This window comes from Centruroides vittatus, unplaced genomic scaffold (assembly GCF_030686945.1).
Source record: "Centruroides vittatus isolate TY-2023 unplaced genomic scaffold, ASM3068694v2 scaffold_1025, whole genome shotgun sequence".
In the NCBI taxonomy this organism is placed as follows: domain Eukaryota; kingdom Metazoa; phylum Arthropoda; class Arachnida; order Scorpiones; family Buthidae; genus Centruroides; species Centruroides vittatus.
In genome coordinates, this window is record NW_027122668.1 from 397 (window position 1) to 288,754 (window position 288,358).

Consider the following 288,358-nt stretch of genomic DNA (forward strand, 5'->3'; position numbering starts at 1 on the left):
AACTAGTCTACTTTATTAAATTTTGATTTTTTCGAAAATGGAATTTGCAGTGAGAGTTTTTCTGTGCATAATTTGTGCTATATTATCATTTGTTTGTGTTTCAGTAGGATTTTTAGCATCGGCTTTTACATATATTGTAATTTTTGTATTGTAATAAATACGCTAATTCACGTTTTATTTACTTCTAACATTTTTTTTTCTTTCAGATGCAAACATCGTTTCAGGACATTCGAAGATTCGCTCAATGCCATCTGAAATTGGAACAGAAATTAAAAGTAAAGCTGTTTTACAATAAGTTAGCGATACTTTTTAGTTTGCATGAGATAATTTTAAAAATTCTGTACAGATTGTGAATTTTATGAAAAGATTTGGAAAGGCACCTTTATGTTTATCTGTCAACGGTTTCTTCGATATTACCAAGAAGTTTCCTGTCAAGGTATGCAAGTTAAATAACTCTATGTATTAATATAATATTAATGTATTAAAATATTATATATATAAATTTGAATTTGCAGATGTGTAGCGTTCTGTATTCTGTGTATTCGAGTCTGTTAAATTTGACGACCGTTTTCAGAAACAAAAACTGCTGTTACTGAAATTTGAACTCAAGAATCTATTTTTTTGAATATATTTTCATCTCAAACATTATAATTAGTAAATCTTAATAAATTCGTCTAAATGTGATAAATTAGATAAACTCTTATCGTTCCTTATCACATTGCTGTCGTAATTTGATAGAGTACATTGTTGAATTTTTCGAACAATATTTAATTTAAATTTTGAAAAATTGCTTAAATAAATGTAAATGTATTATCGATTTTAATATTTTAAATAAAATTTCAATACTGCATATTGGACTTCGTAACCAATTTTAAGTTAAATTTTCTCAAACAGTAGAAAATTATAAAAGAAATTCGCTTATTGTGATGACTGTCTGACTGATGATAATAACCGAAGATAATATTAAGAGGACAAAATAAACCTCCCATAAGTTACGTAACGCTGCTTTTATACTTTGAAACCACTAACAACCCCTGTAACGTTTCAAATGCTATCGGATATATGTTTCCCGTTTCAAACATACGCTAATGCATTTCCAGAATCTATCGAAAATTGCTGCCCGACATCGTCACAACGCCGGGCTGCAATTTGTTATCAGAATGTTTTCAATTTTTATAGCAGTGTTTTACCCCTGTACATCATATTTTTTCTACTTTCAAATAAGTCATATCGGTTATCAATCTAACTATTTTTAAGAAAACGTTTGAAGTGAAATATACAGTTACCCTGGGTCTTATGCTCATAAACTTTCCATATCTGGTCTTCAGTCCATCTTTCTAACTCGTTTCTTCAGATTAAGGAAGAACAGACAGCCAACAGACAGGCGGATGACAATGGAATTTATAAGCTACGATTTTTTCAACTTGAGAGAATTTGAAATTTTTCTATACACGCGATATTTGCGGGAACAAACCTCCACATAGTTGATACAATCTGTTGCAAAAACATAAACACTTTATTATTACATAAAAGCAATTATTCTTGCATTATTACAAGATTTTTTATTTGAACAAGTCATACGAAGTCTTTTTCTACGTTAAAGTTGGCGACTTCAATCGCTTGCGGGGCCATAACATCCTGTATGAATCAGATAACTTTTTAAATATTAAACATGTTTGTGTTCGGTGAATTTCATAAAAAAGTAGTAGTATTGTTAATTTATATACTTGAAATTTAATGATATTAAAATTTAATTATCTGTGCTTATTATTTGATTTTATTTATTATAAAAATTACATCTTCAGATTTGATTGTATCAGTCCTTATGGATGGAAGAATGTTAAATTTGTTACTATGTAATGTTGAAACTACTGCATATAAGGAATTATAATGCAATTATGTAGTACGTTGTAATTTCTTTAGAAATTGCATACGTTGCATAAAAGTACCAAAATTCATGTTCCTATAAGTTTTTGGCTTTTTTTGAGCTTTCCTCGAAGCTTAAAGTAGTTCTAAAATAGTTAAAGCAACCGGACAGACCGTTTTGAAATATGTGTTGAATTTTAAAGCTGTGCTGATTAAGAAAAAAATGCGGGATAGTTTCCCCTAACAAACGTTACGTTCCCTCCACCTATGATTGGCTGAGAGTGAGAGGTCGTTTTAGCCTTGAACCCCGTCTTTTCTGTAAGTATCAAAATAATATTATCCAGACAATATGATAATTGCGTATGTCATGTGGATAATGAATTTATAATTAATGCAAACAGCAATGTTTTTAGGCTATATACTTATGCATATTACAGAACGTTCAATTAATACTAATAATAGCACTTCTCTCAGAGGGAAAATATCAAATTTTAAGTCTCCCTATGTTTTATATTATTTGTAATTCCATCTCATAGTCTTACAATATTAATTTTTTACAGAATAATTCATTTTTAAACAAGATGGCTATTCATAAATTTATTCTATTTTCACTTTTAACTAATAATCTTGAACAAAGCATTTATCTATACTCTATACCAATGTTCTGCACCTTTTTCTACTCGTGGCACACTTATAACTCGACATGACTCAACACCAGTGACGTAGCGACGGGGTGCAAGGGTGTATCATGCACTGGGCGCACTTGCAGAGGGGTGCCCAAATGATCTCCAAGAAAAACTGTATTTATGGAGGGGAAGGGGCCACCAATAAAGTGTGCACTGGGCGCCAGTTATGTTCGCTACGCCACTGCTCAACATGACACGCCAAAAATTGTTATTCCTTTCAAAAACGTATGATATGATACTATTAATAGAATTTCGTAATGCCATAAACCTATTATTATTATTATTATGGGTTTTGTGAGTTATACTCGGTTCACACCGCTGGCTGTGTACTATGCCAGACCAAAGTAATTTGAAAACAAGACAAAAATTACATCCAAACAAAGTAACATTCAGAGTAAAATTTCCACCTTTTGTCAACATGTCAAATAAATACATGTCAATGTGTGTCTGTATTCAGGAATTTCCTAACAATACGACATGTATTCAATATAGTGGCCTTCTGTAGTGTGATGTTTGTGAGTAGTATATGATTGAGAGACTCTGAGATAATTTGTTAAACTTTTAACATTTTATAACTTTTATCGTAGTAACGCTCACGATTTCGCAGGAAAGACGTCGAGCAGGGGCTAAAAATCGACGAATTTCGCAATAATTGGTAAATCGCTCGAGCGTTTTTGAGATGAGGACGAGGCAACGATTATAAAACCAGTATCTTCCCCCACTTTATCAATGACAGCGGAGAAGATTGAAATATATAGGAGTAGGCTACGGGAAGGGTGTTTGAATGCGAGAGATGCTGAGAGCCTGTCGTCGGCGTGGAAATACATGATTAAAAAATTCACTGAAAACTCATGCTAGAATCAGTTATGGGAAAATTTATTATGTATATTATATTTTTTAGTTTATTTTTATTTATTCTCTTGTATATTTTAATTTTATATTTTATTCCGTCTTTATTGTATATTTTTTAAATTTTTGTTCTAAAAATTTTGATTTAAATGTTTATATTCTATACATGGAACGTTTCTGTTCCATTATCGTTTTTTAGACCTGAAGATGGCCTGTTAATCAGGTTGAAAGCGTTTGTGATTAAAATATCTAAATTCTCAGCAAAATTAAGGTGTTGTATTATAGTTTCTGTGTTTCTCGTTTTTTCGAAGTTCACTGCGATAAATTTTTATTACGTGGATTCATAGATTTTGCGTTGTTTTTAACGGATAAAAGGTGGAAATTTTACTCTGAATATAGAACTTGTTTTTCAGAATATGCTACTTTACAGAAAGAAAAGTTGAAAATAATTTATTTTTTGACAATTTGCGAGAACTGATCTTTGTTTGGATGTAAATGAAGGCATGTGTTATAGGTTTACTAATTTATTTGTGCATATAATTATGTAGTTCTAGTTTCGAGACATTTATGGTTTTTAGTGTTTATAAGCGTGTTATTTAGACATGTCTACCAATTTAGTGCTAAAACGTAGAACTACGTCAAAGAAGAATACAAACTTTAATTAGCAAGTAGTCCCTTTATTAGCAAACTAATTTGTTGGTAGATTTTTTTACATTTAAAGTGTAATTACATGAAACTAAATGGATGTGAACATAGAAAGTAGAATATGGCAAGACTAATAGATAAAACTATTATTACATATTACTCGATCAGAAAAATTTATACTTGAAGAATTTTGTTTTGATAATTATTGCCTAGGGTTTATGTCGAAAATATTTTTCAGTTATATTTGTAATTACAGTTAATTCGAATAGTAATGGCGCTTAAATATTTATAGAATTAATTGAAGTTTTCGAATTTTGTTTTGAGGAAACTGAGGAAGGCAAGAGTATCTACAGTTGTATAATGAACTGAATTTAAGTAAATTAGGTGACTTTGTATGTTTCGATGTAGTTTTTTATAATATTACGATATACGAACTTTCGATTTTGTAAATTGTATTATACTAAAAAATAAAGTTTTTCGTTATTCTCCTACTTAATGATGTATTTATAATGTTTCTGAACTAAATAATACTTATTAAATTGAAATCCGAAGCATTACAAATTACTATGAATATTAGAGAAGACCGTTTTACTATAAACTACTACGTTTTACTACAGCTTACTCCAATGTTGATTCTACGAAAAGTAGGTCAGACAAGGACCGTTAGACTAATGACGTAGGCTGTTTACTTTTTCCGGTTGCATCGGTGCACTCCCGATAGCGTCATTTACAGAAGTCACACCTACTTTTTTCTGACGCGAGCCAATTAGGAATATTAATTTTTTTAACCAATCAGATGACGGCGGGAGATTTAAATTCGATTTATGTCGATAGATGGCCGTCTAAAATTTCATAATTATTTTAATTTTCTTTCTTTTATTGTAATTTCTCGAGAACTAAAGGATATTCCAAAACAAAGTTGGAGAACCCAACTACTCGTGAAAATTCTACGACTTCACGAAATGGTCCAGGTATTTTATAAGAATTTTTTAAAGTCTATTGACGTCCCTCACCACTGCCACTCGATCGCCTTGGACGTCTATTTACGTCCCTCACTGTTAAGAGGTTAAGAAGTTAGCATATAGGTCTAGAATACAAACATAGAAACACAGATATGTTTGAGATGCGTTTTATCTTCGTTTACGGCTGTAGCAAGAGTTTACGGATATACTTTTTTGTTTCCTTGTTTTTGCCATAACCGAAATTATGTTAAATTTTTCACAATTGTAACAAAATTTTATTCATTTTTCATCCAATACTTTTACTGGATACATTTTTTTTTCGTGATTTACATGACAACACCGGTTTTGTCAGAGATGATTCCTTGTCAATCGTGGTAATTACTAATCGAGAACGACGTCATCTTTGTCAAAATGCTTATTGCTAATTTAGTTTTAACTTTTGCTTTCACTCTTAGTATTATAAAGAGAGTAAAATTAACCCCAAATATTAAATTGAAGAAGTCAGAATATTTCTGACTTCGTCCATTTAATATATTAATACAGAACAAAATTGTACGATTTGATTACTTACATTAGAATTATCATTTCTGTTATTGTTGTAAGTTCAACTATTTGTGGTCAATCATGCAATATTATTTATTTTTATTATTTTGAAAAAGGAAAGTCGTACGAGCATGAAGCACTTTTTTGCAGCGTAGAAGTCATCCTTTAATTTAATTGCAGATAGATTATTCTATCTAGTTTTTTCCTTGCTAGTAATGATATTAATAAAAATATTTTAAAAAGTATTAGATCTGCAACTACTAACAATGAATCATCCGAATGTAGAAATAGAAATAGAAGAAATTATGACACAACACAATGAATTACAATTTTACGCCACTAACTTTAAATGGGATTATTTATCATTTTAAACAATAAATAATTAAAAATATACGTATTAAAGTCGTGCCTTTATTCTTAATTTAGATTATCTAATTACAGTTATCAGTCATTTTTTAAATTCAGTTTTCGCATGTTTAACATGGAAAATATAAATTTTATTAAATATGTTATTTACATTGCAGTATGTTCTATTGTTATATGAATAAAAAATTAATATAGTGAATTTATTATTGATTTAACAATTTAAATGCGTTTTACATAACTGTTGAAGAATATACAATATTATGTATTTTAAATTGAAAATTTATGTAAAATATTAAATATACATTTACCATGATAGTGATAAAATTTGTTATTTTATACAATAATCAGATAAATTCTTAACTGAAACAATCCAATTATTTTTTTCAGCTGTAATATTTTTGATTATCTTCGAAATATTCCTGAAATTTTAATATGACTTCAATACACTCGATTGGATCGTGAGGAGGTAAATCGCCGCCATATTCCTCGGGAAGAAATCCAGAATCGATGAATTTGTGCAGCGATTCAATTTCAGAACTGTGTATATGGACCTAAGTAATATTATAATTGAGATTAGTTTTAAAAGTTTAGATCAATGAATTTTTCGTTATAATATTTGAAATCTAAAAGAATCTTAGGAGTAACGATAGCAACTGTATAGAGGTTAATTAATAAAAATTAAAATCAAATTAATTGAAAATTTCAGCAACGAGTTGCTTAACATTTCCGGCAACATTTATTTTCAGAGCAGGGATGGGTTTTACAAACATTTGTAAATGCTAATAACGATTAAAATCGTCATTAGGTCAGACCCTACTCGAGTTGTGACACACGACCCCGATTATGTCCCCACATCCTCGACCTTTGATTAGAAAAATTTAATAGCATTAATCCTCCTAATAAATAAAACTACATGCCAAATTTCAGAAATTTTCGACTGAAAGCTCAGTAGTTATTAAGCTTCAAAGAGAGTGAACAAAATCGCGACCAAAACACATTAACATCTCTATATACAGAAAAAAAAAACCCGAATGTTATTTTGCATTTATCGAAGTTTAAAAGTTTCCTGAGTCCAAAAATGTAAAAATCTTGGGGGTCATTTTTTGACTGATCGCCATACTTCCCCTCTGTTGTACAGCGGTAACAGTAGTAATATTTGTAAAGGTTCGACAATAAGTAACGGTTATATTAACGGCGTATTAGCGGGAAAATTAAGTATATAACAGCTGGGAAAGTATTTAAAATAATGTTTTTAAAAATCATTCTAAAAAGTTGTTTTAAGTATAAATAAATATTAATATTAGGTATATAGTGGTAGTTATTCGTGGGATCGTGCCTTGCCAATGGGCTGGTTTAGTGGAGTTTTCTTGACGTTATTGACATCTAAATAAGGGCCAGTTTCTCATAAAAATCTTCCTGGGAGGCATCCCTCTCGGCAGATCGCCTACGTCGCGTTGCCCTAAATCAGTGTTTCTCAAACTTTTTTGTCTGGTGGCACACTGAAATTACAAAACAAAATTTACGGCACCCCTATTATTATTATTATTTTATTTTATTTATTTATTATTATTATTATTTTTTGCTTTTTTACGGTTAATAAAGATATGAAGGATAAAAAGTCTTTGAAAAAAATAAAAGTTTTTTAAAGTAAGTAAGTTTATTTCCAAACAACACAAAAACACTTTTGTTTTGATTAAACAAAAGTTGTTATTATAAAGGTATCTAGTGATAAAATGAGCTCTGAATTTTTTATGATTTACTAGTGTTAATTGATTCCTTAGTTTTGCTACCAGTAACCACTTCTTGATCATTAGAATTTAGGCGTTTTCTTTTTTTAATGAAAAAATTATTCATGATATTGAACAACATAATTAACTTCGATATTTTATTATAAAATTTAATAACACGTTAATAATTTATTTTTTTTTGTTGTAAAGAAGAAAAATATTTGTATATGATGCTTTTTTGTTATTGTCTGAACATATAACAATAATAAAAACAATTACTGCATTCAACGCATTTATATTGCACTTCTACTCGCTGCAGGAACAGAAGAACAAACAACTAGTAACTAGTTCGTTTTTTTCCTAGTATTTACGTATCGCCAATTACCGAGTCACTGAGATAAGTGGCGACGTAACAAGATTAGTAGAAAAAACCAATATTCATTTTTTATAATTGTTTTAATTATTTATTTAATTTAATACTTTAATTCCATTATTTTAAGTAATTTTAATTTAATTATTTAAAAATTTCGCGGCACCCTTGTGGCGTACTTGCGGCACCTTGGGTGCCGCGGCACCCGCTTTGAGAACCACTGCCCTAAACAAATAAACCAATAAACCGACTTAAATGTATACATACCCTTTTTCTAATTTTATATGGAAGAAATGGCCGTAATGCATTGTAAAAAAGATATCCAAATCTTCCAATATTTACAACATGAATTTCCTTATATCTAACTGGAACGGCTGTCTGCATTATATAAAATAAAGAGTATATATTATTCAAGATAAATCAAAAATCCGTTGTACCCTTTTCATTCCAAAAGCATTAAAGATTAATATAATATATCTTCAGTACGTTTTTTCCTCTCCGCTCTGTGGTCACTAAGAGGGAGTTTCATTAGCAAACCCATTATGGATTCTTCAGGTCCACAATCTTGGAGTTTTTCGGCTCCTCCGGATTCCATTCTGGGTTCCCGGAGCGGCCATCCAGCCATTATGTTTAGTACTTTGGAATAAAAAAGGCGCAAGGAATTTTTGACTCATCCTATATATAATTATATAATACAGCAAGATATATTTAAGATTAAAATATTAATGTCAAATAACTTACAAATAAAAGAGAAGTCATGCAAAACATTGTGCTCGGTGTTAATTGTAAAACATGTCTCCACGACAATGTTTTTGCATCCCAAATTACTACCAAACCGTTGACTTGAATTAAATGTCCTGTTAGTGCAGCATCTTGATATATTAACATGCATTTCAAGACGTCTTTCATGTCTACTTTCGAAGGATCCCAGTAGGCTAAAAAGAAATTATATCTACATATTAATACATAATATTTTAAAAATATTATTCAAGATTGAAAACAGAAAGTACAGTAGGTTAGGATAGAAATTTAAACATTATTCGATTTATTTTTATTATTGATATACACGGCGCTCTTTCTGTAAGATGCATAAAACTTATTTCGCTATTTCGACGTAGGAGAGCGGAAGGTTATAAAGTAGTCTACTTGCAGTTCTAATCTCTGTCTCGCCATTTTTCGCGTTTTGAACAATGCAGAGACTGAACAAGATTTTATTGTTCCCATCGTTTGCATATTGCCAACTGAGCAGTACAGAAAGCAGCAAAAAGTTTGCTCATCTGGAGAATGCTTGCTGTGCGTAAATTTATCGCATTCAATTTTTCGGAGGAGTGATTCTTTCAGGCGTATATAAAATACCTCTTACAATGATTGAGCCAATTCTTTTTATAAAACATAGCTCTAGTAGAGAACTTTATTTATTAAACGAATACAATTTTCTTACTGTTTATAATATCGATGAATGAAGTTAGCATATATTCATTGCCATGGGTAAGGTATATCATGCGTAATACTCATTTATTGTGTATTTTGTATTGTAGAATTCATGTATAGTTTAAATACTAACACACATGTAAGCGTTTAAAGATACACGAACATTATTTAAAATACACAAAAGTTCGAATAATTTTTCAAACAATAGATTAATAATTATCAAGTTGTTATTGAAGTCTGCACTCAAACTGTTCGTGAGACACCAGATTTCAAGCAATTTATTTAAAGTTTAAATATATTATAGGATTTGATAAAATTTCTTTAAGTTCCTAGAAGATTGTTGCAGTGATCTATGGTGTAATGACATCCAGATCGAATAAGGCAGAATGGCTGAGCGGTTAAGGCATAGCGGTGTCAGTCCTTACGTGGCATCAAGGAGGTGCCGATCCTGAGGTCACACATATTAGTATCATAAATGTACTTTGTCCATTAACGATCCATTAACTTAAGGGAAGGACTATGAATATCATCACTGATATTCGGACTGCCCTCCATCAACTAAATAATGAAAACCGCACGCTTCCTGTAATATACAATTGCCTAAAGGCTATCCATGCGATCGGAGACTCAATCACCATCAATTTCTGCTGGATAAGAGGGAACTCCGGAGATCATGGCAACGACAAAGCAGACCGCCTAGCCAAAAATGCTAACATCATCGCAGAGAAATGCTACTACACACCAATCCGTATCTCTTACCTCTGTACTGTGCTCCATTCAATCTGTGACTGCGGAATTGAGGAAAAAGAAGATCCCTACCATTTAATTTTCAACTGCGAAAAGCATACTTATCAATGCTCACTTCTCAAGCAACAAGTTTTAAAAGATGGACACTACTGGCCTTGCCTTCATGTCTTCATGAAGTTTGTAAGGACAGTAATGTCCATTCCAGCTATTTGTTAACTTTGCGAATAGCCTACGTCCAACGAACCAATACACTACCAACAACGGGACTGTTTAATTTCGTGTACTTTCTTAACTTTGTGTTTTTGTAACTATTCACCCGTTAATGTTCCCATCTACAACTCTTTTCAACCCTCGTTGCTTTGGTCGATCGCCATCTAACTTGTATTGTATCTCATTTGTTTTTCTTGCCAACACTCTCGGCTTGTTTTCCTTAGTGGCACCGGAAATTGCATCTACTCATCCTGTATTATTATACGCGTCATCCTTATCTCTGTTTGTCATAACTTCTTCACACGGATTGTCATATAATATCTATTAATAATCGGTTCCCGGCAAATGTCATCGTTTCCTCTTTCTTCCACCTTTCCCCATCCCCCATCACCTCCTCCTACTATCCCTCTTTTCCCCCTTTTTGTCTTAGGCTATACCACTGAATCAGACCTATTCTTTAATTTTCTCTTTTGTCCTTTATCAGTTATTTTAAGTTGAGGAAAAAATGTAATAACATATGTATACAATACGTTCTCATCGCGAGTAGACAAAGTAACAAGTGATTAGCGACCAGATTTCAGAGGTCATATGATCTTACTTTATGACGTACTTGTTTATTTTTATACTATACTTCCCATTAGAGAGCATTCTGGAGCAAGAATGTTCACATCTTTTTAAAGAGGTCACATACGGCCCTTAAGTGGTCAAGCGGTTCCGTTCTCTGTACACTGGTAGTTCGATCCTGGGTTCGAGCTTCGCCAGGAGGGACTGGCCACGTGGAGTTTTCCGGGTTTTCTCCACATCTGTAACGCCTGAATAGGGGTAATGTACGCTTAAAAAGACCTCCCGGAAAGCATACCCCGTAGGCAGATCGCCAAAGTGTTGTATTGCCGTAACTTAAGAAAGAAGAAGGCCACATACTGTATTTCTAAGTAATGTGACTGGTAAATATACTGTAGTTACAGATTATTCGATAGAATAATAAAATTGCTTGTATACAGGACACCATTTTTATTACTCAAAAATTCAATTTGGCTTAAACACTGCTCATTGACACAAAAAAATTTTATATCACGTTTTGAAGATATACATTTTAGAATTAATTTCTGTATAAGACAGCCTCATCTACACAATTATTTTACATACATTTACGTAAATATATAAATCCCGTATTAATTATTCGTAATCAACTTTGAAATACCCAATTAAATTTTACACATTAAATATTTTATTTAAAGACATTAACGTTTATACGATTACAAATAATTTACATTCTTCATGATTATTTTAGTCTACTTACGGACTTGGATCAATGCCACAACTCGACCGTGTTGATCCGTGTGGGGGAGAAACGAAACAATTTTCGTGTCAAGATACTTCTTAGTGGCCACAGGATTAAATTCCCCAAATATATCTGGATGCCTCTTCCTCGTAGAGTAATAATTTCTTAATAATTTAATTGCTCTTTCTTTATCGAACTTTTTGGCTCTAAGAAAGCTCAAGAGGGACATATCGTCTAAACGACAATTTATATTGTGTTCTGTATAAAATTTAAATAAAAAATAAATTATAATCTTTATATAAAAATTCCAGCAACGAGTTGCTCAACTTTTCCGGCAACATTTAAAAAGTTTGGTGGCACCATCTGTTATAATATTTAACTAAAAAAACTTTTTATATTTTTAATTATTATAAAATGGAAAGAAAGCTTAATTTTGAGGGTAGGGGTGGGTTTTATATTAAAAATGTAAATCCAATAACCAGTAAAATCGTCCTACTGGAGATACACACAACCCCCATTATCTCTCCATGTCCTTGTCCTTCAATCACCAAAATTTAGTAGCCTTAATCTCCCTAATACACAAACCTCCCTGCAAATTTTCTAAAATTTTCGACAGAAAGCACAGGAGTTATTAAGCTTCAAACATGGTGAACAAAATCGTTCCCCCCATACAAACACACACACAAACATCCATACATACAGGGAAAAAAACCCAATGTTTTTTGCATTTCTCGACGCTTCAAGGTGTTTTAAGTCCAAAAATGTAAAAATCTGGGGGGTCGTTTTTTGCCTGATTGCCATACTTTCCCTCTGCATAACAGCCAGGAAAGTAAAATAACTTATAGACCGAATTAGTGTCAGCCATATTATGTACTAATAAATATTGTTAGCCAACAGATGAGAGGCACTAGCCTGAAACGCGTATTGGCATTAGGAACAATTAAACTATAAATAGCGCTATTTATATGGTTTAATTTTTAGTCTTGCGGTACATGATCACTCATGGTAGCAAAGCTTTCTATACAATGGCATATGTTAAGTAGAGATTTGGTACATCTTTCGTTAGGTCAGTTTTCTAATACACAGAGAGTAAAAAGATTTATTATAGAATCATAATGAACAGGTTGTATTGGACATACATAATTATAAGAAGCAATTACATATTTTAAAAGTTCATAAAATACATAAGATCAAACAGAGCAGGTCACATGTACTGTACGTCCTCATCCGGTGGACAAGGCAACGGATGATTAGCGACCAGATTTCGGAGGTCACATAGCTCTAATTTAAAGCTTATTAATGTACTTATTTATGTTTATACTGTACTTACATTCCGTTAGAGAGCATTCAGAAATTCTAGAACAAACGTTCACATTATTTTAGCTAAGCTTCCTATTATATTTCTGAGAATGAGTAAAAGTGTCACTGGTATAGTTACCATTAACATTAATTTCATTGCATAAACTGGATACATCGTGTTTATAGCGTATTCGATAAAATAATACAATCGATGATGTACAGCGGCTGTTAAGGATGCTACAGAGGCTTAAGCTCTCACCATTATCACAAAATAAAAACAATTAAAATTTATATACTCGAACTTTAAAACGTTGTTTTTAAAAACATATAAAATGGAAAATATGGTTTATCGGGTCATCCTCAATACAATCATCGTGCACGAGTTAATAAAAAGACCTTATTCAAATATTTTTATTTTTTATTTTCTTGGCTGTTATAACAGAGTGAAAGTATGGCGATCCGGCAAAAATGACCTTCCAGATTTCTACATTTTTGGACTTAAAACACCTTGAAACGTCGAGAAGTAAAAACAATTCGGAGGTAATTTCCGTATGTATGGATATTAGTGTATGTGTGTGTGGCACAACTTTGTTCACCGTGTTTAAAGCTTAATAATTACTGTGATTTTTGTCGAAAATTTCTAAACTTTTGCAGGTAGGTTTGTGTATTAGAGTGATTGATACTATTACATTTCTGTGGTTAAAGGTAGAGGTGATGGTAAGATAATGAGGGTTGTGTATATCTCTAGTAGGTCTAACTTAATGACAATTTTACTCGTTATCATTTACAGTTTTTTATAAAACTCGTCCCTACCCTCAAAATTAAGCTTTTTGCCGTTTTATAATAGTTAAAAATATAAAAAGTTGTTTTAATAAAATGTGATAGAGGGTACTTAATTTATTAATGCTCTTAATGCTTAAGAAAATTCGTAATAACCCGAGGGTGCTTTCTTAAGTGGACCATATTATAACTTACACCAAAAACATAAAATTAGCGTTAACGTCGTAATTAGAAACTAAATACGTATATACAGAAACAGGTTAAGGTTACATAGCACTGATAAGAAGCTATTTAAAGTTAGATACTACTCTCACACTTAAATGTATATGTAAAACAGATAACGATCGCTATTTTAAAAATAATGTTTGAATGCATAAAAATGCTGAAAGTTGTGCAAATAGACGAATTAAATAGACTAAACCCTTAAAATATTCAAGTACTGATATACACGACCAAAAGTTTGCATCAATTTCTATCATTAACATGTCTAAAAAATAAATTTAAAGCTACACTAAACCGATTTGTTTTAATATCGAATTCGTAAAACTTTTTAAATAAGTTGTAATTTGTAATAAATAGCATTTTTTAAGACAATATCAGTGATATTGTGTATACACAGTTAATGATAGATGTTATGATAAAAATGTGATCAACAGATACAGAGTACAGTTTCATAATAAAAGTTTCTAACATAATTTTAATTAAAATTCTAATATCGTTACTTCATAATCACTCTTGAATGTATACAATATTCCTTAATGTATTAAAAAAAAATTAATCAATTTTTCTTTACCAACAACCATTTCCTTGAACATCTTCAATTCATTTTCATTCCACGTTAAGTAATTTTTCCTTTCTTTCTTACTAGAATCTTTTATGAACAAATCTGCACTCAACACAGGAGGATCCATAATTGTTTAAAAGTCCAATTCCTTAACCTTTGTTAATAATATAAATAAAATGTTTACATGCAAATGAAAGAGCATTCACGTAAAAAATTTCTTTAACAAAGACTAATTTAAAATCATTACCTGTTAATTGAATCTTCCAGATATTAAAAATGTGCTAGCTTCTAGATTAACGCTATCGAACTGATTTTTGAACGGTTTTATGAATTGCATATATTATGATAAGATCATTTTATATGTAATCTATTAAATAATACATCTACTCACCACAAGTATATACAATATCCTAATCGTTTATCAATAATTTACATATACGTATAATATCATGAATATTCTTTTATTTTTAATTTTGCCTATCATATAATAATATATTTAGTTGGCGAGAATATCGTGGCAGTCTCGTAGGGAGATGGCGATTAAATCTTTTTATATATAAAAAGACCCTTTTCTATGTAGATTCACGTACTTTTGTACCCTTACTGTGTGTGCTGTACATTAAACTCTATGCCGACTAAGCAGTTAGTTCCTTTCTTTACCTCCCTACCGCATTCTGCACCAGTTACAACGTATTGAAAATACGTTAAGAGTTTATTTGGAAAAATGTCGCCTGAAGCTGTCGCCAAAAAACGTTTCCTTTCAGGCTACTTAATTGACAAAAAGTAAAAATATTCCATTCCAACACGAAAAATTATCCGATTATAAAATAAAACACTAAAAAATTCAGACCAGGGACAAAAACAGACTTCATACTTCTCCATCCGCATCGCATTGGAACCACACTAATACTTGAACCTTTACTGCATTGAAAGAAGGGCTGGTAATAAGATTTCATGCTGTGTCATAGTTGGTAAATCTTTTACATAATGTTATTGATGTTGCGGTTTCTCGTACAGTAAATGCTGGAAATGTCCTCCAGAAGCCGCAAAATCCGGAAATGAGGTACGGAGATCTAGCGGACAGGAGATGATGCGATCGGCAAAAGAAATTTTTCAAGAATTTTAGTCTAAAAAGCAGAACGTCTGAAAGCAAGCAGTAACTCCATCTACCAAAAACTGGAAACGCGTAGATACAATTTACAGATCGTATAACTCTAACGTAATTACAAATTCTCACTGCACAGTAACTTTTCAGACACCTTGTACTATATACAGAGTGATGTAAAAGTCAGCGAGCATTTAAAAATATAGATATTTCGTGAATTTTTGGCGCATGGTAACGAGGCTAACATGAAAGTGCATAGAACCAGAACGGGCATTTTTCCAGAAAAGTTTCAAAATGAATTCCAATTATGTCCATCGGGTGGCGCTTTACCACGAACGACGTCACGCAGATGTTTGCTTTTGAATGGGTCACTACGACGGGTCTGCGTTATGCTAACCTAAACGAAAGGCAAGCATTGGTTGTTGTGACATTCATACAGGATAGAATCAGTGGCGTAGCGAGGGGATGCAAGGGGGTGTATCATGCCCCGTACGCCACTCGCAGAGGGGCGCCCAAATGGTCTCCAAGACAAACTATATGTGTTTCTGGAAGGGGGAGGGGGCGCCAATAAAGTTTTGTACCCCGGGAGCCAGTTATGTTCGCTACGCCGCTGTTCAAAAATTTCGCCTGAAAGGTGTTAGATAGATGACCGGCACGATTCTATTGTTAAAAAAAAAGTACTGTACAGGGGCAAGCCACTACTAATTTATGGTGGAAAGTACATATTTTAAATTAAAAATATAATTAAAAATTGCAGTTTACAGTTTTCGCCGATCCCTCATACAGTTAATAAGTTTTTTTTAACAAAGATGTAAAATATTAAAATAACTTACAAAGATACAATCTGCGACATAGTTTACACCAATACAGGTACTCCTCACTTTACGACCGAGTTCCGTTACGACGACTACGTCGTTAAGCGTATTGGTCGATAAGCGAGGAGCTTGCGCCGAAAATATAGGCTCGTTGTAAAATTATCTAAATTATGCAACAAACTTCAAATTTATTCATAAAAAGACTATTATCGTCAGTGCCGTAACTAGGGCGGTGCCAGCGGTGCCCAGGCACGAGGGGTAGACCCTGGGGGGCGTAAAAATAACCTGGACCCAAGTTTTATATCATAGTTTTCGGGCGTAGTTACACAAGCTCGCACCAGGCGCATATAAGACTAGTTACAACGCTGATTACAGTACGCGCGAGCCTATTATAGTACGCTTACTGCGCATGTTACCATTCGCCACTGACCAACACTCAAGCTGAGAAAAAGGATTCTCCGAATTTCAGGTCGAAACTCGATTGATCGTAAGTGCGAATAATCGTTAAGCAGATAGGTCGTGAACTGAAGAGTACCTGTATTTTTGGCCTGTCCGATATCAATCGCGATCGCGTAACATTGTCCTTTTAATTTTATATGTAACGTCATCTATTAACATTCCGCTATTCAAATTAAGTTATAATTAAGTTTAATCGCTGCATGTTCTGCAAGTTTCTGCAGATATGATTGATGTTGTAGAAATAAGATTTCAATATTATTTTTACTGCAAGGTATAAACCAAGGTAATTGGGTATTATTTAATTTAAACCCGAACGGATCACCGGTGTTCTCTCCGCACTTAATATTCCGTTAATTAATTAACTCATCTGCCCGTGTTTTTCTATAATCCGAGTACGAGACACAGTGTAATTTCTTTTCAAGATATTCTTCTAAGTAGAATTGCGAAAATGTACTAACAGTTTACATTCCCCCCTCCGGGTTCTTGAGTTTTGAATGTAATTTTTAAAATAAACGTTCCACTCTTTGATAAAATTTCAGTTGTAGAACCTCTTCTAGTTCTATAAAATCTTCATTCTTTCCCATTCGTTAGCAACTACACTGAGTTATTCTGCTTTTCAACTCTTTCCTGTGGACCAACTATCAAAATTTAAATTCGAATAAACACGCAATATTTTTATGATAAATAATAGATTTTGAAACTTGAATATTTGAAATGTATCTAAAATAAAATCAATATAAAATAGTTTTTCTTTGGTATTCAGATTTCCGTTTTCCGCAGAAAATTCTTCTCCAAATTGCCGCGGGCGAAGTCTAAATGCAGCCTGTCAAATCTTTGGCGACTTGTCGTTGATTTCTGGTGTTTACGATTAGAATAATTTCCATGCGTTTCTTCTTAAGACCGCTCTCGCGCAAGAAAAATCACTACGGAAAAGTAATGCAAAAAAAGAATACAGAAAAGTAATTCTATAGTGGTTCTGTGCGAAATATACATCGTGTCCTCGTCAGATCCGGAAAAGAATTTACGCAATCGGATATTATTGTAATGACGTCACGGCCGAGATGGAGGAAACTTTTTGAGAAGCGAAGCAACTAAAGAATTAACCAGGCATTTTGCTTTTCAACTCTTTTCGAATAGCTTTATAGAGTTTTCATTTTCTTTAATGGTAGCATCTTAATGAAAAATGTCTTGTAATATTTCGGTGTAAATGATAATTGAATTAGAAATGCCTTGTGTGTTATGGGAAAAGGTATATACGAATTTTGAGTCTACATTGCTATATAAATTAATTTATATAAGATTTCAGTACTTAGATGTAACGAATAGAGTGACGTTTGAGAGAATTAAGTGGACGATAATCATTTTTGCATAATTTGGCCACTTAAAATGAAAAAATAGACACATTTATTGCCGAATGGTAAATTTAATACGGTTTTTTTTTATTGTCGTTAAGCAATTGTTATCATTGTTACGAAATACATTGTCGTTTGCATTGTTGAAGGCTAAATGACGAATTTTACAATAAAAATGGGGATTTCAGGAGGGTTGGAAAGGGATTACATAGTTGTAAAGCAGAAAAATTGATTGGGAAGTGCAGGAAGCGTGCGATTGTGTGTGTGTGTGTGTGTGTGTGTGTGTAAGAATAAATGAATGGACGCGCGTGAAACTGACTGGAGCAAGGTCCGGTGCATCGTTCATATTTATATTATTTCTATTTTTGGTTTTTTGGTGAACCAAGGGGGTTCTTCCAACGGGACGGTGGGCCCCAGGGCCGCCGATAAAGCGAAAATCCCACAGGGGGCCCGTAGGGCGGCTCAAGAACGGGATACGCCCGGAGAGCGGACCAGCTAAAAAAAGGGCCTGCAGGGCGGAACCGGAATCTGTATCTTAATCCGGATGTAATCGACCAACTGCGAGTTCAGCGCAGGGCGCCGGATCCGCCCAACAAGCAGGCAAAAAGTCCCGGGGAACCCCCCCCCCCGGCCGAGCAAAGGAGCTCGGATGCCTGTTGCATTACAGATTGTAAGCAACTGGCAATAATAAGTCTATTGTTGGCGCGCGGAATTGTTAATTAATTTAATAAAAGCCAAACAATTTTTTGCGCTTATTCCTGGTGTTTCACACGTCTAAACCATTTATTTACAAAACTGCTTCTCAAATTTTAAAAGTTTTATTTGAATTTCATCTGAAACCTCGTAATCGTACGAAAATTTTTTAAAAGTGTATCGTTTCTTTCATAAATCATCTTAAATTCTTTTTCGATGTTGCATTACGTCGTTATCTCGCCATTTAGTAACGAGTATTGGCATTCAAATTTCTATTAATATTTGAAATTAGTTTTCAATCAGCAATTTTTTTATTTAAACAAAATGTTCTGTATTTGTGAACATCCACGTCGTTTGCGTTGCTTTTTTTTTTCTTGTTTTACTTATCATATTTGTTTGCTGACGAAATGTCTGGTATCATCGGCTGCATTTGGAAAAATTGTACTGTACACTTATAAATTCTCACTGTCGCCGCCTGTCCGGGTGTCTTTCATTCATTTCCACAACGGACTTAGATAGAGGAAAGACCTTAAGATTTGGGAACCTTAGGCCCCGATTAAGTATTCCCGGAGTTTCGATGCAAACCGGAAGTAATGTTATTTCAATTCAAAAACAGTGGAGTAGCGAGGGGGGTGCATGCCCCGGGCGCCATTCGCAGACGGACGCCCAAATGGTCTCAAAGACAAACTATATGTGTTTCTGGAAGGGGAGGGGGCGCTAATAAAGTGTCGTACCTCGGGCGCCAGTTATGTTCGCTACGCCACTAGATAGAATGTCCTGTATGAATGTCACACAATCCCATGTTGCTTTTCTTGTGAAACAAGTTTAGAAAGAATCGAGTGTTAAACCGTTAATTCTCGACTGAATCGCCACCTAGGTCTGCAGGCCTGAAGCCCCCGCAATTTTTGGTCACGGGGATTCATGAAGTTCCAGTTTAGATCTTTCAATATCATTGGCAATGGTAAAACATTCTATATCATGCATCAATGATGACTTTGGAATGACTTTTCATGCTGTCAATAACGTCGTTACTCGTCTTGAGATAATGCTCAACAACAAAGTTCTCCACATTGACATTTGCTGCCATGGTCTACGTCAGTGGTTCCCAACCGGTGTTCCGCGGAACACTGGTGTTCCGTAAGCATCTCCCAAGTGTTCCGCAGATTTAGTCGCAAATCTGAAAGTGTACAATCGTATTCGAGCCGCCGAATATCAAAAAATTAAAATCATAAAATTTCCATAAACTTAAATATATATGTACAGTACAGTACGACTCGTACTTATGGAGTGTACTACTGTTTCGAATAAGATAAAGGCAATGATAAAAACTGAATGAAATATGTAAAAAACATCAGGCACAAGTTTCCCATTAAAGTTATTTAGGTATATTTTTTCCTGTCTTAGAATTGGCGTTAATAATATGAGTAGAGATTTTGAATTATAACTGCTCAATTCTAATAAAATAACTGATGACAAGCTTATGTATTTCATATTAACTTAAGTAAGTGTTCCGCTAAAGAAAATTGCTCACAAAAGTGTTCCGCATCCTAGAAAAGGTTGGAAACCACTGGTCTACGTGTATAGGTGATACCACTCCTGTTGTTTGACTGTCGAAAAGTTGTCAGACATGTAGTCTTTGTTCACACGTTCGCCACCAGGTGCCTTCTCGTCGGAAAGTCCATTTTGTATCATTGTTTACAATTTTATGGAGCTCTGTTGTCATTAACTGTTGTCACTGTTGTCTCTGTTGTCACTTGAAGCCAAAAGTGGCTTCATCTACAACGAACCGCCATGCTGTGAGTTGAAGAAAGTTTCTTTCTATTGGATGTTGAGTTACACCTGATTAAAAATATCGGGATTTGTTTTGATCTGATGATGTTCATCCGAACATTATCATCTTGAAATATATCCTTTAAATTATACTTTCCAATAACATATTAATACCCTTTTTTTTATTTTTGCAATTCTCGCTCACAGCTGCTACCTCATTTTTATTGGCGCTAGTGAAATCTAAACAATATGGCTACGAATCGAGGACAACGCGTGCGGATATTCTTTTAAACTTTATATTAAACAATAGTTCGATGCTGCTCTGTTCCCCAGTGCAAATGTGAAAAGGGAGATTATTATAATAAACAGGAAATTCTCTTTTACAAGTTTCTAATAGAAAGCAAATTAAGAAAAGTAGATTTTGAAGTTAAAGATTGGAAAGAAGGTATAATAAGTCGATGGTTTCTCATCAGTTGAGTAAAGTTTCTCAGTTTAAGCTGCAACTCATTTGTCCTGATATATATCCAAACAAAATTCAGATGTCTGTACCACAAAAACCGTAATGAATTAAAAGATACATCATTGAAACACACATTATAAACAGCGATTGGCGTGAAATTTGGGGTGAATGGTAAGAAAGTTTGATATATTGCATTGAACTCCTAAAGTGGAATCGTTTAAATTATAAAATGTTTTAAATAGAAAACAAAGCAGAAGTGGAAGATACAGAGAGATCACTACAATAGAGAGGGAAAAAAGAGGTTGGGAAAGTTCAGTCAGTGGTAGCGGGACAAAAGATATTTATAAGACCACGTGGCATTTGTTCGATTTAATGGATACCGTCCTAAGAGATTACATGAGCGAATATGTAATATAAGTGTATTAATGTCACTGTTTCGATGATTTCGGTGAGGTTTCGAACATATCAACAATTTCATTGTTAATAAATAACAGAGAAAGAGTGGCAAAATCCGTAGTGTCGTCCATGTTTGACTCTACGACAATTACAGAACTGATCAAAAGGTGGTTCATTTCCGCGTAATGTTCATTTCGGTGCTAGTGGAGTCCAGTTAAACGAAAACAACTGAAACAAAAACTATGTATGTTTCAGTTCTGTTTCTGAGTTTCTGTTTTCGAGTAATATTAAGTCCAGGTTTAATATTTTGAATAAAATTGTTCGAAATAAGCTTATGGATTCTTGGCTCTTTTCATGACTATCGCACTCACAACATTATTTACGGTTAATTATTTTTTCATTTATTGACATTATTATGTATTGATAAGTCATTTCGTGTTTAGATTCAGAAACGAATAAACCTCCTACCAATAAGTGAAAAAAGTAACCAAGCATATTGCATTTCTTTGTAATATTTCGCGTAACCTTGAGTTGGTTTCTCTGCGGACTACCAAAATTTTCTCGCGGTCCATTAGTGGTCCACAGACCACCGGTTGGCAACCGCTACTTATAGAGTCAACTCTGAGTGCCTAGATAAAATATAACCAAATCAATCAAGACCGACTATAAGTACTTTATACGATCGGCGAAAAAATTGTGGGTAATCTCCCGTGGAAAATGGATCCCGCTAGATTTCCAGACCTCACTTCTGGATTTTGCGACTTCTGCAGGACATTTCCTGCATTTACTGTAAGAGAAACTTCAATATCATGTGTAAAACATTACGTGAAATATTTACCATTATGACACAGCTTGAAATCTTATTACCAGCGCTTCTTTCAATGTAGTAAAGGTTCAAGTATTAGTTTGGTTCCTATGCGATGTGGACGGAGAAGTATGAAATCTGTTTTTGTTTCTGCTCAGAATTTTTTAAAGTGTTTTATCTTATAATCGAATATTTTTTCGTGTTTGAAGAGAATTTTTTTACTTTTGTCAATTAAATAGCCTGGAAGGAAACGTCAGATCATGGGATATATTCTGCAATTTTTCGGTGAATTTTGTCTTCAATTTTTAATTAATGAAAAATTATCATCCGTAATTTTTGAAAAAATTATATATATACATATATATCTTTTCGAGTCCTAATTAAGAATATCACATATTTTTTGGCGACGGCTTCAAACGACATTTTTCTTAATAAACTGTTAAAAGTACAATACATTGAATATGTTGTAGCTGGTGAAGAGTGTGATAGGAAGGTAAAGAAAGGAACTGACTGCTTAGTTGGAATAGAGTTTAATGTACTGTTCAGTACACACAGTAGAGGTACAAAAGCACGTGTATCTACATATAACAGGATCTTTCTGTCTTGTCTTGGCTAATTGGGCATGAGCTTTTAGGCTATATCACTCCGTAGCAAAGTGTCATGTAATTGTAGTTGTATGCGTTTATGATGATCGTTACTCGGGAAATAATGCCTTCCGGGAGGTCTTTTAAGGGTAACTCGCCCCTATTCATGCGTTACAGACGTGGAGAAAACCCGGAAGACTAAATGTGACCAGCCCGACCTGAAGAGGAGCGAACCCACAACCGAACTCCCGATGTTCAGGGAACGACACCGCTTGGCACCGACACCGAAGTTTTTCTTCGTGGAAACGGTCCTCAAATTTAACAGACTCGAATAGACAGAATACAGAGCGCTACACATCTTCAAATTTAAATATATACTACGTATATATGTTACAGTAAAAACCCGTTTTTAGTGAAAACGCGTTTTAACTAGTTGAAACTAGTTTTTACTGGATGTCATTGTTATAACTAGAATTTACTGCTAGTCAAAAATGAATTTGAGTTAAAACTAGTTTTAACTAGACAAAACGGGTTTTAACAAAATTGCTTAGTAAAAACTGTTTCGACCAAGGTCATTCAGCTAACACGTTCCTATAGTGTATGACGAATTTCGTATCGCTTTAACCTTTTTCCCCCGACATTTCGTTTACGTTTATTTTGCGATCCCTCGTAAGGCAATATAGGTCAGTCAGGCGATATTATTTTAAAAGTTCACCGAAAATCAAATTATCATTATATCTATATGAAAAAAATCACTTACATTTATTAATATCTTTAGTTTTAAATACGATATTTTTCAATGCATTTTATTAGAAAAATTTATAAGAAAAAAAAATAATATATATCAGAACTGACACATAAACTTGATAATTTGTAACATTTTGTGAAAATTAACATTGTCTAGTTACATAGTTGTTTTGCTGGCACTGAGCCAGAAAGACGTAGAATGTTGTTTTGTACAATTCGATTTAACACTTACGCGTGTATGTTTATTCGTTGTGAAATTATCGCACATTATATCAAACATTTGTTTGAAATCAAAATTTTATACTGCTATCAACTAACATAATGAATTATTATACTTTATTCGCTTCGTATCGAACGAGATTATATCTGTTGTTAATAAATTTTACAAAAATTGATATTTACCAAAGTAACGATGAATCGGTACCCTCGAAGTTTTGCTTAAAAAGCCAGGGTACCGATCGATCGGTGCCTTCGGGGACAAAGGGTTAATTAATGTTAATAACACAGATGTGTGACCGATATTTTCAATAAATATCGTATTAAATAATACAAATGTTTTAATCCCAATCATCACTTTATTTATTTCCCCCAAACATATTTATGTAGCTAAAATTAGTTTTAACTAATGTTAAAAGTTAAAAAGTTTATGTTTGATTTTAGTTTTATCTAAAATCATAACATGTACAGCAGTAAATTCTAGTTTTAACTACACAAAACGGGTTATAACAATGACATCCAGTAAAAACTAGTTTCAACTAGTTAAAACGCGTTTTTACTAAAAACGGGTTTTAACTGTAACATATATATAGATAATGAATTAATATATTTAAAAAGTTAATTGACTCGCATACCTTGATAGGAAACTTTTTGGTAACATCGAAGTAACCGTCGGCAGATAAACATAAAGATGCCTTCCCAAATCTTTTCATAAAATTCACAATCTGCAGAAAATGGTTTAAAATGATTTTATTCAAATTAAAAAGTAACGCTAATTTATTTTCTAACAGAGGCTTTACTTTTAATTTCTGTTCCAATTTCAGATCGCATTGAGAGAATCTTCGAATGTCCTGAAACGATGTTTGCATCTGAAAGAAGAAAAACATGTTACTAGTAGAGTAAAACACGGAATAGCGTATTTAATACAATACGAAATTTACGGTAGATGTAAAAGCGGATAATAAAAATCCTACTAAAACACAAGTAAACGACATTCCAACAAAAATTTTCAATGCAAATACCATTTAAAAAAAAATTAAAATATAGTAACAGACTGGTTCATCATTGAGGGCAAAAGAAGGAAAAAAATTAGATAGAATATTCCACCCACAATTAAATTAAAGTAAATGCCAAATTCTACGCTGCAAAAAAATGCTTCGTACTCGTAAGACTTTCCTCCTTCTATAGCAGGATAAATATAAAAAGTGTTCAATGCTTGGCCACAAATAGTAAAACTTACAACAAGAAAAGAAACGATAATTCTAGTGTAATTAATCACGTCGTACAATTCTTTCCGACAGAAATATTTTGGCTTTGTCAATTAAATATTTGGGATTAATTATACTTTTTTTATAATACTGAAAGTGAGAGCGAAAGTTAAAGCTAAATTAACAATAAGCATTTTCAAAAAGACGACGTTGTTCTTGAGTAGTAAGTACCACGATTCGCAAGGAATCATCTCTGACAAAACTAGTATTGTCATGGAAAACACCAAACAGAAATGTATCCAATATAAATATTCGATAAAGAAGGAATGAAATTTTGTTACAATTGTGTGAAAATGAACATAATTTCGGTTGTGGCAGGAACAAGGAACGAAAAAAGTATATCCGTAAATTCTTGCTACAGAAGTAAACGAAGATAAAAGGCATTTCAAACATATCTCTGCTTCTGTATTCATATTTTTTCTTTTTCTGCTATACTCGTTTTCGTCTTTAATTATTTCTTAACATTTACATAATTATATGGAAATGTAATTACAACTTTGAATGTTACGTTCCTTAGATTTTTAAATTTCAATGTCAAGGTGTTACTTGTGCCTGTAAAATGACGCTTATAACGACTAGTCACAGATCAAAATGCAATATATTCATGTTACGATCGATTGAACGATTGTGGAGTCGAAATCTGAATTTCTATATGTCGTTCGTCGTAGTTACCGTTTATATAATCCAAGACCAATGAAATGGAATGAATGTCTTTATATAAGGTATTGTGTTATCACACGAGCATTAAAAATTTTAGGACAGTAAACAAAAGCTATATACGTTTAACTACAACTAATGCTAAATTATAATGAAATTTTAATTTCGAAATTGATCAATTTGTAACTTTTGTATTTTATATATATCTTTTATTAATAGCCGAGAGAATGTAGTCTTCAGCCTTTTACTCTAAGGACCCAGAATACCATCCGGGCAAGTAAATCTTCCGAAGTATGGTTGCTGTGGATCGTGAGTTTAAGTGGAAATGTAGAGAAGATCGGAAATACAGAAATTGTAAGAATTTTTAAATTTATTGTCGGGAAATGTTTGTGTTTTTTAACTAATTTTAGTTATAATTGTACCAAGAAATGTTTTTATTGTTAATTGTAGAAAGTGTCGTTTAAAGGCCTGCTGAGGAGGGACGAACAAGTTCGAAACACATGTTTAAAGTGTATGTGTTCGGGTGAACTAAATAAAGAACATTATTTTTGATCTGTAAGACTAAATATCTGCATCCATAATTTCCAGTATAATAAGTCCTGTTAATATATAGAAAGTACTAGTATACAAATAAATTTTAAATAGAAATCTTTCGAAGTTTTAATGTGTGATCTGTTTCGGATACGATGGATTTCGTCTTCTACCATCCGGTCGCTTCTCTTCAATATATGCTCGAACTCACTTTATCGTTATGGAAAATTGAATTTATGGAATAAGGCAATGCAATGTAAGGGAGATTTGCAAAAGGAAACTTTTCATAGAGGATTTTCAATGAAGAACGAGTCCCGTTTAGACATTAGACAATAAAAAAAGAAAAGTCGAAAACTGCAGTTGGCCGGCCTTAGATCAGGCATCAACCTTCCACCAACTACCAGTAGTTTTTCCCTATCGGTTACCGATGTATTGAGTACGAAATAAAGAGCCTGCTACTTCACAGAACAGAAAAACTGATCTGTATATATAAATATATGTAATAATATTTTCTTACTACATTTTATATAGAAACCAGACATGTTATAATTAAAAAATAAATAATATAACAACTTTTTCTTTTTATTCTATCGGCACTTACACCGTCGTTTTTTATTGAAAGAAACAAACAAGTTTCAATAAGATTTTTCCTCGGTTGCAAGAACCAAAACACCAGTGCAATACGTTTTATTAATAAGCTCAGTCCTCGTAGACAAACATTTAACAAATTGTAAAATATAAGGACATAGAGTCATATAAATTAATATAATAAATCAAATTCATCAAAAACAGAATATTATTATATTTTATATATTTATAGCTATAGTTCGTATATATTGAAAAGGAATTATTTGATAAGCATAGACTTAATCTAAATTTGATTGGTATTTCATTACTGTTTCTTCTCTTTTGGGTTGTATCTTTTCTTTTATGTATTTAATACACATGATATTAATATGCGTATGAACTAACGTATTATAATTATTTACAATTTCAATACATTTCTAATTAATTAAGATTATGAAATAAAAATTCTTGTGTAACACGTTACGTAAAATATTTCGAAAAATCGTTAAATATTAAATAGCAATACGATTAAATTTAACGATCGAATTCTTTGTCGGCTTGCATAACTCTTTATGAATCTAGCGATCAGTGCAAGAAATAAATTCGTATTGTATAACGTAGAATGAGAAGAAATCAATATTTTGTTCTGTTCCGCGTAGATGTAAATTTAAAATATTTATTTTAAAATTCAAATTCTAAGTTTTACTAAGTAAAATTATAAAAAGCAATAATAAATCCTGTTAAGTTTAATAATCTATAAATACATGTAGGGCCTATATAATTAAACCTTAAATCTTAATGCTGTATTTAAACAGTGATATTAATATTTTGAGAAAACATTATACAAAGATAATTTCAATTTTCTGAGTGAGAGCAAGATAATCTAGTGACAAATAAGAATTTATAATGCTTTAAATTAAGGTTTTCTGTAAATTTAAGACACCAATCAAATTTTAGTGAGCTGGTATACAGCTTACCTTTCTGAAGAATTTATATCATTAAATTTAATATTATGTAAAACCCAAATACTCTTTTCTAACTTCATAATTTTATATAAATTAAATAATTTTTAATTCTTAGATTCCAAATCGAATTGCCAGTTTTTGTTGATTAGAAATGCAATAAAAGTGACCCTTTCATTCTCAAAACATGCTTCTTATTTTAATAACTGTTTGTTATGTTAGTGACAGAATGATAAAACAATGGTGGAGGTGACGTCATATTAACCTTACAATATGCTCTAGTGTCTATTTTATATGGTCAGAAAATATTCCTGTAATTGGCCAAATTTCGAAATTTCCTCGCGGTCTTGAGGTTTCCGAACCTCAAACCGCGAGGAATGCCCCGGAGTTTAATACAGGTAATGATGATAAACTTTAAGAAAGTATAGCGATCAGGAATTTGTGTAATGCAATATATAGACAATAAAAAATGAATATTATTTCAGAAATAGTTGCGGATTTTTTCCCTTTTAAATTTTACCTAACTTTTGAGTGTATTAAATATTCCAGATAGGCAGATTTCGGGTGTCCTATATACATAAATGTCCACGTGTAACCATCGGTTTATTTTCATATTTTACTCCTTACGGTTAGTGTCAGTAACGCTGATGAGGTACCGACCCCTTCATCCAGAGCTGAAATTTTGCCGTTTTGAAACGTGTAGGGTAACTTGACACACTAAAGGTCAATTTCAAAACAATTTCCTGTAACTATGTCAAATACACATTGTTTCTCTATGTGAACTTTATGTACTTGAATAATATTAGATTATATTGTGGAATTGTTTGGCACCAAACGTTACCAAAAGAGGAAATCCGTGTTTAAGAAAATAACTTTTATTTATTTTAAACAGCAGTGTAAGTTACTTAAATCAGGCTAATCGAGCTTACATCAGTTAATTTATCGTACTATCGATTGGGGAAAAGAGTATAACATTCCAACAATCCTTTGGGAATTAAATACATGATTCCAACTTCCAAATCTCCTTCCATAGATTAGAAGGCCTGTCCAGTAAAAGAAAATGTCTTATTACTTTTATAATTTAAGTACATTTATATACCAATATTAAATTTATCTGGCAAATTAATCTGAAATATGGAAGATATCATCTACAATATTCACGTATTCTCAAAACAGATTAAATAAAATGATAATACTTAAAAGAAACAGTGTTAAAACGTAAATGCCGAGGATTTCTATTGATATTTAAACAGAAACTCAACCTTCCAACATGTGTAACATTTATTAACTTGTAATTGCATTATTTTATTTTCTGTACATTTGATGACATCCAAAACAGATTGTTCTGTATATATACATATTATATTTACAATATTTTCAGAGTTTATTATTTTTATTATAATAAATAGCAGCAATGTTTAAGTTTACTTTACTTTAAAGATGAATCTTCTGAACAATAATCTGAAAATATATTTTAAAAATTATTAAAAATCGCTATAAGATTTTAAATGTATGGAATTACAATTAACATAATCAATCAATAGTACGGCTGTGCCCTTTATTAATCGTGTTATATTATAAAAGGAAATTATGTTTTGTTCAAAAATAAAATTTTACATAATTAAACTGTGGCAATAATTAAATACAGCATTACGTTATTTTAATTTCTGCAAAAAGTTCATAATTAACATACTATTTTAAAATACAGCCAGAGCCTTATTTTATAAATTATTCTAGAAAAATTAATAAAAATAAATCTATAAATACATAATTCGGCTACAAGTGGATAAGAAAATCCACCTACTCATCCTTCCCTTCTCACTGGCTTCACGTGGAAAATTACAAATGGAAAACAACTGTTCTCAATGAAAAACACTATGGGTAAGTTTTAATACAAGGATATTCTTTAACTTCAAAATTCCCTTTAAATTGTATCGAACACCGTGTTTTCCTTTTGGAGAACACGTCCTCTTTTCTTGTTACCATACTGTAACCGTAACACTGGCGTAAGGTATCCCGTTACGTGAACATATATTAAACATGTTATTAATTCTTACCTAAAAGCATTTCACTTATATTTTTCTTTAGTTGAAATATTTCTGATTATCTTCAAAATATTCTTGAAATTTCATTATACTTTCGTTACATTCGGTAACATCGAGAGGAGGTAATTGTCCACCATATTCTACTGGAAGATGCTGGGGAGAGATGAATTTGTGCAGAGACTCTATTCCAGAACTGTGAAAATGCAACTGAAAATATTTGATTTACATTAGTATAAAAATTACCGTTTCTTCAATTCTTTTCATTACAATACTAAATTTAGGGCTGCTTTGAAATTTATAACACTAATATAGAAATCATGTATTGTTTAAAACATTAAAAAGCAAATTTCTCTGGCTTAGGATTTTGTGCCTTTAAAACGTATGTGATGCTGATAAATATTTATTCAAAACAATTTTAACAGCTGGGAAAGTTATGCAACACATTAGTTGATTTTTTTAAATTCTCCAAATTTTTTAAATAGTTTGTCAGAGCTCGTTGCAAGTTAGTTTAGTCATTTATGTGTTAGTTATTTAGTTACCTTGGTGTATTTATTTGTTTTATACGCCATAAAAAAGATATATACTTTGTACTAACTAAGTATTAATTAACAATGCTAAATATTATTAATACAGAAATATAAAACTCACCCTTTTCTTTATTTTATATGGAAGAAATGGCCGAAATGCAGTATAAAAGGCATACACAAAATTCCCAGTATTTATGACGTGAATAGCTTTATAACTAATCGGAGTGGATTGCTGTTAAATTAAATACATAGTTTAAATTATATATAACCATAAAATATAATAAATAATTAATATTATTGATAGTACAATCAATCTCATTATAACTTACTATATCTTAGTATAGTACCTTTCTTAATAACATAACATAGGTAATCTAAGTATAACTTACAAAAATAATGGAAACTACGCAGTACAATGTACTCGGTGTTAATTGCAAAACGTGACTCCATGATAATGTTTCACCATCCAGAATCAAAACAAATCCATTGACTTGAATTATATGTCCTGTTATTGCCATGTCTATAAACATCATGAAGCATTTTATGATGTCTTTGAAATGTACTTTCGAAGGATCCCAGTAACCTAATATATATATATATAAATTAATTTTCGAATCACTTATCATTAAAATAGTATTATAAAAACAGAAAAGCATAAAGAAGTTATGCTTTTCTGTTTTTATAATGCACTAATATTGAACATTGAAACTCACATTTTCCTTGTGAGTTTCAACGTTCAATATTAGTAAATATGTGTATAAAATATTGTATACAATGTTCTATACCGAAGAACTACGCGATATTATTTTAATGTGAGATCGGGACAAAGTATTTTATGTAAATTCAACATAAAACAAACGTTACATTTGTAAACGATAAGTGAGTAATTCAAACTAATCGCTTATAACGTTATGATTTTTCACTGGACAAATCGTAAAGTCGTAAACTACTAATGACATAAATATGTTAAATAACTTGTAGCTATAGAAAAAAGAAGTGGAGAACCTCAGGTGTTGCCCATACACGAGTCATCACAAATCGCATTATGAAATATCCACTTTTCCAGGAGAGAAATACGAAGGAAACGATACTCTTTGCTGAAATGTCCAGTTAATTATGACGAATGGTAGTTTTCGTTGTACTATTCACGTTTCTTAGAAAATTACCCCGTTTACTAGACACTGCATCGGATTAATCGGAATATTAATTAATCGAGATAATATTTTTTTATTCATCCCTGTAATCGACAGTTTGCAGCATTCGTCATTCTACGTGTACCATATTTTATAATTTAATCATATTTTATAATAATAATTATTTCACTTAAGCTTATCACTATATCAGTTATCATAAACACAGATATCTATTCAATACATCGAACATTTTTTGATTCGGCATAAAGACTATATACTAATAATATTATCCAGTCAATTACTGTAGAGACGTACTTTGTTCTCTAGTAATAACGTTAATCAGTTTTAAGTTATAAATTGAATAAACATTACAGAAATACGTCAAAAGATTTTTTGAGATATAATGTCTACTTAGGATTTAGCATATTAAGACTTATTATTTATTAGCACCCTGTTGAGGTCAGCTGAAAAAGGACCTTGAATCCGAAACAAAAATATTGTGTGTACAGGTGAAATACCAGGTGAAAAATAGATTTTTTTCTGAATAAGACTTCCTCCTTTTGCAGAAACGGAATACCAGTATAATAAGTCCTAATAACATGCTTATTCTTAAATAGACAACAAAAATAGAATAAAATAAGGACATAAAGGCAATTGAATTAAACGTCAGAACTTTGTTCGTGTAATTTATTTTTAAATTTAAATAAATGTAGATTCGTATCAATTCTTCGGAAATAAATTTGGATATTTATTCAAACTTTAATTGATATAAAATTATCATTCTTCGAGCGAAAACATATACATAATTAGAAATGATTTGTCTTCTATGGATTTAAAATTGATTCGATTGGCTGTCTGTCCGAGTATCACAGCTGAAACGATTTCGTTGAAACTTTGTATGTATATTCAGAATAATATTTATCATTTCCCCGAATATATCAGATAGTAATTTAATAATTAGTTACTTACGGCATCTACCGATTCCCATAATGCTACCATCTTGGTCCGTGTGAGGGAGATAACCAGCTATTTTCGCGTCAAGATACTTTTTCACGGCAGAAGGATTAAATTCCCCGAATATATCTGGATATTTTTTTCTCGCAGAGTAATAATTTCTTAATAATTTAATTGCTTTTTCTTTATCGAACTTTCTGGCTCTAAGGAAGCTCAAGAGAAACATATCATCTAAACGACAATTTATATTCTGCTCTGTAAAATACAAAAAAAATTAATTGTTATATAATTAAATATTTATATATGCTATAAAATAAATTAGTATAGGATATTTCACTTTACGTAATTAAAATTCTCCCTTAAGAACGGTCATTTTCAATGTACAGTACTGTAGTGAACAAGTGTATTGTTAAGTCTTTATGTTTATTTTTTTTAAAATATAATCAAATCTGATTCGCTTAAAATCTATTTTCTAATACAGATATATTTTTTCCTCTATTTCTTATGTTACATAACAAATTATAACTCCTGATTAACCTGGCTAATTATTATATAATTTGACTTTATCATTTACTCAATTACATAATACGGTCAAACCTGTAAACAACGGCCACTGACGGCAACATAAAAAATTATCGTTTTGGGGAGTTTATTTTATGTTACTTGCAGAAAGAAACGTTCCTGAAAAAATGGCCGCCGTTTACAGGTGGTCGTTATGGAAGGTTCGATTGCATCTATATGTTTAATTAGCTAAATTATAGCCCGATGAATCCGGTGTTATTATTTGTTTTTCTTTTATTTTATGTTTGGTTTACTCCATAATTATTCTAGATAAATATGAATTTTTCCTTACCGATTACCATTCTCTTGAAAATTTCAAATTCGCTTTTATTCCAAGTTAAATAATCTTTACTTTCTTTATTGCTGCAATCTTTTACGAATAAATCTGCATTCATCTCTATAAAACCATAACAAAACATATTTTTATAGTGTTTATTTGTGATTTATCCGCGGAGATAATGCAAGATCGGCAAGTAATTTTTACTTCATCAAGTTAAATTTAATACTGAAATAAAAGTAATTGCATTTATTTAAGTGTTTTTACACTGATATATTTATTTTAAAAATAAAAATTAATTTAAAAAATTAAACCGCGATATAGCGTCATTCTAAATAGTGACACCCTCGTAAAACGCCGGGCATTTCCATATTATTCATAGTTATAGAATCTTTTAGTAAATGTGAACAACTCATTATCACCGAATCTGTGACTTTCGGACACAAATTTGTATGTAGACATCATCAATTTTGTTTTGAATTTCTTCGGTTTAGCGCTACTCACAATTTATCGCCAATTTCGTAGGCAAACAAATGATAACGCTAGATCGAAGATTGTGCCAATCTAAGTAAATTGCACAGGAAAAAGAAAGGCTTACCTTCTGTATCCACTATTGTTCAATGTGTTGGAAAGTGTTCGAAGCTGTACACGTTATATAATTAATCAGTTTTATCAAAGAGATTTGTTTATAAATGTTAAATAAAGTTTAAAGTCTGAGATTAGATAATTTATGTGATAAAAAATAACATAGAATGCAAAAAAATATCTATGACAATAATTTGTATCATTAATCTCAAAATAACTCTAGCGTAATAAACTACGAATTTCTCGAGAAGTTTACAATTTATTATACTTTGTTTTCTGTAAGAATATAGAAGATAACGTGCCACTATAAGATAACGTTTTCTGTAATTACAGAAAACGTTATCTTCTATAGTGGCACGTTATCCTACGCGCAAAAAGAGCAATTGCCTTGGCAAAATGAAAGCCATGGACATCCATGCTATCAACTGTTGTATACCCGATAAACCGGATTCCAATTTTTGGCCAAGATGTTAGCCATTGTGATTCTTATATTTTAATGTATTGTTAATGTAATATGTTCTAAATTGTTATTCTGGGCCAAGTTGAGCGCGGAACACTTTTGTATGTAGATATGTTCATTTGTTACATTTGTATATTGTTTTCTTCAATTTCTTGGAAATTTGTTGTATAATCGTTACTGTTACTTGTAATCATATTTCATATTCTAATGTATTTATTTTGGTTTTCAATAAAATTCTGCCCCCCCCCCTATTTCATCACCTTATCTTCACCTCTTTCTCTTCTTTCATCACCTTTAAACCTCCAGGTCATACCTTTGAGTGGTACAGTACCTGGAGGCAGCCCATTCTTTCAAGTTTAAATCTATTTAAATCTGCCTGATGGGAGTTGGGAGGCCCCAAATCAATCTTTTATAAGAAAAAATTTTACCTTCCACAAATTTCCCCGATAAAAAAATGTCCACAGTCAACATGGGGCTGTCTGAAATTTGCTTGTACGCCCAAGAATCTATAATGTGCCACTGATCTCCTAGTTGAAAAATAAAAATTCAAAAAAAAGAAAAATAGAAGACTGCGTATATTGTTTAAAAATATGTTTTCTAAAGCATTTTTAAGTTTTTAATTAAGTTTTACATTTTATAAGTTCTGTTACTGTGTAATTAAAGTTTGCTTGTATTTGTAAACCGCCGGGGGGGAGGTAAGAGGAAGTCGTATCTCCCTTTTCGGCAACAGGTCGTTGACCTCTCACTTGTCAAGATGGCGTGTTTACGTTAATAATCCCGAGGGGATGAGATTGTTTTGTCCAGTCGAGTGGAAAGAGAGAGGGGGGTTCGTCGATTCAGCGCAGGTGATATCCGAGTAAATGACGACACCATTTAACAATGAAATAACAATTTATTGGTTAACTAAATAGACGTTACAAAAATCTAACATCGAGGGAATTTAATATCTCATCCCTATTTAATAATACTAATTTACTAATGCGCGACGGGAGAGAGAGAGTTCACATGACGCGGTTCCATACCTCTTTGATGGTCCGTATATACTCTTAATATCCAAAGAATGTCTAGGCAAATCGGCAGTTAGGCATAAAGGTAAAATTGGTAAAATTAATCCCAAGCGTGACTTGTTCACGGGCGATGATCGACTCCCCCGAGGGGGGAAGGAAGCATCTTTTATAGCTTTGTGATGGGAAAATCGGTCATGTGATGGATTGTTATAGACGATAAAGGTTATAGGTGTTCCCGGGATCTAAAACAAATTACGAAATTTGGATGTTAACTATAAATTATCGTGCAAATCAAGCTGCATGCTGCGTGGGAACGATAGAATGTTGATAGTTATTCGAAGAGGGTTTCAAGTTGTCCCCGCTAAAGGATTTTTTCTATCAACCCGTTATATAAGGAAAAAGAAATTAATTAAAATTTCTTTAGGAAAATTCCGGATTTTACATTCACTTCACGCTTTCTTTAAAATCGCACTTAAGTAGTGTGATTTTAAAATATTTGATAAAGTACAGAGGTGGTTAGAGGTATGCTTATATAGGGTTGGATTTTTTTTCATTGCTCTCTCTCGATAATTAAGGTATATAGGGTAGTGGTTACATTGTTGAGTTTAAGATAAAGAACTTGACGTGAACTTTAAAACTAGGAATACATATAAATAATTTCCGGCCCGTGTCTCATTCGTTGACGTAATTTGGAGGCGAAGTTATACTCTACGTCAGTGGTCCCCAACCCCCGGGCCGCAGACCAGTACCGGTCCGTGGATCAAATGGTACCGGGCCGCCCAAGAAACATTAAATTATTTTTATTTTATTTACTGTGGTGTATTTCTCTCGGGTTTGTACGACTTTCAATGGAAAAGAGGTTAACCGGGAGCTGAGAGACGTCACCTAAAACCGCACCAATACCACGCATGCGCAAAATCCCCCTTCAGCGGGCCGTCCCCCCTCAGCGGGCCGCGGTAAAATTATCAAACGTTGACCGGTCCGCGGCGATAAAAAAGTTGGGGACCGCTGCTCTACGTCATAGGATATAATAGCGGGACTTGTAACTAGGTCGAAAGGATATGTCGGGTCTCTCCCATATAATAAGAAAAAGGGACTTTCGTTGGTAGAGGCGTGCACTGACATATTGTAGGCAAATAAAGCATAGGGAATCCATTTGTCCCAGTCACGTTGGTCTTCAGAGACACAATGAGATAGAATACCAATTAAGGTTTTGTTAAATCTTTCAACGACGCCATTGCAGGCTGGATGATAAGCTGTAGTGAGGAGTTGTTTTATTTGTAATAGTTTACTCACTTCCGTAAACATTTTCGAGATCAAGTTCGGTGCTCTGTCGGTTAGTAGCTGAGTCGGGGTCGAGTGACACAATACGATATTAGTAACGAACACTTTCGTAATTGTTTTGCTGCTTATATCTGGTAGCGGAACGGCTTCTGCATACCAACTGAAGTGATCTACGAATACTAGGATGTATTTATTTCCGTTAGAAGTGATAGGAAGTGGTCTGACGATGTCCATGGAAGTGCATTCAAACACGTGAGAAAGGGGAGCGAATAATTGTGGTTCAGCATGTGCTCATCGACCTCGTCGTCTGTGTTTAGCACAGCTTTGACATTTCTGGCAGTAGGTTCAAACTTCTTTGGTCATTTCCAGCCAATAAAAGGATCTAGCTATTTTTGTTCACATTTTAAGTTCTCCCAAATGTCTGGCTAGGGGATTGTCATGAAAGGTAAATAGAATATATTCCTTGAGGCTTGCAGGAACGACAATTTGTTCCCACCAATCCATATGTCTTTTATTTGTTCCTTTGTGGCAAAGGGCTCCCTCTTCATTGAGATAAAATTCTTCTAGGTTAAGGTTATTATAGGTTCCTGAGGTTTTGCCATCCTTTAAAGCTTATATAAGAGAGCTCCAGGACTCATCAAATTGCTAAGAGTTAGCTAATTGAGCTATGGAGAAAATATGGTCAATGGTCAACTTCTTTTATTTGTCAGGTTGGGATACGACTAAGTGCGTTGGCGTTTTTATAAAAGTTTCCTGCCTTATGTACAATATCAAAGTCAAATTCTTGGAGGGAAAGGATCCAACGAGATAATCTAGAATTTGTTGTAGAATCTTTGCAATCGAGTAGCCATCGAACGGGTCGGGTTGATGGTCAGTGACGATTGTAAATTTATGTCCATAGAAGTAAGGTTCGAAATATTTCACAGCCCACACTGTGACTAAGCACTCATTTTCTGTAGTGCTGTAATTTAGTTCAGGTTTCCTTAGTAATCGGCTTTCATAGGCAATCGGTTTCCCTTGCCGTTCTCTTCCTGTGACACTACCGCTCCTAAGGCAAATTTTGACGCATCTGTAGTGAGTATAAAAGGTTTTGTAAAATCAGGACATTTTAATAATGGGGCTGACATCATAATTTCTTTAAGTTTTTCAAAGCTTTCTTGCTAATTTGGTCTCCATTCAAATGGTACATCCTTCCTAAGTAGGTCTGTTAGAGATTTAGCGATTTTTGCGTAGGCGTCCATGTGTCTCTGATAATAGCCAGTTAGGCCTAAAAAGGATCGGATCTCACGCTCGTTTTCAGGTTGCGGAAAATCTAGAACGCATTTTATTTTGTCAGAATCCGGCTTTATGCAACTTTCAGATATTTCATGGCCTAAAAATTTTATTTGCCATCGCAGGAAATGGCATTTTTTTGGCTTTAGTTTTATTCCCGCATCTTCCAATTTCTGGAATATCTGTTTCAACCATTTGAGGCAGCTAGTGAGATCAGGACTGAAAGTTAAAATGTTGTCCATGTATACAAGGCATGTCCTTCCTTATAGGCCACGTAGGACAAAGTCCATTGTTTGTACAAATGCCACAGGCGATTTACGCATTCCCGTGAGACATCTATTCCATTGATAGTGGCCACCTAGGGTGGAGAAGGCTGTCTTCTCCTTATCGCATACATTTAGTTGCCAAAATCCGGAGCTTGTGTCCATTGTAGAGAAATATTTCGTTTGTCCCATTAGACTGAGGGACTCTAGCACTAGAGGGAGAGGATAAGGGTCTACCTTAGTAATTTTATTAAGCCTCCTGTAGTCTATTACCAGGCGTAAACTGCCATCTTTTTTCTTAACTAGGAGAGCAGCCAAACTCCAAGGGGAAGTAGAATGCTCAATAATGTTATAGGCCAAAAGACCATCCACGATATCATTTAATTGTTGCCGTTTGGCATAGGGAATTCGATAAGTAAGACAGTAGATAGGTGCCACATCGCCTGTATCAATTTTATGTTGCACGATATCACAATAGCCTAAATCATACTTGTTTAAGGCAAAAACGTGCCAATATTTATACAATAGGGTTAAAAGGGCTTGTTTCTCATGTTTAGGAATGCCAGTCCAGTCAAACAGTTGACCAAATTCAGCTTTTGACAAATTTGTAGTTTCTTCCTCTTTTATAATATCCACATCATTATGTTCTTCTAGTGCTTCAAAAGATGTGCCAACTTCGACACCTTTATCTAGTTTAACCGTTTTGTGAGTAGCATTAAGGAGGCGTACGGGAACTTGCCCCTTATTATTGGGAGTGACTGACAGATTAGCTCCCGATATCCCTTCCTGGGTGAAGGGGATTGTCTCTATCACGCCTATTTTATTATTCTGCTGAACTCCTAAAATCTTAGCAGTTACTATATTCTCTGTCAAGGGAGGGAGTCAACAGGCAGAGCCGGCCCTACCATAGGACAAATGGAGCAGCTGCTCCTGGCGCTAAGTCCTAAGGAGTGCCTCAGTGGTAAAGAAAATTAAAGGAAAAAATATTCTTTTCACTTTTCGATATTTTGATTGCTAGCATGTGGCTAGTATGTAAATAGATGAATTAATTAAGATTTATTAATTAGAATTCTATGAGCAGAAATTATATTCAAAAGGACACATTTTTGAGTTCAAATTTCAGTAAGGGCAGTTTTTCTTTCTGGAAACGGTCCTCAAATTTAACAGACTCGAATACACAGGTTTCAGAGCGCTGGACATCTGCAAATTCAAATTTATAAATATAATAATATATTGAAAGAGGTAATTGACTCGCATACCTTGATAGGAAACTTTTTGGTAACATCGAAGTAACCGTTGGCAGATAAACATAAAGATGCCTTTCCAAATCTTTTCATAAAATTCACAATCTGTACGAAATTCATAAAATTATTTTAGCAAATTAAAAAGTATCCCTAATTCTATTTTCTAACAGAATCTTTACTTTTAATTTCTGTTCCAATTTCAAATCGCATTGAGCGAATCTTCGAATGTCCTGAAACGATGTTTGCATCTGAAAGAAAAAAAACACGTTACAAGTGAATAAAGCATGGAATAGCGCACTTACTACATAACAAAAATTACACTAGATGTGAAAGCGGATAGGAAATATCCTACTAAAATAAAACAAAACGCCATTTCAATACAAATTATGCAAATAAAAACTTTCAATGCAAATTCCATTTTCGAAAAAATTAAAATATAGTAACACAGACTGGTTTCCGTTATTAGAGTACTGTACAAAATTGTCAATACATAATTAAATGGGCCATTGAATTGTTTCAAATAGTTCCAAAGTTCATTGTGTTGTGTCATAATTTCTTCTAATTCCATTTCCAAAGTCAGATTATTCATTTTCAGTAGTTGCAGATCTTCCAATAGCTTCTGGAAAATGTTCATTAATATGATTGCAAGCAAAAGAAGGAAAAACACTAGATAGAATACTCCACCCAGAATTAAATTAAAGTAAATGCCAAATTCTACGCTGCAAAAAAAAAATGCTTTGTTCTCGTAAGACTTTCTTTCTTCCACAGCAGGATAAATATAAAAAATGTTCAATGCTTGGCCACAAATAGTAAAACTTACAACAATAACAGAAACGATAATTCTAGTGTAATTAATCACGTCGTACAATTCTTCTCGACAGAAATATTTTGGCTTCCTCAATTTAATATTTGGAGTTAATTTTACTCTTTTATAATACTGAAAGTGAGAGCGAAAGTTAAAACTAAATTAGCAACAAGCATTTTGACAAAGATAACGTTGTTCTCGATTAGTAAGTACCACGATTCACAAGGAATCATCTCTGACAAAACCGGAATTGTCATGGAAAACACCAAACAGAAATTTATCCAATATAAATATTCGATGAAGAATGAATGAAATTTTGTTACAATTGTGTGAACATGAACATCATTTCGGTTGTGGCAGGAACAAGGAACGAAAAAAGTATATCCGTAAATTTTTGCTACAGACGTAAACGAAGATAAAAGGCATTTCAAACATATCTCTGTTTCTGTATTCATTTTTTTTTTTTTTTTTTCTGCTATACTCGTTTTCGTCTTTAATTATTTCTTAACATTCACATAATTATATGGAAATGTAATTACAAATTTGAATGTTACGTTCCTTAGATTTTTAAATTTCAACGTAAAGGTGTTACGTGTGCCTGTAAAATGACGATTATAACGACTACTCGCAGATCAAAATGCAATATATTCGTGTTACGATCAATTGAACGATTGTGGAGTCCAAATTTGAATTTCTATATGTCGTTGTAGTTACCGTTTATATAATCCAAGACCAAGGAAATGGAATAAATTTCTTTATATAGAGTATTGTGTTATCACACGGAATCTGAGCATTAAAAATTTTAGGACAGTAAACAAAAGCTATATACGTTTAACCAGAACAACTGATGCTAAATTATAATGAAATATTAATTTCGTAATTAATCAATTATATAATCATATCTCATTTATCAATTTGTAACTTTTGTGTTTTATAGATATATTTTATTAATAGCCGAGACGGAGTAGTCTTCAGCCTTTTACTGCGATGTAAGAGCTATGTGCAAAAGGAAACTTTTCATAGAAGATTTTCGATGGAGAACGGGCCCTGTTTAGATGTTAGACAATAAAAAAAATTGACCAGTTGGCAGCCCTTGGTCAGGCGTCAACCTTGCACCAACTACCAGTAGTTTTACCCTATCGGTTACCGATGTATCGGGTACGAAAAAAAGAGCCTGCTACTTCACAGAACCGAAAAACTGATGTATATATATACATATATGTAATAATGTTTTCTTACTATATTTTATATAGAAACCAGACATGTTATAATTAAAAAGAAATAATATAACAATTTTTTCTTGTTATTCTATTGCCACTTACACTGCCGTTTTTTATTGAGAGAAATGAACTGTTTCTTTCTGTCAATAAGTTTTTTCCTCGGTTGCAAGAACCAAAATACCAGTGCAATACGTCCTATTAATAAGCTCAGTCTTCGTAGACAAACATTTAACAAATTATAGAAAATAAGGGCATAGGGGCATATAAATTAATGTAATAAACCGGATTCATTAAAAACAGAATATTGTTATATTTTATATATTTATAGCCATAGTTCGTATATATTGAAAAGGAATTATTTGATAAGCATAGACTTAATCTAGATTTGATTGGTATTTCATTACTTTTTCTTCTCTTTTGGGGTGTTTCTTTTCTTCTGTGTGTTTAATACACATGATATTAATATGCTTGTGAAGTAACATGTTATAATTATTTACAATTTCAATACATTTCTAATTTATTAAGATTATGAAATAATAATTCCTGTGTAACACGTTACGTAAAATATTTCGAAAAATCGTTAAATATTAAACAGCAATACGATTAAATTTAACGGTCGAAATCTTTATTGGCTTGCATATCTCTTTATTAATCTAGCGATCAGTGCAGGAAATAAATTCGTATTGAATAACGTAAAATGGGAAGAAATCAATCTTTTGTTCTGTTCCGCATTCATTTAAATTTAAAATATTTATTGTAAAATTCAAATTTTAAATTTAAAATGTGTATATATATGTATAATTAAATCTTAAATCTTAATGCTGTATTTAAACAGTAATATTAATGTTTTGGGAAAACATTATACAGAGATAATTTCAATTTTCTGTGTGAGAGCAAGATAATCTGGTGATAAATAAGAATTTATAATGCTTTAAATTAAGGTTTTCATTGAATTTAATACACTACATGAAATTTTATTGAACTGGTATACAGCTTACCTTTCTGAAGAATTTATATCATTAAATTTAATATTATGTAAAACGCAAAATACTTCTTTTCTAATTATAATTTTATATAAATTAAAATTAAATAATTTTTGAATCTTAGATTCCAAATTGAATTGCTGCTTCTTTTCGATCAGAAATGCAACAAAATTGGCCCTTACACTTTATTATTTGTCAGGTATAACTTTTTAAGTTTAAATGTGGATTATTATAGCATATGATTTTCATTTGAGTAAAACAAAATATGGGTTTTTTTTCCTAATTTTTTGTTAACAAGTGTTGGTTCATCTTACTGACTATCAGTTCACTCCATGTATTCGCTAGTGGCGCTGCAGTCGGCTAGCCAACGTGTTCTTGCTGAGAGACACGTGGCAGCCTCTGGTATCAAGTTAATAAATACAAATGTATTCCGACAGTTTTTGAGTTACTTATACTTTCTATTTGCAAAATTTCTTATATCTTAACACAAAATATAATTAAAAAACATCCGTGATCCGGGGATCCCGTTAGAGAAACCCTATATGTAACTAAAAACTTAGATAATGAAACGCCTTATTAGTATGTTTGTAGATTTGCGACATAAATAATTTAATTTTAAACATCATTACATTACAGTTTTGATAAACGACATCTGACTTAAAACAATCTTGCGGATTTTTATCGGGCTATATTTAGGCTAATTAATAATCGGATACAAAAGAATTTGTCTACAGGTAGACGATTACGCCGCCATCTTGTGATAAATTTTTACAACTGTATAATAAAATAATAATAAAGAACTGCACAAAACATTTAAAACTCTCATATAATCATCAATATTAACATCAAAACTCGCTTCTTAAAAAGATAAATAAATAAATATAAATAATATTGTACAACAAATTTATATGCGTTCAGTTATAACAAATTGCCAAATTCTTTATATATTGGTTCAGATAATGCAGGGCGTTTCGTCTGGATGAGGATAATTTAAAAACTGTGTCTTAATGAACACATTAGTTTTATAAAGTTGAAATTCGATCATAACAGCGAGGGGGATTCCAGCGAGTTTTTTCGTCACGTGACAAAAGCGTAAACAATGGACTAACAATATGGCATATAGAAATTTTTGAAAGATCACAAGGCCTCACTTCACTTGTTGAGAAACAGATTATTGCCTTTTTTATCTAAATTTATGTCTACATTTGTAAAACATCTCTACTGCCATGTTTTGTAGTATTTACCGCGACGTAAAATTAATATTTATGATATATCTAACTGATTATATATGTATATATGTCAATGCCCACAATCTAAGTGTTTAATAACAGCCATTTTAAACGTTTAGGAAGAAAAGTTAAGACAGAATTTCACATTCTAACATGATACTTTGTTAATAGTATACAAGCGTTTTATTGTGTTTTAATTAAGTATTAGGATATTGGTTGAAAGTTATAGTGACATTGTAACGCGTCGTTTACAACATTTTCGAATATATTAATATGAAAGATTAAGAAGTATTCAAATACTGTAATTATTTACAAGCCATATAAGGTACCTCTTTGGGCCATAAATAAATAAATAAATAAAGCTTTATCCTGCAGCATAAAAGTAATTTTTAATTATTTATTTCTCAAGAATTTAAACCGTAAGCGAAGCTTTAAACTGTTCTACTTTTGAAAGCCTTTGATATAGAATAGACATTAAAAACAATAGAGAAGTTCATAGTCTACTACAGTAGAGTTATTTCGAGATTAATGATACAAGTCATTATCATAGACAATTTTTGTATTCTATCTTATTTTGTAGAACAAAAAATTATCTAATCTCAGACTTTAAACCCTATTAAATATTTATAAAATAAAACGAAAAACTGATTAATTGTCGTATACAGGCTCCAAGTCTTTCCAACGCAGTCAACGATAGTCGATACAGAAGGTAAGGTATTTGTGTTTCTATGAGATTTACTTAGATTCATTTGTTTGCCTGCGAATTTGGCAATAAATTGTGAGTAGCGCTAAACCGAAGAGATGCAATAAAAATTGTTGATGTCTACATGCAAATTTGCGTATGAAAATCACAGGATTCGGTGATAATGATTTGTTCACAGATACTAAGACCTGCGTTAGTGCAGTGGGGATTTTTGACGCCCCAAATGTTTTAAAAGTTGCACTATTCATAGATTTCAAAACTAATATTCGATAGCTTCATGATTTTATGTATAGAACAAGCTCAGAAATTACTACGGTGTTGCGGGAACTCCTGTAAGAGAAAGACGACATTTCTCAGCGTAGTGTTTGCAAATATCCCACAGTACTAACCACGTTGTTTTTCAAGATTCATAAATATTTATTTAGTTTTTTTTTTTTAAATGAATTTAATTCGAGTTCATTTGTTATTTATAATATAAATCGATTTTTTATTTCTGTTTATTATTATAAGTTTATTTTAATTAGTTTTATTCTCTTACAAATTCAAAATGGCTGACTTCGATAAACATACTGAGAGAGTACGGAAATTTTTGTCTGGCAAGTGAAGCAGAAGATAACAATGACGACGAGGAAGATTTTGTTGAGGAGGACGAACATATTTTTGACTCTTATTGCTATGAGTCGCAGACTGATATTCTACCACAAGAACCCCAAAGAAAACAATCCAAGAAGAAGGGTGGCTAGGAAAAGACCTAAAAAACGTGGTGGGAGAGTAAAGTACCTAGTGCATTACTACGTGCTCTTCCTCATAATGTATTCGGGGGGGACAAGGCCTGAAAGGGCATGCCCTAAAGGCGCAGTCTTTTACTGATTTCTGGTGCCTCTTCTTAATTTCTCGGATCTGTTTGGACAGGTCTTCATTACCTCAGCGTTAATTGATAGAAACTTTATTAGTATTTTAAGTATGTTTAGTATATCATATATACACAAACGTTTTATGATTTAAGCGAGTGATTAGGAGGAGACATTTGCGGTGTGACAAGCAGAGAGCGCTAGGAGGTATACTGTGAGACTATGTGTGGAGGAGGAAAGCGCGTTTCTGAGATAATTATTTTCTCTATCCACTTCTTCAGCATAGTCACATATCTTATATAGCATAATGGATGAATTGTAATCTCTTTTGGATTAGTTGACAATACTAACGAATTTACGAGTGATAAGAGAATTTTGCTGTGACAAGCAGAGCAGGGATACTGACAGTGTGGAAGTATAGGCGTTTCTTGTGTTATTACTTTTAGCTGGCATTTATCACAGTAATAGAATGAACTTTGATGATTTGTGGAATGCCGACGGCATAGTTGTAGAGGTATTCATATTGACAATGTCATTACTACGCTTTTGTTTCCTCTTACGCTGCCTAAGATTCGATAGCAAAGTAACGCGCCCTTATATGTATCATATGTATAATAATACATGCCTCTACCAAATAAATGAGTAAAATTTTATGAATTTTTACTTACATTCTTTAACAAAAATAAAAGTTGGGGTGGTCAAACACCCCACTTCACTAACGGCGAAAAACAAAGGTCAGTGCACTAACGCAGAGTAAAATGTTTTATATTTATCAATACTATGGAAATGCGCGGCGCTTTACGAGAGTGTCACTATTTAGAATGTCGCTATATCAAGGTTTAATTTTTTAAATTGATTTTAAATTGTTTAAAATAAATATGTCAGTGTAAAAATACTTAAATAAATGCAATTACATGTATTTAAGTATTTAGTTTCACTTGATGAAATATAGATTTTATTTCATTTACTTTACGCGGATAAATCACAAATAAACACTATAAAAAATATGTTTTGTTATGATTTTATAGAGATGAATGCAGATTTATTCGTAAAAGATTGCAGCAATAAAGAAAGTAAAGATTATTTAACGTGGAATAAAAGCGAATTTGAAATTTTCAAGAAATGGTAATCGGTAAGGAAAAATTCATATTTATCTAGAATAATTATGGAGTAAACCAAACGTAAAATAAAAGAAAAACAAATAATAACACCGGATTCATCGGGCTACAATTTAGCTAATTAAACATATAGATGCAATCGAACCTTCAATAACGACCACCTGTAAACGGCGGCCATTTTTTTCAGGAACGTTTCTTTCTGCAAGGAATACAAAATAACCTCCCCAAAACGGACAGTTTTCATGTTGTCTCATGGCCGTTGTTTGCAGGTTTGACCGTATTATGTAATTGAGTAAATGATAAAGCCAAATTATATAATAATTAGCCAGGTTAATCAGGAGTTATAATTTGTTATGTAACATAAGAAATAGAGGAAAAAATATATCTGTATTAGAAAATAGATTTTAAGCGAATCAGATTTGATTATATTTTTAAAAAAATAAACATAAAGACTTAACAATACACTTGTTCCGTACAGTACATTAAAAATGACCGTTCTTAAAGGAGAATTTTAATTACGTAAAGTGAAATATCCTATACTAATTTATTTTATAGCATGTATAAATATTTAATTATATAACAATTAATTTTTTTTCGTATTTTTACAGAGCAGAATATAAATTGTCGTTTAGATGATATGTTTCTCTTGAGCTTCCTTAGAGCCAGAAAGTTCGATAAAGAAAAAGCAATTAAATTATTAAGAAATTATTACTCTACGAGAAAAAAATTTCCAAATATATTCGGGGAATTTAATCCTTCTGCCGTGAAAAAGTATCTTGACATGAAAATGATTGGTTATCTTCCTCACACGGATCAAGATGGCAGCGTTTTGGGAATCGGTCGATGTCGTAAGTAACTAATTATTAAATTACTAGCTGAGGATAGTGATCATTTAAATTTAAAAATAAATTATATAAACAAAGTTCTGACGTATTTTTATAATGTTTATTCAATTTATAACGTAACTGGTTAACGTTATCACTAGAGAACAAAGTACGTTCCTATAATAATTGACTCGATAATATTATTAGTATTTAGTCTTTATGCCGTATCAAAAAAATGTTCGATGTAGATATCTGTGTTTATGATAACTGATATAGTGTTGAGCTTAAGTGAAATAATTATTATCATAAAATATTATTAAATTATAAAATATGGTACACGTAGAATGACGAATGCTGCAAACTGTCGATTACAGAAATGAATAAAAAATATTATCGCGATTAATTAATATTCCGATTAATCCAATGCAGTGTCTAGTAAACGGGGTAATTTTCTAAGAAACGTGAATAGTACAACGAAAACTACCATTTGACATAATTAACCGGACATTTCAGCAAAGAGTACCATTCCTTTCGTATTTCTCTCCTGGAAAAGTGGATATTTCATAATGTGATTTGTGATGATTTGCTCGTGTATGGGCAACACCTGAGGTTCTCCACTTCTTTTTTCTATAGTTACAAGTTACTTAATATATTTGTCATTAGTAGTTTACGACTTTACGATTTGTCTAGTGAAAAATCATAATGTTATAAGCGATTAGTTTGAATTAATCACTTATCGTTTACAAATGTAACGTTTGTTTTACCCGGAATTTACATAAAATACTGTTTGTCCCGATCTCACGTTAAAAATAATGTCGCTTAGCTCTTTAGTATAGAACGTCTGCTCATTCCTGAGTTAATGATTCATCCGTAGATATTTTGGGCTGTAATTTGAAAAAATTGTAGGCTTATAGATTTCCACTGTCTGTCTTTCCTTAATCTTGAGACCAGTGTTAAATAAATGAAATTTAAGACAATGAGTGGAAAACCTCGGATTAATAGACCTCAATTAACTATACATTTACTCCCGAAGCAAACTGGAAGTCACATTATTTCAATTCAAAACTTTTCCCCTAAACGCAGTTAGTAGATGACCGGCACGACTGTATTGTTAAAGGAAAAGTATGATGTACAGGGGCAAGGCACTACTAATTTGAGGTGGAAAGCGTATATTTTAAATTAAATAAATTAAAAATACGATTTAAAATTGCAGCCCGGCGTTGTGACATTACACGTTGTTTCTAATATTTTTACACACAAATTTAATACGGTTTTATAATAATATATTAAACGCTGAAGACTTAAAAAATTCATTCATATCCTGTGTAGAGCGATATGAATATACTTTATGTATTCTCATCTCCACATAAAAAGCATTTATAATTAAAAATTTATCTATGAAAATACCGTTGTTTGATCACATTATTTAGTACTTAAACAGAACATTTATGATGAAAACTAAACATATTTAAGCTAATTTAATTACGAATTATTATGAGAATGTAAGGAAATTTTGTCTAGATGTTTCTGTTCAAGCAAAGATTACAAAGATGTTATGATTGAGCTTTCTGCTGAGAAATCTAACCTGAACTTCTTTACACTTTTCTGTTTTTATTTTACTATTTTAATGGTGTATAATTAGAAAATTAATTTATATTTCTGCTTTATTTAGCTTGCTGGGACCCTTCGAAAGTACACGTCAGTGAAGTGGTAAAATGCTTCATAATGTTTTTGGATATGGCAATAACGGGACATATAATTCAAGTCAATGGAATTGTGATAATTCTGGATGCTGAAAAATTATCGTGGAGACATGTTTTGCAATTAACACCAAGTACATTATTCTGCATTGTTTCAATTGTTTTTGTAAGCTTTATTTAGATTATACATTATATAGTAAGTTACTACACTAATAATAGTAATATATTTAAAGTTATATTAAGATTAGTAATTTCAGCCTAAATTTTAATTATTTATTATATTTTATGACTAAATATAATTTAAACTATGTATTTAATTTAACACAGCAATCCATTCCGGTTAGTTATAAAGCAATTCACGTCATAAATATCGGACCTTTAGTATATGCCTTTTATACGGCATTTCGGCCATTTCTTCCATATAAAATAAAGAAAAGAGTGAGTTTATATTTATGTATTAATTAATAATATTTAGCATTGTTATTTATTATTTAGTTATTACAAGTAATACATCCTTTCTGCAGTATACAAAATAAATAAATACATCAAATTCACTAAATAACTCGTTCCAAAATTACTAAACTAACATGTGTGAAACTTTGGCGAATTGGTGTTTATAACTTATAATTAAATAAAATGAAATTAAATATATTGAGGAAGAAAATCTAAGCTACAGCTGAAATATAGCCTATATTACATTGATTTTTCGCCTCATTGAACTTGCGATCATCATTACAAATAGTGCAAGTGGCCAGTAAATCCTTAGGCGAGAAGGTTGCAAATGTTAGGATAGCATCTTCTATATCTCATAATAAAATCCATTGTTAAGATTTTACAATGCAATGCCCTCTAAAACAAAGTATCAAAAATTACTTATAAAAATCAGAAGTAAATTGGTATTAAATGATTAAACAGACGAGTAAAAAGTTAATTCAAAAAATTGAAAGTTTCAAATCTAGTTTATTTTTTAAATAATTTTGTGCAGATTTTCAATAATTGGTTCCTCGCGAGATTACTAACAATCAAGCATGCAATCCCCTATTGTGTCAGGCTCAATCTTTTACTATCATATAATAGTTGAATATCATGAAAGTTGAGACTAGATATGGAAAGCGTAGGGTCAGGAAGCCAATAGTAACTATATACGAAGTCAAAATTGGGCTACTAGGGCCTGAATAATTCGAATTTCAATACTTTCAAAATAGTATGCTAGGAGAACCTCAAACATATTAAGATGCAATGCTACAGTGCAGTACTTGATTTGAATTTCTTTTAAATGTTTTAAACAATACATGATTTCTATATTAGTGTTATAAATCTCAAAGCAGCCTTCTAGTATTGTAATGAAAAAAATTGAAGAAACGGTAATTTTTATACTAATGTAAATAATATTTTCAGTTGCATTTTCACAGTTCTGGAATAGAGTCTCTGCACAAATTCATCTCTCCCCAGCATCTTCCAGTAGAATATGGTGGACAATTACCTCCTCTCGATGTTACCGAATGTAACGAAAGTATAATGAAATTTCAAGAATATTTTGAAGATAATCAGAAATATTTCAGCTAAAGAAAAATATAATTGGAATGTTTTTAGGTAAGAATTCATCCAAAAATCATATAAAATCATTATCATTTTTAGCAATAATTCACTCATTGTCATTAAAATCAGTGTACCAAGAAGGAGTTGTCGCAACGCTGAGAAACCTGGCACGCAGATAAGTCTCAAACAGATATAGAAATGGTTAGAGTTATAGCGTGATGGCTTATTGCGTAATGCCAGCACAGGACGTTAAATTGCGCCCTCTTGACCTAAAAATACGCGAAAAGACATGTCTGTAGTTCACCTGTTGCAGTGGGACGATGTAACCTTCAGATGCTTTTACGTCGCAATCGAAGTCCATATGAACAACTAACCGAGTTGAGAGAGGAAGAATAATCGGGTTCAGAGAACCTGAATGGTCATCTCGCCGAATAGCTGGCTACCTAGGCTATTCTGACAACACTAAGGAGGTGTTGGGACTAGTGGACGAGAAAGAGATCGCATACACAGCGCCCAGGCTTAGGACGCCCTCGGCAAACCACTAGCCGAGAAGACCGCCTGGTCCTCTGACAAGTACGTACACAGCTGACCGTAACGTTCTCCGTCATCCAGACACAGGTAGCGCCATCACGAACCCGTGTGTCTGTTCGTACCATTTAGAGACGCCAGAGTGAGGAACATTCGGTATTGAAGCGGCCTTTAAGTGTGCTGCCATTGACGGCCACCCACCGTCGCCTCCGTTTATAGAGGTGTCGCTCCTGACGGTACTGGTCCGCAATTGAATGGAATCGGGTCGTGTACAGCAACGAATCCAGATTCAGTTTGGTCACTGCGGGCGGCGGCGTTCGTATTTGGAGGCCCCGTGGTTAACGCCTCAATCTGTTACGCTTTTGAGCGGCACACCGTCCACACAGCTGGTACGGTGGTCTGGGATGCCATCATATACACCTCTATGTTAAAGACATCCTGCAGCCACATGTGTTGCAGGGCTCCCAAGAGCCATTTTTCAAGACGACAATGCTCGACCACACACGACAAGGGCAGTGGTGATATTCAGCGGGTTCGCACAGGTTCGGCCGAACCCGTTGTTAAAATTTTCAGTTTTCCGAACCTTGTTAAACACACGGAACATTTCTCAGTGGTTTTGTTATTTTAAAAAATATACATTAGAATATACGTATTATACTCTGCAATACTACCTAACTAGAGCCTTATACCTCGTTTGCACCGAGAATTTCAATGTAGATTGTGAGCAAGGTCGGGGACTGTGTCTTGGTGCGATCTCTCTCGACCGTTTCAATCTCGACCGAAACGAGGTTTAATCTCGATCGATTCAAGAGAGTTCTTGAAACTAGATCCAGTCATAAGAGAGATCCCACAATCTCAAGCGTGCGAGATAATACAAGATGTCTGTGGAACACGTATCGGACTATGGACAGCGAAATAAAAAGGATATTGTATTTCGAGAGATGATGACATCTGTCTATCAGCAGTGCCATTCGAGGTGAAAAATTTCTCTGCCTGGAAAAAAAGGTCGACAGCACTAATACACTATTGTTACCTGGTCTTCGCCCAGGGCTCGTTACGTTCCGAACACGCCACTGATTATTAGATATATCGCAAGAAAAGGTATTGTATTTATTTCTAGCCAAAACTTCCATTTCGTTTGTCAGTGATTGTCAGGGAAAAATTAGCGAACCCTTTGTTAACTATTTCGAATATCACCACTGGACAAGGGTATCACAGGACTGCCTCCCCCACATTGCCACACTTTCCTGGTCTGCCCAATCTGATTTGTCAGCGGTCGAACTTGTCTGGGATCATTTGGGACGCCAAGTTGGACAGCCTAGGAGTTTGGCCGAACTAGAGGACCACTCGCAGCAACAGTGGACTGAGATGCCGTAGGACAACATATGTCACCTGTATTCCTACACGCCCGCCAGTATCACATCGTATATTCACACTAGAGATGGCTTAATCGGGTACTAGAACCTCCTTTAATTTATTATTTTGCCTGTAGTAAATGATCCTTGTGCTTTCATTTTAAATCACTTATATCACTGTTACACTCACACATGGTACTGTACTAACAACCCCTTCTTGATGCGGTAATTTTTATTGCAATTAGTGTATATAAAATTATATTTACGTATGATGTATTAATTATACAAATATATTTATGTATGATGTAAATATAATACATTTCCGTTTACCAATACATTTAATATACGTAATGTGAAAGATTCACGTAACGGGATACGTTATATGAGTGTTATGGTTAAAATATGGTAACAAGAAAAATGAGAACGTGGATACAATGGATATGAATGGAACGTGGATTCTTTTGGATACAATTTAAAGGAAATTTTGAAATTACAGAGTATCCTTGTATTCAAATGTATCCATAATCTTTTATTGAGAGCAGTTTGTTTTCTATTTGTAATTTTTCATATGAGGTCTAGCGACAGTGAGGAAGAGGAGTGAGTAGATGGATTATTCTTATCCATATGTAGCCATATTATGGATTTATAGCTTTATTTTCATTACTTTGTCTAGAATAATAAATAAAATAAAACCATGGCTGTATTTTGAAATATTATTCTAATGGGCATATGAACTTTTTACAGCAATAAATAACGTTATGCTTTATTTTAATTACAGTATTACCGTAGTTTATCTACTTAATTTTATTTTTGTACTCAATATGTTAATTTTATTTTATTATGCAATAACACGGTTAATAAAGAACACAACCAAACTATTTGATGTTTGTTTTAATAGAATTTTCTAACACCTAACAAATTACAGTAATTTTTTAAATACATTTTCAGAATATTGTTGAGAAGATCTATCTTCAAAGTGGAGTGAACTTAAATGTAACTAGCAATTATTTATTGTGACATCTTCACAATGACGGGCTGCAATTTTTAATCATATTTTTAATTTATTTCATTTGAAATATATGCTCTCGATTTTAATAATGTCTTGCCCCTGTAAATCATACTTTTCCTGTTAACAATAGTCATGCCGGACATTTATCTAATTCCGTTATGGAGAGACGTTTTGAATTGAAACAGCGTTACTTTCGGTACAAAGTCCGGAAGTTTGTATACAGTTAATCAGGGCCTGCTGCTTCTAAGTTTTCTATTTCTGATCTCGATATTTATCTATATAACTACGTTCTCGCGATTAAAGAATGACAGAAAATATACCGGCAGATGCTACCGACAATTTGTAAGTCTTCAAATTAGGAATTGCAATCCAATAATCATGCACCAGTTATGAAAGAAATTTCAGCAACTTATTCGTAATTGGCATACAGTAATGGGCAAAGGAATAATAACAAAAATTCGTTCAATAAAAGAAACACTAAAAATTGTGATAGAAGCGTTAAATTTTCCCTTCCTTTACAATACCATATGAATTTGGTAATTAAACAGAGAAGAGAATAACCAATACAATGTATGAAAGTAGGAAAAATATTAATTTTGTTTAATCCTTACACTTTTTACTCTCGAGCAAGATACACTTCGAATTTAAGATTTAGTTGCAAGTTTCATTAGAATAGGAATTTCTGATTATTTTTAAATAAATTTTATTCCAATTTAATTAAGTAATTGTATTACATAAGGCATCAGTGGCGTGCCGTCATTGGAAGCGGTGGAAGCGCCGCTTCCACTTTCTAATGACCTTTCCTTCTAGTTTCTAAAATATAATTTTTCATATTTTAACGTATTTTAAATTAATTAAAATTGATATTTTATTATAACTGCATTATGTATCTTATTACAAATTTCTATACTACATGTGAAAAAAACGAAAAGATTGCTATTGTATATTCGAATATCAGTGGCGGAATGGAAGCGCTTACGAGACAGCTTCCACGGCGAGAATAACTGAATGGTGTAAAGCAGCTAGAGGGCATTGGCGCATGCGCTTTACAACCTCACCCGGTTTAACTGGTGGAAGCTACACACGTGTAACGCTTCCAACGATTCTATCTATCCTTAGCCACCGGGTAGGGAGTTACTGTATTTGATTAAGTAAATTGTTTTAAGATTTAAAAAGTAAAAAGTATTCAATGTTATTTCTATGTACGTTTTTTTTTTGCAAAGTTATATTTAATTATAATTTTCTTTTAATTATACTGTAATTATATTGACAGATTTTCAGACAAAATCTTTAGAATTTTTATCACTTTTAGATGTTAATAATTTTAATATTATGAAAAACAATTTTTCCAAGCGTGTTTTAATTCTTTAAAATAAGTAAATTTTATGGGAAATTTTTTGATTTATCTAAATTACGTAGCGAATCGCAATATTTATATTCGTGTCCGGACTATATTGACAAGTAACTCTTAAACATAAAACATATTATAATTAATGTCGATCCGAACAAAGATGTACTAAAAGAATTATATGATTTAATATCATTAATTTTTATAATACCATCTACCAGTGCGTCTGTTGAGGGCAGTTTTTCGACCACGAAGCAAATTCATACATTGGCCAGGAACACTCACTCGGTCGGAGGAAAAATTGCCGTCGCTAGCATTGCTTTCGATAGAAAAAAAGCTTTCAAATGCGATGATGGAGTCTACGACCAGCGACTTTTGTGATAAAGTAATTAACGACTTTGCGGAAAAAATCGCCCAATAGAGTTAGTTTATAAAAAATTAAAAAAACAAGTTTTTCTATCATTGTTTGTATCATATCAATTTGTATTATGTATGTATTATTTATGTATTTTAGAACTGAAATACATAAATTGTTTATTTTTGTCACTTCCAGTATTTGTTTAAAACTTTTATGGAAATGTGATGTACCGGACAGGTCTGACCCGTCACGAAAGACGCGAAAAAACGGTTAATTTAGAGAAAAATTTATTAGTTTAAAAAAAATAGGTAAAAGTCGTTTGTAATCGGACCATTGTTTATATCAAACTGCGAGGCGGAAACCATAAATCGCGGAAGGAAGTCGTCCTATGATCGGTGAAAGATCGAATTCATCTTCGATTTTGACTTTTCTCCCGCTCCAGGTAAGAGTCTCGTTACGTTTAGTAACCAGGGACCAACCACTCGGGAATCGTGATTGAGGGAGAATGACCAATAAAATGGACAAAAGAAAGAACGGAGATTGATATAATCTCTGACAATCGAGGACACCTCGCACTCGGTTAACGTTCCGAATAACCAAACGCGCAAACACAACGCGCAAAAAAAAAAAAAAAAAAAAAAAATACAATTTCTCGTCTATTGTGCCAACCTGTAACCCGTGCCACCTCGGACTTAGACCGTGTCCCCGACGCAAACAGAGGAAGTCTCCCCGTGCCCTACAGACTTGTCAACGCCATTGTCCCGGGGCCACCTTCGATCGACCATCAAAGAACCACATCGACGCCCAGGATGTCCGAACGGCTGATTGTCCTAAAGAAAACTATTTTGTACATAGTATATGTTTATTTTATGTTTCTTTTTTGTCGGGTTTTGTCAGGTACGTCTCTTCCGCCACCACGCACGTACAAATGGACCCTAGGCCATCACTGACGCGCAATTAACTGATTGCCCCTGGAAGTCGGCTTCTTACAGAAACACAGCTTCCCTATCATCAAATGTCACGGCACGCCACTGTAAGGCATGTGATTGTGTTATTGGGATTTAATAACACGTGCCTTATATAATTTAAACATGGAAGCAATAAATAAAATACGTAAATACTATATAATAAAATGAAAATTTCATTTACGGTTTCTTACTGGGGAATGTATTATAAATACTACATTTTTATACGTAATAGAAGATAGAAGTTTGTATCAGTGTGTAATACGTAGAAAGACTCGATAAGAACAAACATTAAAAGGAGATTGAAGTTGCTAAAAATTTGAAATTTGACAGCTGAAGCAATAAAGATGTCACCCTGTTAGTCTGGGGCACTCCCATCCAAATCATGGTCAATTCCGAAATTTTTTTGGATAAGTTAAACAAGATATGTAGGCGACGTACCTTACCATTCGGCCGCATCAATTATAGTCGTTATCTCATAGGGTTATAAAGAAAATGGCCATCGTAGTCCCTGCAGTACAGGAGAAATTTCAAAAACTTTTGAGCATGCCCATTTATTTTGCAATGTTTTGGTTATTATACTTATAGAATTCTCATTAGTAAAATATTAAATTTATTTAGCCCCATCGATAGCATCTGTGATCTTTAATGTAATGTCATTATTAAATATATGCAACTTCAACTTTTTATACGATATGTGCTCTTTACAAAAATGTTATCATATTATTATGCAATAATATACTCTCTCCACCCTGTGGGCACTAAGAGGGCCTCTTTTGGCAAGCCCATTATGAATTAGGCCAGGCTCACAATAACGCGACTGGGTGTCGACATATCCGGTCTAATCACCTCCCAAAAATTCCTGAGGATTTGCCGATCTGTCCGGATTCGATCTCGGATCCCCCACTGCTGTAGGTTTCCACCTTGACCGCTCGGCCATCTGGCCTTAATATACTTGGCTTGGTGACACTACCGTATTTTTAAATATCCCAACTTTTTTAATATTTTCCCAAAAAAGCAGAAAAAAAAGAAAACAAAGATGTAATATTTTAATATTAAAAATATTATTTTAAACTTCACTAAATGTAATTCTTTGAATATTTTTTTAATTCAATTTAAAAATTCCATTTCTCTCATCACCACAAGAGGGCATCTTTATAACTCCCTCTTGCGTGAAAAGTGAAATTATGTTTTTAAATCTCTATAATTTACAAATTACAAAATCTTTACTAAATCCATATTTAAAATAAATGCTTCGCAATACGACTAATTTATAAACATTTAGATAATGTTTTTAATTTATCTAAAGAAACCATGAAAAAAAGCCATTCTGAATAATTCGAATTGTAATCGAATGAATATTCAAAATTAATAGAATGAACAATGTTTCAATTAATTAGAAATCTGTTTAATATAGTATACAAAAAATTACGATTAAATAATGCAAATGCAAGACTTCTCGATAAATTAGGCCATACATTTGGATTGAAAAGAGAACAAGTTTTCTTAGGTAGTTTTTTTTTATAATATACAATCAATATCAATTTAGGTATATTTATAATGATCTGAATTTATAAATATTTCCAAACTAAACTAATTTATAAAGGATTTTAAAAAATACAAAAAAGTATTGAATTGTATATACACTTGATGGCTGAATGGTCGAAGCGATTATAGTACTTGCCACTTCCTATATCTGGAGGATTCGGGTTCGAGTTTGAGTGGCAAAATATTATATTTCTCATTATTCAGCTGCTCTGTATTGAATTTGTCACAGTGTTGGGCATGTAAAATAGTCCTTATATTTCATATAAGACAGAAAAACTTCATGAAATATATTTTTAAAATAAATCTCATACATTATGTATTTCTTATAATTCAACGTTCAAATGATATGAAAAGATTTAATTATTAATTGAATAAGTATGTTAATATTTATTTTAAAATATTTATTTAGGTTTTGTACTTTTTCTTGGAATTTATTTGATCATTGGATACGGAGCAGAATTTGTCTGCAATTTTTCTGCAATCATCTATCCGATTTATTCTTCGTAAATATGATTTTTTTTCATTTTATGTATTCATAATAAGTCATAAATACTATACTATAATTTATAAATAATAAGTGTTTTTTTATTTAAATTTTTAAGTGATTGTTCTAACATATTATGACTAATAGCGCAAAAGACCAGATGGTCGAGCTCAACTGCTGCTCCGGGGTCTAAAACCAAATTGTTTCCTCATTATAAATTCGATTAGACCCACAATGGGGACAACACGACATATATAGGTTAAACCATCCTTTGAATTTTTTGGGTAGACACAAACGTGAATCTGAATCTCTCGGGATTGTAAAGGTAAGGCAACGCAATACCTGGGCGATCTGCCAATGGGTAATGACTCCCGAGAAGAGAAGACTTTGAAGATGAAAAACTGGCTACTACATAAGTATTATACACGTGAAGAAAACTCCACGTGGCCAATCCATTAGTCAGCTGTTATCTACCAGTGTTCATGGGTTTTATCCACTCGGCCATTGACAGGGTCTCGTGAATCTCTCAGAGGAGTAAGCTAGGTCAACGCCATTTCCTTTATTGGATATAAAATCAAAGGATGGTTTTGTTACGGTCTATCTCCTCCAATGCTTCATATTATTGATTCTAATTCATTTAACCGATATTTAAATTTATGTTCATTGTCTTCGTGTATCAGTTGAAAGTATTTATATTTATCCATTTGTCGTCTTGTTATACTTTGTAGAGTAAAATCGATAGAACAAGAAAATATAGAAGAATCGAAAAGAATGTTAATGTTTTGGACAATTTTTGGATGGCTTTATTTTCTGGAACGTATCTCTTTTTTCTCCAGATTCATTCGTTATTATTGGATTCTCAAGGTAATCCATTTGTATTTTAAAATTTAATGATTTGTTTTGAAGTTAAAATTTCATTTCTATTTATTTCAGATGGTTTTTCTGTTGCTTTGTTTTGTACCTATACCAAATAATTTATCCGATTACTTTATTCAGATCGTTGATAATGTTAAAACATATTTAAATGATACAGGTAAAAACGCTGCTACGCGGAAAACCTCTTCGGAGGCTCAATAATTTTTGTTTAAAACTTAAGAAATAAGAATAAAATTTGAGTAAAAATATAAAAAATAATCATATACAGTCCAACTTCGGGTTACGAACGCCCCTGTTTACGAACAAAGTTTTGAACGCCATATTTTTCTCCGATTTACATGCGATAACTCGGTTTCCGAACAAGCTACTCGGCAAGAGCCAGCTGGCACAGATTAGAGAAGCACAGATAGTCAATTCTTTATACTTTCCAGGGATGGGAGGATGTGCCTATGCTCTTATTAATGAAATGTGTGCAAAATGAAGTAAAGTGCAGAGTTTTGTTGAAAGGTATCACCCTGATAAGGCAGTAGCAAGCCGTGTCATTAACCTTTTCAAATAACAATGCTATGTCTCACTTCTGTAACATTGCAAAACGTAGACAAAAGCAAAATTTCATTAGATAAATTTTTTATAAAAAAAAAAAAGCTCTAATGAATCCCAGGCAGAATCGGCTAGTGAGAAGCAGAAAATCCAAAAGGTAAGACAAACACTCCTGAAGTGCAGTTACGGAAGCAAAAAGATCAGTTTTCTTTTAATTCGTTGATGTCTGTTATAATGTGGAAATAGAACAAATAAAACAAGTAAGTTCTGAGGTTTCTAAATCCAGTGAGAATTTGTATCAAATAGTAATTGGAATGAAGATATTTCAGTTTGTGCTGGTATACAATTGACGTGTTCAATTTGCAGATAATTTGGTCCATAATTTCTGTCATTAGATCTTCTATACAGATAGTATTATATATATATATATATAAGTGATCATGGATTTAAAAACTTTGCGAAACAAGATTTTCCAATTTGTAAAACCTTGTTTTGATGTCCACCCTCTCCATTTCCAAAAATTTCAGCTTAGCGTAGTAACTGAGAGGGAATCAATTAAAAAGAATTGATGATATTTCTGAAAATATCTTCAGAGTGTTCACTATGAGTTTATTAGGAAGCGTGGAAATGAAATTAAGAGTCATACGGTTTCAGTACGAATGATTATCCGAAGCGCCTAGGACTCAGACTTTCCTGTCAATCAGATTTGAAGTCAAGCAGAAACCGAATGGTTTTGAAATGCATTTTAAGATTTTTTCATTTATTCGTGTTCCATTTTATCAATTTGAAAGTCGCGATTTAGTAAAATAATAACTTTTCTGTACATTTCTAAACAGTTGTACCGGACAAGCTTAAAACACTACAGCGCATATACAATAGTGTAGCAGCTGAATAAACTAAAATTCAAAATAGTTATCAATCGCAACACATCGTTTTATACCTGGCTCTTGGGAACAGCTTTAATTGAACTTTCCAACAGCTGCTTATTGTCAGACCCCTAATCCTGAAAAAAAGCTTTCGCAGTAAATCCAATTTTTCCTGATTCATTGATGTGATTCATATTTGTGGGAATTTCCAATTGCGGTTCAGAAAAATTTGTTACATGCATGGAAAATGGATCGTTAAAACTTCAGTCTACCGCTTTGAGATCGATTTCGGGTTGTTGAAGAACCCGGGGCAATCTGTACCTGGTATGTCAAGACAGTCCGGCAGCCCAAATTGTGGATCTTCAGAAACCGACGATGGGTAAGATCAAAACGGTCCTCCAAAAACAAAACAAAACAAAAAAATCACCAGCTGCCATATTGCAACTGTGATAAAATATACGATGAGCACGAAGATCTTTAATTGATAATCTTAGAGATTAGCATACTGAAATACGAGCGAGATTTGTGCGCAGATAATTTCTTACCATAATAAATTTACACAGATTTAACAGAAAAATTCATCACAAAAGCGATTATTGATGCGAATGTGTAAAATTCCATTTAAACCATGCAAGTTGTGATTACCAGAGCCCCTTCGGCCGCCAATTTAAAGCGTTTTAATCTTCAAAATTGGCGTTTCCACTTTCCGGGACGAGGACCCAGGGGTTGGATTTTGGGAAGCGAGTGTTCGGGTTGTTTCATTGTGTCGAATTACACAGAACGAGGCGCTTGACATGTAAGTGCATGAGTGCGAGAATTCGAGTAAAGGTTAAACGGTGTATATCTTCGTGTACAGTGATGTTATGTCTGTGTTTTGTATGTGTGTGATCAAAGAACGTCTTCGGCATGTCTATAAACAGAAAAACAGTAAACTGCGATACGAGAATAAGACGTGTTAAAAAATGAAACGAAAGAGTTCTTACCATCAGAGATTTCGGAAAATATTCACATGTCCACTTGGTCTTCTTCGTGGTAAAGTTGGAGAGGGAGAAGGATCTCCCTCCCAAATGTTCCTACAATGCACAAAGACAGTGAGAAAAGGAGAAATTGATTCATTTATTACCTAAGGTTAATATTATTACCTTTATCAGACAGTCTTTCTTCCCGAACAGTGTTATGAGAAGAGCGAAGGACCTGACCTAGACTAGCCTAACCTAACCTACCCTAACCGGAAGCTCAATCCTCGTAACAGCTGTTTGGGAAGAAAAGTCGGCCGAATGTCGCGTCCGGTGAAGAAACGTGTCACGTCCGGGTGGTCACAATCGGGAGTCAAATCCGTTGTCGTCGACCGAGTGTCACGTTCGGGAGACAAGTCCGTGGGTCACGTCCGGGAAAAGATGTTGAGTCCGGGTGAAAAGTGTCTAATCCGGTAAAGATTAAATAGAAAAAAAATTAATTAAATTTAAGGTTTTAGTTTAAATGTTAGTATGACAAGGAAAAAAAAATTAAAAAACCTCTTGCCTTCTTATACTACGTTTGTAAATTGAAACTAAAACCTTAAATTTAAATGATACTTCAGAAATAGCAAAGGAAAAAGTCGTTCAGATCTCTTGCGAAGCGACGCTTTTTCCTTTGCATCCTTGCCCACACCGAACGAGACGATCCCACTCGTTGGAAAAGAGAGGAATGATCGAAACATTCCTCCCCTCCCAGTGCAGCAAAAATGATGTCAACATGGAGACATTTCACTTTTTGGAACAAGTCCGAACAGCGAAATGCCTCCTCTCCGTTCAACGCGGAACAGAGAATGCTGTCGACACCTTTTATTCTTGAAGTCGATCCCGTGAAGAAAGAACCCCTTTCGCAATTGATGGAAGAGAGTTCCTCTCCCCGCTCAAAGGGGGAAAAGGCTCTCTCTTCATCCATTGAGGAAGGAGAACGCCCTTCACATTTCTTCATCTTGTTGGGCCGCAGCCACCGCCAAAACCGCCAGTCCTTCATTCTGTAAAGAAAGAAAAAATATATATATATATACTGTATATTAATGGGATTCGGATATACTTAATGCAGAAAAAGTTCACGACAAATCGGAATTCGAATAGCTCGCGTTAGATCCTACCGGAAATTGCTAGAACGTTCCAACTGTATTTGCAGTAGAGACGACCGACCCGGAACGAAGAAACTCTCTTACGTGTAATTTGTATTTGTGCGACAGAAAATTAAAGACACGCATGCGCGTAGCCATGCGGAAAAGGCACTCGAGCCCAAGTCGTAACAAGTCTTTCGTTCTAGAGCAATTTACCCTAACGTGTACCGTACGTCACATAAACGCAACGACGGCACTTAAAAGGGTTTCGTGCGAAGAAATTGCAAACGAGTCGAGCAAAACACAAGACAAACGTACGAAGAAGCGAAACGTGCCCACAGCCCAATTCGACATTCGGGACACGAATGTTTAAGTGGCACAAAGCATTGGCAGAGGGTTACGTAAGTGTGGAAGATCGACTGCACTCGGAAAAGACCACCTCGTGGAAAGAGACAAAGAGCCTAAGGAAAGGAATTCTCTGTGTCCAGCCTGTACACATAACTGTTAAGTGTATTAGTATTAGATGTGTTTGCAGACAATTTAATTCTGGCAAAATAAGCCATTGAAAAGCGTTGTAACTAATACATAAATTGCATGGAGAAGTCGGAGGTCAAAGGGCGAAATTTTTGACCTGTCCAAGGAACATCCCATGCTTCAGAATACGGTCTCCGTCCATCAATGTTACCAGAGTATATTTTAGTTAAATTACGAGGAATTCGTATTTAAAGTTAGTATTAAATAATTTTTAATTAAATTTCTATAAATAATCTTTATTCTTTGACCGTGTTTATAAAATATAAATGAATTAATTACGAAAATAAACCAATGAGCAAATACTTAATCCATTTACGGCCTTCGGTCGCATTCCAATGTGGCGGCTCGTTTAAAAGCAAGATTTTCTATAATCGAACGTCCTCTTTACCTCGCCTCCCCAAAACTAGAACAAATCGTTCCTCTCGTTCGTCCAGTATTCTCCGATTGACCGACAGCGCAATTTTTACTAAATTTCGTAATATTTCGTTTATCCGACGCCATTTTAAAAGCGGTTACGTGACGTCATCGAACGTTGGTTATATGAAATATGCGCGTTATAGTTTAGTTACGTAAACGTTAATTAAAGTGACTTATATATTAAATAAGCGAATTTTATGAATTTACCTGCCCCAAAGAAAATATCGTGTACGTATTCTACACCAAGGAATCAAAATATTATAGTTGTTCTTGTACGGAAATGGAGAAAAGTGATGGGCCTACTTCTCGAAACGACCGATTTAATTTTCTTTTTATAGCTGTTGTTGAAGCAATTTCTGATAATGGAAAATACTACAATATGTGGGAGGCAGATGTTGATCTCTTCTTGTCGACGCCACCAGGACATGTTTTAGACTATTAGCCGTTTGCATGCTACACATCAATGCTACTGCATACCTATTAGAACCGGCCCCGAGTCGTTCCAAGCGAGACTTTGTCGGCCTCTCATCGATCTTTCTTATGTGTTATATGAAGCCTATAACCTATGGCCCAAGTTTGGTTAGATTTGTTGAAATCCGGTCGTGTTAGAAATAATTGGCCATTAAGATCCTAAAACGCGTCGTGATCAAAATGGTGTCGATTTCTCACCGAAATAATATATTATGTAAGGGATATGGTACATTGAAAACCAACTAAAAACAATTTATGTGCAAGTGTCCTGCGTGCAATAAGAAACTGTTTATACGGAAGTGTCGCTACTTGTTGTACTTTCAACACCTGGTATAACAAGGTGACGGCCGGATGTTTGAGCTGTTAAGACTTCGGTCTACCGCTCTGAGATCGATTTCAGGTTGTTGAAGAACCCGGGGCGATCTGTACCTGGTGTGTCAAGACAGTCCGGCAGTCCAAATTGTGGATTTTTAGATACTTTAAAAACTACTCCTTAATTTTATCTCTTAATAAATTAATGATAAAATACATTTTGTATTTATTAATAATTTATTTATTATTTAAAAACTGTTTGTTTATTTATGTGAAATGAAATTTTTTTTAATATTAAAATCGCCGTTTACATCCGTCAGAGGGCGCGTTTACCAACGACCGCAATGGCCGAACACGTGTGCTAAAACGTGAGTATAGCTTAATGTTGGTTGTTATTCGTAAAGAAAGATACAGATCTTAAAAATGTCGGAAACGAAGCAAGAAAACAAGCCACATCGTGTGGCACATAGTGGGAGAAAAGCAGAAAAGAAGAAAGCAAAGAATCCCCACGTTCAAGACATGACTGCACAGCAACGAAATCCCAAAGCTTTTGCCATTCAATCTGTTGATAAAGCAGCAAGGAAATTTAGAAGAAAAATGGATATTCAAGAGAAAAAACATCATATACCACTTGTCGATCGAACACCGTTGGAACCACCTCCAATTATAGTTGCTATTGTTGGTCCACCAAAAGTTGGTAAAACTACACTTATGAAGTGTTTGGTAAAGAATTTCACTCGTCAAACGTTAACAAATATCAAAGGCCCTGTAACGGTAGTATCAGGAAAGAAAAGAAGATTGACATTGATTGAATGCAATAATGATATCAATAACATGATTGACATTGCTAAAATTGCAGATTTGGCATTATTGCTTGTGGATGCAAGTTTTGGATTTGAAATGGAAACTTTCGAATTCCTTAACATATGCCAAGTTCATGGTTTTCCAAGAATTATGGGCGTACTGACGCATTTAGATGTTTTCAAGAATGCAAAAGCATTAAGAAGAACAAAGAAACAAATGAAACACAGATTTTGGACCGAAATATATCAAGGTGCAAAACTGTTCTATTTGTCGGGTATGATTCGGGAAGAATATTTGAAAACTGAAGTTCACAATTTGGGAAGATTTATCTCTGTTATGAAATTTAGACCGCTTCAGTGGCAGACATCTCATCCGTACGTTCTTGTTGATAGAATGGAAGATTTGACTAATTTAGACATCGTTCGAAAAAATCCTGTTGTAGACCGCTGTGTTTGCCTGTATGGATATACCAGAGGAGCACCTTTAAGAAATAAGAGTCAAGTACATATTCCAGGATGTGGTGATTACCTAATTAAGGAAGTAAGTTTATTGCCTGATCCTTGTCCTCTACCCGATAAAGAAAAACGTCGATCTTTAAATGAGAAGGAACGTTTAATATATGCTCCGTTATCAGGAATTGGTGGAATAGTTTATGATAAAGATGCTGTTTATATTGAACTAGGTGGAAGTCATTCTCATACACAAATAAGATCACAACAACCATCTCAAGATTTAGTAAAAATATTAGTTGATACTGAACATTCTATAGACAGTAAAATGGCTGCCAGTGAATTCAGTTTATTTAGCAATACTAAACCATTAATGGAAGAAGAAATGGACGATTTTCTTAATGAAGATTCTAATTGCAAAAATACAGAATTAACTGAAAATAATAGAGAAACAGATAACAAAATACATGAAGAACATACAGAAATTCAGACAGATGAGGATGAAGAAGAATCTGAGAATGAATCATTTATGGAAGAGAAACCAGTAGATGATGATGTTGTTAATACAAACACTTCTGAAAAATATGCTTTTGCTGACAGTGATGATGATCTACAGTGGGATAAAGATGATATAGAAAACAATGATGTTAGATCAAAACAGAAAAAAGTAACTTTTGAAGATGATGACGACAAAGAAGAGGAGGAGGAGGAGGGATGCTTGAAATGGAAGGAAAATCTGGCCCAGAAAGCAGCTGATACATTTTATGAACGCCAGAAAGATACTAGAAATCTGCATAAACTTGTTTATGAAAATGATCTTTACCAAGATGACGGTGATAAAGATGATGATGATGATGATGATGATATTTTGAAAGAAGTGAAAAATGATAAAATGAAATCATTTTTAAATGGTAGTGATTGTTCGAAATTTCAAATTCCAGTAATGCGAGATTGGCAAGATGAAAGTGTAAGTGATTTCATTAAAGATTGTTTCAGTGTTGGTAAACTGGGATCAGAGGATGATATGATTGCATCATCTGAGAAGGATGATGAATTGTTTGGTGATTTTGAAGATCTTGAAATGGAAGATACTGGCAATAATAAAGAAGACGAAAGTGATGATAGTGAAGGTGAAGAAGAGAATGTAGAAAAGAATGAAGATAAAAAGGAAACAAAAACACCAGAAGAAAAACGAATGGAAAGGAAACGCAAATTGAAAGAAATGTTTGATTCGGAATATGATAACAAAGATGGAAAATCGTATTATGATACTCTCAAAGAAGAATTGGATCAGCAAGCAAAATTGAACAAAACTGAATTCGATAACATGACTGACAATCTGAGAGTGCAGTATGAAGGTTATCGACCAGGAATGTACATCAGAATAGAATTAGATAACATACCCTGTGAATTCGTCACTCATTTTGATCCATCTTATCCAGTAATTATAGGAGGATTATTAAAAGGAGAAGATTCTATGGGATATGTACAAGTTCGTTTAAAGAAACATCGTTGGTATTCAAAAATTTTGAAGACTCGTGATCCTCTAATCATATCATTAGGTTGGCGCAGATTTCAAGTTATGCCTCTTTACTCCATTCAAGATCATAATGCAAGGTATAGGTTATTGAAATACACTCCTCAGCATCTTCATTGTTTTGCTTCATTCTGGGGTCCAATAACACCCCAAAATACTGGTCTTATTGCCGTCCAGTCAGTTTGTGATATTAAACCAGGTTTCCGAATTGCTGCTACTGGGGTTGTGTTAGGATTGGATAAATCAGTAGAAATAGTGAAAAAGTTGAAACTTTGTGGATATCCATTTAAAATATATCGAAAAACAGCATTTATCAAAGACATGTTTCATAGTACGTTGGAGGTAGCAAAATTTGAAGGTGCAGCAATTAGGACAGTCAGCGGGATACGTGGACAAATTAAAAAAGCCATTCGTTCACCCGAAGGTGGCTTTCGTGCATCATTTGAAGATAAAATATTATTAAGTGATATCGTATTTTTACGTACATGGTATACCGTTACAATTCCGAAATTTTATGCAGTTGTGACGTCATTATTACTACCACCCGCACAAAAAGCCAAATGGCAAGGAATGAGGACAGTTGGACAGTTACGTTATGAAAGAGGTCTTCATGCAAAAGTTTCTCAAGATTCTCTCTACACTCCTGTCGAAAGGAAAAAGAGGCATTTTGCTCCTTTAACTATTCCTCGTGACTTACAGAAAGAATTACCGTACAGAGATAAACCTAAACTGGAACCCACAAAGAAAACTCCGAGCATCCAAAGTAAGAGAGTGGCAGTTATATTGGAACCACACGAAAGAGAGGTTGCTAATTTAATGAAAACAATGTCTGCTGTTCATAATGAGAAGATAAAAAGAGAGAGAATTAATATGTGGTTAAGAGTAAAGGCACACAAGAAAGAAAAAAGAAAATTAGAAGCAAAACAACAACAAAATCAAAGACAGTTGAAAAAAAGAATTTTTCGTATTTTGGGAAAAATTAAAAATAAGAAATAGATTTAAGTTATTTTTAAATTAAATATTTGTTTAAAAAAACTACTTTTTAACATTGTTTAAGGAAATATTTTATTTTTTTTTTAAGAAAATAAAATAATATTTTGTTGATTGATGTGAGATTTTATGATAATACTTCAATATATTGTTTGTAAGATTAGATTGAAAGTTATTTTAAAACAAATGTTGTTGAGGAAATATTGACAATTCTTAATGGCAATACTGAAATTTATATAACAAACATTAGGTTAAACATATAGTCTCTGTAATTTAAGGAATTCTCATAATAAACACATAATATTGTCAAAATTAGAATACAGTTTTAATAATCTTAATCTAATTATGCATTAAGATGCATTTTTGGAATAGTTATGCAAATCTTTTTATATCAGATGTTTCGGGATAATATTTTGAATAGAGAATGTATGCAGTCTTAGAGAAAGGATTGAAGCAGTCCTTGTTTAGAGACTTTTACAGACTGCTAGAGCATGCTATTGGCAATAAATAGACAATTATATAAGATGACATTTTAGGTTAACTACACAGCCTTATATTCTACCTCAGTGATGTGACCACTCTATTAGATATCTTTAGCCTGCCACTGTGGGGAACAGCTCTATAGTTTATTGTTGATACTGTGCAGTATTTCTGTTGAAGTTGCCTGTATTGGGTGTAACTATAGCTGAAGAAATAATTTGCTGTTAACTAATCAGTATGTATCAAAATTAAGATTGACACAGGTTTGTATGTTTTATTTTTTACTAGGAAAAGAACTTTAGGAATTGACAGTTTCTGTCAGTTCCTGCAAAGTTCTTTCCCTAGTAAAAAATAAAACATACAAACCTGTGTCAATCTTAACTGGATTACATAACAAATTTATCACTTTATCATCAAAGGTGACTACTGTAGTGACAAAAATTAGTAGTATATATTTCATCACTTTATTTGAAAAGAAACTAGGATATAAAAATAAAGGCACTGTTATGGTCTTGAAATGTGTCTTGCCTTTAATGGAAGAATGATGTTTACATGTAGATCCAAATTTATGCTTAAGTTATAGCCTTTCAGAAGTACAAATTCTATTATTAAGGAAGATAATTTGTGCGTTTCAATTTACTGGTTATTTCTGTGTAAACATTTGTAAAAGATGTTAAAAATAAGTCAATAATCTGCAAGACCTATAAATCTCAATTCATTAATGGAACAAACTTTTCTTTACAAAAGAAATAAAAACTGATGACTTCAGTTTGTGAGTAATCTCGACAGTATAATCAAATATCAAGATCCCACCAGTGGTCGAGTGGATAAAACCACCAAACACTGGTAGCTGGTTACGGGTTTGTGCCTAGCCAAGTGGAGTTTTCCAGATTTTCTTTAGGTTTGTAACACCTAAATAAGGGCCAGTGGTGCATTATCCTAAGATAAGGTGACCAGAAATCCCTGGTTTTGCCAGTTTTTAATGTTTGATTGTAGAATCAATCTTTGGATAGAGCAATTTCATTAGCATGTCAATATAATAACCAAAGTTTGACCAGTTTTAGGTCCCATTTTCACTGATTCTGAAATGTGTCCTAGTTGTATTGTAAATATTATGGTTAATTGACCTAACTTCAGAAAGGGGAATTGCCTGGGAGCCCCAAACCAATGCTTTATAAGAAAATTTTTCCCAAAAAACCCTTGAAGAAAAATGTCTGAAGTAAACACTACATGGGGCCCATGAAGTTATAACACGCCACTGATAGGGGCCAGTTTCCCATAAAAGACCTCCTGGGAAACATCAACTATGTGTCACATTACCATCCAAATGAATATTGAATCATTTATTATTCATTCCTGTTTATGACTATATCAAACTTGAAAGTCGTCGTTATTTTAATTTCCTGTAAAAATAGTCTTGACAATCCAGAAGAACAAATTTTCACTTTAGGAGGATACAGGCGGATTGAGCACAGTTGAGCAAAAGCATCATGTGATGAAGCGGCCAGCTCGGGATCTCGCGTGAAAACAGTCATGAGTTGTGACTTTCGGAAGCTCCTACTCGTCACTGAAATTCTATCAACCAATATGAGATTTTACGTTTTCCCTTATTTCTCTCGGTCTTGTTCATTTCCCCTAAATTTAGGGGGAAACTCCTCAGTAGTAGTCATCACTACACATCGCTCTCTGTTGTTCAAATGCTCTCTGTTGAAGCTTTTAAAATCTGGTGTTTATTCTTGTTTATTAAATCACATGCAATTTCCTGTGACATCGTGGAAACAGAAAACAGGATTTTATTTGTATCTATTGTGACAAGGAATTTATTCATTGCTTTACTTTGAAAAGGTATTTGCAAAATATATACGATGACAAATTTATAGATGAAGGAGTTTAGTTGCTTTAGTGGTAAATTAAGATGTAATTTTTTAGGAAAATATTATCTTTTCATTGGAGTGTTGACTATACATTTACAATATTTGTATAAATTGTTGGTAATACACCAAACTCCTGATTATCTGTGCTAATCAGTGCATAGAAAACCAGGAAACTACGGATAATCCAACATAGCCCTCTAAACTAAAAAAAACTATTCAGAGGTTTCAAATGAACTTCAATACAGTTGAAATTTACAACAGTTATAACACAATGTAAGTGTGAGTCCCAAGTTACAGAAGCTGAAATGTATATTTAACCAATAAAGATAAAATGTAGATTTCTTCTATGTACCTCTATTGTATTGTAGGATTGGATTGTTTGTATATGGCAACGTGACACAAGGGCGATCTGCCAAGGGGGACGTGCCTCCTGGGAGGACTCTCTATGGGAAACTGCCCCTATTTAGATGTACAAATGTGAGAAAACATGGAAAACTCCATGTGGCCGGCCCATCGGTTAGGTGCAAACCCACAACTATCAGTATTCGGTGGTTTTATCCACTTAGCCACTAGTGGGCTTTTAATTTTAGGACTAGTACAATATATTTTTTAAATCTGCTGTTTATAAAATAATCCAAGACTAATGACTCACCTCACTTCTGTCTGTTAGAATTGACATTTGAAGGAAGAAAGAAATGCTGAATGTTGCTTATGATACTTTGTCATTTTACAGTAATTATAATATTTTGATGATGCATGGATAACAGGGAGTTTGGTGTATTTATTATAGAGTATATAACAATTATAGCAATCTGTATTCCCTTTAAATATATATCTACCTTACTAATGTTGAAAGTTCAACCACTTTAAAATTTGTTTATAGTTAAAATGAGGATTTTTCAGCCAATATTCTGAAAAATTGATCATCATCATGGTATTTATCATCATTATCATTGTGTTTTGCAGTACATTGTATTCCTAGCTTATAAATGTTAAGGAACCAGAGTATTTTTATTTACAGAAATACAGCATATATCAGATTTGCCAACTGTCCGTCAAGAAAATCATATAAACAGACTTGAATTTCTCTCTAAAACTAACAAAATTTTCCCTAAAATATAAAATATTACTCTTGACAATCCAGAGAAACAAAAATTTTTACTTTGGCATGCAGGCAGTATGTGCAAAATTGAACAAAAGCATCATGTAATAAAGCAACCTGCTCAAGGTCTTGCTGTCAGATTCTCATTTAACCCTAGATAACTAAACTTAATTCTCAGTTACATTATAATTACACATTTGTCGAGCAGACCAAGCATTAAAAAACATTAATATCAAAAAAAATTGTTTAATAAAAATAGGAACTTGTTACATGGCACAATAGTATGGGTAAGTAGGAACTAAATAAGAACAAAATATTTAGGAAATAAAATTATACACAGTTGCTACTTATGTTTACATTATGGGGCTGCAAATTGCATTCTTGCATTTCTTGCAATGGTGTTTTGTCATTCGTCGAGCTTTCGATGGACATAAATAGCATATTTTACGCAGATTCAACATAGAATGAGTAGGAGCTTCTACACTGGGCACATCACCTAGAATATTTTGAATCATGGTTCTGATATCACGCCTCAAATTCATCGTCTGTATCTGCTGTTGTAGCCAGAGCTCCATGAGTTGGTCTCCCATCTTCATAAAGAAATCTTGCCAAGACATCGGATTTATTTTTGTTTCTAATGTTATTAGAGACCTAGGTGTAGACAACCACTTAGGTTCATTTTTTCCATATAGAAATCGGGTAGTTGGCTGGAGAACACGTGGATTGCTATTAAGAGTATTTGAGTTTTGAATCTTATTTACGCTGATATTCTCACCTTGAGAGTCATCTGATTTTATTTGTGTTCTTTGCCTCTTACTAGGTCGTATGTGATCGTCGTCAGACTCCGAGGATCTACTCAACAAATCGGATTCACTGCTAGTGTGCTAGTGTATTTCCTCCTCTAAATTATCCTCAATTTCCCGAAAATGATTCGTCAGATTCCTCCCCATACTCGTCTTCCGTTTCTGAATTAATCCATTGTTTTATCTGTTCTTCTTGTCTCCTCAAATCCATCTAAAAATAAAAAACATAGGATATGAGAATAATAAAAATATATATATAACAAAAACGAAAAAAAAGACGATCATTGTACCAAAAGTACACATTATATCGCCAGTCTTCAATTATTTCATTAAACATATACTCAAATAGATATAATTTATCCTGAATATATAAAAAAAACATTCTGTACCTATAAAACAATAAAAATAAATGTAATGTACTGTACATACCTTTGCAACAAAGTTACGTAGTAACTAAACTTTCATCGAGCAGACAACAGGGATGGCCATAAGTCAATTTCTAATTGACGTGTGAACACAATTGCATTACACACTGCACTGTTTATTCAAATTATTAAGGTAGAAAAAGAATGACCGGAAAAGGGCACGGCGAAGTTTGTGAACTTCACTTTCGAGCGGAGGTGCGTCGTCGTGTGGACAAATGATTAGTTATCTAGGGTTAAGTTTTTCCCCTAAATTTGACAGAACTACATTGGTATCACTGCCATATATATATCAAAACAAAATGCAAATGTATTGTTGCTTTCTATACATATTTCTACATATTCCTTTTCCTAATTTAAATATTCTATTATTATTAACAAAAATATAATTTTTGTAATATTGTACTGTGCTGTTATTATTCAGAATATACATAAATATATTTTATACATTTCTGCCTGAAAAGGTGTAGGTGTATGCAGCCAGGGCCCCAAGAAAATGGAGAGTTGTCGATACAAAGCCGATTTTTGGGCCCCCTTTCAGAGATCCTGCTTATACAAATAACGTAATGATATTAGCCCGTTCATTTTCATTTGACCAAGTTTTAACCCAGCATGAACGTTTTCACTTCGTATATTCTCACCAGCTATAACAAGATTATCGCCTTTTTTCTTTTATTCATTCCAGAAAAGGAACTGCTTGCCATTTTAATAAGAAAAGTGACTAAAATTCCGTAAATACTCTGTAAATTGTCGGTAAACTCGCGAAAGTTTTATTAAAGTTTAAATATATACATCACTTAGATGATGATAATCATCTATTTTCATACATAGCGTATCTGACAGCATAAGAAACACATATACATCGATTAGGTCTATACATTATTATTCATAACTATTTACATTTACTGTTATAAGGTAAAAGGTCTGTACATTAGTATCACATTATTAACATTTACATAACCCAAGCCAACAAACTCCATCGTGGAGTGCTAGGGTTAACCCTAAGAAAAGCAGATAGACATGAGACAAATTGTCATTCATCATTAAAGATGAACTCCTCACCATTATGTCTCCATATATAATCTTCCGTCCCCTTGTAATATTCCTTCCACTCATTTTCACTTAATGTCTCATTATCATACTTAAGTTTTAGCTTCGCTTCCTCTCTTATTTTGTTAATTATTATTCTAGAGCTAATTTTTCTTTTATCGAAAATTGCTAGACATCTGGCTTTCCATAAGTGTCTTTTCGTCAGTCCAACCATCCAGTTCATCAGATACGAACTTTGATTTCTTATTTTATAATTAATTTGATACTTAATATTGATCCACTCTAATTTTACCCTACAAATACGATTTACCCATGACCATACCGATCTCGCAGGGTTACATTCATAAAAAACATGGATAATTGTCTCATCCCTTCCACAAATAGAGCATCGAGCATTACGACGCCTGTGGTATCTACGTAAATAATCTCTCGTCATTACTACATTCAGTAGAATTCTCCACGATGTCTCTCTCCATTCAGATGGTAGTATATTAATATTTTTCCATACAGCAATCCAGTTTATATACTTATCCTTCACACTTTCACTAGTGCATTGTTTGAACAAATATTTATAAACTCGCGAAAGTAGTCAAAAGCAAACAGAAACACGCGTTTTCGACTTGGAACACCCACGAACAATGTGACCACGAGAATACGCGCGCGACTCAGTCGCGGTCGCCTGTGCGGCTATAGTGTGACCATGGGACACGTGCGATTAATTTACTCGTGTGTTGAAAAAGTTAAAATATATATAATTTATTTTTTATATCAAACTAATTTTTAAATTTTATTTATAATTTTGAAAGTGGGGTTATTTCGTTTTCAATTCTGAATCAATTTCTATTAATTTTTGGCTCCTAATTATGCCCGAAAGAGGACGCTGTAGTAGATGTAAACACGTGTTTATACACGTGTAAGTTCAAATATTTGATTCTTAGTTAGTATTTAAACGTCTTAAATATTGGCGTAGCCAATTAAATTGAATAATGCAATGGTGTGGAACGTGAAATTTCTTTAAAAATCCACTTGCAGCCATCCAAAACATAACGAAAATGACGAATTAAAAGTATATAAATGCAACAAACTCTAGAAAATTGCAATATATCCTGTTGATAATTATCTCTGCAAAGCTTTTCTTATAATTTTATATAGTAAGATAACTTATCAAATTAATTATCATTGAAAATTTGACCTTGATAGTTTGACTTAAAATTCAACAGTAATCTAATCTTGTTAACTGTCTTAAATTCCAGCTAGGAGTTTTAATAAAAATAACCAAAATGGCAAGTGTAATAGAAACTCTTAAAGTCAAAGATGTAAGATTTCCCACATCTCTTTCCTCAGATGGAAGTGATGCAATGGTAAGTTTATGTAATTTAATAATATTATTACACTGTAATTTTAAATGACGCTATCATTATTTTAGCATAAAGATCCAGACTATTCTTGCGCCTATGTGATATTGATTACAGATACAAAATTAGAAGGACATGGCTTTACATTTACTTTGGGTAAAGCTACAGAAGTAGGTGTGTATTTTTTATATGTTTTTATAGATTTGTTAGTTGCAAATTTTAGATATTCAAAAATGTTTGTCAAATAGTTGTATGCTGTATTAATGCCTTAACCCCAATTGTTGTTGGAAGAAATTTGAATGATATATTTTCAAATTTTGCTGGATTCTGGAGAGAACTTACTAGTGAAAGTCAGATGAGATGGGTGAGAAAACTATGTTCATTGTATCGTGTAATTTTTTAAGATTTATGTTATTTTTCTCTGGAAGTAATATGAAACGATTATAAAATGATTTGTTTATTGAAACTTCATTAAATTATTCAATAATAAATAACATGTTAACAGTAATTGTAAATTGTTCTGCCTCACTTCTATTAGATACTTATATTTTTCACATAGAACAGTGGTTCTCAATTGGTATGCCATGGTACTGTACATTGATTGCTATCACTATAACCTTTTAAATTCTAGCAACATATTTAAATTAATACAAAACTGATAATGTTTTTGATAGTTTTAAAAATGATCTTCATCAGGCACATTCAACAAACTGATAATTCAAACAACAATTTGGAATTCCATTCAAAATATTTTTAACTACAATGCTATTGGGTAAAAAATCTTGATGTGGTTTATATTAAAACGCATACAATAGTAAATTTGTGTTATATGTCAACGTACATTAAAAAGCAATAATGAAGTCAATCAAAGGAGACATATTTACAAGTCTTTATACTAATTCATAGCATATTTTCCTGCACACAATATTGAACAAGTGTCTTTATGGTTAATTTCCTTGCTCTGTAGAGCAGATTTTTAGATCACAAGCTGTTTTCTGTTTCTCGGAAGGTCTGTGTTGTGTATCTTCTGCATTTGTTTCCTTTGGAAGTCAACTGCCACATCATTTTTTACTGTGTATACTAATAGAACTGTTACCGAAAAATCACCTTTCCTTATTGTTAGCTGAGACTCCATTATCCTGATACTAATGGCATCTACCATGGCTCTGACATATTCTAATTCTTTGTTGAAGCAATGGTTGATGATTAGGATAGGATTCAGTATACTGCAGGAACACATTGTGGGTCAATTGATACCTTATTGTTCCCGATTAGTTCTTCGGGCATTTGGAATTCTTCAATAGATACACAACGTAGAGCAGTTTTAGTCATCTGCTTGTGTAGACTATTAAACGTTTTATTGTATGTCCTCCTTGAACTCATTGTCTCACTTTGGTAGTTTGTCATTGCTTTGTACAATAGAATACTTATGTATTAACCTTGCAATTGTTATAGTTGAATATCCATACTTGGATGCCAACTTTTGTTTATCAATATCCTGGAAATGGTACACCTATTGAAAGTAACTGACACAGAAATTTAGATTGAATTGATGTATAGAATTATTAAAATAATACAAATAAATATATTTTATTGAATGTGTTTTATTAAAATTTGAGTAAATTGAAAGCATTTAATCTAATTCCATATTTGGTAATATTACTTTCCTAGCTCTTATTGGCAATCCAGCAAAAAAGGACCCCTTCCGGAATTTTACATTTTTGGGTTCAGAATGCCTTGAAACATTGAGAAATGCAAAAAAAATTATGGGTAATTGATGAGACTACGTCGCATCTCTAAAATCATGCTGCTGTCAACGGCTGCACACACACCTTAGAGGTATGAAGAAGTATATGTCAGGAGTTGCAATTTAGCACAGAGTATTTTGTGCCCAAATCATGCGCACACAAAATAAACCAGACTTGTAGGTAGTCAGGGGACTGAGAACAGGGTCAAAAGAAAATACAAAATGCCGAGACTGTTTCTACAAACAGCTTTGAGTGCGAGATTTGTGCATATGATGCTCATACTCTCCAAGATATCTCAAAAATGACTTCATTGTTTTACTTTTTTTTTTATGCATGGATGTTAGTATGTGTGTGGGGCAAAATTTTGTTCACCCTTTTTGAAGCTTAATAAATCCCATGCTTTTTGTCAAAAATTTCTTAAATTTGGCATGGGGGTTTGTTTATTAGGGGGATTGATGCTATTAAATTTTGGTGGTTAGAAGTCGAGGGGATGGGGAGATAATGGGGGTCGTGTGTATCTCCAATAAGGATGAACTTAATGACAATTTTACTCGTTATTATCAATTTCATATTTTCATAAAACTCATCCCTACTCTCAAAATTAGGCTTTTTGCCATTTTATAATAGTTAAAAATATAAAAAGTTTTTTAATAAAATATGATAACAGATGGTTCCACCAAATTTTAAATGTTGCTGGGAAAGTTGAGCAACTTGTTCCTAGTTTATTTTTTAATTTGGATGCAATTTTATAAACAGTAAAACCTGTCCAAAACAGAACCTAAATAACATGAAAACCTGCCTAAATGGGAAAAATTCTTCAGAATGCAACAATTTTCTATGATAAAAAAAAAAAAGTCCATCTGAAACAGAAATCTGTTAAACAAGAAATAATATTCAGTACCACGCGAGTCTGATTTACATAGATTTCACTGTATATTCTGTATTTTCAAATAGTTGGTTTATCCCTTTATCGTCACAATTAAAATTAATATCCAAAACTGAAAATCCTAACAGAAGTATTCAGCTTGCTATTGCATTTATTTTATTCCCAAATTTATCCAAATTATGATCACGATTTTCACTTTTTAATTATTAAACAGAACCTACCGAAATAAACTAAAGAAATTTTTGTTTATTTTACCGTAAACACAATGCATTTAAATGTACCACATCAATTCAAATTTAGCATTATGTATTGGTAAAGATAAAGTAGTAATATCTTTACCAATGTTTACGTTTGAAAAACCACTTTTACATATTTTATGTACAGTTAAAATGAACAAAAACAAAAGAAACAAAACAACGAAAAAGAAAATCTAAATTATAGAAGATAATAATATAATTACATATTTTAGTTTGAGATACAGGACAGCTTGCGTAAACTCTGCTTAATATGATAATGACATATCGTAAATTCTAGCGTACAAGTTGACTTCAATATTTTCACTTCAAAATTCTGGTTCAGGCCTGTTGACTCTGTATAAGTTGGCCCAAAGCGGACGGTAGGCTACTGATAGGCTAGATCTGAAATGTGGATGTGATTTTCTTTAGTTTTTAGCTAGTTATAACAGGTCCGAGCACCACCTCTTTCCACGCTACTCTATTCTGTGCTATGATTTTAGTTTCATCGCTTCAAAAATAAAGAATGATAAATATTATATAAATAGATTTATGTATCGTTATTAATTAAACAAAATAATTCTTTTAAAAATATATTAGAATTATAAATTTTAAAATATGTATGCGCTGTTACATTTTTTATAGATTGGACCAGAAAAGGGTGTTATTCATCTAGCTACTGCAGCTATAGTGAACGCTTTATGGGATTTATGGGCTAAAATAGAGGAGAAACCATTATGGAAATTATTAGTTGATATGGTAAAAATCTAATTCATAAATTTTGATAATTATCTTTCATTTTTCTTATGATTTATGTTAAAAATACAGGAACCAGAAAAACTTGTTTCTACAATTGATTTCAGATACATGTAAGAATGTTTTTTTTTTTTTTTAAAGTTTAGTAGAGATTAATCTAATTATATAATTTTAAATTTATGCGTAAGACGTTTCAATAATCAATTATTTCAAAATAAAAGTATTGAATATGTATATCTGTTACGATTTGTTTATTATAACATTTATATGCACAAATATTGTGTAAAGTACAGACAGTCACATCTGCAAATTCACAAGATTTGTGTTTGTGAATCTAGGTTACTAGTTGCACTTTGAGTGATGGTGGGTTTGCACGTCTTCAGTTTTGCAGTGAACATTATCTGATAACTTATAATCTTCGTGTGTTGTGTATGTCTTGTGAATACCCTATTGCAGGAGTCTCCAGCCTATTCTGAGTCCATATGAGCCATAAAAATCTGAGGGGCCAGGAACAAAAGCTCTATTGTCAGAGGTTAAGATTTTTTTATTTCTGAATAATGATAGGCATAAAGCAATGTGAAATTTTCAACTAATTATTCAAAAGAATATCAATAAAATTGAGAATAAATTTTATGGCACCCAATACTAATTACAATACAGTAGAGAGTCGTTTATCTGAACACTTTCCAGTCGGACTGTGTTGTGCTGAATCGAACTTTTTTGATACTAGATTTACTTCTAAAGTATAATTTTAATGTTTTTATATTTTTCAATATATTTATTTTGTTTGTACAAAATATAGAAATAATTTTTAATGATACGATAGCCTCGGTTATTATTATTAAAATTTTCGTTAGGCTTAAAATCGACGAAAATTCAACACGAAGTGACACGCAACGGAGAAAAATTTCAACATTGGACAGGTTAATATATTTTTTCGTACATAATCAGTTATCCGAAAAATCAGTTATCCAAACAACCTCAGTCCCCAGTTGATTCGGATAAACAACTCTCTACTGTACATACATTCTCGACATAAGTTCTTCCAGAATTTAGGCATTTATTGTAATATGGCATTATTTTCTGTATTCCCTGATCAAAGAAATTTGCCACCTTGGAGTTCAATCATCCACAAATGTCATGCATCAGTTCCACATTGGACTCAAAATGCTATCCCCCAACCATACCTACATTTTTGGGAACATGAAAGTCATTCAGTGCAAGGTCAAGGCTACAGACAGGGTGATCAAACAACTCCCGTTAAAACTGTTGGAGCAATACCTGTGTGTGTGCATTGCCGTGGACAAGAACTATGCCCGAGGACAACATTCCTCACCTCTTATTATGAATCACCCATCAGTTTTTTTAGTATTTCACAGCACACCTGTGAATTATTAGTAATCTAAGGTTCCATAAAATCTGTTAGCAACACTTATCCTTTAGCAAATCTAACCTGACTGTGTTCTTCAGCTTGCAAAACGTGGATAACACCATGCACCTCACATTTGGTGGAAACTTTGATGACGATCCATATTCCCATCTATACTGTACAGCAAGCACTTAACAAAATGTCCAACCGCACGGTCAGCCGTGAGTCAACATATCACTGTTTATTTCTGCGCATGTGCCAGGTTGCTGCAATAAGTGATGCAGCCGTGCCAGTTTAACAGAGGTTAACTTACAAATAGACCTCATTAAATGCATTTAAATTATTAAATATTTATTTTACAATGTTTCAATGATATTCTTCTGTTGTTGTCAATATTCACCGTATAATTTTATTTAACAACTTGAAGATTATTGAATTAATTTGCCTAGATTCGAATCCATGTCAGAAAACTTAAAAGATTTTCATGTGTGGTCTGTCAGGCCCTGTCTCTCATCATTATTCTCCGACCACACCATTGTGGACTTGATAGTACCCATGATGGAGATGGAAGAAAGGACTTCTTAATGATTATATTCAAAATCATTAAATTTATGCAAAATTAATTGTATTTGAGTATAAAGTAATTGAATACTTAAAGTATTATCTGCATAAAAATTGCTTGCTTTATAAAATGTAAATTTTAAATGATTCAATAGAAGTTTTAATGATAAATCTTGTTAATTATAGAACAGATGTTATAACCAAAGAAGAAGCTATAGGTAAATATTTACTGTACTAATTTTTTTTATATTTTAAATTGAAATATTTACTAATATAATTAAATATATATTTTTTTTTTAGTTATGTTAAAAGCTCAGTATGATTCTAGAAAACAAAGAGGTAATTATAATAATTAAAAATAAATATATTCTGATAAATTATATAATTAATTTTAAATATAATTATATGTAAATTATTGATAAACTAGCAGATAAGCTCGGTGTTGCTTGGGCAAAAAGTAAGATAGAGATATCGATGATTAAGATTATTACATTATAGCCAATCTTGCCTATTTTCACAGAATGCAAGAATTAGGTCCCCCTATTTCCAGACTAATTAGAGACTTTTTACATGGGTCTAAAAATATGTTCGATTTCTTGCAAAAATGCAAAAAACCACATCTGCACCTGTAAATCTTGCACGTCACTTTCTTTTAACACTTCCATTGTTAACACTTCTGTGAGATCCCGGGGAGGTAAGAGGAAGTCGTATCTCCCTTTCCGGCGACTCGCTTGTCAAGGATGGCTGTTATGTTGATGGCGCGTTACGCAAGTGGAGGAGGAGGAAGGATGGGGTCGACGATAAGGCAAAGCGGACAGTCAAGAAAGACGCCATTTTATAACAAAACAAGATTTATTAAAATCGAAACGAACAAAACTACACTTCTACCCTCATATACAAAAGGGGGTCCGGAGAGAGAGAGTTTACAAATTTTTGTTCATACCTCTATAAATTTCATAATAGATGGAGTCTGGTGAATGGAGTCGTAGTCTGGACACTGGCACTTAAAAACTTAGGAACTTTTTGGGTCCGGTCGATGGCGCAGTGCACGTCGTACTGGAGAGCCCTTTAAGGGGGGAAGGAAGCACCTTTTATAGGTTTTTGATAAGAAAACCGGTCACGTGATCAACAACGGATTGCAGTTAGGGCCATGGGTGTTCCCGGGATTCAAAACAAACGACGAGCTCGGACGCTAACTGTAAATTATCGTGCAAGTTGATCTACCGACTGCAAGGGAATAATGTCTTATTGACAGATAGGGGACGATAGTTGCCAGTCAAGGGTCAACATTTTTTTGGTTATGGAATTTTCTTGATTAAGCAGTTGTATATCAGGAGTGAAATAATTTAGAAATGTAGGGGTTTAACTTCCAGATTTCACATTTCCATTCTTAACGCTTCCATTGTTAACAACCTCTCCCCGCAGGAGAATTTCGAAAAATTGTAACTTCTTTAATTTAATTTTTAAATTATTAAATTTTGTTATTCCTTTGTTAACTAAGTGTCTTTGGTTTCATTCATGACAAGATATCCTATCACTTACTCACGTGTCTCCCTACTCAGATAGAATTTCTAAAAGGAGGGCTTTAAGCTAATATAAATTTTTATCGTGAGTTAAACCATGTAATAATAGTTGAACTGGTGTCAGTTCTGACAAGATCGCGATTTTTCTGAATCTTGATCTACGTAAGCTCGAAAAAGCCATCCTTAGACGATAGAGATCGGATTTCGCAGATCTGTGCAGCTTAAGTGGTCATTTGGGATTCTCCCCGTGACCCTCGGCTTATCTCGCAATAACTTCAATCAAGCATGTGTCTATTAGGACTTCAATTTGAAAAAATTGTAGTCCTATAAATTCCCACTATCATCTGTCTGTCTTTCCTTAATTTTGAGAATAGTGTTAGATAAATGAAATTCAAGACTGTATGGAAAGATTAGGGGACAGGAGGCTCCAATTAACTATATCCAATGAAACTGGAGGTTACGTTATATGATTAAAAATTGCAGCCCAGCATTGTGATGATGTCACCATAAATAAATGCTTGTTTCTTTTTATATTTTTTTCTATATTAAAAAGAAAATTGATAAATAATTATTTTATGTTACAATAAATATTTAAATTCCAATAAGAAATAGAACTCACTGTGTGCAGCGTTACCAAATATTTTCCTTCCGAGTGCTTTCAACGAGTGTATTTTTGTCGTCTTCAGGCGAATAAGAGGAAAATATTTGGTAATGCTGCACACAGTGAGTTCTATTTCTTATTGATATTACTTGGCGTGAATAGCATACTAGACTATATATTTAAATTCCATTCCATAATGTATGTAAAAAGTGTATTTATTTAATTCTAGAGGAATATTTATCGAAAGTGGGTTATCCGGCTTATACTACAAGTGTTGGTTGGTTAGGATATAGTGACGAGAAAGTGAGGAAGGTTCGTAGAATTGTATTCTTCATTTCTCTTTCAGTTTCAAAAATTTTATTAACTTTGATTGTTGGAATGTATTACATTAAATTATATTAATACTAAAGTTACTTATTCTTAATTATTTATAATTACTGGTATTTCTTCTTAATAGTTGTGTAAGGAAGCAATGGATAATGGATTTACCAAGTGAGTACAATTTTAATATATTTAATTTTTTCAAATTTAAATGTTTATAACAATTTTGAAGTAGATCTTTTGAAACTGTATTATAAGAAACAGGTTAAGGGTCGAGTTACACACAGTGACCGATGGGGCAGTGATATCGATAAATATCACACATAGCCAATCAGAGTTTCATCTGCGACCCGTGATCTGTATTCTGTCAATCATACAAGTGTCGTAGATGAAACTCTGATTGGCTATGTGTGGTATTTATCGATGCTTACCGTACTGTGCCGGCACACTGTTGTGTGTAACTCAACCCTAACGGTTTCATGTATTGTTAATATTTTATGGTGACAATTTGTTACACTACAGAGTTATGCAAAAAAACAAAAATTATTATTTATTATATGTTTGTTTATTGAGTGTTTAATTTATTAATATTGTATAATTTTGTTAACTGTACATGTGTAATTTATAGTTTCCATGTGCCTGCAAGACAAACAATATGAAAAAATGTTAGTTGATGTTCAGGTTCTATTTATGAGAGAAATGTTTTGTTCATAGAGAACAAAACATTTCTTTCTGCCCAAAGAGGACGGTTATGTACTGTCAAAAGTACTTGCAAAATAAATTACTTTTACTGTAACACCGATAGACAGTTGTATGCATTCTTTTTCTATTAATATTTGGCATGTGTTACTATTTAAAACTTTATTACTGATGGTCATTAAATAACAGAAAACATTACTTCAATAAACATTTTTGCTACCGTACAAGATTGTATATAGCTGATTGAGTTATGTATGTCAATCCAATTCAAACTTATTAAAAATTTTTGCTTCAAGAGCAATTTCAATTAATTATATTCTGGTTTAAACTAGTTAAGAGTATATTCATAATTTACTTTCAAAGGTTTAGTATTTTTATTAAAGTTGAGTTTTCATATTATAGATTAATAGATTATATTTCATATTATAGATTATGGACTGCTGTTGTTTGAAATTTTACAAAACTATTCATGAAGCATCTTTGATTTTACACAGATTATCGTCTAGATCCACATGGTAACATTAAACAATATATAATAATACGGTAGAGTTCCGAAAACTTGACCTAATGTGGACCGAAGGGTGGCAGAGTTTGTGAAAATGCTGGGTTATCGGGAATGGGGTTAAAAAGAATAAGTACGAGTGTTTCCTCAGAAAATACTGTACTGTACTTGTATGTATTGTTTGCTTGAGAATACAACAGAGAATAAACTGCCCAAATACCATTAAACAAAGGAAAAGTATGTACTTCATGAAGGCATAGAGCCTTTACTACATGAAAATGAAAATTAATGAATACACAGTGTACAGTAATTTATCTGATAAGACAGACCTCAGAAAAATACATTGAGGCATAAAGCTGTCTATAATGAAAATTAACCAGCCGACTTTGCAAAAACTGGCTACTTTTTTTAAAAGAAATGCATAATGTCCTGTTGTCTTCTCGCACTGCACTCTGCGTTTTGCTGCTTCATCACAAAGACGACGAAGGAACAGTAAGTCCATTACCGACACACCTTGTTGTTCAAAATACTGAAGGGTGGTTTCAATAGCCTTTAGTTCCTCACTATGTGATATTTTAGGAGCTTGTACGGTGGAGTCTCAACGTCAATGTCTTCATCATTTTCCAGCATTTTTTCATTAACTGTGACAGCAGCAATAATTTCTGCATCGGACATAATGCGCCAGACACGTGGTGGAGGAGTGGGAGTGTGGCTGAGTTATCCAGACTGCCAGGTTATCGAGTGCCGAGTTTTTGGGACTACTGTATATTGTTACAGAAATAGAATATATTTTTTAAGGGCACTATAGAATGTCTGTCTGTTCTTCGTAATCTCGAGAACGGAGTTAGATAAATGAAAATCGAGACCAAATATGGAAAGCTTAATGGCCGGAGTCCCAATTAGCTATTGATCCGGACCAGAAGTCACATGATTTCAACTCAAAATTTTCTTGAGAACAGAGTTAGCTAGATGACTGGCATGATTCAATTGTTACAAGGAGAAGTGTGATATATGGGATAAGTCACTATTAAAATTCAGATCATATATGGAAAGCTTAGGGACCAGAGATCCAGATTAACTATACACGAATCTCCAGTATGAACCATAAGTCGTGATTATTTTAAAAAATTAAACGGTGAACTAAAAATTGTTGGCTGGCATTGTGACAATGTCACGAAAAATAATTGTTTGCATTATTTATTATTTATTACTACTATAAGATTCCTATATGCTTGCTTACAGAACTGAAACAAAAACTAACTTTTTATGTCCCTGACAATATATATTTAATTTCAGAGAGAAGAAAATGATTGGTGAATTAGAATTTTGACTAATTAATCATTTTTGTCCTATGAGAATTGAAATATATGCACTGCCCTAATAATCTATTTATATAATCAAGACAAGTTGATAATAATAATGATAATAATCAGCGCATAGCCCAAACGGTTAGGAGTTGAAAGTTGAAATTTGGTACACAGTTAGTGTGCATTCTCGTGACGTACCCTAAGAAGGGATTTTTCGAAATTCCCACGGGGAGAGGGACAGGATTAAGGCTTAACACTTCCATCAGCAGTGGAATTGTTAAGAGAAAGCGACGTGCATGACACAGATGCAGTTTTTTCATTTTTGCGGGAAATTGAACATATTTTTAGACCCATCCAAAAATTCTCTAATTAGTCTGGAAACAGGGGGACCCAATTCTTGCATTCTGCTAAAACGGGTAAGGTTGACTATAATGTAATAATCTTAATCTTCGCTATCGTTACTTTTGCCTGAGCAGTGCCATGCCTACCTGCTAGTAATAACATAATAATTACACTTTATTAATATATGTGGATTGTCCTTTAATTTATTTATAATTATTATCTGTAACTGTGGGAATTTATAGTACAGACTGCCCTCAACTGTTGAACATCTTCACTCTTTTGTAAATAATTCTTTTGTATCCCTAAATCATGTTTTATATTCCAAATTAGGACTTTTGTACACTAAAAAATCTAACAAGGTAAAAATTTTGATTATTTTTTTAGCTAGTCTAAGTGTGAGAACCTGGAGGCCATCTGACATGTTTTCCCACATTTAAAGGAGATTTAATTAATTTTGTTTTTATTATTTAAAAATGTTGAGAATTTGCTTTTTCAAAATAGTCATTAAATTCTACTTTACTTTTGAATTTAGTTAATGAGGGAAAAGGAACTTTCTTTTCTGTTTGGCATTTGGTTGAACTTAGATCATTTCCCTCGATTATCTTATCGAGGGAAAGTTGTGACACATCTTGCGGCGCAATTCACCCCCAGTTCCTGTCACATGGTGTTTCTTAATAACTCCTCGTTGGAGGAGATTCGGATTATAAAAGTCGAGAACACCAAATTTTCGGGGTTTGTTTTCGTGTATATTACCTTCCTAGCGCCACTCGGATTAAATTAAACTAACCACTTTGACTAATTTGAGTCTGTCAAATGGTTAGTTTCTTATTTAGAACTGACAGGACCCTGATAGTTTAGAGGCAGAGATTTTACTGTTCTCTCCACCCACTCACTTTAGCAAAAACTATGGGATCTCACATAAGTATGAATTTATTTTGAAATTAAAAACAGTATTATAATTAAATATCCATTTTTTACTTTTACTTTAAGAAAGCTTAAATATTACAATGAAATTTTCTAAATATTTAAACAAAGACTTTCTTTCATAGATTCAAACTTAAAGTAGGAGTGGATATAAATGATGACAAAAGACGATTAACTCTTATGAGAAATTTGATTGGACCAAATAATACTTTGGTAAGAATTTTATAACATTTCATTATTATTAATATTTAGCATGAATGAATATAACTTCGTTTAACAATTTCTTTAATACCAAATTGAAAACATGGTTTAGATAATAATACACACAGTAAATCTCCACTTTACAATTACTTACTGTATAAAAATAGAAACATTTTTAAGCCTGATAGTTATATTAGCGAGGTTGAGGCCGAAGTTTTAAACGTGAAAACGTGTACGTTGGACGTTCAGCACCACTTTTCTGTAAGCCTAGAAGTTTGACAATGGCATTTGGAATATCGAGCATGATCTCACTGACTTTCTAGACACCATTGTCAAACTTCTAGGCTTACAGGAAAGTGGTGCTGAACGTCCAACGTACACGTTTTTGCGTTTAAAACTTCGACCTCAACCTCACTATTTACTCACATATTGCACTTGCTCCCATGGCAGCTACACTTGAACGGCATCTTGATGGTGTTTTGAAAGTACTCAGATGAAAAAAAAAGAAGAAATTAACTGAAAGTGTTTTAATGTTATGTTTCTGTGGAGGAAGTAGAGTTAGATTACTAAGGTTTAATGAAAATAATCAAATAAATTCAATGTATAACCTAAGTTTTAATATTTTAATTATAAAAAGTATATTCTTTTAGATGGTTGATGCCAACCAATGTTGGGATGTTAATGAAGCAATTAATTGGATGAAACAACTAAAAGAGTTTAATCTTTTATGGATTGAAGAACCAACAAGTCCCGATGATATTTTAGGACACGCCACTATAGCTAAGGTAATATTAATTTTTTCTGATCTGTATGTGTGAATTAATGCGATATCTTAAAGCTTGGCACCGTACTGTGATATTACAAGGATCAAACCAGTACAGTACATTCGGGCAACAAAAATTATCCTCCGACGTAATATCTTGCTTCAGCGGGAAGCTGTCTACAAATATATTCTGCACGGATATACTGTTATACGTACTGTTGATATAATGATAATATAATGCATTTTGAAAATGATAATTAAAAAAACTAATATATTATGTCAGACATTAGTTACTGTCATCAATTTAAAAAATACAAGAATAATAAAAATACACACAGAAAAATATCTTTTATCATCATTGTTTTCAAAGTAGAAAATTCAGATAAATGCCTTGAATATAAAGTAGATTCTCATTAATCTTCAAACTGGACACTAGTCTCCATCTGATTCCTATTTAAATCAATATAAAACTTTCTTGGTAATTAGAACTTTATTGTGCCACCTCCTATTTATTGAAATCAAAAGCATGTACTAGTAGATTTTATTTCAACTGTATGGAGTTTGTCAATTCATTCTAGTGCCAAAACAGCTTGTTTTTGAATAAATTTATCGGCAATAAATGCTTGTTATAGTTTATATATTTGTCTGCGAGGACTGGGCTTATTAATAGGACGTATTTGCACTGGTGTTCTGGTTTTTGCAACTGAGGAAAAACCAAAATGCCAGTGCAATACGTCCTATTAATAAGCTCGGTCCTTGTAGACAAATATATAACAAATTGTAGAAAATAAGAACAGATGCATATGAATTAGCTTGTTACAGTGTTTTTCATAGCCTTTTGGTGGTTATAAGTCTCATTTTAGGATACCCTGTTTATACTTTTATGTTTTAATTAACTTGTAAAGCATTAAAATGAGAATTGCATGCATTACTAAAATACATTTTTAAAAATTTGACACATTCTTGAGTCTTAAATTAATAAAATCAGTTTATTTTGAAAACAGAATGACAACAATTAATTATAATTAAATTCTAGGCACTAAATCCATTGAAAATTGGTGTAGCAACTGGTGAACATTGTCAAAACAGGGTAATGTTTAAACAGTTCATGCAGGCAGGAGCCTTACAATTCTGTCAGATTGATTGCTGCAGATTGGGCGGTGTTAACGAAGTAATAGCAGTATATATTATGGCTGCAAAATTTGGAAGTAAGTAAATTTTAAATAAATTTTTAGAGGTTTGTTTGAATAGAAAAAAAAAAATTTATTTTCCATTCTTTCCCTTTTAAATATTCAGTTCCAGTATGTCCTCATGCAGGAGGAGTTGGTCTCTGTGAACTAGTTCAACATATTGCAATGTGGGATTATATTTGCCTAAGTGGAAATTTAGAAAATAGGTAATTGATTTTAATAATAGGTGTTGTGGATAAACTAGTTTTAGTTATTTTAATTTTGAAACAAAGTACAGTGGTAAACCAAACGATTGCCAGATTTTCGGCTACTTTACCGCTACTATTAATGATTAAATATTATGTAATTTGGTACTAGAGGGATATGTTAAGTGCCATCTCTTTATTAAATTTGTGTAACTGGCAATGCATCTGCACGGAAAGCGGGAGTTACAGGTTTGAGTCCTACTCTGATCTGACATTTATGCCTATGTTTTAATTTTCTTATCTTATTCTTCACTTAGAGAGGGTAAGATGGTACTAGGGGCATCGCCAGGATCCTCCTAGTTAACTCTGTCCAGTATAGGAAAAATATTATTGGAGACTGTAAATTAAATTGATTATTTATTTATTTACATGAAGTAAGTTTATCACACATTTTTTAATGAAACCAAATGATTACTGGATTTAAATCAAGCTACTCTACCCCTAATAATAATAATTAAATATGAAGTAATTTGGTACTAGAGGTAGACTTATTAAATTTAATAAGAGATGGCACCTAATAATTATAATTAAATTAATATTTATTAAATAATTTAGAATATTCTGGAAGAAAAGGATCCTCCCAGAACAAAAAAAAACCGCAGATGCATCGCCAGTTAAGCTACTTGGATTTCCATTTGATGCCTTGCTTCAAAACATAGATATAACCATCCGCAGTTACTTATGGCATCAACTGGGGACACCTACAGTACCTCTAGTATTTAATTATTTATAGTAGCAGTAAAGTGGCCTGACTTATATCTGACAATTGTTTGGTTTCATTATAAAAATATTCGCTTTCAGATGTTAACAATTAAAAAAATAATGAAACAAACATATACATCACGTATTATATGTGAACACTATTTCTTGGATAAAATGAATATTAGGAAATGCTCAGACAAAAGCATTAAATGACAAGGAAAGATTTGTTTCTAGTGATTCTTGATGGAAATTAAGAGCGATCAATATAAATTATTAGGTTAATGTTACCTTAGGTGCCAAGATGGCTGCTCGTCTCTGATTCCAGCAAGGAAACAGTGGGACGCACGTTCTAACCTAACCTATTCTAATAAATTACCATAATTATTAGCAACCAAATTATTAGAATAGGTTAGGTTAGGTTAGGTTAGAACGTGCGTCCCACTGTTTTCTTGCTGGAATTAGAGACGAGCCGCCATCTTGGCACATAAGGTAACATTAACCAATTATTATTTGGAAAGGCTGATTTTATTCTGAGTCATTCAAGCACTATTTTAAGAGAAACAAATTCAGATTATTACAATTGGGAATTTACTTTAATAGGATGATTGAATATGTGGATCATCTACATGAACATTTCAAGGTTCCTATAAAAATGAAGGATTCTAATTATTTAGTTCCTAAGGTAAGAAAACTTGTTAAATTTTAAGAACATAAAGTATTACCTAAAATTTCATAATATACAGATTGGAAATTGTTCCAAACTTTTAGATTTTCAGGTGTAACTGTGTTTACTTTTATCAATTATTAATTCAAAAAGAAAAAAATAAGGTTATGACTGATCTATTTATGTAAATGAAACAACGTTTTCTACTAATAACTGTTACAAATTGATTAAAAAAGCTAATATAGTGAACTACAACAACAATAATGGTGATAGAAATTTTTTAAACAATTTTTCTATATATATTAGGAACCAGGTTACAGTGCCGAGATGAAAAAGGATTCTTTAGAAATGTACGAGTATCCCACTGGTGTAAAATGGGTGGAATTACTTTCCAAAAAGTCGAATTAATTGAAATTGTTTATAAAAAGATGTGTATGTCTAGTCTAGAAGAGAAATTAAGTAACAGAATAGTTGCGTGTAAAATTACTTTAATCCATGTTGGTTGAACAAGTATTATGTTTTTATTCACTATACATTAAATTTAATGAGTAGCAATTGTGTGTAAGTGTTATGAATTTTGATTTCTATCTTGATACACTTCTAGAATATTAAATCACAAGTTCAAAAATGCATTGATAATATTCACGCAGTGTATATGCTAATTACTATACTGTGAACATTTTCATTACATCATCACTTTACAAACTTTTAATAAGGTGATATGCATTCAAGAACTATTCACTGCTTATTAATCTAAGACATTTTTGTTGTCAAAAATCATATCCTAACTATAAAACAGGTTTTGGGATCATATCAATTATAAACATTCCATTGTCGTTAATATTTACTCAGCAAAGCTATTCAATTCTCCTGTACTGAAAAGAATGTGCAAGAAAATGTTGATTCTTGAAACGTACAATCATCACACCTCTAAAATTTATTTATTTTAGTTTACAGTGCAATAAACTTTTGAGTATAAATAACTAGCTTAACTGACAGTAAATTGCATTATTATTATGAAGAAGTTATTCAACTGTTACTTCTGAATTGGTCTGTGAAAACAGGAAAATTAAAAGACTTTTTAAAAGTTACATAAAAATATAAGTCTCCATTACTTCAAATTGAAGAAACTCCTGGGAAATGTCGTCTTTATGACTTTATGCAATATTTTAGAGTATTTAAAACAAAACATTGCATTTTATAGAAATTAAAAAAAATAAAGTTTATTCAAAAATCATTGTAAGATAAATCACTTGAAGATATCTTAACTCCAAACAGCACATGATTAACTGTTCTGCTATGTTATAGTCATGAAAAATATATAAAATTAGATTTTAGAACAAAAGTGGATAAACTTTTGCACCATTTGAAATGATATAGACTGATAAAAATTATCAATTTGTTCTGCATTCATTGATTGTGGAACACAAGATGATATAGATATAACAATTCGATTTTGCTTCTGTAAATTTTCTTCAATTAAAGCCAAACTGTCCATAACTATAGCTTAAATTCCACGCAATCAGCAGCGCCCGTGTGCAATACCAATTATTCCGCCCCTGTTTAACTAAGACTACCTACACTGAGCTTGCCAGCAATACCAATTTGCCGCCCGCGTGCGGTGGGCCTGCATGCAATGGTTTCCAGTTTACAAAAATTGGATGAAATAACTGAAAAGCATATTGAATATTTTGAAAATGAAACATACAAGAACTTTGTTAACTACACAAATTGTTTATTGTTAAAATTATAAATATATAAAATTTAAATAAATTTTATTTTGAGTATTTTAAGAAAGTTCTCAATGATTTTTACTAGAGAAATTTTGTATTCTATATGACACTATAATATATTTGACGATTTTCAAAAAATTCTTGAAACTTTATCAAGTTATTATTACATTCGGTAGGATCGAACAGAGGTAATTCTCCTCCGTAATCGGCTGGAAGATGTCGAGGATCGATGTATTTATGTAAAGATTCCATACCAGAACTATGGAGATGGACCTAAACATTTTAAAAATTTATATATATTACTGAATGGTTAATTGTATATATTTGGACAACACTATCCTTACCCTTTTCTTTATCTTGTATGGAATAAATGGGTAGAATGCCATATAAAATGCATGTACAAATTTTCCAATATTAACTACATGAATTCCTTTAAATTTAACTGGGAGAGATTGCTGAAATGAAATATGTATACGCATTAATTTATAATATACTTTTTATTATAAATATATTAAATGAAATTTTACTTACAAATAATAAAGAAATTATGGCATGAACTGTACTTGGTGTTAAGTGCAGAAGATGCCTCCACGATAATGTTTTAGCATCCAAAATCAATACAAAACCATTAACTTGAAGTAAATGTCCTGTTAATCCTGCATCTAAGAACAGCAGGAGACCTTTTATAATAGTTTTGAAAGACATTTTTGAAGGATCCCAATAAGCTAAGGGAAACAAAACTATATATAAACATTTCTCGGTTTAATTATGAGTAATTATTAACAGATATAATAAAATTTCTCAATGAGTAACACTTGATTATCAGTTCCATGTTAACAAATTATAGCTATTTTATCAACTCAATTATCTAATATGATCTTTACATCAATTTTGATTATCAAAATTGATGTAAAGTATTGATAATTTCAATTAGAATCTTCGTGTGGATTTCATCTTTTGCAGTTGGAAGAAGACCTCTACAATAGAAGAAACTATTGCTTTTAATGGAGCAATAAATTTAATAACATTTAAGCTATTTTTAACTCAAAGAATGTTACTATTATTGCAGAAATTGGCAAAAAATCAAACAATTACTGGCTCAGTTTTTTTTGTGTAAATTCTATGTAAGGTTTTTTTTTACGTAAAAATTTTCAAAGTCTATATAAATAAATAAGATACTTAATATTACAATGTTTCAATTTATATTTTAATTTCTGAATTGTTCTAATATAATGTAGTGACATCGTGATTACTATAACGACAATCTTACAATGTGTTATAATATGGCTAATCATCTGCAAAATATGGAAAGTAAATAGTTTATTTTCATTAAGATGGGTATCTTGATGTTTGAATCTAATGATAAAAAATTAGTGAGGAACGCTTGGTTAGAAAATTCTCTTACGTATTTGTGATAAAACGGTAATGAAAATAAGTGATAATGAATATTTAGTTATCTTCAATATCAATGAGATATTATGATTAAACAAACAAGATTAGCTTCTTAGGACAGAAGTCACTAAACGCACATCTCATAGATTCCAAAGTAAATATCGTATGTAGTCTATTTTTTGTTTTTATTAATTTTATTGGCTGTCATTTGAAGATATATATTGTGGCCAGTGCCGTAACTAGCCATTCCTGTGCCCTGTGCAAGAATTTGCAATTAGGCCCCTTAATTAATTAGATTTTGGAAAATAATAAAACAAAATACATGCATTTTGGGCCCCTTCCAAGTGGGCCCTGTGTGGATGCACCTGTTGCACCTGCCTAGTTATAGCACTGATTGTGGCTATTTTGAAAGATAAAAAATAGCATTAACAAAATGTACAATGAAATTCTAATTTTATACAAAATTGAAAAGCTGTAAATAGCAATACGATAGATTTCAGTGAACATAATTATGTAACAATGCTACTATAACATCAACATATGATCAAGTGCCAATGGAACCCAATGCTCAAATTAATGTTAAGACTTACAGCTCATTAAATACGAAAAAATATTCTAAAGAGACTCCTAACGTGGTTAATGAAATGTCACTAAAGTAATGATATATTAAAAAAATGTTAAGATCTACATACAACTGATTAAAAAATATTGTATTTGTTTATGAAGTGTATATACTTTGATCAGTGTCTAAATATTTAGCAATTTATATCTAAATCTTGAAACTTATCTTGTATCTATGATGATTGCCTAGTCTAGGCAAATCTTATGAAAAATTACAAATTAGATACAAGTAGTTATGAAAAATCAGACATTACAAGTGTCAATAGAGGGAAGTCATTTTTTAAAGTGAGAATGGAATCAATGCCCCTTTGGATACTAAGTTGAATTCTTTACAACTATATTTTAATATATAATTATTGATATATTATCATATCAATCATTTTATCAGGACTTTAAAATAAAAACAAAATGTACAGTACGTATTTAAAATAAAATATGTCAGTTTAAAGGTAACAATTATATAAATCTGAACAATCCTCCAATACAAATAATCTACAGATGTGCGTAATGCTACTTCTTAAAAAGTTTTGTACGAATTACTATTATAATTTTAATTGTAATTTTTACTATACTTACGACATCTACCAATTCCCACAATTTGCCCTTTGTCATCAGTATGAGTAAAATATCCATGTACTTTCATATCAAGGTATTCCTTCATAGCTAATGGACTATAATCTCCAAATACATCTTGATTCTTTTGTCTCGACGATAAATAATTTTTTAATAGTTTCAATGCTCTTTCTCTTTCGAACTTTCTAGCTCTGAGGAAACTCAGGAGGAACATGTCGTCTAACGGACAGTTTATGTTTTGCTCTGCAAGATGTATGGAATTAATTAATTGAAACTACTTAACTTACATGTACAGTACATATCCGAATTAATTATATGCTGCCATTCTGCATTTCACGTAATCAAAAATCTTTTCGTGGGTAAATTAATTGAACATTTATAAATCTCTTACCTATAACGATATTTCTGAAGGTTTCCAGTTCATTTTCGTTCCAAGAAGTATAATCTTTTCTTTCTTTTTTACTAAAATCTTGAAAAAGCTCATCTACATCCATCACTTTAAATTCTTGAAAATAAATAAAATCATTTTATTTTATGGTTCAGGCTGTTTCAGCTTTACTAAACAATCAAAAACTTGAAACTTTTAAAGTAATTATTACAAAAAATGTTATTAATACCTAATTTTCATACTCTATTGTATTGCAATTAGATTTATAACACTTATACCTTGAAATTTGGATAAGGAAGCCATCGAAAGAGTTCTGCCTTCCAACTGGTAAATCTATTGATTAATTCTGTCAAAATGATTTTGAAAATGATCAGGTTTCAAACTTTGCACTTCACTTATCAGAAATATTATAAATTATCTCTGTTGCTTTTTTTCGGTGCTGATATACAACTTAATTCACGTCACTGTTTATGTGAATCTTTTATTTTTGTGCAGAGACAGTAGACCCCCCCTATAACTCGGGTTCCTATAACTCGGATTCGTATAACACGGCGAAAAAATTGCGATCGTGTTCATATAACACGCTAAGAGAGACTCGTACAACACGGAATTCATATAACGCAGAACGTATTACCATGTTATAGGGGGGTCTGCTGTATTTTCACTTGGATAGAATTTTTGAGGATCCTGTAAGTGATTTGAATCACATGCATGTGTTTATTGCTGATCTTAATTTACATAAATGGGATCTTAAAGATATAGTAATCAAATGAAACTATTGTATATTTTGATATCACACATTGCTTTTGCATATCTACTCGTTTGCATGGTAATTTGTGAGGATCCTACAAAGTAATAAAATTGTCTTCCTGAAATTACCAGTGATTTATTTATTTATTACAAAGTACCAAGTTTTTAGGATAACTGTAGACTAAAGTTAACTCCACTATTATATAAAGAAGCAAATAATTTAATGTAGTAGTAAATACAAAAAAAGCAATCAAGCTTAACAAGTCATCAGGAATTAACATTAAAAATTGCCATTGCGTTGATTTGCATGATAATTTAGCATGGAAAACAAGTTATAATTTTTATTTCCTGTTTTCTAGATATTATATTTTGCGATGGATTTAGAAGCGTGTAGAGAACAGACACACTGACGTTCTATTTTATATACATAGATAAATTGTATAAAATTGTATTCATAATTTTTGAAAGTTTTATTGTATTACACATCTATAATAAGATATTATTTATAAACTTAGGTTGAAGACCTGATATGTAACTTTTTTTAATAAAATTTATAGCAATAAATAGTTTAAATATCGAATAACATTAAATTCTTTCGTCTAATTAATATTCTAATAAAAAACATCCACTAATTACGATAAAAAATGCTTATAAAAAAAGTAAAAAAATAACAGTTTAAAACATTAAAACGAATTTCTTTAAGTCTTGTAATATATCACAGCACTATCTCTTGAGTTTCTTGAATAGGAAACATGTCTGCAAAGGAAGAAACAAAAATAAAAAACATTGTTTTAAATAATACTTCGTATATACATTGAAATTAATCATATATTAAAATTTCAAATACCATGATTATCAAACATTTAGCCATAGAAGTGCATGAAGTGCTCAGAGTTTCTTCTCTCCTGGATTCTTGGAAACTAAATTTGTAGATATTAATTGTTTTATAATCAGTTTATTTAATCTCAATGAACCATGACCTTTAACTTCAAAGTAAAAAATATTCATAATTAATGTCAATGTTCGTTTAAACGTGATTGCCAATAAGAACATTTATTCGACAACCCCGTTTTACCGTATTTGTTTGCCTCGTATTAATAGAAATTGGATTTATTTAACTAGATATATAATTCTGTAGCATTACTGGCTTTCTATTGTTTAATAACATTCATACATATTCGAGTATCAATTCAAGTGCAAACCTCTCTACGAAGTCAAACTTCGTATCCGGTTCAATAGTACAGATGTATAGTAAATTAATTTCACTTCCTTGTTTTTATAAACAGATATTTCAGGCGATATCATTGCAGTAAGCACTATATAAAAGCTTCAACAACACATACTCAGATTGTTTATTTAGTAGATAGACTGAAACCATAGGGCATAGAGTAAATAACTTATAAAAAAGAGAGAGAGATAATGTTTGTTTGCAAGTATCAGAAGTTCCTTAGATAAACTTACGACTTCCCAGTTCAAAGTGCTTTTGTTTTGTTTTAGCCTAATTTCGAAAATTAACTTCCTGTACAGGTACTGAACAAATTCCAATTCTTAGCAAGTAAACCAGTAGGATTTTGTCTCAGAGAAGAGCAAAATAAATGCTATATAGATCAATTCATTCATTAAAACCATCATTCTTGAACGGACCTTCGTGTATCTTTATCAAAATTCATGTGAGAATCCCAATAGCACAGCTCCTGTACACGGCTTAAAGGAGGACCACGATCCGTACACAATTGCTCTAAAGCATTGTTATTAGAAAAACGAACAGAGAAGAAAACAAAGCAAATCTCAAGAGAATCAATTGTCCTCCGATTTTCGCCTCTGTTTTGCTTAAGGATGATTTCTACTGAGGATTTCATGCTTATAATTTGATATTAAAATTTACTTATTTTGTTATTCACGTATCATAATCGTAACCATATATATTTTAATCCTTTCCATCCTAACGGTACTAAAAAGGGCCTTTCTTTCCCACCCTCCATGTGTTCAGCTAGGCACACAATGCAGTGACTAGATGGTGAGGGATTGAATCCAATGTATATATGACAACTGTAGGCCTATACATTATCCCGTATGCAAGCCAAAATACTGTATAGTCCTATTGGTAATTCATATTTTAGAAGGAAAAATTTTTTTTATTGTAAAATCGTAGAGAAAACGTGCAAGAGTTCGTATAACACTTCTTATACATCCATGGTAAAAAAGAAACGAAAATGGTGCCATATTTAAAATTTGACCGAATCGTCAATAGATGGAACTGCTGAAGCGTTATATTAGCGCCATTTATTGATAAAATCACTAAAATTACAGGTATTGTTTATTGATAATATCAACAAACACAGCTGGATGGCCGAAGCGATAAGGTTTGGATCCCCAGAGCATCAGCTTGCAATTTGCTTGTTACAACAAGCTTTACAAGTTCGTAACTTGTAAAGCTTGTAACAACTACAAGCGTTTTATGCAGTAAGGCTTTAGTGAAAAGGCCATTTTAATGCCTTCAGAGAGGGGGAGAATTTTAAAAAGTTGCAAACCCAGATGATATCATGTTCGATCATCCAGTTTTATCACAAAAGCTACTTTTGTATTCTATTAATTATGAGTAACCACAACGCTGTTTCTAAAGTGTATCGCGTCCACGTCAGGCCTACTTTTTGAACCCCTTAGAAGTACCACAAGGGCACACACATAGACTAAAATAACGTAATGCAAGTGTTAACACTTGGATCGTTGAAAGTTTGCTTTCAACAATGTTTTGTTCCATTTTTGTAATTTCATAGTTCAAATAACACTTTTAATTGGGAATGTATTGGAAACTCCTTCAAAACGATGCTTGCGTGTGGTGCACACCCTGCACCAAGGCCGTCGACAGGGAAGGAGAACTGAGGATTTTTCCCCGGGCACGGAGAAAACCTCAATATTAAACACTACGATCTCTTTACATTATACAAAACAAGCTGTGTATGCCCTGCGTTGCTTGGGTCTTTCAAAGGGTGGAGGGTTAGTGAGGTGAATTGGGAGAGGGTTCTAAAAACAATGGTCTTAGTAACTAAAATGTACATTTATTTACCTCGGTATTTATAATAATGAAACTGCAAAACAAAAAAATTGCTCGAGTGTTTGTCCCATAGACTTAACATGTACGATATTTTTGCCACTTCACTTCTGAACCATTGTACCTTTCTCAAATCTCTCTTCAGCAGCATCGTCTACAGGGTCTACTTGAACTATATTTTTACCTCCAGCCATTTACTCAAAGTATGACAAACTGAAACCCTCTTTTAATTAATAAGTTATATAGATAATTGCAAAGTAAAAATTCACTTACCTCTATGAGAATCCTTATGTAAATCTCTAATATCATAACAATGCAAATGTTCGCACAATTCTCGGAAATTTTCAGTGTGTCTGGCAATAGATGATGATAATTTATTCAAAATTCCCTGTATTCTAGGTTTGTTTTTCGGACTGAATTGAATTAATTCGTTCTCGTATTGTCGACGAATTCTTATGAAACGTTTCCGTTTATCTGTGTTTAACATAGAATTTGATATTTTACGAATTATATTTCTATCTACCTAAGAATGAGAGCTTATACATTCACACACACAACGTCCCTCTAATGGTTACGTTTTAGCTGTATTAAAAGGCGCTTTACTAGGCCACGCAGTCTTTCATTAAACAGAAAGCTGAGATATATTTTAAGGACTTATTAAATTTGGAACATATATACAATTATTCGTGATTAAGTCGATTTAAATATAGGAACCGAATCAAGAACATGCAGCTATTCAAACCTGTTTTAGCCATTCTAAAAATATAGCTCTGTTAAATCACTACCCTTATATTTATTTATATTATAGTAGCCCTATAATGAAATTTACATAATACGTATAACTGCCATCTCTAAACAGCGGCCATTTTTAATTACGAAATAATCTCCAAAACTACGCTCCCGTCAGTAGCCATTTTTTGGAGATTTTGCTGTATATCGCTTAAACAATGTTTGTATATTAGAAAGGGCCTACCTGCTCTTAAAACAGTCCAAATCTTCAATAATTCGAAACATTCACTTTTAACTGTTAATCTGTGCAATCTTCTTATTGAACAATGGGCGTCAAAAGAAAATACACCCAAACTTTTAAAGTCTTCTCTTAGCATTTCGATGACAACGTTTCCATAAGGCAAAGAAATCATTTTTGAACGTACATCATATGCCTTGGCGAAATCGATTAAGACCATTTTAAACAGGTTATCTTCCAGAAACTTGAACTTAAATATAAATTATTTTCTAAAAGTTTCTCCATAAATACATTACAAAAGTCAATAATTAATTACATACCACGACATTACTCCTCAATCTTGTCCATGGTAACGCAGTTTTTATGAACTCCATATTGCTAATTAAGAGCAAGTTTATTGAATTTCTTGTGACGTGCGTATGGTAACTTGGTTTCGAATAGTTTATCAGTTCCTATTTTAATATAATAAAATTAATTATTTTAAAAAAATAATTCTAAGATTTAGACTAAAAAACTGAACTTACTGTAATTGCATTTCTTTGAAGAGCCATTGATCTATAAACGCCTTCCGAAACCACTAACTTACAATTCTTAAGGGGTTTACAATCATTTAGAAATGAAGCTACTCGGATCTCTTAAACAAAAAATATTGTTTTAGTCATAATATTTTTTTAGTGTAGACGAATAAATAAAATATAGAGTACAAGACGTAGTAGTAGATCAACGAATTTATATCATAAATGAAAATCAAAGGTATTGAGATGACGCCATTGGCGTAGCCAGGGTTTTGTTATGGGGGGCCTAGTAGAGGCTGTAATTTTCTGGGGATGGGCACAAGGTTAACTGGAGGGGCCGCGCTGTAATTTTCTGGGGAGGAGCACCAGGTTAAGTGGGGAAGCCGTGCCCACCCATGCCCCTTCCTGGCTACGTCCATGGATGACGCCCGTTTTCAAAATTGCTTAAATTTGTTGAATCTTTCCTGTATTTTATTATTTCAAACTACCGTACATTTACTTTTAGTGAAATAATTTCATTAAAATTGTATACTTTTGAAATTAATATATATTAACAAAACTAAATATAACGTTCAAGGGTGGGTTTGCGAATTGATGCGTTAAATATATAATAATATTAAAAATTATTATTAAACAAATTTAAATACTTGATTCGATTATTCTAATTTAATATATCGAATTAATGTGTTAAAACATAATACAAATAACTTTACTTAGATTGGTATTGCTAATGCCTCTTAAATTTCGACTTGTAATGTGATTGGCTTGCATGTGTGCCGGGTAAAGATCTCCCCCCTCAGTAAACAATGCTATGCACTATAAGAAAATTGTAATTAAAATCCGCATAAATATATATATTTAATTTTAAAAAATCCATCATGTTTGGTATTTCTGAAAACCGCATCAAAATTCACTGAGGTATAAATTTTTAATGTTGCTCTTGATTTTTGGTTCGTCCTATACTTTTCTGCTTAAAGTTTACATTCAACTTTTTCAAATGACGAATGAAATAGAATTGAAACGTCACAAAATATTTCGCATGACGTAAAGATCGGGTCTGCTGTTGTAAAAAAAAAAAGCGCGTCTGGATACGTGGGTTCTGTTCCATCATCCAGCCAGTCCATTGTGGGCTTGATCCTCACATAAGCCACAATGGGATCATAATGTGAGCCAAACACAGTGGGCAATGAGGGCCTAGCCTTTTTTCCTTACCTCACGATGGATATAGGAAAAGACCTCTTATTGCCCAAGGTGGTTAAAAAGAGGAAAAATTACATATTTTAAAATTAATCTATTATTTCTAACTCTTGTTATTATGAGATATATCAATTTGTTTTACAATAAATATTTCTACATACCTGATTTACATTCCCGGAAAACGTAACTAGGATCGTAACAATCGAAGTTATATACCACGTCACTCAATACTTTTACATCTAGTCCATGTACCATTTTTAACAATTTTTGTATCGTTTTAATTAATTTGTTATAAACTTCGTTTTTATGTTTATCTCGAAGTGGTTCAAACGTTTTTTCAATGTCATCTAATTTTAAAAACAAATTAAGAAGAATGAGTTAATGTTACCTTAGGTTCCAAGATGGCGGTTCGTCTATGATTCCAACAAGGAAACAGTGGGAGGGAACGCACGTTTTCCTAAACCTAACCTATTCTAATAAATTACCATAATTATTAGCAACCAAATTATTAGAATAGGTTAGGTTTAGGAAAACGTGCATCCCCACTGTTTCCTTGCTGGAATCAGAGACAAGCCGCCATCTTGGAACCTAAGGTAACATTAACCGAAGAAGGTATAACACAATAAATTACAGCGGCAGTTAATCTGTAAAAGAAGGAATTTCAACTTAAAGTTTCGTACGTATTTTGAAGATAATGCAAAACTTGATTCTCTCTATTAATTCTTCATCCGCTACTACTTTAAATTGGTTGAACCAAAAAAACATTTCTACAAATTCTCGAACGTGGTAATCTTGGCTGGCTGAAGGAAAGAAGGTGAAGTACTTAAATTCCGCTTTGAATGCATCGAACTTCAGGGCAAAATCCAGTAGGACAAGTTTAAAAAAGTGATCATCCAAGTGATCATCCAACTGTTCCCACTTGAAAATATTAAATATATGAATATTACAAAGATTTATAACGATCACTTAATTTTCAAACGAAATTCATACCATAGTTTCATGTTCCATGTTAGATAGTTGCTCTCTCAAGAGTGATTCCATATTGTCGATCATAATTAAAGTAAGGATAATTTTCATCTTATTTCTGTCGCTTAAATTCAGGAAATGACTATTTTCGTATAATTCCTACGAGAAAAATTTTATGTTAACATTAAATTTGCGTGTCTGAACGGTTGATGCTAGGCCTTCGTATAGCTATAAATTCAAATTTTATTAAGAAAACAACAATTAAATGCCACGTTTAACCATTTTAAAAATTAAATAACAGTCATAAGAAAAAGTTTAAAAAAAAAAAGTATCTAGTAAGGGCTCTTGCTCTACTTTCTGGCACTGGAACGGGTTTACAAAATAACTTTTATATTATTAATTATTATAAAAAGGCAAAAAGTGCTTAATTTTAATAGTAGAGACGAGTTTTTAAAACTATTGTAAATGTCAATAACAATTAAAATTTTCATTAAGTTCAAACCCATTTGATGAACCACTCTACCTCTTCACTCCTTGAATTGCGTACGCCACAATACGCATCAACCCTCTTATATACAAGCTACCACGCCAGATTTTGTTTCCTACGTTCAATTGTCGAGATGTACAAAAAAATACACGGAAAAAATTTTACATAATTACACATAATTTTACATAATTACTTTCTCGTGTTATTAAAGCCGGGAAAGTAAAGTTAATGGGCATGCGTGTGTAATCACAAATGCTCACATGCTTAGCACTCGACACAGATGCTCGGGTATGCAGTTCCATAGACAGGCCCTCGAGAATACACCTGTAGAAGAAACGGGACGATGTGACTTACGAATATTGTGAGAAAGCAAAATATCTTCCATTAAACAGAAGAATTTTTTGAAAAGACTGTAATTATTTATTTATTTTACTAAATCAGCGGCGAATCTAGCTGAACCCAAAAGGGGCTAACTCAAAACTTTACAATATTTGAATATTTAATAAGAATGTTTCATTAATAAGTGTACGATGAGTGTATTTGCCGTCACATTTGATTCCTTCAAATGAAACAACTCAGACGTATAATTCAAGTATGTGATTTATTGTACACATGACAATTTACAGCCACAATACACTCGACACTGAACAACTGCCTCTTTCGTTTAGAAGTACAGTACCCTTCCTTTGTCCTGTACAGTAGCGTCCTACTCTCTCTCAAAATTTTCAGTGTTTCCACTACAGTTTGTTTCATTTCAAGGAATCGAATAAATGTTTATAAAAATGACATTTAGATGTTTAAATAAATAAATTTTAACGGGTTTTTATGTCAATGTGAAGGAGTTAAGCCCCTGTAGCCTTGTGGATCCGCTCTTCTAGCCTTTCGCCCATAACCCGAGATAACTCGGGCGTGAGCTTTAAGAAGCCCTCAAAAATGACTTATAACTTTTCCAAAAATGTATGGATCAGCATATATACATCGTTATCTATGATCTATGCAAATTTCATGAATTATTTTGGCCGCGAAAATATTTTATGGCGATTTTTTAATTCGTCTAACTTCACTCAGACTCTATTAAATCATAACACAAAAAACACCTTGATGCTGAGAACGTTTAAATTTAATCAAAAACAAACGTTTTCGGCCCACTCCATGAGCCATCGTCAGGCTAACTACATTCGAATATAATTTCGAACAAGCAATTTCAAATTGAAATAAACTACAAAAAAAGAACTCACGCGCTACGCTGGATAACGTAAACCAAAACTAATATAAACAACATAGAAAATAATAAAATAAAATATGTTAATGTTACATGTGTACATTGTGAAAATCTATAGTCTATAGATTTTCACAATGATTTTAATTAAACTAGAATTAAATTTAAACTAGATTTTTTAATTAGATAATTAATCGCACTATTGTTTTTTAAATTCCTACTATTAGTTCACACTCTCCCTATATATATATATATCTTGTTCAAATTTTCAATCGTTAATAAAATACTTTTTATTCATCCACTTAGGTTCAAATACATTTTTTTAAACTTGTAGTGGATGACACTTGATGTTAATACAGTTTTTTCAAATATTAATTCATTAATTAAATTTTATTATTGGTTAATATTACCTGTGGTATCGAAGATGGCGACGGGGAATTTTTCCCCTAGATACTAGACGGCGACAGGAGGAAATTGTTTTTTCCCTACGTTCGAGATGGCCACGTTTCCGGTAATCTCGAATCAGATTCACGAGTGATAATCTCGAATCAGATTATCGAGTGATAATTTGGAAGCAGATTAACAATGGATAATTTCGAAGTAGAATACAGAGTGATCTAAACGTTAGGGGGCGAACCCGTACTATCTTCGCATTATGCAAATAAATAAATTTCCCCGTCGCCGTCTAGTATCTAGGGAAAAAAATTTCCCTAGTAGGAATTGACTTTAAAAAAAATTTTTTATATTACTTGTTTTATGGGAGTTTTATCAAATTAATTAAATCGTTCCAAACTTCCATTTGACCGATTTGACTTTGGTAAAAGTTTTTAAAACTCTATTGGATATTATTATGACATCAGCAGGTTTTTTTGTTTTTTATTCAGTAAAACTTTTTTCCCATACCTTTTTTTCGGTCCCCTCGTGTTTTAATAGCAAAAATATCGAAAATATTGTGTTATATTTGAACAGATGCGGTAAAGTTAGCTCCTCTCCGGTTTATACCAATATTCCCCTGAAGCATGAGAACTACCCGGGAAAGCTGACACCAGCTGTTCTCAAGGACAACCGGTTGGTAAACAATGTAGACTGCACGTGTGAAATTTCACGCCTTATTAAATGAAATAATAATAATCCGTGCAGCTATATTTTTCAAATAAAATCATTCATTTTAAATTATTTTTAATTTTTTATATAGTTTTTCTGTAAAAACACTTTTTGGGGGTGTTTATTTCGCGGCAATTATTTCCCGGCAAATTTTTTTACTAATCAGATTCGCATTTGAATGGGAATAATTATTTAATATAAAAAATAAATTACTTGGGGGTTTTCCAAGCGCCATTCCATGAGGAACAAAGTAACGAAGGAGTTAATGGTTAATGTTACCTATGGTTCCAAGATAGCGGCTCGTCTCTGATTCCAGCAAATAACAATTTAAACAATTTTCTGACTAATATAATTAAAATTATTTAAACTTACAGTGAGGGCTTTTCTTTTTAACATGTTGTTCCCAATAGCCATTTTATGCTGCAAAGCGTATATTATTTCCATTTTCTTAGGTACAACTAATTTATATTTTTTAGGCAATACGACGAAATGCTGAATTTCACTTTTGCGTATTTTAAATGAGTAATACAACACTAACAAACGAGCTGAAAAATAAAATGATTCATTTAAATTATTTTCAAAATTTATTTCTCTAAATTCTTTGTAAAATATATTTATCGCGATAGCTTAAAAAATACGTATTGAAAATTTGGGATTTTCATTTCACAATCACATAACTGCTAACTTGATCTTATCAATGTCGTCTATTCAGAAGCTCGATCGAGACCAAAACAATATCCATCACGCAAAACGTGAAAAAATGCAGCAGCTCTGAAAGAGGCGATTGGAACCTATCACAGCTGTAGACCATGCCCACAGGATTAAAATGCCAAATGGTGATCTATATGCAACCCTTCGCGAGATACAGCCCTCTGAAAGCAGCCTATCTGAACTTTTAAATACTGGGGTAAAATTTAATCAAGTAACAACAGCCGAAACTGCACTTCTGGATGTATAGTTCTTACGTCACTATTCATAAAGATGAGGTGTGAATTCTCGGGTATTCATTGGTGATAGTTCCACTTATCGATAATTTTTTAAACTAATGTCCCTCTTGTCAAAGAACTCCCATGCTGACAATACTTACCATGCAAACTGCATTTCACTCCAATAATTCTCCCATCTTTTTAAAATTTTCAGATTTTTTATGGTCTTTTTGCCCACTATGTATTATACACGGACTGTTTACTACACTGCTATATCTCACGAAAGACCATCGGTTAGTTTGCCTTTTTTTAAATCCTATTGGCATGGTATACAGCTCTGGTAAGGACGTATCGCCTCATTCGAGAGCTGCAATTTTACTCATACATCAAAAAACATGAAAGCAAATCAAACTTTTGACAAATATACAGGATTAATTAAGATGCACAACTTACACGTAAATAAGAGTTAATACATAATTTTTAATTTTTAATTAATATATTTAAATACAGCCAACTTACGAATGTTAATCTTTCCATTATGAAAACAATACATTCTTTTAAATGCGTAACAATACGTTTCACGAACTTTAGCGGGTTGATTTAAGATGGCAGATTCCATTTCATTTCTAAAATTGTCAAAAACATGTTCATTTATATTTCTCTTGTTTTCTAATTTTGGTATGGAGTTATAAAGCTTTAAAATTGCTTCCACTAATTGCGTAGTATTATTTTTCATTATCTTAAATACATAAAAGTGCAGAAATATTTTATAAAAATCCTGTAAAATAAAATTTTTAATTAAGAATTATGGTTTTATTTTAAATATATTAACAATATTACTCACTTTAATATAACTTCAAAGTTAAAAACACTTAAAATGCACTCTTAGTTAAAGGTCACCTTCTCCCTTCGCACAAAGATTTTATAACTTTTCCATCCCTCTGGAATTATTCGACATTAATTAAATATATTTTTTAAAATATATTTTAATTTCGTTTATTTAAATAAATATTTTAAATAAATTTTACTGACATTTGTAGTAAAATTGACGGTAATTCAAATACAAATAATTTTAAGTAGTTAACGATATACTTTGGTCTTTCCAAAACCGTATTAATATAAAACCGTATCAAAATAAAAGGTTTATTATATAATATTAATAAATAATTAATAAGAATAAGTGTATTTATTAATATCTGCTTTATAAAACTGAATTTTGGCATTTAAATATTGAAGCTAAGTAATTGAATGGATGGAATAAGGCAACGCAATACTTGGACGATTTGCTTCCCAGGAGGACTTTTATGGAAACTGTTCCCTAATTACATGTTACATATGTGAAGAAAACCCGAATGATCCTACATGGATGACACCCGATCCAGTGTTCGGTAGTTTTATCCACTCGGCCACTGGTTTAGCGGATATACAGATTCAAGGTCTGTTATATTTAATCTTTGCTGGATTAACCAGGCCAGAATCGAATATGTTTTCAATGAGCCAGGAGCGCAAGATCACTGTCACGTTGTTGGGCGTGTGGGGATCGTTTTGTTTCAGTTTCAAAAATCAATTTTGTAAAAGCCATGGTTTTTTTCGTGGTTTTGTGATGTTAGGTGTTTGTGGGAATGTGTTTTTGAAGTCTTAATCAACAAAACTACTCAAAATATATCGTTTTTATTTATTTATAACGAAAACAAAAAAGTATTACGTTTTAGGAATTTTTCAGGAAAAAATCGTCAACTTTAGAAGCGCATTTTACAAACTGTAGACAAGTCTGTTGCTATCTAAGCTCTTATTCGCTTTCTTGTATGTGTCTTTTAACAGTTTCAACTAATAAATGTTTAGTTACCACCCCCGGGCCATAAATATTTCAGTGTTTCCAAAAATACACCCCCTAAAATTGTAGATCAACTAGAGGAAAAAAGGCAGATTATTGGCAGATAACATCGATAGTAAACTTTTTTTACACTGTAATTGGTTAATTTCTTTGTCTGTTGTTAGATCCACCCGTAAAAACAATTGCCGGAAAAATTCCTGCAAAATGCCATGCACCCGCAGACTACCACTTCGAATTATGTAAACAATCGCTATAAAATCGCATGTTTTAATCGTTCTTTCACTTCTAATTTGCTAATGAAAAAGTGTTTGACAGTATTTAGACGAATAAACATGTTTTCAAAACCGTTTAGTCATAAATATTCCCGGGAAAGTCCACCTTTCAAACTTTTAATGCTAAGTCTATGGGTGACATTTTTGCCGTTAATTGGCTTTGAAAATCCTATTTATTCGCCTTCTATGCTCCAATTGATCATTTCTATCATGACTGACCCGATATCAAGCAATGAACGTTCTTTCAGAACCATAACTCGGTTCCACCCCTCGGTTAGTCGCTCTAATTAAACTTCCTCCGTTAGGCGTGCAGGGTACCACGGTTACCCCCTGAACTTCAGTGTGGCTTCCTGTAAAAAATTTTTCTCGCACAAATTTGAAATTTTTTAGTGCGATCTTCAGTACTTTGAAGGAAGGTACTGAGGACGTTATTTTTTAGCATTTAATAGATTAAAAATACACTGACTTAAAAATGGCTGGGGTACTCCTGCACCCCTTGCAGGTAATTAAAAACAATGGTAAGAAAATTTTGCCCGATCGCATTGCACGGAACCGTTAGTGACGAGTATTCAAGAAGTTGATTAAACTTGTTGCTACTTATAGAGATTAAAGTTAACGAATAATTAGAGTTTAAAATCCCTCAAGAAGTTAGAATGAACACGATAGGGGGGAAACTACAAGAAATCATGTTGAAATTCTAAAGCTGCATATATATTCGTAATTCGTAAAGTCATATACCTCATTATTTAGGCCATGCTATTCAAAATGAAATATCTGTTTTAGTAAGTGGCATAAAATCAGAAATCAAGGAAATTATAATGAAAGCAAAATATTTTTCGATAAATTTCGACTGCACGCCGGATGCCACTCAAAATGAACAGATACATTTGTAGTAAGAATTCTAAATGTTGACACTTCTGATGTTTGAGTTCGAGAATTAGTTTTTGGATGTTATCAGACACTGCAGATTTATAAAGGGTGGGAAAGAAAGTCACTTAACACCTCTGCTACAAAATATAGAATGTACTCAAAGTTAATTCGTTCATGTCAGGAGCACATTAGACCAATGGGAAACAGATTAACCGCTCGGCCACCTCGTCGTATTCTCACTTTTCGATACATGCATTTTCACCAATCTCTCCACAACGGTTGGCACCAATTAGAATATTGGCTGCAGTAGCATGACTAATGATCGGGAGCGATGACACTTACCATAATTAATAACCCGAGAGACTATGCCAAAGCGTCAACAATTCGTCTCGGTAAACACTGAAGGATTTATTTCAAATTTCGCAATATGCCGACTTTTTTTGTGTATTTCTTCTTACATCTGATTTGCCGAATGCCAACGTTCCGAAACGATGTAATGCTGAACGCTCAAAATGCGAAACCTAACCAGCAGTAACATTACTAAATAAACGAATTTGGCATAAACAAAGTACTTCACGTACGTTTGTAGATTTTTCGTTCGCTCCGTCGATAGCTCAGGTGGTAGAGCGGTGGACTGTAGGGGAGTAGTTATCCATATGTCGGTGGTTCAAATCCGCCTCGACGGAGGAACTTTTTTACCCTTGTCTCTGTGATAGAAGGCAAACATTATACGAATTACTGTAATTCTGAATTGCACAATTCAATGTGTTTCGAAGAGAAACAAATGCAAAATACGCGCCCTGGGGCCTTAGTCTCGAGTTTTTCGTGTTTCAACTCCCAACGTGTCACGTGGTACCATCTCGCACACGGACGTCAAATCGGTAATCTCGAGTTATAACTCCTGTCTCACCATGTGAGTTGCTACTCACGTTGAGTCGAGCATGTGAGATCGCTACACGAAAGTGAAAATGAATTTGCTGTTCTGATCGCAATCGAAGCATTAGAAAAAGCTGAAAGACGTTATATAAGAAGGCAAAGAATTTTTCGACCAGTTATTTAATATAATTTATATTATTATTATTATTTTTAATAATACAGTAATATAAATTATTAAGAGTCTCCTCTGCATCCATTTAATGTTCACTGATCAAAACTTTATAGCAGTTTGTATAATTTTGAGTATTATAATCTTTTTATATTAATATCAACTGAACAGGGACTATTCCGATAGTCCGAAATGCATTTTGATTATTTCATAATAATTTTTCATTTAATCGAGTTTTAATCGAGTTTACATCCCTTTTGTTTTATTAAATGTATAGTACTACATTGATACCTGAATATTTGTGCTTATTATCACTGGTGTGATAAGTCCTTATTATCTACCCCACATTAGTAGGTATTTAATTAATTTAATTAAACCAAGGGCTAAAACAATTCTTTGTAATAATTGAGCCGTTTACAGGACAAATCGACTAACTCCATTTGTAAATCCTTAATATAATCGTCATTATTTTAAAATTTTTCACGTAACTAATTTTATATATCGTTATATTAAAGCATAGCTTTAATATAACGATATATAAAAATATATTCTGCAATGTTTATTTAAATTGAAAGTTTAAAGGGAATTTTAAAAAATAATTTATATTATCAATTTTTATACTTTTTGTTTTGTGGAGTTAATCGATTTGGCAAGTGAGCCGCTCAATTCACGTCGATTTGTTTACCACTTGTTACTGTTAAGTTGATTGGTTGAATCATTATACCGTACGTTTCTATATTCAACGGTTGACTCAACAGTGAGAAGAAAACGTTTCTAAATGGACCGTCGAGTTCTCCGTTGAGACTAGTGACGTCAGCGCTGTTTTACCGTTGAGCTCAACGGTCTCAACGACCTGAAAGACCGTTGAGTATTCAACGAACTAACATGGCAGCTTCCACGAAAAAGTAAATTTCGCTTATAGAAACTATTCATTCGCTCTTGCTGTGGATGCTGTAATAGCGGACAGATTAATGAACGATCTGTATATAATAAAACATGTGATTGCATGATTGTGTTGGATAATTTGGTCAATATTGAAGTATTAAGATTTTTTTTTCATTTGTCCAAAATTGATTACGACCGATATTTGGCTCTCTTTAAGTCTTCCTAATGATATAAATATTCAAGAAATTAATTAAAATTATTAAAGACCAAGTATACTAGAAAATGATACAGATAAGGGTTCATTTGAATAAAAGAATTTATTCGAATAGTGGATAAGCGAGTTACTTTAATTATTTAGCAAAACAGGCACAATCGTTGCCTTCTCTTTAATTAAGTCGGCCATCATGAAAAGTGCCCTTTCAACGGAAACGTTTTTTTTTCTACAAAACGTGACCTCAGATCGTTCAACGGAGGGACTCAACGGAAAATTCACTGTTGAGTCAACCGTTGAATATAGAAACGTAAGGATAGTCGCAAACCCAGATGCATTGTAAATAATCCCATCGTGCTTAACGACACGCGTAAACAACTGAATATCACCTACTTCCGCTCGCCTTTCAAGTTCGCTCGAAGGGTCTAACTCGAGACTACCGATTATGTGAGTAACACAAATGAGTTCAATGACGTCAGTTCGAGTACAACACGAAAAACTCGAGACTAAGGGCCCTGCATGAAATGCCGTATAATAGGGGAAGGTGGTGCAAGATGGGGCCATGGATAAGACGGGGACGTCTGTTTATTTGTGGTTAACGTGCTTTCATCTAGCTGTTATTTGAGGAACTAAATGTCAACCTCAAAAGGGATCACGGGACGAGAGAACGTCCGAACGGCTCTCTTTGTTCGGAAGTAAGACAGTTTTCCATGTTTCATCAGTACTTTATCTAATTTTACGCCCGCTACAAAGTTTCTACAAAATAAGTATTATTGTGAACTTTTACATTACCATTCTCCTATTCCCACTCAGACTCTTTTAAATTGTAAAACAAACACACCTTAACGCTGAGAACTTTAAATTTAATCATAAAAACAAACGTTTTCAATGGGACATCTTCAGGTTAACAACATTCGAATATCAATTTCGAACAACCAGTTCAAATTAAAATAAATTACAATAGAATTCACGCGCGATACTGAACTATTGAAATTTATTTTAATTTGAACTGGTTGTTCGAAATTGATATTCGAATGTTGTTAACCTGAAGATGTCCCATTGAAAACGTTTGTTTTTTTTGATTAAATTTAAAGTTCTCAGCGTTAAGGTGTGTTTATTTTACTATTTTACATTACCTTTTAAAGATATTGTGGTATTCGAAGTAATCTTTAAGACTGAAATTGTTTAGTTTTGAAATAAAGTTGACCCGTGTTTGCAGTCAGTATGAAAAGTGCACGTTGGGCAAGATGGTGGAAGCAAGATGGTAGGGGCAAGAAGACCCCATCTTGACCAAGGTTGGCCACGAATTCTGCTGCTGGCTAGAGGCACTGCAATATAGTGCAGTGAACTAGTTTTAAATTTGTTGTCTGATAATTCTATATCATCTTTTCGAAAATATAAAATAATAATTTTAAAAATGATCTTTTTATAGCAAATGAAATATTCCACTCTTAAATCATATCTAACTGTAATAAATTTATACAGTATACCGTATTTCACGGACTATAAGACGCACCCTAATTTTTAAGCAATTTTTTTAAAAAATAACATTTTTACCATTTTTATTATTAGATTGCAAAGCCAGACTAAAGAAAATTTTCTTAGTTTATAAAACCGAACTGACCTTTAAAATTCCTGAAAATCGTCATCTGAACTTTCTTCTTTTTCCTCTTCGTCATCATCGTTGTCCTCTTCATATATAAGACGGTCTTCACTGCCATCGAGAGCGTTACTTATGCCGCACTTCTTGAAAAATTTAACAATAATGTCTTCTCTCACTCTAGACCACGACTGTTTTATCCACTGACACACTTGTTTGATTTTAAATCAAACACTGGACATTTTTATATTAATTTCCAGTATAAGACGCACCTGAATTTTGGAGGCAATTTTTCGAAGAAGTGCTTCTCATAGTCCGTAAAATACGGTATACTGTATTACTTTATTATTTATGTTTTTACGTTTTATTTTATTTATGAAAACATTTTTTAAATTTAAATACGATCTTAACAAGAAATAAAATGTCAGATAACAATTGAAATAAAAATTTTTTCCACGAAAAAAATGTCGTCTGCTTACAAAATAGCGAAACTGAGCATGCGCGAAGTGACAGTATCGTCTGGTAAAGTAAATACGAGTAAGTTCAAACTTTTATATTTATTTATTCGGAAAATAATAATAAATGTAGCCGTTGTGATAAATGGGCACACTGTTCTTGTACCAATATTGAAGAAAACAACATTTTACCGTTTTAATTTGTCCTTTTTGTATATAAAAATAATATCCCCATCTTACCCTTTGAGTGGGGCAAGATGGTGCATTTTCATATAATTTAAAAAAATTAAATTTTCTTGTTTTTAAAAACGTTTTTCAAAAAATAAATTTTGTATTATATATTACCAAATGTTGTAGTTGCTGAGAATAAAAAAAAAATATTGTTTTCATTAAAGTGGCTGCCATCTTATGACTTTTCAAACCTTAACGTCCTCATCCTGTCCTACCTTCCCCTATACGTAGTATTTCGTCTGCAACAGGAAAAAAGTATTCAGGAGGCGTATTTCGCATTTGTGTCTCTTCGAAACACCTTAAATTGTGCAATTCAGAATTACAGGAATTCGTATAATGTTTGCCTTCTATCACAGAGACAAGGGTAAAAAAGTCCTCCGTCGAGGCGGATTTGAACCACCGACTTATGGATAACTACTCCACTACAGTCCACCGCTCTACCAGCTGAGCTATCGACGGAACGAACGAAAATTCTACAAACGTACGTGAAGTACTTTGTTTCTGCCAAACTCGTTTATTCAGTAATGTTGCTGCTGGTTAGGTTTCGCATTTTGAGCGTTCAGCATTACACCGTTCCGGGACGTTGGCATTCGGCAAATCAGATGTAAGAAGAAATACACAAAAAAGTCGGCATATTGCGAAATTTGAAATAAATCCTTCAGTGTTTACCGAGACGAATTGTTGACGCTTTGGCATAGTCTCTCGGGTTATTAATTATGGTAAGTATCATCGCTCCCGATCATTCGTCATGCTACTGCAGCCAATATTTTAATTGGTGCCAACCGTTGTGGAGAGATTGGTGAAAATGCTTGTATCGAAAAATGCGATTACGACGAGGTGGCCGAGCGGTTAAGGCGATGGACTGCTAATCCATTGGGTTATACCCGCGTGGGTTCGAATCCCACCCTCGTCGTTTTTTTCCCTCCGCCTACGTTTAGATGGAGCTGTGCTGTCTCTAATACAGTACATCAAAGAGTTGTTTTGAATGAACTGTTTTATGATTATCAGTGAGTGATTTTATTTGTATATCTATTTCATATACTTATATACGGAATTCTCGTAAAATCCGAGTAAAAGAGGGTCGCAAATGGAGAATGTTTAAGCTTTAGTGTGACTGACGTAGAATGGTTGACCATAATGGATCGTTTTTGACGTTTTTAACATGCAGAATGATACTGTCTTCTAATACTGCCAAATTTTCAACATGTCCTCGATAAAGCAATTTCGTTTGGACACACTTTTCAAGTATCATCATAAACGAAACTTTTTTGGTGTTTTCAGCATCTAAAGTACAATAGTGGTGAGTTTGGTAACATCCATTTTCTTATAGAAATGTCTTCTGCATATCATGAAATGTCACCATACCAAATTTAGTTGAATTTCAACTGCTAAATCTCTCTCGAGACAACGTTGAACAGCTGTAATTACAATAACCTTGTATATTAATAATTCTTTTTCTTAATAAACCTACAGTATATTAAGAAAACAATGAAGAGTTTGTCTATATGAAATTAAAATCGAATTTCTTACCATTTTATAGTTCCACGAATTGCAAAACGACAATAAAGATATTAATAAGAAAACATTTTATTATAAACAACAAGATTTTTCTGTTGACAAAAATATGAAGTGACTTCATTGAAAATATATTTACATTGATTTACATAATATAAAATATAATAATGCGATTTTATAAAATTGATTTCGTTGTCAATTAGTTAAGAGATTGGATTGATAAAACACTTGACTCGATGCTTCCCGATATGCCAAGCAGAGGTGTCGCCCAAGAGGTCTTCCTGAGGCCGGTTTCCCTCTATTTATATTTAAGCACGTGAAGAAAAATCGGAAAACTCCACGCGCCAACCCGGGCACGTGGAGTTTTCCGGGTGAACCTACTTTGCTTATATCTTCAGAGGAGAATCATTTGTTGTTATTCCCATTATAAGCGACCGTATCTGGAATTACGTAAACCATTTTTAAAAAACACGATTATAACAATGTATTTTTAACATAAAATTCAATTTACCTTTTAGAATTTACATTCCAAACTTTCAGTTGATTATTACAATTTTAAATATTGAAACTTCTGATACACGTTGTACGTATCAACAACTGTAAAGAATTCATTTAAAATTTGCATAATATATTTCTAAAGTTAATTTTTTATAAATTTAAATTTAATAGTAAATTGTAATTATTTATAAACAATTATGTGATACATTTTTCTAATTTTACATTGATTTATTCATAGTCCAAGTTACTGAATGAGTAACAGCGATGTAATTAATCATAATTAATAATTCATAAACATAATTATTGCACCATAATTAAATTTTATACGTTTTTACTATAATTGGCCCATATTTTTCCCAGGAAAGTTCAAAATATTCCTCAACTTACCGGATTGGCAATCATTAAATACATCCAAGATCACATAACATTGCGGCTTATACAGTTTAATGATATTCTTCACGGCATGATTTAAGATTTTACGAAATTTTTCTATCTTTTCTGATAGCATAAGGGGATTTATTCCATAATTTAATAAGCGATGATGATATCTCCTTCGAATTATATGAATATTCCTCGGATGATACGATCTTATGTTTTCCGTTTCGAGATCTATAAAATACAATTAAATTACATCAAGTTTGATTAATCACAAGAAAGAAAAGTAAATAAACAAATCACCGTGTTCCAAAAATATCCAAATCTTCAAAATTTTTATAAAAAGCTTTCCAAATTCCTTATAAAAATTGTTAACTAAGTCGGATAGTGTCGTTATATTGTTGACAAATTCCTCGTGTTTGTCATCAACTATGGACAAAATGACGGAAGCGTAAGAGAAATCGATGAAATTTAAATGTTTCTTGTACTTCAGGGCAATGTCTACATAAGCTAACTTGTACAGATTTCTTTCACTAATCAGCAACTTTAACATGAGAAAATATAAAATAATTCATTTTATTTTGCTTCGAAACAAATTAAAATATTAAAGATATTTACCAAATCTGTTTCAAGATCCTTTGAAATGACGTTCCTAATCAGTTGCATATTTTTAATTAGTTGAATGTTTATAATGTCTATCATGTAATTCATACACAAAAGTTTCGTCTGATGAAGTTTTATTATCTAAAATATACAAAAGTTAATTCATTACTAAAGTATTTCACACTATATTTGTATTGCGCGATATGTTTTTTAATGTTTATTATTTAATATGTACAAAAGTCTTTATTAAATTATGGTGCATTAATATTTTCGTTAACTGTAATATCAGGTCATTTAAAAAGGTGTTCTCAATGTTTAATGTCATCACTTGAAATATATAAGGCTGGGTGAAAAATAACTAGGCATTGATAAATCACTGTAATTACTATCTGTCTAATGCAAATATGATGAAAATTATTTGTCTTATACCATGTTGAGTGCAAATATAGTTGAAATCTTAAATATAGACACCGGCGCCATCAACTAATAATACGTTCCTCGGATCGTGTTGTGAATGAATGGACACTTCTCTGTGAGTCTGCAGTCGAATCTGTAGCCATTTTAGTTTCAAATGACAATTCTGATTGTTTTCGGCCGAATTGTGGCATGGTGTCTTTCACAGTACGCTACTATTTCTACACTGCAATCACTGATTTCCATACCTGATAGCGTGCAGCAATCTGCGCTCCTCCCGAACAGACAAATGGTCGGCTATCTTTTGTGCCACTGAGCGTGTAATTTCACTCGGTCACTAATAATAATAATAATACTTTATTAACATAATAGGCATAGCTTGTTACAATGGGGGTATATATAATTCCAACAATAACCAAAATGTAAGCGAACATCAGATAACAATATTGAATGTTAACTTCCTGTTTTGACATTATAAAGGATTTCATAAATTTATATTCATGATTTGTTTGACATTGTTGTATAAAAGTATAGATTTCTCTAGTGGTAGCTTGATCAAATTTGCTATACATATTACTTTCGTTTTTTTACTTATCACTTAAACCGCTAATGGTTTTCAACTCTGGTCTTTCTTCCTTATCACAATCATAGAATAAATGCATTTTAGTTAAAAAATTTCCGACACCAAGGACATATAGTGTGTGCAAATTCTATGAATTTATCTTCTATAATTAAACCTTTATGATTGAGTCTCAGCTGTGTAAATTTTTTTTTTTTTTAACTTTAAATGCTAGATTAAGAAAATAGTAGTTGTTAACATAAGGGTAATGAAATAGTTTGTTATAATAAAACTTGTTATTCTTTTTCAGCACATCCTCAGTATCTTGAACAACGGAATACTCTATGACTCTATATATTACTTGATTAATTAATTTGCTGATTGTTATTTCTGAGGTAATCGATGACTAGGTCAATAGAAAAACTATATCCATTCAAAATTAGGGACAGTTGCGTTATCCAATTTCGATTTATATTTATTCTCTTTGATCTGTCATCTAAGGCAATTAATTACAAGTCTTATAGATAAATCTTCTGTGTTTATGATCTTTTGTAGCCATTTAATATATCCTTTAACCAAGACTGTGTTTAGCTTAAATCTTTTGAATTCTAAACGAGGTACACTTTCTGGCGTTTTATATTCTAATTGGTACAATTTGCGAATAAAAATATTTTAGATTTTTTCTAAATCGTTAAATTTGTTTCGAGTCCAAATTGGAGCAGCATAGCACAACGCGTATAACACTACATAATTAAATAGTAGAAAGTGGGTCCTATTATTTATCATCTTCGCTTTGCAAAATAAGGTTATTAAATTATTCATCAGATTTATAGACTTTGCAACAATGTATCTGTAGTATTTATCAAAGGATAAATTATACATCCATGTAATTCCCAAAAATTTATTTTCGTTGAGGATTTTTATTTTTTCATTATTGATGTAGAAAGACATAGCTTTTTTTCGACAATCTTGTCCCATTTCTGAAGATCATAACTTCGGATTTACTAAAGTTTATTTTGACTTTTAAATTATTTAAGTTTAATATCCACGTTTCAGTGATGCCGATGACTATAAAATATTTTGTACTTGTGGTATGCAATTTACTTCTAAGTCCCTGACAATTCCAAAAGCTAATTAAAATTTCGTTAGGTTTGATCGTAGCGGCCGATGCACTATTCTCAATATCGCTGTAATTGACCAACTTTGAATCATTGTCAATCTTATTTATATCGTTATAATCTATGCAAACAGTTTCCTTGATATTAGATAGTATATTTGTTGTTGTAACTATGTTTTTTGTGTTAGACTGATAGTTTGATCTAAAAATAGATTAATTGGTATGATTTCATTGGTGTACATGTCAAGAGTATATTTGAGATTATTTTTAATGAAATGATCTTCTCTAGTTAATATTCTTGTGTCCGCCGAAAATTCAGCTTTGATTTTATTAATGAGGTGTCTTCTTCTAATTCTGGATCTATAGCATAAGTCTGACTTCATAAAAATTTTATTAGTCTCGTTTTCCAAGTTGGATTTTTTCAGCCAAAATTTTTTTTAAATGAGATTTCTGTCTCCGACCGATGACGTAGTTATTTTTATTACTTGGTCTTTTAAACCACTTTTTCCTAATTGAATTAAATTGTCAATTTCTATATTCTTAAAGAATTCATTGTGTCAGAATTGGATATTATTACTATCATTATAAATTATTATTACTATCATTATAAATTCTGTCCAATTCAAATTCGAACGTACCTTTTAAGTTTAGGCCCAACTTTGTTTTGTCTTCACATATTTGGATTTTATGTTCAATGGTTTTCACATCTTCTTTGGTTCTGATATTATTTTGTTCTATACGGCTGATTTCGTATTTAATTGACCCAATTTCCTGGTTTAACAGCTCAAATTTCCTTTGAATTAAGTCGTAAATTGACTTGAGCGAGTACTTCGGATCATTGTCGCTTGTTTGATCAGACTGATCCGATGATTCGAAGTAATCAATAATCTTGGATTTTTTCGTTGTCTCTCTATGATCTTTTATCTTTTCTTCAATTATATTTTCTTCACTTATTAAATCCATTAATTGACTCGTATTTTCTGAGCTTTGAGCAATTACCTTTTTCAGTCGTCCACGCCCCTTCTTTTGCATAACTGATTGGCTTGTACTTGGCGGAGAATGTTGCAACGGGCCCGGATTTGTTTCCACACCGGAAATTATTAACAATAATAGTATCAAATTCAATGAAAACGAATTCATCATGAGACTGTTAAACGATTGGTATCGTATTTTAAAACAAACAATTTGTCATAGCACTTGTTTAACACTCTGAACCAAAAAGTCACCAGCACCGACGATGGTTTACAGCGCCCCGGATGACTCGGTCACTATCCATACCAACCATGCGAAAATTTTAAATTCCATTGATTGATGTATATGCACACAAATTTTATTATTACAAAAATTATAGCGATTTCTCTTTACCTAGACCTAGTTACTTTCCACCCATCCTTATATATATATAAACTTATATAGAGAAAAGATATATTGCTACTAATGTATTCTATAATAGAGAGTAACTTATAAAAACCTCTACAATTATTTTATTTTCAAGATAAATTGTTACATAAAAATGATTTTCATTCATTATAACTATAAGTATTTAAAAATTACTAACCAGTAATGACTTTTCCAACAAATCTATTGACTTGAAAATTCTTCTAGAGATTAATAGTTTTCCCAAATTTTCTCTGGAATCTTCAGATAAAAATTTATTATGGTTTTTATAAATAAATGAAAAAACATATTAAAATAATTAATAAATTAAAAGTTTTACTTAAAATGGCTGATAGTATTTTAATTAAAATTATGTATACACTGTATTTTTTAATTGGCCTATCAGTGAACGTTTTAACTGTTTTACATAATTCTGCAGAGACGTAGTCTCAATAAAAGGGTGTCTGTGCGAACAAACACTGTTCTGGGTGATTAGACATGGCGGCAAGAAAGATCACTTAGTTTTTTCAAATTTTTACCTAATAAGCAGTCGTAGAAAATATCTTGTGGGCAATAACAGACGAATTTATCTGCTAAATCATTCAATCCCGCATCATCCAAATCTCGCAGAAGTTCTAAGAGTTCATCGGCGTATAATAGAAACAATGATTTAAAAGCTTCTATAAACCTACGAATTAATATATATTCCTCTTCTGATTTCTTTCCTGAAAGATCATCAGATAAATATTAAGATTCGATCATAAAATTTTTGTATTAATTAATTTTTGAATCTTTCTTACCCAATTTCGAAGACTTGCAATATTTTAGTACTGAAATGTAACTGTTAATTCTGAGTTTCTTGAATTTGTTACAACATGGTATTAAATATTTAATTATTTTAAAGAATTTTACGATGTCATCGTCTCCTTTCTGGTAGGGGAATAAGGTAAAATGTTCGAATTTGAACTTATTGTCAGCATATTTGAATGCGAAGTCGAGTAATACGAATTTGAAAAACTTCACTTCATCCAGAGTTCTCTAAAAATTATTTAACGGGTTAATTTATCAATTGTTTTTAAATTTTACGAGTAAACTTTATACTCACCAAAAATTCGGAATTTATATATTCTGTAGAGAATTCATGAACAAAAGATTCAACGTTTTCTATCATACTCATTGTGATAAAACATTTCATTTTATTCTTGTCATTCAGGCGCAAAAAATAGGAGCTTTCGGACATTGCCTAAAAATGAACCTTACCTACTTAAGATTATTTATTAAATTTTTGCATACTTATTATGTATAAAAATATTACTAAATTCTAAAATATACTCATGTATAATCACACGATAAGAGAGTATTGAGATATCCGCTTTCGAATTTGGTCCTTTTTTTGAGCGTGTTCGTCATTCGATTCACATTCAAGCAAATTAAACCGATTCCTGAGAATAGTACTGAAATCAGCTTGATTTACATGGCTATGATGTTTGGAACATGCAAAGCACTTCCCATTATAAAAATGAGACAATCCGGATGAAACTCGAATCCGGACTCTAGGAGTAAGCCGATGCCCTGACTACAAGGCCATTTAAACATATTTTAGCATTCGGTAGAGAAATTATAAAACAAATTCAGTTACTAGACTTAATTTGCAACTTAATTGCAAAAAACCAAAATGATGTCATTATTACAAATGCTAGCATATCACGTAATTTGCAAATAATGGAGAAAATGTCTAATGTTGAAGCAGAGATAAAGAATTAATAACATTATTAATATATAACTTAATTTAATTTTAATTAAAATAATAATTTTGTGCGAAATTTGGGCTATGATAGGTTCGTATACTAATGAAGGAATTAATATTATGGAAGTGCCTCTAGTTGTTACATAAGAAATTTTTTAATTTCAAATTAATACGTGTGACATGAATAACTACAGATTATATCTGTCAACTACAATATTAAAATAGGAAAACTTACAAAATATATTTTTCTTCGGAATTTTTTGCATCGAAGAATTCCAGGAGATCGAATGGATTCCAAATTCGATTTCTTAATAACGTATAAAAGTTTTAAATTTGCTTCTGTATTAACTTCGGATTCATTTTCAGAAACATAATTTTTTTCCTCGGATTCCGTGTCCGAATCGATGCTCTCCTCCTCCATATCATCTTTAAAATGAAATCAAATTGATTATAAATACGTATAAAAGATTAAGCAGAAATACTCGCATTGGCCAAGTTAAAAACAACCAAAATTTGAATTGTAATGTTTGTGTTTATTTCTTTCTTCCCAGTCAACCACTGCTAGTTGCCTGGAAAGAAATACTGTTTATACTAATGTCACCGTGAAAACTCTCCGTGCTGGTAATCTGCTATCAAACTATACAAAGTTTAAACCTTGTATAGTTTGGCAGTGAAGGGAAGTGTATTAACACCTAAATAGCGACTCGTGAAAGTTCTCCCGGGAGGCACCCCTCCTTGACAAATTGCCACGTGTTGCCCACCAAACTAACAACGTAATTAAATGCCATACGGGTTTTACAAGTGGACAATCGTGTTTTGAGGAATTGAGGAACAAAATTGCTTGTATTGGCCCCCTCTTCCACTCATTTCATTTTGTCAGTCTAATTTCATAACACCCTGTAAAATGTAAGAGTTTATAATAAAACATTCCTGAAAAATCTTCATTATTCGCCTTACTCAACTTTAAAATTTCGCTATTTTAGTTTTATATTTACGTTTTTAGTAATTCGGTATTTAATTAGTGTTACTTTTTGGCCTTTTTTTAAATAATAAAAAATTAATGTGTGTTTTGTGTATATAATTATAATTTAAAAAATGTAAATGCTCGTAACAAGTAAAGCCGGATGCACACATGCGGCGCGGCAAGGAAAAGCGGCAGAATGACGTCACTTTTAATTATTATGCCTTTGTGTCCTTAATTATAGCTTAAATTTATCTTTGTATACTAAGTACAGTACATTTATCAATTAACAGGACTTATTATACTGGAAAATTATGGATGCAGATATTTAGTCTTACTGATCAGAAATATTATAAAAATAAAAAATATAAAAAAACTAAATAAAAAATATTATTTCTGATCAGTAAGACTAAATATCTGCATCCATAATTTTCCAGTATAATAAGTCCTGTTAATTGATAAATGTACTTAGTATACAAAGATAAATTTAAGACGTCACTTTTTCTCGCCGCAGAAGTCGATTTTGTGCCGCTTTTCTCGTGCTGCAAAAGTTGGCTGAATTCTATTTTTGGCGGCGACCGCCGCCAAGAGACGTTTCTATCAGCCAATAACAGTTCGTCTGGTTGTCACGTGAGAAAATACAACCACGTGGTGTTTTAATGGCGGAAAGTTCGACGCGGTTAACCGAGATAACAAACATCAGAATGAAGAGGAAAGGATAATAAATTTAACACAAATTCTACACAAATAATCATAATATAATTTAATTCAAAGAACAAAACAACCGAAACTTACTCAAAATAGTATTTTTTATCGAGATATTTTAATCGAGGAATAAGCCTATTTTGTACACCAGTTCTTTCTCGATCCAAGAAAATATTTCTAATCCAAAATCTTCGTTCGAATCTTCGACAAAATCTTCTAGCTAAATAGAGCAAGCCGTATGAAACAAAATATGTAAACACGTGGATAGCGGCAGTGTCGGTATCGTTCGCCATCTTGAATACTGAACGCATGCGCCGAAATGTAAGCGGATTGCCGCTTGTGTGGTCGTGCTGCCGCGCGGCGAAGATGCATGTGTGCATTTTCCTTAACAAGTCCGACTCTACTGGGAATGAGATAATCTACCTCTCTCTATCTCCCCACCCCTCGACATTTAATCACCAAAATTTAATAGTGTCAATACCTCAAACACACAAACATTCATGTAAAATTTCAGAAATTTTCTACAAAAAGCACAGGAATTATTAAGATTTTCAAAAGTGGGTGAACAAAATCGTACTCCTCCCACACATATGCACACTAATATCCATAAATACAAAGGAAACCCTCGAAATTTTTGCATTTCTCGACGTTTGAAAGTACCCTGAGTCCAAAAATGTAAAAATCTTGGAAGTCATTTATTTACCGATCGTCATACTTTCTCTATGTTATGTATGTAATAGAGAGGGAGATAGTAAAGAACAGATACACTGTAGAAATTCGCTAATGTGACACTTACCAGATCAGAGTGGTGCCGGATTAACGAATTTCTATTTTACTAGATACATATGAAGATGCTTTTACTCTATGCCTTGAGCAATATTCTTTGAATTACAAACAAGAAAACGGACACAAAACAAACAATGAAAATTTAAAAATAAAAAAAACGCAATGTCAGACAACACAAATAAAAGTACAATTCTCATTCGAAAATATTAATTAAATAAATTAAAAATCGAATTAAATTCAACATAAAATACAAAATTCGGCGTAAAATGTTATTAATATGTATATCAAAATATGAATAATTAATTAATTAATTAAAGATAAGCAAACTAAATTGAATAATAAATTAAACTTACCAAATAAATATTCTCTTTCGATAATACTTAAATCAATATATCCAAAAAGCTTATAAATATAGATAAGAAGGCATCTTGTGGTATCACAATAACTCTTCATCTTCATGTTTAGATCGATATCCTTGCAGTATCTTTCTACATCGGGATTTTCTTGAAGCATATTGCTGAAGGATCTCATCGCTAACATCTCTTTATTGTTAAACATATTAAAAATCTCTGTTTTGAATATCGAAAAGCTAAATTCTTTCGTTAAACTTCAGAGGATCCATCCTAATCTCGTCCTACCAACAGTCAACGTGTGAATGAATCGAAAATTTGAACTGTTTTTAACCATTTGTTGTTGAATGGTCATTGGTTAAAGATTTATTCTTTTGTCATTGTTTGACGTTGCCGTTTAGAAACTAACATGACTCATTATCTTAGTTGATGACGAAGTACAAATCCAAATAGAGTAGTCCTGCAACAACAACTCATTTGGCTTTCATATTTTTATTGAAAGTTATTGATTAAGATCCTTATTAGAATCGCCTACCTAGGCATAATAAATTATGGGTGCCTTTGGGTAAGTGGTTTTATGTAAGTTATAATTTAGATTGCAAACAATTGAGCCATCCACATAATACGTGTCGATAATGAATCTGAATATCCGTAGGCTCTATTACTTTTCGACTGATACAGGTGCTAATTATATACGCAATACGAGCATTACCAGGAGGCATCATTTTTTCATTTTAGGATTCCTGGGAAATTATTTGTTTTATTTACGGGATATTGTTTACAAGGCGTTTACTACTATTTAATTAACTCATATATTTTATAAATTAAACCGCGATTTTAAATATTTCATGTTAACAAACCTGAAATTTGGAGAATTATATGTTTTTTTTTTTTTTTTTTTTTTAGGAGTAATTACATTCTGTAATTAGATTTTGGAGAGGAACGAGAGTGAAAACGGATCTCACTGCAAAAATATTATTTATAGAGCCTCACAAAGTTGCTATTAAATTTATTTGTGACTTTCTTTTTAGTGTAATAATCGGGTTATTGGACCAACTATGTCGCTATTTGTCATTTCAGAAAAATTTAAATTTTCCCTTTTATTACACATTGTTTTAAACGATACTGTAAAAGGTATTTGTTGCAGTTTTACCGTCCCTTGGGGTAACTATGACATAGCCTGTTTGTTGTATAGTAAACTCCATTAGTCGCAATGTACCCGGCAGCAATGGCAAGTAGGAAAAGAAAAAGGGAGAGAAACAAAATTCATTTATTAGTTAGTAAATAACCCCTCGATTCTATGAAATTTACTTCTGTAGCTTAAACCAGCTAAACCAATTGATGAAAATTACTTGTATTTATAGACAGAGCATAGCTATAAGAGCACTAGGTAGGGTGCCACATTCAGCATCAGTTAACTAATGTTGCTGTGGCACAAAACATCTACCTAGGAAGCCAAGGTGGTTTTCTGAGATTAAACTATTCGCAGATTAAAGTATTGCGCTAAATTTATTTAAGTCAGCTTATTTTCTGCTTCATTAACACTTGGTTTCTATTTGACTACTGATAATCTGCGTAAATTTTGCTTATTCGTTGATATATTTGCATATATTTTGATTGATTTGTACACAGTTTACTAGTATTTTGGCTTATTTGTTGTAGTATTTACATGTACTACGACTGATTTACTACTATTTTCTGATGCACTCATTCATTAATAATTGTTTGTGTATTCCACACGCTGATACATATCATTCTAAAACATAATAATAAATTTTCCTGGTTGATTACGATAAAAATACTTAATTACAATGAACAAATAATACTTAAAGTATAAATTTTAGTGTATAAATCCGAAGAAATCCGGAGAAATAAAATATGTTTTAGTCTGAGTAGGATTCAAACCAGTGGCGTAGCGAGAGGGGTGCAAGCGGGTCTATCGTGCACCGGACGCCACTCGCAGAGGGGCGCCCAAACGGTCTCCAGGACAAACTATATGTGTTTCTGGAGGGGGAAGGGGGCGCCAATAAAGTGTCGTGCCCCGGGCGCCAGTTATGTTCGCTACGCCACTGATTCAAACCACGTCTTTTAAGCGTAACATAAAATACCAAGCATTTGCTATGCAATAAATGCAAAAATAAATCATTCTCAAGAGTGATGTTTAGTCATTCGATAGATCTCATATCTTTCGTATATTTCAGAACATAACTCGCTCCCTAGTCCTTATCGTGTATAAACTTTTATCTATAAAATTCGTACACCTCAATTTAACAAAAGTTCAATGAGCGTCACTCAAGTAAATTACAACAAGGTTGATTAAAGAGGGATTACTAGACTCGAAGTCTACTCTTTTTTAGGTTACACGGAGCATTACAAAATCGAAATTTTTATCCATCTTTATACTGACACGAAACACGAGAATACTAGGGTTAAAAGCAAAACAAGATTTTATGTAAATAAATAATTTTAATCTATATACAATTTTCTCTTTATAGTTTATTACATATGGTTTCCTCTAATATCAAATAATTTGAATTCACTGAATAACTATTTAACTATTCGCAATTCACTGTACAATATTAAAGAATATTTAAGTCAACATTTCAAAATAAGAATGTCAAATGTACATAAATAAATCTATAAGATACATCTACTGAGCTCAGTAAATAAATGTAATATCTCTACAATAATATTACAGACTTTCATTTGATTCTTAATCTATAGTCTCAGTCTATAGTCTACTTTATAATAACAATTTACTATATTATTTTTTCTGTGTCAATCGATTATCTTTATAATCTTTGGGTTATACTTTTAAACAGAAATGAGAGCCGGAACTTCGTCTAACATTAGAGACGATGTGAATAAAATTTGGAATAAATCCGTAAATTTAAAAGAAGAATTATGTTTCCAATGTTTTCTCACTTCAGTTACATCAACAGCAAGGCTCTATGGTTTGACATTTTTCAATCCTTGCTCTTGTAAGATGAACAATGAAAGTTTTTCGTATAAAATCTATGTATTATTTATCGAATGTATTTATTGGATACACTTCTTCATGATAATACTTACGATAATCCCTTTGCTAGGCAATAGAAACCCGTGCAATGCGATGTTCTCTCTTGTCCATCGTGATATCTTTGTCAAATTGATCTTCGCTTGTGGGGCTCTCTCGTATGCTCTTGTATTTAGTATTATGAAAAGAATCGATTTAAATCCAAAATTAAAATTAAGAAAATCGTGTTATTTTTGTCAGGATGAACTCTTTACTGTTATTAATTATACGGGAATCATCATCACGATTTCCGCTATAATTATTATAATATGGATTCAAGTATTAACCACTGTCATCGTTTATCCGGCTTTGGAAGAAGGTAAATCTTACAAATACGAAGCTCTTTTCTGTTGCGTTGAAATTGGAATCTGGTTGAATTTAATTATTGGAGGATTGTCTTACCTCTTTTACTTCCTTTTCGTGCTCGCAATTATATTGATGAAAGCATTTCGGAAAGTTTCTGAAGAATTATATCTGTTAAAGCGAAACAATCCGAATTTACATCTAGAATTGGAAGAGATCATGGTGCAGCATGATGAAATTTGGAATTACACCAATCAAATGAATGGTTCATTCAATTATATTATTACAATTTTATATTGCACTTTAATAACGGAAACGAGCCTACTATACTACACTGCTGCTTTTTCAGAAATAAAATTTGTATTGAGATTGTGTATTTTTTTAATGTGTTTTGCGGCATTATCTGTGTGCTTTCTAGTAGGATTCTTGTTATCTGCCTTCACATCTACTGTAAATAATTTACCGAAAATGAATAAACTAACATAATTTTAACTTATACTCGGTAAAATATATTTATTCGTTTCTTTCAGATGCTAACATCTTTTCAAGAAATTCGGAGATTTGCCGAATGCAAACTGCAACTGGAACAGAAATTGAAAGTAAGACTTTAATAAGACATTTAATTAAAATTTAAAGTTATATAAATTAAATTAAATTGATGTTTAGATATTGAATTTTATGAAGAGATTTGGAAAAGTTTTCTTGTGTTTATCTGTCAATAATTATTTTAACATAACAAAGAAGTTTCCAATTAAAGTAAGTAATTCAATAAACGTTATCGAGTGTTGATGAATATTATATAGAAAGATAAGTTCAATTTGCATTATTTCTTTAAATATTTTCAGATGGCCAGTGCTCTTCATTCTGTATTTTCTGGACTTTTGAAGTTAAGATCAACTGCTAGGCCGAAAATTAGCATTTGAATTTAAAAAATCACACGATTATAAGTGTTAGACATATCAAGAAACATTTTTTTTAAGTTTTTGTTTTATTTGAGTTTTGATTCGCACTTAAATACCAAAAAAAAAGGCTTGGTTTTGTCAAGCTCTGCAGATCTGTTTTTTTTAACTCTTTCCGTCCTATGGGCACTAAGAAGGCCTCTTTTTGCAAGCCCATTATGGATTCGGCCAGACTCACAATGGGCGGCCGGGTGGTAAGGAATGGGGCCCGACATATTCGGATGGACCACACCCCGAAAACTTCCGGGTCGAAAAATTCCGGGAATTTTTCGACCCGTCCGGATTCGATCCCGGGTTCCCCAGAGGCTGCCACCTCGACAGCTCGGCCATCCGGCTGTCAAAACTCTTAAGATCTGGTGGCGAGGAACGGGTCGTCCAATAATTCCTGAGGTTTCTGATCTGACCCCTCACAGCGGTAAGTGCTGTAGAATTGACATTACTTGATGTCATTATTTTAATAAAAATTTACTTTACATTTACCTCTCTGCATTTTGTTTTTTCTATTAACTTTTTATAAATTAGAATTTGTTTTGAGACGTATTCAGGAAGATTTTTATGGTGATGCGTCAGTCTCTTCATACCAAAGCAATCAGTTTTGTTACATTAAAATAATAATAAACATAGTAACGCATATACATTACATATATCATTACGATTAGGTAAGATTACGTAACTAAAGTAAATCTAAGGTAATTGAGTAACATTCTACCGAAACAACTAGAATTACGTTCCCTGGTCCCTCCGAATCTGCCTCGAGCAGCACCCATATTCTCAACATCGTGGATAGGCCACTGGATTTTTGGATAACTGTTTTCCTTCTGAAGCCCGGTGCAAAATAGACATTAGAGGAAATTGTTGTAGGCAAGTAACTGTTTTCCTTGGACGATCTGGCGATGTCGCCCCTTGTGATATCACGCGCGACACAGTTGTAAAGAACCAATGAACTTTTCGTCTATCTCTCTACGAACTATTATTCGGTAGTTTGTTTGTAAAATGGCAACGACGATTTGTTGGTGTTATCTTCGGTTGCTTCTATTTTTTGCCTATTTGGCAAAAATTTAATAAATAAACGAAACCAGGGTCTCAATAGAGAATAGCGAAGTTGATGCCGAAGTTTTAAACGCGAAAACGTGTACGTCGGACGTTCAGCGCCGCTTTCCTGTAAGTCTAGAAGTTTGACAGTGGCATTTGGAAAGTCAGTGGAATCATGCTCGACATTCCAAACGCCATTGTCAAACTTCTAGGCTTACAGGAAAGCGGCGCTGAACTTTCGACGTACACGTTTTCGCGTTGAAAACTTCGGCCTCAACCTCGCTAATAGATTCGCCGTCCTGATAGGCTCATAACTTTTATAAATTCAATTAAACCGACGGAATTATTTATACTTTTTTTTTAACTCTTTCCGCCCTGTGGGCACTAAGAGGGCCTCTTTTTGCAAGCCATTATGGGTTCCGCAAGGCCCATAATAGGGCAACCGGGTGGTGAGGGATGGGGCCCAACATAACCGGACGGACCACCCCCGAAAAATTCCTGGGATTTTTCGACTCGTCGGGATTCGAACCCGGGTCGCCCAGAGCGGTAGGCTGCCACCTTAACCGCTCGGCCATCCGGCCTGAATTATTTATACTGTATTTTACATCTATGAAAATTAATTAACAAACAGCTTCGTTTCGTAATCCCAGCATAGTCAAGCCATTGTTGAAAGGAGATTGAAATTACAGTACAAACACATCAAGACTTGTTTGTGGCCTACAGTCGCAATATGTTTGATCCAAGAGTCGTCGAAGGATATAACATAGAGTGACCGCGCGATCGGTAGTCGAACCTACGACGATAGAATGAATTTCATTCGACGTCGCCTTCAACCAGTTTGCTTCAATATCAACTAGTTTGTGCCAGGCTTAACGCGGCATTCTCTCAAAAAAAAGATTAATACTAAGAGAATGGAGTTGTCCCTAAATTTTTTATATTTTTCCCTATTTATACTTTTAAAATTGTTAATTTTAAAAATATAAATAAATTTAATATTCAAATTATTAATTTTATATATTATAAAATTAATTTTAATACATTATTTTATAGTTTTAAAGATTTTAGTAAATAAATACTAAAATAATATCTAATGTATATATTTCAGATGGCGCTTTAGTAACAATGCTGCTTGCAGGTTACACGCTTTCGAAATATTGTATAATGTATATCTTTTAATATAAATAAAACCTTGATTTTGGATTCGAAGTTTCAAGATGGTCTCAATTCAAACAAAGGTGAGTCAGAAAAATATTTTGATTAATTTTAATAAATTAAAAGTTTAATTAAAACAAATATATTGATTATTTCAGATATGTCTTCATTCTATCACCAAATCTGTAGTTTTTATCAGCAAAAGTATTTCAACAACTCCACGAATTGTAGTCACTGGATTAGGTCTTGTTTGCCCGCTAGGTGTTGGTGTCAAATATGCATGGCCTAGACTTTTAAATGGTGAATGTGGTGTTTTTAATCTACCTCAGGAAAAGTATCAAGGTATACCCTGTCAAGTTGCAGCATTTGTTCCAAAGGGATCAAATCCAGGGGAGTTTACCTATGAAAATTTTCAAAAGTCTGAAATTAGAAGTATGTCTTTGGCCTCTATGTATGGTTTGACAGCTGCAAAAGAAGCTATTGAAGATGCTGGTTGGCAACCTACAAGTGAAAATGAAAAAAATTATACAGGAGTAGCAATAGGAACAGGCGTGATTGATTTAGAAGAAGTTACAGATACGGGTTGTGGCCTCAGAGATAAAGGTTATCGTACAGTCAGCCCTCATTTTGTAACAAAAACTTTAGTTAATATTCCTGCTGGATATATCAGTATGAAATATGATTGTAGAGGACCAAATCATGCTGTATCTACTGCATGTACAACTGGAGTCCATGCAATTGGAGATGCTTTTAATTTTCTTAGGAAAGGAGATGCTTCTGTAATGATTTGTGGTAGTACAGAAGCTGCAATAGGTCCACTATCTATAGCAGCCTTTTCAAGAATGAGAGCATTATCCACAAACTTTAATTCTAAACCACAAAAGTCGTCTCGTCCATTTGATAAGAAGCGTGATGGATTTGTTATGGGAGAGGGAGCAGGTGTTATAATTTTAGAAACTTTAGAGCATGCCAAAGAAAGAAATGCAAAAATTTATGCAGAAATATTAGGATATGGTTTATCTGGTGATGCTTATCATGTTACTGCACCCAGAGAAGATGGTGGTGGTGCATATCGTTGCATGAATGCAGCTATAAATGATACTCAAATCGATAAGGAGTCTATATTTTATATTAATGCTCATGCAACTTCCACTCCTCAGGGAGACAATGCCGAAATCACGGCAATCAAAAGATTATTCGGCAATCATGCCGAAAAACTTGCTATATCTTCTACCAAAGGTGCCATTGGACATTTATTAGGAGCTGCAGGAAGTGTAGAAGCTATTTTCACCATTTTATCTTGCCATACAAGTACTGTTCCTCCAACTGTTAACCTAGAAGAACCAGAAGATCAGTTTAAAAATTTAAATTTTGTGCCAAATAAATCTCAGTCGTGGCCTCTAATGGAAAATTCTAAATGCAATCAAAGAATTGCTTTAACCAATTCTTTTGGTTTTGGTGGTACTAATGCATCATTGGTAATTAGTAATTTTATTCAATAATGAAAATGTTAATACATTGTATATAGTCTGTAATTATGAATATAAAATAAATTATTTTTATTAGAAAATTCCTTTGGTGTAAAACAATAATCTGTTCATTTAAAATGAAACAAACAGCATTCATTCAAATTAAAACTTTTACAAATTAATTCACAATTAGTAAAAACTAATTTTATATAGAGATGTTTAAGTACTGTACAGTTAAAAATATAAATCAGTTTTATATTTAATGTAACTGCTCTTTTAAATTGCAAACTTTTTAAAATTTTATCAAGACTTCTACTTTTTCATGCAAAAAAATTTATATTAATCGATGTCATTATTGTCTTTCATACTGTACGTACAGTACAGTACAATAATGTCGACTATTTAAACAACTGTAACTTATTGTCGATGCCATTTTGTAAGCTCTTTAAACAAAGCACCATATCACACGGTACATGAAATTTATTTCTCAATGCGGAAATAAAAATTTACCATAAAGCTAATTTCACTGACGAAATCACGTGGTTCATCAACACGTGTTAAAAGCGATTCGAGCGCACTCTCGATTGTCGATAAAATTTTCGTTTGACATTTATAACTTCTAAAATCGTTTTGATCGATAATTCACGACCTAATTACTTTTACATAATTTATTTAAATATTCTTCATATTAATTACAGAAATATAATTCTATAATTATTTTAAACTAATTTATCGAACTGTATTTTACTGTATTGTGACAACCTAACAATGCAACAAAATGAGATTAGAAAAAAATAATAAATCGCGTTACGTCTTTCCGGTGGGCGGTACTATAAAACGTTGCACGATAGTTAGAAACCGTCCGGCGAGTTGCATAATATATATCGTTAAAGTGAAAGATAAGTGCTTTTACGATAAAGTTGTCGCTGTTCCGCGTCTGTCCGAAACATTTCTCTCAGAGTTCCTACACCGGATTAACTTAAGGTATATTAAAAATTAATTTTATTAATTTACTTATTAAAATAAACTATTTAAAAATACTTCGAGTGAATTTAATTTATTTTTTAATTATTCAAATTTATTTAAATATAAATTATTCTAAGGGCAGTATAGAAATGGAGTTTTTAGAAGTTTTAGCGTCAAATAGAAATGATAATTTAAAAAAAAAAAAAAAACTATACTTTTACTTGTACGAAATGTACATTTTTAAAAGTAATTTATCGTTATAAATTAAGACAATTTTTTTATTTATTTATATTTTTAAACCAATAGGATCGTCCATAAATCACTTAAGGGACCAAGTATGACGTCACTAGTTTATGAGGGGAAGTAAGGTGTGTCTTTGATGACGTAAAATGCACCAGTTGTTTATTTTTCATCACAAAAATGTCTGAAAATAATTCTTGTATATTTGTGGATGGTGGTAACTTCTGGCTTGTTGATATAGAAGTAGGGGAATAGACATAAATCACAAAGCAGTTGACTACACGGAGGAAAAAACAAAAACAAAACCGAAACCAAAAAAACGGGGATATTAATTTTAAAATAACGGGACGAGATCTCGAGCTCTTCTCGCGAGCACTATCGTTGAGTTGTTAAACACGGACGTCTAACAATAAAAGGGGGTAAAAAAAATGGGCAAATACTTCAATGGCCCCTAACGCTGTCTTTATACTTACAACTGTCATTCCACTTCTCTGTAAGCTCTGTCATGCCATCATACATACCTCAAAATTATATAATGTGTATGCTTGGTCTACCCTGTTATTGTAATAAGGAATTGTAAATACATAGATTGGGATTGGGCATTACATTATTAATCACATTGATCCGTGACAAACATTACAGTTCATTATGCAACACTTCAGAAACAATCATTCTGTTATCCAAACTTAATCCTTACATACATGGTATTTAACAAATAGCCAGGACTGTATTGGGCCTAGGAGTAGACTGAGCCTTTTTTGTCTTTGGGTTTCTTTTTTAGTCATATTTTTTTTCTGTAACAAATGAAGTACATTAAATGTTTGTTTATTAACAAAAAGCAGGCTTAGATTTTTATCCTCTTATAGCCAAAATAACATTATAATAACAATTAAATAAAATCTTCATTTCTAAAAGCAGAGTTCAATAACTTTTTATATTTTTTATGGCATAATTAAAGTTTTCTGTTCTTTGTTAGTTTTGTAGTTTCATATAAAGAATGTCTGTTTGTTTAGTTAAGTTACAGTAATGCAACACTTGGGCAATCTGCCTAGGGGGGATGCCTTCCGTGAGGTCTTTTTAAGGGTAACTGGCCCCTATTTAGGCATTAGACGTGGAGAAAACCTGGAAAACTCCACATGGCAGCCCATCCCAGAAAGGCACAAACCCACAACCTAACTCCCCAGTGTTCGGTGAACGGAATTGTTTGGCCACTGGTAGGCCCATATAAAGACTGAATGAATAAAATTCCTTTTTTTTTTCCTTTTAATATCTTTTGATATTAAAAATATAACTGCTTCAAAGAATACTGTAAATTAAATTTCAATAAATTCTTTATAAATTTTTAATAAAATTTAGAAATACAAAAAGTTGTTCTCAACTTCTTTCTAAATTGAAATCTTTATGTTGATTAATGAATCATTAAACAGTTCTATATTTGATCGAAATTAACTTCACTTATTGTATAGGATTCACATTTTAAAATATGTTGTTTACAAAACATGCAAATACTTTATTTGAAACCAATTAGATCAAAAGGAATTTGTATTCGATAGGCTCTGATTAATTGAGTATTGAACACAAGACTGTTATTTATTAAACACTTGGCTTTTTCTGCCTTTATTTAGTTGAATACACTAAAATACTTTTGATTAGTTGAACTTTGACTAGTTGAATACATTTTGTATATTCAACTAAATAAAGGTGGAAAAAGCCAAATGTTTAATAAATAACAGTCTTGTGTTCAATACTCAATACACAGTTAAAACACAGTTTCAGGAACAATTAGGCTCTGATTAAATTGATGCATAATGAATCTGATACCTGTTGTGATATATTTTATGAAAAAATATATAAATTAACTTCTTTGACTAATAAAAATATTTTTAAGGTTGGTGTGTATTTCATACTACGAACATAAAGTATTCGTTTGCAATATATGTAAATAAGCTAAGCTTGGTTTTTCTATGTTCCTGATCGTCTGAAAGATTGTCTAAACTGAGTGATGAAACTGGTAAGCAATAGGTTTGATAGAGCCATTATTTTTAACTAGTTTCTAACTCTGGTTGTCAAAGCTTCATGAGTAATATGTAGATGATGCAATTCAACAAGTAATTTCATAAATTGATAATAAATTTAATATTTAGTTTGATCTTTGCATAGAATAACCTATTCACATATAAACTAGAAGTTCATATTTATTATATTGAATATAAATTTAAATAATTTATATGCTTTTATTAAAAATATCTGTCTTATTTCTAAACAGTCCATTTTACCTAACTTCTACCTTAAATTAAGCAATAAAGGAAATGCTTTTTATTAGTCAGTTATTAAGACGGAAACTTTCATTTTGCACGATAAAAAGAGACACTGTCTTATAATGTATATTTTTTATTTTAAGAAAATATACATAATAATCCGTACAAATAATATGTAATAATAACACAAGTACTTATGTTCATAATAAGCTATTTATTTTTATGTATAATTATACTATTTATTTAATTTAAAAGAACAAATGTAATTGAATAGCAATATAATTATCTTTCTGTATATTTTTAATGATACCCAAAAAGATTACTAACATAATCAGGGAGAGGGTTCAAGGGGTCTGTCTGGGCACCTCCCTGATTATGCCACAATCTAAGTTTATTAGTTGAATAACTTAATTGTGGACTTTTCCTATATTTAGCATTTTTATTAACTTTTACATCTTCCATTATGAAGGGAGAGGCTCAGAGTGCCTGGTAATAGTCATCTATTAAAAGCAACTAGAATTAGAATGTGTAGTAATTCATTCATATTAAATTTTAACTTTTACCTCCCTTTACACTAGATCATGTTAACTACTAAAAAAAGATGACATTTAGTTTAGTTTAAAGCCATAATAGTATTTTCATGGAATGTCAATCCTCAAATTATAGTTCCTTAACTAGTATATTGATGAAACTATGAATAAGCATAAAATTGTTTGAAAGAACTGGACTAAAATTAATATACAGACTTGGATTCTGAGCATAAGCATTTTGGACATGTCCCTCCCTCGTCAGTCCTCTTTTACATGTCCAAAATACAGGCTTTTATTGGTTTCCATGGATATATATATCCATATTAATTGTATTCCTGTATGATTCTTCTCTCATGCAATTTTTTATGCTTACTCATAATAATCACTATGAGAACAAAAGGCAATCAAGTACAGTTGAAGAAACTAGTTTTGATATTTATCATTTTGGAAAATGGATAGATGAAACATTTACATTCAGAAATGAAACAGTTGTAAGTGTATATTTAAAATTTTTAAAAAACTTTTTAAGATATTATCATCATGAACTAATAAAGAAGAAAACATGAGTGGAATTGTTATTAACTATAAAGTTCTCATCACTTCATGTAATATATTTAATTAAGATGTATTTATAACGCATTAATAATAAACATAATATACATGTTGTAGATACTGATACTAAGCTTTGAAAATTTGTATATTATTATTCCATATTTCATCATTTTTAGATTTATTCCAATTAAAGATACAGACTTGTTTCAATAAAGATTATCAACATAAATTTAAGTAAGAAGTGAAATCTATGTTCTTTAATCTTTAAATATTACGGCTGATATCAAATATCACTGAGTCAACATGATATTGTAATGCATTTAATATATAATCTCTGACAAACAGAAATATTAAGGTCAAAGTTAAATTATTTTTGAAAAATGTATTTATTATTTAACATATAATAGAAAAATTTCATAAGATAAAAAGTATAATTATAATCTGTTTTTTTTTTTATTATATTTGTTTTAAGTTATAAAAATTGAGTCATATTTTGTTATACTTTATTAACATTATAAAAATTAAGGCAAATATCTGTTCTGATTTTAAAATTGTATATATGTGATCTATACAAAACTCTCACAATGAAAATTAATTACCATACATCAGGGTTACTCTGTCAAGTATTTGAAAGATGAATTAAATATTTTTCAATAAAGTATTCAAGTCATTCTTCATTTAAGAGTAATGCTTAACGTTCGTCAATAATGTCGGCAAAAACATTTTTGATAGCATTATTTGAAGAATCCTAAGCTTCACTCTTAAATGAGATGAGTTGTGAAATATTTGGCAATTCTTTCAGTATACATTTTAATTTTTAGTTATATTCAAAGAATCTTGTGTAGTAGTTAACACGACTACTATATTTTATATACTGATGATGTTTTTTAAATATTTTCAATAATTCAAAAGATCAGTTTATTTTAACGTATAGAACAAATAGCCAGAAGAAAATAGGAAAGATATCTTCTCTCTCCCAGCAGTGATAACATACATAACTATATTTATCTACAGTAGAGATACAGAATTTTGCTTTACATTTCTACTCCTGATACTGACAAAACTTTTCGTAGTGACATGTTCATTATTTACTTAAATTAAGGTTTTACCATATATTAAAAATATTTAACACTTATTTGGGCAAGATGGTTGTCATTAAATCTGAGTCTTTTATGTAATAAAGTAGAATTTAATAATGTATAATTTCACAGAAAAGTTTTATATATGTATTATTTCTTAAGTAATTATTTTATTTCTGAGACTGTAATAAACAAGTATGCAATCTAAATCAAAATAAATACACAAACATTTTTTAGTAAATACATTTTATGAGCAGTAACTCTTGGTTTCGGATTTGGAAAAACCTGTTAATTTGCAAATGAATTTTATATGTAATTAGCAGGATGTTCATTTGCATGTGACAGATGAACCAGAAATTTTTGTCCATTTAAATCAAGGTGTTAATGTAATACTTTTTTCTTTTGTTTAAAATTGTAAATTGTGGTACTTAGATTTTGGTTAATGTAACCCTTGGTGCCAAAATGGTGGTTCATCTCTGATTTAGTGTTACCACCTGTCTGGTTTTCACCCGGACAGTCTGGGAATCGACTCACTGTCTGGGTGAACTATTAATTTTGTCTGGGAATTTCGTGAAATTGTGAAAGTTCTTGCAAATATTGTTATAAATTTTCACCATTTGAACAACAAAAGACCTCACACTCACTGAAACTCATTTGCCATTCCGCCACGTTACTCTATTTATGCTGACATGTGACGCGCAACCTGCCTCTCAACCTTTTTTTTTTTTTCTTTATTTGCTTGTATGTTACTCCTACACAAGTCCCTAGACCCTAACTGTAACTGATTTAGAACCAGCATGCACGTTATTCTTTGCATTGTAAAATGACGTTGTCCATGCGTCAGGAACTTCTGTTGGAACAAACCTGACCTGCCGTCCAGGTCAGCGATTTTGTAAAGGTGGCAACGCTACTCTGATTACAGCAAGAAAACAGTGGGATGCACGTTCTAACCTAACCTAATTTAACCTATTCTAATAATTTGGTTGTTAATGATTATGGTAATTTATTAGAATAGGTTAGGTTAGGTTTGAACGTGCGTCCCACTGTTTCCTTGCTGGAATCAGAGACAGGCCACCATCTTGGCACCAAGGGTTACATTAACCTAGATGTTAATATTATGAAAACTATTTTATTTTAATTTCAAATTAAATTATTTATTATTGTAATATGTATAATATATTAATTTTTAATTCTGAACATTTGGAGATAAAAAGAAATTTATATATTATTTTTATTTATTATCATTAGGTTAAATAAAGAAACAATACATTTACCTAAAACCTATTATTATTTTTAAATCCAAAAAATTTATATAAACCTCCAAAATAATTTGGAATATAAATCATCTATTGAGTTACAATCAATAATTTATATACTTTTTTTAAATAATTCAAATTTATGATGTAATTTAAAATGTATATTTGTTAAATTTCATAATAAGTAATTATTGAGCTTTCTAAATTGAAAATTTTCCACGATAAAAGGAAATTATTATGATCATTACAGGGAAAATTCTCAAAATTTATTATTTATAATGAAGTTAATGGCTATTTAAAACATTCTTCAATTTTTAATTTGTATAAATATTTAACTGCGTCTTCTTAAATCAAATATGGATTTTAAGTATGTCAAAGATTTGGCATCCGTTCAGTAATCACCTTAATAGCGTTATAATAGCTCGACATAGATACTTGTAAGCCGATAAGAATTAAGTTTAAAGTTTTTTAAATATGAAGGTGTAGAAGTTCTGCATAAAAAGTAATTAAAACTTAATTACAGTTGTATCAATTTTTTTTAATTAGAATAATTTTTTTTAAAATTCTGATTATTTTTGCGTTAATTTTGCATCGTACGGTGTTTCATTTTGAAAAGAATTGTAACGAAATCATTGATTTTTGTCGTTCTCGAATGCTGCCACATTGATCTACTTCCTTAGATATTGGATCATTGCCAGTAAACAATGAATAATATATATCTACGATATATATTTTCATGTTTACTGCACGGTTGTCATTTTGACATTTTAAGCTTTAATATATAAATTTCAGGTAATATTTTAAAGATCATTGACTGAGCTTATTATTTATATAAAATCTATCATTTTAATTGCACATCTTAACAAATATTTTAAATAATTTTTTTAATATATTTTAATAGTAATAAGTCTAATGTTTAAGTAAAAAAAAAAATTATTAAGTACGATTTATTCTGTTTACTTTTACGCATGAAATCAAATGTGTTTTTTTTGTCGGGAAATATATTTTGTAATGCTTGTTTTTATATTACTTTAATGTTGTTAATCATCATAAATTTTTATTATTTAATGTGTTTATCAGGTTTCTTTGAATTACATAAACAAATTTTTAGAATAATTACTAATTTTATTCTAATGTTTTAAATGTTTTCAAGTAAATATTAATTTTTTTTAATAGCAATATATATTTTTTTTTTTTTTTAAAAAAGATTTTCTTCTGATTAAATGTAATCTTAACAGTTTTATTTGATATAAGAATGGAGTGGTTCTGAATTTTAAAATTATGAAAAACATACATTACTGAAGCAATTATTTAACAAATTTTTGTGCTAGAAAGGTACAAAAGATGCAGTGGCGTAGCGAATGTAACTGTTGCTGGGGTATAACTGGCGCTTGACACTTTATTGGTGCCCCCCTCCAGAAACACACATAGTTTGTCTTGGAGACCATTTGGGCACCCCTCTGTGAGTGGAGCTCGGTGCATGAAACACCCCCTTGCACCCCCCTTGCTACGCCACTGGAAAGGTGCCTCCTAGTGTTTTCTTGTCCTGAAGAAGTTCCATTCTAGAGAATTAAGAGTTTGAAAGAGGTTAATTTTTAAAAGTACACAAAATTTGACATGTTTAAGAGAAATTAAAGGAATTTCTCATCTTTCTATAAGAAGTTGAATTCTATAAAACTTTTAGGACAAACTGTACATATATATAATAATTAAAAGACCTTAAAAAGGTAATAAGGTGAAGTGATTTGAATTATTAATGTTTAGAAAGTTAAAATTGCTTTCAGTCTCATTTCACCTCAAAATTAATTAGAACTATATACAGTAGAGCATCGATTATCCGACTTAATTGGGGACTGGGGTTGGTCGGATAACTGAAAAGTCGGATAACCGAAAAGTATGAAAAAATACATTATTAGTATAGTGTATTAGGCCTGGTTTAAATACTAGCCTCCCTTTCATCATCGAGCCATGCTGCCAGCTAAAACATGCAAAAATTTAAAAAAATAATATTAAAGTAGCCAAGACAACCAAATATTGTAGCGCCACATCACTAGCGGACATTTGAATTTGCCGACTAGAACGCGGTCAGTTAACCGATAAGTCGGATAATCGATGCTCTACTGTAATTATATAACAAATACATTTGGGTAGATTGTTTAGTATCTTTACTCATATATTTAATTATTTGTATGATTAAAAACTTAGTTGATTATGGAAGTTACTGTGTTAAAGCTATAGAAGTTTTTAAATATTTTCTGTTGTTGACCAGTGTATTAAAATTATAAATCTGTACAATCCAAATAAAGAAGTTTTTAAATTTAAATCATACAAAATTTATAAGAAAATTGAATTCTTTTCTAATGTTTTCTATATTGTTTAGTTGGCGAAATGACTACTCCAAAGCATAATCGTAATGAGGAGAGTATCTACAGGATCCCACCATATTATTATTTACATGTTTTGGACCAGACATCAAATGTTACAAGAGTGGAAGTTGGTCCACAGACATATATTCGCAAGGAAAATGAAAGGTAAGAAAATTAACTTAAATAAAGCTATAATAATCTCATAATACAAGTTATATATGAAATTAAATTGTAGTATTAACTCTGCACCATATTGATTTTAAGCTGTAATTAACTGATTTATCAAACTGTTTATTCTTAGAATTTTGAGTTATAAAATATTTCTTTTATTGATGGTTGATTTGAAATTTCCTTTTGCCAATATATATACTTTTTTTTCCTCTTTACTATTCGATGCATATTTATTCCAATATACAATTATAAATCAAAAACTGTTAATCATTTTAATGTATTAAAAATAATTCTTTATTTTTTTAATGTCCTTACTTTTAAAAATATACCATGTAAATAATGAAATACAGTAAAACTTCTGTAACTTGAAGTTTTTTTCCTGCCTCTTTCAAGTTAGACAATTCAGATTAGAGAACAATACTGATAAATGCCAATTCCAAGTAGATTAGATCTCTTGCATTTTATATAAAGAATCTTTGATAGTTTTTTGTTTTAAACAGCTGTTTAATGCCTTTTCATCAACATGTTAATGTAGCTAACAGAATCAGTTTTGCAGGTACAGTACATCTTATCGAGATAAAGCAACAGATCATCTCATTTTGGACTGGAATGTTGTCTATAAATAGGTGTTGGACAGTATATACAACTAACTGTCTGAAAACTTCGTGAAAATCAACAATTAGGATCACTTCAGACAGAATAAGTATTAAAATTCAAGTCAGGATCAAGTCAAGTATAAATCTAAACTGAACCAAATATTTCACAAGATTCTAAAAAATGTTACAATAGAACACATGTAAATGTCACTATAGAATATAGAAATAAGACTGACTTCTGAAAAGAATATTTTATTGCAATAAATTTGCACTTCTACAACAACCTAAATCAACTTTCACAAGGTTTTGGCTTAGTCTTCATCGGTTCAACACCATACTTGTGGAGCCATCTAAAAAAGTTTTTCCCTCTTCTAACTCCTGTATATTTCCATCTTATGGGTAGAAGACAAAACTAGAGTTAAAATGAATTCTAAGCAATGAATTCTGTAAAACTGTAGCTCTTCAATTAATTAACGAGCATTGAATCTACTAATTAAAGTACCTTACAATAGAATATTACTTATATATTATATGAGTATAAATAAAACATGATTTTATTATCATAGTGATATTTTGATAATGATAAGTATTAGGTGACAAAATTGAGTTGCATGGTCTTAACCAAACAGTTAGTTAGTTAGTTAGTTAGTTAGTTATTGAATAAAATACCAAAAAGGTGCATTTCCGGTACCGTAGAATGACAGAACTGAGGGAGTGATTGTAAGAGGTGCAGTGCGAAAGGAAGACACAATGCATGGTCCAATTAAACAAATTTAATTTTGTGCTTAAAAATATATATACAGTTTCTTTAGTTTTGCTGTTGTACAATTCCGGCTACCTTCTGATGGTTTCAGTGTTGCAGGCAATCCAGGTAGTTGGTCTTATCCCAACTACTAACCGACAATGGTTTGTGTCTAATAGTCTCTTGCGCAATTCCTAATCTAACTTAATCTAATAGAAGATGGATAGAAAAAGGGGAAGTAAGAAGAATAATAGGATAAGGGGTACCCAGTTTATCGGTGAGTAGTCCAAGTATTTCTTTGTCTCGACTTCCAAATCTTGAACGTTTTATTCTCTTGCAGTTCGGCTATCTCAGAGTTCTCCTCCAGATGTATCAATATACTTCTTTTTTGATCCGTTCTCTATGGTCTCCTTTTTTACAGCGCTCGTCGGATTCCACTTACGAGCCTTGCCACCACACGTCCGTTACCTCTCGTGTCCGGCCCAAGAATGTGTCTTGGAATTTCTATTTTCCCCTCCAGCTCCATCGCAGACTATTGTTTTCACCCTACCTCCTGGTGGGCTAGGGGAGAGTCTGAGTTCTCGGAAGTTCGAAACAAAGGGAATTGGAAGGAAGGATAAATTTATAGAAATAGAATATAAAATTAAATTAAAAACTATACAAAATAGAATGGTGTACAGCCACATGATATTTGTGAGGGTGACAAAAATGAGGGATGAGTGTAATCCAGTCTCTATGAAAAATTTGATCACATTATGAATTTTTTTTATTCTAGAGTTTAGTTTTGATGTTACAGGAATTCCTTGACTTTTGGACAATTCCCTCCACCTCTTTTTTTGTACATTATATTTTGATACCTCCGAGTTACTTTTCTTAGATAAAATTTGGATTTTTATACATTTTCAGCGACAAAAAAAAAACATTTGAGAGATTGTGCAGTGACTTGCTACTGATCTAGATTTTTCTAACATAAAAATCAATTCATTTTGTAAAAAATTACAGTAGAGACCATCATAATACCGTTTTGTTTTATGTAAAATAGAAATAAATACAGTAGAGCGTCGAAAAGTGGAACCAATTGGGGACTGGAGTCGTTCCAAGTAGTGATTTTTTCCAATTTCCGATTATGTACGAAAAAATATATTAACCTGTCCGATGTTCAAATTTTTCTTTGTTGCGTATCGCTTCCTGTTGAATTTTTCTCCGTTGCGTGTCGTTTTGTGTTGAATTTTCGTTGATTTTAAGCCTAACGAAAATTTTTATAATAATAATCGAGGCTATCGTATCGTTAAAAATTATTTCTTTATTTTGTACAAACAAAATAAATATATTGAAGAATATAAAAAACATGAAAATTATACTTTAGAAGTAAATTTAGTATCAAAAACGTTCGATTCAGCACGACACAGTCCGACTGAAAATCGTTTCAGTTTCTGGCCATTTCAATTACCCACGTTCCACTTTTCGACGCTCTACTGTACTATAATTTTTAAATAAAATTTTATAATTAAATATTTTCAGAGTTATTTTGGGACCCGAAAAAATGATCATTGTTCCTCCAGGTCATTATTGTGTGATACAAAATCCTGTGATAAGAGACAATGATGGAATTATTCAATATGATCTATATGGTCAAAGTAAACTGCGACATGCTGACTTAGAAATAAGATTACAGCAAGATCCTTTTCCTTTATATCCTGGAGAAGTTTTGTTTCAGGTTAGAAGATATTAAATATTCGATTTTTCTTAAAAATTATTTTAAGTGCATATTAATTTATACATCATAATTAATTTTATAACTTTATTGTACATTGATAAAGAAAGTACAGATTCTATTAATATTTGATTTATATAGAAGACTAAGATTTTATTGTCGTGCTATCTATATCCTGGCTGATTAAGTATATCTTACCAAATTACATATCATCTATATATTTAACTAGCCAAGTTACAGTTTGATAATAAACCCAATTTTATCATTTAAGTAATAAAATCAATTATGTAGTGTATATTTTTGATATTTATTAATTAACGTCAACTAATTTTAAGTGGATGAATAAAATAACTTTTTATACTGATATCAATAAACAATTTATTAGATTATATTATCAGAATTCATCTTTGTCTTCATATTACTCAATTTTTCATTTTGAAATAGTAATATTTGTGTTCTTTAATTTTAATTTTGCAATTTCATCAAATTTAAGTTACATTTGTGCTATTGTATGCTTGTAAAACAAATATTTTTTTCAAGAATACACTAACAAAACATATATAAACGTTTTGAAAATATTTGTGTTAGATGTTTAATTTTAATATTATTCTTAATATACATTATAGTCATGACTATAATGTATATTAGTATATTAGTGTTCTCCAGAAATTTTTACCAGTGAGATGAAATGTGTGAAGAGGTTCCAAAAACGAGTTTAAATTAAACATTTATTATAGAAACTTATTAAAACAAAACTAGAGGAAAAACACCTCCATTGTTAAAACCGATGAAAGATCAGATTCTTTGTGCTAGTCATATGAAACTGGGACAAGAAAAAAAGACTATTAGTGAGGTTGAGGCAGAAGTTTTAAACGTGAAAACGTGTATGTTGGACGTTCAGCGCCACTTTCCTGTAAGCGTGGAAATTTGACAATGATGTTTGGAATATTGAGCATGATTCCACTGACTTTCCAAATGCCATTGTCAAACTTCTAGGCTTATGGAAAGCGGCGCTGAACGTCCAACATACACGTTTTCACATTTAAAACTTCTGCCTCAACCTCGCTATTAATGTAAAACACAATGCAATAAATGAAAACTAATGTTCTCCAGTAGAGATGGACCTATGACAAGGCACTCGTATATAAGTAAATAGAACATAGAAAAATTTTGGAAAAGGGAACGGTTAATTATGAAAGGAGACATTGTGTCAGGCCATTAAAATTTTAAGACATCATACACTAGACAACAATGAGTTAAAATATGAGCGCAAGAGTGGGAAGAAGAGATGTGGAACCAGTCAGAATGGACAAAAGGGGGAGAATGGAGATTGATATAATCCCTGATTGTCAAGGTCAGGGGACACTCAGTTAGTGGAGTCCAAAGTGAAAAGATGCTGTGTGTCAATACATGGAAGATGGAGCTTTCTGTCCTTGTGCCATGCCACCGATGCCAACTAATGAATCTCCTCATCTGCTGCAGAAAAAACATCCTCGAACCTTCAATTGTTTAAAGCACTTTGTGCATAGAGTAAGTTATTTCCTGTCAAAATAAACGTGTTATGTGAGATACTTGTCATCATTTGTCTCCTCTGCCACAATCTCACACGAGCATCCCTAGATCATCCTGACGCGGGATTAACGATCTCCTCCTAAAAGTTGGCTAACTTACAAATGGAGTAGCTGGAGTGATAAAAAATACTGCCGTTTTTATAAAATTTTTTATTCATAAATTCAATTCATATTTCTTCATAAACAATACATCCACATAGACATAAACAAACACACCTATATTGAAAGTCATTTGAAAGAGACTGTGCAGACAGGGCCGGCCTTCTCGATAAAGGGGCCCGGGTGCAAGAAACTATTTGGGCCCAAATGTTTTTCTAAAATAAAAAAATTTACAAACACGAACATATATTAATGCATGTTTATTTAAAGCGTGATTTTGTTCTTGCTAATACATTAATTACTTCAGAAAAATTACTAAAAATACTGCATTCTTGATAATGTTGGGGCCCCCTCAATCGCGGGGCCCCGGTGCGTAGCATCCGCCGCACCCCCCCGATGGCCGGCCCTGTGTGCAGAAGTTAATTCACCACATGGATTAGCTTCTGCAAATGTCAGTTGGCAATGGGTGATTATATTGTTAGACTAACCCAATTTTATAGTAGTGAAAGTGTCAGAATATTTTAAAAAGTTTATTAAATATCAGTTTTAGTCAATTTTAATAAATATAACAATAGTATTTTGTATGAGTAAATCACAGTGTACACAATCTAGCAGAAAAATGCCATGGTAAATTATTGTGAAGCAGAAAAATTTTGTTTCTAAGCATGGAAAAATTATAGAAAAGATAATTTTTGCTTTTGTAACAATTACTACAGAAAATGAGAATAGAAAAGTTTTTACATGCCAATTCTGTTTAAAATATTATAAAACAAATTGGCATAACCTCAACTATTTTCACCTCGGAATGATGATAGAAGTTCAAGATAGATGATGGTATGGTCAGTTGTAAAGCATTCATTGATCATGATCATTCTCAATTCCTTTATTATCCATTAAGGCAAACACCCAACAAACTAAACACTTGGTAAATGTTAGAAAATTTATTTACACTTGATATAACATGTATAAGTTCAATAAAGGATGCCAACTCTAGGCAAGACCCAATCGTTGGTGGAACAATATGACGACATACTGAATCCATACAAAAATCAATGACACTTATTACAAAAATAATTTTTCTAAAACTAACCCTTAATACTAAATGTACTCTAAGAAAGGAAGATTGCTACTTTTTGCCCCTCTTCAAAGGTGGCAGATAGGACAGAACAAAAAGTATGCGGGTCATACAAACATCTTCCTGTTATTGTGAGGGGCCATGTGGAAACTTCTTACATACAATACATGCTTGTCTTATCCTCAGTTCCTGAGGGTTTTTACTTGTATCCAAATTGTCGGTCACTCTTTTGAAACTTTCAACTGGTCAAGAATGCCAACTCAAACACTGGGAATTTCAAGGTTTCCACTCAGTTATAACTTCACCCATCTACTTGGGCACCGGACACTATAACATCTCTCTTCTTTCATCATCATTTCTCTTCAAACACCAGCTCAAAAGTGACCTTCCTTTGCCTTGTACGCCCTCAGATAACCTTGTACTCATTATACTGATTATTTCAGGAAGTGGCTCTCACCTCTAAGAAGGAAGAATTAGAGATTAGCAAGTTCTAGAAGGGAGAAAGAACAGAGTAAGAAGAACAAAGACGAAAAGCGACATACAGTGGACAATCACAATATGAATAAAAATTACAAAATATTTTACATAATCAGTAGTTACTAAAATCCACTAAAAAATAGATAACATTATTTTCTAATTTCTCTCTTATTCTGAAATTATAATCTGAAATAAAAGCATTAATTAATGGAACCTAATCTTGACACTCCTGTAATGTAAGCCTACTGCCCACTCTACCTAAGTCTCAAACTGATACTGACTGTAAGCAATCGACATTACATGCGATTTTGTTACTTCATTTATTGAATTCTTTATGCTACTGAGAGAATTTATCTTTTTCTGCATTACTTTATTGTAAGTAGGAATGGAACTTCACAATTCTGCATTCCTGTTCTTACTCACTATTTTGTCGGTGCAAAGAACCAGGCAGCAGATCCATAAAAATGGATCTGATTTCAAACTTTGTAATTTGATACACAGTACTCCTGAATGATAAATCAGAATGTTTTTTTCTTTAAAAATAATTTACAAAATTTAGAAGTCAAATGACATTTTTAAAATAGAGATATCTTTTTGTATTCCACAAAACTTGGCACTGTGGTCAACTTTTAAATTCTTAAATATCTACTTCTTATGGAAACTAAATATATATATTTTTGGCCCTAAAGTTGTATTGGAAATTAATGGAAACTGAAGACAGCCTATTTAGGGCCGAAAACATTTAATTTATAAAAAAAAAAGAAAGTCTTGGATTCCATACAAAGTGGTTACTTAAGAATTTTAAAAAATCATTTGCTTTTGCATTTATATCTTAAAATTTTCTAAAATTTAATTATTTAATAAATTTTTAGGAAGTGAAACAATTACAAGTTGTTCCTGCAAACTGTGCTCTCAGAGTTCGAGCATTAAGAGATTTTGAAGATGGTAAAATAAAAAGAATTGCAGGAGACGAATGGCTGTTTGAGGGTCCAGGTATTTAGGTTCATATTTACTAGACATATAGTTAGACTTCATAAATTACCGTTAATCAATAAAATTATTTGACTTTGTATTGTTTGTCACACTGAATAAACCACAAGAAAAGACAGAAAAACAAAATTAATTTAAAACAGATGTAAATTTTTTAAATGTAAGATGTGTTATCATTAAAAATAACTATAAAAACATTGAGACGTTATAGAAATAAGTTTTATTTCCTCAATATTTACTTTCTAAGTAAAAACTTAATTTGTGAAAATCATTTTTCAAAGTTAATCACCAGAATTTATTGCTTTATTTTATAGGAACTTATATACCTCGTAAAGAAGTAGAAGTAGTAGAAAAAGTTAAAGCAACCGTAATCAAACCAAATCAAGCCTTAAAGCTACGAGCAAAGACCGAAATGATCGATCGTGATGGAGTAAAGCGTGTAATGGGAGAAGAATGGTTGATTAAAAAAGTTGGTGCTTATTTACCAAGAGCACATGAAGAAATTGTTGATATTGTCAATGCATATATTCTAACAGAAAAAGTAACTTATTTGGCTTCACAAAATTTATTTGGTTTTCAACTAAAATTTATATATATGTTAACCTTTCTTATGTACTGAAATTTGTATTTTCTTTAATATTAGGAAGCGGTTCACGTTCGTGCAATTAACACATTTGTTGACGATCTGGGCAACACTCGAAAGAATGGAGAAGAATGGCTAGTGAAAATGACAGATGTCGACACCTACATTCCAGGAGTTTACGAGAAGGTTGTAGGAGTAATACCTATTACGGCGCTTTCAAATCGTCAGTACTGTGTTATTCTAGATCCTGTAGATGAGAGCGGTAAGCCACAGCTAAGCCAGAAATTGTTGGTTAAGGTAAATTATTTTAATTGTAACTTAATTTTGATTTATAGTAATTTACGAAATTACAAGTTTGATTTTTGTATAAATTAAGTTATTCAGTTCATTGAGAGTTCAAATTCTTGAAATTTTCTACATTTATTATTTTATAATTATTTTATTACTAAAGTCTATAAGCATTTTTATTATTATTTAAATCTAAAATTTTATTAGAAATTTATAATCTACTGAAACAAAGTTACTTACAAAAAAATTCTTAATTTTCTCATTTTAATATTGTGGGTGCGCCTGGAAGTGGACAGAGTTGCACCTTCCTTTTTGTCGGCTAATAGGTCGGTGATACCTGCCCATGTCAAGATGGCGGTTCGGATGGATTACGCGTTATGCATTCTTCGCGAGTGGAGGAAGCGGATGGGTCCGACGATAGAGCGGCGCCGATACTCGAATAAATGACATGAACAACGTATAGAAACAACAACAATTTATTAAGACTAGAGCTAAAGGTACAATAGGGCGAGCTACAGTCACCTATGGTTTAGATACGCGGAGGGAGAGTTTACACAAATTTGGGGAGTCATACCTCGTGGTCCGAATCTGTCCTTTCTCTAGGTCAAAGTATCTTCGGCAAGGTATTCCTTTCGTTCGCCGTCGGAACGCGCACACACTGTATAATCGACACTCCGTAACCGACCCCCTTTCCCGCTCTCGTCGTCCTTTTATTGTCTCTGGTCACGTTTTGCTTTTTCACCAACCAGCGTTATTTGAGTGTTGTTCCTCATGATTCATGTTTTCTCCATGGATCCAAACAATAAAACATTTTATGGCGAGTGATTTTGGTTCCGGCAGGTTTGAATTTTCACAATATTTTATACATATATCATGGCATAAATATAGTTTTCCACAGTAAACTTAATTTAGAATTCCAGTTAAAAATTGATTTTAACCAAATATAGTTTTTAAATTATCAAAATAACTTTTCAATTTTGAATACAGGTACTCCTCACTTTACGATCGAGTTCCGTTCCGATGACTACATCGTTAAGCGAATTGGTCGATAAGTGGGGAGCTTGCTCCAGGAGTATAGGATCGTTGTAAAATTATCCAAATTATTCAACAAACTTCAAATTTATTCATAAAAAGACTATTATAGTACGCTATTAGCATATTATAGTACTATAAGACTATTATAGTATGCTTAGTGCACATGTCACCATTTGCCACTGAACGACACTCAAGCTGAGAAAGGGGATTCCCTGAATTGCAGGTCGAAACTCGATTGGTCGTAAGTGAAAGTGGTCGTTAAGCAGATAGGTCATAAAGTGAGGAGTACCTGTAAAGTTAAGAAAATAGTTAGCAAGAATGTATGGCTCCACTTCATCAAAATATGGAAACTGAATAGCTCAAGCTCAAAATAGCTGCTTTAAAGTGACTTTCTGGGCTGTTCACTATGCTTTCTCAAATTTCTTTCATCGTCACTTTCGTGCAGATGCTCAGCTTTTCGAGTTTTTCGAGCTTTTCGAGTCAGACTTACCAATGGTCATTTTCCTATTTCTTAAACTGTTTAGAAAGTAATTTGGTGATTATACAATCTGGTGCTCGTGAAGTTTCGCACTCGTATTTCTGATGTTTTATACCACGTAACAGTATCTTTTCGATGCTGGTTCATAAGTGTAGAAATAGCCATTTTTGACATGTTACTGTAGTAATAACAATAATAATAATGGGCAGTATGACAGTAAAACATTATTAATTTACAGTTAAAATCTTTTAAAGTGTATGTAATAACCTTGTTGAAATGTAAAGAATATAGAAATTAACTTTCTACAGTTCATACAGTAAAATTTAAGACAAAATTTATTGGAAATTTTGCAATTTAACCGAATTAAAATTTTTATTTCCTGAAATACATTTAATTAATAATTGATTTTAAAAAACTTAGTTAAAATGTCACAAAGTTTTTCCTATTGTGAATTGTCAGATAGAGTTAATATGATACAGAAATAATTAATTTTTAGAAATAAGTTTTTACTTTATATTTTTGAAATCAATATTTTCAAATCAAAATTTTAAAATTTCTATAACTATAGACGATTTTATTTAAAACAGGGAGATAAATCATTCTTTTTACATCCTGGCGAACATTTGGAAGCTGGTATTCAAGAAATACATGTGTTGAGCGATAACGAAGGGCTTGTTTTACGTGCAAAAGAAGCTTTTGTAGATACCACCGTAACACCTGTAAGAAAGACTTTTTTCCTCGTTTATCAGTTTAATAATCATATTAACTATAAATGGGTATAATTTTACAACTTTGAAAACTTTTTATTTTAAAGGCAGTTCAGCGTCAGCCAGGAGATAGATGGATGATCAGTGGTGCAGCAGAATATATACCTCCAAACGAAGTAGAAATTTTAGCGAAAAGAAATGCTATTCCTCTTGATGAAAATGAAGGAATATACGTTAGAAATATTAAAACTGGAAAGGTAAGAGGAAATTTTTAAAAATTTTAGATAAATATGTTTTATCATTATAAGAAAGTTAGTTGGCTAAAAGTTTTATTTCTTTCAGCTATATTTTAATCTCAATAATAATGATAGAATGTACCTGTACATATTCTATTTAATAATAGATATTATGATAAATATTTTATTAACTGGATAAATAAGACTACAATATAATATGAATTAAGAGTTCTGCCTTGGGCATGCGAGGCCATGCAGAGCAGTTTCTCCAGTGTGGTGGAGTCTGTAAACAAAAAGTCCAACTCCAGGAAATTTGTATGGTGTGACTCCTACCTCAGTTTTTTTTTTTTAAAGTAACACTAAGTAGATTCCTTTTTTAAGAAAGACATCATGTGCAGTGCCTGAATATTTTATTTAACATTTCTCTATAAAATGTTTTTACTAAAATTTGATGATGGTAAGAATCAAAAAATGGATATAGCAAATTTACCTCAAAAACCTTTAGAGTACATAAACACACATCTTAATAGCCAAAAGAATTCCACTTTTATTAGTTAATTATGAAAAGTTGATTTTAAATTTAATTATTTTAAAGAAGAAAAATTAAATACAATAAATGCAAAAAATAACGATTTGATGACTGACGTAATAGCGAGGTTGAGGCCGAAGTTTTAAATGCGAAAACGTGTAAGAAAACGGACGTTCGGCACCGCTTTCCTGTAAGCCTAGAAGTTTTACAATGGTGTTTGGTGTCAGTGGAATCACGCTCGACATTCCAAATGCCATTGTCAAACTTCTAGGCTTATCGGAAAGTGGCACCGAACGTCAGTCTTACACGTTTTTGCGTTTAAAACTTCTGCCTCAATCTTTTTAATAAATTGGTTCATAAAATAGTTTCTCCTGCTCTGGCTAGTTGACTAAACTGAAATATACAGTAGAATTTAAAGAAAAATATTTTTTTTTTCCAAATTTTGTCATCTTGGACCAATGGGTGCAGTCATACCCTGAGAACTTAAACCAGTGAAAAATAAGCTGGAACAATCTTATTAATTAAATTTTGTAGATTTCTCCTTTCTTAGTTTGTTGCAGTTAGATTCTGATCTTTGTTTTACTTTTTTCATTGATTTTTCTATTGACTGTTTTAAGACCAAATTATGATATCAAAGCTATAATAAATTACTCAAAACCAATAGAAGGGCAGTGAAAAAATTAATCAATCAAATTAGTAAAAAAAAAGTTGATATCCAAAGTAAAACATCTAAGATGTAAAAAATTATGGCACCCAAAATGAAAGTCAAATTTTTTTTTCTTGGGCTTCTCTTTGGTAAAGATGAGCTTAGCTTTTCGAAGCGATACCACATGCATTTACTTTCCAGGCGCAATCCCACGACTAACTACAAGTAATCACTTGTAGTTAGTCGTGTTAGATTAATACAGATTAGTGGTGGAAATAGTGATTTTTATCCACTTGTCACTGGTGGGCCGTAGCTTTTACTAATTTATTTTCTGAAAGTACACACATCATGTATGAAACGACCTTTATGATTAATATCATTTTGATATCTAAATTAATTGAAGAGTCCATTTTCTAAGAAATTTCTTTAGATACTAATTAAAAAGTGTATTTTTTTTTTTTTTTTACTTCACATTTTACAAATAGTAAACTTTGAGGTTGGAGTCAAAAGAATTTTACTGACTCCACAACACTTGTTTCTCCTCCTATTTTTGAATGTCCACTTGATATTTATACATGTGTAAATCATCTTATTTCACTACCAAATAAAATCTTTGTAATAATGCTAGTGATAACTTTTAAAAAATAAAGCAAAATAATCACTAGTATTATTAAAAATAAAAAATAATTACAGACTTTAATAGCTCACTAGATAATATATTTAAGTATTAATGTTTATATTATTTTTAACAAAAAAATGAAAATAGGTTCGTGCAGTCTGTGGAGAAACGTACATGATGAATCAAGATGAAGAACTTTGGGAAAAAGAGCTGTCGCCAAATGTCGAATCACTTTTGTCGGCTCATTACGATCCGATGGCCGATCGTGGACGGTGGGCAGATAAACAGTCTGCTACTTCTGCTGTTTCCAGAGATAAAACAAGAGTAATAACTTTTCGTGTGCCACATAATGCAGCGATTCAGATATATGATTACAAAGGGAAAAAAGCACGGTAAGTTGAAAATTTCACAAAAATACAGTAAGACATTATAATTTTTTTTTTTTTTTTTCCAATTTCTAAATTATTTCATATTTAAATTATGATTTAAATGTATTTCAAATTGTTTAGAACAATATACTGAATATTACACAAAAATTGTTTGTAATTTTTAAATTTCATTTTCAAAATAGTGTGGTTTTTGGTCCAGAATTGGTTATGTTGGGACCGGACGAACAGTTTACGCAACTAAGTTTATCAGGTCACAAGCCAAAAAAGCCTAATGTGATTCGGTCTTTGTGTCTTCTTCTGGGACCAGATTTTTGTACTGATGTCATTACTGTTGAAACAGCCGACCATGCTCGCTTACAACTTCAGCTTGCATATAATTGGTAAAAATTTCGGATAATTGTATAAGAAAATCTGAATAGTGTTTTTGATACTTTGATGATTTAAATTAAGAATATAATTGTTTTTAAATAATTGAAAATAATTTTATGTCGATAATTATTGTTATTTATTATTTAGGCACTTTGATGTAAGTCAAAAGGATGACGCGACAGCTTCTAAATTATTTGCGGTACCAGATTTTATTGGTGATCTTTGTAAAGCCGTAGCATCTCGCATTAGAGGAGCCATAGCATCGACTAATTTCGATGACTTTCATAAGGTTAGTAATTATTGTTGATGAAACACCGTTAATAATTTTGAGAATCCGATAACATTTTATGGAATTGTTAAACAGAATTCTGCTACAATCATCAGAGCTGCAGTTTTTGGCTATGATTCTGATAGAAAGATCAGAAATAGATTAATCTTTCCACAGAATAATTTAGTAGTAACTAGTGTAGATATACAAAGTGTAGAACCTGTAGATCAGCGAACTAGAGATTCTCTTCAAAAATCAGTACAACTTGCAATTGAGATAACAACTCAAAGTCAAGAAGCAGCTGCCAGGTAACAAAGAAATGATGATTAAAATGCTTTATTAAATGTATATATTTTTTGTTTATTAATATTTTACATACTTTATAGACATGAAGCAGAAAGAAGAGAACAAGAAGCCAGAGGAAAATTGGAAAGACAAAGAATTTCCGACGAAGTAGAATCCGAACGAAGTCGTAAGGATCTTTTAGAATTACAGGCAGCTAGCATGGCAGTAGAAAGCTGCGGACAGGCAAAGGCAGAAGCAAAAAGCAAAGCCGAAGCCCTGAGAATTGAAGCAGAAACAGCCGTCGAACAAGCTAAATTGAAAGTTGATGCTATGACAATTGAAGCAGTATGAATCTTTTATGTTCCTTTTAATAGTTTTTCATTTATTGTAATAATCATAATAATAGAAAAATAGAAAACTGAAATCATTTTCTAATATATTAATATTAAAGTTTCCTTTTATTTCTATTACATCAGATAGTTTTCAAACATTGCATTTGTTCAAATTTTTTTTATAGTGAATAATTTTGACTTTAGATATTTTCCTACTATCCTCTATTAGACAGGCTTGAATTAAACTTTATAAATACATTGAAATAATTATTTAAGAAATGTTTTTAAATTGCTGCTGTTATATTTAAATAATTTCTTAAAAGGAAGCAGAATTGGAAAGATTGATGAAGGCCAGAGATGCCGAAATCAGTTATCTTCGCGAACAAGATGAATTGCAGATTAAGAAATCAAAAGAATTGGCAGAAATAGACGTACAGAAATGCAAGGATATAATAAGTGCTCTTGGACCCGACACAATTCGTGCCATAGCTCTGGCAGGACCAGAACTACAGGTAAATTGATACGATATAAAATAGTTAATAATTCATAGTAGAGCTTCAGTTTTAAAATAGTTTATCATATAAAAACAAATATCAAAATGATATTGCCAAGAAGTTGTTTCTTAATTACTTAATGAAATATTTACAAATATATAATTGACTACAATTTTGAGTTTACTTTTGAAAGTCTGTCTGTTCAGTCTGAGTTCAAGCTGAAGAAATACACATGTATGAACACCTATGTGTAAACTACATGCATTTCAGCTTTTCTAGTTCTTTATAATAAAATGAAAAGTTTATTTGCAAGAAACTCAAACAATATTGTCATAAATTCATTTTATTTTCAGGTAAAGATTCTTCAAGGACTTGGACTTCATACAACTCTCATCACTGATGGAAATTGCCCCATAAATTTATTTAATACTGCACAAGGATTGATAGGAAATTCCTTATTGGAACCACCCACTAAAATACAAAAGGTCGAATGATTTTTCAGTACGTAAATATAGTAATTCACCACCTCCTTAACAAGTTACTGAATATTTCTTTGTCTGCAGGAATAAGGAACTCGCTAAGGCCAATGTAAAATTGGATGACTGCCATTTTCATTCCTTAAAATAATTACTGTTACTTGCAAGTGTTAATGAAGTTTAAGACTGTGTGCAAACTCAGATTTGACATTATTTTGTTGTTGAAATATGAGCATTCTATTTTTAATACTAATGATACAAATTGTTGTTTAAAATCAAATATATTTTTCTGCTTTTGCAATTTCTGTAAAATTAAACAGCTTTTCAAGTTTGTCTACATACCATGTGAGGGAAATTGATGTGCTTATAACAAATAAAAATGTATGCAGATGTTGATTATTTATTTATCTAAATACATCTGCTAGTAGAATATATATATATATATTTATTCTACTAGCAGGCCAGTGTTGCCCAGGTAAAAAGTAATACAAATAAATATTAAAATTTAAGCATTGCATAATAATTAATGGGGCTTTATTAGGTTTAATGCATTATTATATAATTTTCACTGCATCAAATTGAAATTATAGGATTCCAGAGGATTTCATCCATAACAATTACCCCTGCAGACCCAGCAATGTTTGGGACCCACAATTGGAAGAAATTTTAAGTTGGTAAGAAAGTGCAGTGAGATTTTACATTGAAAGTTCTGTAAAGAATATTTTGTACATTTCATTACAGTAGCAAATCTTAAGGTGTTTTTTTGTATATGTAAAATTATCTATATCTACCCAAATGTTGGTTATTTGGAAAACATTATTGTTTGTATTGTTTCCAGGGAAAATAAATTTATTTGTAAATAATGTCATTGCTAACAAACTATTAGTTTAAGATGCTAAACTAGTTGATAAGTTATCTTTGGGTTCTGTAAAACTGACAAAGACAAGAGGATGCAATGTTATAACCAGTTTTCTTTTAATGAAAACAATGTTATGTGAAAATATGCCTTCCTTTCGTCTTCACAATAACTAAGTCCCAAGAGACCTATATTCCGCAACTTTTTTCTAAATTCTTTCCACCTTGTAGACATCGTTTTTTTTCCTCTATACCCATTGTGGGTTTGACCACACCCACAATGGAGACCAACAAGGGGTGAGGGATGGGATCTAACATGAGTTTAACTAAATGGGAAAACTCTGGGGCATTGCTTGCCCAGATTCAAGCCTGTCCCCAGAATGTTAGGCTTTACTGCCTTGGCCATCCAACCATCTCATGTTTCTTAACTATCTATGGGAAACATGTATATGCCGAAATTGGTTTTAACAGGAACGTAGACAAAGCATTCTCTCTAATAATGGTCAGATGGACGAGGTAGTTAAGGCATCAGCCCACTGCTCTGGGGATCCAAGATTGAATTCAGGTGGTCAAAAAAGATTTACTCATGGATCAGGTAAAAGATGAGCTCTTCAAAAAATTTGCAAGGTCCCTACTGTTTTCCATTAAAGTACTGCAAGTTAGCTTATATTTTCTGCAAGATCCTAGTAACTGAAAAATTTGGTTTGATCAGTCAGATGGCTTAGAAGTGTACAGAGAACATACAGGCAACAAATACACTATTTCTTATATGTAATTAAAACATAATTAGCAAATTCTGAATTATAAGTCAATATTGAAGATGATGATAATAATTAATATAATGTGTAGCAAATCAACAACAAGAAGATCTTATGGATTTTATACATTATCAATACTACACCTTAAATTCTTGTATAGAGTTAATTTTCTTCTTTTCTGTATTGTTGGCATGCCATTAACTTCTCATAGATGTGCTAAAAAATTTCATTAGATAATGCTAATAAAATATTTGTATACAGGGTGGGCAGCGAAAACGAAACGGCAGAGTGTTCGTGTTCGTCCAATCAAATCGCTCGGACAGGTCGATTTTATTCTCGAGGGAACATCTTATGCAATAAAGTTTTTGCAAATCTGAATATTAACTAAACAAACATTTTTTTTCCGAAATAAATGTTTGTTTACTTAATACAAAATAAATGAGTTTTTAAATTTTTTTGTTGTCTGTTGTATTCAGAATCGCAAAAACATTATTGCAAAAGATGTCCCCTCGAGAATAAAATCGACCTGTCCGAGCGCTTTGCTTGGACGAACACGAACACTGCCGTTTCGTTTTCGCTGGCCCACCCTGTATATAAACTTATATAGAAAAAAGATATATTGCTACTAATGTATTCTATAATAGAGAGTAACTTATAAAAACCTCTACAATTATTTTATTTTCAAGATAAATTGTTACATAGAAATGATTTTCATTCATTATAACTATAAGTATTTAAAAATTACTAACCAGTAATGACTTTTCCAACAAATCTATTGACTTGAAAATTCTTCTAGAGATTAATAGTTTTCCCAAATTTTCTCTGGAATCTTCAGATAAAAATTTATTATGGTTTTTATAAATAAATGAAAAAACATATTAAAATAATTAATAAATTAAAAGTTTTACTTAAAATGGCTGATAGTATTTTAATTAAAATTATGTATACACTGTATTTTTTAATTGGCCTATCAGTGAACGTTTTAACTGTTTTACATAATTCTGCAGAGACGTAGTCTCAATAAAAGGGTGTCTGTGCGAACAAACACTGTTCTGGGTGATTAGACATGGCGGCAAGAAAGACCACTTAGTTTTTTCAAATTTTTACCTAATAAGCAGTCGTAGAAAATATCTTGTGGGCAATAACAGACGAATTTATCTGCTAAATCATTCAATCCCGCATCATCCAAATCTCGCAGAAGTTCTAAGAGTTCATCGGCGTATAATAGAAACAATGATTTAAAAGCTTCTATAAACCTACGAATTAATATATATTCCTCTTCTGATTTCTTTCCTGAAAGATCATCAGATAAATATTAAGATTCGATCATAAAATTTTTGTATTAATTAATTTTTGAATCTTTCTTACCCAATTTCGAAGACTTGCAATATTTTAGTACTGAAATGTAACTGTTAATTCTGAGTTTCTTGAATTTGTTACAACATGGTATTAAATATTTAATTATTTTAAAGAATTTTACGATGTCATCGTCTCCTTTCTGGTAGGGGAATAAGGTAAAATGTTCGAATTTGAACTTATTGTCAGCATATTTGAATGCGAAGTCGAGTAATACGAATTTGAAAAACTTCACTTCATCCAGAGTTCTCTAAAAATTATTTAACGGGTTAATTTATCAATTGTTTTTAAATTTTACGAGTAAACTTTATACTCACCAAAAATTCGGAATTTATATATTCTGTAGAGAATTCATGAACAAAAGATTCAACGTTTTCTATCATACTCATTGTGATAAAACATTTCATTTTATTCTTGTCATTCAGGCGCAAAAAATAGGAGCTTTCGGACATTGCCTAAAAATGAACCTTACCTACTTAAGATTATTTATTAAATTTTTGCATACTTATTATGTATAAAAATATTACTAAATTCTAAAATATACTCATGTATAATCACACGATAAGAGAGTATTGAGATATCCGCTTTCGAATTTGGTCCTTTTTTTGAGCGTGTTCGTCATTCGATTCACATTCAAGCAAATTAAACCGATTCCTGAGAATAGTACTGAAATCAGCTTGATTTACATGGCTATGATGTTTGGAACATGCAAAGCACTTCCCATTATAAAAATGAGACAATCCGGATGAAACTCGAATCCGGACTCTAGGAGTAAGCCGATGCCCTGACTACAAGGCCATTTAAACATATTTTAGCATTCGGTAGAGAAATTATAAAACAAATTCAGTTACTAGACTTAATTTGCAACTTAATTGCAAAAAACCAAAATGATGTCATTATTACAAATGCTAGCATATCACGTAATTTGCAAATAATGGAGAAAATGTCTAATGTTGAAGCAGAGATAAAGAATTAATAACATTATTAATATATAACTTAATTTAATTTTAATTAAAATAATAATTTTGTGCGAAATTTGGGCTATGATAGGTTCGTATACTAATGAAGGAATTAATATTATGGAAGTGCCTCTAGTTGTTACATAAGAAATTTTTTAATTTCAAATTAATACGTGTGACATGAATAACTACAGATTATATCTGTCAACTACAATATTAAAATAGGAAAACTTACAAAATATATTTTTCTTCGGAATTTTTTGCATCGAAGAATTCCAGGAGATCGAATGGATTCCAAATTCGATTTCTTAATAACGTATAAAAGTTTTAAATTTGCTTCTGTATTAACTTCGGATTCATTTTCAGAAACATAATTTTTTTCCTCGGATTCCGTGTCCGAATCGATGCTCTCCTCCTCCATATCATCTTTAAAATGAAATCAAATTGATTATAAATACGTATAAAAGATTAAGCAGAAATACTCGCATTGGCCAAGTTAAAAACAACCAAAATTTGAATTGTAATGTTTGTGTTTATTTCTTTCTTCCCAGTCAACCACTGCTAGTTGCCTGGAAAGAAATACTGTTTATACTAATGTCACCGTGAAAACTCTCCGTGCTGGTAATCTGCAATCAAACTATACAAAGTTTAAACCTTGTATAGTTTGGCAGTGAAGGGAAGTGTATTAACACCTAAATAGCGACTCGTGAAAGTTCTCCCGGGAGGCACCCCTCCTTGACAAATTGCCACGTGTTGCCCACCAAACTAACAACGTAATTAAATGCCATACGGGTTTTACAAGTGGACAATCGTGTTTTGAGGAATTGAGGAACAAAATTGCTTGTATTGGCCCCCTCTTCCACTCATTTCATTTTGTCAGTCTAATTTCATAACACCCTGTAAAATGTAAGAGTTTATAATAAAACATTCCTGAAAAATCTTCATTATTCGCCTTACTCAACTTTAAAATTTCGCTATTTTAGTTTTATATTTACGTTTTTAGTAATTCGGTATCTAATTAGTGTTACTTTTTGGCCTTTTAATTTTTTAAATAATAAAATTTTTTTTAAATAATAAAAAATTAATGTGTGTTTTGTGTATATAATTATAATTTAAAAAATGTAAATGCTAGTAACAAGTAAAGCCGGATGCACACATGCGGCGCGGCAAGGAAAAGCGGCAGAATGACGTCACTTTTAATTATTATGCCTTTGTGTCCTTAATTATAGCTTAAATTTATCTTTGTATACTAAGTACAGTACATTTATCAATTAACAGGACTTATTATACTGGAAAATTATGGATGCAGATATTTAGTCTTACTGATCAGAAATATTATAAAAATAAAAAATATAAAAAAACTAAATAAAAAATATTATTTCTGATCAGTAAGACTAAATATCTGCATCCATAATTTTCCAGTATAATAAGTCCTGTTAATTGATAAATGTACTTAGTATACAAAGATAAATTTAAGACGTCACTTTTTCTCGCCGCAGAAGTCGATTTTGTGCCGCTTTTCTCGTGCTGCAAAAGTTGGTTGAATTCTACTTTTGGCGGCGGTCGCCGCCAAGAGACGTTTCTATCAGCCAATAACAGTTCGTCTGGTTGTCACGTGAGAAAATACAACCACGTGGTGTTTTAATGGCGGAAAGTTCGACGCGGTTAACCGAGATAACAAACAGAATGAAGAGGAAAGGATAATAAATTTGGTAACATTCTAGGAGGGGAAGGGGGGGTTAACCCCCCCAAACGATAGACCCCCTGTGCGATCAAAAAATGTCTAATGAACCACACCCCTACGGGCGACCCCTCACGAGATATAGCCCCCCCAAAATCGGGCCGCGCGAGATCGCGGCGCGCGTCGCTCAGCGCGCGCGTCTCCCTGCTAAGCGCTCGCGTCGCTCAGCGAACGTGATAGCGATATGAAGCACACGCGACAAAACGTACGTCATTTCCGGTCACGTGACTCCGCAAAATGGAAAATATAAAATCGTTTATATATAGTCACTTTTGAAGGTTAGTGTAGAATCTGTTTTCTTCGCCTTTTACATCGGCAGTTAGAATGTATAGTTCTTTTCGCTTAGCAGCGCGCCAGTCAATTGACGTGATCTAACTCACGTGTATTGGGTTGATAATCGGTTCAGATAGCCTTTACCCATTTGGGTAATCCTATTTCACACTGAGTACGATTATATGTCGGTGGCCGACTCGTAAGGACCAATCGTAACGGGTGTTAGAAATCGTTTTAATATGATCTTATTTCGTTTATAAATTCTTACGAAAAGTCTAAATAATACCATCTTTTCTCGTTACGTCGATAATGTTTTTTAATATAAGGAAATGGTTAGTAAGTTTACAAGCGGTTACAGTGGCAGTCGCGCGCGATATCCTAGCAAAGCGACGCGAGCCGCGACCTCACGCGCGATACTCTTAGCAGAGCGACGCGCGCCGCAATCTCGCGCGACCCGATTTTGCGGGTAAATAAAAATGCGTATTATTTTCGTTAAAGTTATTTATTAATAATTATCTACGTTATTGAAATATTAATATAGCCATAAAAATGGTTGGAATTCGAAACCAACGAATAAATTATTGCTTTAAGTAATCTTTATAACAGAAACTAAAAATAGTATCGATATTTTAATTTATTTTATTATATACTATAATTAATATTAATAATCGAAGACTTAGAAATCGTTTAATTCTATTAAATTGTCCTTTCTTTTAAACTGCTCGAATTGCCCTTTCTTTTTCCTTTACTCGGATCGAGTCGATTAAGCCTAAAGCTGTATTAAAAGCGGTATTAAAGGTGGTCGCTCTCGCTCGTTTACCTCGCTTTCGTTTCGAAGAATAATTGGTAAGGAGGGGGGACCCCCCAAATTATAGACCCCCCTGTGCGAAAACAAAGGGAAAAACAAAATTTTGGTATATTACGTAGGTGTCACGTGACCGGGATGACGTAGGTATAGTCCTCCCGATTCGATGGCGCGGCCCGATTTTGGGGGGGCTATATCTCGTGAGGGGTCGCCCGTAGGGGTGTGGTTCATTAGACATTTTTTGATCGCACAGGGGGGGGTCTATCGTTTGGGGGGTTAACCCCCCCAAACGTCTTCACCCACGTGGTATTCGGGAGCTTTCTCGTTCTCGTCTTTCCTCCTTCAGCTCTGACTCAAAAGTGACTCTTTGTCTTGGTTCTACCCCTGAGGGCTGCATACAGTCCTATTGTCCATAATGGGGTCACCTATTGTTAAGCCGTTAAGCACCGGTCAGGGAAGGGTTCCAGGAAGTAAAGATAATATGAATAGGAAAGAGAAGGAAAAATATATTCTAAGTTAAAATAAAATATAACTATATATTACACAAATGGCATTTAGCCACAATATATCTACTGACCAGGTTGTCATTTTGACATTTTAAGCATTAATATATAAATTTCAGTAATATTTTAAAGATCATTGACTGAGATTTTATATAAATAATAAGGTATTATTTTAATTGCATGTCTTAACAAATATTTTAATAATTTCTTTAATATATTTCAATAATAATAAATCTAATGTTTATGTAAAAAAAAAAATTGTTAAGTATGATTTATGCTGTTTACTTTTACGCATGAAATCAAATATGTATTTTTAGTCGGGAAATATATTTTGTAATGCTTGTTTTTATATTACTTTAATGTTGTTAATCATCATAAATTTTAATTATTTAATGTGTTTATCAGGTTTCTTTGAATTACATTAGTAATTATTCTAAAAATTTATTTAATTTATTCTAATTTTTTAAATGTTTTTCAGTAAATATTAATTTTTTTTAATTTAAAAAAGATTTTCTTCTGATTAAATGTAATCTTAACAGTTTTATTTGATATAAGAATAGTGATTCTGGATTTTAAGATTATGAAAAATAATTGCTTCAATAAAGTATGTTTTAACAAATTTTTGTGCTAGAAAGGGATGAAAGGTTCTCCTAGTGTTGAAGAGAAATTAAAGGAATTTTTCATCTTTTTATTAGAAGTTGAATCCTATAAACTTTTAGGACAAATTATACCTTTGTATAATAATTAAAAGACCTTAAAAAGATAATAATGTGAAATGATTTGAATTATTAATGTTTAGAAAGTTAAAATTGCTTTCAGTCTTTCATTTTACCTCAAAATTAATTAGAACTATATAGGCCTATCGTATTTTACGGACTATAAGACGCACCTTTTTCTTCGAAAAATTGCCTCCAAAATTCAGGTGCATCTTATAGTTCGTAAAATACGGTAATTGTTAACGTATATAATTAACTTTATTATAATATACAAACATAACTTTGTGGTAATACAAACTATTGTGCCTCCAGGTCTAAGGGTCACCACAGCTAACATACAACTGCCTGGAGACAAAGGAACATGACAAAGGTCAAAGGTGAGGGGTTGCCTAACTAGGTCAAGGGGCAATTCGGTGTGGGTTATCTCCTGGAGGTTTATATACCTAACAATAATTATATAACAAATACTAAATAATATCTTTGTATATCTTTACTCATATATTTAATTATAATTATTTCTATGAGTAAAGATTTAGTTGATTATGGAAGTTACTGTGTTAAAGCTATAGAAGTTTTTAAATATTTTCTGTTATTGACCAGTGTATTAAAATTATAAATCTGTACAATCCAAATAAAGAAGTTTTAAAATTAAATCATACAAAATTTTATATGAAAATTGAATTATTTTCTAATGTTTTCTATATTGTTTAGTTGGCGAAATGACCACTCCAAAGCATAATCGTAATGAGGAGAGTATTTATAGGATCCCACCGTATTATTATTTACATGTTTTGGACCAGACATCAAATGTTACAAGAGTGGAAGTCGGTCCACAGACATATATTCGCAAGGAAAATGAAAGGTATGAAAGTTAACTTAAATAAACCTGAACAAAGCTATAATAATCTCATAGTACAAGTTATATATGAAATTAAATTGTAGTATTAAGTCTGCACCATATTAATTTTAAGCTGTAATTAATTGATTTATCAAACTGTTTATTTGTGACTGTCGGCCATATTGTATATATATATTTTATTGTATATAGTTGTAATCCTATCTTATTTTTGCAATTTCCTCCTTTTTCCTTTGTCTATTCTTTCTTAAACTTTCCATGACTGTTATCGCCATGTGGCTGGATTAGACGTTCCGAGAATCGGTAGGGACAATAACAGGTAGTGTGGCCTGGGGAAAAAGTGGCTAAGAGAGGGGTCACTTTTCGACTAGATACGAAGAGAGACGGACGGCAAGAGCGAGGCTCGATCGTGATTTCCGAGAGAGGAAAGAAGTGCGATAGTCGAGTGAAGAGCCGAAATATAGAGACCGGCATATTGGAGAACCCCAATAATTGAGAGAAGAAAGGATAGTGAAGAAAGCCACTATCGTCGGATCCAGGTTCTACACAAAGTATCAATACGTATCCGCCGAAAAAGAGAAAACCCCGGGTGAATCATCCCTTCATTTCTTCTACCTTTCTGCTGTCCTATCTTTCTTATTTTTCCTTAATATTAAGAGTTTAGATTTAAGTTAGGTTAGTCAAGTGTTTACGAGGGACCGATTGTTACGCGCTTAAAAATTAACACACCTCGAATTGTAAATCAGTTGGGATTCCTTAACAACAAGAACCTTATTTGTTCTAAGTGGAATAAAGGAACATTGTTTATTATTGTAGTCGTTGCAGTGTCCTTTTCTGTACGTTTCATTCGCAGGCCATACTGCCACACTCTTATAGAACACCACATATTCTTAGAATTTTGAGTTATAAAATATTTCTTTTACTAATGATTGATTTTGAAATTTCCTTTTGCCAATATACATGGTATGATCCAAAAGTTCGGGGAATGCAGTAATCTATGACAACAAAAGCATGTATTTGAAGTTACAGCGTATGAAATGGATTCTACCAACTCACCTCTACGTGTTCAGGTTAATTTCACCCATGTCATGTGATTAAATCGTGAGCGCTGCTGGTTTTTCCGGAGATAGTTACCTTTGTCCTGCGACGTAATCAAAGTGGAGTTTCAAGAACAACCTCCAACATTTCGACTTCACCGTGACCTTTCACCGTAGAATCACCATACACCTTTCTTAGCAATTTTAAAATCTCCGTAGGTGTTTTCCCTAAACGCTGCCAAAATTTAATGTTGGAGGTTGTTCTTGAAACTCCACTTTGATTACGTCGCAGGACAAAGGTAACTATCTCTGGAAAAAAACAGCAGCGCTTGCAGTTTAATCACATGACATGGGTGAAATTAACCTGAACACGTAGAGCTGGTTTGGTAGAATCCATTTCATACGCTGTAACTTCAAATACATGCTTTTGTTGTCGTAGATTACTGCATTCCCCGAACTTTTGGATCGTACCACGTATATACTTTTTTTTCTCTTTACTATTCAATGCATATTTATTCCAATATACAATTGTAAATCAAAAACTATTTATTTTTAATACATTAAAATTATTATTCTTTACTTTTATTAATGTTCTTACTTTTAAAAATAAACCATGTAAATAATGAAATACAGTAAAACTTCTGTAACTTGAAGTTTTTTCCTGCCTCTTTCAAGTTAGACAATTCAAATTAGAGAACAATACTGATAAATGCCAATTCCAAGTAGATTAGATCTCTTGCATTTTATATAAAGAATCTTTGATAGTTTTTTGTTTTAAACAGCTGTTTAATGCCTTTTCATCATGTTCAATGTAGCTAACAGAATCAGTTTTTTGCAGGTAGAGTACATCTTATTGAGATAAAGCAACAGATCATCTCATTTTGGACTGGAATGTTGTCTATAAATGGGTGTTGGACAGTATATACAACTAACTGTCTGAAAACTTCATGAAAATCAACAATTAGGATCACTTCAGACAGAATAAATATTAAAATTCAAGTCAGGATCAAGTCAAATATAAATCTAAATTGAACCAAATATTTCACAAGATTCTAAAAAAAAAGTTACAATAGAACACATGTAAATGTCACTATAGAATATGAAAAATATAAAAATATAGAAATATAAGAAAAAAAAGACTTACTTTTGAAAAGAATAAGATTGTTATTGCAATAAATTTGCACTTCCACAACAACCTAAATCAACTTTCACAAGGTTTTGGTTTCTTTTCTTCCCATACTTGTGGTGCCATCTACAAAAGTTCTTCCCTCTTTCTTCTCCTGTATATTTCCATTTTATGGGTAGAAGACAGAACTAGAGTTAAAATGGATTCTAAGCAATGAATTCTGTAAAACTGTAGCTCCTCAATTAATTAACGAACATTGAATCTACTAATTAAAGTACCTTACAATAGAATATTACTTATATAATATAAGAGTATAAATAAAACATAATTTTATTATCATAGTGATATTTTGATAATGATAAGTATTAGGTGACAAAATCGAGTTCTATGGTCTTAACCAAACAGTGACAGAACTGAGGGAGCAATTGTAAAAGGTGCAGTGCGAAAGGAAGACATAATGCATGGTCCAATTAAACAAATTTAATTTTGTGCTTAAAAATATATATACAGTTTCTTTAAGGTTTCCCACTGTTGTACAATTCCGGCTACCTTCTGATGGTTTCAACGTTACAGGCGGTTCAGCTAGTTGATCTTATCCCAACTACTAACCAACAATGGTTCGTGTCTAATAGTCTTTGGCTACTTTGTAACTAAAATTTTTATGTACGGTGCAATTACCGCTAGTTAACACTAGTCAAGTTGGCTACTTTTTAAATTGTAAATTCCATGTATCTAACATCCAATTTATTCTTTTTATTATGTGTTACCTTTCAAATGTCTACTAGACACTGTGGAATAGCCTTTGCCCTTTTAACTGTCTTCATTATCACAGTATGTCGTGCACTACACTCCAGCCATCTCAATACTGTATATCTTAATATTATTGTAAAATGCAACTAGCATTATTTGAATTAACAACAAAACTGGTTACTGACTACATCGATGTACTTATGTTACTCTATATTCTTATAATATTGTATTGTATTCAAATTGAACCAACCTCTTGTTGGAAAAGTACTCCCATTTTGTATATACTGTTAATTCTGTACACATTTGTATTCTATTGCATCTTGTTTTAATTGAATAAATGGCGATGCAGATGCCCATGGGGTCCCTTGGGGGCCTCGTGGTTGCTATTTTCACACTTTCCTATCTTTCTTTGTTTCTTCTTCCACCTAACTTCTCTTTTCTTATTCTCTTCTTTCCGCTTCCAATAGGGCTAAGTCTGATGCTAAGTATGGATAGCCCCCTTTTCCTTTAATCCAAAGTCCAAAGTCTCTTGCACGATTCCTAATCTAACTTAATCTAATAGAAGGTGGATAGAAGAAGGGGAAGTAGGAAGAATAATAGAATAGGGGGTACCCAATTTATCGGCAAGTAGTCAAAGTATTTCTTCGTCTCGACTTCCGAGTCTTGAATGTTTTATTCTCTTGCAGATCGGCTGTCTCGGAGTTCTCCTCCAGATCTATCAATATACTTCTTTCTTGATCCGTTCTCTATGGTCTCCTTTTTCACAGTGCTTGTTGGATTCCACTTACGAACCTTGCCACCACACATCCATTACCTCTTGTGTCCGGCCCAAGAATGTTTCTTGGAATTTCTATTTTCCCCTCCAGCCTCGTCGCAGACTATTGTTTTCACTCTACCTCCTGGTGGGCTAGGGGTGAGTCTGAGTTCTCAGAAGTTCGAAACAAAGGGAATTGGAAGGAAGGATAAATTTATAGAAATAGAATATAAAATTAAATTAAAAACTATACAAAATAGAATGGTGTACAGCCACATGATATTTGTGAGGGTGACAAAAATGAGGGATGAGTGTAATCCAGTCTCTATGAAAAATTTGATCACATTATGAATTTTTTTTATTCTAGAGTTTAGTTTTGATGTTACAGGAATTCCTTGACTTTTGGACAATTCCCTCCACCTCTTTTTTTGTACATTATATTTTGATACCTCTGAGTTACTTTTCTTAGATAAAATTTGGATTTTTATACATTTTCAGCAACAAAAAAAAACATTTGAGAGATTGTGCAGTGACTTTCTACTGATCTAGATTTTTCTAACATAAAAATCAATTCATTTTGTAAAAAATTACAGTAGAGGCCATCATAATACCATTTTGTTTTATGTAAAATAGAAATAAATACTATAATTTTTAAATAAAATTTTATAATTAAATATTTTCAGAGTTATTTTGGGACCCGAAAAAATGATCATTGTTCCTCCAGGTCATTATTGTGTGATACAAAATCCTGTGATAAGAGACAATGATGGAATTATTCAATATGATCTATATGGTCAAAGTAAACTGCGACATGCTGACTTAGAAATAAGATTACAGCAAGATCCTTTTCCTTTATATCCTGGAGAAGTTTTGTTTCAGGTCAGAAGATATTAAATATTCAATTTTTCTTAAAAATTATTTTAAGTTTAAGCACATATTAATTTATACATCATAATTAATTTTATAACTTTATTGTACATTGATAAAGAAAGTACAGATTCTATCAATATTTGATTTATATAGAAGACTAAGATTTTATTGTCGTGCTATCTATATCCTGGCTGATTAAGTATATCTTACCAAATTACATATCATCTATATATTTAACTAGCCAAGTTACAGTTTGATAATAAACCCAATTTTATCATTTAAGTAATAAAATCAATTATGTAGTGTATATTTTTGATATTTATTAATTAACGTCAACTAATTTTAAGTGGATGAATAAAATAACTTTTTATACTGATATCAATAAACAATTTATTAGATTATATTATCAGAATTCATCTTTGTCTTCATATTACTCAATTTTTCATTTTGAAATAGTAATATTTGTGTTCTTTAATTTTAATTTTGCAATTTCATCAAATTTAAGTTACATTTGTGCTATTGTATGCTTGTAAAACAAATATTTTTTTCAAGAATACACTAACAAAACATATATAAACGTTTTGAAAATATTTGTGTTAGATGTTTAATTTTAATATTATTCTTAATATACATTATAGTCATTCTTTACTTATTAGTATATTAGTGTTCTCCAGAAATTTTTACCAGTGAGATGAAATGTGTGAAGAGGTTCCAAAAATGGGTTTAAATTAAACATTTATTATAGAAACTTATTAAAACAAAACTAGAGGAAAAACACCTCCATTGTTAAAACGGATGAAAGATCGGATTCTTTGTGCTAGTCATATGAAACTGGGCAAGGAAATAAATACTATTAGTGAGGTTGAGGCAGAAGTTTTAAACGCGAAAACGTGTATGTCGGACGCTCAGCGCCGCTTTCCGTAAGCCTAGAAGTTTGACAATGGCATTTGGAAAGTCAGTGGAATCATGCTCAATATTGCAAACATCATTGTCAAACTTCCACGCTTATAGGAAAGTGGTGCTGAACATCCGACGTACACGTTTTCTCATTTAAAACTTCGGCCTCAACCTCACTATTAATGTAAAACACAACACAATAAATGTAAACGAATGTTCTCCAGTAGAGATGGACCTATGACAAGGCACTCGTATAGAAGTAAATAGAACATAGAAAAATTTTGGAAAGGGGAACGGTTAATTATGAAAGGAGACATTGTGTCAGGCCATTAAAATTCTAAGACATCATACACTAGACAACAATGAGTTAAAATATGAGCGCAAGTTCAAAGTCCCATAAACGCCTTCTATCGAGGATGGTGTCGGGTAGATTCTCCTTTCTGGTGACCTGAACAGGTCTTGTCTTTCACTTAGGGACAGATGAGGGACCAATCGGGGAGTGGGAAGAAGAGACGTGGAACCAATCAGAATGGACAAAAGGGGGAGAATGGAGATTGATATAATCCCTGATCGTCAAGGTCAGGGGACACTCAGTTAGTAGAGTCTAAGGTGAAAAGATGCTGTGTGTCAATACATGGAAGATGGAGCTTTGTCCTTGTGCCCATACAGAGAGCGATGCTACCGATGCCAACCAATGAATCTCCTCATCTGCTGCAGAAAAAATATCCTCGAACCTTCAATTGTTTAAAGCACTTTGTGCATAGAGTAAGTTATTTCCTGTCAAAATAAACGGGTTATGTGAGATACTTGTTATCATTTGTCTCCTCTGCCACAATCTCACGCGAGCATCCCTAGATCATCCTGACGCTGGATTAACAATCCATTTGTAAGTTGGCTAACTTACAAATGGAGTAGCTGGAGTGATAAAAAATACTGCAGTTTTTATAAAATTTTTTATTCATAAATTCAATTCATATTTCTTCATAAACAAGTACATCCACATAGACATAAACAAACACATCTATATTGAAAGTCATTTGAAAGAGACTGTGTAGAAGTTAATTCACCACATGGATTAGCTTCTGCAAATGTCAGTTGGCAATGGGTGATTATGTTGTTAGACTAAGCCAATTTTATAGTAGTGAAAGTGTCATTTAATAAACTTTTTAAAATGTTCTATCAGTTTTAGTCAATTTTAATAAATATAACAATAGTATTTTGTATGAGTAAATCACAGTGTACACAATCTAGCAGAAAAATGCCATGGTAAATTATTGTGAAGCAGAAAAATTTTGTTTCTAAGCATGGAAAAATTATAGAAAAGATAATTTTTGCTTTTGTAACAATTACTACAGAAAATGAGAATAGAAAAGTTTTTACATGCCAATTCTGTTTAAAATATTATAAAACAAATTGGCATAACCTCAACTATTTTCACCTCTGAATGATGATAGAATTTCAAGATAGATGATGGTATGGTCAGTTGTAAAGCATTCATTGATCATGATCATTCTCAATTCCTTTATTGTCCACTAAGGCAAACACTCAACAAACTAAACACATAGTAAATGTTAGAAAATTTATTTACACTTGATATAACATGTACAGGTTCAATAAAGGATGCCAACTCTAGGCAAGACCCAATCGTTGGTGGAACGATGACGACATACTGAATCCATACAAAAATCAATGACACTTATTACAAAAATAGTTTTTCTAAAACTAACCCTTAATACTAAATGTACCCTAAGAAAGGAAGATTGCTACTTTTTGCCCCTCTTCAAAGGTGGCAGATAGGACAGAACAAAAAGTATGCGGGTCATACAAACATCTTCCTGTTATTGTGAAGGGCCATGTGGAAACTTCTTACATACAATACATGCTTGTCTTATCCTCAGTTCCTGAGGGTTTTTACTTGTATCCAAATTGTCGGTCACTCTTTTGAAACTTTCAACTGGTCAAGAATGCCAACTCAAACACTGGGAATTTCAAGGTTTCCACTCAAAGTTATAACTTCACCATCTACTTGGGCACCGGACACTGTAACATCTCTTCTTTCATCATCATTTCTCTTCAAACACCAGCTCAAAAGTGACCTTCCTTTGCCTTGTATGCCCTCAGATAACCTTGTACTCATTATACTGATTATTTCAGGAAGTGGCCCTCACCTCCAAGAAGGAAGAATTAAAGAGATTAGCAAGTTCTAGAAGGGAGAAAGAACAGAGAGTATGAAGAACAAAGACAAAAAGAGACATACAGTGGACAATCACAATATGAATAAAAATTACAAAATATTTTTACATAATCAGTAGTTACTAAAATCCACTAAAAAATAGATAACACATTATTTTCTAATTTCTCTCTTATTCTGAAAATATAATCTGAAATAAAAGCATTAATTAATGGAACCTAATCTTGGCACTCCTGTAGTGTAAGCCTACTGCCCACTCTACCTAAGTCTCAAACTGATACTGACTGTAAACAATTGACATTACATGCGATTTTGTTACTTCATTTCTTGAATTCTTTATGCTACTGAGAGAATTTATCTTTTTCTGCATTACTTTATTGTAAGTAGGAATGGAACTTCACAATTCTGCATTCCTGTTCTTACTCACTATTTTGTCGGTGCAAAGAATCAGGCAGCAGATCCATAAAAATGGATCTGATTTCAAACTTGGTAATTTGATACACAGTACTCCTGAATGATAAGTCAGAATTTTTTTTCCTTCTTTAAAAATAATTTACAAAATTTAGAAGTCAAATGACATTTTTAGAATAGAGATATCTTTTGTATTCCACAAAACTTGGTACTGTGGTTAACTTTTAAATTCTTAAATATCTACTTCTTATGGAAACTAAATATATATATTTTTGGCCCTAAAGTTGTATTAGAAATTAATGGAAACTGAAGACAGCCTATTTAGGGCCGAAAACATTTAATTTATAAAAAAAAAAGAAAGTCTTGGATTCCATACAAAGTGGTTACTTAAGAATTTTAAAAAATCATTTGCTTTTGCATTTATATCTTAAAATTTTCTAAAATTTAATTATTTAATAAATTTTTAGGAAGTGAAACAATTACAAGTTGTTCCTGCAAACTGTGCTCTCAGAGTTCGAGCATTAAGAGATTTTGAAGATGACAAAATAAAAAGAATTGCAGGAGATGAATGGCTGTTTGAGGGTCCAGGTATTTAGGTTCATATTTACTAGACATATAGTTAGATTTCATAAATTACCATTAATCAATAAAATTATTTGACTTTGTATTGTTTGTCACACTGAATAAACCACAAGAAAAGACAGAAAAACAAAATTAATTTAAAACAGATGTAAATTTTTTAAATGTAATATGTGTTATCATTAAAAATAACTATAAAAACATTCAGACATTATAGAAATAAGTTTTATTTCCTCAATATTTACTTTCTAAGTAAAAACTTAATTCTTGAAAATCATTTTTCAAAGTTAATCACCAGAATTTATTGCTTTATTTTATAGGAACTTATATACCTCGTAAAGAAGTAGAAGTAGTAGAAAAAGTTAAAGCAACCGTAATCAAACCAAATCAAGCCTTAAAGCTACGAGCAAAGACCGAAATGATCGATCGTGATGGAGTAAAGCGCGTAATGGGAGAAGAATGGTTGATTAAAAAAGTTGGTGCTTATTTACCAAGAGCACATGAAGAAATTGTTGATATTGTCAATGCATATATTCTAACAGAAAAAGTAAACTTCATTTGGTTTTCAACTAAAATTTATATATATGTTAACCTTTCTTATGTACTGAAATTTGTATTTTCTTTAATATTAGGAAGCGGTTCACGTTCGTGCAATTAACACATTTGTTGACGATCTGGGCAACACTCGAAAGAATGGAGAAGAATGGCTAGTGAAAATGACAGATGTTGACACCTACATTCCAGGAGTTTACGAGAAGGTTGTAGGAGTAATACCTATTACGGCGCTTTCAAATCGTCAGTACTGTGTTATTCTAGATCCTGTAGATGAGAGCGGTAAGCCACAGCTAAGCCAGAAATTGTTGGTTAAGGTAAATTATTTTAATTGTAACTTAATTTTGATTTATAGTAATTTACGAAATTACAAGTTTGATTTTTGTATAAATTAAGTTATTCAGTTTATTTATTATTTTATTACTAAAGTCTATAAGCATTTTTATTATTATTTAAATCTAAAATTTTATTAGAAATTTATCATCTACTAAAAGTTACTTAAGAAAAAATTCTTAATTTTCTCATTTTAATATTTTATACATATATCATGGCATAAATATAGTTTTCCACAGTAAACTTAATGTAGAATTCCAGTTAAAAATTGATTTTAACCAAATATAGTTTTTAAATTACCAAAATAACTTCTCAATTTTGAATACAGGTACTCCTCACTTTACGACTGAGTTCCGTTCTGACAACTACGTTGTTAAGCGAATTGGTCGATAAGTGGGGAGCTTGCTCCAGGAGTATAGGATTGTTGTAAAATTATCCAAATTATTCAACAAACTTCAAATTTATTCATAAAAAGACTATTATAGTATGCTATTAGCATATTATAGTACTATAAGACTATTATAGTACGCTTAGTGCGCATGTCACCATTTGCCACTGAACGACACTCAAGCTGAGAAAGGGGATTCCCTGAATTGCAGGTTGAAACTCAATTGGTCGTAAGTGCGAGTGGTCGTTAAGCAGATAGGTCGTAAAGTGAGGAGTACCTGTAAAGTTAAGAAAATAGTTAGCAAGAATGTATGGCTCTACTTCCATCAAAATATGGAAACTGATTAGCTCAAGCTCAAAATAGCTGCTTTAAAGTGACTTCCTGGGCTGTTCACTATGCTTTCTCAAATTTCTTTCATTGTCACTTTCATGCAGTACCTCAGCTTTTCGAGTTTTATACTTACCAATGGTCATTTCCTATTTCTCAAACTGTTAGAAAGTAATTTGGTGATTATACAATCTGGTGCTCGTGAAGTTTCGCACTCATATTTCTGATGTTTTATACCATGTAACAATATCCTTTTGATGCTGGTTTATAAGTTTAGAAATAGCCATTTTCGACATGTTACTATAGTAACAACAATAATAATAAGCAGTATGCCAATAAAACATTATTAATTTACAGTTAAAATCTTTTAAAGTGTATGTAATAACCTCGTTGAAATGTAAAGAATATAGAAATTAACTTTCTACAGTTCATACAGTAAAATTTTAAAAAAAAATTTATTGGAAATTTTGCAATTTAACTGAATTAAAATTTTTATTTTTTGAAATACATTTAATTAATAATTGATTTTAAAAAACTTAGTTAAAATGTCACAAAGTTTTTCCTATTGTGAATTGTCAGATAGAGTTAATATGATACAGAAATAATTAATTTTTAGAAATAAGTTTTTACTTTATATTTCTGAAATCAATATTTTCAAATCAAAATTTTAAAATTTCTATAACTATAGACGATTTTATTTAAAACAGGGAGATAAATCATTCTTTTTACATCCTGGCGAACATTTGGAAGCTGGTATTCAAGAAATACATGTGTTGAGCGATAACGAAGGGCTTGTTTTACGTGCAAAAGAAGCTTTTGTAGATACCACCGTAACACCTGTAAGAAAGACTTTTTTCCTCGTTTATCAGTTTAATAATCATATTAACTATAAATGGGTATAATTTTACAACTTTGAAAACTTTTTATTTTAAAGGCAGTTCAGCGTCAGCCAGGAGATAGATGGATGATCAGTGGTGCAGCAGAATATATACCTCCAAACGAAGTAGAAATTTTAGCGAAAAGAAATGCTATTCCTCTTGATGAAAATGAAGGAATATACGTTAGAAATATTAAAACTGGAAAGGTAAGAGGAAATTTTTAAAAATTTTAGATAAATATGTTTTATCATTATAAGAAAGTTAGTTGGCTAAAAGTTTTATTTCTTTCAGCTATATTTTAATCTCAATAATAATGATAGAATGTACCTGTACATATTCTATTTAATAATAGATATTATGATAAATATTTTATTAACTGGATAAATAAGACTACAATATAATATGAATTAAGAGTTCTGCCTTGGGCATGCGAGGCCATGCAGAGCAGTTTCTCCAGTGTGGTGGAGTCTGTAAACAAAAAGTCCAACTCCAGGAAATTTGTATGGTGTGACTCCTACCTCAGTTTTTTTTTTTTAAAGTAACACTAAGTAGATTCCTTTTTTAAGAAAGACATCATGTGCAGTGCCTGAATATTTTATTTAACATTTCTCTATAAAATGTTTTTACTAAAATTTGATGATGGTAAGAATCAAAAAATGGATATAACAAATTTACCTCAAAAAACTTTAGAGTACATAAACACACATCTTAATAGCCAAAAGAATTCCACTTTTATTAGTTAATTATGAAAAATTGATTTTAAATTTAATTATTTTAAAGAAGAAAAATTAAATACAATAAATGCAAAAAATAACGATTTGATGACTGACGTAATAGCGAGGTTGAGGCCGAAGTTTTAAATGCGAAAACGTGTAAGAAAACGGACGTTCGGCACCGCTTTCCTGTAAGCCTAGAAGTTTTACAATGGTGTTTGGTGTCAGTGGAATCACGCTCGACATTCCAAATGCCATTGTCAAACTTCTAGGCTTATCGGAAAGTGGCACCGAACGTCAGTCTTACATGTTTTTGCGTTTAAAACTTCTGCCTCAATCTTTTTAATAAATTGGTTCATAAAATAGTTTCTCCTGCTCTGGCTAGTTGACTAAACTGAAATATACAGTAGAATTTAAAGAAAAATATTTTTTTTTTCCAAATTTTGTCATCTTGGACCAATGGGTGCAGTCATACCCTGAGAACTTAAACCAGTGAAAAATAAGCTGGAACAATCTTATTAATTAAATTTTGTAGATTTCTCCTTTCTTAGTTTGTTGCAGTTAGATTCTGATCTTTGTTTTACTTTTTTCATTGATTTTTCTATTGACTGTTTTAAGACCAAATTATGATATCAAAGCTATAATAAATTACTCAAAACCAATAGAAGGGCAGTGAAAAAATTAATCAATCAAATTAGTAAAAAAAAAAAGTTGATATCCAAAGTAAAACATCTAAGATGTAAAAAATTATGGCACCCAAAATGAAAGTCAAATTTTTTTTTCTTGGGCTTCTCTTTGGTAAAGATGAGCTTGGCTTTTCGAAGCGATACCACATGCATTTACTTTCCAGGCGCAATCCCACGACTAACTACAAGTAATCACTTGTAGTTAGTCGTGTTAGATTAATACAGATTAGTGGTGAAAATAGTGATTTTTATCCACTTGTCACTGGTGGGCCGTAGCTTTTACTAATTTATTTTCTGAAAGTACACACATCATGTATGAAACGACCTTTATGATTAATATCATTTTGATATCTAAATTAATTGAAGAGTCCATTTTCTAAGAAATTTCTTTAGATACTAATTAAAAAGTGTATTTTTTTTTTTTTTTTACTTCACATTTTACAAATAGTAAACTTTGAGGTTGGAGTCAAAAGAATTTTACTGACTCCACAACACTTGTTTCTCCTCCTCCTTTTTGAATGTCCAGCCACTTCCACTTGATACTTTATACATGTGTAAATCATCTTATTTCACTACCAAATAAAATCTTTGTAATAATGCTAGTGATAACTTTTAAAAAATAAAGCAAAATAATCACTAGTATTATTAAAAATAAAAAATAATTACAGACTTTAATAGCTCACTAGAAAATATATTTAAGTATTAATGTTTATATTATTTTTAACAAAAAAATGAAAATAGGTTCGTGCAGTCTGTGGAGAAACGTACATGATGAATCAAGATGAAGAACTTTGGGAAAAAGAGCTGTCGCCAAATGTCGAATCACTTTTGTCGGCTCATTACGATCCGATGGCCGATCGTGGACGGTGGGCAGATAAACAGTCTGCTGCTTCTGCTCGTTTCCAGAGATAAAACAAGAGTAATAACTTTTCGTGTGCCACATAATGCAGCGATTCAGATATATGATTACAAAGGGAAAAAAGCACGGTAAGTTGAAAATTTCACAAAAATACAGTAAGACATTATAATTTTTTTTTTTTTTTTTCCAATTTCTAAATTATTTCATATTTAAATTATGATTTAAATGTATTTCAAATTGTTTAGAACAATATACTGAATATTACACAAAAATTGTTTGTAATTTTTAAATTTCATTTTCAAAATAGTGTGGTTTTTGGTCCAGAATTGGTTATGTTGGGACCGGACGAACAGTTTACGCAACTAAGTTTATCAGGTCACAAGCCAAAAAAGCCTAATGTGATTCGGTCTTTGTGTCTTCTTCTGGGACCAGATTTTTGTACTGATGTCATTACTGTTGAAACAGCCGACCATGCTCGCTTACAACTTCAGCTTGCATATAATTGGTAAAAATTTCGGATAATTGTATAAGAAAATCTGAATAGTGTTTTTGATACTTTGATGATTTAAATTAAGAATATAATTGTTTTTAAATAATTGAAAATAATTTTATGTCGATAATTATTGTTATTTATTATTTAGGCACTTTGATGTAAGTCAAAAGGATGACGCGACAGCTTCTAAATTATTTGCGGTACCAGATTTTATTGGTGATCTTTGTAAAGCCGTAGCATCTCGCATTAGAGGAGCCATAGCATCGACTAATTTCGATGACTTTCATAAGGTTAGTAATTATTGTTGATGAAACACCGTTAATAATTTTGAGAATCCGATAACATTTTATGGAATTGTTAAACAGAATTCTGCTACAATCATCAGAGCTGCAGTTTTTGGCTATGATTCTGATAGAAAGATCAGAAATAGATTAATCTTTCCACAGAATAATTTAGTAGTAACTAGTGTAGATATACAAAGTGTAGAACCTGTAGATCAGCGAACTAGAGATTCTCTTCAAAAATCAGTACAACTTGCAATTGAGATAACAACTCAAAGTCAAGAAGCAGCTGCCAGGTAACAAAGAAATGATGATTAAAATGCTTTATTAAATGTATATATTTTTTGTTTATTAATATTTTACATACTTTATAGACATGAAGCAGAAAGAAGAGAACAAGAAGCCAGAGGAAAATTGGAAAGACAAAGAATTTCCGACGAAGTAGAATCCGAACGAAGTCGTAAGGATCTTTTAGAATTACAGGCAGCTAGCATGGCAGTAGAAAGCTGCGGACAGGCAAAGGCAGAAGCAAAAAGCAAAGCCGAAGCCCTGAGAATTGAAGCAGAAACAGCCGTCGAACAAGCTAAATTGAAAGTTGATGCTATGACAATTGAAGCAGTATGAATCTTTTATGTTCCTTTTAATAGTTTTTCATTTATTGTAATAATCATAATAATAGAAAAATAGAAAACTGAAATCATTTTCTAATATATTAATATTAAAGTTTCCTTTTATTTCTATTACATCAGATAGTTTTCAAACATTGCATTTGTTCAAATTTTTTTTATAGTGAATAATTTTGACTTTAGATATTTTCCTACTATCCTCTATTAGACAGGCTTGAATTAAACTTTATAAATACATTGAAATAATTATTTAAGAAATGTTTTTAAATTGCTGCTGTTATATTTAAATAATTTCTTAAAAGGAAGCAGAATTGGAAAGATTGATGAAGGCCAGAGATGCCGAAATCAGTTATCTTCGCGAACAAGATGAATTGCAGATTAAGAAATCAAAAGAATTGGCAGAAATAGACGTACAGAAATGCAAGGATATAATAAGTGCTCTTGGACCCGACACAATTCGTGCCATAGCTCTGGCAGGACCAGAACTACAGGTAAATTGATACGATATAAAATAGTTAATAATTCATAGTAGAGCTTCAGTTTTAAAATAGTTTATCATATAAAAACAAATATCAAAATGATATTGCCAAGAAGTTGTTTCTTAATTACTTAATGAAATATTTACAAATATATAATTGACTACAATTTTGAGTTTACTTTTGAAAGTCTGTCTGTTCAGTCTGAGTTCAAGCTGAAGAAATACACATGTATGAACACCTATGTGTAAACTACATGCATTTCAGCTTTTCTAGTTCTTTATAATAAAATGAAAAGTTTATTTGCAAGAAACTCAAACAATATTGTCATAAATTCATTTTATTTTCAGGTAAAGATTCTTCAAGGACTTGGACTTCATACAACTCTCATCACTGATGGAAATTGCCCCATAAATTTATTTAATACTGCACAAGGATTGATAGGAAATTCCTTATTGGAACCACCCACTAAAATACAAAAGGTCGAATGATTTTTCAGTACGTAAATATAGTAATTCACCACCTCCTTAACAAGTTACTGAATATTTCTTTGTCTGCAGGAATAAGGAACTCGCTAAGGCCAATGTAAAATTGGATGACTGCCATTTTCATTCCTTAAAATAATTACTGTTACTTGCAAGTGTTAATGAAGTTTAAGACTGTGTGCAAACTCAGATTTGACATTATTTTGTTGTTGAAATATGAGCATTCTATTTTTAATACTAATGATACAAATTGTTGTTTAAAATCAAATATATTTTTCTGCTTTTGCAATTTCTGTAAAATTAAACAGCTTTTCAAGTTTGTCTACATACCATGTGAGGGAAATTGATGTGCTTATAACAAATAAAAATGTATGCAGATGTTGATTATTTATTTATCTAAATACATCTGCTAGTAGAATATATATATATATATTTATTCTACTAGCAGGCCAGTGTTGCCCAGGTAAAAAGTAATACAAATAAATATTAAAATTTAAGCATTGCATAATAATTAATGGGGCTTTATTAGGTTTAATGCATTATTATATAATTTTCACTGCATCAAATTGAAATTATAGGATTCCAGAGGATTTCATCCATAACAATTACCCCTGCAGACCCAGCAATGTTTGGGACCCACAATTGGAAGAAATTTTAAGTTGGTAAGAAAGTGCAGTGAGATTTTACATTGAAAGTTCTGTAAAGAATATTTTGTACATTTCATTACAGTAGCAAATCTTAAGGTGTTTTTTTGTATATGTAAAATTATCTATATCTACCCAAATGTTGGTTATTTGGAAAACATTATTGTTTGTATTGTTTCCAGGGAAAATAAATTTATTTGTAAATAATGTCATTGCTAACAAACTATTAGTTTAAGATGCTAAACTAGTTGATAAGTTATCTTTGGGTTCTGTAAAATTGACAAAGACAAGAGGATGCAATGTTATAACCAGTTTTCTTTTAATGAAAACAATGTTATGTGAAAATATGCCTTCCTTTCGTCTTCACAATAACTAAGTCCCAAGAGACCTATATTCCGCAACTTTTTTCTAAATTCTTTCCACCTTGTAGACATCGTTTTTTTTCCTCTATACCCATTGTGGGTTTGACCACACCCACAATGGAGACCAACAAGGGGTGAGGGATGGGATCTAACATGAGTTTAACTAAATGGGAAAACTCTGGGGCATTGCTTGCCCAGATTCAAGCCTGTCCCCAGAATGTTAGGCTTTACTGCCTTGGCCATCCAACCATCTCATGTTTCTTAACTATCTATGGGAAACATGTATATGCCGAAATTGGTTTTAACAGGAACGTAGACAAAGCATTCTCTCTAATAATGGTCAGATGGACGAGGTAGTTAAGGCATCAGCCCACTGCTCTGGGGATCCAAGATTGAATTCAGGTGGTCAAAAAAGATTTACTCATGGATCAGGTAAAAGATGAGCTCTTCAAAAAATTTGCAAGGTCCCTACTGTTTTCCATTAGAGCACTGCAAGTTAGCTTATATTTTCTGCAAGATCCTAGTAACTGAAAAATTTGGTTTGATCAGTCAGATGGCTTAGAAGTGTACAGAGAACATACAGGCAACAAATACACTATTTCTTATATGTAATTAAAACATAATTAGCAAATTCTGAATTATAAGTCAATATTGAAGATGATGATAATAATTAATATAATGTGTAGCAAATCAACAACAAGAAGATCTTATGGATTTTATACATTATCAATACTACACCTTAAATTCTTGTATAGAGTTAATTTTCTTCTTTTCTGTATTGTTGGCATGCCATTAACTTCTCATAGATGTGCTAAAAAATTTCATTAGATAATGCTAATAAAATATTTGTATACAGGGTGGGCAGCGAAAACGAAACGGCAGAGTGTTCGTGTTCGTCCAATCAAATCGCTCGGACAGGTCGATTTTATTCTCGAGGGAACATCTTATGCAATAAAGTTTTTGCAAATCTGAATATTAACTAAACAAACATTTTTTTTCCGAAATAAATGTTTGTTTAGTTAATACAAAATAAATGAGTTTTTAAATTTTTTTGTTGTCTGTTGTATTCAGAATCGCAAAAACATTATTGCAAAAGATGTCCCATCGAGAATAAAATCGACCTGTCCGAGCGATTTGCTTGGACGAACACGAACACTCTGCCGTTTCGTTTTCGCTGGCCCACCCTGTATATAGTTTAGCAGATATGAAATCATGTTTCATTTATGTGTATAAGACCATCAATGGAATAATAGCTCATTGGTGCAAAAATTAGTGGTCGAATGGCCGAGCGGTCAAGGTTGGCATCCTGCTGCCCTGGGGACCCGGGATCAAATCTGGACGAGCCAAAATATCCCCAGGAATTTTTCGGGGGGTGGTGCATCCTGATATGTCGGTCCCCGTCTCTCACCACCCGGCCGCCCCATAATGGGCTTGCTATAAGAGGCCCTCTTAGTGCTCACAGGGCAAAAAGAGTTACAAAAAAAATAAAAAAACCACCGAAAATTGGAAGTTTGCCTATGGATCAGATGATACTATGTGGAATAAAATATAAATTTCACTTTACATTCCTTGAAGGAGAATGAATAAGAAAACGATATTTGGTTCTACTCAGAAAGGTTTGATTGCTCACAAAATTATTTACTAGATGAGGTTCTTGGAGTATTGCACCATTTCAAATAATGGTAATTTTTTTCTACTGTGTTTTTACATACAAGAATCTTTGATGCAATTCTTGCTCACTGATGTCCCACTTGCTCAGATATCATATTTTAGCTTTGTCGTCTTAGGAAATTATGAAATTGAACAATATTAAATATGTTATGTTGAATATCTGTTAAGCCTGGACTCCACATTACCTGAAAACAGAAACTCAGAAACAGAATTCAAACATAGAGAGTTTTCGTTTCAGTTTTGTTTTCGTTTTAACTTGGCTCCACTAGCACGTTACGTGGAACTGCGCCATCTGTTGATCAGTTTTGTAATTGTCGTAGAGTCAAACATGGACGACGCTACGGATTTTGCCTTGCTTTCTCTATATTTATTAACAATTTCATTGTTAATAATCTTTGAATTATTTACATTTTTTGTCGTATTTTCTAACTTCTTCAATGAATAATTCCAAATCTATTTGTTTCCTCATCCTTTTCTGCCTTTACGACAATCAAACTACATGTGATGAATGCACGTGACTACGCGTCACAAATCCTCGCGTTTTTATTGGTTGCAGTACGACAGAAGCGCGGAACGAAAACGGAAAAGTTAAATAATTTTTAACTTTGCTTTCAGTCTTGTTTCTGCCCAACTGAACCTTCCAAAACTGAAAGTTTCGTCAGTTTGGCTTTCAGTTTTACGGTTACGTCGCGGATTCCGGTAATGTGGAGTCCAGGCTTTAGAGACATTGATAAACAAGCAAGTAGAGAAGCATTGGAAGCGGCCATCTTTTCTTACAAGAATCGGCAAAGGTCTGCGTTTTTTTTATTACTCGCGCGTACGTGAAATTTGCTTACAAATTCCTGCAGAACGCGGTGGGGAAACAACATGGCGTCCTTATTGATTCAGATAATTTCGTTTCAGTACCCGTTACGCGGTAGATTTTAAAATTATAGATTCCGCTGTCACGATACTATCGATAGGTACTTTTCATTAGTACCATATTTTTCTTTCATCGTCGTCCCCAAATGCGTACAAACAGCAACTTCCAGCCCGTGGCGAAGGAGGTGCGGAGCAATCGCTATTAACGAACGCACCCAAGAATTGAAGAAGGGATTCCTAAACATACGGGACATTCCAATTTTCAACACGAGTGTTGAAACCAACAATTTGACGTCATCAACGACGTTCCAACTGGAGTACGAAGTGCTTAGTTCCCATAATTCCATTCTCAGCAAGATGGATTCCATTCAAATGTCGCACCAATTACCCACAATTCATTGGAAAGTAGCGGTTAACATATCTGTTGAGTGCTGAGTGTGTTGAGTCAGCGCTGACAACAGCGCCACTTCAACGTTGAAAAAAGGAACGATTTTTAACGAACGTTGACATTAGCGCTGAGTCAGCGTTGAAAATTGGAATGTCCCGATACGTTGTAAATTCTCCGAGCACGCCGAGCGCGCTAGGAATGCTAGCAATGACGTCATGGGTGCGAAAAGTATACGCTGTGCTCACTGGTAGCTAACAAAAAGTATACAGGCTGAGCGCGCTAGGGGCGAGATCGGAGCTAAAAGTAAACGCACCCATAGAAACTAATCAGAAGAAGTGACGTGAATTCGTGCTGACGTCATGTCCTATCAGATTGATTTTACGACGGGGTCGTTCAGATATCTGATTTTTCGAACACAGGGATCTGGGGTTTTTTTTTCTTTTTTTGTAACTCTTTCCGCCCAGTGGGCACTAAGAGGGCCTCTTACAGCAAGCCCATTATGGGTTCGGCCAGGCCCACAATGGGGCGGCCGGGTGGTGAGGGACGGGGACCGACTACCCCCCGAAAAATTCCTGGGGATTTTCGACCCGTCCGGATTCGATCCCGGGTCCCCAGGGCGGCAGGCTGCTAACCTTTGACCGCTAAGACGGCCGGATGGCCGAGCGGTAATGGTGGCAGCCTACCGCTCTGGGGGACCCGGGATCGAATCCGAACGGGTCGAATAATCCCCAGGAATTTTTCGGGGGGTGGTCCGTTCGGATATGTCGGGCCCCGTCCCTCACCACCCGGTCGCCCCATTGTGGGCCTGGCCGAACCCATAATGGGCCTACTAAAAGAGGCCCTCTTAGTGCCCACAGGGCGGAAAGAGTTAAAAAAAAAAAAAAAACCTTGACCGCTCGGCCATCCGGCCGCATCAGGGATCTGGGTTCGTATGACACACGAAAATTCGTGTTTTTCAAGCCAAGTTCGAATCATTTTTATTGTTTACATATAATGATCCATTGTCGTCCAGAACTGAGTCAGTTTCGTGCTAATAAATGAAATTATTGGAAATATTTTATTAAAATTAAATTTTTACGTTTAGTTTCCTCCACTAGAGGGATACATTTTATAGCAGACGAAATCATAACCGTTTAAATATTTGATTTGATTGTTGTAAATATTTTATTTCGGTACAGATATATTTAAAATATCATTCAAAATAATTTTTAAATTATGAAAAATTATTATTGGTACTGAAAAAAATAAAAAAAATTATGTAAATTAATTTATATCCCAATCGGAAATATTTACGAAAGATGTCGCTACTGGAAACAACCGCGTGTTTATTGAAGTGTTCCTCATGGACGTCGTTGGGTTGTGTTGACATGGAAGAGAAGAGGAAGGGTTTTCCTTGCGCTTTATGTAACAAGAGATTTTCTAGGAAAGATAATTTAAGCAGACATTATTGTCAAGTTCATAAAATTATCCCAGATATCAGGAGAACTATTTATTGTGCTGAAGTTAACTGTGGATTTAATACAACATATAATTACAAATTAAGAGAACATTTAAGAGACGAACACGAACTTACTTCGTACGAATCAAGAAAAATTATATTCGAATCTTTAGAAAGTACGTACAGAAATTTGAATATATTCCTCTAATTTTTTTTTAAATAAAGTTTAATTATTAAATATCATTATCTTGTTTCTGTTTTGCATTAGAATTTTGGGAATGGAAACATCAAGTCGAAAAAGCAAGTTGTTCGAAATTTTTCCAGACTAGTAAGAAGAAATTAGGTTCTGGTTATAGTAAATATTATTTTTCTTGTAACAGAACTGGAATTTATAAGCCAAAAGGAAATAACAAGAGAGCTTTGAAGTTTCAGGTGATTTTACTAATATTGTGGAACACAAAGTCCTTATGTATGTTGATTAGTGTTTCTGATATCCTTATCCGTGTTGAAAATTTGAAATCGTTGATGTAGTCTCCAATGGCAGATTTCTGTCTTCGTCTGAAGTAGCATTGAAAAATTTTCTCTGCGGTCTCCTACGTGAATTGTCACATGTTAGATTTGTACCTTGAGGAAGCCACAGTAATCTCATCTACAGTAGTGGAACCAGATCAGATGTTAGGAGCCCCAAGTTAAAATTTAATATGAACTGCTACACATTTTAATAAATTTTTGCTGTTAATACTTATATAGATCACTATATCAGTAATTAACTCCACAATTACATTATTTTTATTAACTTTTTCATTAAAGGAAAGGCTTGGACCCCATAGTTCCCTCCCTGGTTACATCAGTGGCCTTCTACTACATTTGTGTGACCAAAAAGACTAATCTTGTGCATAGGGACTTAGTGACCACTTCATATTATAATTAAGACTTAGTTCATTTTTTTTGTGAAAATAATTATGTCAAATGTCAATAGCATTAAAATTTTAAAAAGAATAACACTAAATAGTTAAAAATATGTTTGATATATATACATTTGTGTTCAAAAAGTAAGCAATAACCATTAGTTTGCCATAAATCTCTGGAACTATTGATCAAAACACTTAACATACAAACAGAACATTGTATTCTTTATGCAGCAAAACAATTGAAAAACAAAACTAAATTATATCAAACCAAAATTAACAAGAAAAAATATTAAGCATTATCATAAATGTTTTTGCACAGAAAAAGATTAACACAATGTTTTTCTTGCATGTACACTTGCTGTGCAGGTCTCATGCTGGTTGTAACATTGATTGACTCTGTCAGAGCTAAGTACATTCTCAAACAAGAGTATCTTGAAACTCCTCATGTTCTTGGAAGAGGCTGATAGGATGATGATCTTTTCCTTAAAGCATCCCAACGTGTTCTATGGGACTTGGAATGGCCAGCAAAATCTCCATATCTATGTGGCAAATGTCATCATTGTCAAGAAAGTGCAGTGAAGATGACTGCAGCCCTTCCATACAGACATTTTCATCCATAAAAGTGAAATCTGCACCACAGCATGTCAGAAAAGTTGAATGGTTTTCAAAACCTTGTATCTGTACCTTCTTGTAGTAATGGTATTCCTTACAAAAATGTGAGCTCAGTGTGGCAATTAAGCATAATGCTGCCCCTTACCATGATACCTCCACAAAAAAATTTTTATCATGTACAGTACATGGGACTATATTAGGTTCTCCACTCTCTCCAATTTCTAATCAGATAAGAATCATTGTCTGGATTCTTCAGTGAACAGAACATTCTCCCATTCATTCAATGCCAATTTTGATATTCTTGATACTCTTAAAATTGCTTTTTTGTGCACATGATTCAATGGAATGCAACGTATTGGACATATGGAAAAAAATGATTATTTGCCTTGCAATTTACTGTAGACAGTTTGTTGTGTAATTTTAATAGCAGTGGCCATAGACTGTTCTGTACAGAGCTACCTAACAAATTTTTTTTCTGTTATTGTCAAACCCAAGTCTTGGAGAGTAGTAGGATGATGCCTTTTCCACCTTAGCTGCTTGGCCATCGGGATGTCCAATATATCTTCCATTGGGGATGTGCTGGATATCCCTAATATCATCAGAAGTTGTAAGACAGTTGTAACATTTTTCCAGTTGGGTATATATATATATATATGTGAACTGTATTATTTATAAGAAACAGTTTTTTAAAATGTACCAAAATTTAAGGTATATTTATATCACAGATCTCAATTTAATGTGTAGCCTAACAGTAATTTTATTTTTGGAGATTCACATTTGTACTGAAGACTGTTTAAAATCGTGCAAGTTATCTTACCAAATACATACAATTTTTTTCAATTTTACAGGGAAGCTGCAAAATTAATGGCCACTGTACTGCATTTATCATATGTATAGAAGAAGAAGAAAAATGCATTGTGGAATATTGTTTACAACACTATGCACACAACATCGAAGTGGGAAATTTATCGTTGGACGAAGACGAAAACCAGACAACCACTCGTGGCGATTCAAATAAACCTAATAAGCGGAAAAGAAATAAAAGGCCAACAATATATTGTCCAAAATAACCTATAGCACTCGAATGAAATTTATAAGAATTATTTTGATATTTATAAATTTATACTGTAAAAAGAACTGTATTATATTTGCTAAAAAAAATGAAATAAATTTGAAGTAAAACATGTTTTGTTTTGAAGAAGTGAGGCAACAAGTTGTCATTTTTCGAACAGAGAACTACAGTAGAACCTCTATTATCCGGACTAATTGGGGATGAAGGTAGTCTGGATAAGGAAAAATCCGGATAATCGAAAATAATAATAATTGACAGTGCGTATAGCAGACGTGGGCAAATGTGGCTCCAAGAGCCGCATGCGGCTCTTGCTGAGTGTTAACCACTCGGTTACATCTTCGTCACATTCGGCACATATTGAAATTTGTGCTATTGCTTCTGCAATGTCTCCTATACCACTTTCTACTGTTACTGGAATTTACTAATGGTCTTTTCAAAATTTTGTTCCATGCATTCCATCACGTAGTACATAAACAGTGTCGCAATTTGCCAAGTGCAAATCAGCAAATTCGTACAATTTTTGTTTATGTTGAACAATCCGGATAATCGAAAATCCGGATAATAGAGGTCCGGATAATGGAGGTTCTACAGTATTTCCAAATTGGCACATTGTAACATGCATCCTGGGTGTCTTCCCTCCTTGCAAATCTATATTTGGAATATTTCAGTGTTGCATCTGGTTAACTTGTTCTTCAATTAAGTCAATTAATATAATTATTGGTTTAGATCAGTCATTCTTAACAATAGTAAACTTCAATAATACACTTCTTAGCGATAATGCCTTGGCAAGAAGTACTAATTTATGTCTTGCCATCTAGTGAAGGGAGAGACGAATAGACAGACAGAAATTCGTTGCAGTTTTATGTAATTAATAAAAAATCTAGGTTTGATTAGTGGTAAACATTCCGGGATCATAAAGATACCGTTAAAATTTGGTAATGATTGATTGGTTCAGTAGTGTTCACGGTTACTGGTCACAAACAAAAAATACATTGTCTCTTTATATAGTATAGAGCAGACCTGGCCAACCCGTGGGCCGCATGAGGCCCATCACGTTAAATTGTGTGGCCCGCTAAGCGATATTATATATCTATTAAAACTTTTGTTTCCCGTTGTGTATACCAAAACAATTAAATAAATGAAAATTTGCATGTGTCATTGTTATAATGCACAAGTACGAGTACGAACTCTTGGTATAACAATAAAAGCTTATTCATTTTGTATTTGTTTTACTTTTTTAAAAGCATGTTTGCCTAAATTGTGGCCCACCGTAATGTTACGCGTGATCAAAGTGGCCCGCGAAACAATTTGGGTTGGCCAGGCCTGGTATAGAGTATAGATATAGATTCCGAGATACGATAAATCTGTGTTTATGTAGTTTTGAAAATTAAAGTAGACCCCCTATAACGCAGGTTCATATAAGACGGATTCGTATAACACGACGGAGAAATTGCGATCGTGTTCGTATAACATGCTAAAAGGCTCGTATAACACGGTTAAAAAATGAGACAGATTGTCATGGCCGACTCGTGTCTCGACAGGATGGTCGAATCTGGACCAATAGTGGACATTGCACAAACCGTTGAGTTTAAACGAGCAGTGGACCTACTATAAAACATTTATTATTCAACGGCCATAAAAATTATATTTCTATTAATGATGTCTCCAAAGTTTGGCGAATTTTTCGCAGAAAGAATATCTTATCAGGAAACGCGTCCGCCGTTCGACGAGCCGCTCCGCGACGAAAACAAGCTTAAGCAATGGCGTCTTCGAACGGTGCGTACTCGTTAAGTATTCCTACAATTTTTTGTTTATAGCATATTTTATATGGATTATTCCCAAAAAATTATACGTGTTTTGGAAATGTTCGAGTCAAATTAGTCTAGAATCGGTTAATTTTATGGAAGAAAACCTTTCAAACAGCCGTAGCCCCTAAACTGCACAAGTGTCGGGCTGTGAACTGCTCATGCATTTGTAAAATCTAAGTGGCTCGTGCAACATGGAATTCATATAACACGGAACGTATCTACCGCGTTATAGGGGGTCTACTGTACTTGCGTTACACATACCCCTTATTACTGAGAATCTTCTAATGCAATCGAATGTTTTCAATTTGATCAATTTTCTAGAACGTTTGCAATCGTTCTATAATCGAACAAATATGTAGTAACAAATTCGAAATTGAAACGGTCCGAACATTTGTTAAAAAATCGTAATACGTAAATATCAGTCACGAAAAGAAATTTTATATACTTAGATTAATTTTATTATTCCCTAATACATTCAACATTGTTTTTTGATGCCAATAACTTTAAGGTTGTATTGTATGAAACGATTATACACCCTTTCGAGCGACTCGGATCTTCTTTCTTCGCCCTCTCGGGCTGACTCGGTATGACCGCAACGTTTAAGTAAAAAAAAGTTCATTGTTTCGAGTCATCAGTCAAGGTCTACGCGGTTCTTTACGTGTGAGAAATACATTTCGAGCACGTTAATTTGTTTTATTATTTACATTTAAATTACCTTGCTGGTATTTTATTTATTAACGAATAATACAATTGTGAGATCCCGGGAGGGAAGTAAGAGGAAGTCGTATCTCCCCTTCCGGTAACAGGTCGTAGACCCGCTCACTTGTCAAGGATGGCTGTTACGTTGATCGCGCTTTACGCGAGTGGAGGAGGTCAGCGGGGCCGACGATAAGGTGTGGCCAACAGTCGAGTAAAAACACCATTGTATAACAAAACAAGATTTATTAAAATCGAAACGAATAAAACTACATTTCTACCCTCATATACGCGAAAAGGGGTATCGAGAGAGAGAGTTTACAAATATCTTTTCATACCTCTTGGCAAAATTCCGTAAGAGACGGATCCCAGTGAATTTCCTAGGTTGGAATGGTCACTCGAAAGGGGCAATAGGTCACAATATATCTTCCTGATGGCGGAGGCGAGGCGGAACGTCAATTATCCGAAGATGGCACTTAGAAACACAGGATTTCGGACGTAGGAGCCGTGCACTTAATTAAGGAGACGATCAGAGACTCCCCGAGGGGGGGAAGGAAGCGTCTTTTATAGCTTTTCAATGGAAAACTCGGTCACGTGATTGATAGCGGATTGCGATTAGGGATATAGGTGTTCCCGGGATTCAAAACAAAATGACGAATTCGGATGCTAACTGTAAATTATCGTGCAAGTTGAACTACCGACTGCGAGGGAACAATGGCTTGTTGACGGTTAGTGGAAGATTGTTGATGGTCAGGAGTTTCATATTATTTTAGTTAAGGAATTTTATCGTCTAAGCTTTTATATCACAGAAGTGGAAATAATTTAGAATTTTGGGTAATTAACTTCCCGATCTCACACAATAAAAATTTAGGAATCCAATTTTACTTAATAAGGGGAGAAAAAGTCTGTATAGTGCAAACATTTTTTTTGCGAACTTTGTATACTTTGTTTTAATTGAAAGAACATGTCGTACATTTTATAAAAATTGATATGACAGGCTACCCTTTACCAAAAAGTTTGGCCCTGAAAAGGACCGTTTAATATTCTGAAGTTTACTTTGAACTGGTAGTTACAAGATGGCGTGTTTTCAACGAACGGCGTGCTTTTAACGAACGGCATGGTTAGCAATTCTCCGGGCAACAAAATAAGAACGGCAGTTTGGATTTCCTTCTTCGCCCCTACGGGCTGACTCGGATCTTCCTTCTTCGTTCTTCCGGGCGGTCTATCGATCTTCCTTCTTCACCCCTACGGGCTGACTCGGATCTTCTTTCTTCGCCCTGTCAGGGCTATCGATCTTCCTTCTTCGCCCCTATGGGCTGACTCGGATCTTCTTTCTTCGCCCTGTCGGGCTATCGATCTTCCTTCTTCGCCCCTACGGGCTGACTCGGATCTTCTTTCTTCGCCCTGTCGGGCTATCGATCTTCCTTCTTCGCCCCTACGGGCTGACTCGGATCTTCTTTCTTCGCCCTGTCGGGCTATCGATCTTCCTTCTTCGCCCCTACGGGCTGACTCGGATCTTCTTTCTTCGCCCTGTCAGGCTATCGATCTTCCTTCTTCGCCCCTATGGGCTGACTCGGATCTTCTTTCTTCGCATTGTCGGGCTATCGATCTTCCTTCTTCACCCCTACGGGCTGACTCGGATCTTCCTTCTTCGTTCTTCCGGGCGGACTATCGATCGTCCTTCTTCGCCCCTACGGGCTGACTCGGAGCTTCTTTCTTCGTTTTCCGGGCGGTCTATCGATCTTCCTTCTTCGCCCCTATGGGCTGACTCGGATCTTCTTTCTTCACCCTGTCGGGCTATCGATCTTCCTTCTTCGCCCCTACGGGCTGACTCGGAGCTTCTTTCTTCGTTCTTCCGGGCGGTCTATCGATCTTCCTTCTTCACCCCTACGGGCTGACTCAGAGCTTCTTTCTTCGCCCTGTCGGGCTATCGATCTTCCTTCTTCGCCCCTACGGGCTGACTCGGATCTTCCTTCTTCGTTCTGTCGGGCGGTCTATCGATCTTCCTTCTTCGCCCCTACGGGCTGACTCGGATCTTCTTTCTTCGCCCTGTCGGGCTATCGATCTTCCTTCTTCGCCCCTATGGGCTGACTCGGATCTTCTTTCTTCGCCCTGTCAGGCTATCGATCTTCCTTCTTCGCCCCTATGGGCTGACTCGGATCTTCTTTCTTCGCTCTGTCGGGCTATCGATCTTCCTTCTTCGCCCCTACGGGCTGACTCGGAGCTTCTTTCTTCGTTTTCCGGGCGGTCTATCGATCTTCCTTCTTCGCCCCTACGGGCTGACTCGGATCTTCTTTCTTCGCCCTGTCGGGCTATCGATCTTCCTTCTTCGTTCTTCCGGGCGGTCTATCGATCTTCCTTCTTCACCCCTACGGGCTGACTCGGATCTTCTTCTTCGCCCTGTCAGGCTATCGATCTTCCTTCTTCGCCCCTACGGGCTGACTCGGATCTTCTTTCTTCGCCCTGTCGGGCTATCGATCTTCCTTCTTCACCCCTACGGGCTGACTCGGGTCTGCTATAAATATGTTTCAGTTGATCAGGAATAATTCTATTTTTGATTTCCTATAAATGAAAAATAACAACTTACTTACTGAAGTTTATTTTTAATGAAAATTATTTTGGAAAATGTCATAAAAAAAGAAAAACGAGAAAATTTCCTCTTAATGCAAGTTAAATGTTTTGCAGTGTTATTGCAGTGGTATTTGCATACCTTGCGAAGCATGCAGTAAGTTTACCTATATTTATTCCATGCTGAGAAGGTGATACGTTGCAAAATGCGCATGACGTGACAGTTACATGGGGTTTCTTTGAATAAAAGTGGTTTTGGTCTGTCTGTTATATATGTTAAAAAATGATTGGGCCCCATTGGTAAATGTCACAAATTGTAACCTCTGCTTTTTTATTGAGAAAATGAAATTATTTTTTAGCTAATTTTGATTTATTTTGTATTTAGATTTCTTGGTTAGCTCACAGATGGTGGTTTTACGCTGTATAAGTGTGTTTTGTGCCGATCGATATCGATTAATCGATAGTTTTCCATGTTGGGAAACTATCCATTGGATTGACGTAGAAATTAAATTTTTGTGTTTTGCTTTTAAGTATGGCGGTTACACTTCTTTGTTTTTTCCTGGATACTTCTCTTTATGATTTAAAATTTTTAAATATTTAATTGTTTTTTTTATCAATTTTGTTTATGTAATGTTGTAGTTAATTAATCAGTTTATTCCTGGCAAGAGGCTTCTTAATTTTCACAGCAACACATTACGTCACTGAGAATTATTTATTCACTTTAACGAACGTTTTCAACCTGTTCTACACGTTATCTTTATTTTTTTAAAATCTATGGAACATTGATAAGTTTTTTCCCGAATGTAACAATTAAGAACACATTTAAAATATAAAAATCTTTGGAATGTATTGCAATATTATATTAAACTTGTAATAATCCTTTATGGTAAGAATACTGTTGTATTACCCGCATCGTGTTTGAAATAAGTATAGTAAATAAATGAAGTGACAGGCCTAATACTTAGTACGGGTTACCGAACGTTTATTTTATGAATTATGTAAAAAGCGGTGACTAAAGGTACGGTTTGCTATGCAGCTCGTTCGGAACGAAAATTATTTTGTTACACGAAGGACGAGAACCTAGCTTATAAGGACCTTTTGTCTTGGACTCTAGGCCATCGCAGGTTCGGCCGAATGGTAAGAAACACGGCCCGATATATCCGATTTACCCACAAAAATTTTCGAGTTTCTTAGCCCACCCGGATGCGATACCCGGTCTTGAGAGCCATAGGTTGATGTCTCAACCGCTCTGGTTTCACCAAAGACTATTAGTCTATTAGTACGTTTTTATAGAATTAAACCGTATCCTCGAACTCTTCACGTAGACAGCCAGATGGTCGAACCGTAAAGGTGACAGCCTACCACTCCGGAGAACCCGAAATGGAATCCGGAGATAAGGGAATTTCATAAGGGAAATTTATTTTGTTTCTTCGGCACAATGAAGTGCAATTGATTAAGATTCGTGCTGAAGAAACAAAGTAAATAAGAAGACGCAGTTTCAAATTTAATCGGGGAAATCCAATAATGGAATTTTGTTCCCTTGAGGAAACGTACGAAAATATTTCGATAATTTTCATAACACTTATATTAAATAAAGTGATTTACCCGTAATACGAATTCGTTTAAAATGGATTCCTTCTATAATAATTTGTTGTGAGTTGGCTAATGACGACTTCCAAATGTTTCATTTGAGTTCTGTTTCCTTTACTGAAATACGGCGTTTCTGTCTTTCCCTTTTCCCTAGATTATTCTGCAAATTCTCGGCTTTTTTCTTCCGTTATTTTTTCTAAAACAAGAAAAAAAATTGGTATTTTTCTTGGAAAGTGCCGGCGATACGAAAATGGAGTTTGGATTCAGACCAACAACAATGGCGTTTGTATTGTTGATTCGGTAACAATCACAGATGAAGCTGAAATTTAATTGTTGTCGTCGATGACGTTTTGCGAATGACGTCATGAGCAGTGTTGACCAATTAGCAAAGTTTATAATATACAATAGCTTAACTTTTGCAAATTATTATAAAGATTACGGTAGTAAAATGTTTTTGCTCGCAATTCGTGTTTGTTTTGAAATATCCGGCCGACATAGACATAAGCTACTTTATTTATTTATTTATTTTTTTCTAAATTATTTACTATAAAGTCTAAAACTATTTGTATTATATATTTAAATATTTTATAATAGCATAAGACTTAATAATGTCTATATTTATTTAATTCAAGTTAAATTACCAATTGAATAAAAAATACTTCAGTGTGTTAAGTATGAATCGAACTTTTTGCTAAAATAAATTCGTAAAAATAATTAAAATTTATTAATTATAAATATTAACTTCGTAATTTATGAAATTATTATTTAATTAATAAAACAAATTAAAGTCTCAAAAAACAAAAGGAAGTTTTGATAAAGCCACTACCCATTTCCGTCTCCGGGTGGTGTTCTATATTTCACGCATGGTAGGCTCACGTGGTATTCTTTACTGTACAGTGTTTTGTAAAGCATCCTCCAACCAATCAATCGACCATAACAACAACAACAACAGCGGATAAGTTAATATTTATTACGATGTTAATCTTTAGTATTGCCACATCAGTTCTATACGCGATTTCCAGAAACACGTTGTAATCGTGGGCAAGAAATTGAAATTTAAACAGTCGAAATGAGTGCATTAAAAGCGGACAGGAATTATAACGAAGAAAAAATCATCAAAACACATCCTGTAGATACTAAAGATGCTTATTCAATTACAGTTCTGTTCTGTTTCAAGATAGATCATTTATCAAATTCTGTAAAAATTCTCATTTGTTCTTTCCTTCTTTTTGTATTTTTTATTATCTATGGTTATTTGCAGGTGAGTGGAGTTATTAAATGGATTACTTTGATTAATGTCGTCTACATAAAGGCTTTGTTTCAGGAATTGATTTTTCAGTTAGAAGAATTTAAACCTTTTGGAATGTATCTAACTTTCATGCAATTTTTATTATATTCTTTTATATCTTTTCTAGAATGGTGTGTAAATAAAAATTGTCATAGAAGGTAAGCTTAAATGTTTTTTGAGTCAATTATTGGTTAATGTTACCTATGGTAGCGAACATGGCGGCTCGTCTCTGAAACAGTGGGGTTGCACGTTCTAACCTAACCTATTCTATTTATCCTATTCTAAAATGTGCATACTTGATAGACGTTTCCAAAGCACACAGAATTATTTGTGCCGACTCGTATGAAAAATGCTATAAACAAAAGCCAATAGGACTAGTTGCCGACTCTGCACCGTTTGGGCTGCCATTGCTTAAGTTTATTTTCGTGGTGGAGCAGCTCGGTGTATGAGGGACGTGCACAAAATGTGTTACGTGACCCGGCTTCGACATCACTCTATTACGTGACTACCTAGAAAGGTCGGCCACGTGATGTCTCTGATGTATTTCCCGAGAACTTTTCGGACTCCGAAGAGTTTGTGGACTATAGTTTGTTAAATTTGTTGTTTCCGGTAATACTGCAATATCCTAAAACAAAACTGATTGACTATTAACTTTTGTAAAAAACAATAAATAAATTGTAAAATTACTCGTGTAGCAGCCTTAAAACTTCAATTACATTAAGTTCTCGGGAAATACGTTAGAGATGTTACATGGCCGACATTTCTAGGTATTCACGTGACCGAGTCACATGGAAGCTAGGTCACGTCACATATTTTGTTCATGTTTTCCATTTATTGTGCTGCTCCACAACGAAAATAAACTTAGGCAATGGCAGCCCAAACAGTGCAGAGTCGGCAAGTAGTTTGATTGGTTTTTATTTGTAGCATTTTTCATGTGATTTGGACAAGTAATCCCGTGTTTTGGAAATGTGTGTCTTTTAAAAAACAAGTTAGAATGAAAATGAATAATGGTAAAAAACTATATAATTATTCTGCATTTTTTATTAAATTAAAGTAAATTAATTATTCTTAATACGTATATATCAACTTCTCGAAGCTTGATGTATTGATACAATGCCAAACGTTTACTTAGTTTCTAGTTATTAATTATAGCATAATAATAGCCCGATTAATTATGGCGATCATTTTTCTCAGTATTCTCAATACATTTCATAAATTCTGCTATAATTCTAATCTTGTTAAGATGTGGTACTTGATTAAAGATGGATATCATCTTAAGAGTAGTACGTTATACATAATCTAAAATTTTTTATTTATTAACTTAAAATAATTTAATACTCTAAAAATAATGAAAAAATGTACATACTTTTTCTTCAGACCACTAAATCTTTTCAGCCTTCAGCAAAGCGTGTAAAATGCTATTACAAATTCACAAATGTTTTCAGAATCCACTTGATTCATTTCAAATTGGCAATGGTGCACCCTGTGGTTGGCCAAAGGGTCCTCACATCTCCAAAATTAAAGGAAAAGAAACATTGGTAAATTTTTTGAAAAATATTTTCCTAAGTAAAATTTGTGTTTTTATTTATATAGTGTCATGTATTGTATTTTTATATTTCTTATGAATCAACAGTCACATAATTTGGGAAGTTTATTGAGTTTGCATTAAAAATTTTTTTATCTGAACAACTTGGCTCTCCTGAAGAGTAAATCTTGAGTGTGCCACTGCAAATTGGAATGCGTATAATAGAACATGAAAGCAATTCAAAACGAACTCTGTAAATTTGAAACTGGAATCGGGTAGATTCTGAAAACATTTGTTTGTTGCTATATTTTACATGTTTGGATGGAAGCTGAAGAGGTTTAGTGGTCTGAAAATATTACATGTTTCCAGTGTTAGTGAAGTACATTTTGTTATAAAGTAATATCTTGAGTTATGTAACACATGACTTAAGTAAATTCGCTGTTATGTAAAATGTAATTCTCAAAAATTGAAAAGAAGTCTGAGTAGAGTAATGTAATTTTACAAAGAATCTCTAATTCATACATTCTATTTCAAACATTCATTCATTCATTCTCTCTCTCTCTCTCTTTCTTTTGCACTGTACTGATTTATTACTTTATTGCTCTGCTAATCCTTCACTTTTCAGTCTAATTGTAAGCACGTACATAAGAATACTGGGCACTTGTTCTCGTAAACAAGATTCTTCTACAGTACTCAGTGAAAGTCAAGCAGTGAAATCAAGCACATCTTCATTGCTTGTTTTTCTATATTTATTGTTTCACGTCATTAGTGTAGTTTGCCTCGAGTGATTTGTTTAATACATAACCTGTTTACCACCGCTACATTTTACATAGTGTTAATTGTTTAGTTACAGTAGCTACTGTACCGTTAAAATGCAATCGAAATGACAAACTGACTTTGTTGGAAAAAAATAATTAATATATGTACAGTGCACATATAATAATAAGCTCTTCAATTGATAATACTGTATTTATTTCAATAGTGACATATCTCTAGGAAATACAAATTTCCAAAAACTGCAAATTTTAAATAATTGCTTATAATGTTAAGGTAAAACTTAATTATTGGTACAGAGCTTCATTTTTATATTCTGAATATATGTTTAATAGTGAAAAAAAATCCTAAGGCAAAAGAAATGGTAGTTTTGGCACTTCAAATCATGGACTTTCTGCAATTTAGTTTCAAAGTATTTAAATGGATAATGTAATAAAAACAACAAATCGATGGACAAAAACTTTTAATATATAAAAACAAAAGAGAGTATACAAAATACGATACAAAACAAAAATGAAAATCACACGAACCTTGTTCTTATGACTGAAGATAATAAAAAATGGTGTTTAAAAATCTATAGTAATTTCAAAAGAAAGAAGATTACATAAAATTAATAAAAATCATATTGTAATTGTTCTGTCACAGTATCTATTTAGAATCAATCACTTTCTAAACAGGAAAACACGTTTTGTAAAATGTCATTGCACTTATTCCCAGTTTATTTAAAAGTTTCTTCACATCATCAATCTTTTCCAGCTTAAGTTTATTCTCCAATGATAACAAATCAACTAATAGAATGACCATGTTTTACCTCCTTTTAAGATTGTTGAACAGAACTATTCTGATAGATGGAGAATGTGCAAACATACAAACATATTTACAGTTCATTCTGATTAGTTTCATTTCAGATACTTTAAAATCCATTTTTGACTTAATGAGCAAATGAATTGCAAGTTTCCAATTACCAAATTACCAGTCTACCAAGAACATGTATTTGTCCTATATGCTCAAAAATTTTGTAGTCTTCTGGTAAAAGAAGCAGTTCAGTTTTCTTAACATTTTTCTACCCTTCCAAAGGGCCGATCTATGGGTAAATAACTGTGGCCCTGCACTGGATATGTAATCTCAAAAGTTACACTATACATATCTGAAAGTTTACTTACCATTATTAAAAATGTGTAACGTTTGTTTTGTGCACCGCATCCATCACAGAACAAATTAATTTTCTTGATTTTTGGATTTTCTTTACGAAATTTTCTACAGTATAAGTACGCGACCTCTTTCTAGCATATCAACTAAATACTTTTTGAACTTCTCCAGAAAATGTGGCCATTATTAAAGAAAAATTAAGAAAACAATCAAACACAATAGCACTTGCACTTGAGAAAGCAGTCATTACTGTTAAATAGTCAATGACCAATATACACTTTGTAATTGGCTGTTGTGGAAATGCGACAGTTTGGAAATAAATACAAAACGAAAAACGTCACATTTGAAAAGAAACCAATTTTTTTAATACATTTTTCAACAGAAGAAACACCCGTTTCAGAAAAAAAATATTGTAGCGCTATAGGGAAGCCTATTATCAATGTGTTGGTGCCATGAACTTAAAAAACAAATAAAAAATGGAGATACGTCACTTTGGAAATAAGCTCTTCAATTATGTAGTTACACTTAAGCAATTACAAATGTGAGTTATGTAAAGGTCTACAATCTGCATTACTTGTGTAACTCGGAGTATTACTGTACATCCTTTTAATTTGCTAATTTAGAGACCAAAATGTTTTAAATTACTTTATTTTGGAAACTTTCTGATTCTTCTCAAATCAGCTTCAGCCAAATTTCATATGAAATTGAAAGTAATAATAGAATAATAAAACGGTATTGAATCAATTCTTCAAAATTCAAATTATATTATATATTCAAATGATGTAGAAACTTTAAAATACAAATCTATAAAATTAAAATAATCGGAAAATTTAATTTAATTTCAAAATGCATCCCATCATTTTAACTTTACAGAATTGTACGCTATAACATAAAAGTATCCAACAGCTGGAATAATTTTAATTTGCTCATTACATTAAAACTACACTTACCATACACAGAAACTTCGAGCAAATAATTTATATTTAAATTAAATACAAACAGAAAGTTTTTGGTCCTTTTTAGGGGCCTACGTGAAGCGCCAATCATTACAGAACATTAGAGATTGTAATTTTAGAACATTTTTTAAAATTATTTTTAAAAATGTTCTAAAATTAGATTATATGTTCTAAAGATAATTACCAAATGTTATAATTTTTCTAAAGATAATATTCATTTTTTCTATTTGAAAAATAGTTTAATTCACTTTATAAAAATTCTTCTCTAGAATTATTAATTGTCGGAACGTAGTGACGACTAATACTTGACTTTGTGCATTCCTTGTCAACAAAATAACTCTGGAATGGTTTGTCCGATCTTGATGAAATTATCTTGGACGACCCATCATCACTTAAGGATGAACTGATTAAAATTTTAACTTTCAGAAATGATCCGTTTTTGTAGAACTGGAGATGGGGGTTTTTCTTCAGTATGGATCATTTTTGAGAGTTGAAATTTTAATCATTTCATCCTTGAGTGAGAGTGAGTCGTCGTAGAAAATTTCATCAAGATCGGACAACTCATTCTAGAGTTATAATGTTGACAAGGAATGCATGAAGTCAAGTGTTAGTCGCTTCCTGCACGCACGTGTAGAAGCGTCATCTAGTGGTCGGAAAATATGACAAGCATTAAAACAGTAATTTTGAAAGGTAAATGTTATCGCTAACTAGATACACAACAAATATAAAGAATCTTTATAGAATAATAAGTTAAAAAAGAAAACTTTTTTAACTTATTATTCTATAACAGAGCAGCAGTGATCAATATTGATGGCTTTACGATCCATTCTCTCCTTCGTCTTCCTATCGTTAGTACGAAATTTCGATCTCTAAATGAAGAAGCTGCACAGAGATTCCAGATTGAGATGAAGTCGCTCAAATTCATCATCATCGATGAAATGTCAATGATTGGTGCAAGAATGCTTTACATGATCGAGAGAAGATTGAGGGAGATAAACCCCAAGAAAGATGAGCCGTTTGGTGGATTCTTTATCTATTTGTTTGGTGATTTTCGTCAGCTTCCTCCTGTTAAAGATACTCCTCTCTACTCGAGTGTTTTTTACAATGTAATGTCCCAACAAGGTAGGGACCCTGTTGGGACATTACATTACATTTGCATTTGATTCTTTTGAGAAGTTCATTGAACTTAGTAATTCTCATAGACAAAATAGCACAGATAGTTCCTTCACAGATGTCTTACAACATCTAGCTTCGGGTGATTTCTCTGATACAGATCTGAACATTCTGACGACAAGAAATCGAGCCTGTTTATCCAGAGATGAACTTGATCAGTTCCAAACAGCAGTAGAGCTATATCCAACAAACGAGCAAGTTAAACAAAGCAACGAAAACTACTTGCAGTCAACTGGATGCTCTCTTGGTTATATAGCATCTGAAAACACTCCAGATATTGCCCCGCCTTTGTCCAAAGATGACTCAGCTCTTGGTCTCTCTAAGTATTTGAATCTCTCAGTTAATGCCAGAATCGTGCTGAGAGTCAACTTATGGGTGCAAGGAGGTCTCGTCAATGGTTCACTGGAAACTAGACGCTACATTATATATGTTCCTAATGCTCGCCCTCCAGCTCTTCCTCTGTTTATTTTAGTGGAATTCGATAGCTATCGGGGACCTTTAATCTATGGTAATCTGTTTCAAATAATTCCCATAACACCTCTTCGAATGATGGCAGTATATTGCGACCTTGTAGACAGTTTCCCCTTACCTTAGCATACTCGATGACTATACATAAATCACAGGGATTAACTCTTCCAAAAATCAAAATAGATATAGGGAAAAAAGAGGCATCTATCAGTCTTACCTATGTTACACTTGAGTCGAGTGAAAAAAATAACTGACTCAGTATTTTTAGAGAGTTACAATAAAGATCGCTACGAGTCAATTTGTAAGTCCAAGGCCCATAGTGATAGACAGAATTTTGGGAGACGTTTGCATAGCAATTAATTAATGGCTTATTCTGACCTTATATTTGTACCTTTAAATGATCCAATAAAAATCAAATATATTGTTGAGAACGAATGATTCTGTTTCTTTTTCCCCTCATAATCTAGAAAATAAAGGTGCAAGTGGCTTCGTTCCGACTACATGCTGATACAGCGTTACTTAACTAGTAATTAATAAAAACGAGGTTGAGGTCGAAGTTTTAAATGCAAAACGTGTATGTCAGATGTTCGACGCCACTTTCCTGTAAGCTTAGAAGTTTGACAATGGCATTTGGAAAGACGGTGGAATCATACTCGACATTACAAACATACTCATAATTATAGTTAGTTTATTTGGTTAATGTGAGCCTAGGTATACAAAATTGCGGCACTTCCGGTAACCTCGATGGCAAGTGTTTTTAGAAAAGAAATGTAGATGGCGTTGATAGTAATGATGCCTTCGTATGCAAATATCCATCAAAAAATTCCGTTCAGGAAACATGAGGAATAATGTGAATTTCGAATTTTGGTTACGAAGTAGACAGATTATGCACGTTGTTAATTTTTTTAAAAGTGTCTGTGTTTTTTTAAAGTTTGTACAATTTACTCGAAGTCTAAAGTTATCAAGGAGGAAAGTTTGTGAATGGTAATTAACATGTTAAACGTGTCCTTAATGTGTTTAATGAATGTTAAATGTCATGAAAGTGTATTAAAGGTGTGTTAACATTGTATAAGTGAGGTAAAAATTTTGTAAAGGGTTTATATGTGGTTCAGATGTGTGTTTAAAGTGTGTAAATGTGTGTTAAACGTGTTTAAACGTGGTTTAAATGTGCGTTTATAGTGTGTAAATGTGTTTTAAACTTGTTAAATTTGTCATAACCAAGGATATGTAATAGTGATTTCCGACCCAAAAGACAACGTGAACGACACATGGAAGGCTAGGTGGTTGTGGATCGCAGGTGCCACCCTCTATGGAGACGCTGCCTATTGTAGATGAAAAGGCGAGAGATGTGAATCGTAAAACTGCAGTTCTTAAGAGGAGTAAAATTTATGTACAATACAGGCAAATTTTGTTCGAACCACTGACGTATAGAATCTCGTAATTCACTTCATCCATGCATCGATTGAATTTATAGGTAGTATGATGCCTTTTTTATTTTTCGTTTCTGGTCCAAGAGTAGGAAAAGTAACCAAAGGAGGGGAAAAAGTAAGTAGCAAATTTACGTTTTAAAAAAGTTTAAATATAGGCGCGTTTAGGTTATTGTCAATGGTCGCCATTTTGTATACCTAGGCTCACATTAACCGTTTATTTATTTATTATAATCCTTAAGATAATAAAATATATAACAAATAACAACTTTGTATCTCAAATTTTTGATTAAATTATGTGTTCGATGTAGCTGCTGCAACAGGAACTCCAATATTGGAAACTGTTCAAGACCAATTGGCATTGCAATATCCACATTCACCAGGAATTATGCCATTTGCTGGACACCAACCATTGGCTTATCCTCAGGTATTCAAATCTGTGGTGTTTGATATTTAAATACATTTTGTTTATAAATTAATTTTCCAAAATACTACAGACTAAAAAAACAACACATAATATAATAATACATAATACAATATATATAGTATATATTTTTTTGAATAACAATTAGATTACAGTGTACTTTTGCTAATCTGAACTTTGCATAATCCAGTCTAATTTTGTTCATTTTTCCACATGTTCACAACAAAGGATCAAGAATTAGAGGTTAAACAATAAATGTTTACATACTCAAATGGGACATTCCAATTTTCAACGCTGACTCAGTGCTGATCTCAACGTTCGCTAAAATTTGTTCCTTTTTTCAATGTTGAAGTGGTGCTGTTGTCAGCGATGACTCAACACACTCAGCACTCAACAGATATGTTGACTGCTACTTTCCAATGAATTGTGGGTAATTGGTACGACATTTGAATGGAATCCATCTTGCTGAGAATGGAATTATGGGAACTAAGCACTTCGTACTCAAGTTGGAATGCTGTTGATGACGTCAAATTGTTAGTTTCAACACTCAACACTCGTGTTGAAAATTGGAATGTCCCTAAAGTAACATGAATGGTAATTGGTTAACTTCTAACTGTAACTCTTGATCTTTGTACTGAATTTGGACATAAATGTTTCAGCTAAAGACAAAAACAGACCTAAATTATAATTTAAAAACGCAACAAATTTATAAAATAGACGTATATTACACAAATATACATAAACATATGCGACTAATACAGAATAAAAGTTTTTTAACTATATGTATTTGTCTGTAGTTCTACATGCGTGTGCAGTAGAGTGTTCCTTATTTTCTGACTTCAAAATTTTTGAATGCCCACCTGCCTGTTTTTTCCCTTTCACTCAAAAATATGTCCATATTTAATTTCTTGGCAATCAAAGAATATTAATCCATGCCATCTTGTGTGTCAATGTGTCTGGATATGCTGCACTTTGCTCAGGCCCGGACTGGTTGTTACACATGGAGCACTGTCAGTTTGTGTCTCGGTTTCTGTCAGTGTTAGATGTATTTGTGCTCTGTTATACTAATAATATGTCATATGATTTATGCAGTTCCAAGAACGTGAAACACCAAATAACTGTAGACAAATTTCCATCAAATAGACAAGTGCTGGGTGTTTTATTTTAAACAAAGCAAGAATTCTGACAAGATCTCTTCAGCATTGTGTAAAAACTCAGATTTATATTTGGAGTGGAGAAAATTACAAAAAAATTAAGAAAGTCTCAAGAGATTTTTAAGCACTGTGAAGCAGTGTTTCAAAACAATCTGAACAACCTGTTTGATATCACATATACAAATACTCTAAAAACCATCAAATTAGATGAGGATAGAATTTTTACTGTGGCAGAGACAGAGCAAAGAGACTGTCTTGTAGGTGTGGACTGAAAACTCACCAAAAAAGAACAGTCAAGGAAAAGGAAATTTGAAGGGAAGAAAAGACAACGTAAGCAATCAGTGGCATCCACCTCTTCGGCTGCACTTTCTCTCATCATCTAAAGATGAAGATGGCACATTTTTTTGGTATTGATGAATGCAGCAATGGTGAGTCGTCGTCGTCTACCATTTCTGGGTGATACACCAAGGCAGAATACTGCAAGATGCGGAACCAAAGATTTCATTACTGACAAATTAGTGTAAGAGATGCTGTTTATATATTTTAGGCAACAGCAGAAGTATTTTGTTACAACACTGAAGAACTCTCTATTAATAGATATTTCATTCATTGAATCAGGCAGAATAAAAGTAAAGAATGGACTGAAGCCATTAAAGCTGCATTTAATGATATCTCTGAAATTCTGACTGTTCACTGGGATGGTAAGCTATTAACTACATTGAATGTAAAGAAGAAAGAATCCCAATAGTCGTGACATTTGGAGATAAAGAACAGTTCATTGGTGTTCTAAAATTAGAAAATGCTTCTGGTAAAGAGCAGGCATGAGCTTTCCGCAATAACAGGTTGGAGTTTGGAAAATGATGTAAAATTCTTTGTAATGATACATTTGTCTCAAACACTGGCTGCTTAAATGGTGCATGCATCTTCATTGAACAAATATTGGATACAGAGTTGTTTTTCCCCTGTTGTCATCACATCTATGAATTTAAAAGCAAAATATGTGAGATAACAAGTAGTCATGACATCTCTCTCTTCATACAATTAAGAGAAAGTTGGTAAAATGTTAATGCTAGTAATTATCAAAGTGGTAAAGATTATGTAGAGGAGTTTTTCAGTGAGTTAGAACTTCAAGAATTATTGGACTTCTATAAAGCTGAACTGCAGAAATAAATGCCAAGAAGTGGTTACCATAAATTTATAGAGCTATGTGTACTATTTTTAAGAGGTGACACAGAGAAGAAATTAAAAGTGTCCTCCCTGCGCTATGCATCAAGCTCAATTGATGGCAAGTACAACTTATTCCCTAGAAAACGTTTCTCCTAAGGTTAAAACTTAAACTATTCATCAGAGAAGAATAAGCTTTACGTGATATTTCTCTGTTTGTGGTAACAATGGCTTAAGTGCCATTCAGCTATAAAAGCCCCTAATCATAGATCTCTGCTTCTTCAAGTCCTTAAAATCATATGAAGTAATAGATACAACCATTTCTACAGCAGCTTTAAAGAAGCATAGCCAACACTTGTGATATTTATCCAAAGAACTGCTTAAGTGTTTGGTATTTCTTACTGATTTTTTGACATTAGCCCATGCTGACTCAAGTTTTGCATTTGAGTCAGCACGGGTTAATGCCATCCTATATAAAACTTATCAAATGCAAGTTTTTACTAAGCTAAACAATTCTGTGCAACAATTAGTTTCAATTAGCAATAACACAATATACTCCAAATTGTATCTGATAAAATTTGCATATATTACAAATTCCAGCAAATTCAATGTAAAACAGTAAAGATTATTCATTTTTAATATTTTGTTTTCTTTCTAATAAATATATTTAAAATATTTACTGTTTTATTAAATAAATTTTGAGTAAAAATATATATATATTTTCTATAATCATTAAATTTTGATTAATTATTGACATTAAATAGTGTATGTTTGATTGATTTAAAATGTCTTAATTTATTCATGAGAAGTATCAAAATAATTAGGATTATTCTATTTCATTAGTACTTCATAATTGCCTAACAATTTTTCATCCTCTTTTATATATACAGGTGCTTTTTTTAATATCTGTAGATAATTTTAGATTGATGCTTTACAGCAGCAGTTCCCAAACTATGGCCGAAAATTCTCGAAAGGGATGCAGAGTGGAGGAGAAAAGGAACAAGAAATGGAGATGCAAAGAAATTTTATTCTTAAACGAGTTAGTATAATAAATCAAATATTAGCTCTCCTCCCTAATAATTAAGTTTAGCATAAAGTTAAATAATTATCAAGGCAGGAGATAATTTATTTTCTACATGGTTTTATTTTGAAAGGGACCATAAGATGTTTGGGAAATGCTGCTCTTCTGCAAAATAATTTTACGTCTTCATTTTCACTTATTATTTTGAGAGGGAAACATTATTTCTTTTGCTTGTCATCTGAAGAGTAAACGTAATTAATTCATCAGGTCTTGGAACTAACTACGAAACGGCAGCATGTTCGTAAACCTTCGAGTAATCTAATTTCAATTTAATTGATACATTAACAACCAATAGATAGATTGTGAGAAATTTGTAGGAAAATTTCTTAAAAACAAAATTCTGTAGCCTTTTATATTACATGATGCCAAGATTTTTGTACTAAAAAATTTAAAAATACCATTTGAATTAAAAATCTTACTGCTTTTTTATTCCTCTAATTTGATTTAAAATTTTTAAATCTTTAAAAGTTTAAATATGGAAAAATAAATTGTAATACAATAGAGAGTTGGTAATTGGAACGATTTTCAGTCGGACTGTGTCGTGCTGAATCGAACGTTTTTGATACTAGATTTACTTCTAAAGTATAATTTTCATGTTTTTATATTCTTCAATATATTTATTTTGTTTGTACAAAATGAGGAAATAATTTTTAACGATACGATAGCCTCGATTATTATTATAATAATTTTCATTAGGCTTAAAATCGACGAAAATTCAACACAAAGCAACATGCGACGGAGAAAAATTTGAACATCTAACAGGTTAATGTATTTTTCAGTACATAATCGGTAATCGGAACAAATCACTAATCTGAACAAGTCCCCAATTGATTCCGATTAACGACTCTCTACTGTAATAACTAGAAAACTTGAATTCACACACAATTAATTTTTTATTAATAAGATAATCATTTTAATTTACACCTTAGTCTCCTACCTTTAATCCAAGTTATGTTCTATATTTAACTACTAATTTATGGCCCAGTAAATTTGGCATTATCATTTAATTGATTTTAACTTGTTTTTCTTATGCAGTTGTAAATCATTTATTTCATATTTTTTGTTTTCTTTTTATCAACACTTTTCTGTTTATTTCAATATAAATATTGTTTTGGGAGCCTTATCATGATATGTTAGCATTACTTACCATATTTACATAAGTATACAATAAATAATTGCAATCTTTCCAAATATAGTTAATTTATATTGTTAATTGTTTAGATCTTTTCAGATTCATTAAATGCATTGATTTATTTAAAAAATATATATTATTAAAATAGCATGACTTTACGTAATTTAAAAATTAGTATTTAAATCTATTAATCAAAAATACTAATAGTTTTCTTCTGTATCACTTTAAATTTTAGATGTATCCAATGATTGGACCACGAGTATTGTCACCACAGCCGGTCGGAATAATGACTTCTGCTAATCCATCGCAAGGAGAGACTCCCCAATTTTCAACAAATCTTTGTAGTGAGTTGTTCATTTTATATTAATTAATAACTTTTGAAGAGAAATATTTAAAATAATATAGTCATCATTGTGCTGATTGATTGGATGATTTGGAAATTGTTGTTATTTCCAATATCCAGTTGATAGAGCTACATTTGACGACGAATCAAAATTTGGTATCCTAAAACGTCTTGATTTATACCTTCTGAATGATGGGCAAATGATTAATATTTGAAGGAAAACAACACTATAAATCCACTAAAATACTTTTCAGATATTTAATTTCTTAATTTCTACTACAGACAGTTTAGAACAGTGGTGGCGAACCTATGACCCGTGGGTCAGACACTGATCCATGCAGGTCTTTTAAATGACCCACACGTTGATTTTTATAAATTTATTTTTTATATCATAAAAGAGAGAACTGACAATCAAAAATATTTTAAAAAATAATGTACATATATCTAATGTCAAATTTTTTAAGGCCCAATGCAGGCATTGGGGCATGCGCACGGTGTCATTCCATGGTATAAATAATAAATTCATAAATTAATAAATTCCTATTACAAATAAAAATAATAATATACTGAATTATACCATAAAAATATAAAATAAATATAAAAGAATTTATATTGTTGATTTAGATAATAGCTAGGGGGGCCCCTAGTGGCTGTTTTTGGCATACCGTCACAGAACTGCCCGTTTCGATTTTATATAGCAGATATTTCCAAGTGGACATTGCCTAGCTGATTTTCTATTGTATCACTGCACCTGCATATGACACATGACAGTTAGTCATAAACTTGACGTGCGTACAGTACATGTTCGTTGCATTGTAGAATCGGGAGATGTACCAGTGCTGAACTAAATGGCAGTTTTGTCGTAGGCGTCTAGAAGTCTTTAATAATTCAACATTATTATTATTTTTTATTATTAAAGTTTCTCGTCTACATATGTATGTATGTCAAGTACGTTAATAAGAAATTTCTTTTCAAATTATTGTATTCTAAATATAAATATGTTTAGTCGTAGCCCTGTACTATGTCGGTGGTTAGAAAAATGAAAACAAACGATACAAGTTCCAGGCCATATCAAACAGAATGGTTTGATAAATATGGTGTGATTGAAAAGAATAAAATGACTTTGTGTATAATTTGTAACGAAAAAGTACGTACAATGTAAAAAGACATTTCGAAAAGTTGCATTCTAATCTTGGCATTTCGACAGACGAAGAAAGAAGAACATATTTTTTACAAAAGAAAAAAGAGTCATTCACAAACCAGTGTTTTAAAAACTTTTTTGATTCCAAAAAACAACATTACGGCTGCTAGTTTTCAAGTTGCCCATTGCATTGCTCGCCACAGTGGAAACTCTTTCAGAAGGAGAGTTTGTAAAACAAGCATTTTTAGAATGAATTGCTACTTTGTTTGCAGATTTTAAAGAAAAGTATTGATTATAAAGCATATAAATGAGTTACCAATAAGTTGCAATACAATTAAAGATCGAGTAATAGAAATTAGAAATAAATATTTTTTCACACATATGTAATGACTTAAATTATACAGAAATGTATTTAATTGCTTTAGATGAGAGTAATGATGTAAATGGTTATGCACAATTAGCAGATTTTGCTCGATATAAATCGGGCAATATAATGAAAGAAGAGCTAATGAAACTAATAACATTGAAAGGGAAGTGTATCGGTCTTGATATTTTTAAAGAATTTGATATTACATTTAAAGAAATGGATATTGACCTACGGAAAATTGTTTCTGTAACAACAGACGGTGCACCCAATATGGTGGGGAAAAACATTAGTTTTATTCAGTATCTTAAGCAAAATATTACACATTCTCTGATTGAATTTCATGTATAATACACCAGCAAGTTCTATGTGTGAAGCAAGGTTTAAAAACATTTTCCAATATAATGTCAGTTTTAATAAAAGTCATCAACTTTATAAATGCAAGAGGTCTTAATAAACGACAATTTGCACAATTACTAGAGGAAATTGAGTGCCAGTATTCGGGGATTTTGACACAACAATGTTCGATGGCTCAGTTGTGGTCAAGTTCTTAATCGGTTTGTCATTTTATTAGAAGAAATTAAGCTCTTTTTGAATGAAGAAGACAATAGTTTTGATGAATTTTCAAATATAGATTGGTTAAACGATTTAATGTTCTTATGCGACATCACTCAGCATTTTAATGAACTGAATAAAAAACTTTGAAGAAATGGACAAATTATTTTAATGATGTTTGAAAATATTAAAATATTTATGAAGAAACTTGACATCTTTACTAAGGATTTGGAAATGAAAGTCATGAAATATTTTCTTCAATTACAAAAACATTTTCAGAACATAAAGATTTTTGAAAATAAGCTTGACATTCAAGAAAATGCAATTAAAAAATATTTAATGATTATACAGGAAATAAAACAAGGTGTAGAGGAGAGATTTAATCAATTTAAAAGTTTGGAAAGTACATTTCACCTTATTTTATATCCATACAAAATGGAATTCGAAACAGTGGAGTTTACTGAATTTATGTGGATAGGTATCCATGATTTAGAAATGGAATTAGTTGAATTTCAAAGCAGCATAGTGTGGAAAAATAAATTTGAAAACTTAATTATCAAAGTAGAAGGAAAAATGTCTGAAAATAGTGCAGATAATAATGATGCCACACAAAAAATTGAAAATATTATATTAAACGTATGGGATTCTTTACCAAATAATTTTATATTAATGAAGAAATTTGCTAATGCTCTTTTAACAATGTTTGGGTCCACATATTCGTGTGAAAAATTGTTTTCTTTGATGAATTTTGTAAAATCTACCAATAGAAATAAACTTGGAAATGAAATGACTGTGAAATGAGTTAAACTAACGAATACGGAATATGAACCTAATATTAAGAAACTATCTGAAAATAAACAACAGATTTCTCATTAAATATACTCAACTTTATTATACATACACATACCTGTAATTATATCTATTAATAAATAATATTTCATAATACATATGTGATTTTCTTTATTCCTTGTTCATTCAAATACTTAGTGTGGGGATGATTGCCGACTGGGCGTGGTGTCACCTGGTGCGGTAATTCGTGGTATCACTCCATTGATATCAATTTTTTAACGTCGACCGTTATTTTTTGCTCTTCACTTGCAAAAGTAAAAGTTATAAAACAAAAAGGAAACGTAAACTTTTTGGAGGATTTTAAAAGCAAGAACCAAAAAAAAGTAGTTTTTAACCATCCTCTCCCCCTTTCCAAGTGACGCCAGTGACTTAGTGACCCACGAGCTAGTACTAAAAAAAATAATGAACAAAATTTGACCCACTTCTCAAAAAGGTTCGCCATCACTGGTTTAGAATGTAATTTAAACAGGAACTAATCATCATTGGGTGCTAATTTGAGCTTTATAACTAAAACCAAAAAAATGTAAAACATTTCAAAATCTCAAGTAATCAGTTATACAAATATATATAGTTTATTTGTTTTAAGATAATATTGTAATCAGGTTAGGTGTTTTGCCAAAACTACAAGCAACTTAAAAATGCTTAGTTACAAAACTGGAGTGTTCAGAATTGTATTGCATGTGTACCACCTTCTAGTGTTTATCAATTCTACAAATATAAGTTTTACATTATTTATTTTAATTGCATTTATATTTGCGTTATCTTTTGAGCAGAATATTAGCAACACAGTTACATTTAATTATTGAACTACAGAGTGATTCAGAAGTCTTTGTACAAAGGTAAAGGGATCACTTTATCATGTAGTCACTTATAAATCATAGAATATGTGACTGCTATTTAAGTGATTGCATATACCAGAGGTGGGCAAGCAAGAGTTCAGTGGGAGCCGAAATGTAGGTTTTGCAAAATGCATGGGAGCCACAGTTCTGTACTGTCATGGCGGATAGTATGGTAAGGCTGGAAAGGATAGTACTTTCAGGAAGAGCCACACATAACTCAAAAAGAGCCGCATGTGGCTTTTGGAGCCGCATTTGCCCATGCCTGGCATATACGAATGCTTTCCGGCACTCAAAGCAAATGCATGTTACCTTTGGTTCTTACCTGAAAATTTCTTGAAAATTTCGGACTTTGTTAACCTGTGGTTAATAAAATCAAGGTTAGTAAGAGAAATTTAGTAAGAACCAGTAAGTAAGTAAGAGAATAACTGAAAATAGCATGCATGAAAAATTCTCATTTGTGCCAGTAAAAGAGTTAACATAACTGATGTTAGAGTTACATATATTAAAGTATGTTCCTTCAGGTGGTCTGTGTTTTGTATGGAGATTTTTGACTCGTTATAAACAAGCAGATAAATTATAGCTGAGTCCTGAATTATCTTTTTAGTAAATAAATTAGTCTATGTACTAAGTTATTTAGATACATTTTTAAAAAAAATTAGTTTTCTATTTCTTTTATGCTGAATGTTCAAAACATTAAAAAATAAAAGAAATTATTTTTAAAGTCAAATTTGAAATGCTAATTTATATAGAGATTACATGCCAGCTTAAGCTAAGTATAATTTGCATACAACATAAATTTTCATATACATTTTCATGCCGAGAAAAAGACTCTTGATCTTCTGAATTATGTAATTTTTTTCATTTAATAATTTAAAGGAAAATGTAATAAAGTAAAATCTTTAAACATATTTTTACTAAATTAAATTTATTATTATTCCTTCTCATGCTTTTAATGCATTTAACAAGTTAAAACTTTTAAAATGTATTAGAAAATAATTTTTGCATTGAATTTTACTTTATATAATTAGTTTTAATATGTCTACTCTTAATATTTTTAGAGGTTTAAAACTAGCATTTTTAACATCTAAATTTGTGAATAAGATTTAAAAATTTAAACTAATTTTCATTAATTTTATTTGTGGATCAAATTTTATATTGATTTTCTCTTGTGATTCGCAATTTATTTACATGAATTAATCTTTTACTTCTATAATTATGTTTAATGTAGTATAATATCCAAAACTATAGATGTATAATCTTTCAGTGCCACCACATCTGGGTACGTCAACTGCAGTGCCGTCACATACTATACCCGTTAACAGTGTACCACAAGGGTCGGTGGGATCACACTCTAATGCTTCGACTCCTCACTCTCACGCATCGTCTCCTGTAAATCAGCCGCCGTCAAACGGAACCCACATTACTCCTGCTCACACTCCTACCCCGACTGGACATCCCGGACCGGCTCTCACCCCTCAGCCGATCGTGTATCACGGACTCATACAACATTCTCTTCAGTCCGGCACTAATGTTCTTAATTCTACAACCTCCCTGAATAATCACATAGCTCACTTTAATCAACATTCCCATAATAACCATCCTAATTACGAGGCACCGTCACACCCATTGGTGTTCGTGCCCAACAATTTCATCCGGTATTTCAGAGTTATCCTATCCACGGCCAGAATCCCGGCAACCATACAACTACACCCACCCAGATAATACCGCATAGCGTCATTCACTCTAATGCCATTTCTACATCAATGGCAAGTGCTCCTTTTATACCGAATCATCAAGGTATGTAAATTTCTTATATAAAATGAGGCATGCCTTAATATTTTTAATGTTTATTTTAGCTTAATTTTAATAATAGCCGAAAATGTCGAGCGATCGATTAATGTCCGGATAAAATATTCGGACATTTTAAGTAAAAGCACGTGCATAAAAGAGATAAAATATTAATTGTTTTAAGATTTTATTTTATAAGCAATGTGTCGTGAAAAACAATTGATTAAGGTAATGGTTATAAAGTAACTGTCATTTTTTATGTAAATTGTAATACACTGTCTTCCAAAAAGAATGCTACCATTTTAAATTATTGTAATTATGTTAATTATTATCCGAGAATGTTGTAATGCACACTCAGTTTCTGTGAGTGTGCATTACAACATTTCGTTTATTGAAAAAACAAACATTTTCTTTATTTATTTCAAAAAACTTTCAGACATTTTTGTCGGGTTGTTATACATTTCCGTCAACGAATATCTCTGAAAATTATGGAAAATGTTTGTTTTTTTCAATAAACGATCCTTTAGGAACCAGTACGGAAGTTGTCTGCGAGTGTTTATTTTACAGCTTTTGCAGTGTTTTTAGTTTTAATGTACAGTACATTGGAAAACTAATGTAAAAATGATCTTATCGTACATTAGCAAATAATTTCAATATACAAACGTTTTCAACCCATTAATAGCTTATATCAGTTGAGGTATTCATGTCTTCTATTTATAGAATATATGAGTTCTAACGTGATTGTTACAAAATTCAAACTGTGGAATGATTTTGAAATTTACTAGCATGTTCTGTACAAAATTAACATATTGTATAATGATGTGTGATTTGGTAAAAAATTCAAAATTCCATTTTCCTGAGTTGTTCTCAAGTGGCCATACAAATATTTCTAGGTGGGTGATAACTTCTCATTGTCATTGAAATTGAAGCATTCTCTATTTGCCACCTTTAATATTTCCTTGGTCTCAAGGGATCTGGCTTGATGTGTGTGGAGGGTATGAGAGGGTAAAGAAAGAGAGTGGGAAAAGTGGTATGAAAAGCTTGAGACCAAGGAAGGAGAGAAGACTATATATAAAATAGCAAGAAACAGAGCGAGTGCTAGAAGGGATATGTGAGTTTGCCGACAGGGTGCCGACTATGTCAAGAAGGTCGAGCGGTCGCGAAGTGTCGTATGTGGGCGATCGGCACTGAGACAGACTCTACGGTTACAAGAAACCGTTTATTTGACACGAAAGAAGCTTACAAGATTTCCGCGATCTTGGAAGTTCTAGGTCGGCAGCAGCCTCTGGGTCTTCCTCTCCTTTCGAATATAGTCTCATTTTGAAGGAGTGTCCCTAGGTCGCGAATGGCCAGTTCCCTCGACGACTCCGCGACTCCAGGACGATGCGGTCGACTTCCGTTGATGGAAAGATGTCGATCCGAGGTCGGGAGACGGAGACGAAGATGGGCACCAGACACACACACAACAATAGATCCGTCACTTGGAACTTTCGGGAGAAGAAGCCCTCACGTCCTTGAATTCTCAGGTTTTATCTGTTTTCCTCCGATTCCGCTTTCCGATTGGTCTCTTCTCGTCACCCGGTGACAATTCGAAACCTTTCGGGGGCGCGGGAGAGGTCAAAATCGAAGTTTAATTCGATTCCCACTCGGAGATAGACGATCTACGTTTCCCCATTGTTCTATTGTTTAAAAGTTCGCGTCGTTTTCTTTAAGAAAAACTATTTCTAACTTCTATTTTTTTTCCTCTAAAAAAATAATTTTTTTCTAAAAATAAATGATTTTAACGCGAATTTCAGTGAGGTTCGGACCTATCCAGAGCCTCACAGAGCTTCCCGCCAATTTAAAATGTCATAACGGAATAACGACATTTTAGCTGGCAGCTCTGAAAGCTGACAGTCCTTTCTCCCTTTGTTTGCTAAGTGACGTAACAGAGATACTTGTCTGAGAATCCAGCCTTCTCTGGCGCGCGTTCGGTTTCGCGTTACAACAAAGTTTTTTTTTTCGATACATTATTGAATGGTATAGAATATCGTTTACAATTCATCGAAATGTTTGTGTAACATCACATGTCTGTTTATAAGATTGGTTACAAATAATCAAATAACAATCACGGTCATCGAATAATATTTTAACAACATAAATGATCGACAAACTATTTTCTAAAACATGTGAGTTTTTTTTTTTTTTTTCGTTTTCAGACTGAGCAATTCACACAATCTCAAAATTTTCAGAAAATGGTCTGAAACGGAGGGGGGGAGGAATGGAATGTATTCGTGTTACCTTCCTAATTTTTCGGAACATCTGATTCGGAAATCTGATAACAGGTTCAACGTTTAGTTTGATTGGCCTGTTTCAATCAGAATTGGAACTTGGGAACTTCATAGCCATTTCCGGTGCACGTGTAGTGCGGAGTTCTCTGGATCTAAGTTGAAGACACGTGCTTTTCGAAGTTATGCATCTAGTTCCGTTCCAAGTTTTCTGAAAAACTTCGTCTTTACCATGGGGGTCGAATCTTTTCCATTTTTTTTTTTTTTTTGTACTGGACCGAAAGAGGATCATGAAGCATTGACGGTGTGCAGTTGTGATCTTGCCAATGTCTTTACGGCCATAACTTCCGGATGTCAGTCTCTTGAACCAGTGACAGTTTTCTATCATCGGTTTTCCGACGCAGATTACCGCTAATCAAGGTCACGCAGTTCAGAGTGTTGTTCCGTAACTTCCGTTTGATCTGGTCAGAGTCTATTCGCAGTCTCAACTGTGACAGGTATGATCAATCATCATGTACACAAAAAAGGAAAAAATTTTCTGACATTTTGACTATATAAATTACTCAATCTATAACAGAAGTTTTCATCAATGTTTTGGTCGCGACAAAATTGTTTTCCGATGAGCGTGAATCAAATAGAAGATTATCGTTAAGTTTTCTCGAGAGTGATCAAATCCTCATTCTCTCTAGGACGGCCAAAGTGACAATTTTCTGTCATCTATCCTAAGTATGAGAAAATTTTGGAAAGGCGTTGACCAAGGAGATAAGTCGCTTCCCCGACATGACTCTCTTCCCTTGACCAGTGTAGGCTCAATCGTGAGCGCTTCGTAAGGGATGGACAGAACAGTTTACACGAAACAAAAACAATACTATGGCTCCCTTTCGAAATGCACCACGCTCACATTGACTTGAATTCCGATTCGCGACAATTTTAACATTTAAGCACGTTTTTTGCATACATTTTTTTTCAGCGACAATTTTTATTTTCAGAAAACGTGAATTCAATTAAAATTAACATTCGCTTTTGTTTTTATGATGATCTCTCCTCTCCAGAATGAAAGTTCATCATTCACAGTTCGCAAAACCGGACCGATAGAAAATAGAGAGTAGGATACCGTAATCGCTTATAATCTTGACCTTAGGTTAAAGTTGCTATATTTTTTTTGCAATTGACAATCTGCTTGCTTTGCGTCTACCTTGGGACTGAGAAAAGCTAAGCATCTAGTTGCGGTCGCATTGGCCTGTTTCCGGGCTAATACTGTCAGAAAATCCTCTACATAAAGTGCCTGTTCTAAATTTCAATCAACTTCGGATTCGATTTGCCTATTCTGCGATTGATGAAAGAGTATCTACTGAAATAATTAGCCTATATCGCAATGAATACGATGGATTTATAATCGGAACCTGCAACGCATTGGCCTCGATCTCCACTCGACTAGAGATGGCAGAGGGACGTTCTTTTCTCCGTACCAATCGGGCGACAGTGGTTGCATGTTATGAGGTTGTGAAAAGCATTGCAGCGAATTCGGATAGGGGTGTGCGTTTCCTACTTCGCTATTCCCTCGTTCCATGGGTTGTCCTGTTTGTTTATTCTGAATATTATCTTTGCGCACCAGTTATCTGTACTGACAATGTTCGATTATCTAACAATTTTTCCTAAAGGGATCCTGTTCAGAGGGATCCTACCTTTCTCTACTGCTTGTCTCCTCTCCCTCCTTCTTCCCTCCCCCTTTTCCTTACCCTCTTTTTTGCCAGCTAAACACTTCGTGTACGGCCAATGTCTTTCTTGTATGTATATTTGGTGGAGTCTTTGATTGTACTACACATTTGGATTTATCTGCATTTTGGTGGCTCTTAGAATTTTTTAGGAGTATGTTCATTTGCTTTACATGCATACACAAGCACCTATCTGTGTACCATCTTTCTACAATATCCATGCTTCAGTATGTTTTTTTGATGTGTTTTAATTCATCCAATGTATCAAGGATGTTTGAGCAGTGTTTGAACACTCATCTTTAGTTAGAGCCCTGAATGCCACCTCGTTGTAATTTTAAGGATTGCTGAGGAATCCAAAATAAATAATGGTCAGTGTTCTGGTTTATAATTTATCCTAGTTTCGATGTGACCACCTTCGAATTGTACGTTCAGGTCTAAAAAGTGCAGAGGTATTGCTGAACTGTTTAAGAGTGGGCCCTTATGTATTGTTGTTGATATGTTCTAAAAAGATGTTAATGTCTGGTTTTGATTTCCAAATGATGAGGATGTCTTCAATATACCTTGCATAAAATATGATATTTGGGAGAAAAAAACAGGTAATAACTTTTTGTAGCATATAAGCAACCAGTTCACATATCTGCTGAAAGGGGGCTTACCATTGGTATCCCCTGCACTGCAGGTAAAAGATATTATTGAATTTGAAACATGAAGAATAGCATGTATACTAGCTCTAATACCTGACTGTAGAGGTGTGGACCATTCACAGTTTCAAACAACCAATCCTGTAAGGTACAAAAGCAAGGTTGTGAAGAAATGAAGATATAAAGAAACAAAGTCCAATACAGTCGTATGTTCATTGTTAAATAACATAATGTAATGTAATCTCTTCACTAGCTTCCATGAGTCTTTTTAATAGAAAATTCTGTCTCTCTCTCTCCAATAAATGGTTCAGTGGTCTCTCTTTGTCTATTATAAATCTTGGTAGGGTGCCTAGTACGTTCATTTTCACAAAAACAAAAAGCCTGAATGTGTCTGGAGATTTAACCCACTGCTCTAAATGTAATGTTTTAGCTATCAAAATACATGCAAATGGAGTATTTAATTAAAAACAATTTTGTAATAGAACATACAAATACATTGATCTAATGACATTGTCACTCCTTACACAGCAGCTATAATTCTACAGCTTCTCCAGTTCCTCCAAATTACTCATGTTATGCAATTACGAGTGATTCCTACTTTTAAATTGCAGAAGACAAAATTTCTTTTCTATGGCAATTTGCCATTTTCATTTACAAAACTTAAAGATAGTAGAAAACAAGATATTTGAAGGCAGATGAGAGATTAAACTCTGATGGTTACTCTATCAATTGGTGTAAATTGCATACCTCTCAGATGATAATTAATATAATTACAATAAAATATAAAAAAACATTTGCACAATTGGAAGAAATGATAAATGTCTTCTTCTTTTGTCTTTTTCAATATCTCAAGAATGTTTATGGCAGAGTCAACCTTTTATTTGAGGTTACTCATCTGTCTCAATATTCAAAAATGTTAAAAATATCATGACAACGGCACAACCATAAATGTATAGTATAAAATGTCAACTCCACTGTAAAATCTGTTGTTCCCGAGATGTTGAAAAGGACAAAATTTCAAGATATTTGTCATTTCTTCCAATTTTGTGAATATATTTTTATATTTTATTATTCTCCTGGCCATTTACTTATTAGATAATTATAATAATTTGAAATGGTAACATTACTAAATTATTTTTACAGATAAAATTATCTATCTTTTGCAACATACACATTTGTTCACAAACAAATGTGTATCAGTGCAGACATATCCATTCATAACACTCACAATATGCAAAATACTTACCGTGAAAAATGTGTAACTAACTTATATAAAATGAGCAAAAATTATTGTAAAACCATCACAGCAATTTCTAATCTTATTTTTAATTTAAAATATATGCTACAGATTTTACCCCTGTGCATCATACCGTTCCTGACAACTACAGAGTCATGCCTGTCATCTATCTAACTCCGTTGTGGAGAAAATGTTTGAATTGATATCACGTAACGTCTTATTCATACTGGAAGTTCGTATATAGTTAATTAATTAATCGTATATAGTACTCAATTAACTATATAAGAACTTCGAGACCAGACAAGGAAAGCTCAGGGGGCAGGAGGCCCTAAGCTTCCTTTGTCTGGTCTGAGCTTTCATCTGTTTGTTCCAAGATTAAAGAAGGATGGACAAACAGATGCCAGTGCGAATTATAAGTCTGCAATTTGAAAATTGCAATCCAACTCGGTTAGCGTGCACAGAAAATGCACCTATGGTGCCTAGATTCTGCTCTTCCACATGTTCTACATACACAAGACGAAAGTCTAGTAATATTAGTCACACTATAGAAAGCGGTAACATTAAATATATGCCACTTTAAAACTTTTTAAACTTGTATACCCTTAAAGATACTTAATAATTATAGTAATTTGTTGTAGCTGTCTTCATAAATATTTTAATTTATTAACATTAAAAGATTATTTATCTTTAAAATTAATTAATACTATAAAATTATTATTTACAGGTAACAACGCTTGAGGATCAAAGAATATTAGAAGAAATAATAGCTAAACTAACTTATAAAAAAATATATAGAAAGTTATTCTTGGATATGATCATTTCAGAATTCCACATCGTCATTCTTCGCTCTATACTTCTGCAAAAATTCAGATCCATTCGAAATTTTAATAGTCAGATTAATATATACATGGATCTAAGCAATATATACATATAAATATATATCTATACTAATCTTATATGTCTTAAAAATTATTTTAAATTCCTTTTTTTTGCTTTGTGGTATTTTTCTGAAAGATAATTACATTATTCTGACTCTTCATTAACTAACAGTGACATGCCGTGACATTTGATGATAGGGAAGCTGTGTTTCTGTAAGAAGCCGACTTCCAGGGGCAATCAGTTAGTTGCGTGTCAGTGATGGTCTAGGGTAGTGTTCCGCAAACTTTTTGTGTTCAAGGTACACCTACCAAATCAAGAAATTTTAGAGGTACACCAAAGGAAAAACCAATGTTTATTTAATATTTATTTATTATAAAAATCAGTACAATGTTTAATGAGAAATGTGAGCCTGCTTAACTGAGCACAGGCGATCAAAATTTGGAACAATCGTTGATAAGGCTGCTCTCATCTCTTGGTCGATCGTCCTCAAGCGTTCTCTTTTTCTTGATTTAATCGTAGTGAGAGTTGAAAACCCCAATTCGCATAAGTAGGTCGTTTAATAATAAAATTTTATGTAATCTCTTTTTTACATAAATTACATAAAATTTTCTCACCTCTCAGCTCGAGAATAACGTGTGGCACAGAATATCAGAGATGTGGTTAATGAGATACAAGATCTAATTTTAATGGACGATGAAGTTGAACTGTAATGGACTACGAAAGCTTATACCCCTCTATAAAAATTGAATCATGCAAGGTAGCGCTTTTAGATTTCATGCACAGCAAGAGCCCAGATTTGGCAAATTACAATAATGATTTGATAGAACTAGCTAACCTTATCTGCTATGAATATTTTTTTGCCTTTAATGGCCGTCAATACAAACAAAAAAGGGGATTCCCAATGGGAAATCCCATGTCAGGATTGTTGTGTGAACTTGTATTGAGAAAGTTAGAAAAAAGTGTTCTTTGTGGATTCATGAATGACATGGTGTATTTTAAAAGATACTTAGACGATGTCTTTGTAATATGGAAGAATGACCAAAAAATCGAGGAATTTATTAATAAGATCAACAACAACGATGACGGCCTCATGCTAAAGATTGAACAAGTGTTCCTCACGGATACATTTTTTAGACATTGACATTGAATTCAAGGAAGGACATTTGGTCACTAAGGTGTACGTAAAACCGACGCATAGCCCTCTGTACATTCCGTCCCACTCGAATGATCCTTACCAATGGCTGCCTTCCGTGCCCTCGTTCAAAGGGCTTTTCTCTATTGCAGTAATGTGGTGGATAGGCAAAAAGAAATCTACAGGATATCACATATCGCTAGAACTCTAGGGTACAGAGCGGATATGATAACAGCACTAATCAAAAACTACAAGATAAACAAAACAAAGGCTCAAAGCGGGGATTTCGGCAAAGTCACAAAGTTCACGTATGATAGAAAGAAAAAAGCTATCATGAAGGAAATCTCAGCCCGCAAAAAGTTCAAATTAGTTTTCAAGAGAGCTCCCAACCTGTACAAATTATTAAGGAACGACAAAGACAACATTGATAAAGAAAGAAGAGCTGGAGTATACAAAAAAAATAAATTGAAAACCAGGAACTAGGCATTAATAGAAATTACATTGGTATCACTAATAGAAACTTAGGAGTCAGATTAAGAGAACACAAGTACAATATCGGCAAAAGGTCTGACGCCACAATACTATCGCAGATGGCGCAGGTTGAGGGCTCAGTAGTCAAATGGAACGAAGCAAGTATTATTAAACCTGTACATTCACCGACGTTAGCGATTAGCGCCGAAAAAATTGAAATATTTAAGAGCAGATTGCATGATACCTGCATTAATGCTAGGGATGCTGAAGGGTTGCCTTCAGCCTGGAAATACTTAATTAAAAGATTAGAGAGCTCTTAATTTAATGCCTTGAATTTGTTATCTTTGCATATCTTGCATTTCTTCGAGTTGCATATAATATATTATTATATGAAGCATGCAATGCCATAAGGTTGTAAATGCCATTTTTCTCAAAATACGTTTTATTGAAGAAATGAATTTTAAATGCAATGTTTTTTCCTACAAAAAAATATTGTGGTGATTGTGGCGCTCTAAGTGGCTATATTTCGAAGATGACGTTATGTGCAAGCCATAACGTTTTAAGCGTCAAAGTGCAAGCCACGTGACTTTTGGCACATAAAATGTTACGGTTTACATTTACATCATTTTGTCATTCTAATTTGTAACGCAGTGAGTTTTTTATGAGTGAAATGAATTCCTTAAAGTATGAAATACCTAAAAGAAGAAAGAAATGTGCAGAAAAATGGAAGAAGAACATTCGAAAGAAACAAAAAAATAGTGGCTTAGAGTACATTTCTCCTATATCACAGAAAGTTAATCCGAGAAAGGATCCACCAACAGGGGTAAGTAAAAGACTTAATACTTCAAAAATATAGACGTAGATTTGAGATTTGCAAGATATGGATAGTCATTGTGTCTATGCATGGGTGAACAACTTGTATATGACTGTTTCCAACAAGTTTGTCAAACTTTTTGTTTACGTTACAGGTGACTTGCAAGTGTTCCTTCGCTTGCAAAAACGTAATGTTGGCTTACCATCAGGAACTCTTCCAACAATTTTATGAACTGGCTGACTACAATAAGCAACAGAGTTATCTTCAAAGACTTGTTCATCCCCAGATGATAAAAAGGAGATGATATGGGAAGTACCACCATCCTTCTGGAAGTAGAAGGCAACACTCTTTCAGTTATCATTTGCTTCTTCCCAGTGGAAGTGAAATAAGAGTTTGCCTTAAGACTTTGTGTAATACATTCGGGGTTACTGCAAGAAGAATTCAGTTGATTGGAGAAAAGATTTTGGAAGGAAAAATGGATGCTACTGATCAAAGAGGAGGCCAGCGAAAATGTACTGAAAAGCAGTTGTGGACGGAAAAAATAATTGAACACATTAAGAGTTTTCCAAGTGAAGAAAGTCATTATGCTCGAGCCAAAAGTACAGGTAAAATGTACTTATCACCTGATCTCAATGTTAGCAGAATGTACAGAGCCTTCCTTGAGAAATATTGTCAACAGTATGCTAGGAGCAAAGCCCCAGTTACTCGACAATGGTACAATGAAATTTTCCTAACCAAATTCAATCTATCTTTTCAAAGACCTCGCATGGACACTTGCTCAACTTGTGACCGCCTTGATGTACGAATAAAAGCTGGTGATGCATCAGCAAAAACAGAACTGGAATTACATCATTACAGAGCTGAAGTAACCACAAAAGACATGTCTGATGACACAAAAAATGCTAAAACCTCAGATTCGTATGTTATATCTTTTGACTTGCAGCAGCAAATGTATATACCACAATTAACACACACTGAAATGTATTATGCTCAACAATTGGCATGCTACAACCTTGGAATTCACGATTCAATTAAAGAGAAAGGATGCATGTGTTTGTGGAGTGAGAATTTTGGAGGAAGAGGGTCTTTGGAAATATCATCCTGTATATACCATTATATTACTACTGAGGCTGCTAGTGGTGACCGAAAGAAGCTGACTTTGTGAACAGACAATTGTGTTGGTCAAAACAAAAATCAATACGTGATAGCCATGTATCTGGTGTTATTGGCCAATAATGTATTTTCAGAAATAACACATAAATACCCTGTAAAGGGTCACACATTTCTCAGCTGTGATCGAGACTTTGCTCTAATTGAAAAACGGAGGAAAAAATGCAAAGCTTACACACTAAAGGATCTTGTGGACATCATTAAAAGTGCAGGGACCAAAAACCCTTTTACCTGCATCGTATTTGAGAAATTTCATGACTTTAAATCGATTCCCCATGCATTTTTGAATACAAAAGACCTGGGAATCTCAACAGCATCCCAAATTAGACTCTCATCAAATAACTTTGGTAAAGTTATGATTGCTAAAGGTGGAGGTAAAGCAGCAAGGTGGTGCACTGGGCTTAATGTGCTGAAAAATGGAGTTAGCATTGATGATTTCAAAAATCTTCCACTTCCTCTTGCTCACTCCCATTTTGGGATTCCTCAAAAGAAGAAACCTGACATTGGTAAAATGATACCATTTTTAAATCCAATAGCACAAACCTATTTCAAGGAGATGCTAGCAGAACCGGATAACTAAATGCCAGTTTATTAATAGTTAACCTGTCACTTTATTATTTGATATTTCAAAATGATATTTGGACTTCCATTAATCTTTCAAATTTGAAGTTTTTAAATACGTTTTAACTTTTATTACACTAAATTAAAACCTTATTGATAAAGATTACAGCCCAGTTCAAGTCACTAATAGATTATTGTCAGTTTTTAATGTTAAAATTGATATTGAATTTGTAAATTGTGTTTAATAATTTAAATGTAAGTTTTTGGTATTCAAGACTGTTTTTCAGCTGTAGAAACATTAATTTTATGACTGCAATCGTTTTTGGCATTTACAACGTTATGGCTCTAACCCTGTTTTTAAACTTTTTTTGTTTCCTTACTATCATTCTTCTTAGGTGTTTGAAATTAAACCCAATGTTTTATTCCAAACTGTAAATTGTTAAAATAGCATTTGATTAAAGTTTGTTCATTAGAAAAAGTGTTTTTTCTCTCTCCTGAAAAATTTGTTTTTTGGCATTTACAACCTTATGGCATTGCACGCTTCATTATAGTGTCTTAATATTTATTTATTTAACCTATACATGTCACAATTTATATACATATTTTGATATTTATAATTATTTTTATTTTATTGTATTTTTATACATGTATATTTCATTTGTATTTAAATTTTTTGTTCCATTTTGTTTGCATTCGAATATGTTTAACCTGATGATGGCCAATGGGTTTGGCTGAAAACGTTTGTTACGTTTTTTATTAAATTTTCTCAGCAACTTAAGTTGTTTTAGTCTTTTCTGATCTAACTATCGGTGTTCGGTCTTTTATCAATTCGGCTAATGAAGGACATTTAAGAAAGTATCGTTTGGAAATGAAAAAATCCATGGCAAGTGTTATATGCTACCTGTCACAGTAATTAAGTGAATGTAATATACATTTTTTTTGTAAGAATTATGTTTAGTTTATGATTTTGTTAAATTTTTTGCCAATAGATGGTGCTACATGTAAATTAGCAAGTGGAATGTAGATAGAAATTAATTGATTTACAGAAATTCAATAGATATTTTGGGCTGGGATGTACGACATTATCTAAGATAGAAGTATGCAAATGTAACTGCCAAGTTTCGTTGCAATTGGTCGAACGGCGTAGGAGTGTATAGCGGACAAACAAACAACAAACATCCTAATGCCTTTGGTTATTGTTACCAAGAACAAGAGTTTTCAAGTGGTACAAGATGTTTAAATGTAGTTTGTCATTGAAAGACAGAGAACGCGTCGATGAACCACGTTCTGGTAGGTCATCTGTGAGGTGTGAAGCGCGATAGGAATACACAGACACGTGAATTCAATTAAAACGAATTTAATTTCGCGATAAACAATATATACAGATGAGTTCTTTTGGATTCCCTCGGTCCAATTTCTCTTACTGTCCGATAGTAACAAAAACCCTGTAAAGTACTATTTTAGTTTACAACGATTATCGACTCTACCGTGTCGGAAACAACCGTTAACCTACCGGGTACTTTACTCGGATTCGCGTTAGCGTGCCAGGCCTGGACTTTAAGCGTGCACCGAATTAAATAAAGACAATATTTGTCAATAGAAAAAAACCAAAGATTTAATTAGTCGTTTAGCAATAACTATGTACAAGATTTAGTAAAAATCAAACAATAATTTATTCTAAGAAATTCAACAAAGTCAACCCGACAATTCTCAATTCAAATCTATATCTAACTTAACTATTCCCCTTGGGAATCCGACAAAACCAAAAGCTTAACTTATAACAATAATTCTTATAAACTAGAGATCCTAATCGTCACCTCAATATACTCGGAACCTATTTCCTCAAACTCTCAAGACTTTCTCAGACTGTCGATCCAAATTCGAATCACTTCAAATCACCTTGGAACTATTCGAGATCCTATCGGACACCTCTCTATTACTGCTGCAAAGCTCACCAAGCTCGTTGCTATCAGAATTCACCTCTCCGTCTTCACTTGAGACTCGGGATTTATAGTGTGAGGTGACGTCACAATTCTGAATGCGGTCACTCCCCTCATTTACATACTTAAATGCTAACAATAACGTTTTTCATCGTCTGGCAGCCCTTTTTCCGACAGTTTACTCACTAACCTTTTACATTATTTGTTTTTACAATTCTTTCCGGGACGTTTTTATTACTTAAGGTTTAGCGAGTTTTATTTCGTGCTTGTAGGTTCTCCCCCCCCTCTTCTCGGTGCGGACCTATTCTTTGCCGCTCGGGGAGCGAAACTGTGCGTGAGTCTTATGGCGCTTTTCTTTCGTCGGTGAGTTGGGTTTTATTTCTTCTCTTTTTAAATACTGAAGGTGAATGGTGAGGAAACCTTCGTCCTAACAAAACATAAGCCCCAAACAAAAATAGAATAATAAGCAAAATAAAAGTAAAATAAAAATAACGCTCGGACTTGGTTCCTTACAACCCAAGTAGCTTACCTTCTTGGAAACTACTTGCCCGACAATACTAATGAAATCCGCGCGATCCTTAACTAACTTAAACCTAAGGATAGAAAAGTATAGAGATGGGAAGTGAGAAGAATTGATAGGATAGTGGGGTACCCTTGTTCTCGCTGAACTCCGATGCCGGCTGGTGCTTTATTCTGCGTGTCTCTGGGTTCGTCAATGTTTTAAATCTCTTCTACTATAATTTCTTTTCGGTGTCTCTGATTCTACAGTCCGGATCCTCACCTCACGGCTTTCTATTCGGCCCTCATGGAATTCCGTCTCACGAGCTCGCTGTTTCGTCCGTGCTTCCTCGTGTCCGGCTGGAGAAAAAGTGACCCTTCGTGACCCAGATTTGACTCGTCCACAACTCGAAGTCTTTGTCTCACACGGCCCCCTGGTGGGTGGGGAGTGGAAAGCCCCTGTTCCCAGAAGCCAGAACAATGAACAAAGGAAGTTAGAAAGAAGGGTTAAGAAAGAGAGAAAATTATTAAAACTAATTAAATCTATAATACATATGTACAAAATATATGGCGTACAGCCACACATCCACTTCAACTGATGAGCAACACGTCGCTCGATTCAGAGATATGATGCTCGACGATGATCGTCGTTAACAATTAAAAATATTAAACACGTTTCGGTCTCATTTGGATTTTGTCGAGCAATTGTAAAAAATCATTCGGGCATGCAACTCGTCGCTTCTCGAGTCGTCCCGAAAACATTGAATTTTTTCCAAAATTAACTATATAAGAACTTCCGATGCAAACCGGAAGTTACGGTTTTTAATTCGAAACTCCACCTGCCGAAAGCAGTTAATAGATGACCTATTAACACGACTCTATTGTTAAAGAGAAAGTATGATGTACAGAGGCAAGCCACTACTAATTTGAGGTGGAAAGCACATGTTTTAAATTAAATGATTTAAAACTATGATTAAAATTTGCATCCCCGGCATTGTGACGGCTTCACAATAAACAATTGCTCGTAGCTGTAGTTTGTGTGTGAAAACTTTGGTTTCAACTCGTGAAAATATTTACAATGACAAACTACATTTTGTCGTGTTATGAACCACAATATTGAAATTAAAATCCTTTTAAGAGGTAATAAAAAGTTAATAATTGTGGGAAATGGAAGAAGCGTTGCATTTTTCCATCAAAAATAAACAGAGAAGTGCAAGAGACTGATATGCAGAAACTACGCCATTAAGATGTGCACTATATCCATCATTGTGGATAACACAGTATATTAAGGCGAACTAACATTTTGTTCGTTATGTTGGAGACACTGAAGCCGTAAGCCCGAATGGGGATTAGAAAATTACCAATCAAAAATGCATTCTTAAATAGGCGAAATAAAGAGAACTGTTTTAATCTCGGTCTCTGCTAGTTGTGTATAATTAAGAAAGACGTGATAAATATTACTAGTCTGGCAATTGGGAGAAGAAACCTTCACTTATAACTTTTTATACGTTCTCCAGCCTGACGAAACAGAGTCTGTCTCCTCGAAGGCTTTGTACATTTCTAACCTTTCAAGTTGTTTCGGCCGAGGCACTATTTTCTCTCGATGGCGTCCTTTTGCTTTCTAAGGAGTGAAAAAATTGTAGGGTTCTTCTAAAACTCTACAATTTCCTCAGTCCTTAGAATTCTGTGCTTACTACATCAGGATCTATCTCTTTATAGATGGAACAGAGGGCCTTGTGGTATGTGACTACCACACCGTGTGATAGAACTTCCTGGGCTGAAACATTTGAAAAGGATAGATATCTGCAAACCGTTCGAAATAAGGACAGCATGAACATACATAGTCCATTTATATGTTACTGTAGGCCTATTATGACACAATTTAGCAAAATCGCTGTAGAAAAAATTGCCGTTATAAACAATGTTGATATAAAATTAGATGACATCATCGTTTTGTTACAAAATATACTTTAAATTATCATTACGTTACTAAACGCCGTTTAGTAAAATCGTTATAAAAAGTTTTAATTGGCATAAATTTGAGCTTTTGTAACATTTTGAATAAAATGCATTTTATATGCATAAAATGAAGCCGTAAAACTAAATTAGCTCCATGGGAAACCCCCGTGAACTTTGACCTATAGACCCGGAAGTGTCGCTGATAACGAGAAAGGCTTAAGTTTAAAATTTGAGCTTTCTTGACCCAGTGGTTTCTCTCTACGATTGTCTGCAGTGCCGGATGAAGAAAATACCGCTTTTTTGCAGATTTTTGCACTTTTCGATTGCTTATATTTCGGCAACCGCTTTATACAAAATCTTGAAATTTTGCACACTACCTAAGAGAACAATTTTCCTTCGAACGACGAAATTACAATAAGTGTTTGAGGGACGGAGAAATCGGCCACCGAAAATCGGCAACTCTTATATAATTATTCCTGTATACGTAGTTTACTTGCCGGGGAGTCACTAGTCACTACCATCACTCCTGATATAAGACACTAGATTATTGGATCAAATTTCATCCGTTATTATTAAATACAGAACGTCCTCAATATACGTCATGCTTAAGTTCCTAAAACTTGTCGTGAATGAAATGGTGTACTGTACATCGAATATCAATTTCTCACCGAAATAATATATTATGGTACATTGCTGACCAACTAATAATACACAAACACCTAATTACTTGCTGAGCTTGCTGATTTCTTTATTCTCTAACGTTTTCAACCTAATTTTTATAGGTCATCTTCAGGAAAAAATTTATTACATTTCCAAATTCGAATATAAAGCTTTCGAATGCTCGCGACACTTAAAACTTTTCGAATCTTTACAAATTTTAACGGTTTAAATAATAACGGATTAAACATTAAACCAACTACAAACACATTAAAATCATTACTAATCAACAAACAAAATAAATAAATAAATAAATAAATAAATATTGTATCAAAAGTAGATTAAACTAGTTAATGCTGCCATGTCCTTTCTACGGGTTTTTTAATCCCATTTCTTTTTCTATTATGTATTTCCATGCCGTTGGAAGATTATTTGCGTCTTTTGCATTTAAACATTTGTTTTCCACCTTACTCTTATATATTTCTACTTTTTCCATCCCTAACGCAATCGTAGGTGAATGGACTGCCTTTACTATTCTCGCTTCATCCCATTTTACGTTCGCTCCTTCCTCTTGTCCCATGATCGCCAAAATGGTGTTATTGTGCCCTTTTTTTACATCATATTTGTGTTCTTTTATACGTGTTGCCAAATTACGTCTAGTTACTCCAATATATTCTTTTGTTACCGCTAATTGCTCGTTCTCAAATGGAATCTTATAAACCCCCGCCTTATCCTGCATTCTCATTGCGTCCTTATCATGTTGAGGAATCTGTATATGCTTGGGATCTTTTATAAATCATTTTTGTGGATTTGATGGGGTGACATACAAGCAAAAGAAAGGTGTCCCGATGGGAAGTCCCATGTCGGGACTCCTATGCGAGTTAGTAGTACGTCAACTAGAAAAAGATATCCTAAGATCATTTGAGGAGTACATTGTAATGTACAAAAGATATGTGGATGACGTATTGATAATTTGGAAAGATGAACGAAAGATTGGAGATTTTTTAATTGCTATGAATGACAATCCGCATGGGTTACAGCTAAAAATGGAACAAAAAAGCCGTACGCAGCTCCATTTTCTGGACATAAATATAAAATTTAGAAGGGGAGATATACAAACTTCAGTATATTTAAAACCAACGCTTGCGCCCCTATATATACCGGCGTGGTCTAATGATCCGTTCAAATATAAGATGGCAGCGTTTAAAGCGCTTATTAAAAGGGCGTACGTATATTGCACAGATGTACGAGATCAAATTAAGGAGATTGACAGAATTAAAAAAGTGGCAAAACAGTTGGGTTATAAAGAGAACGTAATAGGAGGGTTAATTAAGAGTTACAAACAGCATAGACACAGAGGATTTAATAGAGAGGATCGGATCAGCAAGTTCACGTACGACAGAAAAATGGAAGGAGTGATAGAAGAGTTATGTAGATATAAAGGCACAAAAATGATTTATAAAAGAGCACCAAGCATATACAGATTACTTAGAAATGATAAGGACGCAATGAGAATGCAGGATAAGGCGGGGGTTTATAAGATTCCATTTGAGAACGAGCAATTAGCGGTAACAAAAGAATATATTGGAGTAACTAGACGTAATTTGGCAACACGTATAAAAGAACACAAATATGATGTAAAAAAAGGGCACAATAACACCATTTTGGCGATCATGGGACAAGAGGAAGGAGCGAACGTAAAATGGGATGAAGCGAGAATAGTAAAGGCAGTCCATTCACCTACGATTGCGTTAGGGATGGAAAAAGTAGAAATATATAAGAGTAAGGTGGAAAACAAATGTTTAAATGCAAAAGACGCAAATAATCTTCCAACGGCATGGAAATACATAATAGAAAAAGAAATGGGATTAAAAAACCCGTAGAAAGGACATGGCAGCATTAACTAGTTTAATCTACTTTTGATACAATATTTATTTATTTATTTATTTATTTATTTTGTTTGTTGATTAGTAATGATTTTAATGTGTTTGTAGTTGGTTTAATGTTTAATCCGTTATTATTTAAACCGTTAAAATTTGTAAAGATTCGAAAAGTTTTAAGTGTCGCGAGCATTCGAAAGCTTTATATTCGAATTTGGAAATGTAATAAATTTTTTCCTGAAGATGACCTATAAAAATTAGGTTGAAAACGTTAGAGAATAAAGAAATCAGCAAGCTCAGCAAGTAATTAGGTGTTTGTGTATTATTATCAATTTCTCACCGAAATAATATATTATGGTACATTGCTGACCAACTAAAAACAGTTTATGTGCAAGTGTCTAGTGTACAATAGGAAACTGTTTATATGGAAGTGTCGCTACTCGTTATACCAACCATACCTTTCTACATTCAACGGTTGACTCAACGGTGAGAGAACATTTCTAAATGGACCGTTGAGTTCTCCGTTGAGACTAGTGACGTCAACGCTGTTTCACCGTTGAGCTCAACGACCTCAAAGACTGTTGAGTATTCAACAAACTAATGTGGCCGTCGGCCATATTAATGTATATTTTTGTAGTTTATAAATTTATGTTAGATTTAAGATTTCTCTTGTTTCTCTCCCTTTTCTGTTGACAATAAAGATCTCCTTCTTAATCACTTTACGATCTAATTGTTTTACCACCGGATGGGGAGTGATGCCTCCAGTAACGTTGTGAAAAAAAAAACAAAGTAATAAAAAATTGAGGGAAAGAGGAGGAAAAGAAGAAAGGAAGAGGAGAAGCGAGCTCGGCTCTCGACGAGAAAAGGTCGAGGAGCACGGGTTGTGAGTTGGAACGAGATAGGTAAAAGATCGAAGCTCGACGAGCGAGGTCGACACGAGGAAGACCTAGTGTTATAGTAGATAAAGGACTTCCTGACGGACTGACAATCGTACTGGACAGATTTGAGTGGATTATCGTCCAATGAACGAGAGGGATCTACCGAAACAGAGGATACGAGGCATCAGTAACCCCGCTCAGCATCACGAAGCCAATAGCAAAATTCCCGGGTATTTCCACCTTCCCCTTTCTCTATACTTATATTCTCTCTCTCTTCAATTCTCATAGTCTGTAAGTGGATTTAAGATAGTTAAGGACCCTTAGTAATATTGATAGTTTTATATTACATAATTTGGACATTGTCATACCACCGCTCACACGTTGGGATCTGTGTAAAAAAAGAACCTTGTAGCTTAGCGAATAAAGATATTGTTTTTTTTTTTTTTGTAAAATTAACAACGTGTATTTGTCAATCATTGCATACCATTCGCTGTCGGCTATAACACTAACATGGCGGCTTCCACGAAAAAGTAAATTTCGCTTATAGAAACTATCCATTCGCTGCTGTGGATACTGTAATAGCAGAGAGATTAATGAACGATCTGTATATGATAAAACATGTGATTGCACGATTATGTTGGATAATTTAATCAATATTGAAATATTAAGATTTGTTTTTATTTGTCCAAAATTGATTACGACCAATATTTAGCCCTCTAATTCTTCCTAATGATATAAATATTCAAGAAAAGTATACAAGAAAATGATACAGATATGGGTTCATTTGAATAAAAGGATATATTCGAATAATGGTTAAGCAAGCTACTTTAATTATTTAGCAAAACAGTGACGATCGCCGACACAGGGCCGGATCATCGAATAGACAAATGAGGCAAATGTCTAGGGCCCGGATTTTTGAAGGGCCCGGTCAAACTGTCTACTGTATTTTGAAAAGATGTAAGGTTTGCCGACTTTAAAGGGGATACAATTAATCCCGCGTCACTGACATCAGTGTAAGATTTGGACTGGTGTAGACTGGGCTTAAATATCCCGCGTCAGGATGAGCTTAAGGGAACCCGTGTATGTGGGCGGTTGCGAAGGAGGCAAATGATGACAAGTGTTTACATGTGGAAAACCGTTTATTTGGACGAATACATGCTTACATCGGTTTGATGGTATCCAAATCTCAGCTATCTTCAGTAACGTGCACGAGTCCGGTTGGTCGCTTTATCCAGTCCCGGGCGACGAGAAGGCCATTCGGCGATGTTGACGGGCGGTGGCACACTTAAAGTTCCGAGGGACGACACTGCACACACTGGTTTAATCCTCAAGAGGCACGTCTGTCATTCCGAAAAACTCTTCTTTTGACCTTGAAGTCCCAGTTTTTATACGTTTTTCTCGTGTCCTGTCCACCTTGCGGATTGGTCCCTCGTCCCTTTCCTCGCTTCCCGATTGGTCTCTCCTTTGTTTTCAAGCGCAAAACGAGACCATGTCGGGTCGCGGGAAAGGTCCGATTCGAGGTGTCTATTTGACACCCTTTGTCGACTATGCTCCAAGATTGTTGATAGAACCACAACACCTGCACTCATAATTTAATCCGTTGTTTGCAATTGATGTCATTTTGGAATTCTAACGATCACGCGATATTTTTCTATCTCTCCAATTTTTCCCTTTTTCTGAAATTGTTTTCCTAAGTTCAATTTTTTTCTTTGAATACTTGTGTCAAACTTATACCTCTTTATGAGTGCGTGTGTCAGAGTTCTACCTTTGGATTAAACATTAACAGGTCGTTTAACACGCGTTGACGTCATCCCGAGACTCGTTGTTTACATTTTTCGTTACGTTGTTTTGATTAAGAGTTTTTTTTCTCTCTCTCTCTCTTACATAATTTATCGTTATTTTTTTCACAACAGAATTCTGCATTTTTTGCGATTTCGGACCTCGTCTGGGTCCTTACAAAGATTTGTAAATAAGATAGTTTACTTTTCTGTTGGACAACTGTATATAATAAACAAATAAAAACATATTGCTTTCTATATCGTTATTATGAATTCTAAAATCTAAAGAAAATATGTTCTTACGTTTCTTCTTATTGAAAGTAATTCTTCCGATAATTTAGAATTTTTTTATAGCGATAAGAATAATATTGTTAAACTAGCCGCCCGGGACGCCCCTAGTGGGCATTTATATATAATAATATACTCAATTATACCAGAGTCGGTAGATTATACTGAATAAAAGCTGAAAATCATCGCTCGGTGCCCGTGTGGATGTTTTTGGCAATGTCTGTAAATCTAGTAGCAGCAGTGTCATTCTGTGATAATAATATTTATATTGTTAATTTAAATAGTAGCTAGGGCGCCCCTAGTGTTTAACAGTGTGAAGTTCGTTGCAAGTGTGAATTTTGAATTCTTTACTTTTCTACTGTAAGGCAAGTTGAACACTTCATCAATAGATTTAACAGTAGTCCGAACCCTCCCTCCAATTTACTGGGCACACGCCGACCTTCCTCCTCTTCAGCACGTGGAAGCTTTAGAACGTTTTATATATCGTTCGAACCGCTTCGTATAATCGTTAAGCGGTGTACATCGGAGAAAAGGCCAACAGGCTAAAATCTCCATATAAACTGGAACAAAGAAGAAGAAGAAGAAGAAGGCAAGTTGAGGTTCAGAGGTAGGTCATTTACCATTATTATAATAGAGTAGACAACCGTATAACACGGTAGATACCTTCCGTGTTATATGAATTCCGTGTTGTACGAGTCATTTAGATTTTACAAATACGTGAGCCCGGCGCTCGTGCACTTTAGCGGGTACGGCTGTTTGAAAGGTTTTCTCCCATAAAATTAATCGATTCTAGACTAATTTGACTCGAACATTTCCAAAACATGTATCATTTTTTGGGAATGATCTATATAAACTGTTATAAACAAAAAATTGTAGGAATACCGAATGCGCGTCGTTCGAACACGCCCATGCTTAAGCTTGTTTTCGTCGCGGAGCGGCTCATCGAACGGCGGACGTGGGCTTCCCGATAAGTTATTCTTTCTGCGAAAAATTCGCTGAACTTTGGAGACGTCATTAATAGAAATATAATTTTTATAGCTGTTGAATAATAAATGTTTTTTAGTAGGTCCGCTGCTCGTTTAAACTCAACGGTTTGTGCAATGTCCACTATTGGTCCAGATTCGACCAATCCTGTCGAGACACGCACGAGTCGGCCATGACAATCTGACTCATTCTTTTACCGTGTTATACTGGTACGATCCGCTTTTAGCGTGTTATACGAACCCGTGTTATAGGGGGATCTACTGTAATTTTATAATTTTGATTATTCGAGCTTGTTAAATTATAAATTTTAATATATTAGAGAAAATGAATTATCATCACGCTTCGGGTTCTGAGAAAAGAAAGTACATGAAGAAGTTGGAGGAAGAAGCAAATAAACAGAAACGCTCTGCTAAAATATGTTATTCATACAAAAGTAGACAATATCAATGTGGAAGTTGAGCCTGAAGAAAAGGACGTTGGTGAATATTCTGGAAACAGTGAAAATCAAGAAGTACAAATAGAGAAGACAGAAAACAATGAAAATATAATTGAAGTAGTTGAAATGAAAAATATAGAAGACAAAAACATACCAGAGGTTGAGAAGAAAAACGAAAATGCAATTAATGAAGTAGAAATACAAAATGTAGAAGGTAGATCCAACATCGTTAATGATATTTTAATTTTTGACAATTTGGACATTTCATTATGGCCTTTAAATTTAACAACAGACACGCAACATTATTTGCTTAAAAATAAACCATCGTCAAATATTTCTCTTGTACACACCGCTAAAAAAGTAGTGACAGAAGGTGGGAAAACTGTAACTCGGACATTAAAGAAAAATATTTTTACTCGTAACAAGGCAAACGGTGAAAAAATTGAGCGAGAATGGTTAGTGTATAGCCCAAGAAGTAAAGCAATGAACTGCTATGTTTGCAAGATATTTGCGATCAGAAGAACCGCTTTTACAGAAGGCTACTCGGACTGGAAAAATGTAAATGTAAGAGTAAAAAAACATGAACGTTCTACTGACCATAGGCATTCTATTGAAATTTTGATAGTAAGAAATTCAGTTGAGCGACGTGTAGATACTATAGTTGAAAAAAGTATTTAGAAAAAAAAATACTGGAGAAAAGTACTGCTGCGGGTAGTAGCAACAATAAAATTTTTAGCTAAAAATTCTCTTGCATTTCGTGGCTCTAATGAACTCTTTTCTGAATGTCAAAGCGGGAATTACATTGGAACTCTTGAATATTTGGTAGAATTTGATGAGTTTTTAGCATCGCATATAAAACAATATGGATCAGCTGGAAAAGGCAACGTGAGTTATCTTTCTTCGACTATTTGTGATGAATTTATTGAAATATTGAACAAGAAAATGTTAGAAACATTTGTGTCAGAAGTTAAAGCTGCCAAATATTTTTCTATAATAATTGACTCTACTCCTGATATGACACATGTAGACCAATTAACTTTTATATTGCGCTATTTATCAGAAGATGGAACCCCAATCGAGAGATTTTTTGGATTTATTCCCATTTATTCTCACTCGGGGGGAATCATCAGAAAATGAACTTTTACAGAATATTGCAAAATTAGGACTTGATATTAGCAATTGTAAAGGACAAAGCTACGATAATGCAGCAAATATGTCCGGCAAATACAATGGGCTCCAAAACCGCATTAAAAGACATAGTGAAACAGCCCATTACGTTCCTTGTGCTTCGCATTCATTAAATCTAGTAATAAATAGTGCTAGTGAATCATGCTTGCAGGCAATAACATATTTTAATTTACTGGAAATCATTTATACCTTTTTTTCGGCTTCTACGTATAGGTGGAACATTTTAGAAAAAACTTTTGCCGCAAATAATAAACATTTTACAGTAAAAAAGTTATGTACTACGAGATGGTCTTGTAGAGCTGATGCAGTTAAAGCAATTCGCGCTGGGTTCGACCAAATAGAAAGTGCTCTTCTTGAAATATCTTTAGACGAATCTCAGAAATGTTCTGTTAAAGAAGAATCACGAAAAATAGCAAACAAAATGAATACTTTAGAATTAATTTTGTTAACAGTTATTTGGGATAAAATTCTTTCCAGAATGAATGCGAGCATTTTGCAGTAAATATTTTTGACAATTTATATCATTACGTTAATAGTTTAAGAAGTTCATTTCTGGAAATAGAAGCAGAGGCATTAAGCACGTCAGAAATAAAAGTGTATTGTGATTTTAAAAAAAGGTCCCAAAAAAGAAAACGTTTCTTTGATGATGCTTATAATGATGAGGGAAATGTAAGTTTTTGTCAGAGCCAAGAAATGTTTAAGCGAAATTGTTTCTACGTAATTTGTGATAAAATATCTCTTCAATTAAAAGTTAGAAGCAAAAGTTACAAAGATATTGATGAAAATTTTTAAAACTCTTCGTACAAACATAGCTGCCGACGAAGACGTATCAATTAATACCGCATTGCTAAAAAAATGGTACAGTGGCGACATTGATACTGAAGAATTGGACGAGGAATTGTTGCAATTTAAATTAATTTGCAAAAGCCAAAATTTAACGTTGCCATCTGATATGCTGCAATTTATAAAGAGCACAAAAATAGTATCAACATTTCCAAATACAGAGATATTATTACGAATGTATTTAACTTTGCCTATATCAAATGCATCTGGTGAAAGGTCATTCTCAGTATTAAAACGTGTAAAAAATTATTTACTAAACTCACTGAATGCATCAAAATTAAATTCGTTAGCTGTTTTATACATCGAACAAAATGCTTTGGATAATATTAATTATGATGAAATAATTGATAATTTTGCTGAATTAAAGACTAGAAAACAGAATTTTTAAATAAAGTTTATTTAAACAGTAATACCTCGGTTTTTGTTGACTTCGGTTATCGTCGATTTTTTCGCGAAAAATTTGTCTTTGTTTTCGTCGATTGCCTCGGATTTCGTCGGCGTGCTCGAGTGACCTCGCTGCTAATTTTGCGAAAACAAAGGGCGACCCACGCGTTTTCCGGCGCAGTGTGGCGTTATTTCTCGTTGTGTGAATATTACCCCGCGACGGCCCGCCATTGGCCAACGGTTCCGTTTCCTGAACACTGGGAGTTCAGTCGTGGGTTCGCGCTTTGCCAGGGCGGGCTGGCCACGTGAAGTTTTCCGGGTTTTCTCCACGTCTGTAACGCCTGAATAGGGGCCAGTAACCCTTAAACGGAATTCCCGGAAGGCATTATTCCCTCGATACGACCATCATAAACGCATACAACTACTATTACGTGACAATTACGTCACACTTTACCACGGGGCGATATAGGCTAGAAGCTCGTGTCCAACTAGCTTCTACAAGATAAGACCCCGCGTGTCTAGCCGAACAATTCCATTGCTTTTATCTTAATGCTAATTAGTTTTTTATATTAATTTCTTATTTCTTTTAGTATTTAACGCTATATTAATTCTCTATAAAATGTGTTTTTGGTATGTATTTTGGAGTGTCTAGAACAAATTAATTGGATTTACATTGATTCGTATGGAAATAATTGCCTCGGTTTTCATCGGTTTCGAATTTCGCCGATTGTTTTCGGACGGATTATCGACGAAAACCGAGGTATCACTGTATTTATATACTTACTTTTTCAAAACTATCTTGGCTTTCATTTAAATTATTTTTTTCATTATTCAATTTACCTCTCATGGGTAAAATATTATATTATTTAAATATTAACCAAAAAAATTAAATTAAACTATTAATATTTTAAGGTAATATCGTTATTGTATAACAACTTTTGTTAGACATTTAATAAAATAAATTTCAATTTTTTTAAATTTATAAACAAACTTTTCTAGAAAAACTAAAATTTTTTGTTGTATATTAAATATTTTTTATTAATAAAAATTTAAGATTTGTTTTAGTTTTTCACATTACAGTAGTACCTCAGAATACGAAATTAATCCGTTCCTAAACTGTCATGAAAATGTCGTAAGGTGAATCATTTTTCCTCATATGATTACGTGTAAAACCAAATAATCCGTTCCAACACGAAAAACACACTCAAATTAAAGCTAAGTAGTACATTGAAAAAAATAACTTTAGTAAGGAAAACACTGAAAAATGCGTTTTGTAGTTGTAAATGTATAAATAACCATAATAGAATAACAATTGATTAAAAAAATGTAGCTTTATTTGCACTTTACCTTTGAGGATAGACGACGATGGAGGCGTAAACTGGTGGTGGAAAAGAGGGAGAAGGGAAATGATACTAAAACTTAACTTACATAACATAATGTATCAATAACTAAAAATAACTTAACACTAATTTTTTTTAATCTTCTCTGTTTTATATATTTTTTAAAATTTTTTATTCACTGCTTTTTGCTTTCTTTCCTTCACTTCCACCAGCACTTTCACTGGATAGAGGTCGCTTGGTAAAATATCTATCCAAAGAGGTTTGGCTTTGCCTACTTTTTAAAATGTTTCTAAAATGACTTAGGCAAATGTCATTAAACTGAGCAGCAATGCGGCCAGTGTGAACCTTTTCGGGATGTTTCTTTTCAATAAAATCGGTCACAGTCACAATCAGAAAGAACACGTGATCATGACGGTGGCGCTGCGAACTAATGTAACGTCGTATGGTGAGCTTTTGTTCGTACCGTGGAGCAAAAATGTGTTCGAATTTCATGTCGTATACTGAAAATTTCGTATGTAGAGGTATTACTGTATTTAGTTTTGTTTTATATTTGTTGTGTGCATTATTTCTTGTGGGAGAGGGAGGGGGCCCGGTAGGAAGAAATGTCTTAGCCCCCAAAATGGGTTAATCCGGCCCTGCGTGGACACCTCGTTACTTAAGTCAGCCATCTTGAAAAGCCACCTCAACGAAAGCGTTTCTTTTTTATGCAAAACATGACGTCAGATTGTTCAACGGAGGGACTCAACGGAAAATTCACTGTTAAGTCAACCGTTAAATAAAGAAACGTACGGCTAGTATAACAAGGTGACAGCCAAATGTTTGAGCGGTTAAGACTTCGGTCTACCGTTCTGACATCGATTCGGCTCTGTCAAGTCCCGTTCCATACAGTTCAGCTGCCCACGTCATGGATCTTTTCTTACCACACTAAATTTAACAGAAAAATTCATCACAAAACGATTATTGATGCTAATGTGTGAAATTCTGTTTAATCCATGCAAGATGTGTAATTACCAGAGCCCCTTCGGCCGCCAATTTAAAGTCTTTTAATCTTTAAAATTGGCGTTTCCACTTCCCGGGACGAGGACCCAGGGGTTGGATTTGTGGGAAGCGAGTGTTCGGGTTGTTTCATTGTGTGGAATTACACAGAACGAGGCGCTTGGCGTATAAGTGCGTGAGTGAGAGAATTCGAGTAAAGGTTAAACGATGTATATCTTCGTGTACAGTGATGTTATGTCCGTGCGTGTGTGTGTAATCGAAGAACATCTTCGGCATGTCTATAAACAGAAAACAGTAAATTACAATACGAGAATAAGATGTGTTGAAAATGAAACGAAAGCGTTCTTACCATCGGAGATTTCGGAAAATATGCACTTGTCCACTTGGTCCTGTTGGTGGTAAAGTTGGGGAGGGAGAGGAATCTCCCTCCCAAATGTTCCTAGAAAACACAAAGGCAGTGAGAAAACGAGAAGTTCATTCATTTATTACCTAAGGTTAATATTATTACCTTTATCAGACAGTCTTTCTTCCCGAACAGTGTTATGAGAAGAGCGAAAAACCTGACCTGGCCTAGCCTAGCCTAATCTAACCTACCCTAACCGGAAGCTCAAACCTCATAACAGCTGATTTTGTCGAAACCGTGTTGTGTTTGATTAGTGTGTACAGGCACGATGAAGTGACGTTTATTTTTTCAACACTAGGCTAGTTGAATCTTTATTTAGTTAGAACGTGTTTTTCTACATCGACGTTTCGGGCTTCAGCCCCTCATCAGCTAACTAAACATATATAAAAAATATATTTTCTACATGGCATAAATAAAAATCAAAAAACTAAAAACTCACATAAATTCTTTGTAGACCATACCTTGCTTTTGCATGGGTACTATACACACAGCAGAAATCGGACGACACTTAGGCTTTACATTTTCAATATCAATTTTTTCTCGCAACTTTAACTCCATAAAAACCAAACCGTTTTTTCATTTTATTACATAAATAAGATAACTTCTGTAGAAATTAAAAAATTAAAAACCAAAATTTACAAATTCCAAAGGTCGTTTTTACTACCTCATCGACCAATCCGACAATTTGCATATAGCACTGTGTGCCGTAAGTTGCACCTATTAACAAATTAATTAGCAACATTTGAACCCTTAAGGGTTTCTAAATGTTGGCTAATTAATTTGTTAATAGGTGCAACTTACGGCACACAGTGCTATATGCAAATTGTCGGATTGGTCGATGAGGTAGTAAAAACGACCTTTTGGAATTTGTAAATTTTGGTTTTTAATTTTTTAATTTCTACAGAAGTTATCTTATTTATGTAATAAAATGAAAAAACGGTTTGGTTTTTATGGAGTTAAAGTTGCGAGAAAAAATTGATATTGAAAATGTAAAGCCTAAGTGTCGTCCGATTTCTGCTGTGTGTATAGTACCCATGCAAAAGCAAGGTATGGTCTACAAAGAATTTATGTGAGTTTTTAGTTTTTTGATTTTTATTTATGCCATGTAGAAAATATATTTTTTATATATGTTTAGTTAGCTGATGAGGGGCTGAAGCCCGAAACGTCGATGTAGAAAAACACGTTCTAACTAAATAAAGATTCAACTAGCCTAGTGTTGAAAAAATAAACGTCACTTCATCGTGCCTGTACACACTTCACTAACAGCTGTTTGGGAAGAAAGGTCGGCCGAATGTCGCATCCGATGAGTAGAAGTGTCAGGTCCGGGTGGTCACAATCGGGAGTCATATCCGTCGTTGTCGGGCTTGTCTCCCGAGTGTCACGTTCGGGAGACAAGTCCGTGGGTCACGACCGAGTAAGAGAAGTCACGTCCGGGAAAAGGTGTCGAGTCCGGGTGAAAAGTGTCGAATCCGGTAAGAAAGTCGCATCCGGGTGAAGAAGAGGAAATCGAAGAGGATCACCGCCTAGGCCAAGGGAACCGCAGCCGTCCGCAGCAACGAAACCACGGACAGCACGGTCCCTCAACTTCGGCGGCTCTCTTCTCCGATTCCTCCCCGTTCTGACTTCGGCAAGGCGGTGGCGTCGCCGTCGCGGACGAACGGGCAGAACGCGACCAACCAGAAAATGTCAACTCGGACGAGCTGTCATTTTCTATATCCTCCACAGCAAGGTCTGTGGCCGGATGACCCCCGAAGACCTTGGCCAAGTGCACTGGACCCAGGGTGTAGCATCGCATGATCCCGACTCCGGGAGGATGCCACGCCACGCGCACTTGGGGAAGGTCTTCTTTACTCGCTGCCTCTCGCTCGTCGAGCCCCCGCTCCTCCAACGGCACGGAACGACAGACTCGTTCCGCGTCGTCCGAGAAACCCCCTCCCTCCGGCGCCACCGTCTGCCTCCGCCGGAATCTCCTCCAAAGCCGCACCAACGTCGTCATCCTGTAAAAAAAGAAAATTTGCAATTAGTCCGGTGAAAACAAAAGCTTAAATTAATGCTTAAATTCTTCCGAGAAAAGCAAAATGCTGACCGCAGCTGCCTTTTTAAATCTAAAAGATTCGAATCCGAAGCGCAAACGGCCGACCATCGAACGATGTGCCGAGATGTCTTCTGAGACCGTTCCTTCAAGTAATATTAAATAAATTCTTACGTCTAAAGTCAATATGGACTAAGACTTACCTGAAAAATCTTTAATCTTCTCTGCAAAAGTCCTCAAACCGCAAAAAACAGCACGCAATCGAAGAGCACAACAGAAGCACGTCCGACCACAACAAGAAACACAATCGAACTGCGAATCGTCATGCGTGACGAATTTCGAATAACGTTAAAAGACGCGTCAACAATGTTCGAATTACGTAAAAATTCGAATTAAAAAAAATCAATTTTATTTTTTTAAAATTAATTTATAATTTTTTTTTCTTTTTAAATTTTGCTTCAACCATTTTCTTGTGTTTGGAATTTGATAAATAAATTATCTTCTGCATTTACATGGTACAGAATGGCCACCGTGGAGAGGTGAAAGACGATCTTTTGAAATTTTACGTCACGAGGCTTGACCATCTCCGAAAATTGCCCGAAATTCGTTTGAATACGTTGATAAATATCTTTTTCGGTCGAAAAACTATTAATCGGATGAAACCAATCAAATTCTTAGGATTTCGATTTATTTCGCCCAATATTATTTCGCTTTACGGAAAGATTCATCGGTCGCCGTCGGGGTTGCGGGTTTCGCGTATTAATGCAACGTCAAACTGTATAAAGTTAATATTAAAAATACGGCCGGATGGCCGAGCGGTCAAGGTGGCAGCCTACCGCTCTGGGGAACCCGGGTTCGAATCCCGACGGGTCGAAAAATCCCCAGGAATTTTTCGGGGGGTGGTCCGTCCGGATATGTCGGGCCCCGTCCCTCACCACCCGGTCGCCCCATTGTGGGCCTGGCCGAACCCATAATGGCTTGCATAAAGAGGCCCTCTTAGTGCCCACAGGGCGGAAAGAGTTAAAAAATATATATATATATATATATATTAAAAATACCGAAAAACCTTTATAATGAACGAAAATGAAGTCCGAGACAACGGGGAAACCGACACGGAGGAAAACAGACTGAGTTGGGGAGAAGCCACCATTCTTTCTCCCTGAATTTCTGGCTTTTTAAAGGATCTATCCCCTAAATTCTTAATTTAGAGGACACTTCCGCTCGACTTGGTCCGCAAGTGTTGATCCAACTTTGAAACTTTCGCTCGCCATGATATTTTATTTTTTGGCGGCTAATAATTTTTTTTTTTTTTTTTTGCCTTCATTACTTACAGCGCGACAATTTTGCTTTCGAAGGAATCTACATTTATTTCCAAATTTTGTCATGTCTACGAGAGTCAGAGTCAGCTGTTTCCCATCGGCATTGCAATCCGTTAGTTCGCGTCGACCCGTGACCTCGGGGACTGCAATTGGAAAAAATTGTATACCTGTAAATTCCCACTGTCTGTCTTAATCTCGAGAACGGAGTTAGATGAAATCCGAGACCAGATATGGAAATTTTAGGAACGGGAGGTCCAATTAACTATATAAGAACTTCCGATGCAAACCGGAAGTTACGGTTTTTAATTCGAAACTCCACCTCCCGAAAGCAGTTAATAGATGACCTATTAACACGAATCCATTGTTAAAGAGAAAGTATGATGTACAGGGGCAAGCCACTACTAATTTGAGTTGGAAAGCACATGTTTTAAATTAAATGATTTAAAAGTATGATTAAAATTTGCATCCCCGGCATTGTGACGGCGTCACAATAAACAATTGCTTGTAGTTGTCTGTGGAAACTTTGGTTTCAACTTGTGAAAATATTTACAATGACAAACTACATTTTGTCGTGTTATGAACCACAATATTGAAGTTAAAATCCTTCTAACAAGGAGACCCTACGGCTTTGGGGAAACGGATTTTGATGATCTTCGGTGTGGAGGTAGTACACCGTGTGAGTGTACTACCTGTAAAATACTAAAGTGCAATACTCAAATGTAATCGAGAAAAATGAACTTAAAGTTTTCTTTAGCACTTTATGTATAAGTTACGCGTACTATGGCTCGAGCGTACTGTGGCGTGAGTGGTAACGCTCCTGACTCGTGCGCTGGCGTGCTCGGGTTCAATTCTCTTGTGTATAATTTTTTTTTATTCATAAATACTTATAATGTATTTATTATTTATTTATTTTAATTTAATTTCTACTGTTCCAAGCCTAATATTTTTTTCTGAAAAACTCACCTTTTTCAAGTTGAGAGAGAACTATTAATACTTATGCCGGGTTTGAACATGGGTCTACAGTCTTTCTCACTCACTCTAACTCTTTGTTGACCAATTTCCACGCCCCCTTGTTTACTTTTAGTTTGTAAAACGACCGAAGGCACTACTCCATGTTTTAGCCGCTGCTTCGATACATCACTGTATAAAGAGTGATCATCAACAGTTTTTTCGTCACAACGTGAGGAACTTGCTTCTCTTGATGACATTTTTGTAATTATAAAATAACTTTTCAAAATAAATTTCACTGAACAAATACGTCTATTCGAGTCGAAATTCAGAAACGAACGTTATATAGAGTTTTACAAAACAATATTTCACGTCTTTCTAGCGTAGTAGTGCCAAAAAATAACTAGACAATGTTAATTTTGACAAAAAGTTACAAATAATGAAGTTTAAATGTCAGTTCAGATATATATATATATATTCTTATTAATTTCTCTAACAAAATATATTGAAAAATATCGTATTTAAACTAAAGATATTAATAAATGTACGCGATTTTCTTTCATACGAATATAATGATAATTTGATTTTTGGTGAATTTTTTAAAATAATATTCCTGACTGACCAGTATTGCCCTCGGTTGTTTTACAAACTAAAAGTAAACAAGGGGGCGTGGAAATTGGTCAACAAAGAGTTAGAGTGAGTGAGAAAGACTCTAGACCCATGTTCAAACCCGGCATAAGTATTAATAGTTCTCTCTCAACTTGAAAAAGGTGAGTTTTTCAGAAAAAAATATTAGGCTTGGAACAGTAGAAATTAAATTAAAATAAATAAATAATAAATACATTATAAGTATTTATGAATAAAAAAAAAATTATACACAAGAGAATTGAACCCGAGCACGCCAGCGCACGAGTCAGGAGCGTTACCACTCACGCTACAGTACGCTCGAGCCATAGTACGCGTAACTTATACATAAAGTGCTAAAGAAAACTTTAAGTTCATTTTTCTCGATTACATTTGAGTATTGCACTTTAGTATTTTACAGGTAGTACACTCACACGGTGTACTACCTCCACACCAAAGATCATCAAAATCCGTTTCCCCAAAGCCGTAGGGTCTCCTTGTTAGAGGATTAATAACTTCAATATTGTGGGAAACTGGAAGAAGCGTTGCATTTTCCCATCAAAAATAAACAGAGAAGTGCAAGAGACTGATATGTAGAAACTACACCATTAAGATGTGCACTATATCCATCATAGTGGATAACACAAGTATATTAAGGCGAACTAACATTTTGTTCGTTATGTTGGAGACACTGAAGCCGTAAGCCCGAATGGGGATTAGAAAATTACCAATCAAAAATGCATTCTTAAATAGGCGAAATAAAGAGAACTGTTTTAATCTCGGTCTCCGCTTTTTAGGCCGGAGACTTACTGTTGGGGTGAATCATATTCGTTATTGTAAACCGCGCTTTAGTTTGGCGCCATCTGTTTATTTGTTTTGCACGCCCGACCATCGACAGACCGTCTCTTTATAACTTGAAACTTTGTCGGTCATTTATACATGTATATACAAAAGGTAAATTGTTTACAAACTAAGTCTTTGTTCATTGTCTAATAAATGTACACCTTTCTTGTCAATTGTTTACATTGGGTAGATGCTTTTTGTGTAAGATCCAAGTCGGATATACGTAAGATAACAAACGTTCTCGTTAATTTTATTCCCGCCTTTTGATTCGTTCACGGTCAAAGAAATCACCACACTTACCCAAGTCCGAAAGTAAGGTATATTTTTGTTTTGGAGGAGAGATGTCCGAGTGGCTAAGATGGCAAACTCTTGCTCTGGGGAATCCGTCTGATCCCCAGAGGAAGAATTTGCCATCTTAGCATTCTATTTTTTATAACTGGATATTTTAAATTGCTTTTTGTTGTATTAAAATCGCCGTCCGGATATTTTGCTCTGCAACGAATACGAACGGATGGAAAAAGGAATTTTTCGGGGTGGTCCGGATATGTCGGACCGTGCCCTTCACCATCCAGCCGACCCCGTGATGCGCTTGCTAATAAGAAACGCTCTTAGTACAGACAGGGGCTGACTAGTGAATGGCTGAGCATCAAAGTAGCAGCCTATCTCTCTGAAGGACCCGGGTTCGAATCCGGACGGGTCGATAAATCTCCAGGAATTTTTCGGGGAGTGATCCGTCTGGATATGTTCGTGTCCCGTTCCTCATCACCCGACCACCCCATTGTGGTCCTGGCCGAACTCATGGTCTTGCTGAAAGAGGCCCTCATAATGCCCACAGGACGGAAAGGGTTTTTAATTTAAAAAAAAAAATGCCAACAGGACAAAAGGAATTTGAAAAAATACTCGCCGAGAGGATAGATTTTTTTTTTTTAAATGCTAAAAATAATTATTTTATTACATAAAATTTTAATTTATAACAAAAAGTTATCGATATAGACTTTTTAATATTTTATTAATTAATCCACAGGTAAATAACGTTTAAACCGGAAATTCGCAGATTATTGTTGAGTACGTGCACCATGTCTTTGATGGCAAATTAATTAATATTATTTATTTTGTTTTTCTTTTGTGATGCAAGTTTTACGAACCGAAACTTACGATGTCTATGAACCCGACATGTGAATCGCACGAGCCCAAATTCCCGCGAGTAATGTCAAACTTTAATATTTGTACATTTTAAAACAGAGAAGTAATAACTGTACATAGTCATATACAGTATTTTGAAAACGAGATTGACTTTTCTACGAAATTTTAAAAAGTTTTCTTGTATTTTAGTCCTTGAATCATGTTGAAACTTGTCACATTGTCTAGTGGGTAAACGTTACCTTCAGGTAAATTATGTATAAACACATACCTAAACATTTACCTAAAAGTAACTTTCACTGATTGTCTTATAATGTGGATTTAAGTGCTTACTAGTAGGTGATGTGAAAAGAAATGCCTTCCACAAGTAAGTTGATTGATATTTTGATTTTTGGTTATTAAATTGTACTAAAACATTTCAAAATTTTTTTAATTTTCTTTTATATATTGTTAAGATGCAGGTGTTTGCCATTTAATTATGGTAAAACAGTCTATTTACACCACTGTCATGCTCTTAAATAAGGGGTGTGGTTATGTGCAGGGCTGTCAAGAGCTTTATGATGCCTGGGAATAGATTGGGGCCTTTTTTTTAATGAGTTTTGTGTGTAGAATGTTTCATTATTAATTAATAAAAAGCAGTCTTAAGTAATTTATTTTTCCAAGGATGTATCTAGAAATTTCTGAGTGTGGATCACCCACATTGCTGATTGTTTAGACGGTTAATGTTACCCTAGGTATCGAGATAGCAGCTCGTCTCCGATCTCAGCAATCAGAAGACAGGGAACAGTGGGGACGCACATTCTAACCTAACCTAACCTAACCTATTCTAATAAATTAGCATAATTATTAGAAAAGGTTAGGTTAGAATGTGCGTCCCCACTGTTCCCTGTCTTCTGATTGCTGGGGTCGGAGATGAGCTGCCATCTCGATACCTAGGGTAACATTAACCGTTTAGACCAAGGGTTGCCAAACTTTTTTGATCGTCGACCCCCTACAAGTTTTCGAAACCTCGCGTCGACCCCAACCAAAAAGTTTGTGTTACAAGCAAAACAAAGCACTTACTATTTTAATATATTTCTCTTTAATTTTGCATTTGTTTTTCATTTATTGTATATTTGTTAATAATAATTTTTGTAACTGACAATCGGTGAGACGGATAAGCTTGATCCTTAGCTCCCCCTTATCCTTAGCCTAAGCTTGATAATCGACCCCCTAATAATGTTATATCGACCACTTTGGTGACCCCTGGTTTAGACTGAACATATGAGTTGACTACTGTAAAAATGCAATTACGCAAGATCACTTACAACACATTATTGTGCCAAGAGCTGTCATATCATGCAATTGATAGACGTGATAATACTCAATTAAAAAGTCTGAACAAGTAAAGCATTAAATTTTATTTTTCTTTTATCTTGTGGCTGTTCATGTAACCTAGTGTTTTCTGTTTTATCTAATGGTCAATTGCTTGTAACTTTTTTTAAGCTGTTTACTTTTAAACTCGTGGGATGGCAGTGGGGAAGGGCAGAGTGAAAAATTATGGAAGAATTATGATTTTTATCATCATTACATGTAATTTTTATTTGCATTAAAAATATTCTTGGCTATGCAATTTAAAAAAAGTTATTCTGATTAGTTAATGGCCTGTCTAAAACACTTTCGGTTGTTTCCAGCAACTTAATGTAGAAGAAAGATGGCAATGCCTTTTTGGATATCCATTGAACGTGATGATCACTAGTTAAAAGCAAAAAAAGTAATAACTTACTGACATTGAATTTGAAATATACTTAAAAAAAACACTAAAACAGTCATGAGCAACCTGCAATTCGTGAAGTTTTAATGCAAATCACAGGAATTTGGCAATATAATTTTATTTTCCTGTTTTCTGCCTTGTGGTATTTTGCAACCGTAATTAAACTGATATTTGTGACAGAGAGCATTTAAACCAAACTTGAGAAATAAAAAGATGATGAGAAACTATATATCATTAGCATGTAAATTATTATTTTAGTATTGCTGTATATATTATATTACTGTATTTGATTTCATATACCCCTTGGTAAAACTACATCCGCACTTTTGTGCTCTTAGAGATCTTTTACTAAGCGGCTTCAGTGCACAACGTAAACAGATATTAGAACTCTTGCATCTTATGTGTTATACCTTAGTTCTTCCAATTTAATGATGGTGCATGTTTACAAAAATGGGGTGTACCCATGGACAGCACCCTCTCAGGTCACCTCTGTGAATTGGTGGTGTGGCAGTTGGAGGGAAAAGTCATACCTGGGTTTTTATCGAATATTATTTTAGTACCTAGTGTACTGGCAATTATGATATATGATTGTACTCCATAAGAAAAACTGCATACAGAAGACTATGAAGTTTGCTTGCAGCTTGTGTCCAGAAAAGGTTGAATGCCATGTTACAACAATATACACTATGTCCTCTGTAGACTTATGACCTTGAGTATTTTATTCAATAGTTACTTAAACTTTAATGAAAGAAAATTAAGTTTAATTTATAAAATAAAATGTAATAAGTTCAATGTTTTCAACATCTCGCTTATGAATAATAACATCAAAGTAAAGCATGTGATAAAAAACTGTCATGTGATAAAAAAACTGTCACGTGAAAAAGTGTAAAAGTTTTTATAGGTATAAATTTATTTGAAGTTTTATATTTTTTTAATGAATTACATTACACTTTGAAATGATTCATTTAGAAGACAAATTATCCTACAGTGCAAAAACCTTTTAATAATAGAACATGCAACAGTATAGGTCATGTGACTGATCAAAATTCCTAAATTCATTAATAATTTTAGCATCCCAATAAGGTACATCCCAAATTATTATCAATATATGTTGTTTTTAATTATGTTTATTAAACAAATGAAATGCTCAAGTTGCATCTTCCATATACATATTTTTTTTAAATTAGCAGAAAGAAGTTTTACCCTGTCCCAAAAACTTATCAACTGTTTGTTAAAAATACTTTCTAGGAAAATATATGCATTCAGTTTGAATTTTTCTATTTATATTGTTCATGTGTAAGCGTATGAAAATATTTGACACATTTGAGCAGTGGCATAGCGAACATAACTTGTGCCCGGGGCATGACACTTTATTGGCATCCCTCTCTCCTCTCCAGAAACATATATAGTTTGTCTTGGAGACAATTTGGGCACCACTCATAGAGGGGCATCCAGTGCATGATACACCCCCTTGCCCCCCCTCGCTACGCCACTGCATTTGAGCATTGAAACGTTGTTTGTTACTGTGGGTAAAAAATATGATTTAAGTGATTATGAAAAAGACAGTTGAAAGCATTTTCTAAAGTGAAATAGCTCAAAGATTAAATAGAGCTAAAGTCAATAATAAGCACATTTTTCAGCGGAAAGGAGGTTCTACAGTAAAATCAAATTCTTGACAAAAAACAAACGTGACTGCTCGACAACAAAGGCATATATTTCAATTGGCAATAAAAAAAACCAATGTTCTGTAAGACAAATAACAGAACATTTGCCAGGTTGTGTTTCAAAATCAACTGTTGATTGCACTTTGTTGAAATCTGGAGAAGCTAAATTCAAAAGAGTGAAGAGAAGACCTTCTCTTAAATCATACCGCAAGGAGGCTAGGCTCACCTGGGCCAAAAATCATATGATATGGGACAAGGAATGGACCAAAGTTATTTTCAGTGGGCAAAAGAAGTTTAATTTATACAAACCAGATGATTTTAAATATGTTTCTTATGCATGGAGGTGGTGCTATGAGAAAAAACAAGAGCAAAATTAGATACCTATTCTACACCATTAAATACATCTTATTATTTATTTGTAGTGGTGTAAAGATGTTTTTATCACTTCTGTAGTGCACACGGCTAAAAATTATCTTCTAGCTTTTAAATGTTCGGGATTTTAAAATAATTTAAACATATTGTTCGACACGCTCCATATTTGGATTGTACTGGTCAGAAGTCCGAGGAAGACCATGATTATAGTCAAAAATGTTAGTTTTAATTAAAATTTGTCATTACTGGGATATAATAAGGTTCTCGTGAGTTGATAAATCAAAAGGATATTCAATAAAAGTAGATTCAATTTCATTAATTGTTACTTTGAATTCAATAAAATCATTAAATTTAATTCAAAATTATTATAATTACTAGCAGGTAGGCCCGGCGTTACTGGGGCAAAAGTAACGATAGCGAAGATTAAGATTATTACGTTATAGTCACAAAAGAAAAAGAGTAATTTCATCAACGAACTAAGTATTTCTAAAGAAAGGTCAAATTTGAAAATCGAATGTTCCAATATTGTTTGATTTTCACGACGTGTTCTGATTATATCCTTTGATTTTCATCGAATGTTCTAAAGAAGAAAGGTCGAGAAAAACCGAACTAATCTGTTTAAATTTGAAAATCGAATGTGTTCTAAAATATTACTTTTTTTCTTTTTTCTTTTTTTCCAGAGCCCGTAAATCTTGCACGTCGCTTTCTCTTGTTCTCCATTGTTACTTCACACTATCATCGTTACTTAACACTTTGGTACTTAAATTTGGTACCCTAACTGTGTACCAAATTTCAACTTTCAACTCCTAACCGTTTTAGCAAAAATTAAGATTATTATGTTACAGTCAACCTTACCCATTTTCACAGAATGCAAGAATTGGGTCTCCCCTTTTCAGATTAATTACATAATTTTTAGATGGGTCTAAAAATATATTCAATTTCCTGCAAAAATGAAAAAACCGCATCTGCGTCTTGCACATCGCTTTCTCTTAACAATTCCATTGTTACATAACACTTCCATTGTTGACATTTCCATTGTTACTTGACACTTCCATTGTTACTTGACACTTCCATTGTTACTTGACACTTCCATTGTTGCCATTGTTACTTGACACTTCCATTGTTGATGGAAGTGTTAAGCCTTAATCCTGTCCCTCTCCCCCGTGGAGAGGAATTTCGAAAAATCCCTTCTTAGTGTGCGTTCTTGTGACATACCCTAACTGTGTACCAAATTTCAACTTTCAACTCCTAACCTTTTGGGCTCTATGCTGCTGATTATTATTATTATTATGTTGGGTTAAGTGAGATATACTCGGTTAACACCGGTGGCTGTGTACTATGCCGGACCAAAGTCAAGGCATAGTAACCAAAACAGAAATTAAAGAAGTATATCAGTGTGTGTGTCTGTATTCAGGAATTTTCTCACAATATGACATGTATTCAATATAGTGGCCTTCTGTAGTGTGATGTATGTGTTTCTATTCAATTGTAATGTGCCCAGGCTTTTGTGTAGTGTGTGTGGTATGACACCTGTAGAGGAGAGAACAACAGGTACAATGAGCACCCTATCCATCCTCCACAGATGCCTTATTTCGTGGGCGAGTTCTGTGTACTTGCTAATTTTTTCAGTGCATGCGTTTTGTATATTGTGAGTGTTTGGAATGGATATGTCTATAATGTATGTGATTTTATTGTGTTTGTCAATGAGTGTGATGTCTGGTCTGTTGTGGTAAATTGTTTTATCTGTGATTATGGCTCTGTCGTAGTACATTTTGTGCGTGTTGTTTTCCAATACTGTCTGTGGAATGTATTTGTAGTATGGTTCGTGGATGTCTACTAATTTGTGTTTCTTTGCAAGCTCTTGGTGTATTATATTTGCTATTTGATTATGTCTGTGTAAATAATCTGTCTGTGCCAAGAGCTTGCAACCAGAGGTGATGTGTTGTATAGTTTCTGGCATGATGTGACATTTTCTGCATGTGTCATTTGTGAGTGTTGTATCTTTGAGTATGTGTTTTCTGTAGTTTTTAGTATTTATGACCTGATCCTGTATGGCGATCATGAATCCTTCCGTCTCCCCAAAGAGGCATCCCTGAGCTAACCAGCTGTTTGACGCAGTTTTGTCAACAAAATCCTGGGCCAGATCATAAGGATGCCTGCCATGGAGTGCCTTTCGAGCCCACGATTGCTTAATGTTATTATTATTATTATTAACTCGTCTTGATTATATATATATAGATTGGTTAATGTTAGTATAAAATAGCACTCTAACTGCCTACCTTTAGAAAAAAATTATTTTATAGTTTAATTTTATTTAAAAAATAACTGACTATTTTTACAAATTTAAAAAAAAATACTTAGAAAAGACTAAAATGTTTTTTTTTTGCCATGTCCAATCACCAGAAACAGCAGTTCTCCATTGCAGAGACAACCTTTTAGGTTAATGTTACCCTTAGTGCCAAGATGGCGACTCATCTCTGATTCCAGCAAGGAAACAGTGGGATGCACGTTCTAACCTAACCTAGCCTATTCTAATAAATTACCATAATTATCAGCAACCAAATTATTAGAATAGGTTAGGTTAGGTTAGAACGTGCATCCCACTGTTTCCTTGCTGGAATCAGAGACGAGTCGCCATCTTGGCATCAAGGGTAACATTAACTTTAAAAATATAATTTCACTTAAAAATGGCTGACATATTCACACAAAAAATTACATAGAAGAAACTAAAATATCTCTGCAATGTAAGACTGTTGTTCCTGGTGATTGGATATGCTGAAAAAATGAAGACATTTTAGTATTTTCTACATATTTTTAAAAATTATTTTATATTAAATACTAATAGATAGGCAAGTAGATACTGTAGAGTGGGTTATATGAAAGTTTTATTTTCATTCTTGCAGTTTTCTGTCGGGTATGTGCCATTGCGGGTCATCCACCTGAAATAATGGTGCATTTTGAAGATTATGAATCAAGAGGTTCATGTTATATTTCAAGCAGGGTTAGACTTAATGAAAATTTTACTTGTTTATTGGCATTACAATATTTTAAAATGTCAAACTCTACTTCAAAAAAATAAAACTTTTGTCTTTTATAGTAATTTACATTATAAAAGAAATTATTTTTTTAATAAAATCTCTTAACAGATGGCATTCTATGTATTTTAACTTTGAGCTCCTACCTTGAAATTATCTTAGTGTTTTTAGTATTATTATTTAAGTTTTACATAATAGTATAACTGACAATTATCAAACTTCCTTCCTGGTTCCATTAACTTCCAGTTCGAGAGCTTGGGAAGGTTGTGCAAGAACCTTGCCACCGTCTTTCCTAAAGTTTTGATCTCTATCACACTATTGACACCTATTACGGTGAAATGTCGGTAAAACGAAATTGAGGGGACCATCAAAATATTTTCCTTATATTGAAACACAATCAAAAATATAAGGATAAAAGAAATTTATTGATGATAAAAAAAATTGCTTACATTTTGAAGTAAGAAGGTTTTAAACATGCAATTTGTCTATTAGTATTTATATGGAACAAAATTTTATATTGTTAGAACGTAAGTTATATTAAATTAGAATAAAAATTATTCTGTAATAAAAAATTATCAAAAAATACGAGCGAATGACTAAAATTAACAGGTTAATGTAACCCTTGGTGCCAAGATGGCGGCCCGTCTCTGATTCCAGCAAGGAAACAGTGAGACGCACGTTCTAACCTAACCTAGTCTATTCTAATAATTTGGTTGCTAATAATTATGGTAATTTATTAGAATAGGCTAGGTTAGGTTAGAACGTGCGTCCCACTGTTTCCTTGCTAGAATCAGAGACAAGCAGCCATCTTGGCACCAAGGGTTACATTAACCAAATAACAATATAGTAGTACCGATTAGTTGAAATCCTGCCTCTTCCATTGTTGTTTCTGCTTGAAGCCATTATTTTCTGGTAAAAGAAGTCTAATTTTTGTGTGTTGTTTCTTTAATCAAGTTTTTTCGATGAAATCTAGTACTGTGACAGCATCCGGTAGGCCATCGGGCACATCTTTTTGTTTAATTCCTTTTTGCATGTTATCTAATATTTTATTAGTCTCTTTCAAAGAAAATTGCTTTTGTTTGTTTTATTTTTCTCCATTTTTTCTCATAAACTTAAAAAGAAATAAACTGTAGAGTAATAACATTACAACGAAACCATAACTTAGGATTAAAATTAATACAGGTATACCTCGACTTACGTCCCTCTCGTAACTCAAGGTCCTGAGTTTACGTCGTTTGTCAAAAAAGTATATAGAAAAATAAAAATCAAAGTTTAAGTCATTTTATTCGACTTTAAATCCGTCCGCCACAAATATTGAAGTCGTAATATCACTAGAAAAGCGTTAAAAGCACATAAAATCATATTAAAATATGTACATTTACAGTAAATGTTAATATAATCATCATAAATCCTAGAGAACGAAACATGAAAACATCTGTGTTTCTGTGTTGTCTTATTATTTAGCAGTCTTTAAGTGCTCATTATTGGCGTTTAGTTATGACGTAAGTCGAAACTACGACTTACGTCGTAACTACACGAGTAAATTCGACTTACGTCGCCTCTCCTGGAACCAATTACCGACGTAAGTCGAGGTATACCTGTATTGTGAGACTGTTTAACATAATATTCATCATTTACTAATAATGAATGATTTATGCATTTATAAATTTCATCGTAATGAAACTATTCGTTTGTAACGGGAAGAATTTGTATTAAGTTAAACTGAAATACTTGTTATAATGATATTTGTTAAACAGAAACATTTTTGCATTGAGCTTAATAGGAAATTGGTCCTTTGCTTTTTAAATTTCTCTCAGGCTCTGTCTGAGAGGATTCACGCACAGTTCTATGCATTTTTTGCAGATCTAAATGAAAGCCCATTCTCATTTGTAACAAAATCAAGTAACAGTTTTAATATCCAAGAAGATGAATGGGGAAGCCCAGTAGTAGTAGAGTTTAAGTGTAATTTTTCAATATGACATCTAAAAAGCAGAGAACTGTGTATTAAGGAGTTGGTTGATCGATATCTGGGAGGATTCTTAAATATTTTTCAGAATATATTTTTAATTTTAGGTATTAGTAGAATTTTACCAAACAGATGTAATGTGTACATGATACCTTAAACTCTTGTCAGGAACAGCCTTATGCTAGCAAAATATAAGTATTTTTAGTATTTTGTTGTAAAGAGGTAAACACTAATTTTAAAATACTGTTGATCTAGTAATAGTCTCTTTAATCCGAAAAATATATTGACGGTAGACTGTCTCACAGTCTACATATATTTCTCGGATTAAAGAGACTATTACTAGATCAACATATAATCCAGCTACCATAGGAAATTTAATTAAATACTATTGTTTAGGATATTGTTTCACAAAAATTTAAATTAAAAGCTGACAATAGCACTTGCACGACTTTCCCAGAAAATTATTGAACTTCCTTCCTGGTCCTCTTAACCTCCTGTTAAGAGGACCAGGAAGGAAGTTTAATCATTTTCAAATATACAATAGAAAATTTTTAAATAATAATGGAAAATATTGATTATTTGATATATTGATACAACATTTTCCAATATCAGTAATATCGAACATCAATAACAATATTAAATATTAAATTGCATACTTCTAGCCCTTCTGTTTACAAATATTAATTATTTTGTTACAATTATCCAATATACTAATTTGTATAACAAACCAGTCAAAAAAATGTAAACTGATGATGGCATAATGCCGAAATGCATATTTATTAAGAGGCCGTAAATCTGAATAAGCCTTTTATTGTAAAAATAGTCGAGCATTGCATTTTAATGTTAAATAAAAACTAAAATTTGAAAATCTGTCTCCGCATATGATAAGCCTTAAAAAAACATTATAGGCCTAAAAGGATAATTGTAACAAAATAATTCATAATAATAATAAATAATTAAAGTATTTTCTTCCAATTAGTTTTTATATATTGCTGCGGCTCTGTTTTCCCACTGTGTCATTCATGGTGCAGGGGTTAGCGTCTTTACCTATCAGACGGAAGGTTTCCGGTTTTAACCTCTTTGATGTGGTTCTTTTTTTTTGTGTGTACGTTCTCCTGGTCTGAGAACACGTGTTAATTCGTTATCATTTACATATTTCAACCATGTCCGCACAGTATATAATCGCGAGCTCTCAGGTTGAGGGCAGTTATTATCTAGCACTGCAAGCTGCAGTGATTGTACTGTGGTGTTCTATAAAAGTGAGGCAGTACGGTCCGCGAATGAAACGTACAGAAAGGACTCTGCAACGACTACAATAATAGACAATGTCCCTTTATTCCACTTAGAACAAATAAGGTTTTTTTTTGATAAGGAATCCCAACTGACTTTTTTATGACTTACAAATTGAGGTGTTTCACACAGGGGACTCTGTCCCTAAACAAAGCACAATGGTGTGTTATTTTTCTAGCACGTAACAATCAGTTCCTCGTAATTGCGTGACTAACCTGACTTAAATCTAGCTTAAATCTAACTTAATATTAAGGAAAAATAAGAAAGATAGGATAATGGGAAGGTAGAAGAAATGAAGGAATGATTCACCCGGAGTTTTCTCTTTCTTCGGCGGATACGTACTTTGTGTATGATCTGGGTTCGACGATAGTAGCTTTCTTCACTATCCTTTCTTCTCTCAATTATCGGGGTTCTCTAATATGCCGGTCTCTATATTTCGGTTCCTCACTAGACTATCGCCAACTTCTTTCCTCTCTCGGAAATCACGATTGAGCCTCTCTCTTTTCGTCCTTCTCTCTTCGTGTCTAGTCAAAAAGTGACTCCTCTCTTAGCCACTTTTTCCCCAGGCCACACTACCTGCTATTGTCCCTACCGATTCTCGGAACGGCTAATCCAGCCCCATGGCGATAACGGTCATCTTGGAAAGTTTAATAAGAAAGAATAGACAAAGGAAAAAAGAGGAAATTGCAAAAATAATATAGGATTATAACTATATACAATAAAATATATATATACAATATGGCCGACGGTCACAGTACGTTCTCTGAGTGAGTAAACATCCCTTTGTGTTCCTAAAGACTGGTTGCCGTTTGTCTCTGCGACAATATTTATCATGATAAATTCTGATTTAACTAGTTTTACATTAGTTTTTACATCTCTTTTAAATTAATTCATAGTCCTTTCTTATGTTTCCGGCATGGAAGTCAATGTAAAAACAAAAATACCTGATGCTGGTGTTTTTATATAGACTTCCATGCTGGCAACATATGCAAGATCAGAGTGAATTAATTTAGAGAATAGTTCCAGTTTTAGTAATAATTTGATACTTACAGTAGCGCATCGATTATCCAACCCCCGATTAACCGTCACATCGGTTAACCGACCACGTTCTAGTCGGCAAATTCAAATGTCTGCTAGTGATGTGGCGCTACAATATTTGGCTATGTCTTGGCTACTTTAATATTATTTTTGTTAAATTTTTGCACGTTTTAGCTGGAAACACTGGCTCGACCACAAAAGGGAGGCCAGTATTTAAACCAGGCTTAATTTTCTATTTTTATCTTTATTTTTGTTTCTATTTCTTCTTTGAAACCATGTTTTCTTGATTGTTGGACTATGAACCCAAAGTTGAGTTTTAATTAAACACTTGGCTTTATTTCCATCTTTATTTAGTTGATACGTGCCATTTGCACGTTTCGGGCATAGAGCCCCTCATCAGTCAACTAAACAATACAACAATTAAAATACACTACACTTAGTTACACAATTAAAATACAATTACACTAAGTATTTTACCAAACAAAATCAACACAAGGTATGGTTCTTACCATTATCATATTCGATCTGCCATGCATACAAGGTTTAAACTCAGTCGACACATGTATCTTATTTTTTCTATAAACGGAGTAATCCCTTTTACACACAATATTTATATCTGGTATAAAAACAATGTATAAGAATATAAGCTGTATATAATAAGTTATTTTTAAAAAATGTAAAAATTCTTTAAAAGCACTGACAGGAAGTAGATTAACCAATTACCTGTTGTACTGTACATAATCTTTTGCTTATTTTACAATATCCAGTTACCAATAATTCCTTTATTTTTATATTTATTTTGTTCAAAATAAAGAAATAATTTTTAACGATACAATAGCGATGATTATTATTTTTAAAAAGAATTTTGTTAGGCTTAACATCGATGAAAATTCAACGCGAAGTAGGTTAATAGCGATATACTTATATACTAATTGTATGGGATATACTAATATACTATACTAATAATATATTTTTTCATATTTTTTGGTTATCCGTTTTTTCAGTTATCCGACCAACCCCAGTCCCCAGTTGAGTCGGATAATCGATGCTCTACTGTATTTCGGAATTAAGCTTTTTTCCCTTCTTACAACATCTATGTTTTTTTACTCCACCAAAGACAAAAAGTATAATGATAAATGGAAAAGATACACTGCATCAATTTGTGATGATATGGTGACAATGAGTAATTCAGAAAGAGAAATGAATCATATGCTTAGTAAACTTCACAAGAACATACGTCAATGGGGTTTAAAGATAAACATTAAGAAAAAAGAGGTGACGGTAGTAGAAAAGAACACTGAAAGGACAAAAGCTAATGTCAGGATTGACAGAAAGATAAAATTTCTTACTTGTTCTGCTCCTATTGAGGGAATGAAGTCAGGGAAGACAAGATATATAAAGGATAGGACTCATGAAACAAGCTTTCCAAAACAAAAGAAATCCACTAATGTCAAAATACCTGAGTATGGAAGCAAAGAATTTGTTTTTGTATTTACTAAGACATTCCTCTGTTGTATAGAAGTGAATGCTGGACACTAGGAAAGCAAGAGATGATGTGTCTGGAGGGAGCAGAAATGTGGATATGAAGGAGAGTAAACAAAATAAGCTGGACTGAACAGAAAACAAATGAAACAATTCTGACGGAAGTGACAGAACAAAGGAAGTTAATACAGGAAATAGGGAAAAGAAAAATTAAATTTATAGGTCATATTGTTAGGCACAATAATTTCCTGAAAACGATCCTTGAAGGAAGAGTTCTCAGAAAGAAAGGAAGAAGACCAAAGAAAAAGTATCTTGAAGAAGTCAATACTTCTGTGGAATTCTGAAGTTATTATGAATTAAAAGGACAGAGAGCATTGGTTGCAGTGACAAGGCAAAACCTTTAGTAATACAGTAGAGCGTCATTTATCCGAAAGCCGGTCAACCGAAAGCTTTCCAGTCGGACTGTGTCGTGCTGAATCAAACGTTTTTGATACTAGATTAACTTCTAAAGTATAATTTTTTTTGTTTTTATATTTTTCAATATATTTTATTTTGTTTGTACAAAATAAATATATTGAAAAATAACAAAATATACAAAATAAAGAAATAATTTTTTAACGATACAATTTGCGTTTTTCATGAACTATAGAGGGCGCTGCATTTTTTACAAAATGGCTGCTTCATCTGGGTCGTTTGTAACTAGTAATGTAAAATTAATCATATATTACTGTCCGATATAATGATATATGCTGCTTGTAGCTGTTTATCGAGAAATTTTATAGTAGGAGAACAATTATTGCTAGCGGGACACTGTCATTATGTGGTATCGAAACAAGTGAGAGAGATCATTCTATATATATTTGTGCCCTTTGTGTTAAAAACATCAGCTTTGACATTGTCATATCAGGGCTGGATTTACAAGTAAAAAGCTACGTAAATTGTTGCTTAGGGCTTCGACTTTCAAGGGGCCTCAAACATTTGTACAAAAAAAAATTAAAGTCGAATTTTGTAATAAACATTTTTTACAAACCAACAATATATACTTTACTTTTTATTTTGTGTAGTATTTCATTAATTTTTTCTAAGAATTAACATAAAGATTTTTAATGGAATGAGTATAAAAATTTAATTAAATTCAGTTATAAAACAGAAGACTAGTGAAACCTCACATCTTTTTCTTCCAATAACGATATTGAATCAGAAAGATAGTCTGATTTAATTCTTTTATTTTTATGATTGACTTCTAAAATTGTGAAGGGTTGGTAAGGGGACTTACAGAGTTCAGCTTAGGGCTTCGAAATGCTTAAATCTCCTATCTTTGTTTAAAGTTGGACAATCAGGAAACCGGCAATTCTTAACAGTTTAATCCACTCTTTCAGAATTCGGAGAAGCTCATAAATATAACTGACCGATTTCCGAAGAATCATCTGTTTTTCGTGTGGGAATAGACGAAAACTTATATTAGGCTCCCGTAAGTCTTTGAAATTGTAATTTGGAACGCAACAGAAAGCTTTGCTTTTTCTATTGCTATTCATCTTTACTGCTGATAATAGACAAGGATTAAGCAAACGACCCAGATAGAATAGTTTTGTTTTTAAACACCAGAGGGCGAGCATTCGGTGAAAAATGCGAATAGCCTCAATTATTATTATAAAAATTTTCGTTAGGCTTAAAATCGACGAAAATTCAACACGAAGCGACACACAACGGAGAAAATTTTCAACATTGGATAGGTTAATATATTTTTTCGTACATAATTGGTTATCCGAAAAAATCAGTTATCCGAACAACCCCAGTTCCCAATTGATTCGGATAAATGACGCTCTACTGTAGATAGAATCTCTCACCAAAAATGAAAATTATTACAGGAAATATGGTATTACTGGGAGACTCAGACTTTATGGCACTTTCCTTCATTTTAAACATTTTATGTAAAAAATATGATTACAAAATATGCATGAAAATTGTTAAATTGTTTGACAATCTTTCTTGCATAACCATTTGTAATGTTAGAAAGATGATCGACACACTAGCGTTGATAATCTTTCTATTATTACAATACAAATTATTAACCTTTGAAGCATTATCAACACAATAGATAATGCTTCAAAGTCTAATGATTAATTTAACAAGCTATAAAGTTTTTCTAGTTCTACATACTGTACTTAAAAATAACAAAATAGATGTGTTGGTTATTGATAAGAATAATAAGCATAACTAGACACCTATAACCAGCAAAAGGTATACTTTAAAGGAAATGAATGTTTTCTTTAAAATGTATGTCATAAATGTGCACCAACTTTTTTGAATACACATTTGATTTTATTTTTGTTTCATTTAATCTGATGATGTCAGTTTAAAAGTATCAATTTTTACTGGTTATAGTTGTGTTAGTATACAGCAGTATACAAGTATTGATAAGAATTTGTGGTTAATGTTTACCTATGGTTCCAAGATAACAGCTCATCTGATTCCAGCAAGGAAACAGTGGGGACGCACGTTCTAACCTAACCTAACCTATTTTAATAATTTTGTTGGTAATAATTATGGTAATTTAATAGAATAGGTTAGGTTAGGTTAGAGCGTGCGTCCCCACTGTTTCCTTGCTGGAATCAGACGAGCTGCCATCTTGGAACCATAGGTAACATTAACCGAATTTATATTATTTTTGTGTGATAAATATTCAATTACAGTGGAGTCTGCCTGTTTTAGTCATTTACGACATTTGCTTACACTGATAACAATAAATAGTGTACAGTACATAAATGAGACTGATTACAATTAGTGGAATTTTTATTTTTATTGACAATAAAAGGACATCTTAAAACAATTATAAAATGTGTAACTTGAAGATTTATTAAATATAATTTTTATTAATTAATAATAATTCATCCAAAAAATATATTTTCAATAACAAATGCCAGCAGTTTAAACTACTGCACTGTGAACAAATAATGATTTTAACAATAAAGCAGTAGCTAATGATTGCATGTTTCAACCACATGTTGAGACTGATATAGATGGCATTTACTTCAAGAAAAAGAATTTTTTTCTAAGATTTCTATCATGTCTTCTTGAAGCTCATAATAAATTGACATGGATTGGTGATATTCATTCCTTATGGACAGTATGTTTTCAATTTTGTGTGCTTTGCCTTCCAGAATAATTCGGCTATATGTCTTTCTGAATAGTCAGTCATTTGATTCAATGATTCCCAAGCATTTTCAGGTAGCTGAGCAAGATTAAGGCTATGAAAGGCACAATGTGCCAACTGAAATATAGTCTGCTTGAATGTAGGCTTGAGATCCATGCATTTTCCCACTTACGTTCATTGTTCCATCATATCTTCGACCATATAGATAGGTGTATCAATACCATTCTCTGTATTCAATGCAAAAATTAGATAGCAGTTGTAAAATTTTTCTCCGTGCAGTCTGCCAGATACACAGCTTACAAAACTTTTTTATTGTGAATTTGTTGCCTTCTCTTATATAATATATAATGCAGATATATGGAAGGTTGCTCCAAACCAAAAATGTCTGACGTTTCATTAGCTAACAGTGAGAAAGTTTAGATTTATTAATACTGTGTATCAACTTTTTCGATTGTTTGTTTTTTGTGAAAACTAGAAATCATTTTGGATTCTGTTACTTGTGTGTAGAGCATTTTTTAATAACTCGAAATGTTTTTTATTGGGTCATCTTGTAGTTCAGTGCCAGAGAAGAGCCTAGAAGTTGCTATTATTTACAGCAAGCACTTCAACTGTTATTTGACTATCTTTTTAGTCCTTCATGGTTAAACTCATTCTGCAGAAGTACTGTCTGTTCAAAATTCTAACTTTCTGTTATGGTCATCAGGACACAATGCCTGCAGTAACTGCAACTTGTACAGCTTTGTATTTGGACATTTTTTAAGAACACACCATACTGTTGTTTGAGGAATTCCAAGTTCAATGCTTGTCCATGTTGTGGATCATAGGGCTTTTTTTTTGATACACCTCGGATATGCTTGACATTTTCATCTGGCATTCGAAGACAACCAGTGCTTTTCCATTTGCACATGCAGCCATCTTCTAAGAATTATTTTAAATTTACTTATGACAAGATGGTTGTTTGTTGAACCAGTGGTGAAATTCATGTTGCACTTCAACACTTCACAAACTGCGGCACAAAAAATGACTTCACTTATGATACCATTTTCTTATAAACAAGAAACAGTGCTGCTGATTGACACTGAAATTAACTTCTAGGTGGGCTTTTAAAACTTTGAACCTTCCTCTATCAATGATATGCAGAATGTGTTTCCATCTCTTAGTTTGAAATAAAAATTCAAAATATTCTCCATCTTTTTGAATAACCATGTATAAAATTACATAATAAAGCAAAATTAAATTATCCAATAATAATGCATATTACATTAGTCAAAAATAGATGGAATTAGATGAAAAAAGTGTTTTTCAACATCCAACAAAAACATTTGTTTCAAGAAGGTCACCTTTGCTGTCTTATTGGTGATGTTATAGAAAGCACTTCAAACCACAGTGATAATTTATGGCTTAAGATAGCTTTCTGTATCATGTCTTTCCATGATCTTTTCTGCTAGTGGAGTGTTGACCACTATCATTTTGCATCTGCACATTTCGTCTTGTCTTTTTTATTGAATTTTTAGCAGTTGTTTTCCTCAAGTTGTCCAATAAAAAGTTTGTTTTGTGGTCGTATGGGATATATTAGATCTCAAGTTAGTTATTTTCTCTTGTGTCTGTCCACTGGCATATGTCTTGTCTGTCTCAAGAATGGGATTAGATAGATGAAAGTCGAGACCAGACATGGAAAGCTTAGGGGTAGGAAGTGCCAATTAACTATATACAAACTTCTGATTTGCACTGAAAGTCACATTATTTCAATTCAAAAATTTTCCAATGAATGAGTTTGGATAGATGACCAGAATGATTCTACTGTTAATGGGAAAAATATGATGTATGGGGCAAGACACGACTAAAATTGAGAGCATTGTGACAAAAATTTTAAACCCGTCACAATAAATAATTGCTTGTTTTAAAATTTTTTTTCGTAGACAATAAATTCATCATTTACTCTCATGTATTGCATTAAAATTTCAAGTAAATATTTAGTTTACCATATTTTTTAAAATGATTTAAGTGGCCATTTTTTGACGTCATCTAATGTAATAATACATTATTTATAAAATAGTTTTAAAGGTTTTATTTTACAAGAAAGCATGCAATAACTTCAAATACGGTATATTTAAAACTAAATCAAGCAGTGCTGGATTTCTTAAGATATAATTGTTCAATTTTTCAAATAATTTACTTATAAATGTAACAACTGAGTTAGGTTTTGTGGGGTGCTTTCTCGTTTGGTCATTTGAAAACATCCACATTTGGGGGTCAAGATTGATGCCCTCTCTGTTCAAGAACTGACCTTATTTAGAACTATTAGTAACCTTTCAACTGTTCTTATAGATAAAGGGTTGGAATGAGATATGATCAATCAAGTGCGTAAAATGGAATTGGAAAAATTACTTATATAATTTGAAACTAGTGACACTGTAATCTTATGTCAAATTATTCAAAGTAATAGCGAGGTTGAGGCCAAAGTTTTAAATGCGAAAATGTGTACGTCAGACGTTCGGCGCCGCTTTCCTGTAAGCCTAGAAGTTTGACAATCGCGTTTGGAATGTCGAGCATGATTCCACTGACTTTCCAAACGCCATTGCCAAACTTCTAGGCTTACAGGAAAGCAGCGCCGAACGTCCGACGTACACGTTTTCGCGTTTAAAACTTCGGCCTCAACCTCACTAATTTGACCAACAGCATTATCTACCTCTGGATCCAAGTTGTGTTAATAATTTGTTTGAAAAATTGTGATATTATAGCCTAAGAAATTTGGCATTGTCGGACTTGAAAATATTTTATTGTAACTTTAAGTTTAAGCTTGAAATTAATTTTCTAGGTTTGATGGAGCTGAGGATTTGATTTTCCATGTTTGTGTGATTCCAAATTCTACAACATAAAATCTTGAGAAATGGAAAATTCAACTGTGATGTTAAAACAGTGTAAAAATATTTATGTTAATTCAAACTTTTACATAGTAGATGTGAGTATCAAATAATATTTTTTTAAATCATAGATTAAACTATTAGTCCGGTGGTTCTCAATTATTGCAAATTCACTCCAATGTACTACAACTTATTACTTTATTTAGAGACAATTCTATGATAACTATTTTATTAAAATTCATTAGTTTATAGCTTTATTGTGTCATGAGAATAATGAATGTCACAATGAATTGCTTATTGTGAGAATAAGAAGGCACAGGGTCACTACCGTAATTGCCACTTACACGCCAAGTTGGTAAAACTTGCCCACTTCGTCTTTCGAATGGCTTTTTCAAGTGGTGAGGGAGGTGAGCAAGTCGACAGGCATCATTAGATAGACAGGAGACACGTTATACAAACAAAAAGGAGTTTATTATATACTTAATCTAATATACACGAGTGTACATAGAGAATTAATTGATTAAATGCGGTTAACATATAAACTTAGAGGGAACAGTGATCAACCTAATCGCTATGCCTCATGCCTAACCTTTAGAGAGAGAGAGAGTTTACAAAGGTTTTGGCCCTAAATTATACCTCTATTTGCTGCTGGATGACTGCATGTAACGATCCTGGGGAACAGTCCGATGTCTTCTACCGTTTCATTTCGGACAGGACCGGGACGGGAGACACATTTACCGGAATAACTTCCTGTGACAATCACCCTGAGTTTCCAGTGTTATGCTCTTTTATACAGTTGTTGTGGGAAAGGCGTCACGTGATCGTCCCTTGTTGATGATGACTTGCATTCTTTGACAACTAAGTGTCAACTTTCCCATCTAATTGTTATCACAAACGGTGACCTTCGATCTAATTCTCCCAAGGAGTGTTTTTTTTTTCGTCGGAGTTGTTTACATTTTTTTTGACAACTACGTTAAATTCGCGGATTTCACACTTATCAATTTTTGAATATATTAATATCAATGTTCCATATAACAAAGTATACAAATAGTATTCCACAGTCTCAGAAAGATTGAGAACCACTGTATTAAACTGTAGTTTATAATGTTTTATGTTTAACTTAATGATATGAATTATGAATTTCCATGTATGAATTATTTTAAGAATTAACTTTATACAGCGTAATCTCTGTTATTTTTGTGAAATTCTAGTTTTTTACAGTATTCTGACTAAAATTACCTTCTTCTTAATACTGGAACAAATCACAAATAACATTTTAAAGTCCAGTAACAAAAATTTCATTAATTTAAAGACCCGAGGCAAACCTTTGTCAGGGTTTGAAACATTTGTCAAAAGTTTTTACAGTAAAAAATTTTTGTTACTGGACTTAATATTCTTGCTTATGAAGAAAGCAAAAGAATTACATGAATATCAGGTGTAGTAAGATCTGATTTCTTAAAAAATTTTCAATTAATTACATGTGTTATTCTGATTGATAATATACGTAAATTAGTCCTTAATATAGCGTACAAACTTCATATTAAATAAAATTAAAATATAAACCTATGTATCATATTTATTCAAATAAACAGCACACCTGAAAGACATTAAGTTATAGAGAGCATCCTCTAATAGTAAGTGCGATATCTATTGGAGGAAGATAAAGGCTTACTGTAAACTGAAAAATTACACATTCTATTTAGTGTTGTTGCTCTTACCATGTGTTGAAACAAAGTGTGAGTGTGCTGAGTGATGTGTTGTTTGAATAATAATAAAGTGAAAAATATTACCCATTAATAGTCATAATTTTAACTTAATTTGAGTTTTAACATAGCCTGTAACTTGCATTCTACCTTCAGAAGAATTGGTCTGATACATGGTGGAAAGGAGACATTCTTAAGTATGTAGCCAATTACCAAATTTGACTGATTAATTTCCAGTTATTTAATACCAGTTGAAAGGTCCAATACAGGCATCGGGCATACTAAATAGTTAGCATGCATAGCAAGCAATTCCTAGGTTTGCCGCTACGCTTTGCTGGCGCTCAATATGCTGCAGAGACTGCCCATTTTTTCAGTTTTATATAGTAGATTGTTTTATTAACTACATTGCACTTGAAAGAATGTCCGACGTATGGAATTGTGACATAAGTCAATTAATTTATCAATTAATAATGGAAAAATGCAACCACCAGAAATATTAGTCGTCGTGCCTATTTGCTCAGAATGGTATCAGTACAAAACTGTCAAGAAAGTATATAATTCACATTGAAAAAAGATAGGTTAAATTACTAAGAAGGCTCTATAAAACTAAATTTAAAAAAAATACCCAACAATTAGTTAACAATTATAATATGATTATATATTCCTGATTAGTCGTTCATCGTTAATTTGGCAGTCGTTCCATCATTAAATGTGAACATACATTACCGATGTTTTAAAGACATTACATAAAATTCAAAGCTATTCATTTCATCTAATTGTTTGAATAAGTTAGAATTAAAAACAATATTCAAACATAATTTTATTTCCTAGTAAGATAAATTATGATAAACAAGGCATTAAAAACAATTCTCTCTCTAAAACTGGACAGGGAGTACAAGTACACCACCACAATACTTTAATCCAGTCCAGCACTAGGTTCAATCTTAGTAGAAGATCAAAAGCATTAGTTTTTCTAGTGAATTAACCTGGTGTGATCCAGATATTATGGTAGTGAACAAGTCATTATAATAGAAAATATGGTCGTTTAAAAATTAAGCCAAAGTGAAATTATAGACAATTAACATGTCGGATCTTTCATCTGTTATTACTTTCTAAAAAGGTATATTTCACTTTCAAAAATGTAGAACAAAATAAAAGTTATAATAGCATATACTGTATATCTGGAAATCTCTCTACCTGTCATACCTATCCAAAAAACCTTTTTGATTCAGTAGATAATTTTTAATGAAATGAATGTTTTTGACTGGCACCTTTGGGTTCTAACTGCAAAACATCAATTAAACTGCGGATATTACAATTTAGAAAGCATTGTAGATTGATTTGAATTTAACATTTAAATATGAAAACCGTTGCATCCAAAATTAACCAATAGATAAACAGAAAATGTAAGGTTTTGCAAATGCAGAGTAAATATTAATACATGTACACGGATAAATAATAACTTCATACATAAATATCTAAAAATAACAGTTATATGGTTAAGAAATGTCACCTTTGGGGAGCCAAAATTCTTGTGTATAATATTCTCCATGCATTTGATAATCCTTCAGCTGAAAACATTTGTTCTATTAAAAATTACATGCTAGATCAGAAAGGTTTTTGGATAATATTCTTATTATTGGCTGAATCCAGTTCTTCACTTGCAAGTTATTTTCCTGTCTGCATAATTAGAAAACAATTCAAAAGAATGAAAAGACTATGCTTAAAAATTGTCTGTTTTAATGTAATTAATCTATAATTTATATTGCTTCATAAATGATCAATATAATTATTAATTAAAGCATATTAAACTTAGTTTGATTATTTTAATTAATGAAACAAAATGAGTACTGGATTTAAATTAGACTACTTTACCACTACTATTAATAGTTAAATACTCATTAATTTGATACTAGAGGTAGGCATTAGGCACCATCTCTTATTAAAATTATACTGTGCTGATGCGTAACTAGCAAGGCATCTGCAAACTAAGTGGCAGTTGCAGGTTTGAGTCCTGCTCCAGGCTGATTGTTTTCCTCCAGGATATTCTAAATTATTTAATGAATATGAATTTAATTAATTAAACTTTAATTATTTAATTTAATTATATCAAATTACTCAGTATTTAATTATTAATAGTAGTAGTAGTAGTAAAGTAGCCTGATTTAAATTCAGTAATTGTTTGGTTTCATTTTAAAATATCAGGCCTTGAAGTGTTCATATTATCTTAGTTACTAATTATAAGTAATTGTTGTTGTTATTAATAGCAACTTAAAGAAACTGGGTAAGAAAATTGATTATAAATATTAATTTTAATTTATCTGCAGGTTGAATTTAATATATTTTTAAATTGTTTTTCAGAAAAGCAAAGAACCCGATACAGTTTTAGAAACTGGTAGGTAATATTTAATTTTCATGTTTTTGAAACAATTCAGTGGCGTAGCGAGGGGGTCTCAAGGAGGTGTATCATGCCCCAGGTGCCACTCGCAGAGGGGCGCCCAAATGGTCTCCAAGACAAACTATGTGTGTTTCTGGAGAAGGGAAGGGGGTGCCAATAAAGTGTCGTGCCCCGGGAGCCAGTTATGTTTGCTATGCCACTGAAACAATTAATGAATTTATTGAAAACAATTGGTGAATTTTTTGGAAAAATAAGATAGAAGTTGGTCAGATTTCAAGTAAATGCGGATGTACCGGTACAGTACATTATAAATACATATAAAACTTAAAACATTTTAAAAGAAAAATATTTGTTTTAATGGAGTTTAAAAAAATAAGTTTTGTTTTTTGGACTTATATATCTATTGTATGAAACACTACAACACTGTTACCAATGGTCAGATAGCCAAGTTGTTACAAGCATCAGTTTATTGGTCTGCAGATTGGGATTTGATTTCTAGGTTATAAACTTCAAAATTTTTAATGGACTGTTGAGTCGTATTCTTCACCATTGTTCCCACATACATTGTCGATCTGAGAAAATCCATGGTATGATTGAAAAGACCCTCTTAGTGTCAAAAATGAAGGGGAAAAATACACTATTACCAACAGAATTTCTTTGTTTATTTCTCTGGTTTTCATAGTCATTTGTAACAAAGTTACCAAATATTATTGTGTAACCACATTATCATTTATAACATATATGTTATAGATTATAATCCTTATGGGCTATCCCTTAAACTAGACCATTACATAATGCTATTACTTTGGTAATATTTATTGTTAATATGTGTTGTAAGAAAATGTTTTGTCTTCCATAGGATAAGGATGTTGTCCATGTATCTCTTATAAGTAATGATCTTTGGTAAGAATAATGATAGAGCTTTTTGTTCCAATTGACATACAACCATGTCATTGAAGGGGGCTGCCCATGAACACCCTTGGTTTTGGCACAAGTAAGTAAATAAAGTGATATTAAACTGAAAGAAGAGGGGTAACATGTCATATGTGCCAATTCTAAGATTTGCTGATGGTGAACAGACACCTCAATTTTCTGTAATAATAAATCCCAGAAGGTACAGAAGCAAGATTGTAGCTTCACCAATGTTAATAGATATGAAATCAAAAATTGTTAAAGGAGCATTATTGGTCAGTTCCACTTGCTGTAAGAAATCAACTTGCTCAGTGGAATTAGTGATTGTGAATATACAGTCACTTAACCATGAATTTTAAAAGATATGATGGACAATCTCTTCTCTGAACAGTTAAGTAACTTGACCCTCCTCAGAGGACCTATGAAGTGGTTGTACTGTACATCAATTGGAACAAAAAGTTTTACCATTATTTTTACCAAAGAGCATTACTTATGAGAGTTATGTGGGCAATATTTATATCTTATGGAAGATAAAACCAGATATAAACATTTTCTTACAATACTGGTGGTACTCACTTTACGACCAAGTTCCGTTCCAACGACTAGGTCATTAAGCAATTGGTTCATAAGCGAGGAGCTTGTGCCGGGATTATAGGATCGTTGTAAAATTATACAAATTATGCAACAAACTTCAAATTTATTCATGAAAAGACAATTATAGTATGCGCAAGCCTATTATAGTACGCTTAGTGCAAATGTCACCATTCGTCACTGATCAACACTCAAGCTGAGAAAGGGATTCCCCGAATTGCAGGTCGAAACTTGATTGGTCGTAAGTATGAGTGGTCATTAACAGGTAGGTTGTAAAGTGAGGAGTACCTGTACATGAATGAAAATGCTATGAGCTAGTCCTTAAACTAGACCAATCAAGAGATACGGAGGCTCATTTTTTTAGTTCTCAGCATTAAGTAATTTTTCGTGCATTCCTGATGATTGGTGGATATGAGTTCAAAAGCCCTAAAACTTATTGGTTTTTTATGTTTTGTGTATGTTTTTTCAAGTAAATTTTTAAAAAGTAAATTTAAAAAACAGCTTCCTATACAACACTACTCAGAAAACCTATAATCGATGCAAATTAAAATTTAACAGTCAATACAAATGCTTTCAGACCCTTCCTGGGCCCTTCCTCGGGTAAAGAATCATTTGGAACGATTTTTAAAGAAGAAAATAGTCGTTTGGAATGATTTTAAACAATTCTTTACCTGAGGAAGGGCCCAGGAGGGGTCTGAAAGCGTTTGTATTAACTGTTAAATTTTAATTCGCACTGGTTATAGGTTTTCTGAGTAGCATTGTATATCGTAAACTCCGGTATGTGGTTGTTTTTTATTATTACTCAGCTTTCTATTGTGACATGTTGTTTTGGATCAAAATGTTTCTTCTGGTTTTTTGCTAGTTTTGCTATAATATGTTGTGTTTGCATCATAGCAAACACAGCATAATATAACATTACAAATAAATGCTGGAGTTAAACTCCACCAAAGTACAATTTTTTTTTAAAACTGACATTTTTTACCATAGTTGAATGGTCATCATCGGGCTTTCTAATAGAAGCACCAAAGTTCTGAAATAGAATTAGAACAAAAATCATTTAAAATTACAAAATATTCCAGCAACTGTTAGATTTTAAATGTCAATAGAACACTTATGCTGTTGGTTCATTTAAAATATTTCTTGGAACTGTCTGTGCCACATTCTAAATTATGTACAGAATATTAGCTTGGATATTAATTTTAAAATCAAATACCATTGAACTATAACTACTGGATGTTAGACCATGTAAGAAAATATTAGGACTTTGCAATGAACAGACCAAAACAAATCACAAATTAGCAATAACGTATGATCTAAAACTTTAATTAAATTCCCAAAAATTATTAATTTTTGATTTGTTTTGGTTTGTTGATTGATTGTCATCAAATGAATATATTTTTTAGATGGTAACATGATCGTGTATTTTTAAATTTAATATTTTAAATTAGATATTCAATAGTTTTTATTCATTTTTATTTATAATAATTGTGTATTTTTGTAACAGATTATTCAGAAACCCTCATAACGGACCTTCAAGGTTACTTAAGAACTGAATATCGCAATAGACAAGCTTGGATATGTACTCAGCCTTGGATTTCTGATAAAGAATGTCACATTAGCGATTTCTTTGTTCCACTAGATATTAATCCGGTGACGTTAAATGATCAAGGATGGTTTATCGACAGGAATACAGTGGTGTCCATTGAAGAACTCTTTCAGAATGACAGACGCTTTCATCCTTCAAAACGCATCCTAATTCAAGGAGAATCTGGTTCTGGAAAAAGCACCTTATTGAGAAAATTAGCATTGGATTGGGCTATGCAAAAAGATGGTTATCTTTCTCATTTTACATTGGTTTTTCTTTTACAGTTAAAGTACATGGATTTGGATATAGATGATGCTTTGAAAGATCAAATATTATTAAAGAATTTTGAAGAAGGTTATAAAGGTATTATTTGGGATTATATAAGAAAACATCAGCACGAAGTATTATTTCTTTTAGATGGTTTTGACGAAATGCCGTATGAATATAAAAAAACAGGTACTTTTGATAGATTGTGTAAGGGCGTTACAATTCCCGAAGCATGTGTCGTCATTACTTGCAGACCGCATGCTATGACAGAGATAATAAAACATTGTGACAAAAAGTTTGCCGTTAAAGGATTTAATCAAAAAGGCAGTGATAAGTTTGTGTCTCATTTTATTCAAAGGCAATTTAAAACAGACGACAATAATACAAAACTCTTCGGAGAATTTTTATTGGAGTTTTTATCCTGCGGTAAACCAGTCATCATTAAATCTTTAACGGAAAATCCATTAACTTTAAATCTGTTGTGTACTTTGTTAAAGGAAAAATATATGTTAAACAATGTTAATAATTCATCAAAACTGACAACCGGAATATACTTAGGCATTTGTCAGTGTTTTTATCAAAGAACTTTATTAAGAAAACAAATGAACTGCGAAAACAATTCTTTTGAAAGACTGTTTAAAGAGTTGGGACGTCTATGCTTGAAAGCTGTGAAAACTAAACAGTGTTTCATTCGAGTGGATGATTTTGATTTTAGTTTTTCGAAAAAATTCTTATGTGACATTGGTCTTTTCCAGCACACAGATAATGGCTGTATAGAGTTATTACATCAATCATTTATGGATTTCTTTGCAGCATTTTATTTAAAAATGCAATGTTTAGATGATATTCAGAGTTTCAAAAAAGAAATATGCGATATAGTCACAGAAAGTAATGTTGGTTCGCTTATGCTGCCTCTTGAAGTGTTTATATTTCTTTGTGGTTTATTACAAGAAAGGGCTCATATATTTTTCAATAGTCTTCCTAAAGATATATATTGTAGATTAAATTCTCATGAATTAGTTAACCATTTGTCATATTTAATCCAAGAATGTGGTAATAGCGACGAAAATATGCTGGCAATACAAAAATTTTTTCCGGAACATCTTATACTAGATCGCATTCTTACTCTTCACGCTTTTACAAATATAATTCCTGGTCTTAGTTTAATTCTATCCCACAAACATTGCACTGTGAAAAGTATCGTGATATCGTCCGATACCATTCTTAGCTGCTGTTTAAACGGAAGAGATGCGTTCTATCAACTTCTCGGGAGTCTGTGTCGAAACAAATCTATAAAATCTGTAGACGTGAGAATGTTCACGTCGTTCGGAAATTTCGAAAATTTTTCAAATAGAGAAAACATCAAATATGCATTTAGAGAATTCTGTAAATTTGGCTTGTCTGATAAAGAATTAATTAGTTTGAGTATGAAGTGCGATTTCAGTTTTGAAGACGTCGCCCAAGAAGTTTACGAACTGTTGAAATCTCACACAACACTGCAAAATATAAGTTTAGTATCTACAAATAAAGGTTTGAGTGCAGAATTGATGGCCATAGAAAGGATTTTAGATGCACTAAAAGATAATTCAAATATCGAAAGTTTAAGTCTTACGGGCTTTTGTTATCATCATAATTCGTGGAAGAAATTCGAATTTATTTTGGAAAATTATAGATTAAAACACCTGGAACTCTCTATTACACAAGAAATAAATTTAATTGAAAAAATGAAAAAACATTTACACAGTATCAGTCAACATTCGCTGACTTATGTTTCTGCTTTGGATAGTATGTTTAAGTCATTTAGCAGTAAAACTTGTGCTTTAGAGAGTTTGGACTTTATAGGAACTTTATTATCTTCGTCGGATATTATAAATTTATCGGAAGCTTTGGAAAGCAATACAAGTATTAAATCGCTAAAACTGTTTAATTCTTGCGCCAAATTTAAACATCTTCATCCGCTTATATCTGCTATATCGAAATCATCCATTACAGATTTATTTATCGGTAGCAGTGTTTATCTGAATGCCAGAGACAAATCCGTCCGTCTACTCAGTGGATTATTAACAAAAGAAAACCTTGTTAAACTTTCCTTTTCCGGAATTAAATTTTGCATTCTAGATTATGACTTACTGAAGAATTTGGCAAATAATCTTAACATAAGTTGTGTGAAAATGTTAAATTTTATACAGTGTTCAATCATTTTAAGCTATAAAAGCAATGCCGATATCAAAACAATGCCTGATTATAAAGATATAAAAAAACTGTTACCGATAAAAATGAACAATTTGGAAAGTCTACACTTACATTTATCCATTAATGTGAATAATTTTCAAGAGAGCTGGGTTAAACAAATTGAAAGCTTTAAAAAAGCTCTTAACTTGAAAGAACTGAATGTTACCGGTGATTCAACTGTAATTGAAGATATTTTATTTGAACAGATTTGTTCATGCCTGTTGAACTTTAAGCACTTGGAGAAATTAACATTACAGAGTTGCCATTTCAAAATTGACGACGACGACGTATGCTTAAATGCATATAAATTACTTACTATACAACTTCGTTTAAAATGGATAGAATTCAAAGGATGCTGCTTTGAATCTAAAAATTCCAAAAAATCATTCTTCTCTCGACTTGCCGTAATCACGTTGAATACTCAGCATATTTGCGACTTCTTATTTAGTTGGGTAAATTTGTTTGGAAATTCTCCGTTAATCAATGGTTTCGTCTCGGAGTTTTTCTCGTCTCTCAAAATCAATCATTCTATAAGAATCCATATTAAAAACTGGCCCAAAGATCTTATAAATAACATTTACATACTGTGCAACAACTGCCAACATTTGAAGATGAACATAATTTGGGATAAAATGCATGAAATGGATTGTCTTCTTCTTAACCCATTACATTGATGAATTAATCATTTCAATTATTATCAGGTTGTGAAATCTACTTAATATTACAGTTTATACAATAAGCTGTTAATTATTGAGATGTGAAGATAAATCATCAAACCAAAGTTGCTACAGCAGTTTTATAGCCTGATAATACAGCATTAAAAAACTGTAGCTACTAATTACTAATACTAACTGTTCTTTTCAATGTTAGTAAGTACAATTTTTCTATACAAAGGCTGAATCAATTAAATTTATTTATTTATTTTGCTAACTAACAATACAGAAATGAAATTAAACAAGCACAAAGATAAAATTTACAAGCTTAACATTTATTTAGTTAAACTTAACTGACATTATCCCTGCTAATTCTGCAACTCTTCATTATCTGTTCTCCTTAATCTTCATTTATTCTCTTTCTATTCTCTTATCTGATCAGTGGCGTAGTGTAGTGGGGGCAGCAGGGGCAGCCCGGCCCTTTATATTAGGTCTTATCAAATCAATATTTCATCTTTCTTACATCCTGTTCATATCATCTTTAATGTTCCTCTTCTTCAGCTTAATACCATTCTTGTAGGGTTGCTGCTGAAGATCACTTTCTTCCATTTCACTCTGTTTTCTGCCAAGTTCCAAAACCATTATATCTCCAAGCATACTGTTAAACTGTTGTCATCTTGGGCTCTTTGTCTTTAATGTTCCAAGATGAAATATTGAAATGATAAGGCCACAAATAGAGATCCAATACATGCTATATCTATGTACTGGTTACATGTAATGAATTGAAGAGAATTGCATTACTTCCCTCTTTGCAACAGTGATTCTGTTTCTTGAATGATGATGATCGCATTTAATGCTGTAGCCAAAATTTTAATTAAACATTGGTGCAATTGATTATTATGATAATTCATTGTCATCAGATTATATAATTGTTAGAACAAATATTTGCAATATTCACCAACAACTGCCGTAAATGATCGCGCAGTTGTTGGTGTATTCGCTTATGATATCGGGTTTCATTTGATGTATATATATATTGCAATACACAAAATAAAATCTTACACTTAAATTCCTGAACAAATATCAAGCAATGGGATCGGTTATTGTATATTTAAAAAACAATAATCTCTAAAAAATTGTAAAATTTTTTAAAAATAAACGAGTTTCTAAAATTAACTCTTTTCTATCCGACTTCGAAAGAGCTAAGAACTGAGATGGACACCGTGGAAATTAATAAATACTTCTTACTTTATTATTCACCATCCATACGTTATCATTCAAATTATCCAGATGCATTTCGCACTGAAATTAACTCTTATCCACTGAAGAGGCAAAGAAATTTGCGAAATGCATCTGGATAATTTGAATGATAACGTATGGATGGTGAATAATAAAGTAAGAAGTATTTATTAATTTCCACGGTGTCCATCTCAGTTCTTAGCTCTTTCGAAGTCGGATAGAAAAGAGTTAATTTTAGAAACTCGTTTATTTTTAAAAAAATTTACAATTTTTTAGAGATTATTGTTTTTTAAACTTAAATTCCTATTGTTAAATCTTTCCATGTAAAGTGAATTATATTCAATTTTTAAATGATTCAAGTAAAATTTGTGTGTATTTTAAGTTTAAAACATTGGTTTTCAAACTGGTTTCCAGGAAGGATGTTGCAAAGATTTCCTTACCACTTTGGTTTAGTGTGTATTGAGTAATTTTACTTAATTTATTGGATGTCAAGTATTCCATTTATACTTCTTCTTGCTTTATGTCTTGAGAAAAGTAAGAAACTTTTCCTCATGAGTTTGATCAGGTCTGCAATAGGAGTAACTGGATGATGAGGGACAGACCTCCCATGAAGAATTCCAAGATTTAATCCTGAGTTAGAACTCTGAAGTTGTCAGAGGGTTAGGTGACACTTCATCACATTGGTCATCAAGCATACTAAGTATGTTGGGATGTCAGCTTAAAGCAAAGTTGAAAACCACTGGTTTAAAACATTGTTATATAAAAGTATTTTTGATCAAGAAATTTTTCTATCTGCAATTTTAAATTTGTATTATATTTATATATTATTGTTACAAAAATGTGTCATTTTACTATTGCTACAAAATCTGTGTATATTTTATAAATGAAAAATAAATTATTATATATATTTTTTAGTAATTTATTATTTTACAAATGTTTCAATCATACAAGGATGTGTTAAAGTTTAATTAAGGATAGAAACCTGACCACTGCCATTTAGTAGCCATTAATTAATGTATATTTTGTACTGTACATGTGAAGATTCAGCTTGTATTGTGTCATTGTGTAAAATAAGTTTAGATATGAAGTCATCTTCCTTATTCTAAACAATGTAACAGTCAGTGATTGAAATTTTATAATTGAGAAAGTTAAAATTTGCAAGTCATTTATAGGAAGTCAAAAGCATATTTTCAGTCTGAAAGAAGAGAGTTTTTCATGCATCATCATGATGCAAGATTACATTGCAATAAGGAAACAGAATATGCTTAAGAACTAAAGTTATTCCACATCTTCCTTACTGTCCAGATCTAGAACCACAGACTTCTCTTCCCAAAATTAAAGATGGTGTCAAAAGAATAAATTTATGGATCAAATTTTCCACAAAGCTCAAGCTAGAAGAGGTTAGGGTAAAACTTTCCTGGTGTCTGTGTGTATATGTTAGATTATAACAATCACTCCCCTTAAAAACATACAGGATAAAGTTTTGTATGGATAACATAGAACACATAAAGTTATGAACTCTTATCAGAGACTAGTTTTGATATGATCCCACTAAGGGACTAGAAAGCATAACTTAGACCTCAGTTCCCCAGAGCAGAAAGATGATCAAATCTGGAAAAAAAAGGTGAAGAAAGGACCGATAATATCAAATGTAACCAACATTCAGATCAAAGAGGCTGTCTTGGCGTTCTATCAGTAGAATTAGCCAGAAAACGAGGCCCAGGCCGCCCCATTGTGGGCTTAGCAGAATCTACAATGGGCTTGCTAAAAGAGATGGCAGAGCGGTCGAGGTGGTTCTGGGGGTCCCGGGTTCGAATACAGGCGGGTCAAAAAATCCAGGAATTTTTCGGGGGGAATAGTCCGTCCTGATATATCGGGGCCCGGCCTTTCCCATTGTGAGCCTGACCGAACTCATAATGGGCTTGCTAAAAGAGGCTTTCTTAACTAACAAGGAGAGACTATTATTAACTAACAAATGTTTGCCGCCATCTTCCAATCCTACTTGTATACTTTCCGCCATGACAGAAGCTATCTATATCACGTGGCAACAACTGATCCGATTTTACAGTCCATACAAAACGAAAAGTATATGCACCCTTCGTTTGCTCCTCAGTTACGTGTATTACGTCATCGATATAAAAGCGCGAGGTATCTCTGCATCGTTTTGGTTTTGGTTAGCTTAATCATATTTTAACTTCAAAAATACTGTATTTTTTAAGGTTTAATATTTTCTTAAGTACAACAAGAAAAATTATTAATTAATAATAAAACTATTTTATTATTTTTTCTCATAATACGATCTCATTACATTCCGCCATTGTCCAATGACAATCGCGGAATCAAAAAAAGGAAGGTTGCCTGTAAAACTAATTTTTGCATTTATTGTTTTTTTTTTTTTTTTTTTTTGAATATTTTGCGTGCGAAAATTACTTGGATATTATCAGTGGCGTGCCGTCATTGGAAGCGATGGAAGCGCCGATTCCACCTTTCAATGACCTTCCCTTGTATTTTATAAAATATAAATTTTTATATTTTAACGTACTTTGCATTAATTAAAATTAATATTTTATTATAACTGCATTATGTATCTTTTACAAATTTCTATACTACATGTGAAAAAAACGATAAGATTACTATTGTATATTCGAATAATTCGGTGGCGGAAGGAGTGTCGAAACCGGGTCAGTTTCCAATCAGCCAGATTATATAGGCATTAGCACATGCTGTTTACAGAACACCAACCTCACCCGGTTCAGCTGGTGGATGCTTCACACATAAAGCTTCTAATTTTATATCCCGGACCGGTTGTGGGCTGTTAGCCGCCTGCCTGCTAGATATTCGGCCGCCCTCGCCCGATTATGTGAATCATGAGTAGACTAGATCAATGGTGTTGTCCACCGTTGATCTAGTCTACCCGCGCCAGGCCCGCGGGCCAGCTACGGCTCGCGAAAAGTTTCTATCCGGCCCGCGAAATCTTTAATAGATTATTAAATTGGAAAAATAACTAGTTTCCAATTCTTTGTAATTTTCGAAAACGATAAGAGAAATAAATGTAGTAATTAACTTTTTATTAATTTATTTCATATTTGGTCACCAGAAGGCGTCAATTAACTACTACGGTCCGCGGAAATAACGTAAAATTTATTCTGGCCCATGTTATAAAAAAGGTTGCCCACCCTAGACTAGATTTATGACTTATCTCAACCGATAGGAATTTACTGGCATGTTTTTATGATAGTTCTGTATAGTTGACAGGAGTTTTAAAAAATCCATTAAAATATTTGATATATTTATTCTGCGTTTATTCCGCTCTCCCATCTTATATTACTTACGGATTTCAATGTTAAACCGGTGATATTACGATTTAGTATGTCCCATCTGCAAGGGGATGCAGAAAAAACGTGTACAATTCTAGTACAGTGTTAAAAAATTAACTGTTATTTTGGCAGCATCGTTTACAACCAAATTTAATGAATGAGACGTACAATGGTGCAAAAAAAGCTCTAGAATTTATTTTCCTTAAATTTACGATTTATGTATCGGTTGTCATAAAATTATCTATCCACTTCTTTCCCAAGACTATAGATATTCGAGTACAAAGTAACCGGTTTCAACTTATTTCCACTTAAGAAGTAGTTAAATAATTAAGCGATTAGGGAAATAGAAACATAGATAAAAGAGACTGAAGAGACCCTGATGAAAGAGCCGAAGTTTTACTTAAACAGAAGCTTAACCGAACCAATCTCTTGCCGAGTACAGTGGGGTCTGTTCTCTTCATATTTATTAAATGTAATAAAGACAGAAATTTTTCCAGTTCAACGAGAGTGACCGAAAAGTTGTAAATTTTGGAAATTTCCGTGAACACTTGGTCCTAAAACGAATTAGTTAGAAAACGAACGATGAACAATCTGTTAAGTTTAACATATTTAGATTTTTACAGCTATGGCGAGAAACGTTTAAAATCTACAACAACCCCGTCGCGTCCTTTGATATATACTAGTGTTGCGACAAAAGAGGCATTTGACATTGACCGGTATCGGCACCCTCGGGATTTGGCACGCACACACCTACCTGGACCGTCTCTGATTCCATTCATTAGCCACTCGTAGGAAGCTACAGTATTTCACTAAGTAAATTGTTTTAAGATTTAAAAAGTAAAGAATATTTTGTTATTTTTATGTACGTTTCTTCACAAAGTTATATTTAATTATAAGTTTCATTAAAAGTATATTCATACAATTGAAGAATTTTTGATACTAGGCATGTGTATTGATCACACATTTTGTTTTACCAAGTAAGTTTTGCTGATAATTTTAATTTTAGCCCTTATATCGTGGCTAGTGATTAAAAAATTTATTTTAAAAAAGTTTTGGCTCGAGACCATATAATGAAAAAGAAAACATTATTAAAAGAGAAAGACCAATGCCTAAATTAAATATAAATACGTGAACAAAAAAATTTCGACATTTTGACGATAAAATTCATGACGAATGACGATTCTTTCGTAAAATTGAAGCAATTTGGAAATCAAAGCGAAATAGAATTTAACATTGGTAGACAATATGAAACAAATATTGAAAATTATAACAAGATAATTACGATTAATAGGTATATCTAAATTAATAGATGTTATATGTTTTTTCTCAAAGAAAGAATTGGCATTTAGAGGGCGTAGGGAATTTATTGAATCTAATAACGGAGGTAATTATATTGAACTTTCTTATTTATTAAGTACGTCAGATAATCTATTAAAAATGCATTTAAAGAAATATACGGTTTTTATTGGCTTATCGAACAAACGAATACAAGCGGGCCCTGACGCGCAATTAATTGATTGCCCCCTGTAAGTCGGCTTCTTACAGAAACACAGCGTCCCTATCATCAAATGTCACGGCACGCCACTGGATATTATTTTTCTAAAATATAGAACAGTTTCACAAATGGCGACCGTTCGGTACGCGAATAACTCTGTTCCGTGAGACGCATGCGCCACCAATTCAAATTTAACCGACGATCTCTCCTCGGCAGTGCTCGTTACCAGTTCAAATCGACCAATCATGTTCCTTACATGATATCACCATGACACTGGACTAATCCATTAACACCTGCAACTAATTTGAAGAGTGGGAGAAGTACCCGAGATGGGTTCGGACAATAGTTTAGAATAGATATATTCGCGGAAGTGGTCGTTTATTACAGTTGTATGTTTCAGACCAAAAATCGCTGCCCGCGGTCGCGTTACACAGGCGGTCGTTTAATACAGGTAATTTATGCAAAGACTGTATGGATAAACTATTACGTGCCAGAAATTTTTGCCCGTTTTGACAGGTGCCCGTCGAATGCAGGTGGTCGCCTAAGCAGTTTTCACTGTATGTTATTGCTTCTTTGGCCTTTTAGTCAGTTATTTTTCTAATTTATATAGCTGCTGAATAATGAAAATTATTAAATTAATCCACAACCATAAACCTACGTGGCTTTGAAAAAAAATAAAAAGCCATTATTTATTGATCCATGTACAAAAGTATATGTTTATTGAATTTATCTCTTAAGAAATTTCCTCAAGTTTATAAAATACTAGCTGACCCGGCCATGCGTTGTTGTGGCTAAAAATGTATCTATTATAAATGTATAACACTTTCCCGTGGGGAAAATTTTAAAAAATTTTTTCTTAGTGTACATTCTCTTGACGAACCCTATTAAAACGCATCTAAAATAGTATAATAAAAGCCGAGTTCTTCACAGTAAGCCTTAATCCTGTCCCTCTCCCCCGCAAGGAAATATCGAAAAATCCCTTTTTAGTGTATGTTCTGTTGAGGTAACCTATTAAAACGCAATTAAAAACGCAAAAAAACCGCATGTAAAATAGTATTAATAGAAGCCGAGTTCTTCACGGTAAGCCTTAATCCTGTCCATTTCCCCCCAGTGGGGGGAATTTCGACATGTATATTATATAAAAACACGTGCGTATTCGAATGCAACGTTGTGTCAAAATTTCAAAGGAAGCGGTAAGAACAAACGAACGTTATATTTTATTTATATAGATAGATACAAAATGATCTGTTTTAGTCCATTCTCACAGAAAAGCAAAGTCGTAAGAGGGTTAGGTCGTCAGAGTTAGCGCCATCTGTTGGACATAAAAGCCTTAATCCATATATAAAGATATTTTTGAAAGTGGGAAATGGTGGTCTTCACATATGCCACAAACCTAAAGTGGCTAGAAAATATAGTGTCGAAATCGAGCTTATTTTCTGTCCCTCTATTGGAGGATGCCGCTAGAGACGCTGCTGTCAATCGTTGTGCTACGTTGGCTGTATCATCCTATGTTTATATTGGTTTTAAGTTGGATTTTTAGTAGTAAAAGAATTTAGATCGATAATAAAGCATATCACAAGCAATCAATTATTGTATAGTATCATTTTATTAACATTTATACATAAAGGAATTAGATTTTATTAATGCTAATTAAGATTCTTTTTAAATCAAATAGCCTATACTGAATTGTCTATTTTTACATTACAACTGTTGAGTACTGTACAAACAAGTATTATTTAGAGCAGTGATTCTCAAAGTGTGGGGTCGCTGAAAAATTGATGCCAGATCAATTTTTCTCAAATATTTTATAAATTTACTATGGATTCATGTTTAGAAATAATAGAAATAAGTAAAAATTATTTTATATATTTTTTTAAATAAATTGCACATATAAATAATAAAAATAATATAAATATTTAAATACGAGCCTAACCCCCTCCCTCCAGGATGTTTTTTGACACATACTTATTCTTCGGGGGTCCTTTGAAATTTTTAAGTGCAGAAGGGGGGTCGCGGTCCAAAAAGTTTGAGAAACACTGATTTAGAGTACAAGAGTATTCTACTCTTGTTATTACCAACAAGGTTTATTTATATTTACTAAAAAATATAGAATTTATCCTACTTTTAATAATAAAATGTAACTTTTATATGGCTTTTTGAACGTGTTCCACTGTGAAGGCTTAGCATTTGCCTAATAAGTTCTATTCTATCAGTTACATAATACTGTATACTGTTCATACAGTATTATGTGACAGTATAAAGCAATATTAAAATTACAATTAAATTCTACACAGTATATAAAATATAAAGGCAGAATGTTACTTTATTGTTCCAATATAAAATTACAAAATTAAGTATGTAACAAATAAACAATTATTAGCCTACTGCCAAGTATCCACACACAATAACTAAACTTATTAATGTGCAGCTGTTTCTCAAAATGGTACTAAATTCATGTTACTACTCATACATTGAATAAAAACTTGAAAAATTTCTCTTAAAAAATTTACAGATTAATAGGCATGTAGATTTCTCACCCTTTTCAAGAAAAAGAAAGGACGGCCGGATGGCCAAGCGGTAAAGGTGGCAGCCTACCGCTCTGGGGGACCCGGAATCGAATCCGAACGGGTCGAATAATCCCCAGGAATTTTTCGGGGCGTGGTCCGTTCGAATATGTCGGGCCCCGTCCCTCACCACCCGGTCGCCCCATTGTGGGCCTAGCCGAACCCATAATGGGCCTACTAAAAGAGGCCCTCTTAGTGCCCACAGGGCGGAAAGAGTAAAAAAAAAAAAGGAATTAAAAATTACAGTGGAGTAAAAGCTATAAATTAAAAATACAGAAGTCAATAAAATTAAAATTAGGTCAGAAACTTGGATGAAATCATTTATTGTTAGCCTAATTCTGCAGTTGCAGTATGATAGCTATGTGATTCGTCTCTGTTTTAGGTAGAATTTTTGTTTTCTATTGTATCTTTAGATTTATTTAGACCCTTTATAAGAAAATGTAATCTAGTAAGTAAGTAAAATTTTACAATATATTTAGTGACAAT

General features: G+C 32.8%; 13 protein-coding genes, 3 long non-coding RNA genes, 3 other non-coding genes and 1 pseudogene across 24 annotated transcripts; 12 read left to right on the plus strand and 8 right to left on the minus strand.

The window, feature by feature from the left end:
• Positions 1-6,297: 6,297 nt before the first annotated feature.
• LOC136986439 (alpha-tocopherol transfer protein-like) lies at positions 6,298-14,696 on the minus strand. 2 transcript variants are annotated; one of them, XM_067283961.1, is made up of 5 exons: positions 14,557-14,696; positions 11,703-11,942; positions 8,756-8,949; positions 8,282-8,392; positions 6,298-6,468 (listed from the first exon to the last, which is right to left on the minus strand). In XM_067283961.1, the coding sequence occupies exons 1-5, from the start codon at positions 14,672-14,674 to the stop codon at positions 6,301-6,303; spliced, it is 831 nt and encodes a 276-aa protein (XP_067140062.1). In that variant the 5' UTR covers positions 14,675-14,696; the 3' UTR covers positions 6,298-6,300. The 2 variants fall into 2 exon arrangements, with proteins under 2 accessions (XP_067140062.1, XP_067140063.1); XM_067283962.1 differs by lacking the exon at positions 8,282-8,392.
• Positions 14,697-29,234: 14,538 nt separating this feature from the next.
• LOC136986441 (clavesin-2-like) lies at positions 29,235-33,547 on the minus strand. Its single transcript, XM_067283963.1, has 6 exons — positions 33,447-33,547; positions 32,609-32,848; positions 30,896-31,089; positions 30,628-30,738; positions 29,992-30,186; positions 29,235-29,395 (listed from the first exon to the last, which is right to left on the minus strand). The coding sequence occupies exons 1-5, from the start codon at positions 33,454-33,456 to the stop codon at positions 30,019-30,021; spliced, it is 723 nt and encodes a 240-aa protein (XP_067140064.1). The 5' UTR covers positions 33,457-33,547; the 3' UTR covers positions 29,235-29,395; positions 29,992-30,018.
• Positions 33,548-44,452: 10,905 nt separating this feature from the next.
• On the plus strand, positions 44,453-50,758 carry LOC136986464 (alpha-tocopherol transfer protein-like). The gene is made up of 5 exons (XM_067283994.1): positions 44,453-44,492; positions 47,064-47,303; positions 48,952-49,145; positions 49,307-49,417; positions 50,378-50,758. The coding sequence occupies exons 2-5, from the start codon at positions 47,093-47,095 to the stop codon at positions 50,543-50,545; spliced, it is 684 nt and encodes a 227-aa protein (XP_067140095.1). The 5' UTR covers positions 44,453-44,492; positions 47,064-47,092; the 3' UTR covers positions 50,546-50,758.
• Positions 50,759-57,413: 6,655 nt separating this feature from the next.
• On the plus strand, positions 57,414-59,241 carry LOC136986449 (uncharacterized). Its single transcript, XR_010882485.1, has 4 exons — positions 57,414-57,591; positions 58,039-58,132; positions 58,842-58,977; positions 59,047-59,241. It is a non-coding gene; the product is annotated as an uncharacterized lncRNA (long non-coding RNA).
• A 5,291-nt stretch (positions 59,242-64,532) lies between these two features.
• On the plus strand, positions 64,533-68,167 carry LOC136986452 (ribosome biogenesis protein BMS1 homolog). Its single transcript, XM_067283975.1, has one exon. It carries the CDS (start codon positions 64,639-64,641, stop codon positions 67,999-68,001), a length of 3,363 nt encoding a protein of 1,120 aa, XP_067140076.1. The 5' UTR covers positions 64,533-64,638; the 3' UTR covers positions 68,002-68,167.
• Positions 68,168-74,640: 6,473 nt separating this feature from the next.
• Positions 74,641-91,173, plus strand: LOC136986459 (mitochondrial enolase superfamily member 1-like). 2 transcript variants are annotated; one of them, XM_067283988.1, is made up of 16 exons: positions 74,641-74,877; positions 74,980-75,087; positions 75,153-75,255; positions 75,330-75,445; positions 78,594-78,707; positions 78,777-78,817; positions 80,821-80,852; positions 80,935-80,973; positions 82,988-83,070; positions 83,216-83,250; positions 86,979-87,066; positions 87,705-87,839; positions 88,854-89,025; positions 89,114-89,213; positions 90,555-90,636; positions 90,925-91,173. In XM_067283988.1, exons 2-16 carry the CDS (start codon positions 75,007-75,009, stop codon positions 91,024-91,026), a joined length of 1,323 nt encoding a protein of 440 aa, XP_067140089.1. In that variant the 5' UTR covers positions 74,641-74,877; positions 74,980-75,006; the 3' UTR covers positions 91,027-91,173. The 2 variants fall into 2 exon arrangements, with proteins under 2 accessions (XP_067140089.1, XP_067140088.1); XM_067283987.1 differs by having other exon boundaries at positions 74,641-75,087.
• A 1,251-nt stretch (positions 91,174-92,424) lies between these two features.
• On the minus strand, positions 92,425-95,694 carry LOC136986442 (clavesin-2-like). Its single transcript, XM_067283964.1, has 6 exons — positions 95,604-95,694; positions 95,329-95,442; positions 94,941-95,180; positions 92,883-93,076; positions 92,696-92,806; positions 92,425-92,624 (listed from the first exon to the last, which is right to left on the minus strand). Exons 1-6 carry the CDS (start codon positions 95,626-95,628, stop codon positions 92,451-92,453), a joined length of 858 nt encoding a protein of 285 aa, XP_067140065.1. The 5' UTR covers positions 95,629-95,694; the 3' UTR covers positions 92,425-92,450.
• Positions 95,695-96,799: 1,105 nt separating this feature from the next.
• LOC136986443 (uncharacterized) lies at positions 96,800-107,556 on the minus strand. Of its 3 annotated transcripts, XM_067283966.1 has the most exons (13): positions 107,541-107,556; positions 107,353-107,449; positions 107,028-107,286; positions 105,955-106,127; positions 102,802-102,931; positions 102,487-102,717; positions 101,968-102,153; positions 100,619-100,728; positions 100,415-100,546; positions 100,101-100,344; positions 99,401-99,601; positions 96,923-96,995; positions 96,800-96,831 (listed from the first exon to the last, which is right to left on the minus strand). In XM_067283966.1, exons 3-12 carry the CDS (start codon positions 107,242-107,244, stop codon positions 96,964-96,966), a joined length of 1,656 nt encoding a protein of 551 aa, XP_067140067.1. In that variant the 5' UTR covers positions 107,245-107,286; positions 107,353-107,449; positions 107,541-107,556; the 3' UTR covers positions 96,800-96,831; positions 96,923-96,963. The 3 variants fall into 3 exon arrangements, with proteins under 3 accessions (XP_067140067.1, XP_067140068.1, XP_067140069.1); XM_067283967.1 differs by lacking the exon at positions 107,541-107,556 and having other exon boundaries at positions 107,028-107,247; positions 107,349-107,409; XM_067283968.1 differs by lacking the exons at positions 105,955-106,127; positions 107,353-107,449; positions 107,541-107,556 and having other exon boundaries at positions 107,028-107,181.
• Positions 107,557-110,087: 2,531 nt separating this feature from the next.
• TRNAY-GUA (transfer RNA tyrosine (anticodon GUA)) lies at positions 110,088-110,170 on the plus strand. The gene is given in 2 exon segments: positions 110,088-110,124; positions 110,135-110,170. It is a non-coding gene; the product is annotated as a tRNA-Tyr (tRNA).
• Positions 110,171-114,287: 4,117 nt separating this feature from the next.
• TRNAY-GUA (transfer RNA tyrosine (anticodon GUA)) lies at positions 114,288-114,370 on the minus strand. Its single transcript is given in 2 exon segments — positions 114,288-114,323; positions 114,334-114,370. It is a non-coding gene; the product is annotated as a tRNA-Tyr (tRNA).
• Positions 114,371-114,742: 372 nt separating this feature from the next.
• On the plus strand, positions 114,743-114,824 carry TRNAS-GCU (transfer RNA serine (anticodon GCU)). The gene has a single exon. It is a non-coding gene; the product is annotated as a tRNA-Ser (tRNA).
• Positions 114,825-115,831: 1,007 nt separating this feature from the next.
• Positions 115,832-121,092, minus strand: LOC136986448 (uncharacterized). Its single transcript, XM_067283974.1, has 7 exons — positions 120,909-121,092; positions 120,551-120,630; positions 116,918-117,043; positions 116,603-116,843; positions 116,312-116,533; positions 115,938-116,023; positions 115,832-115,866 (listed from the first exon to the last, which is right to left on the minus strand). Exons 3-6 carry the CDS (start codon positions 117,008-117,010, stop codon positions 115,974-115,976), a joined length of 606 nt encoding a protein of 201 aa, XP_067140075.1. The 5' UTR covers positions 117,011-117,043; positions 120,551-120,630; positions 120,909-121,092; the 3' UTR covers positions 115,832-115,866; positions 115,938-115,973.
• An 83-nt stretch (positions 121,093-121,175) lies between these two features.
• On the minus strand, positions 121,176-122,545 carry LOC136986450 (uncharacterized). The gene is made up of 3 exons (XR_010882486.1): positions 122,352-122,545; positions 121,475-121,612; positions 121,176-121,407 (listed from the first exon to the last, which is right to left on the minus strand). It is a non-coding gene; the product is annotated as an uncharacterized lncRNA (long non-coding RNA).
• Positions 122,546-131,376: 8,831 nt separating this feature from the next.
• LOC136986446 (3-oxoacyl-[acyl-carrier-protein] synthase, mitochondrial) lies at positions 131,377-132,992 on the plus strand. The gene is made up of 2 exons (XM_067283971.1): positions 131,377-131,502; positions 131,578-132,992. Exons 1-2 carry the CDS (start codon positions 131,482-131,484, stop codon positions 132,919-132,921), a joined length of 1,365 nt encoding a protein of 454 aa, XP_067140072.1. The 5' UTR covers positions 131,377-131,481; the 3' UTR covers positions 132,922-132,992.
• Positions 132,993-133,712: 720 nt separating this feature from the next.
• On the plus strand, positions 133,713-157,694 carry LOC136986445 (major vault protein-like). Its single transcript, XM_067283970.1, has 15 exons — positions 133,713-133,872; positions 142,150-142,300; positions 145,166-145,361; positions 149,453-149,573; positions 149,885-150,111; positions 150,214-150,450; positions 152,542-152,673; positions 152,769-152,918; positions 154,839-155,083; positions 155,263-155,460; positions 155,597-155,738; positions 155,814-156,025; positions 156,104-156,347; positions 156,658-156,846; positions 157,182-157,694. The coding sequence occupies exons 2-15, from the start codon at positions 142,158-142,160 to the stop codon at positions 157,320-157,322; spliced, it is 2,577 nt and encodes an 858-aa protein (XP_067140071.1). The 5' UTR covers positions 133,713-133,872; positions 142,150-142,157; the 3' UTR covers positions 157,323-157,694.
• Positions 157,695-160,292: 2,598 nt separating this feature from the next.
• LOC136986451 (uncharacterized) lies at positions 160,293-161,661 on the minus strand. The gene is made up of 3 exons (XR_010882487.1): positions 161,468-161,661; positions 160,591-160,728; positions 160,293-160,523 (listed from the first exon to the last, which is right to left on the minus strand). It is a non-coding gene; the product is annotated as an uncharacterized lncRNA (long non-coding RNA).
• A 3,955-nt stretch (positions 161,662-165,616) lies between these two features.
• Positions 165,617-182,216, plus strand: LOC136986444 (major vault protein-like). The gene is given in 16 exon segments (XM_067283969.1): positions 165,617-165,647; positions 165,982-166,132; positions 170,477-170,672; positions 174,630-174,750; positions 175,062-175,288; positions 175,374-175,610; positions 177,049-177,180; positions 177,276-177,425; positions 179,360-179,514; positions 179,516-179,605; positions 179,785-179,982; positions 180,119-180,260; positions 180,336-180,547; positions 180,626-180,869; positions 181,180-181,368; positions 181,704-182,216. Coding segments are annotated over 16 exon segments (2,601 nt in total). The 5' UTR covers positions 165,617-165,631; the 3' UTR covers positions 181,845-182,216.
• A 261-nt stretch (positions 182,217-182,477) lies between these two features.
• On the plus strand, positions 182,478-189,916 carry LOC136986447 (uncharacterized). Of its 2 annotated transcripts, XR_010882484.1 has the most exons (4): positions 182,478-182,500; positions 187,238-187,378; positions 187,471-187,634; positions 189,574-189,916. XR_010882484.1 is itself a non-coding variant. In XM_067283972.1 (3 exons), the coding sequence occupies exons 1-3, from the start codon at positions 187,063-187,065 to the stop codon at positions 189,793-189,795; spliced, it is 702 nt and encodes a 233-aa protein (XP_067140073.1). In that variant the 5' UTR covers positions 187,014-187,062; the 3' UTR covers positions 189,796-189,916. The 2 variants fall into 2 exon arrangements, 1 of the variants encoding a protein (XP_067140073.1); XM_067283972.1 differs by lacking the exon at positions 182,478-182,500 and having other exon boundaries at positions 187,014-187,378.
• A 15,588-nt stretch (positions 189,917-205,504) lies between these two features.
• Positions 205,505-222,684, plus strand: LOC136986463 (uncharacterized; annotated as a pseudogene).
• A 27,886-nt stretch (positions 222,685-250,570) lies between these two features.
• Positions 250,571-279,392, plus strand: LOC136986454 (nucleotide-binding oligomerization domain-containing protein 2-like). Its single transcript, XM_067283977.1, has 4 exons — positions 250,571-250,665; positions 268,871-269,014; positions 272,981-273,014; positions 276,025-279,392. The coding sequence occupies exons 2-4, from the start codon at positions 268,943-268,945 to the stop codon at positions 279,276-279,278; spliced, it is 3,360 nt and encodes a 1,119-aa protein (XP_067140078.1). The 5' UTR covers positions 250,571-250,665; positions 268,871-268,942; the 3' UTR covers positions 279,279-279,392.
• Positions 279,393-288,358: the final 8,966 nt, after the last annotated feature.

Coding starts and splice junctions, on each gene's coding strand:
- LOC136986439 (XM_067283961.1), bottom strand. CDS start 14,674: ATGGATCCTCCTGTGTTGAGTGCAGATTTGTTCATAAAAGATTCTAGT. Junction 11,943..14,556: donor GTTCAAGGAAATGGTTGTTG/GTAAAGAAAAAT, acceptor AATTTTATACAG/AACACAATATAAATTGTCGT. Junction 8,950..11,702: donor TGTGGCATTGATCCAAGTCC/GTAAGTAGACTA, acceptor ATTTCTTTTTAG/CCTACTGGGATCCTTCGAAA.
- LOC136986441 (XM_067283963.1), bottom strand. Junction 30,739..30,895: donor GCGTAGTTTCCATTATTTTT/GTAAGTTATACT, acceptor TTAATTTAACAG/CAATCCACTCCGATTAGTTA. Junction 30,187..30,627: donor CATATAAAATAAAGAAAAGG/GTGAGTTTTATA, acceptor AAATATTTTCAG/TTGCATTTTCACAGTTCTGG.
- LOC136986464 (XM_067283994.1), top strand. CDS start 47,093: ATGTTTCTCTTGAGCTTCCTTAGAGCCAGAAAGTTCGATAAAGAAAAA. Junction 47,304..48,951: donor TTTGGGAATCGGTCGATGTC/GTAAGTAACTAA, acceptor TGCTTTATTTAG/CTTGCTGGGACCCTTCGAAA. Junction 49,146..49,306: donor GCATTGTTTCAATTGTTTTT/GTAAGCTTTATT, acceptor AATTTAACACAG/CAATCCATTCCGGTTAGTTA.
- LOC136986452 (XM_067283975.1), top strand. CDS start 64,639: ATGTCGGAAACGAAGCAAGAAAACAAGCCACATCGTGTGGCACATAGT.
- LOC136986459 (XM_067283987.1), top strand. CDS start 75,007: ATGGCAAGTGTAATAGAAACTCTTAAAGTCAAAGATGTAAGATTTCCC. Junction 78,708..78,776: donor GGAAATTATTAGTTGATATG/GTAAAAATCTAA, acceptor TTAAAAATACAG/GAACCAGAAAAACTTGTTTC. Junction 90,637..90,924: donor CTAATTATTTAGTTCCTAAG/GTAAGAAAACTT, acceptor TATATATATTAG/GAACCAGGTTACAGTGCCGA.
- LOC136986442 (XM_067283964.1), bottom strand. CDS start 95,628: ATGGCTTCCTTATCCAAATTTCAAG. Junction 95,443..95,603: donor TTCCTTATCCAAATTTCAAG/GTATAAGTGTTA, acceptor TTTATTTTCAAG/AATTTAAAGTGATGGATGTA. Junction 95,181..95,328: donor CTTCAGAAATATCGTTATAG/GTAAGAGATTTA, acceptor TACATCTTGCAG/AGCAAAACATAAACTGTCCG.
- LOC136986443 (XM_067283966.1), bottom strand. CDS start 107,244: ATGAAAAATAATACTACGCAATTAGTGGAAGCAATTTTAAAGCTTTAT. Junction 102,932..105,954: donor TAAAAAGAAAAGCCCTCACT/GTAAGTTTAAAT, acceptor TTTTTCTCGTAG/GAATTATACGAAAATAGTCA. Junction 102,154..102,486: donor TTGCATTATCTTCAAAATAC/GTACGAAACTTT, acceptor TTTTAAAATTAG/ATGACATTGAAAAAACGTTT.
- LOC136986448 (XM_067283974.1), bottom strand. CDS start 117,010: ATGAATTACATGATAGACATTATAAACATTCAACTAATTAAAAATATG. Junction 116,844..116,917: donor AGGATCTTGAAACAGATTTG/GTAAATATCTTT, acceptor CTCATGTTAAAG/TTGCTGATTAGTGAAAGAAA. Junction 116,024..116,311: donor ATTTAATGATTGCCAATCCG/GTAAGTTGAGGA, acceptor AATTCTTTACAG/TTGTTGATACGTACAACGTG.
- LOC136986446 (XM_067283971.1), top strand. CDS start 131,482: ATGGTCTCAATTCAAACAAAG. Junction 131,503..131,577: donor TGGTCTCAATTCAAACAAAG/GTGAGTCAGAAA, acceptor TGATTATTTCAG/ATATGTCTTCATTCTATCAC.
- LOC136986445 (XM_067283970.1), top strand. CDS start 142,158: ATGACTACTCCAAAGCATAATCGTAATGAGGAGAGTATCTACAGGATC. Junction 145,362..149,452: donor CTGGAGAAGTTTTGTTTCAG/GTTAGAAGATAT, acceptor ATAAATTTTTAG/GAAGTGAAACAATTACAAGT. Junction 149,574..149,884: donor ATGGCTGTTTGAGGGTCCAG/GTATTTAGGTTC, acceptor TTTATTTTATAG/GAACTTATATACCTCGTAAA.
- LOC136986447 (XM_067283972.1), top strand. CDS start 187,063: ATGTCGCTACTGGAAACAACCGCGTGTTTATTGAAGTGTTCCTCATGG. Junction 187,379..187,470: donor TATATTCGAATCTTTAGAAA/GTACGTACAGAA, acceptor GTTTTGCATTAG/AATTTTGGGAATGGAAACAT. Junction 187,635..189,573: donor AGAGAGCTTTGAAGTTTCAG/GTGATTTTACTA, acceptor TCAATTTTACAG/GGAAGCTGCAAAATTAATGG.
- LOC136986454 (XM_067283977.1), top strand. CDS start 268,943: ATGGAAAATTCAACTGTGATGTTAAAACAGTGTAAAAATATTTATGTT. Junction 269,015..272,980: donor CAAACTTTTACATAGTAGAT/GTGAGTATCAAA, acceptor ATTGTTTTTCAG/AAAAGCAAAGAACCCGATAC. Junction 273,015..276,024: donor CGATACAGTTTTAGAAACTG/GTAGGTAATATT, acceptor TTTTTGTAACAG/ATTATTCAGAAACCCTCATA.